At 47.9% G+C, this 288358-nt stretch overlaps 2 protein-coding genes across 2 annotated transcripts; both read right to left on the reverse strand.

The window, feature by feature from the left end:
* Positions 1-4412: 4412 nt before the first annotated feature.
* CPXM2 (carboxypeptidase X, M14 family member 2) lies at positions 4413-125821 on the reverse strand (the record flags this gene model as incomplete). The annotated part of the gene is made up of 14 exons (XM_082674072.1): positions 4413-5752; positions 10583-10682; positions 12801-12940; positions 17859-18156; positions 21176-21355; positions 22367-22563; positions 23782-23905; positions 31373-31461; positions 40543-40693; positions 41677-41761; positions 74485-74624; positions 97764-97873; positions 114248-114346; positions 125521-125821. 14 exons carry the CDS (start codon positions 125819-125821, stop codon positions 5499-5501), a joined length of 2268 nt encoding a protein of 755 aa, XP_082530198.1. The 3' UTR covers positions 4413-5498.
* Positions 125822-209153: 83332 nt separating this feature from the next.
* CHST15 (carbohydrate sulfotransferase 15) lies at positions 209154-240365 on the reverse strand (the record flags this gene model as incomplete). The annotated part of the gene is made up of 7 exons (XM_082673781.1): positions 239447-240365; positions 238401-238740; positions 236354-236500; positions 233044-233200; positions 216995-217151; positions 211036-211183; positions 209154-209344 (listed from the first exon to the last, which is right to left on the reverse strand). Exons 1-7 carry the CDS (start codon positions 239990-239992, stop codon positions 209154-209156), a joined length of 1686 nt encoding a protein of 561 aa, XP_082529907.1. The 5' UTR covers positions 239993-240365.
* Positions 240366-288358: the final 47993 nt, after the last annotated feature.

Genomic DNA, 288358 nt, shown 5'->3' on the forward strand with positions numbered 1-288358 from the left:
CATACGCCAGACACCTGAACTTACGTGACTGGACATGTGAATGCGTGTTCGCATCTTTGGAAGTTCGAAACCTGAAGGTTTGTATGTGGGGGACTTACTTGTATTCCCATTCTACAGATGAGAAGACTGAGTCACAGAGGTTATATAATTTACCCAAGGCTGTGCAGGGACTAAGAGGCAGGGCTGGCACTACAACCCAGATCTCCCGGCTCCAAGGACCAGGCTCCTAAATACTTTGCTCTACAATGAGCCAGAGGTGAGTGAGAGAGGCTTGAAGGGGGCTCCAGAAAGAGGTCCTCCCACGGATGCTGACAAATGGACCAGATGTAGACACAGTCCACTAACGAGGCACTAATGAGCATGAGTGGAGCCATTGTCCCCGTTCCTCCGTCAGGTTTGCTCTTACGGTAGATTAGGTAACAAGAAACCCCAGCGTGATGCTGAACTCAGAAAGCTGACCAGGCTGTGAAGGACACGGAGCTGCACCTGTGATGAGCATCCTTCACTGAAAATCAAAATGGGGCCAGGAGTCAGGGCAGCACCCATCTGTTCAGTCGTCTGAAGTGGACAGAGAACTACGATGGCAAAAAGGCATCCAGAATCAGGCCCAATAGCTTCTTCAGGGCTTTACTGCACATTCCATCAGTTCCTCACTGACAGTTCCCCCAGACAAGCTGATCAAATAAGGGTTACCATCTTTCGTCCTCTGATTTCCCAAATGCACCCCGACTCCCAAGGCTTCCATCACCTTCTTTGCTCCTAAGAAAGTCAGGCCAAGAGGCACAGACCGTAGGGCTGCTCCAGGACCCAATTACAGTGTTTCAGGAGGGCAGTGGCAAGAGCATTGCTCTGAGAGTCCTGCCTCTGCCATGGGCTGAGACACAACTTTGGATACTTTGTGCCTCTCCATAGGCCTTGGTTTTTCCATCTCTAAACTCAGGGGGATTGGGCTAGTTCAAGGGATGGAAACATAAGGAATCACTGCTGTCACCCTCTTCCATACCCATAGCAGACACAGCTAATCAACTGCAGCATTCTTTCCCACTGAGCCAGGACTTTGCCTCAGAATCTTTCTGAACACAGGGCTCCAAGCAACTACTACCGATAAATCAGAATTGGCCTACAAGAGGAAACTTGGTTTCCATCCTTGGACACATTGATCTTGAGGTGCCCTCAGCTCTAAAGACATGTCATTCTCCTCTGTACATACCAGAAGGCACTGGAAGACTCTATCCCATGGGCTCCAGCTCTCTGATTTTATTTTTCTAATTTTTTCTGGACTCCTTATGTCTTGACTGGGAACTTGGAGCTGGGTATGGGGATACCAACATGAAGTGGCATGGGAATTTGAGCTTCTCCAGGCAGGGTGGCGATCGCCAGGGCCAATTCTGAACCAGCAAACCTGTGATACTTTTCCAGTCCAGCCACCCAAATACCAAGTAAATACAACATCTTTTATACTACATCATGATTTAGACATTAACAACACATTGTAATAAAAAGGAACAAAATTGGATCATTTGTAGAGACATGGATGGATCTAGAGACTGTCATACAGAGTGAAGTAAGTCAGAAAGAGAAAAACAAATACCGTACATTAACGCATGTATGTGGAACCTAGAAAAATGGTACAGGTGAACCGGTTTGCAGGGCAGCAATAGAGACACAGATGCAGAGGACAAATGTATGGACACCAAGGGGGGAAAGCCATGGGGGTGTGGGGGGTGTGTGATGAATTGGGAGATTGGGATTGACATGTATACACTGATGTGTATAGAATTGATGACTAATAAGAACCTGCAGTATAAAAAAAATAAAATAAAATTCAAAAAAAAACCACATTGTAGTTTTAAAGTTGTTCTTAATATCTTTGTTACACAAAGTCTGGATAAATCTTGGGGTTTCCTGTTAAAGTCATCAAAACTGAGCTCTGATCCCTGAAGGACCCTGATTTGAGCAGCTCCTTAAATGCCTTTTAACCAAAAACACAGGTGGCATTAAAAAGAGCAATGCTGCAGTGGCCACCTGGGCCCCGAGTGGGAGAATCAGGATAAATAGAGGATTCTCTGCCAGAAGCAGAAGTTTTGTGTTGATTTTACCCTAAAGAAAGACATCCAGATGGAACGCACAACCTTCTATAAAGCTTTCAGACACGCTTCTACGCAGTCAAGTATTAGACTTACTTATAAAAGTGAAGACTCTCGGGCTTCCCTGGTGGCGCAGTGGTTGAGAGTCCGCCTGCCGATGCAGGGGACGCGGGTTCATGCCCCGGTCCGGGAAGATCCCACATGCCGCGGAGCGGCTGGGCCCGTGAGCCATGGCTGCTGAGCCTGCGCGTCCGGAGCCTGTGCTCCGCAACGGGAGAGGCCCGTGTACCGCAAAAAAAAAAGTGAAGACTCTCGAAGAAGTAAAAATACACTAAATAAATCCAAGTTATGGAGTTTTAATTTCTGAAGTCGCATTTTCTTAACTTATAAGGGTCTCTTATAAACATCGCAGCACATACACAAGGCTAGTTCAGTTCCACGTGTATTTACTGAACACCCGCTGGGAGGAAGAAGCCGAGCCAGACTTGTGAGGCAGAGACAGAGGGGGACGACGTTGTTCTTGCCCTTGGGGAGATTCTGGGACAACAGCAGCGGGGAGAACCAGAGGTAAGATGACCCCAGTGGAAAGGGATGGAGAGCGGTGGCCCTGAGAGGCCCCAAGGGCCCTGCGGGTCTGTCCTAATGCATCCATGTTGTGAGACGGAGGAAGGCTTCCCGCAGGAGGTGGCATTTGAGAAAGGCCTTGAGAGGAGCAGGAAGGTCTTCAGCTGTGGGGAGACACAGGAGATGCAGAGGCCCAAGGCCGCCCCTAGGCAAGATCCGGGAGGAGTAATTCTGGCTGAGAAGCAGGGGAGAAGTCCGGTTGCAGAGCAGCCCTTCTTCTTCGGAAAGAAGAAGGTGAAGGAAGACAGCCTGGGCTTGAAGGCCCAGCTGGGAGGAGCCGCTGAATTATTACGGAGCCAACGGGGAGCCCACCGACGGGGCTGCGTAGAGGAGCGGCTCCAACAGAACAGAGCCTTAGGGATCTGGAAGGTCAATTCTCCACCAGAAATCAGGGGACGCCACAGCCAGACAGGCCCCGACAGTCCATCCAGCCCACGGGCTTACTTTGCAGGAGCAGATAAGAGACCAGAGAGGCTGTCTGGCCGAGACCACACGCCAAAGGGTGGTGCCAGGTCTGGAAGCCACAGCTCCATCCTGCAAGCCCGAGACACCTGTCAATGGGCTAAGTCTGAAGACAGGCCTTGCAGAGGACCAAGAACTGCTGAACGCGGCAGATGGCATACTGCAGCCCCAAGGGCTACAAGGGCCACAGCCACATTGCTAGACGGTGGCAATGAGACAATCACCTTGGTACCAAGTGTGGGGACCTGGCCTCCCAGTAGGACCTGGCTGGAACCTGACGATCTACCGTTTGCTGATGCAGTTGGAATGGTTAACCGCTCTGAACTGCAGGGCTGACTGATCATTTCAAGGGCTTTATGGAGAGCTATATGGCGAATAGCTATATGACTACTGAACGTTAAATTTATATTAATTAAAATTATGTAACTAGAAATGCTTTTCCCAAGTTGCATGAGACACATTTCAAGTGGCTCAGTGGCCACTTGTGGCGAGTGGCTACCGTGTTAGACACACAGAATGGAACATCTCCATCACTGCAGAAAGTTCTACTGGGCACTGCTGGTTTATAGCAGGGGTCAGCTAACTATGCCCCAGCCTGGGGCCCAAATCCAGCTGCCATGTGTTTTTGTTTTTGTCTTTGGCCGAGCTGACTGACTTGTGGGATCTTAGTTCCCCAAGCGGGCCCCAGCAGTGAAAGTGCGGAGTCCTAACCACTGGACCACCAGGGGATTCCCTGCCACGTGTTCTAATAAAGTCTTACTGGAACACAGCCATGCCCATTCACTTATGTATGGTGTAGGTCTGCTTTTGTGCTGCAAGAGCAGAGTTGAGTACTGGTGACAGAGTCTTTACTTACGATCTGATCCTTTATACGAAAAGTTTGCTGATCTCTAGTGCAGACTGTCAACAAGTGACATGAGGATCTTTTCTGGAAAGATGCTCACTGGCGGACCCAGGAATTACTAGTGGGACCCAAGTGTCAGGATGACTTCACCCCACCACAGGCCCCCCTGGGGAAGGAGGTAGGGAACACAACGCTGGCAGCATCACTACGGAGCTCGACGGGGGTGCAGGATGCCCCTCCCCAAGCAGGCGCCTTCTCCAGGGTGACTGCCCTTCTCCAGGGTGACTGACCGACCTTCTCTAGGGTGACGCACCGCAGAGACAGGGGGTGGGACGTGGTGTTTGGGCGGCTGCGAGTCTACCCAGGAAAACCACACACGAGAAGGAGCTCACCGTTTGCTTTCTTTATTTTTCTATTCTTCCCAGGTCAGTGAGGCAGCAACATTAATACAAAGTGAGAAGAACTGTTTTCTTGCACGGCAATTCAATAACCCCTCTCACACCGAAGCTCACACACAATTCTAAGAGCTTTTCATCAAACTCGGTCTAATCTGCATGGTCTGGCATCTCACACGCCAAAAATAACTCCCGGAGTGATGGTGGCTGGCTTCGGAGTGCTCGTTTCCGGGAAAGGAGGACTATATTGAACAGAGAGGGCTGCCAGTCAGCCTCCTTCCAGCTCTTTTCAAGTCCTAGCAGGTCAAAGAGGAGAGCCAGGCTAATTGCTCTGGTTCCTTAGGGAGGTGGGCACCTCCTGCTCTCCCCACCCAGGGAGCCCCCAGAGCTACTGCAGCAGCGGGAAGTTTGGGGGGTTCTCTGTGGACCCCACTGCACGCCAGGAGCCCCAAAGCACGTCTGCTGCCCACACTCACTCTTGAATTATTTCAGCCTTTCTCTCCCCTTCTGTGCGTGATCCTTTGTTGAAAGGGAAAACAAACTGATTCAAGAGGCCGACTGATGCTCACTTAGTAATGTCTCTATTGTCAACAGAGTGCAGGGTTTACCTGCAGCAGCGTGGGATGTCCTGGGGCCAGAGAGGGTAGATTCTCTTAGAACGCCCGTGAGCATCTCGAACGGTAACATTTGGGACAGCAGAGCCCTGGGAATGCTGCCATTCTAGCCATGCAAATTGCAAAGGCATGGGGAACTCTTGCTGTCGCGCAAACAAGAAAAGCACCAGATTCCCTTCCTGTACAGCCAGGAGGCCCTCAACAGGCAAGCTCCTCTCTCCCTCTCAGACTCCCAGGATGACTTGCTGAATCCTCCCACCAGCCTTCCTCTGCTGCCCTGCCCAAGTTATTTGGATAAATGGGAACAAAGAAACTATCCTAAGCCTCCCCTCAGGACCAGCCTTGCAACGTACACATACTGCCAGGCCTTCTTGAATTACAGAGAAAACAATGAGGAGTGAGTCCTCTATGGCGCTACAACCAGGGTGGTTTAATTTGCAGGGGTCCAGGACATGACTCAAGAGTTGGGAGGTCACCCGCGCTGTCGTCTTTTCCGCCCCCGCAGCTTCAGCCGCCTGGCTGGCAGGCTGACGGGCTGCTTCCCGAACTTCTCCATGATCTCTCTGATCCTGGCCAGGTTGGTTTTGCTGAGTGTGAAGTCGCACTGTGTGGCCCCCATGTCATAGCCGACTATGCAGTTCTTGGTGGACGAGGTGAAACCTTCTGCCTTGGCCGTGACCATGTACTCTCCGGGGTTCAGAAGGCGCCAGTAATCCCCATCACTGGCTGTGAAAAGAAAGCAGGGGAATTCAGAGCAGCTCTTTTCTAGCAGCGATATCACCAGCTCTGTTATTCCAAGACCAGCCTCCTGGCCAGAGAGAGGCTCACGGGCAAGCAGTGTGGAATTTGAGCCCCAGCAGATGCAAATTCTTGATGCATTTTGGAAGCCAAGATGTTTTCCTTTTTGGAAACCACCTTAATGGTTTTAACAGGAAGGGGACTGGGGTGTAGGCTCCCCGCAGTGTTAATACGCATGAGCAGAGATGGAGAAACAATCGCTAACATTCCTTTCTCTGTGACAATACACACCATTCATTATGAACTTGAATGTCTGAATGGTATGCCCTCTCCACAGAATGCCATCTTGAAAAGCCATCTGTGCGTGGCTTCCTGGCTTCCCTTAGCACGGCTATAAATACAGAATAGTAGTATAGGGGTGGGGCTCTTCACGTCTGAAAAAGAGAAGGAAAGGGCTACAAACGACCTGGGGGGAGGCCCCAAGGTCCACACCTCATTCCATGGTCCTCTATGAAGCAATGGAGCAGGTACACGCGGACGTTGCAGGCAGAGTCCCCTGCCCCTCCCCCTGCCCCGGTTACACCATTGGTCAGGCACCCAACAGGCACCTAACTGGACCCGGGTCCATCCTTAACTCAACGCTAGATCCTTGTTGCATAAAGTGGGGTGCTAGGCCAAGGCCACTCCTCCCCAGGGGGCCTACACCTGCTGAGATCACTTGGACCCCTGCCATTAAAGAGGCTTCGAGACAGAAAAGGAGACATCAACTCCCACGTAGCACATGGAAGGACGACGCAGGCACCAATCCACTGAACCCTCCAAGCCAAGTTCTGATGTAGGTTGTATAATGATCCCCTTTTCTACATGAGTAATTGGATGCCCAGGGAAGTGTCACGTGCTGCACAAGGTCACACAGCTAGTGATTAGCTGGTCTTCCCAGGCCAGGTTTGTTTTCTCTCTTATGATGATCTGTCCTGCCCGGTCTAAAGAGAAAAGGCTGCATTTGGTGAAGTGCTACATAGGCCCGGGAAAGTTTTACTCATGTGAATGAACCCTGATGTCCCCTAAAGAATGGAAGAGAACTCTGTGTGAGAATATTTATCTCCCACATACACGCATATAACGCTCCGAAGCACCATGTTTAAATTCACATCACAATCTTTATGCATCTGAGACGCCCCATGCAACGTGGTGAGCTCACGAGAGCACAAGATGTCATGAAAAATGAAATACGCAGGCAGTGGTTCGCCACACGTTTGCACAGTCTACTACCTGGTAAACAGGCCTCAATGTGAGCGTCCCAGGCACGCAATGCAGGCAGACGGCTCCCTGACTTTCTCAGCACTGCACCCTGTGTCTTCCTGCAGTGAAAATGCAAGGTTCTCAACTGAATAAAATGCCACTCGGTGGCTTTTCAGAAGCCGAGAGGCACGCCCAGCCGTCTTTGTCTTGCTATCAGACGGCCGGAGCCTCCTGGGCAGGCACACGCTGAGACGTCTCTCCGGGCTCCCAGCTCCCAGGCACACCTGCCAGAGCCGCCCCTGCACCCCCCCAGACCTCCCTGTCCCGTCTTGGCCCCGTGTTAACCTGTGGGCTCCGTAAGACCTGTGGCTTATTCTTTGCCACTGAACTGTGTGTTTCAGTCATGTGTCCTTGATGAATGCCAGCTGGATTAAGTGGGATGAAGACAAACAGACATGAATACAAATGTGCTATTAAGGTGAGAAGTTGTACATATTAGCCTCAGCCACTGTAGGTACTTTCTCCCCACCAACACCGGAGTGGATTCGTTAAGGCCAAGAACCGGCCACCCGCCAACTAACTTGATAGAGGCCGCTGGAGGAGAGACCTTTCGGTGGGAGTGCCCACCTCGAGAACACACTGACGTCAGTCTGAAACACCCCCAGGGAAGGGGCAGCCCAGGTTCTCACCAAGGGAGATGTTCAGGAAGCCAGGAGTGAAAGAAATCCATAATTAACACGTGCTTGTCAGCTCTACTGATTCAAATTCATGAGACGGCTTTGTAATTCTTTTTCTCCCCAAAATAGCAGAAGGCTCTCTCCTCATCCTCTCCCCAATCTGCCCACCTTTGCTGTGCTGGCCTCCTTCTTTTCACATCTCGGGGCCCTGTCCGGGGTGTGTTTCGGGGGTGAGTGCTCTGTGGAGCTGCAGGGGGAGGTTGGCACCCAGCTGGCATCGCCCAGCATCGGTGGACGGAAGGAACAACCCAGGCCCTAACGAATGGCCATTCATTAGCAGGTCGGGTTAGCGTTCCCAAACAAAGGTCAGTCACGTGGCATTCTGAGCCAGGTTTCGGGCCAACATATTTACATGCATTTAGAAAGCATCCTTACTAGCTTCTCTCCCTGTGGAATTCCACTTAATATCCCTGTTTATTTTATGCAAAATCCCTCCTGGAATAAAACTTGTCAGATCACATAAGCCTCAGACAGAAATCAAGGCAAATTCAGAGCTTATGTGGAGCAACGAAGGACCCCGAAAGCAACGCAATAAAGAACCATCCGTGACACACGGGATTCCTCTGTGATGCGAACATGCTGGGAGATTATTTTGTGGGGAACGAAGGGAGATGGAGCTGCATTTTCCATTAGCTCATCAAAACTGTCTCCTTGATTACAAGGGCTTTGAAATTCCGAGCCCATTAGGCAAAGCTCTCTCTGCTGGCTTGTGGGCCCCTGGGGACATTTTATCTCCCACTCTGTTTAAAACTCTTATTTTCTCACATTGCCTACAAAAGACTAACAGTCCAAGGAATGTTTCAGGCTCTTTTACAGGCACTCATTAATAATGTTTAAAATGCAAGGCCTACACAGAACCAGATCAAATAGCCCCTTCCATCCACAGTGATCACCTGCACCTTGCAGGTCTGGCCCGTGACAAGCTTACAATCTGCATTTGTTGAATTAATGAATGAATAAGTGAATGAATGAATGAATGGATCAGTGTATGCCTGCCTATGTGGGGCAACTATGTACCGAATGCCATGCTAGCCAGTGTGCAGCCTTGTGGTCAGTGGCTATAAGACCCTGGAGGACAAGTGGACGCTCAGGAAATATGGCTGCATGAAGAAACAGGCAACTACCTTGAAAGAAGGCGATTCAGGGCATCACACCACAGTCTACTGTTTTGTGGCATTTCACCCATTTACAGAATAATTGTCCTTCTCTGCCAGGCACGTGAGCAGGTAGCCTGGTATTGAAGAACACCTGGGCCAGGTGTGACTCTCAGCCCCACCCCCATCCTAATGTCCTAGAGCCTCTGCTTCCTCACAGGTCAAAAGGGATCACTTGGGGGAGGACAGGGTGTCTTCATGCATGTGACCAGCCAGCGGAGAAAGCGGCCCTTCTCTTGTTCAGGGGGAACAGCGTGGGGCAAGGCAAGGGGGACCACGTTGAGAGTCTCAAGCTCTTGCCTCAATCCCAGCTCAGCCTCTCTCTGTGCATCTGGGAAACGCCACATAACATCCAGTGCGGCTGGCCACCCCGGCACAAGGAAGCTCTTAGATCCCCAGGCGCAGGTCAGGCCAAGTTAGTGTCAAGTCTTGTTTCTCCCAGTTCAAGTGTGTCTGCAGGCTGAAGAGATCTCTTTTATGGAAATCACGGTTTCCTTCCTCTTGCTGATGATGACCCTGTTTGCTACACCTGGGCGGGACCTGCCCTGGGTTGAATGATGCCCTGCCCCCCACACTCTCCAGTGGCCCACATCCTACTACCCAGGACCTACGAATTGACCCTATTTGGGAAAAGGGTCTTTGCAGATGTAATTAAGGATCTCAAGACCATCCTGGATTATGTGGATGGGTCCTAAATCCAATGACAAGTGTCCTCATAAGAGACAGAAGAGCAGGCGCCAGGAGGAAACGGAGGCAGAGACTGGAGTGAGGCAGCCGAGGAAGCTCAGGAATGCCTGAAGCCACCAGGAGCCGGAAAAGCCAAGAGGGATCCTCCCAGGGGCTCCAGGGGGAGCACGGCCCTGCTGACACCTTGATTTCAGACTCCCGGCCTCTATAACCGTGAGGGAATAAATTTCTGTTTCTTTAAGCCGCACAGTCTGTGGTCATTTGTCATGGCAACCACTGGAAACCAATGCAGGACCCAGTGCCCTGCTCACCGCAGCTGACAGCAAAGCAGTATCTGATGCAGCGCTCCCCAACGTCGCCCCCACCCCACCATGTAGGAAAACCTCTGCGTGCAGGTTTAAACATGCCTATGGGCACACCATCTCCAACAGAACGCTCGCTGACAATCTGACTTAAGCATCCAACCGATTCTGTTCCACGTGCATCTGTCCCTGCATCGTACTGCAAACATCAGCCATCAGTCAAACTGGCCATTTCTCACTTCCCCCTGGACACGCCAAGTGCCATCCCAGGTGACGAGAGTCCTGGGGCACGAGGGTAAGCCTGGGCTTGTTTTCGTATCATAATCGGCCAAGAATAAGGCAGCCCTTGTGCAGATGCTCGGTGTCTGCGGGCTGCTTCCAGCCAGCGCTGCAGCTCTGGAGCAAGAAGGGAAACAGCACGCAGCTGCTCCAACGCCTGAACCCAAGCCCCACCTGCCTCCTGAACCTTCAGTGGGTCCTTCAACCTCTGAATAAGGGACAGAGAGAAGCCAGAAAGCAGAGGCTGAACACCTTGCTTTCCAGGGGCTCCATGGAAAGTTGGAGAAAAGAGACAATAAGCCAGGTCAGAGGAAGAAGTTTCTGGGCCTCAACTTGTGGTTTTAACTCAAGTAAAACACTTCAAGAAAATGGATATTTCCTCTTGAGAAACAGTTCACACACATTATTTGTAGTTACCTGTTCGGATGTCATGGTTAACGCCCTCTACGGAGATAACAGCATTTGGAATTCCTTTTCCGTGCAAATCCCTCACCAGGCCTTTGATGCCCCGATGAACCTGCTCGACAAACAGGAGAAGCAGATGAGCTCACCGATCAACCGGCACGGCCAAGAGGGCCAGAAACCTAGCCCAGTGCCACCAAGAGCCCCCCACAAAGCTACGTCTGGCTCAAAAGCTCCCCAGCTCGGCATGGATTTGGTGTGTAAATTTCTGTATTCCTTTTGGGTCCGTCTACTGGAAAGTCTTCCACTGGAGTTAAAATATTCCAGAGGTTTAGAAAATATTAGGATCTGAGATGGTTCATAAAAGACACATCCAGTAAAAATGGAATTTAATTTTTATAGGCACATTTATTTTGACTTTCCTGGACTCTACAGACTTAACACATAGACTTTAAGAGTCAAAGAGGGGCTTCCCTGGTGGCGCAGCGGTTGAGAGTCCGCCTGCCGATGCAGGGGACACGGGTTCGTGCCCCGGTCCGGGAAGATCCCACATGCCGCGGAGCGGCTGAGCCCGTGAGCCATGGCCGCTGAACCTGTGTGTCCAGAGCCTGTGCTCTGCAATGGGAGAGGCCACAACAGAGAGAGGCCCGCGTACCGCAAAAAAAAAAAAAAGAGTCAAAGAGGAGAGAAAAGACTCAAAAGCATCCCTGTAAAGTACAGTTCATCCGCAGGGCCCTTCCACTGATGAGCTGTGTCACATGACACACACCAACTCTTGAGCCTCGTGCCTCAGGTTCCCCCATCCGAAGATCCAAGATGACATACCATCATTTCCAGTGACATTCTTTATACATATTGCTATGCCTGGGCATTTTATCCATAGGAGGCTCTTTGGCTAAACTGGGATCATCACGTTAGAATGACTAAGGCCTTTTCTCTCTTTGTTCATATATGAAATGAAAAATGAGCCTTCCCTTACAAAATTCCAGAGTGGGGATGGAGAGTGTGCTCATGGCTTCCCAGGACGGCAGAACAGGTTCACACCCTACTGTGCAAGGAAAGTGGGCTGTGGGCTGTGGGCTGCACTGACCCTCTCAGGATCCTCATGGATCAGACTTGGACGCTAAATCGCAGTGCCAACCTCTGCCACCATGAGGAGGTGCAGGTACCAGGAAGCTGGCAGCCCAAGCCCTTGGCTGAATGCCTCTTCCGACTCACCTATGAGAACCCATGGAAGAAGGGCAACCTCCCAATACAGCCTCAGCATCTTACTTCCTAATGAATGTGAGTCACGGTAGTCATATGAAGTTCCACATTCTTTTTATTTCTCTGGTTCCTGGGAGTCTATTCCTTGTAGGGGCATGGACGTTATTTGGTTAGTTTTAGTACCAAACTAGAGCCGGTTTGCTCAATGCTACAGGACAGGCGTATCCCTGAGAGCAGGAGGAAAAGAAGGCGTGCGAGGGTCCTAGCATACATGGCAGGACTTCCTCACCAGCTACAAGCAGAAGCTCAGCAGGCACTTGTTGGAACTCTTCCCAGGTGACACCCGACACCTGCAGCAGTGACTCCTCAGCCTCCGAGCTGTTATGGGCTGAACTGTGTCCCCCACAAATCCATATGTTGAAGTCCTTACCCCCAGTATCTTAGAATGTGACTGTATTTGGAGATAGCATCTTTAAAGAGCTGATGAAGCCCTAAGAGTGGGCCTTATAATCTGACTGGTGTCCTTGTAAGAAGAGGACATTTGGACACGCAGGGACACCAGGCATGTGTGCACACTGAGTAAAACCATGTGCAGACACAGTGAGGAGGTGGCTGTCTGCAAGCCAAGGAGAGAGGCTGCAGGATGAAACCAACCTGCTGACACTTTAATTTTGCACTTCTAGCCTCGAGAACCATAATTTCTGTTGCTTAAGTTCCCCAGCCTGCATATTTTGTTACGCAGCCCTGGCAGACTAATACAAGGGGCCTGAGTATGCTGGCTGGACAAACACCCCTTCCCCATGGGGCAGCATCCTAGAACCCTGGAAGTAGTCTCACTTACCATGAACCAGTGGGAGCAAATGACATTGACTTAGAGCTCACAGACAACAGTTCCTTCAGACACTGTAGTCGCTAGCCCAGGGTGATGGCCACCGTAGGAAGCGCTAATTTGATCTCAGGCTTTTGGCCATCTCAAGGGCTTCGTTCACTAGCTACACCCCATCACGGCCATGTGCCCACGTCATACCTGCTCCATGAACACGATTAAGGATTCCCGATTATTCTCCCACTCCTCAGGCAGCTCGCTCTCATGCGGGTACTTATCACAGCCCACATAGATGGACAGCTCGAAGCAGTTGGTGTGAAGGTAGCTGAAATCGTTGAGACCTGCCGAGCCAACCAGACAACGTTTTAACTGAACAGTGCTCAAAGTGGCCCTGGGAGACAGCAAGAATGTTCAAGAATGTGATTCAGAGGACTTCATTTGAACAAGGAGGTATCAAGTGTCTACTCTGCACAAAAAATTAATTAGAGCAACTGATGGGGGACAGAATGGGGGGTTGAGATAGAGAGAAGATGCAGCCGGAACAGTCCGTGGGGAAGACAGGCATATGTAGGACATCTTTGACAAAAGGAGGACTGAAATGTTTTTTAGATAAAATTATTTTCATTTTATTAAACTCAGTTTAATAGTATTTTTAGGATAAAGGTATCATTTCTTTTTCCTTTAAAAAAATTTTTTTTTAAAATTAATTAATTTATTTATTGGCGGTGTTGGGTCCTTGTTGCTGTGTGCAGGCTTTCTCTAGTTGCAGCGAGTGGGGGCTATTCTTCGTTGCAGCGCGTAGGCTTCTCATCGCAGTGGCTTCTCTTGTTGCGGAGCACGGGCTCCAGGTGTGAGGGCTTCAGCAGTTGCGGCATGCAGGCTTCAGTAGTTGTGGCTCACGGGCTTAGTTGCTCCGCAGCATGTGGGATCTTCCCGGACCAGGGCTCAAACCCATGTCCCCTGCATTGGCAGGTGGATTCTTAACCACTGTGCCACCAGGGAAGTCCCTCTCTTTTGTTTTCTTTTTGTTTTTTTTTATCTTTTGAAAGGTATCATTAATTAATAGTATGGCTTTTTAGTGTTTAATTAAATTTAGCTCAAGAATCATGCCGCTCTCAGCTACAGCTCTATAACTGTAGAATAAAAACTGCAGTTGTCTATTCTAATTCATACACATAACTATCCATCCCACCATTTACCGAGTGTTTTACATAAGCCAGAAGCCGTCCTTAGCGCTTTGCATCCAAGCTCATTTAGTCTTCATCACAAATCCAGCAGAGACGTAGGTAGCATAGCCCAGTTTTACAAATAAGAGAATTGAGGCAGAGAATGGTTAAGGACTGCATTAAGGAATGTATCCAGAATCGTGTGTCTGGACAGTCAGGGTTTGAACCCAGGTGTGTGTAATGTGTGCCCAGCCCTTGCTTGTCACTGCTGGGGGACTGAAGGGCAAATGTCCTCACCACCCAGCTGGAATGCAGACAGTCTCGTGCATCCTGACATGGCTACAACAGGACTTGGTCCCTGTATTAGTTTCTTAGGGCTGCTGTTACAAAGGACCACCAACTGGGGGGTCTAAAACAACAGAAAATTATCCTCTCATAGTTCTAGAGGCCAGGAGTCCAAAATCAAGGTGTTGGCAAGGCCACACCCCCTCCAAAGGCTCTTCCTTGTTTCTTTCAGTTCCTGGTGGCCCCCGGCATTCCTTGGCTGGTGGCTGCATCACTCCCATCTCTGCCTCTGTCTTTACAGGGCTGTCTCCTCAGTGTGTGTCTTCTCCTCTTCTGTCCTTTTTAAGGACATTTGTCACTGATTTTAGGGCCCATCTGGGTAACTCAAGATGACCTCATCTTGAAACGCTTATCTTAATGACACCTACAAAGACCCGTTTTCCAAATAAGGTCACACTCACAGCTTCCAAAGATTAGGAAGTAGATGTATATCTTGGGGGTCCCAGTCAACCCACGACAGTACCCAAAATGCATAAATGAATGTCAGATGGCATAAAGTCCAGTGGCTCTCTTCCCAACATTTTATTTTTGGAAACCATTTGAAATAGCAAGAACACAGTGCTACTATGTTATGTGTGAGGGCCAAGAGGACTCCCCCGGCAGAAGGCACCACCAACAAGCCCGCCCTGGCTTCTGAGGGTCAAGGCCACAGAGAGAGGAAGTTGGCTGGGCTGGTCTCTCTGTTGACCGGGGACAAAAAGCAGGTCCTCCTGCACGTCAGCCTCGGTACTCACCCGTCCTCTCTTCCCTCCTTCCTCGGAGCGTTCAGTGATACATCCCTCAGTACAAATGTCTGTTTAAAAATCACAGCTTTGGGTGTCAAGATCAATTCTGTATCGATCTGCTGCCTAATCGATAAAGTCACAGACAAAAGGGTACAAAATACACAGCCACTCTCTCTACCAGATTCCAGATTCGAACCATTCACAGGTCACCAGCCATGGGCCTTTGATCGCATCTGTGATCAAATAAGGAGAGTGACAGCAGTGAGATAAAAGGAGTGGGACGGTGTCAAGTTAATGGAAAAACCCCTCACAGGACCTTGTCTGGCTGAAGAAGGTTGGCCAAAAATGCCAGGTCAGGGCTTCCCTGGTGGCGCAGTGGTTGAGAGTCCGCCTGCCGATGCAGGGGATGTGGGTTCGTGCCCCGGTCCGGGAAGATCCCACATGGCGCGGAGCGGCTGGGCCCGTGAGCCATGGCCGCTGAGCCTGTGCATCCGGAGCCTGTACTCCGCAACGGGAGAGGCCACAACAGTGAGAGGCCCGCGTACAGCAAAAAAAATAAAAAAGCCAGGTCAGCTCATTCAGTGGAACCCGAGGCGTGGAACCTCAGGCAGCGCCCACAGATCAGCACGGACAGGCCCTCCCGGGAGGGCCGGACCTCTCCGCACACACACACAATTCTCATTATCCCAACCTCCAGGCCTTGTTAGTACTGAAATAAATAAATGTGATATTTAAAACTCTGGAGCGGGTCTGCCATTTTGCAGTCAGTGCTAGAAGCACTAGAAGAATTGGCAAAATGAGACACCAGGAGAGCGGTGGAAAACTTGCACCAGGCTATCGTTAACGCTGAATTCCAGCCCTTCAGCGAATGTCATGCAGCTGAGAATCCTCCGTAAGAAATGGCTTCAAAAGTGAAACGTGCGGGCAGGAGGTGTGGGGTGATCCAGATAGCTCTTCCCGGCCGAGGCTTCTTCCTTTGGGTTCTCTCTGGGCCTGGAATCCTGCTCTTGTCACGGCTTCAGTGTGGAACACGGGGCCACGCAACCCTGTGGCTCTGTGGGGCCGACGCTGTCACAACATCTGCCTTCCTTGTGCGGGAGAGGATGCCAGACAGCAGCCGACACAAAGAAGGTCTCACATCCCTTTGGAGTTGAAATGCACACACTGCAAACGCTGTGCCTTTTGAGCTAGACTGGACCCTGCTCCCAGCTACCCACTCCCCACTAACTAAGGCCTGTCGGTGCACCGCTAACGAGTGCGCAAGACCCAGACAGAAAGAAGGAGTGGAGGGAAGGAGAGGAGGGAAGGAAATTAGACATCCCATCTCATTAATCTTCAAAGAAATGAATCTGCAGACTTCGTCACACCACCTGCAGGAAGAATGATTAAAAAGGCTTAAGCCACCACATGGCTCTGCCACAGAAGTCCCCGAAACAATGGAAAATACAATGGATAGAAACAAATCAAATGCTGCTGATGTGATTAAGTGGCAGCCGACTTTTCAGAACGTTGCTATTGACCCACCGCTGGCAAATCCCACCGTGTCCGAACCCAATTTAGTCACAGCAGCCATAAAACCTAAACAGATACTTCACATAAAGATTATTGTAGGTTTTTAGGACTAGAATTGAAAAAGCAAGCATGCTTTTGGCTACAGGATGTTTTCTTGATAGGGATTTGCATTTATTTTTTTTTACTTTGAACAGAGCAAAACCCTGGTGGAGAGAAATAAAACACCTCTGCTTGGTGTCTAACTAAGAAAGAAATGGCAAGCTTTCTGCATGTGTTTAAAAATGGCCAAGGGAACATATATGTCTACTCCTTTCTAATTTTTTTTCCCCTGAGTGTCACATACCTCTAAGGTATGTGAAGGCTGAATCTCTAGCAAAGGAAAATAATATTAAAGTTACTTAGTACAGTAAAATAGAGATTAAGGATATGCTCATAAAAGATGTTTCATGGTGACTATGCTACTGGAAGAGGGGGGAGGGTAGGGGGTGGGAACTTACAACTGAGTGTTTCTGACAAGCAAGACACAGAACACAACATCGACCATCTACAACCTCACAACAGCCCTAGAGGGATCATCGTCATCGTCATCATCATCATCATCGTCATCACCATCCTCAAGCCCATTTTACTAATGGAAAATATGGGCGTTCAGAGAGGTAAAGTAACTTGCCCAGAGTCACACAGCATTTAAGTGATGAACTAGAATTTGATCCCAGGTCTATTTGACACGGGATATTTTTCAAATTCATCAGCGGTTTGATCAACCTTCACAAAGTCAAGACAAGAAGCAATGAACGTTATGTTTGGGGTCTTACCATCCCAATGCAGAGGGACCTCAGGGAATGTGGCATCCTCAGCCATCCTCATTCTGGAGCCCTAGGCCAGGAGCAGCCCTGACACAGGAAACAAAGGGCTTATCCTGCAACTTGGACCACGGGGTCATCTGGCTGCTGCAACGGAACTCCTAAAGTCTCTGCTGGAAGCCTCTGTGTCCTAAGGGGATGCTGGGAGCAGTACCTTGTATTCCCCGAATCACAACAACGGGACTTTGGCCAGATGCCCTGATGTGGCTGGAAGACCTCCAGGAAACAGGATATTTGGAAAAAGTCTCGAGCGTGGGATCAATGCCCCGCCTCCTCCAAGGGCCGACAGAACGTTTACCATCTCTGACCCTGTAACAGCCAACTAGCTCAGTGGCTATGAGCAGACCACGGAGTCAAACAGACCCCAGCTCTGCTCCTTGGGAGCTTGGACGGATCCCTCCCCGTCTCCAAGCCCCAGTTATCTCATTTATAAAATAGGGAGTAAGCCACACCCCTTCAAAGACTACTGTGAGCATGAAAGAGGAGTCTACAGAGAGCTCTGGCACCTTATAAATGGTGAACTACAGTAGCTATCACGCTGGTAACAATGATAAAAGAAGGCTGGGCAGGAGATGGTCCTCCCTCCCGGTCCAGCAGCCAGTCCATTGTCATCGGGCCGCATGATGACAGCAGGACCGTCATACTTACTTCCGGCCACAGTGTGCCAGGAAGCCCCATTGACAGTCCCATCCTCTTTCTGGAAGTCTTCCGTGTGGCACACCCTCCTCCTGGCATCCGTCATGAGGCGGTGAGTGGAGGCGTAGGCGTAGGCCAGCCAGCGGAACACGTGGTCGTCGGGTGTGGGGGTGTGCTCCTGCATCTGCCACGTGGACCTCGCCATGTCGTAAGGGTAGGCCACCACCAGCTCCCCACCCTGTAGGTTGCCACCCAGCACGAAGGGGATCTTTTCCATCCAGGCTATGACGGCCCTGGTCTCCACTGCCACCTGTGAACGTTCCAAATTTAAACACATTTGAGAAATAAAATAAGAAGGAAACTGCTTTCTCTCCCTAGCTTTCCAAACAGGGACATAACTGAAAAAGCAATCATTTTATGGAATCACCTGAGCAAAATTTATAGAGTTTCAAAATCTGTCCTGGGAAAACTGGCCACTGTGGAAATCATGGACAAAAAAGAGAGAAACCCAGAGAAGTTTCGTTTCCTAGGAACATTCCAGTTAATGCACAAAGAGGGAATGACAGAATTAGAGTATCAACATTCTGCAACTCCACTGAATTAATGGCTCAGTCAATGGATTAATGCTCACCAATAATTACAAAGAGAGAGAACCAAACGTAACGTGTCTCCTGATGACGGAACACACACCTAGAAAAACCATCCACCCTGTAGGTGACCAAGCCTCTAGTCCGGGGGTCGGCAGACTTTTCTATTAAGGGCCAGATAGGAAATAGTTTAAGCCTTGAGGGCCATGCAGTCCCTGTGGCAACTACTCAACTCTGCCATTGTAGCAGGGCAGCACCACGGACAATACGCGGGTGAATGAACATGGCTGTGTTTCAGTAAAACACCATTTACAAAAACAGGCCTGAGTGGGACATGGCTACTGATGGCTGTAGTGGGAAATCCAAAAAAGAGGGGATGTATGTATATGTATAGCTGATTCACTTTGCTATACGGCAGAAACTAACACGACACTGTATGCTCCAATAAAAATTAATTTTAAAATCTTTTATTTTATAATTAATACCTTTTAAAATCATTTTCCTCACCATGAAAAATCATTGTAAATGACTGTGAAATTTTACCAGATACTTCCTTCTGCAGACAAATTATTTCTTTGGTTTTTTTCTATCATTTCATTGATTTTTGCTCTTTTTAATCACAGTCTTTCTACACTTTGGGGGTTTCTTTTGTTATTCTTTTGCTAGCTTCTTAAGTTAGTTGATGTTCAACTTTTCTTATTTTGGAATATAATCATTCAAAGGTATAAATTCCTGAAAGCACTATTGTTTTTGCTATACTCCACGAATTTTGACATTTAGTATTCTCATTATCTTTGATTTATTTTTTAGTTGCCAGTATGAACTTTTTCTTTGACCCATTACTTATTTTTTTTTTTTAAATTTTCTAAATACATGGTGATGTTTTCATTAACCTTATTACTGTCTGCTAGTTTAATTGCTCAGTGGTGAGAGACTCATGGTCTGCCTGACTCCTATTTTCTGAAATTTGTTGAGATTTCCTTTACAGACAAGAACACCATCAATTGTTGAAAATTCTCCAGGGATTACTCAGAAGAATATGTATTCTCTACTTGTTGGTTGTAGAACTCTTACAGATCCCTATGTCAAGGCTGTTAATTGTTATTCAAATCTCTGTCTTTGCTGATTTCCTATCTATCTAACCTGTCCATAACTGAGAAAGGTATTGGTGATGAGAGGTTTGTGTAATTCTCCCTGTGTTTTTAAAGAACAAGCTCAAAAAACTAAATTCTGGACTTAAAGCAAAGACTGAAATCCAAGGACTTTCTATAATTGTGCTAAAATAATTACTTATCTCTCAGAGACTCAAGTCTAAGAAAGCTGGCAACCATATTCCAATTTTGGTCCAAGCGTTCCCAAATTATAACAGCACTTGAATCCTCAGCCTTGCCAGATGTCACTAGTATGTTAGCTTGGAAAAAAAGCAGGGATTATGTAGGGTGGAATTAGGAAATGTGAGAAAGGATTCAGAAGACCCAGAGGGCCAGAATTCTTTACTTCTCCACCCCCATAAGGCGCCCTTGGGCATCCTAACTAAACGGCATGGTATTGCCACTGTCTGTCTCCATCATGTGACTGGTTGCTTCTTGAGGTCCTGGAGAACACGATCCTGTGCATCACTAAATGAGGCAACCACGCTGGCCCTCCTCCAGTAAGTGGTACCCACATGTGCTGTGAGCTGGAGCTCTCTTTTTTTGATCTTGCAATGTGCTTGCCTAAAATATAGCATTTCCCAGCCTTCCCTTTGGGGGGTGGATGCCGAGTTTTGACTAAACTCTGGCAAGATTTAAACAAAAGTATTATGCAGGAATTCTAGGAATGCCTAGAAAGTGAATTGACTTATCGGAGAGGAAGACTTTTTTTTAACCTTTTCTCTCCTTTTCCTTCAAAGACATGATAGCTGGAGCCCCAGATGGAACTGCCATCTTGAATTATGACCTTGAAAAATCAAAGTCCACATGCTAACATCTGGAGGCAGAAAGATGACTTGTGGGTTCCTGATGCTCATGGGCTTCTATTTGGCTGGCCCTGAACCATCTGCCTCCGGGGTTCTCTTATGTGAAAAAAGAAAAAAAAACCTTTTACCTCGTTAAGCTGCTGTGACTTTGGTTTTTTTCTGTTGGTGTACCCAAACCTAACACTCATATAGTAATCAAGGCAGACCTTTTGAAGGACATATAGGACAAAAGACTAAGGGTAAAGTGCATTTACAGTGGGCAGAAGAGGCAATAAAAGGCATGGGAAATTCGGCGAAAATTATTTCTTCCACGAGATACTTTTTTGCAAAACTAGACCTAAGAAATTTGGGGGAGACATTTCTCATCCAATTGCATTTTTCTTTCCAAAGAAGCACCACATGTAATAAATCCATGGGGACTTGTGAAAATAAAAGTAAGATATCTCAAGTAATCAGTGAGGTCTTAAGGACAAATTTCACTGCAATTTCACTGCACTGCCAAAGATGAGGGTTATAATGACCGTAACAAACACGCACAATTGAGGCAAAGTTTTTTCGGGAAGCACCGCAAAGAAATCTAATTAAATGATTCCTCTTCTAGGAAGAATCTCCTCAAATTTCAATTTAAAAGGTAGTTATTATCTAGCACACTTCCCTACTTTTGGAGAAAACATGAAAGGAAAAAATGATTTTGTCTTGTTCTTAAACGTTATATCCTCTGCAAATACCGGTGGGTTTAACTTTGGCTTCCGCTGCTCTAGAGGTTATGGGGTCTTTTTACTCACCGTGGCATTTTCAGACAGAAACCACTCAGGGATTGCAATATAGTGATTGGGAACTTTCCGTGGGATGTTCTGTCGGTCCTCTGCCCCCCAGAGCAGTGTGTTTAAGTCAGGAAAGTTGTTGTTGATGTCTATTCCGTCATGGGTCCAGCGTCCCAGGGACCAGCCTCCCAGCTCCGAGCCCTGGGAGAAAATTCAGAATATGAGGAACCCACAGGCTTCTGGATCATTCTGTCTCTCACATACATGAGGCACCTCCGTCTCCATCTCCATTTGGGGCCTCTATGCACCCTCTGACCCAAAGATGACATCCAAAGGAGAATATTTGGTTAATAATCTGTTAATATTTGGTGGGTGATGGATAATATAGCCAAGCAACTCCAGAGAGGGAATGCACAGAACCATTCCTGCCATATGGCAGCGCTCAGAAAAGTATGGTCTCCCCTGCCTCCTCTTCCTTCACCTCTTCTACACAGGTTGAATGAAACTCCAAGTAGTAATGAATCTAAGACTGTGTCAGTGCAAAAATCAAACGCCACCATATAAATGCTTTCTCCCTGCAATTCTGGCTCACTATTTCGCACTGCAAATCCCTAACCAACCATTTGCACCAATAAATACAACCAAAACTCTGCACTGTAAAACTTGCATTTGATAGGTACCATTGTTTTAAGTATAGTTTTCCATTTTATTCCCAGATACTGTGAATATAATTATGAATACACAATACAACATTATACTAACTGTAATCTATACATAACTCTCTTTATAACTCTAACCTATATAAATTCTATATCATAATTGGAACATGACATATAAACAATATATCAGAATAATAAAAATAACTGTCCTCAGAGAACTGATGAGAGGATTGTAGGTAATAATCAAGGTCAGAACATGCCTTAAGTGCTCAATCAATGCTAGGTGTTATTATTATTCTATCCTATTGTTCCCACCGTATATATAACAATATTATCATTCATGCTCATTTTCTTCAGTCTGTTAGTGTCTCCCCATAATTCTCAATTACTGCCGTGCATCTTCCATAAGCCTTGCGGGTTTCCTTGTCTCAGCGGAAAGACACTTAAGAAGAAAGCTGGTAACGTGCAGTTCAGATCAATCATGGCTCAGCACATTGTGCGGGGGGGAGAGGGGGGAGAGCTGCTGTGCTGGGCGAGAGGAACGGTCCATTACCCCCTCGTAGGCCTTCTCATAGCCGTCGGGGTTGAGGGAGGGGATGATGTGGATCCTGGTCTCCTCCACCAGGCGGACGATGCGCGAGTTCCGGGCCAAGTACTCCTGGCACAGAAACTGCATCAGCAGAAGCATCAGCTCCCGGCCCAGCACCTCGTTGCCATGGGCCCCCGCGATGTAGTGGAACTCGGGCTCACCTTTACTCAAAGATGGGAAAAAACAGAGGATCATATCGGATGCTCCCAGCAAAACAGTCCTCGTCACATTGTATTAGGAAAGAAATCTCTGAATGATAGAAACTGACAATTTTAGCCCTCTCTGTTCTTTCAAATCAACCACAATTATACCAGTACAATTTTTATTAATTCCCAGATAGTCAGATATATGAGAAAATGAGTAGAAAAGTCTCAAATGATACCAGCCACGGGGTAGGAATGTTTAGCCTTATTTGGCAAGAACAAATACAATAACACAGTGTTTAGAGTTTAAAAGTTACAAATTAGACACAAGCCAGAGCAATTATTTTTCTCTTCGGGGAGGCAATTATTTTTCTTAAAAGAACTTTGTATTCAATTTTATAAAGATACAGAGATGAATAAACGCAAGCAGAAAGTAGTGTCAGGGCAAGTCAGCAGTGACACCGTTTTGTAAAGTGGGCCTGTCTTTGAGCTTGTTCTCTTCAAAGCTCAGCTTTTTCAACGTCGGATTTGTCAGTGCGGGCGCGAGCTGACAGCACTCCTGCCTCTTTTGTTGGCCAAGCTACTGCTTTTGCAGAAATGTGATTTCACCCACAGATAAAGCCCTTACCCTTTGAAAGGCACTCCTGAGAGAAACTCCTGGAATACCGATGAACATTGAAGTCGAGAGAATCAGACAAATCTCTGCATTTAACTTGCAGTGGATTTCTAAAGGGCTCACAATTTTACCAGAAAGAAAAATCTCTGACCCCACTGCCTCTCCTCTGCCCACTGACTTGTAGGAGAACATAGTTTTGGGAGTGATTGAATGAGAAATGGCTGAAAACAGGAAATGCTTGAAAATAGGATGGAAATTTAAAAGAAAATTAAGGGAACCATCTCTAACTAGAGCCCTTAATGACCGGGGAGTCCAGAATTTTCTCCGGGAAAAAAACCCTGTCCTAACCATCTCCAGCTATTTTCCTCTTTGGTTAGCGTGACCGGTCTCAGAGACGGGGAACAGAATTAAATACGGTCCATTTGGAGAAAAGGAGGGTATTTCTTAAGCAATTTGACAGCCCACATCATAAAATGAGGGGTTCACAGAACCAAGATCTGCAGAATCTATGTAAGAGTGAGTGTGTGGGCAGCTCCTGCCCTGTTTCGTGACCATCGCCTCGCTCTTTAAGAAAGCAGCAGACTCGAAGGGCCGGAAGCACTACAGAGGGGCAGCCTCACCGACTTCGTGCTCCCCAGGGTGGTCGGAGATCTCCACGGCGTACAGCTTCAGGCCCTGGTGGCTCTTGCCAATGTTGTAAATCCTGGTGATGTTGGAGCACATTTCGTTCACGACCTTCATCAACTGAGAAACAAGATGGGTTTACGGCCCTACACAAGGATGGCCACGCTGCACGGAGGGCAGACCTCTCTAGAAGACAGCCCTCTCCCACGGCCCCCTGCACACGCCCACCCTCCTGCACACCAGTGCTATCCCCCTGCCTGGAGTGTTCTCCTTGTGGCCCCTCTGCCCGGTCTTCCAGCACCTCGTGCCTGTGTTTCTCACCTCCCTGAGCTGGAGTGTCACCTCCCTGGGTGACGAGGTATTACCTTTTCACCTTGGTTTCCTGTTTTCTTATTGTGCCCTCATTAGACAGACTGAGCCTTTTCTCTCTATACCCTTGCCTAAATAAATATTTATTACTGAACGTCATTTTTCTCTTACACTGTAATGAGCAATCTATGATGTCAGGCTGAAGGAACACACACGGCTTCGCCCTCCTGGAACTCAGTGAGGTAACAGATGGAGTGCCATCGCCACTTCATTGGTGCCAAGTAGGGGGTGCGTGGAGGCCAGGGTGACGGGAGCCGTGCAGTGAAAGCGTGAGGGACGCAGGCTTCTACGAGAAAGTGAAATATATACGGGTGGTTTCCTGAATTTTGCTTGGACAGTCGAGCTTGTCAGACAGCTGCCAAAGGAAGGGAAGAGGGTCTGCTCATCACAGGAGCCCTGGGGCAAAGGACAGAGACACCCCCGCCAGAGGCTGCTGTGCCCCCCATCTCTGAACAGGTACCTGTGAGTGAGCTGGGTAAGTGGCCTTGACTTTCTGGGGGAAACTGTTTAGCCATCCCCAAGTGAAAGAAGCTGTGATGCAAAGGATGTCTCTGCCAGGCAGCAGACTAGCCACGCTTCCCCATGGTAGAGTCAGGTGTGTTCATGAGATAACTTCTGACAGGGTGTTAGAGACCAGGAGGGAAGCTTGCGTGCTGTGGAAGCAGCGAGGGAGGACATCCCAGCCAGGGGTGTGGGCGGGCGCCCACGGAGCCTGCGCGTCCGGAGCCTGTGCTCCACAATGGGGGAGGCCACAGCAGTGAGAGGCCCGCGTACCGCAACAAAACAAAACAAACAAACAAAAAAAAAAACAAAACTATGGAACTGGTAAATCGGTATCGTAGAATTTCTGATGGAGTGGAGTGACATTGCACTTGGTTTGCCTTTTGTAACAGAGTGTTCTGCACTGCTGGGTGGAGGGCGATCCCCGGGCCTCGGTGCGCATCTCTAAAGGAATGGAGCTGTTGCTGCTGGTGCTTTGCTTTTACGACACACCTATGAGGTGTTACAGCCACAGCCCTGCTCAGGCATTCAGGGTCTATTCTCTCACCACTCCTGGGAGGGGGAAACATGCTTTGCTTTATGATAACTCACTTTGTGTTATAATATCTAGGTGAGAGAAAGAGAAAGCTGACTATAAAGGACTCTTGTTCAAAGAGGGAAGAGGCAGAAACCCACCATCACTGGAGAAACCACATGCCAGCAAGGTTAACGTAGCTTCACACCTCTCACCATGAGGGAGACATACCGAGGGGCTGAAGTGGAGGCACACAGGAGTAGGCCAAGTTTTAACAAGAGACACGGTGATAATGTCACTAGCAACGTTCACCATCGCGGTCATAGTAAGTTCTATTTCTCTACTGAATCTCATCGTGAGGACCCCCAGGGAAGTAGATAAGCAAGGAGGCCTGTCCCCATTCTACAGCTATGGAGATGGAGGCGCAGAAGGACATTGAGGGATTTGCCCAGGGTCACCCAGCTGGTACCAGGTGGAGCCGGGGCTTCGGACCCTTGAGTTCTTATCTGTCCATGAAGGTGCAGCAGAGCGATCGAAACAAGCAACGCCACCCCTTTTGTCTGTTGTACATGGGATTGTTCCAGTGGACGGCCACAGCACAAGCACCATCTGATTTGGGCCTCTCATACCAGTCCCTGCTGACCACACACGCTCCACTAGCAGCGTGGCCCTCAGCAAATCCTGATCAGCAGGTGACCCACTGTCCTGCGTTCAGATCAAGGACCAGTTCTGCAGACACAGAGCCACTCGGCTCATCCTGAGCTAGGTGATCAACGCGAGCATTCGGTACAGAGTCCGGCTGCCATTTAACGCCTACCCTCCTTCCCCTTTGGATGAGCTGCCAGAGGAATGTGCCCCCTGTGCTGGGTTGCCATTTAATGCCTACCCTCCTTCCCCTTTTGATGAGCTGCCAGAGGAATGTGCCCCCTGTGCTGGGATCATGACCTTGACGTTGGAAAAGGACAAACAGCATCTTCCCTGGATGCACACTTAGCCAGGGGTACAGCCTCTCAGGATGGGGTGATTCTTAGCCATAACTCATTGGAGTCACCTCTTTATCCTCTACCCACCACGGCAGTATTTTTATACCAGTCACATTTTCCTTCTTGGTGTTGTGGTATCACAAGTATCTTTTCCACACACAGGAACGAGAACACGGGCATTTGAAGACTCCCTTTAGGAAGGTTCTTGACAGTTCCCTCCGCACCGTGGCCCTCTGCAATGCTGGGAAGGATTTCTCCAGGGGCCGTGGGCACCCTCAAAAACCCAGCTGGTGAGCCACCTTGCTTATTCCCAAAAAGAGTCAGAAGATTTTTTGGAGTTTGAGTCTTAATGGTAAACGTTTGAGTCTTGATGTCTAAAGTAAGAGAAAGGGACAGAATTTTCTTCACTGCCTTGCTGAGGAAGCATATTCATCCCCAACAAGGATGACATCACCCAAAGGAGGTGAAAATTGGTTTTCCAGGGGCTCAAAATCTCAAGTATTACATGCATTGTGGCCCTCCAACGTGCAACCCTACCTAACAAAATTTTATTCCTTCGTTTTTAATGTAATGGGTAATTAAGAAAAGTGTCTAGAAAGGGCCAGTAAGGAAACATGGCTGAGAAACACTGCCCTCGAGAGTAGTGGGTTTTGTAAGATTCTCAGCGTCCTGAAGACTCTTGTCTCCTCATCTCGGAGGTGGGAATAAATCACATCCTGGGATCTACTGAATTCCTGGCTCGGTTGCTTCCCTCCTCTCCTGAAGGAGACAGAAGAAAGAGCCCCCTTTCCTAGCAATTCAGTTTCGAGCAATACATCAGCGGATCAGAGCGGTACATCAGAGGAAAATTACGTGCACGATGACACTTGCCGGAGCGGGTTTCATCCTCTCACACAAGTCACTGCAAGTGGGGAGCTATCCAAGGCTCCAGGGCAGAAAGGTAGCTGAGAAAACTGACGCATCCACTCACTGGAACATTCCGCAGCATCCAAGGACAATTATGAAGACGGCAATGAGACATGGCTAATGATCCCATATTAAGTGAGAAAATCTGGGCAAAGTTGTAACCATCCTCTGATCAAAATCGTATGAATTCTGTGAACACAGAAATGCAAACCCTGGATAGAAATGGGGGAAAATGAAAACCACTGATTCTTTAGGGTATTGGGTTCATGGAGGATTAACCTTGAGACTTTTAGTTTGCATTTGATATGGTTACAATACTGTTTATCCAATGAATTAAAATGTTAAAAAAAAAAAAGAAAGAAGGGAGAAGAGAAAAAGTCCTCTTCCATCATCTTTACTCATTTGTCTGAGAAACAGACACTGCATCTGATCAAGTGAAAACGAATTCCAGAGGGAGGGGGAAGGAAGAGAGCCAGGGTAGGAGGCATCCCGTGGTGGGCGGAGCTGGGCTTGTCTGGATCCGCAAGGCTGCTGTCCTGCCCGGGCTTCCTGCCACCATTGTCCACCCCCAAGGTCAGGAGCTCAGCGACCCCACTGCCTGCTGCCCACGACCATCCTCAGCTGCCCGGGAAATCAAAACCGCTAGCCGGCTGCCTTCCAACCCACGTCTCTCCTGGACTCCTTTCTACGCCTCATGCCACACGCTCCTTCTCAGCCAACCAACCAGAATTTCCTGAGCATTGGGCACCTGACAACAGCAGGTCCCCAACCAAAGTCCAATCTCTTTAACCTCTCCCCCAAACCACTTCTTTTTCTCCCGCTGTGGACGGTATCCCAGGCCCTGGGAAGCACACCAGAACCCTATCTCTCTCCAACTTATTGGGGAATCCTAGGACTGGTCAGTCCCTCTCAGAAACCCCTCCCCCCATCCTTCTTCAGACCCGGCAGGTCCCTCTCCTGGGACAGAGCTCACCAGTCTACTGTCCATACAACTGCCGGAAGGATCTCCCCAAACACAGCTCTGCTCCTGGAAAAGACCTCCTGATTCTCAGACTCAAGACTAAGGCGTCTCCTGGCACTGCCAACTGTCCCAGAAAACAGGCCGTCCCCTCCTGCCTCCACAGTCCTGTCCTCCTTGTACTCACTGCTCGGACCACCCTTCCTTCTGTCTCTTCCTGCCACAGGCCCTGGATGACGGCAGACCTCATCTGCAACCCCATCCCTTCCCAACCACCGGCCCTGTCCCCCACATATCTCCCCTGCAACAACCTCAAAAGTACAGTTATCCAGTACACTTTATGGATTTAAGATAAAATGACAGAGTCTCTGCCCTCGCGGTCCCAAATGATGGAGAAAGGTAACGTACATGCAGACACAGAGATGACTGAGCAGTTATGAATGGTGACTCATGCTGGGGAGGCCTTCAGTGCTCAGAACAATTAACTCAATCTGTATCATAATATCAGCATTTGCGCAACGGCCTCCTGCCTCCCCCGCTTGCTTCCCCCATCCCCTTCCCGAGCCCCCGGGGCTCCCCCAGCAGGGAGAACGGCAGCTTATAAATCAGTGCTCCAGAAATAATTCTCACACGCGCTGGTCGCACACATTCTCATGACTTCCCTCCAAGCAACGGCTCTTCTGCTTTCTTTTCCTGCTCCCACGTCTGCTTCTCATTTCTGTGTTGTTTGTAAATGTCTCTCGTAATACTCGATAAACTAACATTTTTTTTTTTTCCCCTGAAGTAGAAAGATTTCTACAGCAATCTAGCTGACTCCATACAGGGAATTGCTAAAAGTGCTGGCTTCTTTCCCATCCCCAGGAGCCAGGAGTCCAAATGGCAAATCACTTCTGGCTTGAACACTCTTCACGATTGATAGATGCTCCCAACCTCCGACAGTTTCCAGTTGAGTGCTGCGGGGTCCTGAGAGATCGGAGTGGGTCCCCCAGCGTCCCCTGCAGGGGCTGCATGGCTTTCTCGGGCTCCTTTTAGCTCTAACGTTTACCAAGTGATGGGGACCAGAGTCCCGCAGGGCAATGAAGCACATCCATTAGCTCTCCTCATATGAGAAGGACCTCCATTCTCCATGCGGGACAACTAGTTAAAGGTACCACACTCTCTGTGCAGTGAGCTCATTTTAAATGCATTTAGATAGATTGCTTTTGACATTAACTGCACCAACTAAGTTGATATTTGCCTAATTTCTGGGCAAAAAGATGTCCCGAGATGCCCACTGAGCAAAGCTGTGTTAAGACACGAGTGCTTCATAAAATGGAACGGTGAGCAGTCGCATACACACCCGGAAGTGGAGAGCAGCAGGGATGACTCACAGACCTCAAGTCCAAACACAGACCACGAGGCAATTTCTTTAGCACATCCCACCTCTAAGTCTGTGCCGACAGGTGCCTGGAAGCAGCTGTGTGTATCTCCAATTAAATGACATGGAGACTAACCGGGTTTGTTGACTCCCTGGGATGAAGCAGAGAGCCCTCGTGGCAAAGCCTCATTGCTCCGACCTCAGGAAAGTCTCCTGCCCTTGTACCGCGTGGCTGGTACCGCCCCCTCAGCACCTATGAGCCCTCGCTTTGAGCCATGTTATTTTGGCCTCTGGTGAAGGCTTGTTCATTAAACATATTTGTGAGTACATTTCTCTGTTCCTTCTCTTCCGACAGATTCTTACATGTCTAAGGGTTTCTCATTTGCCAACACTGGCCCGCGCTTTCTAGCACAAGGCTTGGGGGGAACGCTGCACAGGATTACACAGGCAAAGCACTCAGCACAGGGCTGCTTTTTTAGCCTGTCCTAAAAAACTCTTGGTCCCTTCTCCCTTCTGCACCCACTAGACAGATATTGTCAATAGCTCAGGATTACTTGGTTTCTGTCATTAAATCTGGGGCCAATCTCATCTGGGACGTCTTTTCCTCCTAACAGTCTATAGCACTGAGAGCCATAAGGTATCAACCACCTGTTCTGAAACCTGCCTGTATATTAGAATCACAAGGAGAGCTTTAAATAATTTAGATTCCCCAGTCCCTTTTCCTCAGGATTCTGCTTTAATTGGCCAGAGGCAGTTTCAAGTATAGGTATTTTTCCAAATTTCCCCCAGTGATTCCAATACCGAGAATCAGAGAATCAGAATAACAAGGGGAGTGTTACACAGTCCCTCGTGGCTCAGTTTCGCCATCAGTAAGACAAGGCCAACAACAGTCCTGCGCTCCTAGGGTGGTCAGAGAGACTGACCATGTTAACATAGGCAAATTCCTAATGTAGGGAAATTGATGTAGGTCGTATGTGAGAACTTCCTGCTATTACTATCACCAGTGTTATTCCGGATTCTTTTTCTTCTTCGACTCTGCACACGACTATTGTTCTTAAATCAGTGATACCACGCAAACACACAGCGATGTGTTTTTTTGAATTGAAGGATAGTTGATTTACAATATTGTGTTAGTGTCAGGAGTACAGCAAAGTGATTCAGTTTTATATATAGAGAGAGAACATTATTTTCCATTATAGGCTACTACGAAATATTGACTATAATTCCCTGTGCCATCCAGTAAATCCTTGTTGCTGATCTATTTTACATATAGTAGTTTGTTAATCCCATACTCCTAATTTATCCCTCCCCCTCTCCCTTTCCCCTTTGGTAACCATAAGTTGGTTTTCTATGTCTGTGAGTCTGTTTCCGTTTTGTATATAGATTCATTTGTATTATTTTTTAGATTCCACACGTAAGTGATGTCATATAATATTTGTCTTTCTCTGACTTACTTCAGTAAGTATAATATTCTCTTGATCCACCCATGTGGCTGCAAATGGCAATATTTCATTCTTTTTTATGGCTAATATCCCATTGTATATACATATACCACATCTTCTTAAGCCAATCGTCTGTTGATGGGCACTTAGGTCTTGGCTACGAACATTTGGGTGCATGAATCTTTTCCAACTAGAGTCTTCATTTTTTTCTGGATATATACCCAGGAATGGGATCGCTGGATCATATGGTAGCTCTATTTTTATTTTTTTAAGGAACCTCCATACTGTTTTCTATAGTGGCTGTCACCAATTTACATTTCCACCAACAGCGTAGGTGGAAGAAGTATAGTATTAAATCTGAAAGCTTGGCTTCGAATTCTGCTTCAATCACTTGCTGGCGAGGGAGGTTTCCTCTGGTCACCTGAACCCCAAGGCATTCTCAGCCTCGAAACTACAAGCATTTCCTGTGGCTTCAACAAACCATAAAAGCACAAAAACAAACACCTATGTGCTTCTGGGCACAGGAGAGATTTCTCTTTGACAAACCTGGATCTTACCTGACGCATTTCCTTATAGCTGTGGTGCTTAAAATCCAGGTCATCGGTGGTGGTCATTTCATTCCGTCGGTGATAATAGTTATTTGGATCTAGGGACAGAAATATGGTTTTGAATTCATCCACATTATTCTATTACTTGTGGTGGCTGTGTTAGGTGCCTGATTTGTGTGGGAACACAGCTCAACCTCTAGCTTCTAACTTTCGCACAGAGGTGAGAGAGCCAACTTTCAAGAAGCATCTTAAGAGTCAGAACTACCCAGTGGGGAGAGCATGGGCCTGGAGCCAGAATGCCTGGGTTCCAATCTCTTCTACTTGTGTGCTGTGTGACCTTGGATAAGTCACTGGAGTTTTTCCTTAGTGTCTTCACCCATAAACAGGGGAACACTGGTACCTCCCTCACTGGTTTATTGTTAGTATTTGTGCCTGGCAAACAGTCACACTAAATGAAGGAAGGAATAAGTGAATGAATGAATGAATGAATGAATATCACAATTGCATGGAAATTTTCAGAAGTGCGGTGGACTCTGTCACTTGCTTGCCCAGCATGCAGTCCACTTTCATCCTTCCTAACAGAAGCCCTGTGTTGTTTGGGAATCCCCTCTTCTCCACTTCTAGGAAACTGACCTCATGCCTTAAGCTCCAGGGGTCCTACATGACTGGTCTAAGTCAATCAGAACATAGCACTCCTGGCCACTCTTATTGGTCCAGACTAAAGGGAAGGACTTTAATGGCACAGAGGAGTGAGCGAGAATCTCTCCAGAGTAGAGGACAGAGAGAACCTCTGAGTGAACCAACCCTAGATCCCCATCAACCTCCCTCGGGACTTCCAATCACCTGACATAAAGAATTCCCTGAACTGCTAAGCCAGTGGGAGCTGGGGTTTCTGTTGTTGGGGCCGAAGCACCCTAACAGGCATAGTCAGGACGCATTAGCAGTGGTGACCCCTGAGGACTGGGGAGGAGATGTCTGCTCTTGACTTAATTCTCTTCCAGATAAATGGACTTTTTTCTGTAATTCCTATAAGCCGATGTCGTTTATACAACTACAGAAACAATGAGCACTGAGAAGGAAGGAGGGGCAAGGGAACAGGAAGAGCTGGAAGGGGGATGAGGGGGCAGGGACCGTTCAGTGGGCCCTCTCCTGACCTGACAGAGTCGGAGGCTTCCAGAGCCTCAGCCAGGCTTGCCATCTCCAGCCCCAGCTCCGTGCAGCCAGAAATCCCGGTCCGCGCAGACCCCTCCCCAAGGCAGAGAGCACGTGGTACTTCAGACAAGTTAACCTACTAACTCCGGAACCACGTGAGCAAAGCTGGAACCATAGCAGCTGTCTGATCCAAGTGGCTCAAGGGATAATTCTGGAGGTGATGGCGGTGGCGGGTGATGGGAGGACGAACACCAGCTCCCAGTGGTATTAGGAGCAGAGAGTCCTAACTCGTGCCACCAAGCAAGGCCGCAGACCAGCAACACTGGCTGCTTGTAAGACGCAGCCTACGCCTACTGAATCCGAATCCACATTTTAAAAAATCCACAAGTGTGAGAAGCACCGTGTTAAAGTACTGAGCGCACTGCCAGCAGGGTTGAGGTCCGCGGTGCACATCACACACATCTGCGATCACGCGAGCTGGCTGCCTGTCTGCAATCCACAGCCACCTGGCGTGACTGCCACCTGGAACCTACCTGCCGAGGGCCCCTTAAAGACTGGCTTCACCCTTGAGAACTGCGGCCACATGCGGCACGTTGAAAATCACATATAGACCCACGCACCAAAAACGACTTGGTGTTTAATATTCACAGAAGGTTTTCCAGTAACACTATTAGAAACAAATAAGCACCATTGAAAAAGAAATAATGCAAACTGGCATTCTGTCCCAGAAAGAAAGCAAAAGTAGTTCAGGTTCAGCAAAGGCCCCCAGTTATGTTCCAAGTTCTCTCCTTTGGGGAGTGCAGGCTGACCGTACCCTCCAGCAAGCCTCCTGCCCTTTGATTTCCAAACCTGTATGTTTCAAAGCCAAGGTAAAGCACATTTCACATTACTTTACACTGAATTACTTTACACTGCTGATTCCTTAGAGCTATTCAACACCCCGCCCCCAAGTCCCAGGGGCCTTTCACAAGACTCTGCTTGAAAAGCCCCTTTTGTCTTCAAGCGCAAGTTATGTCTTCAAGGTTCTTAAAAAGGACTGAAGACAAACTCAGAACTCAACGTAGAAAGATCGCCATGTTTGGCAACATCCTTCCTTCCTTGAGACTAATCAATTTGAGGGTATGCATACAAGTTCCAGAACTGACTCAGAACCACAGGTGAACATTTTCACAACCTTCAGTCTTCCACCTTTCGAAGAAATACTTCTAAACTTGTCCACTTATTCTGATTGGATAAAGTTTTATTGAGAACCTATCAGGGCCCCAACACTGTAGGTAAGGAGTGAGAAGCAAGCCCCGCCCCCCCGCCTCCCTGGGGCCCATAGTCTACAAACCCACCCCGTCAGTCAGCCAAACCCACTGTCCCCTTCTCTCTTCTGTGGACAAAAGAATCCCAGTCTCCTGTGGGGAATCTATTCTAGATGCTTCCAATGGAATAGCCTTGCCCAGCACTCACAGGTATGGGCGTGTGATCCAGGTTCAGCCAATGAAAACACACGTCCTCTGGTCACAGCCACTGGCTCAGAGATGGTCCCAGGATCCAAGCTGGGCTGATGAGACGACTCCTCCCAGAGCTCCTCCCCATGAGGGTCTCCTGCTGGCGTCACTCACATGGTGGATGAGTTTGGGGTGTTAGTGGCCAAGCTTCCTGCCTGCACGGTGGTGGGAGAGGAGCCCTGACTGCACAAGAAGGCCCTGAGATTGCAGACCTATTCCTACCTGAAGCCAGAGTCAGATCTACCCCGGGAATTTTCATTCCTGTGAGCGAAAATTTTCCTTCTCCCCCGACCCCTCCCAAGGTAATTTGAGTAGGACTTCCGACATTTGAAACAGAAGTCCGGATTTAGTCTGCAAGGCTTTTATCCTTGCAGATGGAGCTCTGGAGAATCAGTCTCCTGCTTCCTTTCATGTGGCTGGTTTCATATATCAGATGTACTGAAAACCAGCTGATTCCTTCTGGAACACCTTAGTAATGGGAATAGACAAACTGCAGACGGGGCACATGGAGTCTAAAACTGCCCTCCCAACATTACGTCTCTTATTCGGTGACTCAAAGTCCTGTTCCGTCCCAACGGGGCTACTCATTAAGCCTCTTTGGGGTTGAATGATGGCCCCCCTCCAAAAAGATATGTTGCAGTCCTAATCCCCAGGACCTTAGGACGTGACCTTATTTGGAGAGAGGGTTTTTACAGAGCTAATGAAGTGTACATGAGGTCCTTAGGGGGGCCCTATTCCATTATGACTGTGTCTATCCAAAGGGGAAATGTGAACATGGAGAGAAGCACGCAGGGGACACCATGTGACAGTGAAGGCAGAGATGGGGGTGATGCGTCTAACAAGCTGAGGAATGTCAAAAGTTAGACAGCAAACCACCAGCAGCCGGGGGAGGGGCACGGAACAGACTCTCCCTCATGGCGTCAGAAGGAACCAGCGCTGCTACACCTTGATCTCAAACTTCTACCTCTAGGACTGTGAGACGATAACTTTCTGTATCCTAAGCCACCTGGATTTTGGTACTTAGTTACGGCAGCCCTGGAAACGAGTCCACACCTGAACGTTCCCAGCTCCTCACTGATGTGGACACTCGCTATTCTCATCCCAAATCCGGGACCAGCTCACTACACTATGCAGACCAAACCCCATTCCTGGACATCCAAGGGGACACCACCATTCTTGGACCGTTCTGCTAAGCTGTTTGCTGCTCTGGGGGTTGGGACCTTGCTTTGCGGGTGCTCAGCTGGGAGAGGAAAGGCTGTCTTTCCTGGAAAGGGGGCTCACTGCAATCTACAATCGCTAGTCTCATGACACGCTTTATCCATAGAGACATTGCAGATTAGAGGTTACCCCGTGGAGGGGGATCCAGAAGTGATTACTCAGTGGGTCCAGGCTGGTTTTGGGTCCATGACAAAGTTCTGAAACTAGAAAGAGCCAGTGATCATACAACCTTGTGAATATACTATCACTGAACTGTATGCTTTAAAAAAGCTTAATTGTATGTTATGTGAATTTCACCTCATTTAAAAAAAATATTGCTGGCCTCCAAGTGCTCTCTGAGGACTAAGGAGGATACCAGAAACGCAGCCACCACAGATCTTTCTTTCCCTGCCACGAGGCCAGCCCCTCACCCAAGGAAATGCCCATCACTGTGGCCTTGTGACCTCCCGAAGCCCCGACACCCCCAGTACGGAGCCCTGAGCACAGATGACCTGGTACCATATGCAAACAGCACCAAACCCCTTCTGCAAAGAGCTGGCTCCCTAATGAGAAGAAGTCGCACTTGACCAGCACCATCTGACTGTTCTTATGACAAGGTCACTCCAAAAGGGGCAAGGGGGAGACGTGGACCCCCAGGCAGAGCCCATTATGATCTCAGGTCATTACTGTCAGTGCAAGCATCAAACCCACAGCTCCGTGTGGCTCCGAAGAGGGAGCAGCACATCATTCATGCTTATTTCCTTGCCGCCCCGCCTCATATAACCCCACCGCATAGCATCTCCACCACGCTGCTTGCGTGAGTCCAGGAAACGCTCTGATTTCTTGGCCGGCGCACCTTCTCCAGGAAGTCCCAGGGCCAATCTGCAGCCTGACTGACAGGAGAAACTGTCAGGAAAGACAATTTTCAAGAGTGTTGCTGTTTATACAGTTTCCTAAGATAATCAACATCAGGCAGTTGGACAAGAAGAGAAATCACACGTTTATTTAAACTCAGAAGGGCAAGATGCCTTCTGCGACAGGGGGGACAGGCTGCAGCCAGCAAGCCTGGAGCCCCCTGAACTGAGAGGGATTCACTGGGGAAAAGACGCCGCCACGCCTCCCCCACTGGACAGCGAGAGCTCTGGGAGCAGCAATTGTGGCATCTTATCTCAGAATCCTTGGGCCCTGACTCCGAACGGGTGCTCCTGAAGCGTCTGATGATGAATGAATGAGTGAGGAATGAATGGATGGATGGATGGATGGATACTCCAATCAAGTTATGTAGAAAGGGCTAGTTACAAAAAGACAGCACTTTCTAGGGCCCAGGTGACCTCTGAGAAGAGGCCCACTTTATGCCATGATGCTATTACCTTATCACTATGGTGGAACAGAGAATGGAGGGTAGGGTGGAGCGAGTGGTAAATGAAAAGCACATCCTCAGGATTGAGGATAATTATGGAACATTATGCCGTCTTTGGATCTGTTAGTGTACTGGTTTCCTAGGACTGCCATAACAAAGTGTCATAAACTAGGTAGCTTGAAATTTCTCCTCTCACATTTCTGAAGGACAGAAGTCTGAAATGAAGCTGTCAGCAGGGCCGTGCATTTTCAAGGCTCTCAGAGAAGATCCTTCCTTGTATCTTCCCAGTTTCTGGCGGTTGACAGCAATCCTTGGCTTGTGGCCTCATGATTCCAGTCTCTGGCTCAGTCATCACATGCCTTCTCCCTGTGTGGCTCTGTTTTCTCTTCTTAAGGACACCAGTCATTGGATTTAAGGCCCACCCTAACCCAGTATGATGTCATCGTTAACTACTCACATCTGCAAAGTGCCTCTTTCCAAAAAAAGGTTACATTCTGAGGTTCCACGGGGACATGAATTTTGGGGGGAGTGTGGCCTGACTTGGTGAAGAAAAGTGGAAGGTAGTAAAGCAAATAGATTTAAAAGGTCCTTGCGGTTATGCTGATCCAATAGAACCCATCCTTCCCCCAATTTATACAAATTGTTGAGAGGGGGTGGGGCAGGCTGAAACATTATTACAGTTCAGCGAGACTGTAGGTGGTCTTACAATTAAAACATTTTCTCAGTGGCTTATGAATGGAGGGTATGTGTAGTCAGAGAAAGGAGACACAGCATCTCAACGGGTCCTGGCCTGCCCGAAGGGATGATTCAGGGGCGATGCCCTTTAGCAGCCCCTCCATGCTTGAGGGACACAAGCTCCTCTGGGTCAAATTCAAGACCCTGGACCGCTTGGCACTGTGCAGAGAGAGGACAGTTGCTCAGACCTGGTGGCCAGGAAGACGAGGTGGGAGGAGTGAAGACTTGCCCCAAAGAGGTCAGAGTCTCACATTCATAATAGAAGCTGCAGACCGGCACCAGGGGCTCAAGCATTGCCACCGCCTGCCCTGCAGGGTTATTTCCCAGGACCCTGGGCACAGTCCTGTCACCCTGTGGGGAAATCGTGTGCAGAACAATGGAGCTCCTTTTTGAAAGAGACAGAGCACATTGCAGTGTTGTTTGCAACAGCAAAATACCTGAAAACCACCAAGGCTGTGATCTGCAAATCAGCTGGCGTGTGTCTTCACCTGAATTCTTCATTATTAAAAATTTATCTTACGAAGCTCTCCCCAGAGTTTCTGATATGCATAGATCCTTAGTCCAAAATGGACAAGTCCATTCAAATTTGGGGAAGAGGACTTCCTCTCACTTTTTAAAAAAATGAACAACATTTAAAAGATTTGTTTGAATTAAAAAATTTTTTTAAATCATGGTAAAACACACATAACATAAAATTTACCATTTTAACCATTTTCAACAGTACTGTTGAGTAGTGTTACATATATCCACACTGTTGCAGAAACAGATCTCTAAAACATTCTCATCTTACAAAACTGAAATTATAACCATTAAACAACACTCCCCCTTTTCTATTCGAGCTTTAAAAGTCCTATTAATAGACCATGGTATAGTGTAATTCATTTTCTAGTTCAAAAATTTCTGGACACATTATTCATGAAGACTTAAAAAGAATCTTCCCCTTCCTCTGCTCTCACCTGAGAGTCCACAGGAAGACAGGGAAGACAGAACAGAGAAGAAGCAGAAGCAAAGGTAAATGTTTTCATAAACAAGAGTTCCAGGAAGATAGACTCTGGGCGTTTGCATGTAGAGCACAAAGTCACCTTGGGTTTGAGCGGCTGAGTTGCTTGGGTCACCCCTGCCTTTGGCCTCATTAACTTGCATAAAGGAATTGCGTCGACAACAAGGCAACTGAGCAAGGTTCAATTACCCACGTGGACACGGGGCCCCTGTGCCACCCCAGGCCCTCAGATGTGACCACCGCTGGGCGGCATGCACAAAGGCCAGCTCCCCTCTGGGCAGACTGCTAAGTAACTTCTAGAAGAAAAATGGCCCTAAGTATTCAGGGTTGGAAAATAGAACCATTCCAAGTCCATACTTGAAACCCATCCAGATTTCACATGGTAATTCTGTCTTTGTGTTTAAATTGCCCCCAGGACCTATCTTCAAACATACACACACCAAGAATAACTTAACAGGAAAATATTTATTTCATGAGACTCTCACAGGCTGCCCTTTGCCCTTTACCAACAACAGATGAATTCCCGCCCTCAGAGAGAAACCGTGACCCTGCTTTTTAAAGCAAGCAGACCAAGGCTGTGCTGAGTGACCTGGCACGAAGAAGGCCTCACAGACCCCCGCCTACGTCTGTGCCTGCGGATGCAGTGAACTCAGGAACGCCCAGCAGGCCCTGGGCGGCAGCAGGCGACTGTCACCCCAGGCTAAGCCAGCCACAAAAGGAGGCCCGGATCCCAAATCTGGATCGTCCTTGGAAACACATACTTCCTTTCCACCAGCAATCCCAGCCACCGTAACCTAATGTGAGCAATAATCCCATAATTTACACTATAATTTTGGACGCGCACAATGACACAGAAACAAAGATACGCACTGTGGGATTCTGTAGAGAATCAAAACACTGGACACAACTGAACTTCTAACTATAAGAGGCAGTTTGAAAACATGAGATATTGTCCGCAGACTAGAATAAAAGCGTTCACAAGACAGATGGTCTCTAATAGTTTAAATGACATGAAAAAAGTTTGCCGTCTAGTAAGCACAAATATATAACAAAGAATCCGTCTGGTGTGAGGGTAAGTAGGTAGGTAGGTAGACCCATCTTTCTCACCAATACAGAGCGTATGTTCTACAAATTCATACTTGGCAAAGCAAGATCATGGATATTACGGGATTGAGGGAAAAGCAATAAACGACATAAAATATGCTTCGAAAACTCAGTAACTGTAAGTTCACGGTGTGGGGGGTGGGATGGCTACAGAAATAGCGTGACGGATATAGCGGCACCTGAGACATCAGAGCTGGTGGTGCCCTTCCCCTGGCAGGGGGAATCCAGAGGTAGCAAGGCCTGACTCTCACTAGACAAGAAAGCTGAGGCTTTCCTGGGGGAGAAAGTATAGGAGAGAGAACCCGAAGCTGTGCTCCTCGTTCCCTACGGCCTGACTGTGGGTGGACAGGAAAGTGGAAATTCCTAGAGGCCCTAGTGAAGGGCCTTAGGAATGTTCTGGAGGCCAGCTTCCTTCCCTGGAGATGTCTGGACAGGATGAAGGGGCTGCCACATAAGGCTCCGTATGCACACGAACTCATAAGTTCTGAAAGGCCGACAGAGCACCAAAGCCAAACAAGATCGGCCTGTCCAGAGCAGACACCAGCAAGGGTCCACGTGTGAACTCAAGCCCCCATCTTCCTGCCACTCTGCGGTCGCACCCGGATACCACGATGTGAAGACAGGGCAAGGGGAACACAGCCGAAAGGAGCAAGCATTTTCCCAAAGACACAGGCATCCAAGCGAAGTTACTTTTACGGAGAGACTATGGACATGGTCAAGTTTAAAATTAACTCCTACCACCTCCTCTACCCAGTGTAGCAGGAGCAGTCAAGGGCAATTAAACGTGTTACCAAAAACAATGTGATCTAATTTTTTTTTTTTGCCTGCTTCTGAGTAGCAGCTTTGAGTGAATTTTCAACCTTGCAACATATATCATCTTAAAATCCCAGTAGGCAAAACCACAGCTGACGCATTACTTTAATACACCAAATGTTCATGGCGTTTCTGAGTGGGGTTATGGGAGATGTGTGTTTATTGTCTTTTTGTTTACCTATGTTTTCTAAATATTCTGCAACAGATGTGGTATTTTTTTACATGAGAAAAAGACTGTGTGGCTCATTTTTATTCACCTTGCTGGCTAAGCACCTGTGCTCCGTCAGCACTCCTGCCCTGCAGGAAGCACGGGCAGACTCACCTGGCAACGGGCAGCCGAGGATCTCCATCCTCATGCAGATGCTCCCATTATCGAACCAGGACCGTGGGTTTATGCGGATGTAGCGCGCCACCATGGGGACGGGCAGCTCGTTGAGGACAGGAATCTCCTTTTCACTGTTTCCTTCAAATATCTACTTATGCACAAGGGGGAGAAAAGAGAATCTTTTAGAGCTTGATTATCGGGGCATGAAAGAGTCAGTAATTCACTCATTCCACAAGATCTCGAGCAACACCTAACGTGAGCTGGGCATTGAGGGGGAAGGAGAAATGGATCAGGCCTGGACCCTGCCCTCAGGAAGCCCCAGTCTAGTGGGGCGGGCAGGGAGGAGGAGGGGCGTTATATTTAGATGTCATAGGTGAAATCTATTAGTGCCATGGCAAAGAGACATCCACAAAGCTCTGGGATGTCAGAAGAAGGAAAGGACCAGGCAAAGCTTCAGGGATGAGGTGTCATTTGAACTGGCCTTGAAGAAGAAGTCTTTAGATGTGTGGGGATGGGAGGGATTGTAAAGCAAAGGAAGCAATGGCTGGAGAAGCCCAGAGATGGGATTCAGGAGAAGAGCAACCATCTCCCTGTTACTGGAACACAGAGGAGTGTGTGCAGGGTTGGGGGGGTGGGCGGGGCGCGGTAAGTATGATAAAGAAGGTTGAAATGGAGGCTGCAGTCAGATCTTGGAAGGCACTGGATACCATGTTTGGAACTTGCACTTGAGAACCCGAGGAAGAGGGTGATAGGATCGGAACTGGCTAACCCGGAGGGAAGCGTGGAGCTGAAAGACCAGGGTCGTTAAAGAAAGTTCAGGAACTACTATAAATGACTAGCTGTGCAGGTCCCAATATTCCCCATGGGCCGCTGATCTTCCAGGGCTGAGTTGTGACTTGTGGAAGAGACCGAATTCCAGCAGCTCTGCATTGGAGCCCTAAATGTGGGCCACTTGGTTCCGAGCTTCCGGGTACGGAAAGGGGGTCATTATCCATCAGACTGGATGGCTGGTCTGGGTTGACACAGAACCAGGCAACATCCAGGTGCAAACACTGGTCGGGTGTCCACTGCCTCTGCCAGGCCCTGCACAGCCAGACACCAAGGGCGTGGTCGGAGGGAAAAGAGACTCACCATGTCTCCAGATCCATTCTTAACAGTGACCCACGTATGGCTGTCATTGCTCACCATGACCTTATAGGAGGTTACCCAGTCACTCCTAAGAAAAAACAAAACACCATTGGGACTACACACTTCAAAATGTTTCCCTCTTCCACGCAGAGGTGCAGCAATAGAGAAAGCAGGTCCCAGAGGTGGACAGTACTGGGTCACACCCTGGCCCCCACTGCTCACCCTCCTGTGGCCTTGGCCAGGTAACAGACCCATCTAGGCTACAGTTTATTCATCCACGAAGTGGGAATTATAAGAGCACCAAGCTTAAAATATTAATGTAAGCATTAAATGGTTTCATACCCTTTCAACACTTAGGACAATACCTGGCCCCCAGTAAGAACTACATGTTGGTCACGCACATAAACGTACACAAATAACTTACGTATTTGTTTATGCTGAACATTTACGTCACACACAGTAGTAGAGTTCCACGTGGGAAAGAAATCTCAGCAAAAGCGGCAAGTTGGCCTAGAAATTTCATTTGGAAAACTGTTTGGGAACATAACAAACTAGATCCCACCAACCACAGAAACAGCAGCCTGAGTCTCTAAGACACACGAGGTTTCTCCTGGGCTGTCACAGCCGTGCAGACAATTCTCCCACCCCACTCCACAGCCAGCAATAATCCAGTGATATCTGGGCCCCAGGCCAGACCCCTTTCATCACATCCTACTGCACAGAAATTACTGAGGGGAAAAGAGCCAAAAGTTGACTTCCCAGAGTGGAGGTCAATTTGATAAGCAAAAAAAAAAATGACTTTCCTGCGGAAAACACATTTTTCAGCTCTGCCTCAGTTTTCTTTTTTTTTTTTCTTGCGGTACGCGGGCCTCTCACTGCTGTGGCCTCTCCCGTTGCGGAGCACAGGCTCCGGACGCGCAGGCTCAGCGGCCATGGCTCCGCGGCCAACCGCTCCGCGGCATGCGGGATCCTCCCGGACCGGGACACGAACCCACGTCCCCCGCATTGGCAGGCGGACTCTCAACCACTGCGCCACCAGGGAAGCCCCTGTCTCAGTTTTTTATAACATTAATTGTTAAGCAACATAGACAAGTCTTCATGAGCGTCTTCCTTTCAAATTTCTTAAATATTGGAACTAAGCACCAATGTACTAATCTTTTAGAACATTCCACCAGCTGAAGCATTTGGAATCCTTGTTTTCCTACTGTGAAATCTCCTTGGACTCAGGATCCAGACAGATCCCAAGAAGGTTCTCAGTTTCTAGTCCAAATCAATACTGTTTAGTAAAGTTTGTTTAGAAAGAGCTGCTGGCTCTATTCATTCTGAATTGCCTGACTCGTTCAAAAATTATTTTTAGGTGCTTTTATATGTGCTTGGAAGCCAACCCTCTGCTGAACTTTCTCCCTTCTCTCACCTGTCCACCAGCTTTCTGTGACTACCTGCTGGGAGCCAGGATCTATCAAACAACGTGCTCCTCCGCAGGAGGTTACGGACTTGAGCCCACGCCTGCAGATTAAGATGTGCTAAGCACGCCTTTCGAAAGGCCCCTCAGCAACAGCTCAGGCCCTTTGCACCGGAAAATGATCCTCACCCCAAACGGCAAACTGTTTCCAACATTCAAATTATTTCCAAATGACTTGCATCTGCAGTTCCTTTGCCATCTGTTTTTCTGCTGATCACACCCCACAGTGACCCAGCGAGGCAGTCAGCAGAGGTGAGGGGTGGCAGAGGTGAGGGGTGTATCCCTCACCCACGCGTGGGTGGAAGTGATGAATTTAGGAAGCTTCTCAGTCAAAAGAAGCACACAAACAATAAGAGAGGGGTGGAAAGAAAAATTCAAACAAGTCCTCCAAAGAAAAGGGGAGAGAGAAAAAAGGAAATGCAAACCAAGTAATAATTTCTCAAACTTAAAAAAAAGCAAATATGGACAAATCCAACACTTACGTTTGAAGGGTAATTAATGATGTGGCTCAGCCCTCTCTTCTGAACGGCAGACCTACATCACATCCTTCTGCCTAGCTGACCTCTCCACTTACCGTCTCAGCGATGTCTCTAATTGAACCCGCCCAAACCAACTGATTTATTTCGTCCACTCTGTACCTCAACCTGGGACCCCCTGCCTCAGAAAAAGTACTGTCATCTACCCAGGGCAACAAAATCCCAGAGTCCTCCTTGGCCCCCCTTTCCCTCTCTCCCCTACAGTGAAACCATCACCAAGTTCTGTCAATTGTACCTTCCACATCCTTCTAGAATCTCTTCACTCCCTCCATCTTCACTCCCACCACCCAGCCCATTCTCTCTGGCCAGGACTATTGCAGTTGCTTCCCACTGGTCTTCTGAAATGTAAACTGTCCTCCAATCTATCATGCAGTCAGAGGTTTACTTTTCTAATGAAATACTAATATGTCACCTCCTGCTTAAAGTATCAGCTATGTTAGTATTAAGACCAAATTCCTCATCATGTTCTATAAGACCCTTGCTTACCTCCTGTTTTCCATGCTCTTTCTTTCAATTCCTGATACTGATTATACTCTCTCTTGCTTCAGGGCCTTTGCACATACTGTTCCATTTGTCTGGACTCCTCTTCTCCTGTTCTCTGTCTGCCTCTAAACCAGCGGTCCCCAACCTTTTTGGCACCAGGGACTGGTTTCGTGGGAGAGAATTTTTCCACGGACCGGGGAGGGGGATGGTTTTGGGATGATTCAAGCGCATTACATTTATTGTGCACTTTATTTCTATTATTATTACATTGTAATATATAATGAAATAATTATACAACTCACCATAATGCAGAATCAGTGGGAGCCCTGAGCTTGTTTTCACTAGCCACTCACTGATAGGGTTTTGATGTGTCTGCAAGCCATTGATTTGTTATGGTCTCTGTGCGGTCAAACCTCTCAGCTAATGATAATCTGTATTTGCAGCCACTCCCCAGCGCTAGCATCACTGCCTCAGCTCCACCTCAGATCATCAGGCATTAGGTTCTCATAAGGAGCGCGCAACCTAGATCCCTCGCATGCGCAGTTCACAGCAGGGTTCGCGCTCCTATGAGACTCTAACGCCGCCGCTGATCTGACAGGAGGCGGAGCTCAGGCGGTAATGTGAGCGATGGGGAGTGGCTGTAAATACAGATGAAGCTCCGCTTGCTCGCCTGCTGCTCACCTCCTGCTGTGCCGCCCGGTTCCTAACAGGCCACGGACTGGTACCGGTGTGAGGTAAGGGTCAAGATACATTGTTTTCCATATGGGCTTTCAATTGACCCATAACCATTTATATGATTACTTTCCTATTGCACATCAACAGCACCATTGCTGTAAATCACGTGACTGTACATGTGTGGGTATGTTTGGGGATGCTATATTCTGTTCCATTGTTCCTTATCTTATGTTAAACCCACTCTGTCTTGATTTCTGTAGCTTTATAATAGGTCTTTGTATCTGGTAGTGTACATTTTCCCATTTTGTTTTTGCTTTTCACAATTTCCTTGACTGTTCTTGGCCCTTTGCATTCCTATATAAATTTTAGATTCTGCTTGTCAATTTCCAAAACAAAGCCTTTTGGATTTTAATTGAGATGGCATTGAATCTATAGGTCAGTTTTAAAGGAATTAACATTTCCAATATTAAATCTTCCAATCCATAAACATGGTATACCCCTCTATTTATTTAGGTGTTATTGTACTTACCTTTTGTTAGATTTATTCCTAGATAGTTGATGTTGATTATTTTATAAATAATATTTTAAGTTTTATTTTCTCCTTTTTTGTTGCTGGTATGTAGAAATATAAATACTTTTTGTATGTTGACTGTGTATCCAACCACTTTGCTAATTCATTAATAATTCTAAGAGTTTGGGATTCCTTTGGATGTTGTTAAGGACATGATATGTCATCTGAGAACAATGATAGTTCTGTTTATTTCCAATTGTTAGGGCTTTATTTTTTTTTTCTTGCTTTATTTATTATACTGACTAGGATCTCCAGTTCAATGCTGAAAGAAATGCTAATAATAGACATCTTTGTCTCATTCCTGAGATTGAAGGAAAGGTTTAAGTATTTCACCATTGAGTATTTCACTACGTTTCCAGTAGGGGTTTTTTTCCTTTGTTTATGTGTTAGTTTGTTTTTATTGTAACCAAGTATGAGTTCATTCTTTCTCACATAACAAGAGAATCTGGATGTTTGCAGCTGCTAGCACTTATGCAGCTGGTTGACTGTACCAGAATCAACATCAGTAGACATTCATTTTTCATACTCATTGTCTCCAAGGGTTGTAAGATGGGTTGTAAGATGGTTGCTGCATCTCCATATCATGTTATGTTCAGAAAATGCTGAATAGAGTCTTTCAGCTTCTATCAAAATACTTTCTACTGTTATAACAGGAGAATATGTAATTCCTGCTGTTTGGACTATTTCTTTTTTTCACATTATAAAAAACTTCTAGTTCTCAAAATGAGTCAGTACATACAAGCTTTGGAGTCATAGCAGGAGCTCCAAGCAGAGTCTGCAGTGTGAGCCCCAGTGCCCCTCACTGCAAGGAGCTTGGCTATACTCCACCATGGGCTTTTGGTAGATATGTTTCTTCAGATTAAGAAAGTTCCTCTTTATTGCTAGCTTAAAGGGATCTTTTTTCTTTTAAACACAAATGGCTATAGAATTTTCTCAAATGCCTTTTATGCATCTATCAGAGTGATCATATTATTTCTCTCCTTAGTTCTGTTTATGTGGTGAATTATAGCAATTGGTTACAACTGTGGCTAAACCACACTTACATTCCTGGAATAAATCCCACTTGGTGGTGATGGACTGCTGGATCCACATATTGCTGGATTCAATTTGGCAATACGTTGCTTAGGATTTTTTGTATCTATGCTCAAGAAAGAAATTTTTTCATAAATTTGCTTTTTGTAATGTCCTAATCAGATTTTGATATCAAATTTATGTCAAACTCATAGGTGGGAAATGCTTCCCTTTTTCCATTTTCTGGATTTTTTTTAAGTGCTATACCTTTCTCAAATGTTTGGAAGAACTCAAACATTCTGAAATTGGCAGTTTTCTTTGTGGGACAATATTTAATAATGAATTGACATTTTTAGTAGGTATTGGACCACTCTGATATTCTATTTCTTCTTCTGTCAGTTTTAGTAACTTGTGTCTTTTGAAGAATTATTGCGTTTCAGCTATTTTCAATATTATTGGCACAAACACGTTCTTAGTATCATTTTATTGTCTTTTTCGCGTCTGTAAGATTTTTAACAATGCTCCCTTTTCCAATTTTGGCATTGGTAGTTGATTTTTTTCCTCTTTCCCTGGTCTGCCATGAGTTTATTCATTTTATTAATCTTTTCAAAGAATCAACTTTTGGCCTTGTTTACTCTCTCTATTATTTGTTTCCTATTAAGAACCATATGAAACTACTGTTTTTATAGATCAAAATGATTGAATATCAGCAACTTCCTAAGGCTCAAAGTAATATTTTATTAATTTCTACTCTTATCTTCATTATCTTTTTCTCGGTAATTCTTTAGGTCTGATTTGCTGTTCTTTTTGTACAATTTATTGAGATCACTGATATTCAGTCTTTCTGCATTTCTAATATGTGCATTTAAGGTTAGAAAGTCCCTTTCAGCACTGCTTTAGCCACATGCTATAATTTTGATATGTCATACCTTCATTATCACTCAGTTCAAAATATGAATTCCAGTCGTGATTTCTTCTTTGATCATGAACTATTTAGGAGTATAATTTTAAATTTCCAGTTACTAGGGATTTTCCAGTTATCTATTTATTACTGATTTCTACTTTAATTCCATTGTGGACAGAGAACATACTTTAAATCATGTCAATACTTTGGCATTTGTTGAGGTTTCCTTTATGACTCAGCGTATAGTCAACTCTAACGTTCCATGTGCATTTAAACTAATTGCAATTCTGTGATTGTTGTATGCAATGTTCCACACATATAATTTTTTTTTGCGGTACGCGTGCCTCTCACTGTCGTGGCCTCTCCCATTGCGGAGCACAGGCTCTGGACGCACAGCCCCAGCAGCCATGGCTCACGGGCCCAGCCGCTCCGCGGCATGCGGGATCCTCCCGGACCAGGGCTCGAACCCGTGTCCCCTGCATTGGCAGGCAGACTCTCAACCACTGTGCCACAAGGGAAGCCCCACACATATAATTTTGAACAAATGTATCAACTGTGTTGTTCAGATCTTCTGCATCCATAATGATTTTTCATCTGCTTATTCTATCAGTTATAGAAAGATGTAAAAAGAATGCCAATCTGCCTATGAATTTGTCTGTTTCTCCTAGTTCTCGCAATGTTTTCTATATATATTATGAAGCTATGTTGTTGAGTACATACGAATTTGACTGTGATATATTGTTGGTAGACTGACTCTTTTATGATTATGAAATATCCCTTTTTATTTCTATCAATGCCTCTTGCCTTAAAGTCAGTTTTGTCTGATAGTAGGATAGCTAAACTTGCTTTGTTTTGGTTAAGATTTATATGATATATTTCCTCCCATCCTTTTACTTTTAACTTCTGACTGCTTAAATTTAAACTGTGTCTCTTGTAAATAGCATATAGTTCGTTTTTCTGTATTTTTTCTTAGGTGCAGTATGATAATATTATTCTTCTATTGGATAATATAGTTCATTTAAATGTAATGTAATTAGTACTATATTTGGATTTATATTTACCATCTTACTATTTGTTTTCTATTTGACCCACCTATTTCATGTTCCTTTTTTCTACTTTTTGAATTTTTATTTTATGATCAAATATTCTTATTTTCTCTTTATTAACTTACTAGTTATACATTCACACTATTTTTTTCATAATTACCCTAAAGATTACCTATGTACCCTTAAACTACTAGTCTTATTCAAATTTTAATTTCTACCACTTCCATGATAATACTAGAACCGGTACAATAATTTAAGTCCATTTATCCCTCTATCTTTTACATGATTTTTGAATTTATTTTTAATTCTATAAATAAATTTTCTAAGACATTACTACTATTGTTTTGTATGGTTGATAATTATAAACCTACTTATTTAACCTTTCTGATATTTTTCATTTATTTTTGCATTTTCATATTTCCATCTGAGATCATTTTCTTTCTGCTTGAAGAACTCCCTTTGTTATTTCTTTCAAAGCAGATATGTTAGCAATAACTTTTTTCAGTTTTTACTGTCTGAATAGGCTTCATTTCACCTTCATTTTTGAATCATATTTTTTCTGGGAATTCTAGGCTGACAATTATTTTCTTTCAGTACTTTAAAAGTTAGATTTGATTAGCTCCTGAGGCATTGTTTTATTTACACACAGACAGACATTTTGAAACTATTGTTGTGACATTTAGTAAATAAATGTACAATAAGAGTATGAGTAGAGAAATGAGTGCTAACCACTTTAGCTCAAATCCAGCACTGTTATTTACTAACTACATGTACTTGACAAGCTGTGTAACCTTTCTGGAAATAATGATACCTACAAGGAGGTTATATGTTAATTTATAAGTTGAGAGATGTTATAGTATATTGGTTACAACCTCAGGCTTTGAGGTCAAGAAGCCCAAACTAAACTCCTAGTTCTTCCACTTACCAGCATGAGAGTCATGTGACCTCTGGGCTCCTGCTGTAAGACAACTGTAAGGTAACAACTCTATGTCTTTGCACAGTGATTAGGGAGTGAATGAGGTAATGCATGTAGAGTCTGAGCATAGCACCTGGAACATAATAACTGCTCCATAAATCTGAGTTCTTAATAAGAATAATATATCATAATTAATATACTGTCAAATTCTATACCAACATCTAGGATTACCAGTTGAACTATAAACATAATTCTTATGTTCCCTTCAGACACTTCCAGAGAGCGACTGATATTCGGGCTTAACCCTTTGTGCCCCAGTAATAATAAAAATCTGTCACAGCTACAAAGAAATAAAGAATTAATTCCTTTTTATTTAAATTTAAGAAGGTTGGTAATCCAGGGTGATAGAAGAGATATTTGCCAATCAGTAACGCTGGGGTAGGACTGATTGTCTGAAAGTTCTACCTGCATGAAAAAATGAAGGCAACATGGAATGTGTGAAGTCCTGCTCCTAACCCTGCAGCCATTACATTGCAAATACCATGCCAGCCTCTGAGACTACAAAGATAAATTAGACATGATCTATTTACTCAAGATTTTTACAGGTTAATGAGGGAAATGGGGAAGTAAACTAGAAATTTCAAGAGAATATGATTAAGTGCTGTGAAGTTGTGAGAGGGCAGAGAAAGGGTGTGCGGCCAAGGGGAATGAAGGAGGTTGGGGGCAGGTTAATGAATGCAACACACTCCTTATCTAACATAAAAGCTGCATATTTTATTCTTTTGTGACTGACACATCCATTGTTATTAGAGAACCAGCTTCAAAAACTGGATCTATAATGCCCATGCTTCCTGTCTCCTAATCCTTGGAGAAGGCTTGACATTCACAGCCCTTTGTGGCTTGTTTCCAGTTCCCTCAGAGAGATTTTCCACATCACAAAACCACCTTGACATTTAATTCTCTGTGACTGGAGATTTCAACTCAACTGCAATGCAGCCCAAGTAAAGATGTGCTTGTGTCAAAGACTTCCTGACTGCAGAAAGGCCGAGAGGCTCTGCTGACTCTCCCTGGGCTCCAGCCACCTCCCTCACGTAAAACAGAAACAAAAATAAAAAACAATCCCCCTTCCCCCAAAATTCTATCCTGGTATGAGATTACGCTTCCCACCAATCCAGCCTTCCTTCAGATCAGGAAAACAGAGGAGGTGGGCTACAAGGCAAAAAACCGGGACACATTCAGGTATTTTACTACCTAATGTTAATTTGGTTAAAATAAAAACCAAGAATGTCCCCCATCGACGAAATGGTAGACTAAATGCTTACAGAGCCTTCTGCTTCAGTACAACGAGATCCTGGTTACATTAAAACAAATGAATGTTTTAAAACACCAGTGGGCTTGCAAACAAGTAAAGGACATCTCCAAGGAAAAAAAAAAAGATCTGTGAACTGAAAAAAAACATGAAGAGTGAGCAAAGAAAAAGGGCAGAGTCGCCCTAGGGAAAAATGCACATAACAGTGCTGGGATCCAAACACTAAGCCTGGGGACAACAAAAGGTAGGGAAACTGATTCAGGGACTTTTTCTTGGACCCTCAAAGGGGGCTAAAATGACTTCAGAACAGCAGTATCCATCCAGCTCCCAAAAGAAGCACACATGAATCCCCTCTAAAGAAAAGAGCCTTCAATTTAGGTTCTCAGAGGTTTCACTAAGTTCAATCACGTAGGTGCTCACAATTTTTAAAAAATCAGTAAACACACAAGAAAACATTCTCTATGGGAAAGAAGCAGCAGAAACAAAAAGCAACAAATTTAGATCCCGAAGAATTTAACTGACTACAAAGAAAACTGAAAAGAAACTAGAAAAATTATTAGACCTGATAAGAGAGTTCAGCAAGATGACTGGACATAGGCTACTATACAAAAATTAATCACAGTTCTATACATAAGCAGCCAAAAATAAGATACTTAGAAATAAAATGAGCAAAAGATGTGCAGGACGTTTATGGAGAAAACTTTATTGAAAGACATTTCAAAAGATATAAATAAGTGGAGATCTCTATACTATGTTCATAGATAGAAAAATGTCAATTCTCAATAAAAATCCCAATAGCATAGTAAAGAAACTTGACACACTGATACTAAAATTTATAGGGAAGAAAATAGTAAGATACTTTATAAGAAGAAGGAACAGGGGGCAGGGGGGAGTGGCCCTATCAAGATATTAGGACTTATTTATAGCCTCAGTAATGAAGACACTGTGATATTGATGGATGAATAGACAAATTGTAAATGGAACAAAATTGAGAGCCCAGAAACAGACTCATGTACGTATATAAACTTGATAGAGATGTCTTACATATCAATGGGAACTAAATATGCTATTACAATGTATGTCCAAAGGCAACTGGATATTAATATAAAAAGAAGTTGAAATTGGACCCTATATTTCACACCTTTTACAAAAATCATAACCAAATGGATTAACTACTTAAATGTGAGACGTAAAACTTGAAACTTAAAAAAAAATAATGAACATATGGGAGAATTAGTTTGTAACCATGGGGTATGAAAAGATTTTATATATGACACAATCATTCTAATCATAAAAGACAAATAAATTGAACTACACTAAAAATAAAAACTTTTGCTTTTCAAAAGACACCATAAAGAAACCAGTAGGAGAAACCTTAAGCTGAGAGAATATATTCCGAGCACATTTCACTAACAAAAGGATTAATGTTCAGAATATATTTTTTAAATTCTATAAATCAATGAGACAAAGGAGAAAAACACAATATAAACATGGAGAAACATGACAGGTATTTTACAGTAAAGGTAACAAAAATGGCAAGTAAACATGGGAAAGGAAGTTCAACCTTATTAGTGATTAGGGAAATGCAAGTTAGGACTACAGTGAAAGATACTGCTTTACGTTGAAAACACACTCTTTCTATTGAAAATTTAGGAGAATGGCAATACCCAATGTTGGTGAGGATGTGGAGTAACAGGAACTCTAAAGCTACTGGAGGAGAAGCTGCTTGGACAACCACTCTGGAAAATAACTTGTCATTATTCCATTAAACTCAACATTTATGTACCTTCCAACTCAGCCATTCTGCTCCAAGTACATACCACGGAGATCCCCTTGTACATGCGCTCCAAGAGACATATACAAGAATGTTAATAGCAGCATTATTTTTAAAAGTATAATAAAAAAAAAGTATAATAAAATAAAGTAACAAAAAATTGAAAAGGGGTCAATTCAATCTCCATAAGGCATATTCCCAAGGTTAAATGGCAGTACAAATTACTGAACTACGATTACGGGCACACAAACAATCCTTTGAAGTATAATGCTGAGTTGAAAACAAGTTTAAAAAGCGACATAGGGCTTCCCTGGTGGCGCAGTGGTTGAGAGTCCGCCTGCTGATGCAGGGGATGCGGGTTCGTGACCCGGTCCGGGAAGATCCCACGTGCCGCGGAGTGGCTGGGCCCGTGAGCCATGGCCGCTGAGCCTGCGCGTCCGGATCCTGTGCTCCGCAACGGGAGAGGCCACAACAGTGAGAGGCCCGCGTACCGCAAAAAAAAAAAAAAAAAAAGCTACATAAAGTGAAAAATCTTTTTGATAAAGCTCAAAAAGAAAGAAAATTTCTTGCATATGTTATACATACATGATAAGATTGTTTTTAAAAGGCAAGGGAATAATAAACCCCTAATAAGGAGAATGGTTTCACTTTTGGGAGGAAGCAAATAGGTGGGATCAGGAAAGAGCACATAAATAGTTTCAAAAGTATTGGCAACGTTCCAGCTCTTCAGGTATGTGGTGGGTTGCTGAGTGTTGGTTTTATTATAATGCTTAATACCTTAAGTGCATGTTACATCAATGGTTTTGTAACCATCAAACATTACGCAATGAAAAAGATAAAATATTTATTTGAATATTGTGGAATAGCCTTCTGCACAGGAAAATGTCCCAATCATCTCTTGGGACAGGACGTATGTGAAGATGCTACATTCATCCTTAAAGACATATTTTAAGAAAAAAAACATAAAATCTTTGCCCTGGTAACTTCTTATAAATACACGATAATTTTTTCTTTGAAAGAGCAACTATCCTAACATGTCCTAATAATAATTCCTATGGCCTTCAGTTTACGAAATGCTTCCACACACATGGTCTTACTTTATCTCAGACAAACAAGTTAAGTTTCTCATTAAGGACGTGGCTGTGAGCTGGGCTGGCAGGAGGCGAGCTGGGCTGGCAGGAGGAAAGGGTCAGATTGCTTTTCATTCCTGTTTCTCCATCCTGGATGCTCCAGTCTCCCATCCTTTGGTTTTCATCACACTCCTCTTTTCCCTCGGCTCTGGCTGCAGGATTTCAGGATCCCCAGAACAATCACCAACCTTTTTGGGGTATTGAAACAAGTTCTCCGGAGCTGCACATGGGGACTAGTAACTGTTCTCCGTCAAAAAATGCTTACAACTTAAACCTATAATCAGCACTTCTCAATCCCTTGCAAATAATCTCAATTTCTACAAAACACAAACACGAGCTGGTGTGTGGTCACAAAAACAATTTTCAGAACTTAAACAAAATCGAACATTAAAAACATAACCTAAACATGCAAACTAGATCTTAATCAACTTTTCTAATGAGTATTATGTAACAACAGTTGTTTTCAACAAGTAGAGATGAGAATCTCAGCTATTTGAAGGTGTGTGCCAAAAATGGGAATTATATCTGTCTGGACACATTGTTTTGTATGTTCAGCCTAATATTTTCAGGAGTTATCTTTCCATCTGTATCTTTCTACATGATTACCTTTGGAGCAGATATTTTAGGCAGCATGACCCCACACCTTGGCCACGGCTGAATGGCCTAAAGGTGGGCACCAGGCCAATCACAGTACCTTGATGATGTGACCACAGTTGATTTGCCTACACTTGATACTTGACCCAAGATAAGTCAATACATCCTTCCCTGGGATTTTGTATTTGAGACCACGTGACACTCGCAATTGTAAGTTGTAAACCTTGAGTGCTGATGGCAGTCGCATTCCCCATAATGTGGCTGGAGAAGCAGAGGCCAGTCTAGAGGCCAGATGCAGAGCAGAGTGAGCTTGAAGCACAAAGGAGCTCCGAGGGGACCTCAGACGGTCCCGGCAGCGCTACAACCCCAGGTTCCGGCGGAGGAGCCCAGCTCCACCTCCACTCCTGCTCATCGGCTCCCTGACACACCCAGTGTGCCTCAAAGCAGACTTGGGTACTTTCCACCCAAGGGAGTCCTATTCAAAAACTGCTAAGTTTTTGCTAAGTCTGAGCGAGGCAGACAGTACGAGCCTAGGCTGGGAAGTTGGTGACTACTGTTCTTCAGGAACAAACCAGTTAAAGTGTTACCAGCTGTGTGTTTGTGACCCAGTCCACAGGTCCCGTGGAGCTAGGACTACATAGCAAAGATAAGATATTGGAGTGGGTTGGCTACATCTTCCAGCCTCAATAAGGTATTCATTACATTAAGAAGAGACAATGTTCAGTCCAGACTGATTCACTTGGAAACAGGTAAGGAACAGCGAGTCAAGGGCAGGTGTTGTTAGAAAGTCCTACCGGCCCCACCAACCAATCTGAGTCTGCTGAGGGCCAGAAAACCAAGTACCCAGCCAGCCAGCGTGAGCCGAATGTCCCACCGCAGCTTGAGGAGAGCTTGTGGATTAGAAAACAGAGATCACCACCATGACAATGGGGATATTTGAGAAGAGCCAAAAGAATCAGAGAAGCCTGGTCTCCCAAATCCTTCCCGATACCTTCCCTGTGCTCCCAAGCAACACTGAATGCCGTCAGAGGGCAGATCAGCATTGTCAGTATCGTCTGACAACTGCCATTTGTGAAGATTAAATGAGCTAATGTAGATAATATATGCGTCGACTCTGGTACTCAAGAACAGCAGCTGGGCTTCCCTGGTGGCGCAGTGGTTGAGAGTCCGCCTGCCAATGCAGGGGACACGGGTTCGTGCCCCGGTCCGGGAAGATCCCACATGCCGCGGAGCAGCTGGGCCCGTGAGCCATGGCCGCTGAGCCTGCGCGTCCGGAGCCTGTGCTCCGCAACGGGAGAGGCCACAGCAGTGAGAGGCCCGCGTACCGCAAGAAAAAAAAAGAACAGCAGCTGTACTAGAAATATAATACCATCCTCTTTCAAACCTCCTGATAAAAATAGTGGGACCACACAAGGAATATGTAAGCACCAAATTGGAATAGATATGTATGGATGGTGGACTGTGAGTGATAGGATATAAAGCCTTCTAAGTAGTCTGGAATTTTGGTTTCTGCCCAGAGGAGCCCATGTCTCTCCAGCCTGCAAAGCTCTGTATTCTGGCCAGTACAAGCATGCGTACTCACATGCACGCACGCGCACACACACGTCTAGTAGGACCAGGGTTACCATCTGAAACAAGGGATCAGTGCTCACTCTGGAATGTCTGCTCCCAAGCACCCCTGCTTTGGGCTTTACGCTCACCGGACTCCTGTTTCGACCTCTAGACTTTGAGAGCCATATGGGTTTCCTATGGCTGCTGTAAGAAATTCCCACACATTTACTGGCTTAAAAGAACACAAATTTACTACTGTACAGTTCTGTAAAACAGAAGTCTCATTGGTCTAAGGTCAAGGTGTCAGTAGGGCTGGTTCCCTTCTGGAGGCTCTAGGGAAGGATCTGTTTCCTTGCCTGTTTCAGCCTCTAGAGCCTCCTCCATTCCTGGGATGATGGTCCCCTTTCTCCAACGTTGAAGCCAGTGGTGTCGCATCTCTCTACCCAGTCTTCAGTAGTCATGGCTCCTCTGACCACAGCTGGAAAAGGTTCTCCCTTTTCAACCCATATGATTAGATTAGGTCCACCTAAATAGTCCAGAACCCTCTCTCCATTTCAAAGTCCTTGACTTAATCCCATCTGCAAAGTCTCTTTCACCATGTAAGGTAAGAGATTCATGGGTTCTGGGATCAGAATGTGGACATCATGTGCGGGGGACACCTGCCCACCACAAGGACCCCACTCAGACTCTAGTTCCACTCTTAACTCACTCCAGCCCCTTCCTCTCCTTCCCTAGGCTTGTGGGTCCAGACATGTCCTACCACCTCAGTCCCAACAGGATAAAACAATGGTTGGTTAATTCTATTCAATGAATGGGAAGCTTAGGGCTTAGCCAAAAACCACAGCCACAGAAATCTAAGTCACCCTGCCCATCTCAACACACCAGTCTCTCAAAGTGGAACTAGAATCCAAATCGCCACTGAGGAAATTCCTTCCCATCTGACAAATCAATGTTTAACGTTATGGTTCATTTACCATAGGTGAAGTTTCCTGGTGTTTCTCAAAACATTTGGTTCCTTCTACGCGATGTTAGAAGCCATGTGCCAGAAAGAGGCACACTCTGTTTTTTACCCATCATGAGCCCAGCTGGCAAGAACAAGCAGGTCATCATATTGGCCACTGGAGACTTCTAGAAACACTTCCAATTCCAGCCCAAGACCCGATATGCTCTCCTGTGCACTCCATCAACCACGTGGGTAGACTCTCACTGCACTGTGGAACACCGACAGGCCCTGAGCAGTGCTACCAACTGTATTTGACTGGGAAGAGACCCCCAAGTCTGAACATACAGCAACAGTTCTCAACTGGGGGTGATTTTGCCCCCCAGGGACATTTGGCAAGGTCTGAGACATTCCTGATTATTATGACCGGGGGATGGGGGCTAAGTGGGGTGCTACCATGGGGGGCACCTAATGCATAGAGGCCAGGATGCCACTAAGAGCCTAAAATGCACAGGACAACTCCCAGAGCTAAGTTATCCAGCTCAAAATGCCGAAAGTGCAGAGGTTGAGAAACACCAGTCTAAACAGGTCAAAAACAAGACGGTAATTCTCCATGTGATTTGTTCAAACAATTTTGAGATAAATGCTATTGGCAATTTCTCATCAAGGAAACTGAGAAAGGGGGTTTTCAGGGGTTCATGCCATTTTAGATACCGGGCTGGATGCTGGCTAATCCACACTTCCTGAACATTCTCCTGTTTATTCACCTGAATAACAAGAAGGACTCAGAAACAGATACATGACCAGCCAAGCTGGTGGCTGAGTGAGTTCACAGAAGGTGGCTTAGCTGTCTGACGGACACATGCAATAAATAGCTGAACAGTGAACAGAAACTGGTTTTCTCCCTAGTGTTCTGGAAAACCCCTGAATAAGGTTACACTGGGACTTTGCTTATTAAAACTTGTCTTTATAGATGGTGCCAACCTCAGCTCACGCCGTGTTCAGCCTAGCATAGCTGCAACCCGTGTTCACTCGAGCAACACGCACGTGTCAGACCAGGAAGAGGGAGGGTGCCAGGCATTGGGTTGGAGTGAATCTCAAAGTAAACCCGGCCCTGGTCTCAGGGAACTTACAGTCTACTGAGGAAGACAGAAATTGCATAATTAACTGTACAGTTACTTACTAAACTGCAAGTGCGATATCGTTCAGAGGAGAAATACAGAGAGTTTATAAACGGAGGGGGGTGCTGACTTAGTCTAGGGCTGGATGGGGAAAGTGTCCCTGGAGGGTGGCGTCTGAGCTGAAATGTGAGGGATGGAAAGGAAGCAACAGGGTGAAGAGTGGTTTATTGTATTAAAAATGAATACAAGAGATTCCACATGCAAACAATAATAACTTCAAAAAAGTTGGCAGGAGACAATGAAGGGAGAATAAGAATAAGAATGCAAAGAATAAGAATTTCCCAGAACTGAAAAATATGATCCCTTATTTCAAGGTCACATCAAGTACCAGCTACATACAAGGTGCAACATTGGGCAGTTTTTAGCACGAGGGCTATAGACGTAACCCTAAAACTTCATTGAGGTGAAATAATTCATAAGTTTGTAAGTATGAACATACTCAGATCTTTATACTGTAAAAGTGAAGATAAAGAGGCAACGGAAAAATGTTTCCAAATTATAAGGGATAATCATCTGTTTCAGGGATGATGAAATGTTATAAATTGACTGCTGTGATGATACCACAACTCTGTGACTATATTAAACATAATGAATTATACACTTTCAATGAGTGAATTGTAAGTTATGGGAATTATAGCTCAATAAAGCTGTTAAAAATTCTTAGGGAAAATTATTTCCAAACTACCCATCAAGGGTGAGGTCAACAAAAAATGCATTTTCAGGCGTACAAGGAATCCAAAATTCTACCTCCCGAGCTCCATTTCCAGAAGGCATGTACCACGAAAATAAACAGAAAAACAGAGAAACCTGGGATCTAAGAAATACAGAATACAACTCAGGAGAGATAGGAAGAGAATTCCAATAGGCATGACAAGAGCAATGTAATAGGCTTGAAAAACCTACAAATTCAGATGCCAGCAGAGGCCAGATGGCTCCGGGAGGGATCTCTCCAGGAAGAAAATGAAAGAGTGAATTGTTCATATTATGGACACATTCAGAGGAGATTTTCAGGTCTATCAGACAGCTTCGGAATGAATTAGTGAGAAGTACCTTGAAAACCAAGGAGACCATTAAAAAGAAGTGATTATCAGCTCCAGGAAAAGCAAAAAAGTTCCACAGGAAAGGAAAGGTAATTATAGCATACCATGTGACCCAGCTACAAATCATAGCTCAACGATGATCCTGATGCAAAAATTAAACACCGATTTAGCTAAAATTGATAATATAACTCCTTTGGGAGGCTGGGAGGAGACACACACACACACACAGAAAGAGACACAGACAAAGAGAATAAGTGTGTGGTGTGTGTGTGTGTGTGTGTGTGCGTGTGTGTCTTAGAGGTAGGTCAGAAAGAGATTTAAATTCTTCCTTTTTATAGTAGAAAGTCAACAGATAAATAATTTAAAAGAATCAAGAGAGAGTACTAAAGCATTTTGTTCAGAAACACAGGGTTTAAGAAAAATAAAACAGAAGAAACAGCTGAAGGGTTTGCAGTAGTTACCTTGGGACACCAGGAAACAGGACCAAGGGGTATGGGGACACGGGCTACTATTTTTAATTATAAGTAGTGCTATCTGACTTTTTAAACTATACACATGATTTGTTAATTACAAAATAAACTCCCTATTCTCTCTTTCTCCTTCTGCCTCATTCCTCCGGCACTTTCTCAGTTTTTCCACCCAGTTCAGGGTCATTTTCTTCCAACGCATGCAATTCCAACGCATCGAGGTGAACTTACATCTTGGTTCTAAACAGAAAGCAGGATTAAAAAGCAGAGTTTCTTTTTTCTTTTTCTTTTAAGAGTTCGCATTTTACTATGTTACTTTGGAGAGAAAGTCAGTGGAATTTTACGTGAGCGAAATTGGAAAGCATTTTGCTTTTTACTTCCCGTCGCCTGCCTTGTGTTCTAAATGTATTGCCAAGTGACTACTCTGTTGGCCACGCTAATGTTATTTTTCAGGTAGACTTTAAAGAAAACTCGGGGATCAGAAGGTTATGTAAAAAGAAGAAAAATAACAACTGCTTTGAAACTTAGCAAAGATTTTAACTTTAAAAAATGCTTAGAAATACCATGGGTTCAACATTCCCTCAACCTGGATGGGAGCTAGCGAAGAATGAAAAGTCTCCCCCCAAAAAGAGAGGCCTTGGTAGAAAATAGGAAGCACTCCACCAGGCATGAAAGATGGTATCAAGGAAGCAAAACCCACACCAGGAGAGCTCAACGTTCTCAACCTCAGCTGGAGCAGACAATTCCTGGTGTAGGATGGCATCTTGGAAATGCAAGGGAGAACTGGGCTCGAAGACTCACCGGGCCACGTACTAACCGTGCCACCTCTGGCCTTTGCAGTTCTCTGCAAGAGTAAGTGGTTAGATACTAACTGCCAAGATGCTGTAAGGAACGAAGTTAACACGTATGATGCACTTACTACTGAAGCAGCTCAACGCGCAGCAGATATTTTCATCGTGACTGTTTTGGAAGGAAAGGTGACATCTTCCAGCGCATGACATGAGGCAGCAAAGACTCAGGTGGTCAACTGACTGCCATTCGCCTGACCTAGTGGAAGGGGAGGGGCCAATGCAGAAGAACTCGCACCCAGAGGAATCATGTCTTTGCCTGTTTGAAAGCCTACTTTGCTCCCAAATCAAAACTACGAAACACGGTTTGGAAATTTCTGCTGAGATGGTTGGACACCTACCAGCTACCCCAGGAGGACTAGAAGCTTCTGGGTAGAGGATGACGATGGAAAAACTTCAATTTCCGGACCTATGCTGTGCCTTAACCACAAGTGAGAAGGGATTTCATAATGTGGAGAATCCACTGGCTAGACTTCATGGAGGCGTCTCACACCATGTGTTCTACACAGATATTCAATGTGTATAGATACATAAAGGAAAGAATCAATCTGAAAAAAAGAAATTAATGAACTCAAAAACAGAAACATAGCGGAACTAATAAAGAATGCCAAGGAATGCTTGCTCTTTAAAAAAAGAGGGAAAGCAATGATAGACAAACCACTGGGTAACATAATGAAGAGAAAGAGGAAATTCACAAATACTTAAAAATAATAAGGAGAAAATAATCACCAATCAGAAGAAATTAACAGAATCTGTAAGACAATTTTGTTGAATCAAATACAAATATTTTTGAAAACACAAATTTTCTAGGACAATAGAATTTATCAAAACTGATGGAAGAGACAGAAAATCTAAACAGCCTGAGTACCACAGCAGAAAGCAGGCCAGTAATCAAAGAGCTCCCTACCATGTGTTTGTTGGCCATATATACACAACTATATATAAAATAGATAACTAATAAGAACCTACTGTATAGCACAGGGAACTCTACTCAGTGCTCTGTAGTGACCTAAATGGGAAGGAAATCTAAAAAAGAGAGGATGTATGTATACATACAACTGATTCACTTTGCTGTACAGAAGAAACTAACACTACATTGTAAAGCAACTGTACTCCAATAAAAATTAATTTTTAAAAAAAAGAGCTCCCCTGAAACCACATGCCTGTATGTATTCAAAGCATAGAAAATTTTATACCAAAAAGCAACAAAGATTGCTCACAGAAAGGAAACTTTAGCCTAATGTCACATCTGAATATTGCTGCAAAAATCCTAAATAAAATATTAGCGAACAATACCATCCATAATTGCTCAAAAGAGATGAAATTCTTAAGTATAAATCTAACAAAACCTGTATGCTAAAAATTATAAAACACTGATAAAAGAGACTGAAGAAGATCTAACTAAATGGGAAAACGTGTTTGTGGATTGGAAGACTTGACACGGTAAAGTTGTCAATTCTCGCCAAGTTGATACACAGTTTAATACAATTCTTATTAAATCTCAGTAAGACTCTGTCACAGATATAAACAAGGTGATTCTAAAATTAATACAGAAAGGCAAAGGAACTAGAATAGTTAAGACAATTTTGAAAAAGAATAATATGGGAGAAATCCATTTACCCAGTTTCAAAACAGTGTATAGCTATAGTAATCAAGACTGTATGGGATTGGCAGGGGGACAGACACATATATCTGTGGAAGAGAACGGAGAACCCAGAAGTAAATCCATGCAAATCTGATCAACCTGTATTTAGCAAAGGTGCAAAACCAGTTCCATGGTGGAAGGACAGTCTTTTCAACAAATGGTACCAAAACAATTACTATAGATCTATAAGCAGTTATATATCACTAGGTTTACAAGATATATCATTAAACCTCACTAAACCTAACACTTTATATAAAAATTAACTCAAAATGGATCATAGATCTAAAACATAAAACTATAAAACTTTAGAAGTTAATAACGGAGAAAATCTTTGGGATCTAGAGCTTAGTAAAGTGTTCTTAGAAATGACACCAAAAGCACAATCCATGAAGGAAAAAAATCAATAAACTGGACTTGGTTGAAATCACAAACTTCTTCTCTGAGAAGCCAGTGTGAAAGCCAATATTAAGAGGATAACAGATGAGCTATAGACTGGGAGAAAATATTTGCAAACCACGTATCTGACAAAAGGCATATCTAGAACTGATAAAGAACTCTCAACACTCAAAAGTAAAAACACAAACAAGGCAATTAGAACATAGACAAAAGACACAAAGAGACATTTCACTAAAGAAGACATACAGGGGACTTCCCTGGTGGCGCAGGGGTTAAAAATCCGCCTGCCAATGCAGGGACATGGGTTCAAGCCCTGGTCTGGGAAGATCCCACATGCCGCGGAGCAACTAAGCCCGTGCGCCACAACTACTGAGCCTGCGCTCCGGAGCCCCGCGTGCTGCAACTACTGAGCCCGTGTGCCACGACTACTGAAGCCCACGTGCCTAGAGCCCATGCTCCGCAGCAAGAGAAGCCATTGCAGTGAGAAGCCCACGCAGTGCAACGAAGAGTAGCCCCCGCTCACTGCAACTAGAGGAAGCCCGCGTGCAGCAACGAAGACCCAAGGCAGCCATAAATAAATAAATTTATAAAAAATAAAAATAAAAAAAAGAAGACATACAGATGGCAAATAGGTACATGAAAAGATGTTCAGCATCATCAGCTATTAGACAAATACGAATAAAGACCATGATGAGACATCACTACACACCTATTAGAACAGCTAAAATAAAAAATAATGACACGACCAAATACTAGGAAGGATGCAGAGCAACTGGATCACATGCATTGCTTGTGGGAATGTAAGATAACACAGCCACTCTGGAAAATCCTTTCTTACAAAACTAAGCATGCAACTAACACAGAAAATTACTGAGGAAAAAAAAACGCATTGTTTTAAAAACAAAAAACAGTACAAAAAGTTAAAAGGGATAGCTGAACACATGGAAAAGCCAAGCCCACGTTCTTATATAGAGGAAGACACTTTGATCTTAGGGATGCCGGTCCCCCTGCAATTTAACTAAGGCATTCCCCTCTAACATATCACCCGAAATTCTTTTGGGGGCTAATTTGGACTTCTTGAAAAATTCATATGAAAAAAGAATATGGCAAGAATAGCCAGGAATATTCTGAAAAGATTAATAATAAGGAGGAAGAACTAGATCTAAGAAATAGTAAAACAGTACAGTACATGCTGTAATAACTATACAGCAGTTTGGTACTGGCATATAAAGACAGCAGTGAGACGGAATGAAAAGTCCGGAAGTAAACTCCATAGAAGACAGGAATTTAGAGTATCTTGTTACGGGCACTTTAGTTGGTGTCTTAGTCCCTAAATTAGGCTCTGCTGTAACAAAACACCACAAACTAGGTAGTAATAAACAACAGAAATTTATTTCTCACAGTTCTAGAAGCTGGAAGTCCAAGATCAGGGTGCCAGCATGGTCGGATGAGGGCCCTCTTCTGGGTCACAGACTTTTTGTTGTGTCCTCACATGGTGGGAGGGTCTAGGGAGCATTGTGGGGTCTCTCATAAGAGCACTAATCCCAACCATGAGGGTTCCACCCTCATGACCTAGTCATCTCCCAAATGCTCCACCTATAAATACCATCACATCAGGCATTAGAATTTAACATGTAAATTTTGGGAGGACACAAACATTCAGACCACAGCAGTTGGAGATAATATGGAAAATAAATAATGTTGGGACATCCTAATGGCCATTTGAGGGTAAAAAGAGTCTGATCTATTACATATACCCTACATCAAAATACATTCCATATGGTTTAAAATGTCAATGTAAAATTTGAAATCATAAAAATACTAGAAGAAAATATGGGGAAAATGACTTATACCTTCAGAAGGGACAAGGTCTTCTAAGCATGATATAAACCTTAGGAAACTGATTAGGGTAACCATATAAAAATCCAAAATTTTTGTACATCAAAAGGTCCTCTAAGTAAAGTGATAAGAAAGAGAATAATTGGGGAAAGCATGAGTAGCTCAAACCACAGTCAAAGAACTAATTTCGACTGGATGTACGGTAAGATCTGACAGTGCCCATTGGGGGTCTATCACACTGGAGTTTCATGGCAATGAGTCTTGCTAGTCAGATTCTTCTCTCCCTCCACCTCGCAAGAGATAGAATCTCCTCAAATCCTCAAAAACAACCACCATCAGCCTCAGCACATATCATCTGATGCAGCAAACGAGCATTCATCAGCTAAAAGGTCGCTAATAACCACAACCTCTGTTGAATAGCACTGGGTGTCGTCCACTTTCTCATGCAAGTTGGGAAAGCACTATTAAATCCCTTTTCAGTCAGCGAAACAGGAGTCCAACAATCTCTCCTAGTTTTTATGCCAGTTTTCTGTTGGAAGCTGGCAGCTTTTTCTTCCTGTCCCTCACCTCCTTGACAGAGCCCAGCAGCCTCAAATCCTGGCTGTGGCTGAGTGATAACTCTGGGCAAGACCACTACTCCGCAGAGTCTAACTTGTGTGGCTTCTAGAAACATTTTGGGGGAAAAAGGTTTATCTTTGCCCTACAATAAGCATGGCCATGCCTGACACTCAAGAACGTTAAGTGATACTGACTCTGGTTCTCTCCCTCCCTCCCACCTCTGTCTGCCGGAACCACAATCACACGGTTAAATGGTTCTGCCACATTCTCAGTGCAGACAAATCTTAGACACTGAAAAACCAACCCACCAATTTATTGGATTTTTCACTTTGGACTGGTTACCATGGCTATCTGGGAATTCAGACCATAGGAGGGAATGTTATAAACTTAGGAATATTGTCTATTTTCCATTACCTCCAGTACAAATTGTCTACCAGGGAAGGAGGGGGGAAATGCCACTTTGGGGGCCAAGTCCAATAAATCTGGGTGAAGGGGGAGGCAGTTCCTAGTTAAGAAGCCCCACTGCAGAGAACTAAAAGAAAAAAAAAAAAGTATTTAACGTCCTCCAAATCTAAAAGAGACGCTTGAAAGAGCAGGAAGAAAGGAACCAAAGAAATGGCTCACGGGAATCCTAAGGAATGCAGAGGAGAGAACTGGCCCTGCTTCTGTTCAGTTATATTGTGCGTGGAGCATGATGGTCCAAAGCTGGGTGTCTCCACCGGGGGCTTGCACCAGAGAGGGGAGGGGGGCAGCCAAGGCATGTGAGGGCTTTTGTGGGCTGTGGGTACTTTTGCCTCTATTAGCTTTCTGTAGCTGCTGTAAAATTACTGCAAACTGAGTGGTTTAAACAGCACAGATTTATTAGCTTATGATTCTGGAGGTCAGAAGTCCTGAAATCAAGGTGTCAGCAGGGCTGTGTTTCTTCTGGAAACCCTAGGGGAGAATCTGTTTCCCTGCCTTTCCCAGCTTCCGGAGGCGCCCAGATTCCCGGCTCATGGCCCCTTTCTCCATCTTCAAAGCCAGCAACAGCGGGGTTCTTCTCACACTGCCAGCTCTCTGGTTCTCTCTTCTCCTCCCTCCTCCACTTTTAAGGACCCTTGTGAATACATCGGGCCCACTCGGATAATCCAGGGTCATCTTTCTGTTTGAAGATCAGCTCATTAGCAACTTTAATTCCATCTGCAATCTTGAGTCCCCTTTGCTACAAAACCTAACATATTCACGGGTCCTTGGGACTAGGACCTCAACATGGAGGAAGAAAAGGCCCCTTCTTCCATTAAAAAAAAATTGTTTTTAATCATATTTTATGACTGCATTGGTATAAAGATGAATATATTAACGTTATATATTTTCCTCAACCTAAAAGTTCATTTACTTTCTCCAGATTATAAAAGAAGTTCGACACTTTCCTGGGCCCCTAAAGGTTACAAGGCCCCAGGCATCGTGCCTGCTGTGTCTGACAGGTAGGTCAGCCCAGGGGCAGCCATGCAATGTCCCTGAGAAAGTGCTCAGATGAAGTACAAACGAGCCCACTCACGGGGCTTGAGGCCTGGTGAAAGCCGAGAGTGGTAGTGGGAGAACAGGGAGCAGAAAGGACAAGCATTTTCACAAGCTCTCCAAGCCTCAGTTTCCTCATCCACACAATGGGGACAAGAAAGGGACCTTCCAGGCAGAGTCACTGAGACACCCCATGAGGTAACACAGAACCTCAGCAGCTCGAGTCTAGGCGTTTTATTTAAAGGAATTTCCTGCTGACCAAAAGTATCCAACAAAATACAGATGTGTCACAGGAAGATTTGCACAAAATGTCAGGCTCTACTTCGCCGCCGCCATGTGACGGATTCAGTTCTGAAGTCTTTCCTGGTGGGCGACTGGGGACTCTGGAGGTTCAACTCTGGATGGCTGAGGGCTTGGGGGCTCGGAGACGGGAGGGGTGAGGTGAAGCCACTTCGTAAGTAACTGCAGCCACAGTTCATTGAGCATCTTCTGGGTCCAGAAGGTGTCAGCGTTTTCCCTCTGCGTCTCACTGAACGCTCAACACAAGCTCTTCTCCCAAACCAGGAAACCGAGGCTTGGAAGAGTGAGGAGAACACCCGGACCACCCACCTACGCAGACCTCCAGTTAACATCTCTTAACATCTCTAAGACCACGCAGAGGGAGCTAGGGCCGTTGGGGAGAGACCATGGTCTGAGCGCTCCAAGGGCGTTGGCTGGAGAGAGGAGAGAGGGATGGGGGAGAGGGGAGTTAACACGTGAGCAGCGCCCTCCACCGAAGAAGGGAAGGAATCTTAAGAAAACAGCAGGAATGACAGACACTTGCAGGGTACTCACCACGTGCCAAGGACTCTCTTAACTGCCTGATGTGTATTAACTCATTTAATCCCCACAGCAATCCAGGCACTATTATCATCTCCATCTTATAGATGAAGGAACAGAGGCACAGAACAGCTCAGAAACACACCCAAGGCCATGCAACCAGGGAGTCTGGAATCCCAGCCTCACTCTGGAATCTGAACTCTGATCCGCTGGGCTATACCAGGTGAGGACCTGGACATCTGAACAGGAGGGACACCAAAGGAATACGAGAGCTGCGTCCCCATGGGATGTGGCTTCTTTTCTCCCGGTGGTTATGCACTAAAGAGCCCCCTATGGTGGGCAGACACTGGGATGGGGGTGGGGGCCGTGCAGCCTCAGGAGAGGACAGTATCAGGACATGATCTGAGCGGTTCTGAATGATGGAGTAGGGGCTGGGGATGGAAATCATGGTGACCTTCCCTGTGCCGTGCACTGATCTAACACTGAGGATTCAGTGGCAAACCAGAGCCAGGCCCTGTCTGCTCCCTGGGGGTGACACCAGTGCAAGTACAAGCAAATAACCAGGGAATCAAACAGGGCCAGGTGAGGACACAGAGCTACAGAGAGTGGGCTTCAGAAGGCTGGTCAGAGAACGCCTCTGAATGCAGGGAGGGTTGCGCCTTCAGGCGGAGGAAATGGCAGATGCAAAGGCCCTGAGGCAGGAACATGCTTGCTTATCTGCAGAACAAAGAGAAGGCTCCTGGGCTAGGACTGAACGAGCAAAGGGAAGCAGGTCAAACAGGCAGTGGCAGCCAGTCCACACAGGCCCTGTGGGTGCAGGCGTGGGAGCATTACGTGAGCCAAGCTGGAGAGGGAACAGAAGAGAAGAAGGGTGAGTGCACCCAACAACCTTCCGGAGGGTGTCCTGGGGAGTCAGAGCCAGGGGACAAGGACCCTGGAATAAAGCCGGGTGGAAGCTTTATCTCCACGAAGGAGTTCTAGCGTTGCTTCCTTTCCAGAGATTTTACCTTCTGAGAACTTATTCCTTAGTCACTGGCGCCCAAAAAACCAAGTATGAGCCATACTGCCACGAGGGAGAGCTTTATTCAATTTCAAGTAACTATGCCTGCATTGTGGACACATAACACAAAGTGAAGAAATGACTGTGTGCCTGGCCTTCTACTTGAACTTGGAGATATTTTCATTGAAACCCCTCCATTTTAGCCAAACTCAGCAGTTCAAAAACTGACAGTTTTCAAAGAGATCAGAAAGGAGTTTGGAAACTTCTGTCTCCCCCGCCCTCCACAGGTGCCAAACATTTCATTTTGCCAATAACAGGGGGACGCAGCAGGACACGTGCTGAAAACACACGCACACTCTCTCCTGAGAAGATGGGTAGGTGATTCATGAAGCACCAGCAGCCTCCCTTTGAGCCCTGCTCCCAGGGGCTGCCGGCTGTCCTCCACACTCCTGGCCCAGCCCGGCGCCCCTTTCCTCTGTGCCCTGGCACGCTGCTGTGGGGTTGGGGCCCAGACTGCCAAGGATCAGTCTCCAGGGAGTGGAAAACCAGATGGAGTTGACGAGAAAGGGAGGGACCGGGTGGATACTTCTCACTGTGGAAACCAGAGGTCCAGCCACTGGGCGGAGCCCCAGGCCAGGAAGGTATTGGGGAGGTTCCACCTCCATCCCTGTCTCTGGACCAACATCCTCAGCGCTTCTAATTTGCCTCTGCCTCTTCATTTTCCTTCTCACACAGACCCCACCATCTCTTCAGCTGTCTCCTGATCCCCCCTCCTGAGCTAGGGTCCAGCGCGTCTTGGAGGTTCTCCCTACAGGGACAGCACTGAGCAGCGAAGCCTGCAACCCCAAGATGCCAGACACCTGCTCCTGTCCGGCCCTGACATCCAGTCATCACCTGGACGGCCCCCGTGCAGCCCCCAGGTGGCCAGTGTCCTCCCCTTGCAAGTTTCTACCTTTTCTGAAGCTTCCTCTTCCTCAGGGGCTCTGTGAACTTGACCTTAGCTTCTAGGGAATCAGCTCTCTAGCTTTGACTCCTTCTTGACCAGCCCTGGATCTCAACCTCACAACCCTTCACCCTTAACACGCCGCGTCCTACCAGGTCCCGCAATGCCCTTATCCCTGGACCTCCTCCAGCTGCACTGCCACCAACTCTCCACCGCCCCCCACAGGGGAGAAAGTGCCAACGGTGGCAAGTGGGACCATTACGATTTTATTCCATGAGCTCGGGGGCCCAGCCCAGTCCTTTCTACAAAGGGACAGGGAATCTCCCTGGCCTTCTTAAGTTTCCAACCCCTAAACCTGCCTCACCGTCTGCAGAGGACCTGCCTCCTACGCCACCAAGAATAGAAAACCCTCTGGTGTGAAGGCTCTGAATCCATCTCAGCACTTGCGCCCTGACTCTTCTATCTCGGGACCAGGAGACCCTCCTCCTTCCAGGTGAACCCCCGCACCCGAGTCAGCGCCACCCATGCCCCTTAGGGACCTGCCCCATCGGCCACCTGCCCCTCCTGTGAATACAGCTGTCTCCAGGAAACAGAGCAGCACAAAGGCCTTTCCTCGACCTTGTCTTCGTCTGCTTTGGGTACCCCACCTCCTCCTTTGCTTCACCGTCAGAATTCTCAAAGGGGAAGCCCACATGAAGAATCTCGGCTAAGACTTTGCACCGACAAACAGAAGGCAAGCTTCTTCAGGCTGGGACTGTCTTTTCCACCATCTTTGTGTCCTCAGCCATGAGGCTGGCTCACAGCACACGTCATTCATCTTGCTCTAATTAGCCAAACTGCTTCTAAAAACTTCAGCCCGCCAGGCAAACCTTCCCCAGCCCGCACCTTACAAACCCATCAAACTGCTGTTTCTCCCTAAGGACACATGTACAGACTCTCAAGAGAGGATGAGAACTGTCTTGTTTACTAAATAAAGTTTAAAACATTTGGTTATTTTAAATTGCCTGTATTTTGCCCAAGTTATTAGAAGCATCTATCCACTTCAGACAGAATAATTAACTTTTCAATCATCACATTGGTTATAACTGCAACACTCATAGATCTAATATACTTCCTGAAATCAGGAAAACAAAAGATTGGCTTTTACTAGTATATTAACATTTCTCTAAATTGCAATGTAGTGGGGAAGGATTGTTTATATTGGTGAAAAATATAAATTATTCAGTATCATGAAAATAATTATATTTTATTACTTTCAAATAGTATGAATTATTTGAAAATTATTACAATGAGAATCATAAAGTTTTTCATCAACTTGGTTAGGAACTCATCCCGGACCATGGCTAAGCGTTGCGACCTGCCGTATCACCTTTCACAGGTCTGATAACAGACCTCCTACCCCCATCCCACGACGTGTACGGTGCCGATTCTAGCTGACCTGTCAACATACTGGATTCTTCCAGACTGAGAGCTCCCTGCAGGCAGGCCAGTTCTTATACAGAGTGCTCAATAAACAGATGGGAACAAATAAGATGATGGCTGTTCATTTTAAAATACCAACCACAGCAGTTTTATAAATGAAGTATTTTCATAGTGTTCTGAAATATATATTGTAACTCCAAAGTGCTCCTGTCTTCTAACAACCAGATAGATGCTACTTAGAAACAGCAATATCCATTTGGCCAACCCCCAAGAGCCATCCCCCCATTTCCCCTCCATTTCTAAAACATCACCAAACAAAGTGCAGCACTCTGAGATTATGGTATGTCTGCCCATTTAACTAGAAAAAATGAAACTCTAATTCCAACTCTGCCATCGCTTGTCTAAGGTTGAATTCTACATCTGCCTGTTACCCTGCAGGATTCAAGAAGAAGCAATCTGCGCTTGGAGTGCTGGCAGGATTGTAACTTGCAGAGAGGCACCCTCAAGCTGTTTAGTTTGCTTGTTACACAGTGATACTTTCATAATGCATCCTCCAGGGGTGGTCCTGTGAGGGGTCAAGGGGAGGCCAGGCAGGCAATGCTCTCCCCACCACCATATTCACACGAAGCAGCCTCATCTGTCTGTATTTTCTAAATGTTTCCAGGAAAGACTTTATATGAAGGAAGGTCTGTGGCTAAAAATAAAGCTTGAAAACCACTGTTCGCTCTAGGTGCAGAGGGAAGCAAGTCCCATTTATTGAGCTCTTATTACGTGCTGGGTAATTTTAAAACATCGTAACATAATTCCATTTAACTTTCACCACATCTTTATGAGTTAGACAGTAGTTAACCCATTTTACAGAAGAGCATACTGAGGTTCAAAGAGAAATCTCGTAACCAGCAAGAGTCAGCCATGACATTATTCCAAAGCCACATTGTTTTATGTGCCTCCACCTCTAAACATCCTTATCGCTTCTCAGTCTACTCTTTCCACGTCCCCTCCCCTCTCCCCCTTACAGTTTAAGCCTGCTTTCAGTCATTTACACTCACAATTAATTAACTCATTACCATTTGGTGTGAATGACTCTTTGCCAATCTACTTCCGTACAATATTCATTCATTAAAGAATCACTGATTGAGCATCTATTAGATGTCTGGTACTGGGCCAGGTCCCAGAGACACAGACTATCAAGGCATTGCCTCTATCAAGTTCTCACAGACTAGCGGGGAGAAATATGGAAAACAATGAATAGGAATATTAAAAGTGGTACCGTAGATGGCTGTACTGGGAACAGCACGGGGATAGAGGCCCTGGAGAGGGAAAGAAGGACAGCTACTGTCTTCCTTACTATTGATATTTGGTGATTTCTGTGGTTGGCAAGCTTTCTGGTCACAGTACCTCCAGCGCCTCGGGGGCAAGGGGCTCAGACACCAAAATGTACCCGAGACTGTTTCCTCCTCACTCCTTAGTACAGAGTCCGTTTCCAGGAGGTAAGATCAACTGAAACTCATCAGATTTCATTTCATTGTCCCTGACCTGAAATACATTTATACATTAAAAAAACTGACTCTTAAAAGCAATTCTATCCCTTGCCTCCCTCTTAGATGTTCCTGTCCCGGGCTTAGTCAAAGAAAGATATTGTTCTACTGCAATTTCTTATTCACCCCAAACCCTCTTGTGTTTCCAGCTGAAACAGAATGTAAACAGTACTCCTACCCTGCTCTTTCTTTCTAATCCAGTAATAACCCAACTACTGCTTCTCTAATGATACTGAGTAGACAGGTTAATATACAAGCATTAAGGTAAAATCCCTGCTCTCATCCTTACTGATGACCTCAGATCAGTCTTTCTTTCCAAGTTTCTATTCTTCTTGAGCAATTCAACTTTGTTTCTTCTAAAATTCTTGCCTTCCAGAATCTACACAGTGAAAACAATTGTTATGGTAATAAGCCGCTGATTACAGCAAGACACACCACAGAGCAAAAATCAGCTATATGTGAACACACACATAAGTGCTACTGAAAAGTAAAGTGAATAAAATGTGAGTAGCATAAATACATAACCAAATGTTGTCAAAATATACAAATTATCCCCGCTCTGGAAATTTATTTGAAGGAAGTAATTCAAAGGAAGAAAAAAGTATATAAACGCTTTCCTGTAAAGTATGTGATAGCAGAAAATTGAGACGGTGATAGAGGCATGGCTGAGTAAATTACAGGCTATTAAAAATGATCATTATGAACTCTGAGTAACAGCATGAAAATGTTATGGATATGTTTTTAAATTAAAAATAACAATTGCATATGTAATATGATTACAAATCTGTAGAAAAATTATGTTTGCTTAAGGACAGTGGAATCACGGGTAATGTTTTTAAATGTTGTTGGAGGTTACAGTATTGTCTTTACGATAAAAAAAGGTTCAGAGGAAAACATGAGTCGTCAGCCTGACAACTGTCATTCTGTAAGAAAGTCCCCTTTACGGCAACAATGACGGGCAGTTAAACGTGAGCACTGATGCCACGTTCCCTCCTCTTATCCCGGTTTTACTTATTTGTTTGTTATTTTTTTGGGTTTTTTTGCGGTACGCGGGCCTCTCACTGTTGCGGCCTCTCCCGTGGCGGAGCACAGGCTCCGGACGCGCAGGCTCAGCGGCCATGGCTCACGGGCCCAGCCGCTCCGCGGCATGTGGGATCTTCCCGGACCAGGGCACGAACCCGTGTCCCCCGCATCGGCAAGCGGACTCTCAACCACTGCGCCACCAGGGAAGCCCTGGTTTACTTATTAACGTTGATCTTTCCAGGCATTAAAATGAATCTAATCAACACAGACAGACTTTACATGGTTGCCAACTGGTCATCAGTAAAACCTGAAAGGGACCCAGACATGGGATTTGAGTGTGCAGTATAGTCAGGGCAGGGGGAGGGGTGGCAGGACAGGAGGGCTCTTTGCTAACTAGGTCCACAGTCAGTTTCCTAATGTCTAAATATAAGGCATTTGTGCTCTTGGCTTCTCAGTGTAGACAGATGTTAGAGGAATTGAAAATTTCTTGTTTAAATTAAGAAAGCACCCAAGGTCCTGCAGCCCCTCCTAATTCTTGCCTAACGCCCAGTCTCTGCATGTTTGCTGTCTACACAGCTTAAGCCACAGGACAACCCCACAGATATAGTCCTGCCTCTGTCTCCACCACCATCCCTGGGCTGAAGTGGAAAGGTTTTGTTTTGTTTACATATATATTTTTTGTTTATTGTAGTAAAATACACATAACATAAAATTAACCATTTGGAAGTGTGCAATTCTGAGGCATCAAGTACATTCACACTGTTGTATAACCATCGCCACCAGCCATCTCCAGAAATTTTCATCGTCCCCAACTAGACTCCAGGCCCATTAAACAATAACACCCTATCCCCCTCCGCCAGACCCCGGCAGCTACCGTTCATCCTCCCTTCTGTCTCTATGACTTTAACTGTTCTAGGAACCTCATGGAAGTGGAATCATACAGTGTTTGTCCTTTTGTGTGTGGCTTATTGCACTGAGCATATAGTCCTCAAAGTTCATGCATGTCGTAGTGTGTGTCAGAATTTCCTTTCTTTTTAAGGCTGAATAATATTCCGTTGTATACACGTACCATGAGATGAGTTTTAAGGAGCTACAGCCCACCTCTCTTGGGACTACTATTATTACTGACCCAGCCCTGATCCCAAGCTCAATTCTGAACAATGGGCTCTTCCATCTCATTGTCGGGCCCCAGACGGACTCCTCCTTCAATTCTACTCCTCCTCCAGTGGTTCTTTATTTGGGAACCTGCTTAGAGTTCATCTTTCTTCCCAGAATCTGGAAGATTCATCCCTTCTACCCCAGGACAGTGGCTGGAGACCGTTACCTGTCACTCACTGCTTGTGCAGAGTTCCTACATTAGGCTGTGTGCAGCCCACCAGGGCACCAGTAGCTCGCCCCGGATCCAAGACGGCAGCTACCTGCCTACCCTGCCTGAGTTTGACAACACCTCTGTCTCCTCAGCCTAACCCATGGATCCTTCTCTCTGCTCCGGTATCAGGGAAGGTGTTGATCCAACAGATGCACCTTCCCAGCATGTCTACAGCAAGGCCAGTCTCCTGTCCTCAATGCAACTTTCTTCCTTTCTATTGCCTAGCCCCAGATACCTCTCTGCAACTTCCCTGACCCTGTCTAAACTCTAGAACTTTAGACTCAAGGCACAGAGTCTAGGAAGCACGGGTCCAGCCACACTTACAGCCAGAGCGAGTTCCTCCCTTGAGTGATGACACCAGTGAACTTGGTCAGACGTCTGGCATCCACTTCAATCCACTGATGGAGGTCGTTCCTTCCCGCACACCACGCCCCGTCGTAAAAATCATTTTCATTAATACCTGCCTGAAAAGAAAGAGAGGGGTGCTCTTCACTACTACATATAAAATAGATAACTAATAAGTACCTACTGTATAGCACAGGAGACTATGCTCAATATCTTGTAATAATCTACAAGGGAAAAGAATCTGAAGAACAATATACATATATACATGTATACGTGTGTGTGTGTGTGTGTGTGTGTGTGTGTGTGTGTATCTGAATAGCTTTGCTGTACACCTGAAACTAACACAACACTGTAAATCAACTATACGTCAATTAAAAAAGAAAAAAAAAAGAGAGGGGTGTTCTTCAAAAAGACCCAGAATAGAAGAAAATTAAGACAGAATTTTTTATGAGATTTTGAGGAAGGGGGTTGGGAGGAATAGAAGAGAATGAGGAATTGGAAAAAAAAAATAGTCATTGTGCCCTGAACTCCTTATTCTAAATCATAAAAAGGAGTTGCTTATTATTAACAAGCTGGAAATATTTCAATATGATAAGTCCTCCTGTTGCCCAGTGTAAAAGATGAAATTTAATGAGTTCTATTACTCATTCGTCCAACAGACACAGACCGTCTCCTACATACCAGCCTACACATGCCAGGTGCTGGGGGTACAAAGGTGAATCATCCCCTCCTAGAATCTCAGGATCCAGGCAGGAAGAAAGACATGAAAATAGATGAATTAGAACATAATAGGGAATGTGTTATTTCAGGAATAGGAGCAAACTGCTATGGGAACACTCAAGCCTAGCACAGCTAACTTGGTCTGGGGGAGACCACGGACAGGTGGTCTGACTTGCCCCAAGTCAGAGATGATATTTGAACTTGGAGTTGAAGGTTAAGTTTATCTAGTGAAAATTTATTTATTAGCATTTAAGTCATTTGATGTGTCTGAGTGTCAGCTACTACTACTACCAAAGATTCCCTTGATCTGAATTTACAAGGTACGTGACGTTTCTGTTCTGGAATTTTCCCTGTATTATTACCATGTGAAGAGACAATGCCCTGACCTAAAAAAAAAAAAAAAAAAAAGACAAGTGAGCCAGGTGAACCTTTCTAATTTACTAAGATCTTCTCTGCATGAATCCCATTTTCCTATGGTTATTTCACAAGTGCATAATCAGATGAAAAAAAGTCTGAGTGACAGTCAACAGATAAGAATGATAAGCCAGTCTATCTTCCCTACCTCTGAGTACTCTGCAGCTCAAATCCTTACTTGTAATGGCCAACACTGACGGGAAGCTCAGAGCTCAGCTATAGCAGAGGAACAGCTTGGCTAAGGGTCCCATTAGCGGAGCCCATCCATCACTGCACCAGCTAACATAAGCCTTTATCAGGACCAACACCGCACACGCATTCCCAGTCCATTCCTGAAACAATCTTGAAACAGCTTTGAGAGAATGTCAGAATACTAACATATCATGGTCTTCTAAAAGCACTACCATCTCAAATGAAGGTGAATTAAAAAACTGTTAGTCTACATTCTCCAGAGACCCAAGCTCTCAGTGAGCCAGCACCTCCGTGTCTGATGGTACACAGGGTGTCTGCAACAAGGACCTAGAGGTGCTGCAAGGTTCTGCCTTCTAGAGCCATCAAAGAAAAGCTAAATTTTGCAAGTGTGTGTTGATGGTCCCACCTGTGCTTCAGTGCATTTTGTTAAAGTGATGACAACTCTTAAGTATAAGCCCTCATCTCCCAACATTACCAGTCAACGGGGAGATCACCATCCCAGCCTGAAGGCTATAATTACACAATTGCTCCCTTTCTTCATCTAAGGCACTTACCCCCCAGTGGAGGAGACCTGAAACCCATTAACGACCTACAATATCACAATTCATCTTCTTTCAAGAAACCGTAATACACACTCCGTTTTTGTTGTGGTTCCTCTTTTCTCATAAACTGCCCATGAGACGGGTGCTTAGAATAGCTTAATTTATTAAAATTAACCTTCACCTTGTCTTTGCTATATGCCAAGTAGTGGCCCCAGCAACAGAAATACAAAGGTAGATGACACAGGCCGTCCTGCCTTCCTGGAGCTCAGAACAGGCAGGTGGACTGAAGTCCCCTCACGGTGCTTGTGTCCTGGTCTTGGCATCTCAAAATCACCCACTGCACAGTGTGTTGATTAAGAGCTTGTGCTCTGAAGTCCTATCTGGGTGTGAATCCCAGTTCTGCAACTTTCATACTGCATTAATTCAGGCAATTTGCCTAAATGCTCTTCTGTGCCTCAGTTTCCCCATCTGTTCAAGTGACAGGATGCTGCCTGTGCTTTCAACAGGGCCTGGCACTTAGAAGCATGGGCTCAAAAAGAATTGAACACTCAGTAAATGCTAGGTATCAGTACGCCTAAAACAACGAATATTTGGTAAATCATGGAAATATGGGTGTTTTAAGAATGATTTCACACTGTACAAAATTCCAGGGAATTGCAATACTATTCCAGTTCATTGGTGTCACATTTTCTATAACCTCAAATATCCAGAATAGAGTTATAAAATCTGAAAAAAGAGGAGGCCCACCGTCTAAAGTTCTTAACAGGAGTCCATGTCGCCCCCTCCGGCAACATTTGCAGTCATTTTCGGCTGTCACAACTCGGGGAGGTGTGTGCAACTGGCAACTAACAGATGGAAGCCAGGGATGCTCCTAAACATTCTACAATGCACAGGACAGCAACACCTCACCAAGAGCTGCCCGCCCCAAAATGTCAATCACGCAGAGCTTAAGAATGCCAGCTTATGGGCTAAGCAGACAAGAAAGAGCTGCCCCACAGCCCAGGATGTTCATCCCCACAGGACCATGAAAGCTTGGAGCAGCTGTCCTCGTGTCATTCGGCCAAAGTCTACTGACTGGTACCCGACATTCAATTTACAGTTCCCGTTTCTGCCAGTCTGGATACTTTGCTTCTGCTGCCCATCTCAGTTCTTCCTGAGCACCCCAGACAGCCAATTAAACGTAATAAGGTGTCAGGAGATTGAAGAGCCCTTCCTGAAGCTGACTCTTTGGGAAATGACAGCCACCTCTGCAAAATCAATTATACATTTATAAAGCAAGCATCTGGGAGAATTCAATGAAAGAGGAGGTACCAGCCCCAGAGATGTCACCAAATTACACCAGAATGCCAAAAATGATATCAGTAAAATGTCTGCTACTGTAGGATGTGCTCCACAAAAATGAGGCAGAACACCAAAAAGAGGAAGATATCAGATCCAGAAAAAATGGGTTCTGACATAGGAGGGACTTCTCAGAATGATGGTGAAGAAGTCCCGAGATACTAGTGATGTAAAAGACCCAGAAAGCAACCTATTCAGAATACAGCAGGTCAAAGGGCTCCCAAAAGAATGTCTACAGAAACACAAAACAACAAAGGTCAGACTGAACATCATTGAACAGATCTGACCTTATAGAAAGTTATATTGAAGGTATTTTACAGACCCAGACTATTGCAGCGTGTGGGGAGATGTTTTTAAAAACATGAGCAGTTCCAGGAAAACAAAAAGTTGTCAAGAAATTATATAAAAGAAACGATTTCTTGGCTTAAAACTACAATAATTCTTGGCTCGATAGTAAGCAATATTTATAGTCATAACAATGAAAACCTCAAATGTAAATTTATCCAAAATCTGAGATGCGACTTTATTGGAAAGATTAAAGAGGGGTAAAGGAGTGATTTTAAAAATGAGCTGAAATTCTCATCTTCCGTAATAAGAACTCAAAAGATAAAGTCCCAAATTTATATAAACCAATACATATCAATACGTGCATATCATTTAGAAATTAAGATTTAAATGTCCAAAGAAACAATTTAAAAGAGTTGGAAGTAGTTGCCCCATTCACAGCATTCGGGGCAGTCAGGGGGTGGGGTGGAATGTGGAATGCCTCAACAGGAACTACTGTTTTGTTTTTGTTTTTTACAACTTTACTAGGAATAACTGACAGATACAATTGTATACATTTAAAGTGTACAACATGATGATTTGATATGCATATACATTATGGAATGATTACCAAGATCAAGATAATTAATGCAGCCATCACCTCTGGTGTTAACTCACTTTTTTGTCTGTGGGGTGAGAATGCTTAAGATTTAACTCTCAATAACTTTCAATATTATACAATACTGTATTACTAACTATAATCACCACGCTATATGTTAGATCCTTTGAACTTATTTTTCTTATAACTGAAAATTTATACCCTTTAACCTACATCTCCCCATTTCCCCTCCTGCTCAGCCCGTGGCAACCACCATTCTATTGTTTATTTGTTATAATCCTTTAATGTTTTGATTTCTTTAACTACTTGCTCATAAAACTGATTAAAATAAATTTTAATTTTAATGAGGAAAGGAAAGGAGATGCACAGATATAAATAGTAACTGATATACAACCTACTTTTTTTTTTTTTTTTTTTTTTGCAGTACGCGGGCCTCTCACTGCTGTGGCCTCTCCCGTTGTGGAGCACAGGCTCCGGACACGCAGGTTCAGCGGCCATGGCTCACGGGCCCAGCCACTCCGCGTCACGTGGGATCTTCCCAGACCGGGGCACGAACCCGCGTCCCCTGAATCGGCAGGTGGACTCTCAACCACTGCACCACCAGGGAAGCCCTACAACCTACTTTTAAAATTATTCTTGACTAGGCACTCTGATCTGAAGTGCCAATGAAACTAGACGAAGCACAAAGAAAAGAAAAAAAAAAAAGCAAGCTGCAAACCCTCTGAAAAAAGTGCCTCTGCACCTCTAGCTTGTGCGGAGGTTGGTGTCTTCAGTGGAGTCTCCTATTGCAGGGGGACCTTCAAGATGGCGGAGAAGTAAGACGTAGAGATCACCTTCCTCTCTACAAATACATCAAAAATACATCTACATGTGAACAACTCCTACAGAACACCTACTGAACGCTGGCAGAAGGCCTCAGACTTCCCAAAAGGCAAGAAAATCCCCACTTACCTGCTGTGTGGCTGACAGGGTCTTGGTGCTCTCGCCTGGTGTCAAACCTGAGCCTCCGAGGTGGGAGAGCCGAGTTCAGGACATTAAACCACCAGATGCCTCCCGGCCCCACATAATATCAATCGGTGAGAGCTCTCCCAGAGATCTCCATCTCAAAGCTAAGACCCAGCTCTACCCAACGGCCAGCAAGCACCACTGCCAGATGTCCCATGCCAAACAACTAGCAAGACAGGAACACAGCCCCACCCATAAGCAGAGAGGCTGCCTTAAATCATACTAAGTTCACAGACACCCCAAAACACACCGCCGGACACGGCCCTGCCCACCAGAAAGACAAGATCCAGACCCACCCACCAGAACACAGGCACCAGTCCCCTCCAACAGGAAACCTACACAAGCCACTGAACCAACCTCACCCACTGAGGGCAGACACCAAAAACAAAAGGAACTATGAACCGGCAGCCTGCGAAAAGGAGACTCCAAACAAAGAAAGATACACAAAATGAGAAGACAGAGAATTATGCAGCAGGTGAAGGAGCAAGGTAAAAACCCACCAGACCAAACAAATGAAGAGGAAATAGGCAGTCTACCTGAAAAAGAATTCAGAATATTGACAGTAAAGATGATCCAAAATCTTGGAAACAGAATGGAGAAAATACAAGAAACGTTTAACAAGGACTGAGAAGAACTAAAGAGCAAACAAACAATGATGAACAACAAAATAAATGAAATTAAAAATACTCTAGAAGGAATCAATAGCAGAATAACTGAGGCAGAAGAACGGATAAGTGACTTGGAAGATAAAATAGTGGAAATAACTACCACAGAGCAGAAAAAAGAAAAAAGAATGAAAACAATTGAGGACAGTCACAGAGACCTCTGGGACAACATGAAATGCACCATTTCAGGGGTCCCAGAAAAAGGAGAGAAAAAGAAAGGGTCTGAGAAAATATTTGAAGAGATCATAGTTGAACACTTCCCTAACATGGGAAAGTAAATAATCAATCAAGTCGCGCAAGTGCAGACGGTCCCATACAGGATAAATCCAAGGAGAAACACGCCAAGACCACATTAATCAAACTACCAAAAATTAAATACAAAGGAAAAAGATTAAAAGCAGTGAGGGAAAAGCAACAAATAAAATACAAGGGAATCCCCATAAGGTTAACAGCTGATCTTTCAGCAGAAACTCTGCAAGCCAGAAGAGAGTGCCAGGACATATTTAAAGTGATGAAAGGGAAAAACCTATAACCAAGATTACTCTACCCAGCAAGGATCTCATTCAGATTCGACGGAGAAATTAAAACCTTTACAGACAAGCAAAAGTTAAGAAAATTCAGCACCACCAAACCAGCTTTACAACAAAAGCTAAAGGAACTCCCCTAGGCAGGAAATACAAGAGAAGGAAAAGACATACAAAACAAACCCAAAACAATTAAGAAAATGGTCATAGGAACATACATATCGATAATTACCTTAAATGTAAATGGATTAAATGTTCCAACCAAGACACAGACTGGCTGAATGGATACAAAAACAAGACCCATATGTATGCTGTCTACAAGAGACCCACTTCAGACCTAGGGACACATACAGACTGAAAGTGAGGGGATGGAAAAAGATAGTCCATGCAAATGGAAACAAAAAGAAATCTGGAGTAGCAATTGTCATATCAGACAAAACAGACTTTAAAATAAAGGCTATTACAAGAGACAAAGAAGGACACTACATAATGATCAAGGGATCAATCAAAGAAGAAGATATAACAATTGTAAATATTTATGCACCCAACATAGGAGCACCTCAATACATAAGGCAAATGCTAATAGCCATAAAAGGAGAAATCGACAGTAACACAATCATAGTAGGGGACTTTAACACCCCACTGTCACCAATGGACAGATCATCCAAAATGAAAATAAATAAGGAAACACAAGCTTTAAATGACACATTAGACAACATGGACTTAATTGATATTTATAGGACATTCCATCCAAAAACAACAGAATATATTTTCTTCTCAAGTGCTCATGGAAAATTCTCCAGGATAGACCCTATCTTGGGTCACAAATCAAGCCTTCATAAATTTAAGAAAATTGAAATCGTATCAAGTACCTTTTCAATCACAACACTATAAGAGTACATATCAATTACAGGAAAAAAATGTAGAAAATACAAACACATGGAGGCTAAACAATACTCTACTAAATAACCAAGAGATCACTGAAGAAATGAAAGAGGAAATCAAAAAATACCTAAAAACAAATGTCAATGAAAAAGCGACAACCCAAAACCTATGGGATGCAGCAAAAGCAGTTCTAAGAGGGAAGTTTATAGCAATACAATCCTACCTCAAGAAACAAGAAAAATCCCAAATAAACAACCTAACCTTACACCTAAAGCAATTAGAGAAAGAAGAAGAACAACAAAAAAAATCCTCAAAGTTAGCAGAAGGAAGGAAATCATAAATATCAGATCAGAAATAAATGAAAAAGAATTGAAGGAAACAATAGCAAAGATCAATAAAACTAAAAGGTGGTTCTTTGAGAACATAAGCGAAATTGATAAACCATTAGCCAGATTCATCAAGAGAAAAAGGGAGGAGACTCAAATCAACAGAATTAGAAATGAAAAAGGAGAAGTAACAACTGACACTGAAGAAATACACAGGATCATAAGAGATTACTACAAGCAACTATATGCCAATAAAATGGACAACCTGAAAGAAATGGACAAACTATTAAAAAAGCACAACCTTCCAACACTGGACCAGGAAGAAATAGAAAATATAAGCAGACCAATCACAAGCACTGAAACTGAAACTGTGATTAAAAATCTTCCAACAAACAAAAGCCCAGGACCAGATGACTTCACATGCAAACTTTATCAAACATTTAGAGAAGAGCTAACACCTGTTCTTCTCAAACTCTTCCACAATACAGCAGAGGGAGGAACACTCCCAAACTCATCTATGAGGCCACCATCATCCTGATACCAAAACCAGACAAAGATGTCACACACAAAAAGAAAACTACAGGCCAATATCACTGATGAACATAGATGCAAAAATCCTCAACAAAATACTAGCAAACAAAGCACATTAAAAGGATCATACAACATGATCAAGTGGGGTTTATCCCAGGAATGCAAGGATCCTTCAATATAAACAAATCCATCAACGTGATATACTATATTAACAAATTGAACGAGAAAAATCATATGATCATCTCAATAGGTGGAGAAAAAGCTTTAGACAAAATGCAACACCCATTTATGATAAAATCTCTCCAGAAAGCAGGTATAGAGGGAACCTTCCTCAACATAACAAAGGCCATATATGACAAAACCACAGCCAACATCTTTCCCAATGGTGAAAAACTGAAACCATTTCCTCTAAGATCAGGAACAAGACAAGGATATCCACTCTCACCACTATTATTCAACATAGTTTGGGAAGTTTTAGCCACAGCAATAGGAAAAGAAATGGAAATAAAAGGAATCCAAATATGAAAAGAAGTAAAACTGTCACTGTTTGCAGATGACATGATGCTATACATAGAGAATCCTAAAGATGCTACCAGAAAACTACTAGAGCTAATCAATGAATTTGGTAAAGTAGCAGGATACAAAATTAATACACATAAATCTCTTGCATTCTTATACACTAATGATGAAAAATCTGAAAGAGAAATTAAGGAAACACTCCCATTTACCACTGCAACAAAAAGAATAAAATACCTAGGAATAAACCTACCTAAGGAGACAAAAGACCTGTGTGCAGAAAACTATAAGACACTGATGAAAGAAATTAAAGATGATACAAACAGATGGAGAGATATACTATGTTCTTGGATTGGAAGAATCAACACTGTGAAAATGACTATGCTACCCAAAGCAATCTACAGATTCAAACGCAATCCGTATCAAACTACCACTGGCATTTTTCATAGAACTAGAACAAAATATCTTAAAATTTGTATGGAAACACAAAAGACCCCGAATAGTGAAAGCAATCTTGAGAAAGAAAAAATGGAGCTGGAGGAATCAGGCTCTTGGACTTCAGACTATACTACAAAGCTACAGTAATCAAGACAGTGTGGTACTGGCACAAAAACAGAAATATAGATCAATGGAACAAGGTAGAAAGCTCAGAGATAAACCCACTCACATATGGTCACCTTATCTTTGATAAAGGAGGCAAGAATACACAATTGAGAAAAAACAGCCTCTTTAATAAGTGGTGCTGGGAAAACTGGACAGCTACACGTAAAAGAATGAAATTAGAACACTTCCTAACACCACACACAAAAATAAACTCAAAATGGATTAAAGACCTAAACGGTAAGGCCAGACATCATAAAACTCTTAGAGGAAAACATAGGCAGAACACTCTATGACATAAATCACAGCAAGATCCTTTTTGACCCACCTCCTAGAGAAATGGAAATAAAAACAAAAATAAACAAATGGGACCTAATGAAACTTAAAAGCTTTTGCACAGCAAATGAAACCACAAACAAGATGAAAAGACAACCCTCAGAATGGGAGAAAACATTTGCAAGCAAAGCAACTGACAAAGGATTAATCTCCAAAATATACAAGCAGCTCATGCAGCTCAATATCAGAAAAACAAACAACCCAATCCAAAAATGGGCAGAAGACCTAAACAGACATTTCTCCAAAGAAAATATACAGATTACAACAAACACATGAAAGGATGCTCAGCATCACTAATCATTAGAGAAATGCAAATCAAAACTACAATGAGGTATCACCTCACACCAGTCAGAATGGCCATCATCAAAAAATCTACAAACAATAAATGTTGGAGAGGGTGTGGAGAAAAGGGAACCCTCTTGCACTGTGGGTGGGAATGTAAATTGATACAGCCACTATGGAGAACAGGATGGAGGTTCCTTAAAAAACTAAAAATAGAACTGAACTACCATACGACCCAGCAATCCCACTACTGGGCATATACCCTTTGAAAACCATAATTCAAAAAGAGTTATGTATCACAATGTTCATTGCCACTCTATTTACAATAGCCAGGACATGGAAGCAACCTATGTGTCCATCGACAGATGAATGGATAAAGGAGATGTGGCACATATATACAATGTAATATTACTCAGCCATAAAAAGAAACGAAATTGAGTTATTTGTTGTGAGGTTGATGGACCTAGAGTCTGTCATACAGAGTGAAGTAAATCAGAAAGAGAAAAACAAATACCATATGCTAACACATATATATGGAATCTAAAAAAAAAATGGTCCTGATGAACCTAGGGGCAGGACAGGAATAAAGACCGAGAGGTAGAGAATGGACTTGAGGACATGGGGAGGGGGAAGGATAAGCTGGGACAAAGTAATAGAGTAGCATTGACATGTATACACTACCAAATGTAAAATAGATAGCTAGTGGGAAGCAGCCGCATAGCACAGGGAGATCAGCTCGGTGGTTTGTGACCACCTAGAGGGGTGGGATAGGGAGGGTGGGAGGGAGGGAGACGCAAGAGGGAAGAGATATGGGAACATATGTGTATATATAACTGATTCACTTTGTTATAAAGCAGAAACTAACACACTATTGTAAAGCAATTATACTCCAATAAAGATGTTTAAAAATAAATAAATAAAATAAAATTATTCTTTAATTATCCGGGTGTCTACACAGCACCTACTATGTTCCAGGCGTTACGCAAAATGCTTTGCTTTATGGCACATACAGAAGACTGCGAATCTCAAAGTCACTCTGCTGCTGTGAAATCACTGATCTCCGTTGTACATATTGCATGATCATGGGCTGCCTCTATACAGAAACATCTGGAAGCAAATTAAAAAGTTATATCCAAGTGAATGTAACTAGTTAGTGATTCCAGGATAATTAAAACAGCTGCCTGCCACTTTGCAAACATAGCCCAGTGCTATTTGGACAGAAACAGAAAAAAGTAATAGTTATTTTTAAATACTTTTGAGAAAAAAATATTAGAAGCAGAGGCTGAAACGTCATAGTTACCGACGAGTTAGCTCCTTGGGAGGCAGTGGTTACCTAAAAATGTTAGATGTGACATCTGATTATTATAGGTAAGTAACTAATCTCCCATAAAAGGCCATAACGCGGTCTGAATACCTACCTTCAGTAAACCTCTGTGATAAACCCATAAAACTGCCTGGGTGCAAATCAGCTGATCCTTCTGCAAATTAGCAGAGCTCCCTGCTAGTTCAGGCCTTGGTCACCAGTAAAGTTGGTTAAAAAGAAACAATCATTGTTTTGAAGCCATTTTGTAAACCCCAAACCAATTTTAAAAAATTTTCTTGCACTGGCTAAGGAAACCAATAAACATCTAGAGTATGAAATTAAAAACATTTAAAAGTAAAATCTATTAGGGAATTCCCTGGCAGTCCAGTGGTTAGGACCTTGTGCTTTCACTGCTGATGCCCTGGGTTTCCTGGATTGGTTTTCCTGTTTTCTCATTTTATATAAATGAAACTTTATGTAGCTACTCTTTTGTGCCTGGCTTCTTCCACTCAATGTGAAATCTGTGAGATTCATCCATATTATTGCAGGTAACAGTAACTTACTCCTTTTCACTGTTGTATAGTATTCCACTGTGTGCATATACAAATGACTTATCCATTGTAGTGGTGATGGACATGTGGATTATTACCATTTGGGGGTATCATGAATAATAATGCTATGAACCTACCTGTACATGTCATTTGTACACATATGAATGCATTTCTTTCAGGCATAAGAGTGAATTTGTTAGATTAACAGGTATGAGAATGTTGAGCTTCAGCAGATACTACCAAAGAGATTCCCAAAGTGGCTGTGCTATTTCACAATCCCAGCACTGTATAAAAATTTCTATTGCTCCACGTCTTTGCCCACACCTGATATTGTCCTTTTTCTTTTTTTTGAATTTTATTTTATTTTTTTATATAGCAGGTTCTTATTAGTCATCAATTTTATACACATCAGTGTATACATGTCAATCCCAATCACCCAATTCATCACACCACCATCCCTACCCCGCCGCAGCTTTCCCCCCTTGGTGTCCATACGTTTTTTTCTCTACATCTGTGTCTCAACTTCTGCCCTGCAAACCGGTTCACCTGTACCATTTTTCTAGGTTCCACATACATGCGTTAATATATGATATTTGTTTTTCTCCTTCTGACTTACTTCACCCTGTATGACAGTCTCTAGACCCATCCACATCTCAACAAATGACCCAATTTCGTTCCTTTTTATGGCTGAATAATATTCCATTGTATACATGTACCACTTCTTCTTTATCCATTCATCTGTCAATGTGCATTTAGGTTGCTTCCATGACCTGCCTATTGTAAATAGTGCTGCCATGAAAAATGGGGTGCATGCATCTTTTTGAATTATGGTTTTCTCTGGGTATATGCCCAGTAGTGGGATTACTGGATCATATGGTAATTCTATTTTTAGTTTTTTAAGGAACGTCCATACTGTTCTCCATAGTGGCTGTATCAATTTACATTCCCACCAACAGTGCAAGAGGATTCCCTTTTCTCCACACCCTCTCCAGCATTTATTGTTTGTAGATTTTCTGATGATGCTCATTCTAACTGGTGTGAGGTGATACCTCATTGTAGTTTTGATTTGCATTTCTCTAATAATTAGTGATGTTGAGCAGCTTTTCATGTACTTCCTGGCCATCTGTATGTCTTCTTTGGAGAAATGTCTATTTAGGTCTTCTGCCCATTTTTGAATTGGGTTGTTTGTTTCTTTAATATTGAGCTGCATGAGCTGTTTATATATTTTGGAGATTAATCCTTTGTCCGTTGATTTGTTTGCAAATATGTTCTCCCATTCTGAGGGTTGTCTTTTCGTCTTGTTTATGGTTTCCTTTGCCTTGCAAAATCTTTAAAGTTTCATTAGGTCCCATTTGTTTATCTTTGTTATTATTTCCATAACTCTAGGAGGTGGATCAAAAAAGATCTTGCTGTGATTTATGTCAAAGAGTGTTCTTCCTATGTTTTCCTCTGAGAGTTTTATAGTGTCCGGTCTTACATTTAGGTCTCGAATCCATTTTGAGTTTATTTTTGTGTATGGTGTTAGGGAGTGTTCTAATTTTATTCCTTTACATGTAGCTGTCCAGTTTTCCCAGCACCACTTATTGAAGAGACTGTCTTTTCTCCACTGTATATGCTTGCCTCCTTTGTCATAGATTAGTTGACCATAGGTGTGTGGGTTTATCTCTGGGCTTTCTATCTTGTTCCATTGACCTATGTTTCTGTTTTTGTGCCAGTACCATATTGTCTTGATTACTGTAGCTTTGTAGTATAGTCTGAAGTCAGGGAGTCTGATTCCTCCCACTCCGTTTTTTCCCTCAAGAGTGCTTTGGCTATTCGGGGTCTTTTGTGTCTCCATACAAATTTTAAGATATTTTGTTCTAGTTCCATAAAAAGTGCCATTGGTAATTTGATAGGGATTGCATTGAATCTGTAGATTGCTTTGGGTAGTATAGTCATTTTCACAGTATTGATTCTTCCAATCCAAGAACATGGTATATCTCTCCATCTGTTTGTATCATCTTTAATTTCTTTCATCAGTGTCTTATAGTTTTCTGCATACAGGTCTTTTGTCTCCTTAGGTAGGTTTATCCCTAGGTATTTTATTCTTTTTGTTGCAATGGTAAATGGGAATGTTTCCTTAATTTCTCTTTCAGATTTTTCATCATTAGTGTCTAGGAATGCAAGAGATTTCTGTGCATTAATTTTGTATCCTGCAACTTTACCAAATTCATTGATTGGTTCTAGTAGTTTTCTGGTGGCATTTTTAGGATTCCCTATGTATAGTATCATACATATCATATAGTGTCATCTGCAGTGACAGTTTGTCTCTTGTAACATTCTTTATTTTAAAGTCTATTTTAAAGTCTAATTTATCTGAATTAAAGTCTATTTTATCTGGAGTATTGCTACTCCAGCTTTCTTTTGATTTCCATTTGCATGGAATATCTTTTTCCATCCCCTCACTTTCAGTCTGTATGTGTCCCTAGGTCTGAAGTGGGACTCTTGTAGACAGCATATATATGGGTCTTGCTTTTGTATCCATTCAGCAAGCCTGTGTCTTTTGGTTGGAGCATTTAATCCATTCACGTTTAAGGTAATTATCGGTATCTATGTTCCTATGACCATTTTCTTAATTGTTTTGGGTTTGTTTTTGCAGGTCCTTTTCTTCTCTTGTGTTTCCCATTTAGAGAAGTTCCTTTAGCATTTGTTGCAGAGCTGGTTTGGTGGTGCTGAATTCTCTTAGCTTTTGCTTGTCTGTAAAGCTTTTGACTTCTCCATCGAATCTGAATGAGATCCTTGCTGGGTAGAGTAATCTTGGTTGTACATTCTTCCCTTTCACCACTTTAAGTATATCATGCCACTCCCTTCTGGCTTGTAGAGTTTCTGCTGAGAAATCAGCTGTTAACCTTATGGGAGTTCCCTTGTATGTTATTTGTCATTTTTCCCTTGGTGCTTTCAATAATTTTTCTTTGGCTTTAATTTTTGCCAATTTGATTACTATGTGTCTCAGTGTGTTTCTCCTTGGGTTTATCCTGTATGGGACTAGCTGCGCTTCCTGGACTTGGGTGGCTATTTCCTTTCCCATGTTAGGGAAGTTTTCAACTATAATCTCTTCAAATATTTTCTCTGGTCCTTTCTCTCTCTCTTCTTCTGGAACCGCTATAATGCGAATGTTGTTGCGTTTTATGTTGTCCCAGAGGTCCCTTAGGCTGTCTTCATTTCTCTTCATTCTTTTTTCTTTATTCTGTTCCACAGCAGTGAATTCCACCATTCTGTCTTCCAGGTCACTTATCCATTCTTCTGCCTCAGTTATTCTGCTATTGATTCCTTCTAGTGTAGTTTTCATCTCAGTTATTGTATTGTTCATCTCTGTTTGTTCTTTAATTCTTATAGGTCTTTGTTAAACATTTCTTGCATCTTCACGATCTTTGCCTCTATTCTTTCTCTGAGGTCCAGGATCATCTTCACTATCATTATTCTGAATTCTTTTTCTGGAAGGTTGCCTATCTCCACTTCATTTAGTTGTTTTTCTGGGGTTTTATCTTGTTCCTTCATCTGGTACATAGCCCTCTGCCTTTTCACCTTGTCTATCTTTCTGTGAATGTGGTTTTTGTTCCACAGGCTGCAGGATTGTAGTTCTTCTTGCTTCTGCTCTGATATTGTCCTTTTTTAAAAAGCCATCCTAGTGCCTATCACATCTCGTTGTGATTTTAATCTGTATTTACTTGATGACTAATGATAAAGAGCACTTTTTACTATGTTTATTGGCCATGATATTGCTCCACAACCATAGCAGGGCTCCAGCATACTGGCTTTGCTTTAGTTCCTCAAATATATCATATTCTCTCCACCACAGGGCCTTTGCACACAGTGTTCCATTCAACCTGGAATTCTCTCCTATCCCCTCTGCCAACTCTTCATCTGATAAACTCTTAACTTCTAATCCTGCTTCACATCTTGTAGCCCATCCTCAGGAAAGTCTTCCAGATTTCTAGACTGAGGCAGGTTTCTTGGGCATAGCGAGCCATGGTGTTATGGGTTGGATTATGTCCTCCAAAAAGATATGTTCAAGCCCTAATCCCTGGAACCTCAGAATGTGAATTTATTTGGGAATAGGGTTGTTGCAGATGAAATTAGTTAGGCAATGATAAGGGCCCTAAACCCAATGACTGGTGTCCTTATAAGAAGGGGAAATCTGGATACAGAGACAGACATACAGAGAGGAAAGATGATGTAGGAGCACACAGGGAGACCGCCCACGACCACAGAGGCAGAGACTAGAGTGATGCCACTACAAGCCTAGGAACATCCTGGGCCGCATGGGGACCAGAAGCTGGAAGAGGCAAGGAAGGATCCTTTCCTCGCAGCCTCAGAGGGAGCGCAGGCCTACAAGCACTTTGATTTCACACTTCCAGCCTCTGAATTGTGAGAGAATAAATTCCTATTGCTTTAAGCTGCCCAGTTTGTGACACTTTGCTATGGAGGCCCCAGGAAACTAATGCACCTTGTCCTCTCCTTCTGCGTATGCATTACAGGTTGTAATTGGGCATTCACCTGTGAGAATTTTTTTTAAATAATTTCATTTCCCCATTACATTATCCAAGGTCAAAAAAACATCAGAGAAGGCATCCTTGACTCCTCTTTTTCTCACATCCTCTTCCAAACTTCATCCACTTCATCAGAAAAGCCTACTTTCAAAATATCCAACACCCAACCACTTCTCACCACCTCCACACTCCCGTCTTGGCCGGAGACAGCACCACCTCTTGTCCGGGATGCTGAGATCACCCCCTGCCACACCAGCCTTCTGCTGCTCCTTGGTAACTGGTAATGCCTGGCCTGCTGTCGGTGCAGGACACTCAGGCCACTCCCACTGCCCAGATGCTCCTCCCACAGCTACTTGAGCCCCTGCTGATCCTTAAGCACAGATATTACCTCCCAAAAGCCCAGAGCTTGATCACCTTTAACTATAACCTGCCCCTTCCCCACAGCCGGCCCTCTTGACCCCACTGTCGGCTACAGGTTTGTTTTTCTTCTCTCCGTCACACTTATCACCTTCTAACATTCTATAAAAATTTTTATTACTTTTCTTGCTTTCATGTGCCTCCCTCCCTCTCGACCGTAAGCTCTCAGATGGCAAGGATCTCTGTCTGTTTTGGTCACTGAGGCATCCCAAGCATCCAGCACAGGGCCCAGGACACAGGAGGTCCTCCAGAAACATTGGCTAAAAGATCAGGGACTGGTTCTGGTTTTGCTCATCATCGTCTCCCCAGGACTTGTGATTTTTAGTGTCTGCCTAGCACCAATAAGGTCCCCAGGAGGCGGGGTTTTTAACGAAATGAATGAATACAAGAAAGAATCTGTTCTGATCTTTCTTTCCCTCCTCCCTTCCTGTCTTTCATACTCTCTCCACACGAGTCTTCCCTGCTTGTGCAGTGTGTGCTGTGTCCACTGGAGCCCCAGCTCAGAATGACCTGCACCCCTGACTCTTAACTGTACACGTCCAGGAGACGGTCTGGCTGGCCTGCGTGTGGCTGGGCAGACAGCCCAGAGGGCCCATCCCCACGAGGCACCATTTGAGAAGGCACAGTTGGGTTGTGCCAACTGAATGGACATGAGGTCCCATGGGGGTGACTGCTGACACCCATCAGACTTCTCTGGGTCTCGCCAGGATGTGGGCCTGGAAGGTACTAGGTGATGCAGAAGCCAGTGGTCAAGGAGATGAGTCAGAAGGTGGGGTGCTGGGGGAAACCACAAGCTAGTGAACACACTGAACCTTCTCGTGGGCACCTGAGACGCACCAAAAGGAGCACGGAAAACCCTACGGCCGGAAAAGTTCAGTCTGAGCCTCAGCTCTGCACTTACTGGCTGTCGGGTTAGGGCAGGTCAGTCAGCCTCTGACTTCAATTCCTTTTCTCTAACCAGAGTTTCCCTCTGAGTATGCTGAAGATGAAATGAAATATTAACTTAATGAAATTTAGTAAAATAGTAAAGAAAAATCCACACGGCAAGCAGAACGGAGTCCACTCCTGCACCAGGGAGTCGGTGCTTCCAGAATGGCCTGGGATCCAAAGGTCAGGCGTCTCTGTTGCTCGGGGCTCCCCCGTCCTCGTTGCCCTGCTCTGTTCCTAGTTATCACACTCGCGTTTCACGATGCTTCCGAGAATGAGACCAGGACGTCAACCTCATTATGGCAAATTCTCACTTTGAACTTTCCAAAAGTCATGATTTAAAATACTCAGTCCTGCTATTCCCATAAAAATCCTAATACCTCAAATTCCAACATCTTGGCATCCAAACACTGTGTCCCAGACTGTTTCTTGAAGCCAGATGCGGAATGAAATCCCTTTATCGGAAACGAGCACAACATTCCTTGATTTGGAAACTCTCCCCACTGTGATGATTTCTGCCTCTGCAGCGCCCGGCACATAAACAGCCCCCAGTGAGGGCTTGTCGAGTCACAGCAAGGGTTTGTACAGCCAGAAAGAAATGGGAGGCTGACAGGCAGAGAAATGGGATGGTGTGAAGGAACAGACAGGCTTTGGGGTCAGAAGACCTCGGGTGCAGATGATTCCAGCAACAGGCAGGAGCGGGGGAGAGCGGGGTGACGCCTGAGAAAACCATGCTGCCCTGGGTGGTCCCCATACGCTCCCCGCCCAGATAAACGTGGGGCACCAGGTGTCTCAGGGCCAAAGAGGACAAGGGGACAGATGTGTGGGATGTGCCCATGCTCGTGAACTTCGACATCAGGATAAAACTTGGTTCAATGCTCTATAACCGACTCCCTGTGGGTATATCTGAAGCCACGGGCATTGGCCATCTTCATGGCTTACACCTCATGTCAGGTAAAAAGATGATCAGGTCATTGGCAGTGGGTTCTAATATCAGCACCCAGCTGCTCTGTGGAATTTATTGAATGGAATGACTTACAAGAGGAGCTGTGTTTCGTTCCAGTGGTGCTGAGAAATGGTTCAGACAGATGCTATTATAACCACACATTTCCTCGTCAAAGAGGGCTCACACACGTGAGACAGGTCGTGGGCCACAGAGAGTCAAATAATGGTGACCAGGCACTGCAAAGACGTCTGCAGGTGTTAATGCCCCATGTTTCTTCTTGCAACCTCAAAACAACAGCTCTTTCTTTAAAACTCTGATCAGAGGGTTTCCCTGGTGGCGCAGCGGTTGAGAGTCCGCCTGCCGATGCAGGGGACACGGGTTCATGCCCCGGTCCGGGAAGATCCCACATGCCGCAGAGCAGCTGGGCCCGTGAGCCATGGCCGCTGAGCCTGCGCGTCCGGAGCCTGTGCTCCGCAACGGAAGAGGCCACAGCAGTGAGAGACCCGTGTACCGCAAAAAAAAAAAAAAAAAAAATTGTTTTCAGTCAATTTAACGTGTCTCCTTACCAGTAGTGATGTTTTTTGGAATTGATTGTTGTTGTTGTTGTTGTTCTGATTACAGAGCTGCATAGATTTTGAACCTTATTTTTCCTGTGAACTTGGATTTTATAAGTGCAAGATTTTGCAGACGATGAGCATTTACTGAACTGCATTTGCCACGTTATAGCAGAAACACCTGTCTCGGTGTTAGTCCGTTGGGAGATGCTGTAAAGGAATGCCTTAGACTGGGGGGCTTAGGAGCAACACAGATTTATTCCTCACAGTTCTGGTGGCTGGAAAGTCCAAGATCAAGGTGCCAGCCGATTCGGAGTCTGGTGAGGGAGGGCCTGCTTCCTGGTTCATAGACGACTGTCTTCTCCTTTGTCCTCATGTGGTGGAAGGGGTGAGGCGGACTCTCAACCACTGCGCCACCAGGGAAGCCCTGATTTAAAACAATTTTTTAAATACAGCTATGATGATAGAATTTGACCTTAAAAAACCACAGTTAAAGCAGTATGGTGGAAAGGGGTGTAAGGAAGAATGGAAGCTGCTGGGTTGTGAGCAAATGGGCAAAGGACCTGAGTGGTAAGCGTCCTAGGACAGGGCACAGGGCCACCCTAGCCAGAGCACCGCAGAGTGACGAGCACCATGGACAGGACCGAGTTCTTCCGAGGCTTCTGCCCGCAGCTGTGTTGATGGTCCCTGGGGTCAGGGCTGCCGCCTGGTCCCGCAAAACACTGATGTACTGGCAAAAATGGTACATGAACCAACCCTACTTCTGTGCCACAATGACATCATCCCATACTTGCCAATCACACATGAGCAAATTTGCAATAACGAAACACCAAGACGTCCAACCTGCCTGCACCAACCCCATCCACTTCGGGGAGACTTCAAGGCAGCCACGGTGCCCTTCGCACTGCAGCAGCTCCCCAGGAGCACCTATGAGGCACATACATATGTGCAGACACAGTGCTGACAGTGTGGGAATCTCAGAAAAACAAGATTCACACGACCTGGGGAGGGTGACCCATGAGTAAATCAATGTGAGATAAACGTCAGAAAAGAGACTTGCACATGGTTTAATAATCATCCGGAGATGCCTAGAACACTTTAGCTGTTGGTCGCGACAGTTTTATGGCGTCGTTTGGAGCAGCAGCTCCAGGTTTAAAGCAGCTTGGAGTCACATCCTGCCCCTCCTGGGAAATCTCAACAAAGTTACTCTACCGATCCATGCAGCTGTTTTCTATGAGACAGAAGTAATAATAATAATAGTCCTTGTCTCACGCCAAGGAATAAATGAAATAATGCAGGTAAAGCACTCAGCACAGCACCAGTGACTATCAGAGCTGCTTCCAGCTCTCCTTCTGCTGGAGACTGAGGCATCTGGAGGAAAGGGAACAAACAGGAGCTTTTCTTCTTGGCTCTGTAAGGGCCGTACAGTTCCGGTACATAAAGGGCACTTTGCAACGGTCAGGTGAGTGAACAGATTTTAATGGGCGCGAACGTGGCATTTGAGAATTGCTGAGGATGACTCTCCTTCTTCCTCCTTCTGATCCTCACATTCCGAGAAGTGAGCGAAGGTGAGCATCTTGCCTAAAGCCTCTCGGCTCGTCAGCAGGAGGACCAGGGAGCGGCCGAGCCTGAGTTCTGGGTGGATCACAATCACGCCTGCAGAGCCTGACCAGCAAAGGGCTGGACTGACCTCGCTCACATCCTGCACTAAATGCATTTAAATACGGTTTCTAATTCCAATACCTTGCTGTTTCTCACACATAAAATTCCATTAGCTTGACAAGCCTACCAAATACTCAGATGTGAGACAAGATGTAGTTATGTTTAAACTGCATTCAAACTGCATGTGTGGGAAGATGCATTTTGGGGCACCTGTGGCAGTGGAATCACGCTTCACCTGGCACCAGTTCTGGAAAGTGGGACCCACCAAAGGGCGTCTGTCCTTAAAGCTACCGAACACTTTAAGCAGAGGAGTGAGAAATCCCAGTAAATGTGTTAAAATTATAAATCATCTCATTTCACTGCTCAAGGAATCCTGTGACTTGGGACTCCCACGTTTCTGATGAGGAAACTGAGGCTCAGAGATGTGAGATAATTGTTCCAAAAGTCCCCACATCTAGATGTGTCAAGGTCAAGGTCTGAACTCAGCCTGACTGACTGGACTGCGTGCGGCGTGTCCACTCTGCCCATGGGTTTTCCAACTGGAAGCACGTGACCCCCATCCTCTGCCCCCACCCCACATATTTAGGACTAACTGGGCCCCTCCATTTCTGACCGGAAGTGTGGGTAAATGTGAACACCTCCTCCTTCATAAAGGATAACTTCATTTCTAGAGAGAGAATCCAAGGCATCAGATGACAGATCCACTAAGTAATGCAGGAAGCAGGCCTGTAGACATTTGGATGTAGCCCTGCCCAGGTCTGACTTCATTTACTTGGAGGACTGCAGCCCATGACAGATGCTGGAGGCACTCGGATTACTAGCAGGTACTCCTGTCTGCACTTTGAGAGTGCATCCTCTGGTAAAGTGTCCAGCTGTACACATCCAAATGTTTCTTAACAGCTGTTATTAAAAAGGAAGAAGAACAAATATTTTTAAACCAACGTTAGATTTCATGAAAGTTCGTTCTGAAACGTTCTACCTGAATTCTTCTGAACTGAAAAGTGGTTACGGTTGAGTGGTTTGAAAGTCTATTTGATGCGGTGGAGAGGAGGGAAGAGATGCTTGGAGTCGGAGCTCTGCTCAGATGTCCCCCTGCTGAGCCCAGGGGCTCCCTGGGAAGGGGTCTCATCCACTCTCGTCCAGTTCTCAGCACGGCAGCTGCCCGTAGCACGTTTACAGTGACAGCCGGGGGAATGAGTTGTCAGCTCTGCCGCTTAGAAGCTGTGAGCCTTGAGTGCAGCCTTGACGACCCCACATCGTGTGCATGAAAGGACTACCTTCCTCCCCGGAGGCTTGCCAAGACGGCACATGTGCCAAAGGGCTTGGAAACCACACAGTTATGGATCAGGTGGGGAAAGAAACTAAAATATTAGGGAACCACACTCTTGGAGAACCACATAGGATGGCATGGGATCAAACGCCAACCTGAGATGGGGTAGATCAGCTGGAACCAGAGCAGGAGGGAAAAGGCACCCGAGATGCGTTGGCAGAAAAACAACCCCCTCCCCAACAAAGACGTCACGTGCTAATCCTAGAACCCGCGAGCACTCGAAGTTACATGACAAAGGGGAATGAAGGTTGCAGATGCAGTTAAGGTTGCTTAGGATGGGGAGATGGTCCCAGACTATCCAGGTGGGCTCAATGTACTCATAAGAGTCCTTAAAAGCGGAAGAGGGAGGCAGAAGAGAGAACCAGAGAGGTGGCAGCCTGAGAAGGTCTCAACCTGCCACCTCTGGCTTAGAAAAACAAGGAATGTGGGCACCTCTAGAAGCTGGAACAGGGTAAGAAACAATTCTCCCTGAGAACCTCCAGAAAGAACACAGCCCTACCGACACCTCGACTGGAGCCCAACGAGCCGTCTATCCTCCAGAACTGTAAGAGGATGAACCTGTGCTGCATAAGTGGCTACACTTACGACAAGTTGTGAGAGCAGCACAAGGACGCGATGTCACGGCTGAACCAGGGTTTACACTGCTTGGGCAAAGTGGAGGGAGGGGACGTTGCAGGCCGGGGACCTGCTTGGGAAAAGGCCTGCAGCCAGGAAGCGCACGGTGCAAGGAGGGAGCCTGGAGGAGCCCACCTTCCAGGAGCAGGACCTTGACAGCACCGAGGGCCAAGGTTACGGAGGCCTTTGAGCCTCCGGGAGGGAGGCCAGACACGATGAACACCACTAAGGGTTTGACCTGGCGGAACACAACGGAAGGAGCCACAGAACAGCCTGGAAGAAGTAAGTGTGGCAGAGGTGAGAAGCATCAGCAGGGAGGCAAGAGAGGACAAAGGTCACTGCCGGCCCATGGTCGCAGCGGTCCAGCCTTCTCTCCCGCCCTTTTCTCACAGATCAATCACATGGAGGTGACCTGATCTGGGCCCAGGAAGCAGCAGCATCCTTTTTACTAACTAGTCTCTGGAGACACGTATCCTGAGGCTCAGGGCTCATTCTCTAAAATGCGGATTCTGCAGCAAGGCCCTCCGCATCGTGAGAATTAGAGCTAATTCGTGTTAAATGCCAGACACGGAGCCTGCCCCGAGCTCAGTGAACCATCGCTGTGTCTGTGGCCAGAGCAACTAGCCCTGCTGTCAGAATCCTTCCCACGGTGCCGGCGCCTGTACCTGGATGTTGAGTCTCCCCCGATGCGCCCCCAGGCCGTAGCGCTTCGAAGTGGACGCGTGGAGCTGGAAGTCTGTGATTTTTAAGGTTTCCAGACCAAGAGGCGGGCAACCTGGAAAGGACAACGCTTATTAAAAACAAGGACAGATGTTGACAGAAACGAACTTCTGGTTTTCTAAATCTGGCCACGTGCTTCTCCGTCTTTCCCCTGAGCTCCCGCTCAGCGCTGCAGCCCCACTCACTGGTATGCGCAGCGTTTCCGGACCAACGCTGTCGATTCAACTGTTGACATTATGCCAGTTTTCCTTCTTGTCGGCATTTCCTTTCTGGGTGTTTTTGCCCTGATATTCCTTCTGTCTGATGCTGTCCATGCTACTGTCTGAGGCTGTTTCCAATTAAGGATCCTTCCGCAGTGTGACTCAGCCAGGGAGAGTTACTGGTTAGAAATTTCAGAACGATTCCATGGCTGAGCTCTGCAAATTAATCAGAACTTGTTGATTCTGCTTCAGCAACTCTCGCCTTTGTATTGTGAATACTGATGAGCAGAGCAACAGAAAAACACAAACAAACAAACAAACCTATTGTCTTCCATTCCTGGCAAAAGTGGTAATTTTGAGAATGGTTACTCCACGCAGTTTTGTCCAAGCTGCCCCTGGAATAAGATGCTAGCACTTGGGCAGGCCCTTGGCCATCATCCCAATCCAGCCCATCGTCCCTACGGATAAGAGCTTTAACGGCAGCCCTGGGGCCGGATCCCAGGCCTCCTGACTCCTGGGCTGCTATTCTCACCACCCACCCTACCGTGGGGCTGGAAAGCTCCAAGTGATGCTACCTTCTTCAAATCTGGCACTGGAGAAAGAAAACAAACACTCGGGAGGAGAAGTGAACAAAATCTACTTCTGTGAAAAATCCCTAGTGTAACAGAGGTAAATTTTAAAAGCCCTGTGGGTCGCTGCTGAGACGGAAGTGCCCCTGGGGATCCCTGGGGACGTGAGCGTGTCTGTCCAGCCACAACAAACCCCTGCAGGGAAAAAGCCCTTCTGGTCCTGGGAGGCTGCAGGAGGCGGCGGAACAGTGCCCGCAGGGCATGCTCTGCAGGCACCAGGTAGAAAGTCTGTCCAGGTGCTACAGCCAGAAGAATTCAGACCTGCCGGGACCTGAGACGCCATCAAGTCCTCCCCTTGAGTTCTCAGAAGAGGAAACCGAGGCCCCGAGACTCAAGGCGAACCACCCGAGGCGTCCCTGCCAGCAGCAGAGCCACGCCTCAGATCCCTGTCTCCAGACTCTCAGCTCCGGGCTTTCAAACGATGCCACACTCTCCCCTGCCCACATCTGCCGGGAGGCTGCCTGTACTAGCACAGGGAAGCAGAGGTACTGCTGCCCAGCGTGGTAAAGAGCACAAGAGAGGAAGTGACAGTTCCACTGGCACCGGCCTGATGCTGCCCCAGGATTCGGAAGCCTTCAGGTGGCCTCGTGATCATTCTCAAGATTTCTGGCAGGTCTACTCAACGTCCAGAATAAAAGCTGCCTCTCCTCCTTGGACTCACCCGCAATGTAGAACAATACCACGTGGGAAAGAAAATGACACAGGGTGATCACAAAACCTGGCCAGCTCTCGAGACCACCTCTTGGTCCTCGAGGGGACACCTGCAGAACTTCACTCAGCTGCGGCCTGGACTTTGACACAGTGGGGGACGGCTGCTACCAGAGCCCCAAAGGCTGTAAGCCTAACAAAACCCACAGAATGAATCAGCCGTCTCAAGGAAACCTCCGTATCTTCAAAACGGGAACTCCAGAAGGGCAGAGGGGACAGGAAGCAGACGAGCGGCCTCCTCCCAGCCACGATTCCTGCCTTGTCCATGGCTTCCAGGAGACAAGAGACAATCACACTAACACAAGGCTTCTCACTGGCAACTCCTGCATCCAAGGGCTGAGGGGAAGGAATGAGAATCTAGAACCCACGATCTGTCAACAGTCAAAAGGGCATCTTCAGTCAATGCTTAGAAAATCATAACCTCATCACTCCCATCATAACCTCAGATTCTTGCTGAAAATACTGCTGGACTAATGTGCCTGCCAGACACACACACACACACACACACACACACACACACACACACCCCCCACATGGGACATAAGAGCTGAGGGCTCTGTGCAGTGGCTCCCCCCAAAAGAGCCCAGTGCGCTCTACCTGCCAAAGAACTCCAAAAGCAATGCTAAGTGGAAGCAAGAAGCTGGAATTCCTTTGGTCTTACATTCTCAAAGATACATCCGGCCCCTGTCCAGAGAGCAGTCCGTCATGATACCATCTCCCAACAGGCAGGACTTTTCTCCATCTTTAGAAAATATTACTCAGGAAGCCGGGGGTGCTGCCTCGAGGATCAAATAAATGGAGGAGACACAAGTGTTTCAAAGCTTAATTTAAATCTCCACAATCAGAAAGTCAAAAGGCCAGGCAGAGTGATGGCATCATTACTGGAGCGTGATATGTTGGTATTATAATCAAGATTATAATGTCAACTGAGGAGATAATTACTAGGTTGAAAGAGTGCTTGAAGTCAATGGGAAGCTCATTCCCAGCTCTTCACCCCTCCCCTGTGTTCTGAGTCCCCAGCCAGGCTGCACGGAGGTAGTAGCTCTGGCAGTAACTCAGCCAGGACTCAGCTCCTGGGCCAAGCTGTCCCAGCAGCAGCCCCTGAACAGCCCTCGAGGCAGCTCCCTGTTCCTCCTCCAAAAACAAACAAAACCCTTTATCATCAAATCACATTTTTGTTTTTTCTAAGAGGAGAAGACTCTAATCCTGGGAAGCACGTGGGTGAGGAGAACATGAAAAAAAATGTGTGAAAAGAACACTTCAGGAAAATATTAATTAGAGATGGGAGATGTGTCATAATCTGGAGGAAAGAGTGACAGTCGTCACAGATGACTCGACTTTCCTCTTCCAGGCAGCGCGGCTCCTGGGAACACCCTGTGCTGAGCGGGGCACTGCCTCCCAGGCCTGAGCTCTGTTCCCAGGACGTGGGCGAAAAGGGGACCCTCTGCCGCATTCCACACCTCCCCTTCGACAAGTGCACGCAGGCACACACACGTTTAACTAAATCTGTCCCTGGCTAAAATTCTCTGCATTGCAGCCACTTTACAAAATGGACATTAGCACTATGGCAATATATTTATTACTCTCACCACCATCAATTACCATATGCGCATATACCAGCTCTGTAACAAATCAGGGGTGCTCATGGCATTTCATTTTGTGACCTATAAGTTACGGAGCACAGTCAGACTAGAACACCCTCAGTGCCCTAAATCTGTCTGCAGGCGAGGCTGTTATGAGAGTCAAGAGAATCATTTTAAAAGGTTTGGGGAGCAATGAAAGCAACTACCATGAGTCAGAGCCTCTGAAGACACTTTGTCATTTAATCTTCACAAGAACCGTGAGAGATGGGCATTACCATCCCCATTTTACACGTAAACAAGGACTCAAAGAGGCTTACACAGAGTTAAGCAGCTCCGAAGTATCTGAGTTAGAATTTGAAAATCAAGTGTGACATAAAATCCCAGGCACGGTCTTTACGCCACCTCCCTTGGACTGGAAAACTCCACAGTGTGGTACAAATGCAAGTTGCATGGTTGCATTTGGGGTCACAGGGAAGACAGGAAGTGAGGCTGGGACGGGGGTCACCAGTTGGCAGAGGGGAGCTCAGAGTCCAAGGTCTTCTGGCCTGCTGTGAAGTCTGCTGGAAACAGAGCAAAGGATTCTCCATAGACCTCGAGAGCACTGCCAGGAGCAAGCTCACAGCCATGCTGAACTTTTGTTTTCATGGTCGCCTATAAACCAGATAAGTCTTAGAACATTCTTTCCTTCGCCTTTCTGAACTTGACATTCCCTTGGATCAGTGAGAGTGTGAGGGCCCTTCCTGGTGCACCAGAGAGCGTTTGCAGTGGCTCTTTGCCCGTCTCAGAAGTCGCTGGCTTCCCAGAGGGCACGCCTCCCTTGGGGTCTTGCAAAGGAGCTAATCCCAGCCTTATCTAATCACCCCTGGAAAGCTCCTCCCTCACTTCTGGACTCCTTCAGGCAGCAGTTCTCACCCTGACCCAACATCAGAATCTTCTGGAGAGAAAAAAAACAAAAAAGATACCTAGACCCCCTCCCCAGAGACTCTGATCCACGGGACGGCAGAGTGGCCCGGGCCCGAGTCTAAGGCTCCCAAGTGAATCTTCTGAGACCTTGGTTGGCTGGTGTCCCTTACCCGTAACGCTGCACAAACTCGGGATTCTCTTTCCCAGGCCCCAGGGGGTCAAGCAGAGGAAACTCTCAGAGAGCTGGGTATCAGCCCACGCTGGTGGAAGCCACTCATGCCTGGAGCCTGCCAGACCCTCGTATAATCTAGAAGCTCCGACCTCAGATCAGTGGTGGCCTCACATGCAAAGCCTCCAGAGACTTCGTCCCTCAACACCCACCCCTCTCATCCTACCCACCCCAACCTAAGAAAAGTACAGACCACACTGTGAAGGTCCCAGGGCAGCAACCATGAGTTCTCATCATTGAAGTCCCAAAGCCCAAATCGGTGTTTCCCGCGTGAATGAATGAATGAATTTGTAATACAATCCAATATAACTAATAATCACTATGTCTGCATCGTCATGGAAAATTAAGTCTGTTCTTTACATATCGCTTATAAAGCCAAAAAAGGAATAATTGGTTCAAAAGAGCACTTCTCAAACCTCAATCCCTTGCTTATCATCTCCATGAATTTTTCCAGGCACTATTGCTTAATTGATTACTCTTACTTAATTTTTAATTAAGTCAAATAATTTCAATGGAAATATGTTAGTGTCAAAAGAAATCTTATTACTAGAACATAGAAAAATATATTCATGATCTTGGGGTAGGTTAAAAAAAAGTTTAAACGTGAAACAAAAGTACTAAAGGAAAATATTGATGAACGGTCTATATTAAATTTAAGAAGATCTGTTACTCTAGAGACACAAGTGCTAGAATGAAAAGGTAAGCCAGAGCGTGAGAAGGTATTTACTATGCATATTAATAACAAAGGACTCACATCCACAATATTTTTAAGAAAAGCATAAAAAACAAACAAAAACCATCCTATAAATCCATAAGAAGAGCAATGAGCAAAAGAGCTGAAGAGGCATTCACAAAAGAAGATATCTTAATGGTGAGTAAACATTAGTCATTAGCTTTCAGGAAAATGCGAATTAAGACCACAGCGAGATACCAGTCCATACCCATGAATACGAATACAACGAGAAAGACACAATATCAAATGTTGGTGAGGAAGTGAAACAACACTGCTGGCACAAGTGTTAACTGGTACAACCAATTTGGAAAACTCTCTAGGAGTATTTACTACAGATCCTCAGGCCCTAGGACCCAGCAATTCTACTTCTAGGTATACACGCAACAGAAACACCTTCATACATATGCCAAAAGATTCAGGCAAGAATGAGCCTAGCAGAACTATATGTAATAGCCAGAGACTGAAAACAAGTCAAATGTCCACTAATAGGAGAATGAATAAATTGCGGGATAGTCATGCAATAGAAAACTATAAACTAATGAAAATAAGTGAGCCGTAGCTCTACGCAACATGGATGAATCGCACACACATAATATTGAGTGAAAGAAATCAGCCACAAAGAGAGTACGACGTATGATTCCATGAACGTAGGCTCAAAACAGGCAAAAGTCATCTCTGACAGTGGTTGTCTGTGAGCAGGACCTGGAGGAAGACCTCAGAGGTTCTGGTCATGTTCTGTTTCTGATCAAGACGACAGTTATAATGGCGTATTCACACTATATGGGAGTGGTGTAGGTGGCAACCCAATAAGTTATATCCTTATGATTTCTAGACATTTCTGTATGCATGGCACACTTCAATACTAATAATTTTTAACAGGCTTAGCTTTTCCTGACTATTACATCATATTAATACCAGACTAAGTCTGTTTATCCAACTCAGAAAGAGTGAAAGAGAATTATGCTGAGGTAATAAAGCCAATCTCAAAAAAGTGTATACTGTATGATTCCACTTACCTAACATTCTTAAAAAACAAAATTATAGAAACAGGACACAGATGAGCGGTTGCCAGAAGTTAGTGCCTGGGGAAGGGAGGGTGTGGCTATAAAGGGGGAGCACCAGGAAGCCTTATGGTGATGGAACTGTCCTGTATCTGTGGTGTTTATTTCCATGAAGCTACACGTGCATAGGACCACGTACACCCACACATGCCCACACATACGCGCACATGCATAACTGGTGGGGTCCAAACATGCTCTGTGGACTGTACCAATGCCAATGGCCTGATTTTGTTATTGTACCAGTTACCCAAAATGCACTGGAGGAAGCAGGCTGAAGGGAGCACAAGACCCATTTGTTTGCAATTTCCCGTGGGTCTGTAACTACTTCAAAAGAAAAAGCTTTTGGGGCTTCCCTGGTGGCTCAGTGGTTAAGAATTTGCCTGCCAATGCAAGGGACACGGGTTTGAGCCCTGGTCTGGGAAGATCCCACATGCCATGGGGCAACTAAGCCCATGCGCCACGACTACTGAGCCTGCGCTCTAAAGCCCGTGCACCACAACTACTGAGCCTGCACTCTAGAGCCCACAAGCCACAACTACTGAGCCCGTGTGCCACAATTACTGAAGCCTGCGTGCCTAGAGCCTGTGCTCCACAACAAGCGAAGCCACCGCAGTGAGAAGCCCGTGCACCGTAACGAAGAGTAACCCCCGCTCACAACAACTAGAGAAAGCTGGCACACAGCAATGACAACCCAACACAGCCAAAAATAAAAACAAACAAATAAATAAATAAATTTATAAAAAAAGAAAAAGCTTTTTTAAGGGATCTTAAAAGGGACAACCTTCTCATAATGTGTTCAGGGTTATTTACCATAATTCATAAAGTCGCCAGTTGTACGGAGGCATCATAGACTTTGGGGAACTCTAGCTTAAAATTTTGCAGCCTCTCCCAAACTCATCCTAAAAAACTATGAAGAGGCAGATAAGTAAAGACTCCCAGCAGTGCTTTAACCTAATGCCAGAGGTGGAAGAACATTCACCACATGTGAGTCCAATGGGGACAGTTGGGAAAAAAAATGGAGATGACCAGAGGAAGGACAGAAAAACCCTTCACCCCTCTTGCATGCCTCCATTTTGAAACCCAGGGTCTGCAGCAACTAGAAAATTGCACATTTATCTCTAAAGCCCAGATGGGGCTTTCTGAGGTGGCTGGGTGGTCACCTCTCCCCCCAGCCAAGTTTCTACAACTGTTTGGATCAGAAGTTCTTAAAACACAACTGGACAGGAGGTAGGGGGAGGTGTGGCAGTCTGACAGTGTGGGGACAAAAAGAACACTGATAACCGCATATGAAGGTGATTATAGTTCCCCATGAATCCCATCAGATCACAGTGTCTAAGAACCAGCAGTGAGGGAAGGAGTTCGCACCTAAGAGCGATGATGTGTAAAAGATAAAAGGCTGCTAGGAAGTGCAAACTGTACTGGGGGTTTTGCATGCTGAACTGGTCAACATCTGTAGATCTGAGGCAGGGCTTAGACTGTCCCCAGGGGAGAAAATCTGACTCATTCAAAGATGAGTAAAGAACAAAACATTAAAAGAGGTACACCATCCAAAAGACTCCAAAAGAAATAATGTGATTTGATAAAATAACCAGGAAAATGTTGTTCACCCTAAGTATAGTGCAAGAGACATGGCCTCTACTTGCCATGAAAAGGATATGCTGAAAAAAAAAGAAAATATTTAAGATAAGCCAAACATCAAGAAAACTAAAAATCCAAAGACAGAATTAAAACCTACAAGGAAAGATCTATTATTTTTGAACTAAGCTCTTTGCCAATGCAGTAGGGAAAAATAAATAAAAGCCTTGAAATATGGAAAGGAAAAAGAAAACTGTCATTATTTAGTGTACATTGATTCTGTAGCCAAATCCAAGTTAATATATGAATAAATTTATAATTAATAAGAGTTTAGCAAAGTTGCTGGGTATAAAATCAACATTCAAACATCAACTGTACTCCTGTACACTAGCAAAAGAGAATTAGAAAACTGAAATTACAAGCATCACAGGATGTCAATTATCTAAGAATAAATCTATTTAAAAATGTGCAAGGCCCATGTATTGAGATATATTTTGAAAGATGTAAGAAATACGGAGATATACATGTTTGTGGATTAGAAAACTCAATATAAATATGTAAATTCTCCCCTAATTGATGTTACGGAATTAATGTAACTCTAATCAAAATTCCAGGAGAGTTTTTAAAGAACTTGACTACATGGTGTAAATGTGTGTGTGCGCACACACACTTTCAGTGGGTCAATAATAACCAAAACTTTTGAAGAAGAACAAAGTTCTGCTCTATCAGATATCAAGATTTATCATAGAGCTATAATAATTAAGAGAGTGAGATATTTTATGTATGGGTAGAAAAATGAAGTAACGATAAAGAAGAGAACTGGGAGCCTGAAAACAAAGCCAAGCATATATGGACACGACAGCCAACACCTAAGGGCAGCACTGCAAAATAGTGGGGAGACAATTATTATTCCATTTGGGTTCTTACAAGAAAAAAAATTAAACTGAACTTCAATCTCCTATCACAAACAAACAAAATCCTTTCTAATATATAAAAACCTAAATGAGAAAGAGAAAAAAGGAATTAGAAAGTAGTATAAAATGTCTTTATGACTTTTTTTTTTTTTTTCTGTGGTACGCGGGCCTCTCACTGTTGTGGCCTCTCCCGTTGCGGAGCACAGGCTCCGGACGCGCGGGCTCAGCAGCCATGGCTCACGGGCCCAGCCGCTCCGCGGTATGTGGGATCTTCCCGGACCGGGGCACGAACCCGTGTCTCCTGCATCGGCAGGCGGACTCTCAACCACTGCGCCACCAGGGAAGCCCACTATATAGCTTCTTTAATGTCACATAAAATAGATTTTTAAGTCAAAAAGTAGTATTAGTCATAAAGAAAGTCAATACACAGTAGGAAAAAAAAAAAACCCACAATTCTCCAGGAAGATGAAACAATTTTAAACTTGTAGGCATATGCTAAAGGGAACACTTCTTCGCTCCTGGCTTCCATGAGGAGGGATGTTCCTGAGGGGAGTTCCATACCTCTCTCTGCCACCTGACTCACTCTGCCCTTGGGGTAACCTGTCTGACTGGTACACAGGCACCGATAAATGGTGTGTATAGTTCAGCTCTGCCCTCCCCTCCTCCTCTTGGAAGCAGGATGCCCTCTGGGAGCATGGTTCCACTTTTCCGCATGGGCTCTACTCCTCTCGGGGGAGCAATGCCCTGGTCTAGAGCCACACACAGCTGGGAGTGGGGATGCCTGCACCTCTTGGGGTTCATTCGCACCCATCTGGTTCTCATGCCAAGACACATCTTCCAACTCAGCCTCTATCAGAAGAAAGATGGCCAGTGCCCCAGTGAATGACTGATAGGAAGCTCATTCAATGGGACCTAATAAGGTAATAGTAACCCTTATTGAGAATTTACCATGTGTCAGCCACTTGTGCTTCGTTCAAGTAATCTTATTGAATACTTATCCCAATCCTATGGGCATGTCCAAGTATTAGCCCCCTTTTATATTTGAGAAAATTGAGGAAAAAAGAGGTTAAACATCATGCCCAAGGTCATACATCTAGTGAGCCAAGGACTGGGTTTTGATCTCCAATCAGTTTGCTTTCAGAGTTCTTCAATGCACTGTATTGCAATGTATCAATAGAGGGGCCCTGTCCTTCATATATAAAGAGCTCTTATAAATCAATACACACACACACACACACACACAAACTAATAGAAAGTGGGTAAAAGCTGATAAAAGTACAAGTTGGTATAAACTTTTCTGGAAGACAGGGATCACATCTGTGCAGTTCCTCCTCAAGGAAACAAGCCCAAGGAGTAGGTGAGCAAAGCCACGGACACCAGGGTGCACAGCAGAACTGCCCACATCAGGGAAGAACTGGAAACAACGTGAACATTAAAAAACACAGTAACAGTTAGGAAACCATCATAAAATGGAAAATAATGTTATGTAATGTTGTAAAAGAATATTTTATGATGAGAAAGTAACAGCATATTAAATGAGAATAGAAGGTTACAAAATAAGACTAGTTCAATTTTGCAAAAAGCGTGTGTGTGATCTATACACAGACCTGTGATGTTGTTCTTGTACACACACACACGCGCGCGCGCGGAGAGGAAAGATTGGAGAGACACACTCCAAAATGTCGACCATGGTTATAATCTCTGGAAGATAAGACTGTGGATTCCTTTTATTTTCTTCTTTGCGTTTTTCTGTATCTTCCAAATATTCTACAAGGCGCATTCACTATTTTCATAGTTCAGAATGTCTAATAAAGCAGCAAAGAAATCAATTTTAAAACAACTTCCACTTCAAGTGGGTTAAATTTTTTTTTTAAGTTTTAGCATGTGACAAGGTGAATTGGGTTTTCTGCTAAATCCATCCAGAGTCAGCAATGTAGAATAAAGACGGTCTCACACAGAAGGTTTGAGAAGATGGAATGAAGGCTGACAGTGTCACAAGAACAAAACTCCAAGAGCGACAACAGCACGTGTGCTGTGGCCTCGGTCATGAGGCTTCACAGGAGCTTCAGCACTGGAATCCCTCCTCCAATGATGGACTAGTGTGATCTTGGTCACCGAGAACCACAGCTGGGGTCAACTGGGTGATAGAAATGAATGGAACCTTTTAGTGCCACCAAACCAGTGCTACTGACACATCAGAGCTCTGTTCCCTGACCCCTTGTCTGGGAGATATTTCTAGGCCGGCAAGTCCACTGTGGCTCTGGTTTCAGACTGAGGCTCTGAAGCCCATGGCCCTGGGCTGCCCACACGGTGTCAATCAACACACTCAGTGTGCCGTCAACTGCAGACAGCGTGAGCCCAGGGCCCCTGATCTGACCCAGTGAAGACCCTGCCATGGCAAAACCACTGGAGGAAAAAATAAATCTCTCTAAAGTGCAAGAGGCTAGAAAGACCTCAAGGGACACAGGTTTCATTTTAGAGATTGAAGAACTTTTTAGACATGTTTGAGATGGAGCTGAAAGTGGAAGAAGTAGCAAGGATGGAGGAGCCCCGGGTTTTCCAGTGTCCACATCGTTTAGGCTTCCCAACCAAGGTTTGTCCAAGAGGGTGGTGTGATTCTGTCCAACTGCCACCCCTCGCTTCCCCTCTCACTTCCAAAGGAATCCGAAATACAGATGTGATCCTTTATTACAGCATATTCCAGGGTAGCTGAGACCATGTCGGCCCCGTCTCCTCCCAAATCAGGAAACTGGGACTCACTCTACTGCCCTCCACAGCTGTGCCAGACATCTAGGGGACGACCAAGCTGAGCCTCCGAGGGCCATCTGGCCCTGCAACAAGGGGCAAGGCTCACAGCAAGGGCTTGGATGAAAAGCCGAAAGCCAAACTGTAATACAAAGGAAAACCCTCGAGTTTCACACACGCACACACACACACACACACACACACAAGGTAGGTCAATCCCCAAGCACCGTACCTGGTAGAGGCCTCAAATCTCACCCAGCCCAACACGAGGCAGAGTGCTGAGGGCACTCCATTCACCGACACGTACTGCTTTGGGAAACCACCCTATTTCCATGATGGCAGGAAATTAAGCTTCTTTCCTACAGATCAAAGAGCGCTTCCTGTGGAGGCCCAGTTCTGCTGATCTGGGCCATGGAGAATCCACCTCAACACGCATGGAACACCCGATCTCCACCCCAGAACACTAGTGCCGACAGCGCGGGTGCGCGATGAACAGGTTTGTTATTCTGGTCAAGTACCGCTGCTACCTACGCTGGGCATTTCCTGACGTGAATCACACGGGGAGCCTCTGCTCATAAACATACCTAGCCTCCCATGTCAGAAAAGCTGTGCGCAGGAATCACTGGATGTGAGAGAGGAGAGGACCAGGAACGTGAGGAAGAGATACAGGAAAGCAAAGGACAGGTGACCAGGGCAGGCTTCCGAGAGAACCATAAAGTTCTAAGGCAGAAGCCAGCAAGCTACAGCCCAAGTGAGGGCCAAACCCAGCCCACCATCTGTGTCTGTAGGGCCCATGAGATAAAGAACCGTTTTTACATTTTTTAATGGTTATTTAAGTACCAACATAATACGCTCAACTTTGCATGTTGGCCCATAAGGCGTGTAATATTTACGATCTGATCCTTTAAAGCTATCTGCCAACTCCTGTAACTAAGGCATGGAAAGTCCCAAGACAGCAAATAAAAATCACAGCTAATGTTTGCTGACAGCTTACTGTGTACACTCCACTCTGCACACATTATTTCATCTCCAAAAACCCTATAAAAGACATATTATCCCCTCTTTACAGATGAGGAAACTGAGTCACAGAGACAGTAACTTGCCCGGAGCGTCACAGCCAGCGAGGGTAGAGCCTGACCCCAAAGCTACCTCTGCATCACCAACTGAGACGCTTGCCCAGTTCCCTTCGGAGGAAACACGTGAGTGAGCTTTTCGCACAGGGCATGTCTGAGAAACAAGATCCTGTCTGGTTGGAAAAAAAGGGAGGCAGAGGCCAGAGATAAGTCAAATCATGGTGGGCTCTGAATGGCAAGCAGGGAGTTATTCTGCAACCAGTGCATGGTAAGTGACAGGGTATACGCTAAGCTCGCTGCGATACTCTTTACAGCAGCAAAATATTGGAGACAACCTAAACGTCCTTCACTTAAGAGGTTAAATAAATTATAGAACATCCATTTGACAGAACACGATGCAACGTTTTAAAAAATGAGGGTTTTCATCTTCACTGTATTTGTCAGCTATTGCTGTGTAACAAAACACCACAGACTCTCAGTGGCACTTATTCCTTAGTTGTCTACAGATCAGCTGGGCTCAGCTGGTGGCTCCAGGCTGCAGATCGGGCCCATATCTGCTTCACTCATCTCCCAGGCTCCTTGGACCAGTGGCCTAGATGCATGCATTCTTCTCATGGAGATGGCAGGGTGCAAGGAGCAAATGGAAACAAACAAAGTCCCTCAGCACAGAACTGGCACCTTTTCAGTTCACCTTATTCTATTGGCCTCACCTAGGCACATGGACCAGCCCAAAGTCAAGGGGTTTTCACCTTTGTGAAGGCAACTGAGAAGGCATATGGCAAAGGCTGTACATATAGGGAGAGGGGAAGAACTACACCAATAATTCAACCACTGCATATGCTATTACAGAACAATATCCAAGATGTATTTTGGAGACTCGCCACAGCTGACACTGATCCTTAGTCATGGTGACAGCCATGTACATAATCTCTCCCTTAAAGCTAAGATTCTCTCAGGGTGAGTCTGAAACACGAGGGAAGGGGACTGGGCACAACCTTTAAAAGAATGACATCACCGGGGCTTCCCTCGTGGCACAGTGGCTGAGAGTCCACCTGCCGATGCAGGGGACGCGGGTTCATGCCCCAGTCCGGGAAGATCCCACATACCGCGGAGCGGCTGGGCCCGTGAGCCATGGCCACTGAGCCTGCGCGTCCGGAGCCTGTGCTCCGCAACGGGCGAGGCCACAACAGTGAGAGGCCCGCGTACCGCAAAAAAAAAAATAAGAATGACATAACCACTGGGGACACGACAAAAACTAGTTAGAACCAACTAGGTCCAAGATGGCCGAAGATTCGACTTCCAGTGGACCTTGGGCCTCATCATATGCTCACTGTAATATATTAGCTGCTAAATGACACACCCACCGGTGCCATGACAGTTACGAGGCCAACCATAAAAGGCCAAAAAGTGGGCGGTGGCCCAATTCCTGGAAATCCCCACCCCTTCCCCAAAGTTGGAATAATCCTCCCACTCATTGGCCTATGAAATTACCCAGCCCATAAAAACTAACCAGCCCATTATTTTGGGGCATCTCGCCTTCTGAGATGGCCCACACTCTGTCTGTGGAATGTGTTCCTCCCAAAGCCCTTCTCGCCTTTTGAGACAGACCACATTCTGTCTCTGAAATGTGTCTCTCTAAATCCACTTCTTACCTATCACTTTGTCTCTCGCTGAATTCTTCCTGCAACGAGACATCAAGAACCTGGGCTTCATTAAGCCCAGAGACCAGGTCTGTCATCTCAATTAAAAGACAGTGGGTTCAAGTCCCAATCTGGGTTGTGCGGTTTCAAATCCACGTCTAACACGAGCCCTTTGATGCCAGTCACTCCCATAACTCGGTGTGGTTAATATCTGTACTACCCACTGCCCTGAAAATGAAGCAGGTGACATCTGGTCCACCTGTCGCCTTGGACACAGTGTAAGTGACAGCCACCCTCCCCGCCCCTTCACTCTGCCCCATCTCCAGCGAGGCCCCCAGCTCGATCAGAGGAGATGCTGAGAGAATGATGGATGCGGGGTCCTGAGCCCGCCCAGCTGTCCATCCGAGGCCCTGTTCTGCCCAGCGCCACCCGCAGGTGTCTCCTCCTGGTCCAGACCAGTGTTCCTAACTGCTGTGCCGCCTGCCTCCTGCACATGACCTCCCCTCCTCACCATCTCTCTCTCTCCCGTATTTGCATACTAGGGCCCACACAGCTTCTCTTCCCCCGACCCCAGGGTTGCCCTCAGTTCTGTTTTAATAGAAGAGCAATGTGAACAAGGCTCACAGGCCGAAATCACGTCCAGGGCACTCAAAGGATCAGAGCCAGAATGGCTGCCTTGGGGACCAGGGGTCCCAACTGTTCAGACAGGGCTCTGAGGTGAAGGGCGGGGGAACAATCCTGAGCGGGTCAGGGTGGGGAAGGAGAATGTTCGTGTGGCAGATCAGGAGGTAACTGCGGACTTCAGAGCGTACGTGCGTACACACGTGGGTACAGAAATGGGCCTTGATAAACCTCTGTGAAAATGCCTTTCAAAATTGTACCAACTTCCAATTCTGGTAATGGAGAAGTAAGGTAACTCAAACCGGCCCTTGTGCTAAAGCTACTAACAAAACTGGAAAAACTATTTTTAAAATATGTTTGAAAGCATCTAAGAATTAACAAGACAAGAAAGAACTCTCTGGCCCAGATCTGACAGCAGCAGAACCCAGAGAGGTGAGACCAGACTAGAAGCCGCTTTAGCCCTGTGACCTGTGATCCTGAGAAACAGCTGGTGTTTTCTCAGCCTGCTGGGGCAACGGGACAAAGAGTCATGGCCGAGGCCCACTCAAGGTGGGAGTCTTACTACCACCCATTTAGGTGAAACCCCAAAGGCCCACGCTCTCAGGGTGAACCGGCAGGAACACAGCCTTAGCACCCCTTGGGTCCTCCACACACCGTCCTGATATGCTGGGCCCTCCCGGGGGCAATGTGTCCAGTGCACACCTGCCCACTTTACGGTGGAAGAGAATTCTCATTACTAAGTGATTGCAGAAGTTCACTGTTGTGGAACTTCTGTTTCTGTTTTAGGAGGCACCGCTAGTCATATCTATGATTTCTCTGATGGCAAGTTCTTGGTTAGAAACACAGCCCCAGATCATTACACTCTGCCTAAGGGAGCACACAATTCCCTTTGTGACAATCGACTCTGTTACACGGTTTATGGGCTCATGCGGCAACTGAAATCGGATCCTGCCTCAAATTTGTGAACTGCTCTATTTATTTCAAGCAGCTGAGCAGAAACCAGCAAATCCTGGGTTCAAATCCCTGTTTCACAACTTGCAAACTGCATAACGGTAGGCAAATGATCCGTATTACTGAGTCTCATTTTCCTCATCTGTGATGGCGACGATGACAATGATAATATCCACGATACTCAGAGGGACATCAGGAGCCGTGAGGTATGAGGCCCAGTGCTTGGCAATTACTGAGAGCGTAAGTGCATAATACACGTTCACTATTACTAATATCAGCACAAATGTCATCCTAGATACCATACTTTAGAGTAAGAGAGATAACGATAAAGGTAATTGTAATAGTTAGTAATAACAGTTATAGCTCTAGCTAGTGGGCCAGAGTTTGTCCATAAGTCTAGAACTAATGGCTTTGACCATCCTAAGGTAAGTGATTAAAGGACCAATATGTTTACATGATTGTAAAATGCCAGGCCTAGCATTACATGCTTTGGAAGTAGAATCCTCGACCTCTGCCACTGGAGGCCCTGGGTTCGGCTGGGAGATAAGAAATGCACACACAAGGCTGTGGGCAGCTACGAGGCCCCACAAGAAAGGAAATGATGTTGTCTTCGAGGGGGGAGGGGGAAGGGCAGGGAAGGCAAGCGCTCCAGGAAATTCGGAAATGACCTTAGTCAAGCTGATGAGAAAATATGGCTGTGAGTTACTGTGCGAAGCAGAAGAGACAGCCTGTGAATGTTCTCACCCCCATATGGACGGTGCAGAAGGGGCAGCAGACCCCAGGCAGACCCGTGCTCAGGACTCGGCTGCTGCGCCGGGGCCTACGCCCTCCCAGGGCTGGTGATGAAGCAGGGGCCTCACTCACCCTCTCTGACAGTGTCACGGGCCACAGGGACCCTGTGGTCATCACCGGCAGCCTTCTCAGAGCTCTTGGTTTTCATGCTTTTTCTGTTGCTCTTTTTACCTAAAAAGAAAAGAGAGAGAGAGAGAGAGAGATGCCTTTACTGTCACATATGTCAGAATCATCCCAGGCTGGTGAGGACTCAGCCGTCTTCTTCTGCAAAGCAGCTGTCTCTACCCTCTGCCTTCCCGGACCCCAGTGAAGGCACCTTGGACTCTGAGGGGCCGGTGGTTAAAGGAAAGGAAGTGTGTTATTGTGAGCACCCAGGGGAATAACCACTCCTAATAAAAACAATGCACACTTGCAGGTGGTTACTGTTCTGAGACCGCAAAACGTCCTGCAGAGTACCTCTGACCCTCCCTGGGGCCCCAAAAGTGACACCATGTCTAATTGATAAAATGGAGCTGGAACTCCAGACCTCTGACCCCGGGGCAAGATTTCCTACCATGCTGGGCTCCTCCCACCTAACTCTCCAAGGCCCCGGCTGGGTACCTGGAGGTGTGATGATGCTGGAGGGACTCCTTCCTGGAGCCCAGGGAGTCTGCCTGCTCGCACCTCGCTGGCCCGTCCAGCTTCCTCTCACACTGGACTCTCTCTGCGCCACAGACACTGGCTTCCTCTCAGCCTGCAGTTCATATTTCCTGCCCACCAGAACTCGGCATGTGCTGTGCCTCCTCCTGCAACATCCTTCCATTCACTCTCCATCTACTTAACTCCTGTTGCTCTTGCAGATCCAAGCTCAGCCACGCCCTCTTTGAGATGGTTTTCCTGAACTCCCCACCTACATCAATGTCTCCTTGGATGGGCTCTGAGAGCACCTGTCTTTGGTCAAGTTGCCTCTGTGTGGAGCCTGAGGCAGGGGTTTGGTGCAGGTGATGTACTGAGGGAGGGCTCCAAGGAGAAGGGAAGGGAGGAAGCAAGATGAGGCAGAGGAAGGAGCTAAGCTAGGCTGTGTCCCCAGGCAGAGCCTAACTCAGCCTGATCCCATGGGGAGCTCTGGAGCTGGAACTGCACGCAGTGTTGCCCCACCTTGAGATAAGGGGCCACCTTTTCCTATGCTGGTTTGCCTCTGGCTACAGACTGTGGGGGAGGTGTGTGTGTGGGGTGGTGGGAGTTGTCTCCTTCCAAGGATCGTGCTCCAGAGAGGGGAGCAGCTGTGAGCCATCACAGCCAAGCCCCAGCAGCTGTGGGATGGGTGTGCCAGTGGGAAACGAGGACCTGGGTGTGGTGTCAGCAGCCCCCACTATGGCTCTGCACACCCGTCCTGTGTAACATTATCAAACACACGTAAATATGTTGTTCTGTTCACGGGGGCAGGAACTGTGTCTGGTTTTGCTCATTGCTCTCCCTCCAGAGTCTGGTTAAGTCTTTGAGGAACAACTGATCATGAATGACCGTGAGTCAGTGGGTGACCAATGAGACAACAACAGGAGGAAGGGAAGGTCTATGGAGAAAGATACTTAGTTTGGATTTTAAAAAGCAAGTTGAAATACCAAAAACATCTAGTGGATTGTGCCAATTAATGAAATCATTTCAGATAGTTCTAGAGTCACTAAAAAAAAAAAAAAAAAAGATATTTATCAAGAAAACCTTAAATCCTCAAAAAATTCAAGGGTGCACTGGGCCCAGCCACAGGCAATCCCCTCTCTATCATATTCTTGGGTGATACCTCCTGGGCATATCTTTCATTTTTCATGTAAGCTAAAAAAAAAAAAAAAAAAATCACAAAATTAAATGTCCTCCTCGGGTCAAGGAAATCAATAAACCAAAACATTCAGAAAGGCCAGAGGAGGAAGACTGCCAACCTGAGTGCAGCCGATGACATCAGCCTAATGTCACCTCGGCATCTGTCCCGTTTTTGTGGGTAGGAATGCCAGCCCGGCAACCTCCAAAGATGACTTCTTCTGAAAGAGCCTGATCGAGGGTCTGTAAAAATCTTGATTGTTTGGAAAATTGGGTGCCACAACTTTTGAGAATCAAGCGTCTGATTTGGCAGAAAGATAATATGTTAAGGGAAGAAAAAGTTTTACAAAACATGAGAGGAAAAAGCCATCCAACCCCTCCCTGGAAGCCGGCCATTCATTGCAGGCCTTCCCTCTGCCTGGGCAACCTCTACGGGGCCTCCACGGGCAGCATGGGAGACAGAGTCAGAGGACACAGCCCCACGCACACCCTCAGCCTCACTCCCCTGGGCTGGACCCACGCCCCGTACTCAGCTCTGGGAATCCAATAATGGCCCAGATGTGAGGCAGATGTGCTATCACCGCTGAGACCAACATGTGGGGAACAGATTCCCTGCAGGGAGTGGCAAAGGGACCGAGAAAACAGGCAGGGCACCTGCCACCTTCTCTAGGGAAGACGCACTTCCAGGACATGTGCCTACAAATCTGGTTCCAGCCCCAGGCGGCCAGGTTCTGCCACTGCACCGACCATGTGTGGCCTCGGGGGACCCACCTCACCCCTCTATGCTAATTCCCCTCATCAGTGAAATAAGGAGACATGGTACCTGCCTCGGTGGAAGTTACGGAGAGGAAAGAGATGACATACATCAAAGCACTGAGGGCCGTGCCTGACCTGCAGTGACCTCTGAATAAAAGACAGCCTCCACCTTCTCACCCTTCCTGTTAGTCCCAAGTCCCGACCATCACAAAGCACCGTCCCAGGTGCTGGAAGAGTAACAGCCAACACGTGGAGCACAATTTACAAGGCATTTTCACATAGAGTAAAACATTCGATCTTGGCAAATACCCATCGAGGGCAGGAAGCTTGCTACGAACATTATTCTACAGAGGGGGACACGGAGGCCCAGAGGAGAAGAGACCCACCCGAGGTCACTGACAGACAGGAGCAGCAGAGCAGGAGCCTGACGCCAGGCCTAGGCCCTTCCCTGCCCCTTCTTCTCGTACAGCAAGAAAGGCAGCATATGGTCTGTACGGATGACAGAAAGAGTGAAGTGGAAATAATGCACAGAGAAGGAACCAGGACCAAATCAACATCTCCATCTGGGCTGCGTGACAAAACTGAGTTCCTTAAAAGTAGCAAACTGAATTGCCGATGCAGGCCACATATTCTATTCTGGTCCATGGTGATAAATATCACACTCCTTGATTGACAGGAAACTATTTTTTCCCCTCTCTATACTAGGAGCTTACAGTAGCAACCCCAGAATCCGAAAAAATTCTTTGCTGCATATGTGCATTTTCCCAAGAAATTCCAGCCCTATGGTACCTGCGCTCCCTCTTGTGAAGGACGCAGCCCCGCCCTAAGCTCCTTGCCTGGCTCCTGTGAAGGAACCCGCGTGAGGAGGAAGGATGCGAGAAACCAAGCCACTGCAGGTTCTCAGGAGCTCCCCAGAGAGGCAGCCTCGCGGCACCGGGACAGACAATAATTCCGCTTTTCTCAAACACCATGGGACCAAGGAGGACCTTGCAGGCAAACGTGAAAAGCCGAAACAAAAGCAGTTAGAAACCTGTGCTCCCGGGACTTCCCTGGCGGCCCAGTGGTTAAGACTCCAGGTTTCCACTGTAGGTGGCGTGGGTTTGATCCCTGGTCGGGGAACTAAGATCCCGCAGGCTGCGCAGAGCAGCCAAAAAAAAAAAAAAAAAAAAATCAGAAACTCGTGCTCCGTGTGTGTGTTAGCAAGAAAAGGATCATGACACAGGGAGGGGACAGCCTGTGTCCTTATCGAGTTCCCAAATCTGAGACCGTCAAGCTCCTGGCAGAAGGAGGTTTCCCAGGGATCTGGTGCAGCCTGCAAAAAAGGGACTGAGTGGCTGAAGGACGTGCCTGCTTCCGTCAATCAGTGACCTGAATGGTCTGGGCTGGAGATGGGAGCACCAGTGCAGTTTTCTAAGTACTTTTTTAGCAGGGCTGGATCAAAGTCAATCGATCCATCAGCCCGTCCATCAATCAATCAAAAGCCCTCCCCTGCTCCTGCTTGGCTGTGTCTTCCCTGGGAAACTAGCTGATCAGACTGTGTCCTCCTCTGGGCTGCCTCCTGTGCAGAAGGAAGACCTTGGTCTCGTGCAGAAGACTTGGCCTCCACCCGGGTCCCCAGGGCAGAAGGGAGAGCCACGCCCAGCTCTGTGCAGCAGCGGTCACCTTCCTGACCTGCAACCAAGCAGGAAGCCCTGAGCCTTTAAAGAGATACCCCGATAACCACAGCAGGCGGGGTGTGCCAACCCTGCAGGGGGCACTGCTGGGACTTGCTGGTCTCTGTTTGGGTTCTGCCTGGAACCAGCCTGAGACAAGGCCTTGGAGGCTGGAGCGAACGTGAGAGGTGATTTCATGAAGCACAAAGGAAGAAGTGGAGGGAGTGAGACTCAGCGAAGGAAACGCCAATAACCCGGGCTGCACTGCTAAGCGGGACCCATCAGGACTCAACGTAGCTGGGGGACCTGAGGACACTGGGTAGGAGCCAGTGTCTGCTGCCTCTGACCTGTCCCTCGAAAGACTGCGAGGCTGTGCATCGACCTTCTAACTTCACACCACCTTGGGAAGCTTATTCTCATTATTTTTCCCCCGTCACAGTGAGGAATTCGAGGCGTGAAGATGTCATACGTGCCCATGAGTGGCAGAGCCAGACTTTGAATCTCTCTGAATCCTGAAAAAACTATGCCAAACCCTTCCATGTGCCTCTCACGAATCAAGTATTCCATAAAAATCTAGAGTCTTAAATGAACATTTGAAGGTGTCTTGTGTGGCTCTGACCCTCCTACGATACCCAGATCAGTAGTCGATGGGATCCCAGCCAGTTACGAACACTAGCCCTTCCCGTAGCCATCCAAAGCCACCCCAGTTTTATGGGTTTCATGATCCCAGAAAAGCAGTGATGGGGGCAGGGACCTCAGAAGGCCACAGAAGGCAGAGCCATTGCTGGAGGTGCAAAACCTGAGAGCTCAGACTCCCTGGCCACCTCAGACATCCAGCGGAGACCCCCACCCCAAAAATCCAGGTTCCAAGGGACTTCCCTGGCAGTCCAGTGGTTAAGACTCCACGCTTCCACTGCGGGGCGCACGGGGTCAAGAACTAAGATCCCGCATGCCGCGTGGCGTGGCCAGGTTCCAGGGCCCAGGCTGCTGTTGCCACGGGACTGAAGCCACCACCCACCGTGAGGTCTGGCAGCCAGGGATGCCCGGGGCACGCAGGAAACGCGGTGGCTATTTTCAAGAACCACAGCATCCAACCCAGCTTCCCCAAACACGCAAGTGTCTGGCCCTTCATTATCCACGCACAAACCCTGGTTTCTGGAACCACGGGCACAGTCGAGAGGAGATGTGCCAGCGCGAATAGCTGACTTTGGAAAGCGTTTTGGAAACAGAGGTGGTGTCTTAGAAAGCTGCTTGCTGATGTATGTGAGAAGACCTTTTTTATAAAAAGTCCTTTCCCTAGGAATTTTGTAGGGAGTTGGACCAAGCACTTTGGATTTAACTCTTCAAGAGAACATATAATACCATGATATAAAGATTTCTTGTTATTTGTTTAGGCGTGCTGATAGCCTTGTGATTGCTTTTAAAGTATATAGTCAAATATTTACAAACACATTCATCTAATCCTCACACTCCAGCTTTGCCCGGCAGAAGACATTTCCATCTGAAGGCCAAACCTTGCAAGACGCCCTGAAGAGTGTTGCAGCAAAAGCTTAGAAGTGAAGCTCTTTCCAGCAACTAGCTGGCAGCGCTTAACAGAAAGGGCTTTGTTTATAACCAAATATGCTCAAATAACAACTCTTTGATTATCGCCACCCGCCCGCCCCCCCTCCCCCCCAAGCCGGGGCAACACAGTACAAAGTGCAAACTCTCCAGTTCTGGGCACAGACATACGAACAAACATGGATCGCTGCCCACTCTGCGAATTCCACGGACTCAAGACCGTGGACCAAAACCATGGATGCAAGGCAGGCACGCGTGTATTCCAACAGAGGTGCGTGCTCCCAGTCCTTGAAGAAAGCAACAAACAAGCAGGAACCCAGAAGTTAAAGGCTACTTCTAACCCAGTGGAGGGGGGAGAACAAAACATCTTCAAATCACCTATTAAGAGTCTTGTTTATTAACTTGGTTGTTTCTTCCTACCACTTGGGAGGGAAAAGGCAAATCAGTTATATAACTGTGGTTTACTTCTCTGTTCCATTTTTTTCTCTACAAAGGGTATGGCTCCAAACCAAGTCCATCAATTTGGAGATGACATGAGAAGTACACCCCAAATGCACTCCCACACCCAGAATGTGGTCCGTCATCTCACTCTTCACCCTGGGATGATGAAAACTGGGGCCAGGAGACTCACTCTTCGGACCTCAAAGCATTCCAACTGCAGGGATCTAGAAAATATTGAATTTGGCTAGAAACAGCTGAATAAATGGAATTAGAGAGAAGCAGCTTGCCAGGTCCCTGTGAAGAAGAACATGCTAGCAATCAGTACTATTTATCCAATGGATAAGCAACCTCACAAGGTGGTGTGCGCCCGTCAATAGAAACGTGTGAGCCAAGACTGGCGTTGAAGTAAATTTCCAGGGGCTTCCCTGGTGGCGCAGTGGTTGGGAATTCGCCTGCCAATGCAGGCGACACGGATTCGAGCCCTGGTCCGGGAGGGCCGTAGAGCAGCTAAGCCCGTGAGCCACAACTGCTAAGGCTGCGCTCTGGAGCCCGTGCTCCACAGCAGGAGAGGCCACTGCAGTGAGAGGCCCGCACACTGTGGCAAAGAGTGGCCCCCGCTCGCCACAACTAGAGAAAAACCCGGGTGTGGCAACAAAGACCCAACACAGCCAAAAATAAAAGAAATAATTTTTTTAAAAAAGTAAACTTCCAGGCCCAAGATGGAGTTGCTCTTACCCGGGGTGCCGCATCAGGAAACAAAACTTAGATAAGCTTCCTATTCCTAACAACCTTAGTCAGAAATAGTTAGCCAGTTCCCCAACGCCAAGCCAACTCTGGGTCTTCTCACCCCAAACAAAGTGGACTGTGACACCCCAGCCAACCAGATATTTTCTATGTTCTCCTTCCTTGTTCTTTATTCTTTGTCCTATAAAAGCTTCCTGCCTTCCGCCCCATTTTGCCATTCTCCACAAGGAGACTGTCCATTTCATGAAAGTGTTAAAAAAAAGTTTATATCACCTAAATTGTCTTCTTCAATCATTTTTTAACACCGAGCAGCCCACTGTCGGAATCTTGCAATAAACAAGAACTTGCATGCAATGAACACTTAGGTTCCTTGAAGTTCTAAAATTCTGGGAGTTACTGATGTTCACAATGAGGGCCTCAGAAATTTTATGATATTGAGTCCCAGTCCACCACAGAAAAGGATTTCACAGTTCTGTATCCTGATGGTGGTGATGGTTCCATGAATCCATAGATGTGAGACAATGCAGAGAACCACACACACACACACACACACACACCCGAGTGCACGTGAAAACCAGGGAAGGTAACCTAAAAGTTAAAAGTATTGTACCAATGTCAATTTCCTACTTTGACATTGTATATAGCAGTGATTCTCAACCCACTGGTGACAGGTGACAATGTCTAGAGACATTTTTAGTTGTCACAACTTGGGGGAGGGTGCTACCAGCATCTAGTGTGTCAAGGCCAGGGATGCTACTAAACATCCTACAATGCACAAGACAGCCTTCGCCCTGAGACACACACACGCGCACAGACACACACACACACACACACACACACAATTGGCCCCAAAATGTCAATACTGCCAAGGTTAAGAAATCCTGTACTGTAGTTCTAAAAGATGTTATCATTTGGGGAAGCTGGGGAAAGAGTATACAGCAGCGGCCCCCAACCTTTTTGGCATCAGGGACCAGTTTCATGGAAGACAATTCTTCCACAGACGGGGGGTGGGGGGATGGTTTTGGGATGATTCAAGCGCATTACATTTATTGTGCACTTTATTTCTATTATTATTACCTTGTAATATATAATGAAATAATTATACAGCTCACCATAACGCAGAATCAGTGGGAGCCCTGAGCTTGTTTTCACTTGCCACTCACTGATAGGGTTTTGGTATGAGTCTGCAAGCAACTGATTATTATGGTCTCTGTGCAGTCAAACGTCTCTGCTAATGACAATCTGTACCTGCAGCCGCTCCCCTAGCATCACTGCCTCAGCTCCACCTCACATCATCAGGCGTTAGATTCTCATAAGGAGCGCGCAATCTAGATCCCTCGCATGCGCAGTTCACAGCAGGGTTCGCGCTCCTATGAGAATCCAATGCCGACACTGATCTGACAGGAGGTGGAGCTCAGGCGGTAATGTGAGCCATGGGGAGCGGCTGTAAATACAGATGGAGCTTCACTCACTCACCCGCAGCTCACCTCCTGCTAGGCCACCTGGTTCCTAACAGGCCACAGACCAGTACTGGGGACCCCTGGTATACAGGATCTCTCTGCACTATTTCTGCAATTTCCTGTGAGTCTATAATTACTTCCAAATAAAAACTTTAAAAAAAAATTAAGATTTCACTCTATTCAGCACATCAGGGCTCTACTTCTCGGGAATCTGTCAGCCACTCGTGGAAGAATGCAGTGCTCTCAATTAACCAAAGGATTCAGCTGTCCAAGCCACTTCCAGGAGAATGTCAGCCCATGACATCCATTGCACATTTCTGTGGTAGCATGAAAGAACAGTCAAGGGGCAAGTCAAACTCACACCAAGATCAAATCCCCAATGCCCTTGGCTCCTTAAGTATACCTCCCTATGGGATTCAGACAAGACTCCATCCTAGACCCTGACGCACAGAACATCTGCCTTCCATCTTCCCTTGAGCCCAGCCCTTATGCAAGATACCGGCTATCTGGAAAATACTTCATCACCTGCAAAGACAAAGCACATGACAGACTTTTCAATGAGTAGTTACATATGCTTTCACTTTCTTTTTCTTCTCTAAGTCTTACCTCTCACTCCCACCTCAGTGTCTAGACAGTGCCTGGTAGGTAGCAGGCACCATCTACCCAGTCCAGAAGTTCACAGCAAACAGAAACGAATGCTTCTATACATATATCAAGCCACGCCTTAAGGGGGGCAAAATCATCTCCTCTTACTGCAATTTAACTGCACAAACTATCACTGACCCCCCCTAATCAAAGTCAGTCTTAACCAAGCTCCCCCACTTGGGGTCCAGGATAAAGGGTTCCAGTGGTCAAGTGCCAAAAAAGGCAGGATGGGGAGAACAGACTTGAAAGTATTTGACCAAGGTCACACTTTGTTTGTCAGAGTCGGGGAGCTCTGAAAAGCCCCACACAATTTATTAGAAACACACACTCCAGGCAGGAGGCCTGGAGGCAGCTCTCCAGAAGCTGAGTCTCTGGAATTTCCAGGGCCCTGTTTTTATTTTGGGGAATCAGCAATGCAGCCCTCAACACACCTGCAATAACCTTCTCCAAGCCGCCAACTTTGGTGCTTTCCAGGAGGGCGGGGCCGGGGCTGTCTTGCGCTCCCCTCCCCCCAGGACCTCACCCAGCATCTGATGTTGGAAAGGTTCTCCGTAAGGACCTGCGGAATTATGAAGAACTCACAGAAGGGCTAGCACAACCACGAGCTGACACACTGCAAGCTTTTGTTGAAAAGCTCATCAAACAGCTGACAAGTAAGGTAGCAGGCACTAGTCATCTTGGGCAGATAGAGATGCTGAGGTCCGGGAAGCTGAGCGCTGAGCCCCAGACCCGGGCGTTAAGTGCAGTCCTCACACTCTCAGTCTGCGGCTCCTTCCATGCTCCCCTTGCCGTCCCCCCAGTAAATACCAGAACCTAACAAATGTGTCTCCCACCCACCTCTCCCAACCACGCCCAGCGCTGTGCTAACCACGTAGCAGATACTAAAAAAACAAAAACACATGCCAGCTGATTCAAACTACCAAACAAAAAAGGTCTTGAGTTAAAAGCACAGGAGAAGGGCTTTCAAATCTCCCACGCCAGCGAGTGACCCTAAGCAGCTTGCCTACGTGGTCAGAGCCTCAGTTTCCTCATCTGTCAAGTCACAAGAATACCCACCCCTCAGAGTCCCTGAAAGAATGAATGAGACGGCTGCCCGTAAATCTCCTAATAAACTCGCAGCAGATGGTCTACAAATATGAGTGTCTTTTCCCAACTCCTATTCCTGTTACACAACTCACAGAACTGCCTGCAGATGTACAGAGTCGCCCACAGACTGAAATATGGCAGGACTCCCCCTCCAGGTAAGTGCAAAGGAGCTGCTGAGATGGGCCCACACACTCAAGAGTTCTGGGTCGCCATCTCCACTCCTTCCCCACTGCCTCGCTGCTATCTCTTGTGAACAGTTTAACCAAACAAAGGTGATGCCTTTCATGCCAGGAGCTGTGTAATGGTGCCACTGGCATGTATCTCCTTTCAAGGAAGGCCGTTACAAGGCCGGAGAATTTGGCCACAATCCTGCCTCATGCCTCAATCTTTAAATACTAGGACCGCAGCCCTCTGCAATTTCAGCAAAGAACATTTGGGACAATGAAGAGAAAGTCCCCCTTCTCAAGGAGTGTAAGAAACTAAATGGAAGTCATTTCCCCAAGACGGGGCAGGCAGAAAGTGGGGATGCAACTGAGAAGGCTGGGAGAGACGGCCGGCTTCAGGCGCCACTGGGCTTCCCTAACCCCTCCTCCGGCACAGGAGTCCAGCTGCAGCCCAAGGCTCCCCGACAGAGGCTCTGCCATCCTGCCCCTACTGGACAGAGGATTCAAGGGACCCACAGAAAGCAGGAGGGAGGGGGCCGAGAGGGGACCCGGCCTGGGGAAAGGCCCACCGCTGAGCTCTCCCCAGAAGGCCACGGTGCCGAAACAGACCAACTAGTCACATCGCCAAGTAGGAAATTCACTCTCAAGAAAACGCCCTGGGAGAAGACTGAAAAAGTAGGCAGAGTAGGAAAGATCCTTTGCCCAGGAAATTTTGCCCGGCAGAAAGATCCTTTGCCCAGGAAATTTCAAACTTGGGGCATTGGGACCAGCTTCCCAGGCAGCTTCCCAACTGCACAGTCTGTCTCTACCTGACAGGGGACCGCCGGTCAGGTTTAAGTTCCAGGGCGCTCGGAGGGGCCCGCGGGATGCGCAGTGCAGTGCCTAGGAAGGGGGTGGGGGGCAGCGATGGGGAGGTTCACCGGTCTCTCATCCCAGACACACGGACTGCGAAGCCAGCGGTCGCCTCAGACCCGGCGGGCCGCCGCTGGGACAGGCGCACAGCCACGGGCGCCCCCTCGGGCCGCGCAGCGCAGAAAGTTACTTACCTGGTGGAGGCGTCTCCGGAGCCAACTTCTCCCTCTTGGGAGCTTTCTTGGGCTTGGTCGCCTTCTTGGGCGCCCTGGGCTCGGACGCGCGCAGCTTCCGCTCCTCCTCGCCGGGCCCCGCGGGCAGCGGCGGCGAGAAGGGCTCGGGCTCCAGGCGCGCGTAGTAAGGCTCCCGGCTCCAAATCTCTTGCACGTAGTAGTCGGGGTCCTCGACGGCTGCCCCCTGGGCCGCGGCCCCGGCCAGGGCCACCGCCAGCAGCGCGAGAGCCAGCGCCAGCGCGGCTGCCCCCCGGCGGGCCATGCCCGCTCCTCCCCGCGCCCGGGGCAGGGTCACGGTCGCCGGGAGCGCCGGGCGGGCGGCGGGCGCGGACAGCGGCGCAGGGCAGGGGCGCCGGCCTCAACAGCGGGGCGCACGGGACGCGGAGGCGGCCGGCCGGTGGCGCGTGTGACCCGCTCTCCGGGCTGAGCTGGGCTGGGCTGGGTTGGGCTGGGCCGGGCCGGGGCGGGCAGGGGCGCGCCCAGACGCGGGGCGGGCGCAGGGGGGCCGGCCCCGCCCTTCCCTCCTCCCTCCCCTTCCGGCCGACCCCGCGGTGGCGGGCCCTTGGAGCCGGGTGTCGGGAGCCCCCTCCACCCCATCTACTGTCTCCAAACCTCCCCCTTTGCCCGCACTCCCGAAGCCGGCCAGAGCTGGGCGCCTGCTTCCCCAGAGACTCGAAGGAGTTTCCATCTAGAAGGAACCTCGAGCCGTTTTACAGGTTGGGGAACCGTGACCCACGATGAGAAAGGATCGGCCCAAGGTCCTAAAGCAAATTAGAGCCCGAAGCCTAGTCTCCAGCTCTCCTGACCCCTACCCCGTCCCTGGCTCCACAACAGACACGGGTTCCCCACCGGCCAGACAGACCTTTCCTCAACCTGACCACGATCCTATTTCAGGAACTATGAATGAGGAACCCAGGTCCCCAGGGCTCCGAGGAGTAAAGTGTCGGGGAGGAGGGGGGCGGAGCCCTGCTCCTGACTGAGAAGGGACCCTGTTGGGTGAGGAGAGAAGAGGAGTCATCCTCCGGCTGACGTCCTGGCGGTCACAGGGCGCATTTCCTTCATCGGATGAGCAGGTTCCTGTCTTCAGGGCAGGGAGCTCACGCTACCTTTTGAAAAAGTAGCTTATGTTCTTGGAAAACTCTGTGTTCATCTTTCAGGCTGGGATGTTGGGGAAATGGGGCCTGCATTGGTTTTCTACTGCTGCTATAACAGATTACGACAAATGTAGTGGTTTAAAGCAACACATACTTATTATGGTACAGGTCTGCAGGCTAGAGATCTGAGTGGGGGTCACCAGGCTAAAATCCAGGCTTCGATCACCAGGCTGCATTCCCCGGTGGGGCCTCTGGGGAAGAATCTTCCAGGCTCACACAAGTGTTGGCTGAGGTGAGTTCCCGGAGGTGGGAGCCTTGAGGTCCTCTTTACTGGCCGGCCATCAGACTGGCCAGTCTTCACTCCCAGGTGCTGCTGTGTTCCTTCTCTTGCTGGCCATGAGGCGTTGCCGGCAGCCTCTCTCTGGTCCTGTATGTGGCCTCTACATCACAGAGCCAGCACTGGCATGTTGAGTCCCTCCAGTGGCTCCAAATCTCTCCCCTTCTGCCAAATCTTCCCTCTTCCCAGCTGGGGAAAATGCTCTACTCCTGGATCGGATGGACCCACCCAAATAATTCAGGATAATCCCCTTCTCTTAAGGTGGTGACCTCAGTCACATCTGCAAAGGCCATTTTGCCATGTAAGCTCAGGATTCAGGTAGAAATGTCTTTGGGGAGCCTTTCTGCTGAGCCCAGGGACAGACTGACCCTCAACTCGCAGTTGGGCTATCACCTTCCCAGTCCCTGTGGACCCTACCATTCCAGGGTGCCACTGAGTTGGGTCTGGGCACTCAGGCAAGGCCTCCCCATTTCCCTGGAGTCACACTTCTGAGCCCACACACTGAGCAGGCTTGGGCCATCCCCTGCCTCTGGCCTCCCCTATTTGCCATCTGGTTTTCTCTCATTATCCCCACACAGACCGATTAACCAGGCCATCCTTTAGGGCAGGTTTCCTGGGCTCCCAGACCTCAGGCCAAAGCAGAATGGACGGGGTGGGGGGGCAGGCTGAGGCAGGGCCCTGCCCTATCCCCAAGGGCCAGGAGGCCTTGGACTTGGTTGTCAACTTCCCAGGACATTCTGGAACCCAGAGCCGGCAGAGGTCTCCAGAGTGAGAGAAGAGGAAGGCCCCCTTCCCTTCCCTCTACTCTCCAAGTAGGCCTGGGCTGGGCTGGTCCATGACCCCCTCTGGATGCCTTCCCACCCTCTTCCAGGATATATCCCCCGGGGCTCACTCACAGGGGCTCTTTTATCTAAAGCCAGGCACTCCAGACAACAAAGTAAGTGCACACGGGGCTTCAGTGGCCAAAAAGCAGCAAGTGACACACCCAGAAGATCCAGCTGGCTGTGCAAAGCGCAAGCGAGAGGGTCACCTGGAATCCTCCATCCAGGCAGGGTTGCGCCCTGCACTACCTCCACCAGAGACCCCAGAGCTCGCTAAACACGCAGATGTCCAGGACCCACCCCAGACCTACAGGATCTCCTGAGGGGTGGGACTGGGTGCTGGCACGTCTAGAAGCTCCTCACATAATTCTGATACAGTTAAAGTTTGAGACGAACCTTCTCCCTCCCATTTTACGGGGGAGGAGACTGAGGCCCAGACTCACCCAAGGACACAAAGCAAACTAGTGGCAGTCAGACTAAATCCTTCTCTCCTGCCTTTATCCAATCGGTAAAGTCAGGCAGCCTGAGTCTTGTTGGCCCCAAACCCACAAGTTTTGAAAACGTGTTGCTTTCCTGTCACCTCTTAGGTAACTAAAATAACATACACCTCCTCTGCAGCGACTGGTAAACGAACAGAGAATGTCCCACTCAAACGTGATTCTCAGCACATCCCTCGAATCAGGAAATGAATCCCACTAATCACTGTTCTCTGTATTATCACTTGCTTGTTTGTTTTCCGTGGAGAGGCACATAATTAAAGCAAGCAGAACAAACAGAACAAGAATTGGCACTGATGCCAATGTAGCAACGCGCTGCACGGTTCCTGGAGCTGCCTTTGTCTCCCTCTGATTCTCCATCTCTGGGGCTGCTCGCCTGGAAATTTGCAGGGCACAGCCAGAGTTCATGAAGTTTAGGAAGAGGGGTTGGCCAAGCTGACCTCATTCCTTTGTTCACCAAGCCGCATCCTGCTTCTCCACCCCAGCTTATCTGCCAGGGAGGATTCCTTCATTCTTCAGTTTCCCAGATGAAGACTTTGCCCCATTTATGCTTTACCTTCTAAGACTGCTGACACGTCTCTGAATCCTGTTGCTTCTTGTGGCACATCTTCTTTAACTCACCTCTTCCTCCATTCCCACTGGCAGTATCCTGGTCCATTGCTCAGAGCCTCGCGTCAGATTACTGGGACACTTGCTTGGCAGGTCTCTCTGCTTCTGGCCTCTGTGACTTGCTGTCCACCCCACATGGGAAGCTACCAGCTTTCTCCCTGAAGCACCCATGTATAATGTTGCTTGCCTATTGAAAAACCTAAAGTGCTTACGCATCTCACATAAGTCCAACCCCTCTGCATAGGACTCAGGCTCACGCACCCACCCAAACTTAGTTCCCCCAGTGCACCAACCAGCAACAATACTCTTCACTGCCCCTTGCTCAGTGTCTATAAAATCTTTATAAACTGGTAATTATTATAATCTGCTAATTTCACATCCTCCACAGACACAATACAAGAAAGATGGAAAATTCTCAGTAAGTCATTGTCGCATGACTAATCATGAGTAAGGGGCTTTCATGGCAGCAGCAGAGAGTGCTTTTTTCTGAGACCTTTTTGTTCTCAACCTAATAATGTATTTATTTAACTTAAGTCTAGGACGCTAACAAACAGCTGTTTTCATCTCCCAATAGTGTAAGTGGAGCTCAGTAAAGTGCTAACTAATCTTGGATATTTGCCAAGCTATGAAAGCAACCACTCCAACTGGGTGTGGTAGCTGGGGCAAATTTGGAAACCAGAATGGCAGCTCAGAATCCCCTCTGGTTTCTGAGTTCTTCAAATGGTGTTTTGTTTTGTTTTGTTTTTAAGTCAACTCATGGTTTGCTTCAGTTGGGAATCTGTTTATGTGCATTTCTGTTAAGCAAGGTGAGCCAGTGTTCATTCATTCATTCGTTCCTGAGACTCAGGATTCCGCTAAGCCAATTTCCGTTCCCCAACAAATCTGTACTTGTCAAAAAATCCTCAGACACCTCACAGAGCTAATAATTTTTCAAATATTTATGAGCCCCACAGAGAAGATTTATGTTAAGCTGCTTGACAAGGAACAATAGAGTGTACAGGTCCCGGGAACATTCTGTTGAAACAAATGTTGTCAAGACATCAATACTTTTATAGCATTTTTCATAACGAACTTTCACACTTGCTCATTTCCCTAATTATCCCTGAGACGTTTACACTCAGAGAGAATGAAAATGGATTTTTTTTTAAATCGGTAATTTGAAAAATTAGCTGCTATATAAAGAAAACTACACGTTCAGGCACAGTCATTGCTAAAAATATAGTCGCGAGATAGCTGCTCACAAAGAGAGATACTAAGTTGTTATGGCAACGATGATTATAATTACGAAGCTGGAGGGTTTTTCCCGTTCATCACTCTGTTGAGATGTGGTAGTTTAAATGGCAGGGTCCTTTGTAATGTCCTCCGTCTCATTACTACGTAGTCACCCATTTCATATTTAATTTTCAACATGTTTGCCCTCACCCCTAGACTCTATAGATCTGGCATCTTTCGATAAGCTTCATTCTTCGTTCATGGGTCCCGTACCCCTGCAGCTCATTTTCTCTCCTCAGTATTGCCTCTGCTCTGTGATTTCATTTTTAGTTTGACCTGGGGAAACTTGCTTTGGCTTGAGATATTCCATTTGTAAACAATAAGATGCTGTTGTCAAAACTGTTAAGAAATCACACCAACAGACACTTGGGGAGACATTGAACTCAGATTAGTCAGAGGCTGCCCAGTATTCCTGGAGATACAGCATTCCTTGGTCACCTACTATGTACAGGACAATTTGCAGATATGATCACATCTAACCTTTGTGCTGATTCCTCTCCATGTATCCATGCCCATCTCTATCCCCCTCGGTCGTCTGCATCCTAAAAGCTGACCCTTGTGGAATGAACATCCTTGCCCTCTGGTTTCTGATTGGTTATGGTCAATAAGAGGTGTCAGTAGGAGATGGGGGGTGGGGGAGAGAGATCTGGGTACTACTCCTTCCCCCAACCCTTCCATGTCCCTCCCTACTTTGGCCCCAGGGGTCCTACTGGTGGCTGCATCTTTGTGCTGCCCTGAAGCCCCCCCTCCTCAGCTCCTGTTCTGCAGGCCGATGGGCAGTAATGACTTCCTGCAGGTCTAAGCCTGTTCCCACTAGTCTCTGACCCATCACAGGGCCCCAGATGCACTTAGGCACAGGCCCACCCAGTGCTAGTCCTGAGGGGTTCTTGGGGGTGGCTTTAGCTGCCAGCAAATCTCTAGCCCCTTCTTCCAGTGGGATTGCTTAGGATCTAAATTCCTCACAGTGGAAATTCTGGAGCTGTTTCTGGGGTCACTTAATGCATGAAACCTAAAAGAGAAGGAGCGTTCATCTCTGTGGAATCACTGTTTGCATGAAAAGGAACTCAGTGTGAGAAACCAGGACACAAAGTCTAGGAAGGTTCTTTCCTGTCCCCCCAGCCCACCACCAACACATGGGGCTGCCGCACTCTAGCCCAGATCAGAAAAAAAGTTTTCAAAGGTCTGAAGCTCAGGCCTTCCCCTTTCTCTCCCACTGTCAGGGTACAGAGCTCTCTGAAACAGTCCACAAACTCAGGGAGGCCTCGGAAATGGAAAAGACCACCCACTCCTATAGCTTATTCTCATGCAACCAAACCCAAAACCAGGTGTTGTACTGCAGTTTCTGCAGGAGAAATCCCTGATCTGTCCACATCACAGAAGATACTGAGCTTCATAGAATAGAGACCAAAAATATAACAAGAAAGTATTATAAGCGTAATAAATTTGAAAATCTAATAAATTCCTAGGAAAAATATAAAATGCCAAAGTTGACACCACAAGAGAGAACCCAAAGAGACCAACAATAGTAAAGAAATTAAAATGGGAGTCGGCCAGTCTTTGTAAAGAAGTTCCAGTGGTTTTAGAAGTGAATTTACCAAACTTTTTAAAAGGCCAAAATTCCCATCTCATAACAGTTTTATTCTAGGAAACAGAACAAGAGTGAAAGCTGCTTAGATCATTTTATGTGGCTACTGTAATCCTGATTCTAAAACCACAGGATGGAAATATATGAAAATAATATAATGAGCTCATTTTACTATGAAAACAGATGCAAAGAAATCCTGAGTCAAGTGTTAGCTAACTGAACCCAACAGCTTCTTTTTTAATACAGTATAAGAAAGCTAGCCTTGTTTTAGGAATACAAGGTTGGCTCAACAGGAGAAACCCTATCTATGTAGTTCATCACAGCAATGGACCAAAAGACAGAAATTGTCTGATTATCTGAATCAATGAATTGTCTGTGCATTATCTGAATCTGAAAAGCATTTCTTAATATTCAACACCTAATTAGGTAAGAAACTCTTAGCAAACTACAAATAAAAGGGAACTTTCTTATCCTGATAAAGGTTATGTACCAAAAATCTATAACAAACATTATAATTAATAGAATCAAATTTAGGTGCATTCCCTTTAAGACTGGATTCAAGGCCAGGTGTCCACCATCACTGTTATTGTTTCACAGGGTCCTGGAAGTTGTGGCCAATGATATAGGGGAAAAAAGGATAAAAAAGTGTAAATTTAAGAAGGAAAGAGAAAAAATCTTTATTATTAAAGATTAATCATCTGATCATTTATCCAGGAAAGACCAGCAGAATCATCAGGCAAAATAAGACATAGTTTTTGCAAGATAGGTTGATGAGTAAAAACCAGTGATAACGGATCAGACAATATAACACAAGATAAGATAAATTCACAGTAGTAGCTAATTATGGCTGCAACTATCAATACTTCGGAATTTATCTAACCAAGAATACAGAAGACCTGTAAGGAGGCAACTCTGAAATTTTAGTTAAGAACTTAGATGATGTCCCGACCAAATGACAAGATAGAATTCCATGCTCTTTCATGGATAACTTAGTATCATAAAGATTCAATTCTCACCCCTACATATTAATCTATAAATCAATTAACTGTAAATATAAGTAAATTCTATACAATAAAAAATCTAGTTGGATTTTTGAGAAATTCAATACAGTTATTCTAAAATACGTATGGAAAGAAAAAAGTCCTGAAATAGCTAAGATAGCCTTAACTTGTCCAACTAGGTATTAAGACACATCCCAAAGTCACAGTTGAAAAAGGGGGGGAAAAAAGAAATAGAAATCATGGTACTGGCACAAAAACAGACCACAGACAAACATAACAAATGAGAGAGCTTAGATACAGACTTACGTGTAATGGGAACGATACACATGTGAGCATGTTATGAAGCAAGGTAGAATTTTCACTCTGTGGCATTGGGAAATCTGGCTTTCCATATGGGGGAAAGCTAAAACTGGATCCTTACCCAAGACCACTCAAAAAGGTAAACTCCAAATGGATTAAAGAGCTAAATGTGAAAAGCAAAACCATGAAGATAATAGAAGAAAATATAGGAAAATACCTTTGTGACCTAGAGATGGGGAAAACTTCTGGAATAAAACCTCAAAAGTACAAACCATGAGGCAAAATAATTGGCGAAGTTGCTTATATTGAGATAAAGGATTCACATTCCACAAAGGGCACCCTGGACAACATGGACCGATAACATATTGAGAGCCAATACCCGCAATGTTTAAATCTGACAAAAAATCAATACCCATGATATATAAGGAAGAAAAGCCCCAGTAGAAAAATGGGCAAAGGATCTGAACAGGTTACTCACAGAAGAGAAAACTCAAAAGACTAACGATGTATAAAGAGATGCTCAACGTCATTAGCAATCAGAGAACTAGAAATGATGAGGTACCAACTGGCAACTATTAGCTGCACAGAAACGAGAAAGCTGGATAGTGTCAAGGGTCGGTGATGATGTGGGGTTATATGACCTCCCCTCCAGCATTGCTGGTGGGCATGGGGGCAGGTGACCTCCATCTGGAAGGCAGACTCATGTTCCCTGCTGCATTCCTAAAGAACTCATGCCCACCACACCTGTGCTCGTTATTTGTATAAGACAAAACGTTAAAGATTATGAACCCAATGAAAAAGAAAAATGTAGCTGAGAAGCATTTTTTTCCCGCTAAAATGCTTCTGCCAACAGAGAATATTACATGAATGCAGGATCAAATCACAGAAACGATATCTACATCGCCATTTGCTCACAGAAGACTTTGGTCAACCAGCTTAACTTACTCTCTTCTTTTCCACTGAATTGAATAAACCGATCAATTTTGTGGCACTGCCTTCTAGAGTCAACCCAAATTAATGATTTGGTAACGCCAATTAACTTTTATTCTTCCATAACTTTCGGATGACTTTTAGGAAGTAACAGATGTAGGAATAGGTAAGTAAATGCAGTATATTAAAAGCATTTGTAATATGCCCTTTTGCCATTTAGGGACTATATTATATAAATACCCCTGTACCGTAAGAAAAGTAGGTCCCTGTTCTCAAGCTACAATAACCTGATTTAGATCACAACACTAGGCATATATCAAAAGCAGGGCATAGTATTTTTTTAATTCAATTTAATTACATCTACTCTTCGGGGTACAATCAGGAAACAATTTTTTTAAGTCTTGGGTCTTTCCTTCGCACCTGGGTATTACTGATGATTTGCTCCAAGTTGTAATTCACATGCTGAAAGGCAGAGTGCTTTAAAAGGGCTCAGGCATAAAGGATGGGGAGCTCTGGGAGCAGCAAACACTTCCTTTCCCTTCCCCTGAGCACATTTTCTCCTCCACATGGAAAGGAGGGTAAGCCGTCACATCCAGTCATAAAGTCTGTAGCTAAGAATCCATTTCTACTTCTAAGAAGGTTGAGAATCCGATGCTTTGTGTATCCAACCCAAATTGCAACCACTGTAACAACCTGGATAAAATTCTTAAATCATTTTTAAACCCAAACTACCAAACTCCAGTGGATAAAGCAGAAAGCCTGTCTGTTTACTGTTTCCATCCTCCGTCCCAGAGGTAGGAGTGAGGGCTGTTCAATAATTGAAGTGCTTAAATTTCGTATTTTAATGTATAAACAACCTCCAAACAATTACTGATCCAGGAGAGGCCCATCTGAGGACCTGCAGACCGGGGCACAGATAGGTAGCCCATCAGAGTCAGACCAACATGGGCCTGAGGTCCTCCCTCACCCTGACTCTACCCCTCACTAGCTGTCAGCCTGGAGCAGGGGCTGACTGCACCATCCTAGTCTCAGTTATGCATCTGCAAAGGGGGAGAAACCCTCCTGACCTAATAGAGAACTGTGGTGAGACTTTAATAATGAGATGCCTGCAACTGCTTAGCCGAAAGCTTGGCACATAGTAGATGCTCAGTGAAGGTGAGCTGCTGCTCTTGTGATTATCTCGTCCTGGCAGAGCAAGGTGCGTGCTCATCACTGCTTAATGGAGAAAGGAGACCCCACACCATGGCCTTCACTCTTTCCTGGCTCCCCCCGCCAACATCACTACCACCCCCAATTTGCACACACTGTGGCCAGTACCTGGATGCTCTCTGGTCCTTCCTTTCCTGGCAAACTCCCACTTGTACTTCAAGGCGCCCCCCTGGGGAAGCCCTCCCTGACTGCAGGTCTTCTCTCCACCCCCCAGGCTCCCACAGCACCCTGCACATGGCTCCCACGACCCTCAGGGCATTGTGAGTTCCCCACTGCCCAGTGAGCTCCTCCAAGGGAGAGAGCGCAGAAAGCACTTGGCTTCTCTCCCACATGCAGAAGGTGTCCAGTACACGCTAGCTGCATGGCTGCATGAAAAGAACTTAGCAGCATTCAAAGCCTGATTTCTCTCTGGGTCCCCTTCAGCACCTATCCCAATGCCTGGCACACAGTAGGTGCTCAATAAACAGTCATGCATTGAAATTGACTTTCAAAGTCCACATCACCCAGACTGCATTTGCCTCCAAGTGACTAGTCTGGCCTTCCAGCGCAGCCTGGGACCCGGGGTACCTGCCTATCCTTTATCATCACCTGCCACATTTATCATCACCCAGTCCTCAGGTCGTCCCCTGACATGGGTGAAACCCTCCTAGGGATGGGTGCACAGTGTGAGGAGGAAGACCCTGCTACTCCCACAAGAACAGAGACCAGGGTGCCTGCCCCCCACCCCAGGCTGGGGGAGGGGGCTTTGCAACGTGCAGAGCGCGCTCCCCAGCTGCCCCGGCCACTCTACATTTTACAAGGGATCTTGTTCTCAAAAGAGGAAAGGAGGAAAAGCCAGAACCAAGCCAATTAATTTTTTAAACACTCCAGAGATCCAAACTAAACAAGGTTTGCCAGACACGGCTATAGCCTGACAAAGATAGGAGATTTTCAGTCTCTGGCGTGGGTTAGCCTGGCCAGGACCCGTCCTTCTCCTGTCAATTCCCACCCAGTTAGAGGAGATTCCTGAGTTTGCCCCACTTCAGCTAACGCAGTTCTTAGCTCCCTCTTTGGAGAAAAAAATCCATGAGACTTATGAAGTGAAATAAAAATAGCACAACAATTGAAATCAACATACAAGATTTTCTTTTTCAAATGAAACCTTTGCAGTTATAGTTACATAAATGAAATAGCTTTCAGCCTTCAGGTCTCAGTTTAAATGTCACTTGCTCAGAGAGCCTTTTCTGGAAAATTCTATTTCATTCAGGCCTTACCCTGCTCTCCTCATTTCCTGGCTCTGCATCCTTTTTTCCTTCATGGCACCCAGCACACTTTGTCACTCTTTTCTGATTGCTCTGATGCTTGAGTCAGTAAGAGACAGGCTGGTTCAGTGACTGAGAGAGGGGACCCTGGATCAGCTGCTGGAGTTCAGAGTCTGACTCAGTCACTCAGCAGCTGCACCTCGATGTCCTCATCTGCAAAATGGGGGTAACAATGCTCCCTCATACATATACAATGGAATATTACTCAGCCATAAAAAGGAGGAAATAATGCCATTTTCAGCAACATGGACGGACCTAGAGATTATCATACTAACTGAAGTCAGACAGAGAAAGACAAATATCATATGATATCACTTATATGTGGAATCTAAAATATGATACAAATGAACTTATTTACAAAACAGAAACAGACTCACAGGCATAGAAAACAAAATTATGGTTAAAGAGGTAAAAGAGGGGGAGGGATAAACTAGGAGTTTGGGATTAACAGATACAAACTATATATATATATATAAAATACATAAACAACAAGGTCCTACTGTATAGCACAGGAACTATATTCAATATCCTGTAATAAACCAGAATGGAAAAGAATCTGAAAAAGAATGTATATACCTACATATATATATGTATGTATAACTGAATCACTTTCCTGTACACCTGAATCACTGTAAATCAGTTATACGTCAATAAAAAATTATATAAAAAGAAATTTTAAAAATAGTGTCCACCTCACAGACCTGTGGGGAGTAAATGAGTTAATTTGTGTAAAGTGCTTAGAACAGGGCCTTGCCATGGGAAGGGCTAAATTATAACTCCCACTTTTAGCTTCAGTGCTTTTATTCACTAAGATATGACCACACCTAGCACCACTCCTGGCACAGGGCACGTGGTCAGTAAAGCCTGGGTTCTCCTCAACCCCGGCCTCAACCTGTGTATCCACGCTCACCCCCTCCTCTCTTATCCATAAACCCCTTCTCAGGCCAAACTGAGCATCTCCTTCTGCATTCACAGGTCGGGCTCTCCCACCTTCCTCCAGTGCTGTCCCCTCCGCTGCCACCTGTCCAGCCCTTCCTTCTGGTTGTGTCATCCCTCCCCCAGCTCCCTACCCCATGTCTACCCATGTCAGCGCCCAAGCACTGCTTCCTCCGTCCTACTCTTCCCTAGTGAGGAAGTAGCCCTCCTGGCCGTGGGAAGCTGGAGTCCCGGGCAGTGCAGCCAGTGACCACGCTCTGGGCCAGGCAGGTGGCAGCTGTGCCAGGAAGTCACCCCAAGACAAGGACAGAGCAGGGCTTTGCAGCTCCCTTATCAGGTGCTTGCCTTCCCAGTACCCTGAGCTCCCCTCAACCAGGCTGTTTCTAATGGGCGCCTGCAGTGAGGTGGTCCCTTCAACAAAGACGAAGAGGGAATAAGAGAAATAATGAGGAACGCGACACAGCTGGGCCATTAGCAGCCAAGGGTTTCCAGATTTAAGGATGATGTGACCTTGGCGATGAAGCTGTGGTCCCAGAGAGAGCAATACAGAGACAGTCACTTTGGTTCCAGAGATGCGGCGCTTTGTGCCTCAGCCTTTCAGAGCCTCAGTTGCTCCATCTGCAAACTAGGGAGCTGGGCAGGTGACCCTGATGGCTCCTCCTCCTACTTCAGTCCCTGGCCTTCTGGTGCACAGTGACCGAACCACTGAAGCTTTCAGTCCAGGGCACAGCATGCCCATGACCAAGAGATGGCCCACCCAACACATCAAGTTCCAGACTTCCCTGTGGCTCCCAGGGCCCAAGCTGCTTCTCGTCTGCCCCACCCATCACATTCAGCTCCTCCTTTCCACCCAGCCAACCCCTTCCCCGTCCCTGTGAACCCCAGTGTCACCATCACAGCCCCTCCTGCCCAGTGATTTACCTCATTTCACCACCTCCCTGCCTCCCACCCCCAACCTCACCCCACTCCATCCTCCATCCTCCATCCTCCAACCTCCATCCTCCATCCTCCATTTTCCTCCATCTTCCATCTTCCATCATCCATCCTCCATCTTCCTCCATCTTCCATCCTCCATCCTCCATCCTCCATCTTCCTCCATCTTCCTCCATCCTCCATCCGCCATCCTCCATCCTCCATCTTCCTCCATCTTCCATCCTCCATCCTCCATCTTCCTCCATCTTCCATCCTCCATCCTCCATCTTCCTCCATCTTCCATCCTCCATCCTCCATCCTTCATCTTCCTCCATCCTCCATCCTCCATCCTCCATCTTCCTCCATCTTCCATCCTCCATCCTCCATCTTCCTCCATCTTCCATCGTCCATCCTCCATCTTCCTCCATCTTCCATCGTCCATCCTCCATCCTCCTCCATCTTCCATCCTCCATCCTCCATCTTCCTCCATCTTCCATCCTCCATCCTCCATCCTTCATCTTCCTCCATCCTCCATCCTCCATCCTCCATCCTCCATCTTCCTCCATCTTCCATCCTCCATCCTCCATCCTCCATCCTCCATCTTCCATCTTCCATCCTCCATCCTCCATCCTCCTCCATCTTCCATCCTCCATCCTCCATCCTCCATCCTCCATCTTCCATCTTCCATCCTCCATCCTCCATCTTCCATCTTCCTCCAGCCTCCATCCTCCATCCTCCATCTTCCATCCAGCTTTGAGACTTGGGTGCTTCCCTGCCATCTGGAGGATGATGCCCAAACCCCAGGGTCTGCATGAACTGGCCACCTGCCAACACTCTCCCCATGTCTTCACCCCACCAGTGATGCCCAGGTACAGAAATGAGGTCACACCATCTACAACGCTCCCCCACATTCTTGCTCACCCACGTCCACTGCCAGGAATGGCATTGCCAGCTCCAGGCAGCCTCCGCCTGCCAGCTCTTCCACCTGCTGCCACTCCAGCTTCCCACACCTCCATATTTCACTCCAGAAGTCTCCTCGGGAACATGGGAAGACCATGTGCTAACCTCATCACTTAACTTTATCCAGCCTCAGTTTTCTCATCTATAAAATGGGACACTAATGCCTACCTAGCTCAGAAGAGAGCTGGAATAAAGATGCTTCACAAACTGGAAACACCGTATAAATGTCCAGCCGGTGCCATGTCGCACCTCGCTTACCCCTCCTGCCCGCCCACAGTAGCCTCCACACTCCAGTAGATGTAGCACCTCATGTTTCAAACAGCTAAGGATGCTGAGGGGTCTGCCAGATCGCCACTCCCCAACATCCCTGATGTAAATCATGTCAGTCTCCCTCAGCTGCCTCTGAGCCTCTGGGCACGTGTGCAGGATATCAGAATAAAGTTTAAATTAAATCCAGAAGCTGCAGTCCTTCATAAAAATCACACTGCAGATTCCCCACCAGGGATGCCAAACCAAAAAAATAATCATAAATAAATACTACATTTTGCCCCATGGGCACCGGATTTCCCCCAACTTGGCTCCACAAGGCCTGGAGCCCCTCTGAAGATGAGAAATCTATGCAGGAAACCTCTCACGTTTTCTTCAGGATCCAATTCGTTCCCGAGCATTTTCCGGAAGGAGAGAGAGAAGCAGGGTCCCAAGCCACCAGGAGCCAGAATGATGAAAATGACTCCCAAATGGTGCTGGTGGGAGGGAGGGTGTCAGCACTGCTTTCCGCATGGCCACCTCCCCCGCAATAACCAGCCCTTGTTTTCTACTGGTGAAGTTTCCAACTGCCCAGCAGCTGCCTGATGCGCGGCTTCTACCCATCTGGAGCTCACTGGCAGGATTTATGAGTTTCTGGCCCTACGTGTTCAGCACAATGAACTTCGTGCTCAGAGGTACCTGTGAGAAGCCCCAGAGGGGTGTGTGTGTGTGTGTGTGTGTGTGTGTGTCTGTGCTCTAAACAGCTGCATTGGGACTTCTCTGGTGGCGCAGTGGTTAAGAATCCACCTGCCAATGCAGGGGACACGGATTCGAGCCCTGGTCTGGGAAGATCCCACATGCTGCAGAGCAACAAAGCCCACGCGCCACAACTACTGAGCCTGCGCTCTAGAGCCCGCGAGCCACAAATACTGAGCCCTCATGCCACAACTACTGAAGCCCACACGCCTAGAGCCTGTGCTCCGCAACAAGAGAAGCCACCACAATGAGAAGCCCGCGCACCACAATGAAGATTAGCCCCCGCTCGCCACAAATAGAGAAAGCCTGTGCACAGCAACGAAGACCTAAAGCAGCCAAAAAATAATAAATAAATAAACAGCTGCATTTCCAGGGGAGCTCCCCTCTGCGTGGAGTGTTTGCAAGAGGCTGCCTAGGGGTGGTAGGATACCTGTTCCTGGTGCCAAAATGATTTGCTAATGTAATTAACATATGGGCTGAATCTGAAGAAGGCTGTTCCAATCACAGTGACTATTTTTAGAGGTCTCCTAATGGAAAACTCTTTTCCTTTCAAACCACACAGCTTTCTATAATTAGGATAGAGACTATTATTCAAGTCAGATCTTCCCCCCCCCCCTCAAATCTCTGTGCTTTATACGATGTTATCATGAAAATGCATTTAGTTGGGATGGACGACACACAGAGTGAGCCGCCTGGCCGGGGCAGGTGTGATCAGGGTACCCATGGTGTCCTCGCCCACCCCATGCGGCAGAGGCAGGACAGTGTCACCATCACAAGCCCCCTAGCGCCACCCCATGGCCCACCCTGACCCTGCCAGCGATTTCTGGGTGACACGGAACCACCCATCCTTCTGCAGTTTTCTCTTAGGAAGCAGCTGAGGGTCCCTGAGAGCATTGACATATCTAGAGAATGATTTTTTAAATGTTTCTTCCACTGTTCTGGTTATAGCACCATAGATATCCTCCCACAGGTTCATTCACACACTCAGAAATAGTTCGTGAGTGTCTGCTTGGTGCCGAGAGGGCTTGGACCCTGTGAGGGTCTAGGACACACAGATGCGCATGGGAGCCAACCCTGCTGCCTTAGGTAGAGGGGGGAGGGGTTAAGTCAACAAAGCAATGTATCAACAAAAGACAGCTTTGGATAAATACTTAAGTAAGAAAAAGAAGGGAGAGAGGAAATGAGAAATGAAGGTAGGGTGGGGTGAGGAATAACAGAAGGAAAGGGGAGGGGAGGAGAGAGAGAAGATGGGAGGGAGGCCCAGGGTGCTCTGACAGGGACAAGGGGAAGGGGTCCGCTCTGGGGTAATGTTGGGTGTGGAAGCCCTCTCTGAGCAGTCTCGGGACCACCACGTGCGTCTGCCTGAGGTGCCAGGGACACTGCACAGGGACCAGGCAACCAAGTGGAGTCTTCCAGAACAGGTGGCGTCAGGCAAAATCCATCCCACCCAAATTCTGTCTCTATAAATTCAGACTGCAGTCCACACTACGCTTAACTTTTTTTGTAAGCCATCTTTTGCTAAAGTACCGAATCCAGGTTGAATAAAGTAATTCGCTGGTGCCGTGCCAGAAAGCAGCAATGTAATTTCTGTTCTGCGCTGGTGTGCTTGACACATGGAAGCCTGTGTCCCTGCCATTTGCCCCCTTTCCCCAGCTGTTCTCTTGGTTCTCTGTGCCTTGGTCCAGGGCTCCTTGCATCCGATGTGACTTAATTGCTGGGTTATTCTCTTTCCAATATTTCCAGAATATTTCTCTTTCTAATCGCACGTTACTAAATTTCTGTTGACACATCCCCAGATGTAGAGGTTGACGGTCAGTCTCTGATGTCTACAGCAGGACTCGAATGGAAAGCCAGTAAAAGTTCCCTACGTGACAGCTTTCAAGAAGGCATCTGATTTCATTTAGAATAAGCCAAAGCACAAGCGAATGACTATACCATCCTTCTCCCCCTATTGTGCTCTTTGACCATGGAGGGGAGGATGTGGGCCTTTTCCATTGTCCAGGGATCGTACCACCCAGGAGGGCCTTGGGGGGTCATTAGGCAGGACCACCACAGGCCCACTCTGCAGACCAGCCTGGAATGCCTGGATGGGGCTCTGAGAGCCACGTCCCCTGAGCCCAGGTTGGCCAAACCACACAATTGGGCCCCTGCCTCGGGATACCTGTCTGAATTCTTTTATTGTTTCCCTCTGTGCATCCATGGCTTTGGATGTGGGGTCCCTCTTCAGGCAAATGACCAAGATCACGAGTTCTATCCCCAAAGAGCCCTTGGATGTCACATCAGCATTAATCAAGCCTGACACCTCTCCCCACCCCATAGGTTCTGGAGACTGGCCCCCTGGTCCCCCGGCCCCTGCCTCACTTCAGAGCCAGGCCCACAGGTGGGGGCATTCTCCAAGCCCCTAGTTCTGCAGGATCCCAGGATTCTCCACCTCAGCAGGCCTCCCAATAGGGCCCACCAGATACAAGCACCAGTTTGGTTCAGACAAGTCAATTACAAATATCTGTGGAAATGACCTAGGCTGTAACAGACGCAAGACACGGGTATCAACAGCTTCTCATCCAACGACACGCAACTCTCTGACTCACCGTTGACTTTGTATTAGTTTCCTGGGTCTGCTGTAACGAAGTACCACCAACGGGACGGCTTCAGACACATGAATTTATCCTTTCCCAGTTCCAGAGGCCAGGAGTCTGCAATCAACGTGTCCACAGAGCCACGCCCCCTCCAGGGGCTTGCCGGGAGGAGACTTTCTTGCCTTTTCCGGCGTCTGGAGCTCCAGGTGTTCCTCGGCTGTGGCTGCATCCCTCCCACCTGTGCCCCCATCTTCACACACAGTCTTACCTCTGTGTTTTCACATCCCACTCTCCCATGTATCCGTGTTTGTGTCCAAATCTCCCTCCTCTTACAAGGACAGCGTTTGTATTGGGTGGAGGTCCATCCTAACACCGCTCCCCCCTTAACTAGATTAAAGCTGCAGAGACCCTATTTCCAAATAAGATCACATTCCTAGATACCAGGAATGAGGCCTTCAACGTGGCTTTTTTTTTTTATTTTTTGCGGTACGTGGGCCTCTCACCGCTGTGGCCTCTCCCGTTGCGGAGCACAGGCTCCGGACGCGCAGGCTCAGCGGCTATGGCTCACGGGCCCAGCCGCTCCACGGAACGTGGGAACTTCCCGGACCGGGGCACGAACCCGTGTCCCCTGCATCGGCAGGCGGACTCTCAACCACTGCACCACCAGGGAAGCCCTTCAACGTGGCTTTTGAAGGGCCACAGTCTAACCCATAACAGACCTGGCTGATTTTTCCCCTGATGTATATCTAGTTTGGCGGCTCTTTCATTTACTAATTCATTCAACAAGTACTTATTGAGCACCTACTGTGTTCCAGGCATTGGGCTACGTGCCAGGGTCTCCTGGCCTTGGGGCTTCTCGGTCCAGTGGACAAGAGAGAAGGTAACAGTGATGAAGTGTTATTCGGGGATGCTGAGTGGGGTCAGGGCAGCACCTCCTCCAGGCGGAGCTCCTCTCCCAGTCCTAGAGCATCCCGGCTGCTTCGCAGGGAGCAACGATGGATCTGAGAACTGGGGTGGATACCGGCTGTCCAGGCAGAGAGGTCTGGATGGAAGGATTCTCAAGAGCACAGCGGGGAGAGAAGCTTGGGGTCTCTAGGAGACGTGGGGGTCCAGGAAGGCTGAAACAGAGACGTGGGGAGAGGGGAGGCTGCAGAGATGCGAGGGGAGCACTCCAGAAGGTCACGTCAGGCGCTCACGGGTCACCCAGTGCCTCAGATAACAGGGGTCACTGTTGTCCACCCGCTGTGGGCAAGCTCTACGCGTACCACCTCCTGGGACCCCCGTGGCAGCTCTGGAGGGGTTCTCATGGCCACCGCACACGTGAGGAAACAGATTCATCACCCAGGGTCACACGAGGCGTAGCAGAGGCTGGACTCTGGGACTCTGCTCCAAAGCCCGGGTGACAGTCCCGCATCTGCAGACTGGTCCTGCCAAGACATTTCCCAAGGGGCAAAGGAGAGCCAGGGTTCGTTTTTACCTTGACGCTCTCTGGTGCACTCACCTTGGGCCTCCCCCTTTGGGGAGCACTGCCTGCCAGGGCTCAGGAGCCCCGATCCAGTCCAGCCTGCAAGGCAGTTAACTCACTTCATGCTGGGCCCCCATAAACAATCCACTCTTGACACTTTCCCTCCCATGACCTATTAATGCATTCTCTAAAATCATCCTCGGAACAGTGGGCCACCTAGTTACTTGTGTCCCTCTGAAGTCAAAGAACAGGTTCTATGGTTGTTTTGCTGTGATTTCCGCTGCCAGCTGGCTCTACAGGTCACGAAGGAGAGAACTCTTGTCTCTTTATCGCCCTCTGTTGCCGTATCCACAACTCTGACGAGGCCAGTCCACACTGTAAGTTTCTTGGTGGTCCAGAAATGCCCAGTCTGCTGCAAGACCGCTTAGTGACACAGATGGTCCCAGGCTCTTCTCTGGAGAGAGGAAGAACTCTAACTCCACACAGTTCTTATACTTGTCAGCCATTGGGCTCTCTGCCCTGATCTGATTAATGAGTGTAGCGTTTGGCGGAGGCATTCTTGGAAGAATCTGGGTCGGTCATGTATATACATAAAATAAAAGACGTGCTGTGGGTATTTTTAGTTGAACACCGCGGATAGCTATGTTTATGAAGATAGGAGCAATCAAACTCTGGCTGTTTTAAGTTACACACAGATACACCAAGGAAGCGCTGCCTCGTCTAAATGTGGGTCACAGGATAATCTAAATGAAAATCCCTGTGTTCCAAATAGCATTTGGTGAATGACAAGGCTAGAATACATTTCCCCCGCTCTTGATTCTCTTCCTAATGACGGTTTGGGTAGCGCTGGCTTGGAAGAAGACACTGGGATTATTGCGTTGTGAATGTGTTTATGTGTGTAGGTGGGTGTGTGCATACGTCGAAATGAATATAAATATGTGCCACTTTGTTCTCGCAAGAGAAATTGAAGGTGGCTCACAAAGCTACCCGACACAGAAAGGAAAAACAGACAAGGAAATGAGGGCAAGTGAGGTAGAAAGTGGGAAAGAAACATAGAGAGAGGAGGGCTTCCCTGGTGACGCAGTGGTTGAGGGTCTGCCTGCCGATGCAGGGGACGCGGGTTCGTGCCCCGGTCCGGGAAGATCCCACATGCCGCGGAGCGGCTGGGCCCGTGAGCCATGGCCGCTGAGCCTGCGCGTCCGGAGCCTGTGCTCCGCAACGGGAGAGGCCACAACAGTGAGAGGCCCGCGTACCGCAAAAAAAAAAAAAAAAATAGAGAGAAGAGAGGCAGTACGTGTAAGGACAGGAAGGAAAGAAAAATGGGAGGAGGGGGAGGAGAAAAGAGAAGAGGAAGTGGTGAACACAAAGCTTCTGTTTCCATGGTGACCATCAGCTCCAGGTCCACAGAGAGAAAGCTCCGGAAGATGGCATGGACTGTTTAACTGGATGCAGTGGGCATCATTCCAAGTGTCAGTCCAGCCCAGGAGGCAGCATCCTCCTTGCTCTGGAAGCTGCCCTCAGCCCGTGCACTGTGCCACGCGCTGGCCCTTGGCCACACCTGACGGATGTGGCGACCACTGCACATTCTCTCCCTTGGGGGTTTGGAGTTCGGGCAGTCAGTGTTGGCTGGTGGCTGGACCTGTGGATGGAGCATGTAACCGGGGAGGGGCTCTAAGTTGCCCTGTGGGCTGAGAAGCAAGGAAAGTGGTTACGGTCAAATTGAAGGTCGAGGGCTTCCCTGGCGGCGCAGTGGTTAAGAATCCACCTGCCGATGCAGGGAACACGGGTTCGAGCCCTGGTCTGGGAGGATCCCACATGCCGCGGAGCGGCTGGGCGCGTGAGCCACGGTCGCTGAGCCTGCGCGTCTGGAGCCTGTGCTCCGCAACGGGAGAGGCCACAACAGTGAGAGGCCCGCATACTGCAAAAAAAAAAAAAAAAAAAAGAATGAAGTGCGAACTCCTTTCTCAGGCGTTTGCTCTTGGACCCGCTCTGGTCCTGCCCCGCCGCAACAGCTGCTCTGGCCGTTCCCCATCCCTCCCCCGACCAACTTCTTTCATTTTCTCCAATATGCAGAGGGCCTTTGCACACACCATTCCTCTGCCTGAACGCTCTGTGCCCTGCCCTTCATACTCCTGCTGCTTCCTTCTTTCTCTTGCTCTGCGTGTGATCCCCCCAGGGAGACCTCCTCCCACCCCTTTATCCAAAATAAGCCCCACCTACTGCACTCCATCACGGCCACCTGCTTGTTTCCTCCCTGGCACTTAACACAACTGGTAGGTTTTTATCAACTTGTCGCCTTGTATAATGTCAACTTTCCCTGCTGGTCTGTAGCTCCCTGAGGACAGGGACTGTGTCTGATTCACCGTCACTATATCCTCAGAGTCCATCCGTAGTAGACATTCAGTGAGTATGATTTTGAAAGCTAAGCTGAGAGAAGACAACAGGAGATGGAGAAAGTGTTCTCCAGATGTTCGAGCTCTGGTTCTGGTTGCTCCGGAAGGTGGTGTGCAACCCCAGCACTGGAGTTCCACTGAAGACGTCAAGAATCTCCCAGAAAAGCCCCCTCCTGGGTTTGAGCAGGTTTCTGCCCCTGAAACCAGGGTCCTCTCTAGCACCTGGACCAGAGCCTCTATTCGTGCCCTCTGGGAAACCAGCATCAGCTCCAGAAGCTTGCGGATTCCAGGGCACTTGACATAAGGCTTGCTCTGTTCTCAGGCTTGGAGTTTGACGGGACACTTTATGCCTTGGGAGGAAGTTAAATCACTGTGAGAGGAGAGATCATCTCAGCCACCACTCACTTCCAGCCCTGGGAGCATTATGTTGGCCACTGTGGAGCCTGGAATTGCATCCCGGGGGGAAGGGGCAAAGTGGTGTTATTTGTGTGACAGGGGTGGCGGGGTGAAGAGGAGAGGAGAGGAGAAGGAGCCTGTGGTGAGGGCAGGGGTCCTGACGAGCTATGAGCCAGCTAAGACTCTGGGTTCCCCTGGGATCCCATATCCAGGTCTAGGTTGAGACGGCCAAGCCTTCAAGACAGGCAGTTCAATGCATCCCCCTCCCAACACACACACACACACACACACACACGCACGCATGCATACGCACACGTGTGCGCGCGCGCACACACACACACACACACACACACGCCAGCCAGGAGTGACAGGCAGATTCCTGCACTGGAAGGGATGATGTTATAATAGGAACACATACCGAACAATCAATGAACATGACAACTTCATATAGAGATCTGAGCCAGGGAGAGACTAAAACAGGGCCATGTTATCATCCCACAGTCCCACAGGAGTTTCCATGCACTGACTTTGGCCTTTTATCACAAACTGCCTTAAGTTTTCTCTGACTGTTAAACCTTCCGTGTGTGTGTGTGTGTGTGTGTGTGTGTGTGTGTGTGTGTGTGCGCGTGTGTGTGTCTGATCTCATTAACTCAGAAGCTCCTCAAGGAAAGGGACCTTGGGGCTCACTCCTCCCTCAGCTCAGAGCCTGGCATACAGTAGGCATCAAATTAATGTTTGTTGGTTTGATCTGGCTAAGTTATGGCAAGGGTCCCTTCCATAACTCAGATGGAAGGATAGGGGGCAGGAGGGAAGTAAGGAGAGGCGGGGGGAGGAGAGGCTGAGCCTGGCTTTCTTGAAACTGAGTGAGGTTGGGTGGAGGCACAGACATTCAGAAAGAGCTTGAGGCAGAGCTGGAGGGAGTGGGAGGTGGAAATAGATCTACACAATCACCAGATGCCAAAATATTCAGAATGTTCGTGCATCTCCTTGGAACATCTCCCTAGAGAAGCCCGTGGAAAAGATCCTTCGTTCCATTTCTAATTAAGGATCCACTTTGATGTGCTCAGCCACAGAAAGGAAAGTTACAGTGACTAACATTTTTAACGTCATTCAAAATAATTACATTACACAGTCATTTCTTACACCTGGCCTGGACATTTTCCCAACACTTTCCTTCAAAATGAACCATTGCAAAGACATCAGGGAGTTGGAGAGACCACGGACAGAACCTTCATTTTCACTGCCACCCTTGGCAGAGCGCTGTAATGGGCTTCACAATCCCTTTGAAATATTTTTGCTATTGTGTACCCATAGTAACAGACATCATGCCTCCAATCTGAATGGCGCCTTCCTTCCTGACAACTGAACGTGCTCTCACTGATACCCTCTTTTTGTACATTGAAGAGGGACGAAGAATTACTTGCCCCATTTTACAGAAGGAGCAATTTGAAGCAGCCCAGTAAACACTAATATTCACTGAACGCTCACCAGACCCCAGACACTGAGCTTCTCATACGCTGTCATTTACACCCAGCAACCTTTGAGGTCTGAGCCAGGATCCAAACCCAGGCTAAGAACACACATGCTTAAACACGGTGCTATATCATTTGTTCAACAAGTGTTTGTTGAGAGTCTGCTACATGCCAGGTACAATGCTGTGTGCTGGGAATACAGTCGTGAGTGAGAGAGACAGATCCCTGCACTGGAAGGGATGACGTTATAATAGGAACACATACCGAACAATCAACGAACATGACAACTTCATATAGAGATCTGAGCCAGGGAGAGACTAAAACAGGGCCATGTTATCAAGAGTATGTAACGGGGGGGGTGGCAATAAATTATGAATTTGGGATTAACTGATACACACGACTGCATATAAAATAGATAAACAGGGACTTCCCTGGTGGTCCAGTGGGTAAGACTCCGCACTCCCGATATAGGGGGCCCGGGTCTGATCTACGGTTGGGGAACTAGATCCCACGTGCATGCCACAACTAAGAGTCCGCATGCCGCAACTAATATTTTTAAATATTAAAAAAAAATAGGTAAATAACAAGGACCTACTGTATAGCACAGGGAACTATATTCAAAATCTTGTAATAACCTATAATGGAAAAGGATCTGAAAAAGAATATATATATATATAAAACTTAAACACTTTGTTGTACAGCTCAAACACTGTAAATCAACTATACTTCAATTTTAAAAAAGGACAATGAGAAAAGAAAAAGTATGCAGCAAGTGGAGGAGGAATTAGCGGCCTCCCTGAGGAGGTGACATTTAAACTGAGAATTGAATGACAAGTAGAACCCAGTTGCAGGAATATAGGGCAGAGCATTCCAGACAGAAGCAAACACAAGGGTCTAAAGATGTTCCTATTACTTGACTCAGTAATTCCATCTTAAACATCTATTGTAAGACAATAATTCTTTTTCCCCCACTTCTTTAAACTTTATTTTTGCATGTAGTAGATTTTTCAGAACACGTATATACCTTTAATTTATTGGGCAATAATCTCCTAATAAGTAAAATGTATCTTGCGGGCTGAAAAATCTGGACTCTGTAGGGCAGGCCTGCAGGCTGAAAACTCTTGGGCAGGAGCTGACGCTTCAAGGACAGTAATTCTTAATACAGAAAAAGATATTCATGGCAGCTTATTTATAATCACGAAAACAAATAGAAATGACCTAAAATCCAATAGGAGAAAATATCAAGGAACCATGACATATGCGCTTGATGAGATATGATGCAGTCATGAAAAATAACTTTACAGGCTTCAATTCTGGAGGGGAGTTACACCCAGTCTATCTTTCCCACTGATTATAACTAAAAACTCCAATAGGATAGATGAAATAGCTATCAGAACACTCTAAAAATAAACAATAATAAACAGAGTGGAGAGAGAAATCAAAATTTGAAGAAATGCAGACATGGTAGTGAATGTTCTGGGGTCCCCCCTGCCCCTGTATTTTCTGGCTTAGACACTAAGGCAGCCAAATCTTGGAACCGTGCAACAGATGTGAACAGAATAAGTTCCAAGAGAAATCCTCTCTTTCTGGGCAGAGAATCAGCAAGGCGGGCCCTGCAGTACAGATTGTGGGGGGGAAATCCCCATTTTGTTCTATTTTTTTTCTCCTTTTCCTCTTCCAGCCCTGCCCTGAACAAGCCCCAGTTGTGAAGCTATAATCTTTTAGCATCAGTGGGCATGGCAGTCATTCGAGCGCTTAAAATTCTGAGGAAAGTATTTCCTCTCACTAGTGGAACTTGGAAAGGGGGCCCTGTGGTCCAAAGCGTGAGGGGGAAGGATGCCTGTTATTTTGTCTTTTTTTTCCTAGCTGCTTTGCCCTCACGGTGGACCCAGTCCTGGGGAGTGGGTGAGAACACAAGGAAGTTAAAAACCCCAGCTTTCCATCCAGAGCACCAGGAGAGGGACCCTGGGAGCTGGAACATATGGAGAACGCTGGAGAAAGAGATCCCGGAGTTCACTCTGTGTATGAATCCCAGGCTCACCTCTGAGCTGTATGTGTGCAAACTGACACAAAGCAGTGGAGACAGGCTTTGAGAACGTAACCAGAAGATGACCACTATCCAGGTCCCAGACCGGACCCTGTGTGGTGCATATGCAGAATACATCTGAACAGGACTGCAGAGGCTTTGAAAACTAAACTGCATTGAACCTGCAGCCCACAGAAGATGGGTGGAGACTTGTGGTCTAACCTTAACCAGGTTGGTTGCCTGCTGAAACGGAAAAAAATCAACATTTACCAGAGGCTTTTAACAGCACCCAGAGTCTCATGACATAGTATTCAAAATCCTCAGGATACAATCCAAAATTATTCAACATACAAAGAGTCAGACAAGCTCTAACAACTCTCGAGGGAAATGACAAGCAACACGTACCAACAACAAGATGACCCAGATGTTGGAAGTATTAGACAAAGACTTTAAAGCATGTATGACAACCATACTCCATGAAGGAAGGATGAACACTCTTGAAACAAACAGAAAGTTTAAGTTCTCAGCAAAGAAATAGAACCAATAAAACAGAACCGAGTGAAAGACGAAGTACTAGAACCAAATTTTTTTAATCAGTGGAGGGCGCAATAACAGAATGGAGATGACAAAGAGTCAGTTAATTTGAAGATAGATCAATAGAAATGATCCCGTGATAGAAAAAAGATTGGAAAAAAAATAAATCTTGGAGTCCTTTAGGACAACATCAAAAGGTCCAGTATTCATGTCATTGGAGACCCAGAAAGATGTAAAAAAAAATTTTTAATAAATAATGTTTTTTAATTCCCAAATTTGGTTAAAAAACCATAAATTTACAGATTCAAGAAACTTAGCAAAACTCAGGCAAAATAAACTCAAAGGAAATCATGCCAAAATACATCATAGTCAAACTGCTGAAAACCAAAGATAAAGAAAAAAACCTTGAAAGCAACTAGAGAAAAATGACATGTTACCAATAAGGGAACAACAATCTGAATGAGTGCAGATTTCTCATCAGAAACCATGGAGACCAGAATACAGTCGACAAATTTTTAAAGTTCTCAAAGGCAAAAATGGCCAAGCCAGCATCCTATATGTAGCAAAAATATTTATCAGAAATGAGAATGAAGGACTTCCCTGGTGGTGCAGTGGTTAAGAATCCTCCTGCCAACGCAGGGGACACGGGTTCAGGCCCTGGTCCGGAAAGATCCCACATGCCACAGAGAAACTAAGCCCGTGTACCACAACTACTGAACCCCTCGCGCCTAGAGTCCATGCTTCACAACTAGGGAAGCCACTGCAGTGAGAAGCGCGCGCACCGCAACAAAGAGTAGCCCCCGCCCACCGCAACTAGAGAAAAGCACACGTGCAGCAGTGAAGACCCAATGCAGCCAAAAATAAATAAATAATAAAAATTTATTTTAAAAAAGAGAAAAAGAAATGAAAGTGAAATAAAGATCTAAAACCAATATAATGTATCATTAGTAGTCTATAAATTAAAAAGTAAATTTAAACAGAACAACACAAAATTATTTCACAAAGGGACTGTAGTAACTGAAATTTTTCTATGACATAATGTTTTTTTGTTCGCTTGTTTGTGCTACTTAAAGTTTATTTTTCCAGTAAAACCCTCAAGACTGCCTAGTATTCTGATGAGTCTAGGCTGTGTTTTTGGTCCCCACCAAAAGACCTGTTGTCCAGTGCATTCTGACCCTGCAAAATCCTCAATTCTTTTTTTTAAATTCATTTTTTCTTGAAGTATAGTTGGATTACAATGTTGTGTTAATTACTGCTGTACAGTAAAGTGACTCAGTTATACATATATATACACTCTTTTTCACATTCTTTTCCATTATGGTTTATCACAGGATACTAAATATTGTTCCCTGTACTATACAGTAAGACCTTGTTGTTTATCCATTCTATATAAACCAGTTTGCATCTGCTAATCCCAAACTCCCAATCCAACCCTCTCCCACCCTCCTCCCCATTGGAAACCACCAATTTATTCTCTATGTCTCTGATTCTGTTTCTGTTTCATAGATAGGTTCATTTGTGTCATATTTTAGATTCCACATATAAGTGATATGGTATGGTATTTGTCCTTCTCCTTCTAACTTACTTCACTTAGTATGATAATCTCTAGTTGCATCCATGTTGCTGCAAATGGTATTATTTCCGTGTTTTTATGGCTGAGTAGTATTCCATATATGTACACATATATGTACACATATGTACACATATATGTACCACAGCTTCTTTATCCATTCATCTGTTGATGTACATTTAGGTTGTTTCCATGTCTCGGCTATTTTAAATAGTGCCACTATGAACATAGGGGTGCATGTATCTTTTTGAATTATTGTTTTGTCTGGATATATGCCCAGGAGTGGGATTGCTGGATCACATGGTAATTCTATTTTTAGTTTTCTGAGGAACCTCCATACTGTTTTCCACAATGGCTGTACAATTTATATACATTCCCACCAACAGTGTAGCAGGGTTCCCTTTTCTCCACACTCTCTCTAGCATTTGTCATTTGTAGGTTTTTTAATGATGGACATTCTGACCAGCGTGAGGTGGTACCTCATTGCAGTTTTGATTTGTATTTTTCTAATAATTAGCGATGTTGAGCACATTTTCATGTGCTTATTGGTCATCTATATTTCTTCTTTGGAGAAATGTCTCTTTAAGTCTTCTGCCCAATTTTTGTTTGTTTGTTTGTTTGTTGTCGAGTTGTATGAGCTGTCTGTATATTTTGAAACTTAAGCCCTTGTCCATTGCATCATTTGCAAATATTTTCTCCCACTCTGTAGGTTGGCTTTTCGTTTTTTTTTTTTTTTTTTTTTTTTTTTTTATGCTTCCCTTTGCTGTGCAAAAGCTTGTAAATTTGATTAGGTCCCATTTGTTTATTTTCATTTTTATTTCTATTGCCTTGGGAGACTGACCTAAGAAAGCATTGGTATGATTTATGTATGACCTAATGTTTTAAAAAATTATGATGCAGAATTACATAAACCGTATGATTCCAATTACATTCAAAAATAATATTTCTAGAGAAAAGGTTAGGTGAAAGTAAAATAAAGTATTTTAGTGCCTTCTTTTGGTAAAAGAACTATTGATAATTTTCCACTTCATTTTATCTTTCTATATTTTCCAAACTTTCGGTGGATAATCAACTATTTTTACAATGTTAAAAAATTACCTCTAAAAGCTACCTCTGGTTAGTTTGGACAAGGATAAAGTAGATGTTTCCATTTTAGTACAAGAAAAATAACAAGTCTAGAAAAAAGACGTAAGACAGAGTGCCTACCAGTTGAACAATACAGCAAACTCTTCCAGGTTTCAGCCATTTTCATGAGGCTCCAATTTCCCAAGATAACTGGACAAAATAAATCACCTAAAGTTCAAAGTCATTACACATTATAGGTTTGGCCTGCCTGATAGTTCTTAATTCTGTTTATATGGGGAAAAAATGTCTTTACAGAGAAGAATCTCCAAGACGCTAATGGTAACCACTGCTCCACAGTTGATAATGTCATCAACTGATAGGAAAACAAACAAACAAAAAACCACAAAAATCAGCTAGGCTCAACAGCCAAAGCAAATTTATAAGCTTAAGGGATGCTCAGTGCAGGAGACAGACGACTGGCAGCCCACCCATCCCACGAGACAACTGTGTAAAGGCAACTGACAAAGGAGGATGAGTTCAGGCTCCAGAGAGGCTGGGTTGCCAACATCCCGTGGGCTGAATAATTCAGGGGCCCTACGGGATGGTGATGGAGACAGCCATGTGTGCCATTGTCGGCCTGAGTGAGGAAGGGAGAGACAGATACTTAGGGAGGTAAGAAGAACCCCAGGAGGCATGGCAGTTCAGAGCCAAGGGTTACAATTCGTGGCAGCTTCCAGCTCTGGGGAGGAAAGCAAATTCCTGGCTTCTGCCTCTTCCAGCAGCTGAAAGGGAAGAAATGAGGTCTGAAAACTGTGATCGCTGACAGAAGCCTTCCCCCTTCACTCAGCTCTTTTCCACCAAGAAAAGCAATGTCTCCCCCTGTCCCCATCTTGTTCCATTCCAGGATTTCTCAGCCTGCACACTCTTGACACTTGGGGGCACATATTTCTTTATTGTGGACCTGTCCTGTGCACTGTAGGATGTTTAGCAGCGCCCCTGGCCTCTAACCAGCAGGTGACAGTAGCACCTACACCCCCGCACACATTCGTGACAACCAAAAATGTGTCCAGGCTTTGCCAAACGTCTCCCGGGGGGCAAAGTTGACCCTGATTGAGAACCAGTGTTTTACCCATTTTGAAAACTCCATGGACAGTGATTTCTGAAGAGCAAGAGGTGGGTCCAGTTGTCTTAATCATAGGTATAGTTGCTGAGATCAGAAGAGCCCAGGGAATAAGGTCAAAAAAATGTAAGATTCAAGATTTTTTAAAATTTAAAGTGGGTAAAATTTTGTGGGGCTACAATGCAGTTTTCCCCATGTTAATTTGTTGCTGTTCCCCTGGAACCCCTGTGTTTTGGGTACTCTTTCATTCATTCAAACAATACTCATTACGTGATGAGTTTCCAACGCTCCTCACTCAGCAGCAGGCAGCCTGACCCGCTTGAATCTGTAACGACCTCCCCAGTTGTTCTGCATAAACAAACACAGAACTTTACGGTTTATAACCTGCTTTGCCTTACCGAGTCTCACAACGTTTCTGAGAGCTGAGATTAATCTCCCCAGAGAAAAGGTGGCTCAGAGAGGGGAGAGAACTTTCTCAAGTGGGTGGGATTGGGGGCGGGGAAGCTCTTCCCTATGGGATATTCTCAGCTCTAGAATGCAATAGGAACAGAAGGGCTCCCTTTCAAAACGCCAGTGCAGCCATGGATTCAGGCCAGAATCATTGGTGAGAAGTTGCTGGAAACAAGACATTCACACGATACCAATGTACCACCCCGTGGATGACTAATCACTAAGGAAGAAGTGGTCTTAACATGGAGCCGTCTCCCTGTTGCCACCTTATCCAAGTGATCAGATCACCACCAGTGGCACAGTCTGATGCCGTGGGCTTCCTGATGCCTACAAAATTCTCTGATGCCTACCAGTACATCTACCAAGCAGCACTTCACCAAAGAAATAGAACAAAACCTCTAGACTAACTCCCAGTGCAGAGGAAATACAGAGGCTAGAAGAACATATCAAGGCCACAGGGACAGAATCAGACGAATCCAGGACGTGGGGCATCCTACAAGACAACTAGCCTGCACGCTTCAAAAGTGAATGACTTGGAAAAGAAAAACCAAGTGGAGAGACCATTCTAGATTTAGAAGAATTAGAGGCAAAACAACCGAAGGCAATGTGTGTGTCTGAACTAGATTCTGGTTTAAAAAAAAAAAGCTGTGAAACATATTCTTAGAAGAGCTGAGAAAACATGAGCATAGACTGGATATTATACAGTTAAGATCATTGTTATTTTAACTGTGTAATATTATTATACAGTTAACATCATTATTATAATATTGTTATTTAACTGTAATAAAAGTATTGTGATATAAGAAAGCATCTGTTCTCAGGAGATTTGCAGTGAAGTGTTAGGATTTAGGTGTGAACTGTCATAATAGTCAGAATTTATTTCCACATGATACATGTGTGTGTATTGTGTATACAGTACATATATATGTGCAGTAGGTAGAGATATCAATACAGATACAGTCTTATAGAAAGAAAGAAATCAAAGGTGGCAAAATGTTCAGTTGAATCTAGGCGAAGGGTACAAGTTTGAAACTTTGCTGTAGGCTTGACAAATTTTATTAAAGTTTAGAGGTTTCAGTTCCCATAGTAATTCACTAATATATATCCATTCAACTAATGACAATGGGTACCTGCTGTACACGGCCCAGCAATGTACTTGAGCCAGTAACCTCAAGCCCAGCTGGCAGGGTCACTGACCTGAGGAAGCCCACCGCCCACAGAAGGGTGGGAGGAAGATTTTAGCCCCAAATCTGGCACTTTTTCTATCACTTCATGTACAAAGTTTTAGCAGGGAGAGATTTGGGGTACTATCCACTGGCTAGTTTTCTCAATTCAGCGTTAATTTCTAACACATAAAAACATCATCTACTTTTGAAAAGCTGAGAGAAAACAGGCTTGAATGCCCGGCTAGATCTTCGGCAAGTTTCCAGAACTCATTAAGCAGAGATTATTAGAAAGAATCTCACACACTGATTAATTCTGTTTTCCAGTAAATCAAACATCATCTTTGCCAGCCTTTGCTAAATCTGCAAAACTTGTCAGCATTTTGATTGCTAATTAGTGTACAGAGACAGAGCGTCTTCAAAAATTATTTCACAGAACAGAGTGAATTTAACTGAAATGCATAAATCCAAAAAACACTCTAATTTGTAAACATCCTCTTGGAAATCTTCTGCCTGTGCCAACATATTTGTACACTGCACACAGCTCACGAAATTCGCATCTCCCAAGTCTCTCTTACGTGTGTTTCCAGGGGGCTCCTCCAACTCCGTACTTCCTCACCCACCATGCTTAAGACGCCTCGTTTCCATCTCTCACTTTCCTGTCTCGCTCCTCCTCTAGACTGTAAGAGTTGCTCATTCATCACTCATTCATCAAATATTTACTGACAACCTGCTAAGTGTCCAGGATCTGGAAACTAGAGATACAGTGGTGAATAAAACTTGTGGAATTTAGAGATAGAACCACAACAAATTGCAATAACTTAACATAGTCGAAATTAGTCTCCAAGATCTGTATATTAGAACAAAATGCTCTATTTTCACTGATTCCCAGTGAAATTCCAGAAACATACGTCTGCATAATGCTTTAAATGTACAGCAGGATTTCAGGGTTAAAAGGGCTGCAGAGATCATATATCCCCAGCTCACCACCCACCTCTTTTGAGAAGCTACCCTGGACATGTCCTTCTCATGGCAGATCCCAAGAGGGCCAGAGGGCAAGGCCAGCAGTGCCTGTGCCATGTGCTTAATGGTCCAATCGCCAAATCAAGTCACCAGCCAATCCCAAACCCAGGGGCAGTGAAGAGCTGGGAACGTGAACCCGAGCTTCCCATGACCAGCCTTGCAGTGGAGTTCCCTTCCCCCTGTCTTCCACTCTGCTTCTCTGCTCACTCCTACTGTCCCTAAGTTTTAACCAGACACCACCTTCTCTGAGGAGCCCTCCCTGGGTCATGCCCCTTGCTGGGCTCCCCAGCGCCCTCGGCTTACCTCTTCCATAGCAATTATTGGAATCGTTTGTTCACATCTGTCTCTCTCCCTCAAACCGAACTCCCATGGCAGACACTGCTGGTTGCCTCCCAGACAGCCATTCTCCCCTTCTTTGGACCTTAGGGACATGAATTTTGTCCAGGGCAGTGGACAAAATGGCAGTGGGTCCTGATTAAAGTATTCTCCTTCCTGTACTCTTTTGCAATTAGACTGGCCCACAACATAGTCTGGCTTTCTGCAAAGCTTTCTTGAAGAGGATAGATGCAGCTAGCCTGGCCTCTCTTCTGTTTTTGTCCTTAACTCTTCTCCCACTCTTTATGCCTAGAATATGAATGTGACGTCTGGAGGTGCAGCAGCCATTTTGCAACCATGAGGATGAAAGCCACAAATTAAGGCTGGTGTAGCAGAAAGATGGAAGAGGATAGAGTACCCAGTGGCTTCTGAGCTGCTGCATCAGCCCTGTACTGTTTGGCTCCAGATTTATTGTTATGTGAGGAAAATCCTTCTACTTCCTTGAGTTATTTGCTGTTCAGGTTTCCTGAGTCCCAGCCGAATGCACCCTAACTGATCGAGCCTCTCAGAAAAGAGACGGATTTACTGATTGGTATATTCTTAGACCAAGTACAAGGCCTAGCACGTACTGTGAACCCAGTAAACACTCATCTGTGGATAAGCACATGGGCCTCACCAAGCCCTGCCGACCTTTTTCCCTCATTCCCACCACTACTCCTTCTTGATGTCCAGGCTCCAGCCACACTCCACGGGCAGCTCCATACATACCCCATGCTCCATCTCAGCTTTGGGCTCAATATTGCCCCCCTTATAGAAACAACGGTCTCTCTTCTCCTCATCTCCCTTCAGGTCTCCTTGAGGCTTCTTCTCTGGAAGCTTCCTGTGTCCCACCCTCCAATGATACTAGGCCAGCAAAATGGCCCCGTGCCTCAGTTTCTTCATCCATAAAATTGGCATCATAAGGTACCTGCCCCAAAGGATTGCTGTGAGAATTGAGTGAGATCAGTCTAACAGACCATCAGAAGAGCATAATTGCTTACTGCTTGCCAGGCACAATTATAAACTCCTTACACACCACTGATTCATTTACACACCACTGATTCATTTACTCTTTTTCATGATCCTATCAGTACTAGCGTCATCCTCACCACATAGATGAGGAAATTGAGGCACAGAGGGTAACGCACCTTGCCCGAGGTAACACAGCCTTTGAGTCTTCTCAGCCAGAAGATAGAGAAGAGCCATCCATCCCTACAGGCTTCTTTCCAGATTCCTGGCCCACAGAATCTACAAGCATAAAAAAGGCGTTGTTTTATGTCACTAAGTGTGGGGTGGTTTGTTACATAAGAGCAGTCACTGGGACACGGGGCTGCCCCATCGGGTGCCCGGGAAGCCACCTGCGACCCTGAGTGGAGCAGGGGGCACTCCTGCAGGCAGCCGGCACTGGTCCCTCTGCCAAATGGGAGACTGAGCCAGGGAATCCTCGAGAAGCCTGCAGGCCTGACGACAGAAGACTCCTGAGGTCCTTTCAGGAGATCTGAGAAGGGGAGCTGCCATCGGAGATGGGGTGGGGCAGGCAGTGCCAGGCCAGGTGACGGCCAAGAATGCCAGCAGGACTGGCTTCGGGCTGGCCACAGCAAGGGGTCTGAGAACCAATGGGCTGGGGCCCTGGCTAATCATCCCCCAGACTGAATGGGGCTGACTCGGCCTCTGGAAACTGGGGGCTTCCAGGTTGACCCCATGGGTGGCATTATGAGTCAGAGTCCCTGGGGCTGCTGCCCAAAGGGAAACTGCAGAACAGCAACTGCATCTGAGACCAGGTTAACTGAGGACCTGGCAGACAACATGCATCGGAGGAGGCAAGCTGGGAGGCCATCCCAGAGGAGGCCGTGTTTGCCCCTGGACCAGCTGCTTCACACCGCTTGGGGTCCTGTTTTGAAGGGAGCGCTCTGGCCAAAGTTCCGGTCACTGTTCCTGCCGTCCCACCTCGGCCCCTGCCGGAAGTGTTCCTCTGCCTCTCACAAGCCGCCTCTGCGAACGGCTACCTCCTAGTAACCTGCTGCCTAGGAGTTCCCGACTGCATGACAGTCCAGAGAGAGAAGCAGCCCTTCCTGGGGCAGGTGTGCACCACACACATGCACAGCCCACCCCCTGCCAGCTCTCACTCCCAGCCAAATACCTGTCTATAAACACCAGGAAGGGGCAAGACCTCGGGGACACACAGCCCCAAACGCTGGTCCTGCGCCCCCGTGACCAGGGCCTCGGTGCTTTGCCTGGAGACCCTGCTGAAGCAGACTTGACAAATACCGCCCCTCCCCCCTCCCCCCTCCACCTGCGTGACCTAACCCGGAGGCAGCCGCCTTCCCCGGGAAGCCCAGCTCGGCCCCGCTCAGCCTCTCTCTCCAGCACAGCTATACCCTGCCCCCTTCTCACCCCGGATAAATAAAGGGTGGCTTCACACCTAAACACCCTGATGACTTTACTTTCTTGGGAGAACCCACGCCCACGTGCACACAGGGGGCCTATAACGCAACCCCCAGCTCTTCCCATGAGCCTTTGGTGTGTCTCCCAGACCTGCTTTCAAGTTGCTGATGTGAGGTCATGGGCCGGCTTCCCAATGCACCATCTGACCTCGAGGCAGAGGTGCCGTCAGCGGAATGAAAACACACTGGGGCGCACTCTGCCAGCAGCCCCGTGGCTCCAGCTCGGTTTATCTTGGGCCTGAAACATTCCAGAGGAACGCAGTCCTCCCTCTGCCAGGGACGGGCCTGGAGGAGTGGCCAGCGGGAGAGCACTTCCTGCCAGTCCCCTCGCTCGCTTAGGCAGGCAGCCGCGTCTTCAGAGCAGCCTGGCCTTCCAGGGCCGTCCAACCTCTAAGTGCACATGACCCAGAGATGACAAGCACTCAGACCTCCAGCTGTGGAGTTGGGATCTCAAAATTCAAAACATGCCTGACAGCTGCCATGTGCTTTTAATTTCCCTGTTCCTGTAAAAGCCAGGCTGGGAAAAAGACATCCAAAGTGTGGATCCAACAAGTCACTAAAAGAATGCTCCCAAAACAATTCACAATGGCATTTCCTGACATTAATGTTAATTGCATAGTTTAATGTTCAATTATCACCATCCTCTCACAGTTGTGGAAAATAAGTGGCCCAGGAAGTTGCCGGAGCTTGGTAACGCACTAATAAATCTTCCGTCTCCACAACAGCGGATCTGAGTGCAGGTAGGGCACTTAGCCACACTGGATTTGCAGTCATGTCCAGGTTTATGGCCCGGGCTTCTGAGTACCCAGTCCTATCCGTGGGGACAACTTGACCACAGCTGACCTCAACGTTGAGTACAGACCAGTGAGGTTCCCAGTTATGGGCTGAATGCTTGTGCCCCTCAAAATTCATATATTGAAATCCTACACCCCAATGTGGTGCTATTGAGAGATGAGGCCTTGGAAGGCAACTGGGGTTAGATGATGTCATGAGGGTGGAGCCCCCTGAAGGGGATTAGTGCCCTGATAAGGGCCGCAGGAGAGCTTGACTGCCTCCCCTGCTCTCCTCCACGTGAGGATGCAATGAGTCTGAAACCTAGAAGAGGGCTCCCACTGGTACCGGACCATGCTGACACCCTGATCTCAGACACCCAGCCTCCAGCTCTGGGAGAAATAAATTCCTGTTGCTTAGAAGCTGCCCAGTCTGTGGCGCTTTGTTACAGCAGCTCAAGCAGACTAAGACGTCAGTCAAGGAGGATCCTGAAAGCTTGGGGGGAGGGACAGACCACCACCACTGACTGGCCAAGAGACCGGCAGTGGGAGGGGGCGAGGGTGGGAGAGAGCCCCAGGTGTCTGTCTGTTACTTAACAAAAGAGAAAGGGAGGTGAGGGGGACCTTTTGGGAAACAACTCCCTGGACAGCCGAGAACTTATGGAACTTCCATTCCCAGATGTCTGCGTGTAGATCTGCATGGCTGTGGACATGTCTGTACTCAGGTACTTAGTCGTAAGAAATTATCATCACCCAAAGAGAGGTGTGGCCTTGCCCTCGGCTCCTGGGAGGTGATCTCTAAAGCCTTGGGACGTCCTGCCTAGAAAGTGACTTGGTTTACCTGGGGGTCCTGAGCCACAGCGGAGAGTCTAGCACTGTGATTTATGGTGGGCTTTCTCTTTGGGCCATGCTTTGTCCGCTCAACCACCAGAGAGGCTACAGACTGAGGTCAGCCATGGGCAATCAACCAGGTCTACGTGACCCAGACCCCAAAAAACTCTGGACCCCAAGGCTCAGGTGAGCTTCCGTTTTATGTGTGTAATTTTATGTGTGTAATCCACATCACAGCCAGGAAAAGCCCGTGATTCCACCGGGGGAGATCATCTGGGAGCTTCACGCCTGGAACTCTCCTGCGCTCTGCCCTGTACACCTCCTCCCACGGCTGATTTTAATGCTTCCTTCCCCTGTAATAAACTATGACCCTGAGTAGAACAGCTTTCAGCCTGTTCCGGGGTCCTTCTCGGGAGCTGTCAAGCCTGAGTGAGGGTGTAGCCGATGGGTCTTCAGTATTGTGAGAGGTTTCTGGCTTCTTTTCCACCCCTGCACCTGGGGAAGAGCAGCCCCAAACCCGTGAAGAAGTGGCATTTGCAAAAACTGATAAATTGGACTTCATCCAAAAGGGACGATGCTGGGCTTCCCTGGTGGCGCAGTGGTTGAGAGTCCGCCTGCCGATGCAGGGGACACAGTTTCGTGCCCCGGTCCGGGAAGATCCCACATGCCACGGAGCGGCTGGGCCCGTGAGCCATGGCCGCTGAGCCTGCGCATCCGGAGCCTGTGCCCCGCAACCGGAGAGGCCACAACAGTGAGAGGCCCGCGTACCGCAAAAAAAAAAAAAAAAAAAAAAAGGACGATGCTTGTCATCTCCTCTCACTGCACTCATTTGAAACAAACAGAAGCATGATAAACATACCAGAGTCACAGTCCACCAGCTGAATGAAGAGTAAGACACTTTCTGCGAAATGTTGTCACCAGAGTATCACTGAGAGGAACACCGCCTTCCCCAGACCAGGTGCCACGCCAGGAACGTCAGACAGCCACCGAGGATGAAATTCACAAGAGTCTGACATAACATGAGAAACACTTAGGCTGTCGTATTAAGAAAAAAGAAAATCGGGACTTAGGATCATATACAGAGCATAAGTTTGCACGTGTTTTATTAAACAGGGTGATAGGCGTTGATGAAGTTAGAGATGGTGTGAGTGTCACGGCAGCCACCTTGAAGTATTTTTCTTTGTCCAGTGCTTTGTCCAGAATTGGTCCTTGGTTATATAAGTCCAGGGTCAGGAGGCGCCCTTGCCAGGCACCCTGGTGTTTGTGTTGCAGGGGGTGGAGGGCAGTACTGAACTGCTCTTGGGCACCTTTCCAGAGGCCTCTCAGCCCACTGCTCTCTTCACCTCCGCAGCAACCAGCTCTGGGCGGGCTTTGCACTACCGGAGAGCTCTCACCCGCAGCTTGCAAGTGAACACCCCAAGGGACACCCTTGACCAATGGGGTCACGAGCTTCCCACTTTGTTTGTTGGGTGGACAGTTCTAAGACACATTCCACAGTTTTCTCAGAAAGTCTGCAGGATCAGGCAGTCAGCTGCCTCTTGCACCCTCCTACTCAAGAATGCATCTTTGTGGGCTTCCCTGGTGGCGCAGTGGCTAAGAATCCGCCTGCCAATGCAGGGGACATGGGTTCGAGCCCTGGTCCGGGAAGATCCCACATGACACGGAGCAACTAAGCCCGTGCACCACAACTACTGAGCCTGCACCCTAGAGCCAATGAGCCACAACTACTGAGCCCGCGCACCTAGAGCCTGTGCTCCGCAACAAGAGAAGCCAGCTCAGTGAGAAGCCCGCGCGCCGCAACGAGGAGTAGCCCCCACTCACCGGAACTAGAGAAAGCCCGCGTGCAGTGCAGCCAATAATTAATTAATTAATTATTTATTTAAAGAAAAGAATTCATCTTTGTGTTGGCTCTGCATCCCTCTGTGCTTCCCCTGGCCACACTCTGCTCCCTGTGGCCTCATCCCCAATGACACTAAGACAGTGTTTGCTGAGAGTTGCCCCTCCCCGGGAGCACAGGGCTCTGGGTACAAGATGGACCAACTTGCACAAGGAACACAAGAGCCTCTAGGGAAAGAGGGTCTAGAACTCCAATGCCTGTACTCTAAGCTCCAAGTGTGGAAGTGTGGGTGATACCTAAGAGATGTTTTCCTAGTATGGAAGGTAGCAAAATATACCAAGCGTTCCCACTGGGAATACACAGGAGAGGGGGGACGCATAGCTGGTGGCCCAGACTCTACACAAGGATGCAGGGCTCACACGGGGAGGACTGGCTCTGTAAAGCAGCGTGAGCTATAACAACAGGACCCTAGAGCACAACTCCAAAAGATAATGTGCCTGGTGTCTGCTGGAGTTGAGACCAGTGGCAGAGACGGGAAGATCACAGGATCCCACCACCCTGGCGCAGTGCTTGTGCATTAGGGATAGTAACTGACCCAGGAGGTGTAAATCAAAGGTCCCCTTAGATGTGACCTTGGAACCAAGCATTGTGTCCTGGGCAGGGAATGGAGTGTGAAGACATCACAAGGATGGAGAAGTAGGACCATCCAGTCTCCATCAGCGACACCACATGGCAGCAGGAGGCAAACCAGTCCTCCGCTGACCACCCAACGTCCAGGCCCCCTGGTCTAGTGTTGACCCAGGACTGGTTGCCTTTGGATTAAGCAAGTCCCAAGTGTTCTGATCCTGTGAGGGGAGGGGGATGTCTCGAGATGGGTGAGCTATCAGAGGGACCAAGAAGAAAACCAAAAACTGATGTCCCCATATTTGTACTTCAACATCTGGGCAGCAGCTCTTTTGGGGAATGGCCTACCAGAGCCTTATGCTCTCCTACTCGGCCATGGCATCTGTTCTGACCTGCCTTCCTCTGCACCTAGGCCTGCGGTGTCTGTAAGGATGGCTTGGGTTGCAAAAAAACAAAGAAACTCCCAACTCAAACTGGCTTAAAATAATGATGATTCATTATCTCACAATATCAGAAGCTCAATTCCTCCCACGTTGGCCCCTCCCTTCCACACTCCCAGGTAGGTTGCAGGGGGCCAATGCAGCCTTAACGAGGTGCCAAGTCCGCAGGAAGAAAGGGCATCTTCTCTCCCAAGCCTCCTTCTTGAGAGAGAGGAAACCTTTCTTCCCAGAAGCCTCCCCTCCAAACTCCCTCACCCCTTGTTGGCCAGACTGGGTCATGCCTGCTCTAGAACCAAAATGACCCCACTGTCCCCACCCCTGCAGCTGGATGGAGAGAAGGCTTGCGGGGAGGAATTTTGCCTTACTTTTAAATAGAGCTAAGATTTCATTGTTCCTAGCTCAGAGAGACATAAACACAAAAATACCAAGAAAAATCTCCAGAAAAAGCCAGTTCTTAAGAGGTTTCCCCACCCCGCTCCCTCTCCTCTCTCTCCCTAGGGTTTCTCACACTTTTATTACTTGGAGATCTGTTTTCAATGTATCCTCTGGCTCAGCAGGTCTGGGGCTGGGCCTGCGTTTCTAACAAGCTCCCAAGTGATGCTGGAGCTGCTGACCTGGGATCACACTTCGAGCAACAAAGACTCAGACCATAAAAGGTATTTCACAGTGTCACGGAGCAAGTGGTTTTCAGCTCAACCATGTCCACATGCTTGGTCAGTGCCTGTGATTCTCCTGGTCTCGAGATGGCTGCAATCCTCCAAGAGTGACCCCCAACAGGAGGCAGAAAGGGGCTCTTTCCTCATGTCTGTTCCTTTTACGAGGAAGGGAACAATTTCCCCAGAAGCCTCCAGAAGATGTCCCCTGATATCTCATTGGCAACCGCTCTTGCCTCATGGCCACCTGGGCTATAGGGAGCCTGGGGGAGTGAGCACCTGGTGAAAGGGGGGTTACCATGGCAGTGGTAACCAAGCGGAAAAGGGGAATGGCTGCTCGTGACCAGCCAGCAATGTCCACCACAGCTGTCTTTCAAATGCTCCAGGCCACCCCTATATGCTCTGTCTACCAGGGGTCAGTGGAAAGGGAGAGGGGTCATGCCAGGTTTCAACATGAGACAGGTAGTGGCAGCGACATGCAGGTGGGACACAGCACGGGTGCCCCACAGCCCAGACGGAACCCCAGCCCTCCCAGCCCGTCTCACCAGACAGCCTGGAGCCAGTGTGAACAACACACCCGGACTCCCCAGCTCCCTCTTCTCTGGGAGCAAACACATCATGTTTCCTGGTAACCTGGATACCGCATCAGGGATGTAAAGTCGAGAAGCGTATCCGCTGAGCCAGCTGCGAGCGACGGTGCCCATTAAACTTGTCCCGCAGAACCACGGGACGCTAAGTGTTGGGAACCGAGATATCATTTTTTCCCAGAAGTCATATGCTGTCCCTTGGAAACAAGGGTTACCATGGTGATGTTTTCTACCTGGGCCTGCCTCGGGTGAGGTTGGAAATAAGACCCAGGTGTTGAAGCCAAACCAGTAAAGAGGCACAGAGCAGGGCCCCGTGGGCGGAGGGCTGGCGGGTTCCACAAGTCTCTCCTCTTGGTGTCCTGGTGGGTTTGGACCTTCTGGCTCACGTGGCGGTTCTTGGTGACACAAGAGGAGCCCAGCTTTGGAGTCAGGCAGACCTGGATTTAATCCTGCCTCGGCCACTGACCTGTGTGTGGCCTTGGGCGAGTTATTAAACTGTCCTGGCCTCAATTTCTTTGTCTTTATAATGGGGGAGGGCAGGGAATAGACCCCGATTTGCAGGATTGTTGGCATGTAAACGAGACTGTGTATTAGCAGCGCGGAGCCCGGCGCCTGGAGCGGAAGATGGCAGAGGACCAGCGTCTGGGCGCGCAGAGGCCACGGGCGCGGAGGGGGCGGTCTGATGTGACTCCCCTCCCGCCCAGGCAGGCAGGCAGACTCATGCCAACTGGCACGAGAATGAGATGAAGGTAAACGTGGAAGACGTTCTCAGTCTGCCGTGAGAATTCCTGTCCTGGCGACTAGAAATGTTCTAAGTGTGAGTGATCCGCGCTGCCGGGGAAGCCGGGCTCAGGACCAGCAGCCACGTGACCGGCTCTCCGTGAGAAACGCTGTGAGACACCCCGGGAGCCGACGGATCAGCCGGCACCCCTTCCCGTCCACAGGCAGGGCTGGCTGGGCATGTCCACGGGGCGTGGTGGTCGTGGAATCAGAAGGAGAGCCTTAGAACAGATGCTAAACGGCCCCACTTCACCATCGAGGTGCCTCATCCCTAGAACCAGGATCCTCCCAGAGTCCCGACCGCAAAGCCCCTGCACCTCCACCATCGGGATCCCACCCTCCCAGGCTCCCTGTACCCAACTCATGTTGGAAGCCACAGTCCCAGCCAGAGGGCAGGGAGGACTGAAAGTCTGCAGCCTGGTCCTGGCCCTGGGAGGGTCCGCCCACATTTGCCCCAAGGCCTCCTCTTACACCCATCCCGTGACTGAGAAACCCTCATCCTGAGGTATTCAGACATTCCCAGGAACTCAACCTGGTGAAGGAGTTTCCAAGCCTGGGAATCACTTTCCAGCAAGTCTGCACATCTCTGATCTAAACACTCTTTATGTTGGTTTTAATAACAGCACCCAATGAACAGGCTTACTTCCCTCTTCTCCAAGTTCTCGGGAGATACCTCAAGGTCCATCTAATAAACATTTGTATATGTCAGTAGTTTCTCTCTTTCAGCTTCCAGCATTTAAAGCCAACACTGAATGTTTGGAGTGGGGACAGGGGAGCAGCAGTTCATGCTGCTCCGGAGCCGTGGATTAGACCGAGATTCCGACACTGGTGAGTCCAACACGGTGGGTAGGGCCTTCAGAACCACTGGATGAGCCGGGTCCTTCTTCCTGGAGCATCTGTTGTCTCCACAGTGAGTATCTCTATTTCTTAGGGCTGCCATAACAAAGTACCACAAACTGGGCATCTTAAACACAGACGTATATTTTCTCACAGCTCTGGAGGATGGAAGTTCAAAATCGAGGTGTTGGCAGGGCCATGCTCCCTCTGCAGGGTCGAGGGGAGGACCCTCCCCTGCCTCTCCCAGCGTCTGCTAGTTGTTGGCCTTCCTTGGCTTCCGTGGCTTGTAGATGCCTCACTCCAGTCTGCCTCCTTCATCACATGGCATTCTGCCCTCATGTGTCTATGTTTCTGTGTCTCTGCTCCTCTTATAAGAACACCAGTCATGTTGGATTCAGGGTCCACCCTACTCCAGTATGATCTCATGGAAATCTAATTACATCTGCAACAATCCCATGTCAAATAATATCACCTTCTCAGGGACTGGGGGTCAGGACCTCAACATATCTTTCTGGATGACACAATTGAACAGTAACAGTGAGTAACTGAAAAACACTGTTTTTATGGTTAACCCAAGATGGATAAATGAGGGAATAAAATGTAAAATTTGCATGAGCTAAAATGAAGACCCTCATGCCTGCTGTAGGCTGGACCCCAGACATCCTTCGCCTTCCTCTGCTTTGGGGTGCGCTTAGGGAAAGAGCCCAAAAGCCGGAGTCTGGGGCCATAAGACCTCGTTTTGTCACTTACCTTGGGCAGAAAACAACCAAAATACGTAAACTGGCAGTCAGCATGTGTGATGTGCTCACAAGCACGCGTGTGGGATGATTTGAGGGCAGACAAGCTTGCGGGTGTCCTTTCTGGGTTATTTGATTCCTAGGGGCCTGCACTTCTCATTTTCTTTGAGCTAGGTGACAGCTCTGTAAGTCGTAGAAAACTTAGAGAATGCAAATGATTTGTCTATGCGTGTGCTGATGAATTTTGTCCAGAGGAATGGCACTGACTATGGCCCTGTGAATATCTACCAGTTTTGCATCAATTTCTATATTTGTTCCAGCATCCCCAACTGCCCCTTCATGCATGCTCTTTGAATCTTCCTTTGAACTGGTTATAACATACTATTGGTTTCCTCATTAAATGGTGAGTTAAAGAAACTTAACCTATCCATTTCTTATTTTCTGAGATTCATGACCTTCACAAAATGATCTTTCTACAGGGGCAACAAGGTAAAGCATTTGAACGGACAAGCTCCCGGCAAGTTGAGAAATGTATGGTCACAGATGACGGCAGCCACGACCATAATGATCCTATCAAGATGTGATACCTCCAGGGAACTCTGTCGTATCCGGCATCATCTCAGAAGGATCTGCCAGCCGCTCAGGCTGAGTGATCAGCAAGGGACAAATCTTCAGGTGGCCGGCAGGCTGCGGGGAGGCCAGACGCCGCCTCGGGCCTCACAGACAGCTGGATTTCAGCTCCACGAAGTGCAGAGAGGTGAGGTTAGGTCTGAAAAATAAACAGGATCATAAAAACCTCCCCACTGGCAGTGTGGTCGGGCCCCGTGCGTGCCAACAGGCTGGAGCCAGGTTGCCGAGACATTGCTGACAGCCCTGGTGGGAGGAAGTCCAGGCCGAGGCCTTGGAGAGGTTGTCCAGCACCACGAATCCACCTGCCCATAAAAACACAGCCCGCCTTGGGCCTCCAGGGCTTCACTTTCCTGCTTGTCTTCCCAGATAGAGGAGTCAGAGCCCCTGCTGCCCCGCAGAGCAGAGGAGTCTGTGCAGCTGATTACCTGAGAAGGCATTTCTGTCTCAGGACTGAAGCGAGGGCAGGTCCTTTGGGGCATTCTAACTAAAGACACCCAGGGCCTTGGTCACCTGCGGCTACTCCCACCTGAGGCCATCCTGCAAGGCTCCACATCTCAGGAGAGGATGTGTCAGGCCTGAAAGGTGAAAACATCAAGAACTCTTCATCCATGACGTTGCACAAGGAGCCTAAGCTTGAGTGTGAGGCTGACCTGGGTTCGAATCCCAACTCTCTCCCTTGCCCGCTGTGCGACTTCAAGGGAGATACTTGACTTAACTTCCTCAGCTTATAATGGAGAATAACAATCGTGGGCACCTGGTGGGTTGTGGGATTACCTGAGAACATAGGAGACACGCCTGGTTCAGAGCAGACTCTACCTAAATATTGGTTCCCTGGCGGTTCCCTCCTGTAGGGTGGAAACAGAAGGTCCGACGTAGGCTCTCAAAGCACTAGATTTTGCCACGTTATACTTCTGGCTCTGACACAAACTTACTCATGTCTGCTCTCTGGGTCTTTAAAATAAGGGGACCTGAACAAGGTATGGAATTCCAGCATTCCACCTTGCCATTTTTCAGGACATGGGAAAACTGAGTTGTTTTCTAAGGAATGACTGCAAAATTTCAACAAAAGCGTCCCGACTCTTTTCCTCTTGACCCTCCCCAGAGAGACAGGAATGTCTGGGAGGGGCAGAGAAAGTCTAAGGAAGGCCCCTCAGAGTCATCTGCAGAATTTTCTAAATCCTCCACACCACTGCCCTCCAGAAAGCAGACAGAGTCTCGACTGCATTTCCAACATTCTGCCTCCACAGGAAAGAAGCTGCAGCACTGCTTTCCCTCATTAAGATGCTCGGCCATTGTCAGACATCCCAGGCCAGAGAGTGGGCTCCGCAGAGCAGGTATGGGGATTCAGCTGCCCCGGAGAAGCCAGCTAGCCGCAGGTCAGTGTGGGCAGCTGGGCTTCTTATTCAAGGTGATGTAATTCGCTGGCCTGGAAAGTTCACTGCCTCCGTGAAGGAATCAGCCTCCCCGTTTCTGCCAGGGGATTAAAATATTCGGTGAAAAACATTGCTGAGAATCAAAGGGAACCAGTGCAAAACGTGTCCTGAAATAACTCCTGGGCTGCCCCTCTGACAACTCTTCACCCCGAGCTTCTGGTAGCAACATCAAGTTCAGGAAAGACCCAGGAGTGCAATTTCTTTCCCTCTCCTACAAAGACCATGCTTTTTCCGGAAGACATTTTCCCCTTTGACAACTATTCTAAGAATGCAAGGAGAGTCCTTCTTTTCTTCTAAAAATCATGCCTCCAGACTGGGAGCTGTGCTAACACGCCTGCACCAACAGCTGAGCCGAGTCGACAAGACGCCGCTGATGTGAAGATCTGAGAGCACAGAAGGGATGGATTTGGAACTGCAACCCCACCCCAAGGTCCCTCTCACGAGCTATTTCAAGTGCATTTGAAGTGATTCTGTTCATTGGAATCCATGCATCTCCCTGTCTCTGAGAAACTGGATAAATTCTGCACTGACCCTTGTTCCGAGGTCTGTAGACGTCCACGCGTCTGGTGGGGGGCCAGGAAGATGTTATGTTAATGTCCTCAAGGTCACCTCTGGCCCTCAAGTTATGGTCTGTGCCCCCTCCCATCTCCTCCCAAGCACACCCTCTGTTGCTCGGACCTGGACTCTGCAGTTTCTACACACACACACACACACACACACACACACACATACGGCATGGTACCACTCATGCACGGCATTTGTGTGTTTCAAAATTTTTATGGGGCAATTGGAGTCAGGGAAGGAGCGCCTGGGCAGAGATTACTACCTGTTCACCACAATAGGCTCCCTTCCTCTGGGCACATAGACTACATATCCCACCTGCCCTTGCAGTGTAATTTGATCATGTGACCTGAGTTCTAGCCAATGGAAGGAGAGCAGAAGTGAACACGTCTCAGTCTAGGCATACAATAGAATATTTTCTGGCATTAAAAAGAAACGAAGTACTGACCCAAGCTGAACCTCAAAAACATTATGTCAGGATGAACCTCAAAAACATACTCAGTGAAAGACATAAGAGACCACATGGTTTTATGGTTTTACATACATGAAATGTTCAGAATAGGCAAATCTATAGAGATGAAAAGTAGATTATTGATTACCTACTGGGTAGGAACAGTAAATGGTTACAAGGGATCTTATGTGGGGTTAATGTGGAGGGGATAGTAAAAATGTTCTAAAGTTACTAAAAAATTACTGAATGATACATTCAATGAAATGGGCAAATTTTATGATATACAAAATATACCTCAATGAAGTTGTTAAAAAATAAATAGAAGAAGTGAGCATGCCATTTCCAGGACTGGTCTGTAAAAACGTCCCACATGTTTTGCTCCAGGCCCTTTCCCTTCACCCTGGCTGATTCAGACTGTAGTGGAGAAGAGACCGAGGAGCCTGGGTCCCTGAGTGACTCCGTGGAGTACAGCCACACCCACCATGCTCATCTGTGAGCAGGAAGTGAACTGCTCTATGTTGAACCACTACTTGTTTGAATTTTGTTGTTACAGTAATTCCCTTGCATGAATTTGTACAAACAGTTCCAGGGCAACCACCGCATTTCCATCTGAATGGCATTCTGGTTCTTTGGTAACTACCCCCACTGGAGCTGTGTTTCTTCCAGAAGCCCTTCATTTTCCTCACATCTCACTGGGTCCTCTCTTCCACTTCACCCCTTCCCCAGTACCTCTTGAATTGCCTTCAGGAACTCCAGGTCCTTCTCTCTCAGTCATGTAGAGCATCCAAGTCAGTAGATGACCAAGCATGGCAGGTTGTTTCCAGGGCAACCAAGGGAGAGAAAAAGGAGGTGAGGAAATTATCCCTGTGAGTGCTGGGGGGTGGGGGCTGAGCCCTTTGTGGGGTGCGGGAAGGCGGGAAACTTATGGCGTCAGATTCTACCAAACTCTGCTGCCTTTTTCCCATCTCAAGCATCCAAGTGTTCCTGCATCTCCAGAACTGAGATGGCAAGAGGTTGATAGGAATCAAAAACATTCTTTGAGTTGTAAAAGAGAAAAGATATTGAATGTTAGCATGGAAGAGATATCGAAACAAAGAGATACCTCCAAGCTACAAGGATCTGTGTACAACATGTGGAATATAGCCAATATTTTATAATAATATAAATGGAATAGAACCTTTAAAAATTGTGACTCACTATCCTGTACGCCTGTAATTTATATAATGTACATCAACTATACATCAACCAAAAAACATTTAAAAAAATGTCTCCAAGTGTGCATTTTATCTGCAATAAGCAAAACGATTTTTTCAAGCACCATTGAAACTGAAGGAGACAAATCCTGGAAAGTTTCTGGGGCAAAAGCAGTGACAAATGGGAGCTAATTTTACAGGCCTGTTGTTCACTGAAGGGATGGGTATTTTCTTTATTCGGCGTGCTGACGCTGTCGGGCTCTGACGCTGCGGAATCCACGCCCACGTACAACACGCCTTCCTCTCCTTTCTGCCCGCACTGCCTCAGAGCGCGCCTCACCTAGATTACCGAGCCCTCTCTCTGCTGCTCCAGCCTCCTCGCTTGTCGCCTGCAGCCCACTCTCCACAGCCAGACTCACAGCCAGGCTGCTGTCCTCCTTACAGCCCTTTGGGCACTCCTGCAGTGGTGCAGTGCACAGCCCGCCCGTCTGTACCCTGTGGTCCTGGGTGTAACACAGAGAGACTTTCAAGCTCTTTGGGCCCCCAAATCTCTGTGACCTTACCTGTCACCGTGTGTGACAGGAACCTTCTATCTAACCACTTAGAATCCCCGACGGTGCAATGGTGTGCCTCTAGATCTTTCCGTACCCTGTTCCTTCTGCCTGGAGCTCCTCCCACCTCCCTTCCTCGCCCAGGTATTTTTCATTCACCCTTCAAAGCTCAAATCAGCAACCCGTCCTCCACAAGGGTGCCTCTGTCCCCCTCGCTCAGTCCTCTGTGCTCCTCGGGGCACGCTGGGGACTGTCCTGTGTGCTCCCTGAGGACAGCCATCGTGTTGGGAGGTGTGAGGTGAGGTCGGGGCCAACCCTGGAGGAGCCAGAAGAGGAGTCACAGATGGTTCCGCCTCAGTCAGGAGGAGGGCCAAGATGGAAATGCTGAGGGAAACTGAGGCCAGGACGAGGGCCCTGGGGCAGGCAGACTGAAAGGCAGTTCAGCACTGGGAAACCGGAATAAAGGTGACAGCTTATCGCCGAAAATGCTCCCTGTCCCCTCCCCGCCACCACCACACCTCTCGTCTCCGCCCACACCTTTCCTGGACAACGCCCACCGAGCCCTGCTCACCCCAGGGCCTGCAGGTCACCTGGTAGAAGTGCCCTGGCAGGGGTCGGGGGTGGCAAGTGTTAATATGGGCAGGTCAATGCCGGCCTCTCTGTTGGCCAGTGGGAGACGGTGCAGGCCTAGGAGCTGACCCAGCGAGGTTGGTGTAATACAAAGCAACAAGAACAGGGCCGAAAGAACCAAGGTTAAGCGTACAGCTTAATCCCTTTGAAGTGAGATGCGGAACCCATCTCAGCTGGAGCCACAATATCCTCTCCTAGGACCCAGGGCGCTTGGCTCCCAGGCACTGGCAATGAACATCTCAGAGAGAGCATCCCTGTTTACCTACGAGAGATAATAAGACCGCATAATCACGGAGATTCAAACACAGTCACAGAGATCACCCAAGGGCAATTCGGCTGGAACGATTACAGTTCTCCAGATGGGTCTTTGATACAAAAGGTAAGATCATTGGATTCTCTCTGAAGGGAGAGCTTGTTTCTTCTGTACCCACAGAGCAAATACCCACTTGAGAGGTCAGGACAGGAAGGCTCTGCAGGACAAGTAATAAAAACCCAGGGGATGTGGGAAGGGCTGCACAGAGAGAGCTGGCCAAGACAGTCGTGATAGCCCTTCCTTAGGGAGCCAGGCGCCTTGTTTTATTATTTTATTTTATTTTTTAATGGAATGGCTGAGTTAAAAGCTTTTGGTTCTATACTGGGTTTCTAAGTTGGGCTTGTTTTTTTTCTTTAAATGAGAAACAGATTACAATGAAGGCATTTTGTTATGTATATTAAATGCAGACACATCCAGAGAAAACAAATGAAAAGGCAGACATAACACAAGCTTGTGCATCAGTGATCCCATGCATATGCATTAGCTCATGGTCCCTTAAAATAAGCCAGTTTCTCCAGCCTTTCATTATGCAGAGAGGGGAGTATTTTCCAAACACTCTCACAATTAAGGGGAAATGGCCCTGGCAGAGCTCTCCCCTGACACAGCCCTTCATTACGTGCTCCTTTCCTCCCTGCCCACTCTCCTGTCTGTGTGAATTGACTAGTTCTACCCCTTTGGTATCTTGTTCCTCACCAGCTAGAAGGAAAAAATACTTATTATTTAAACAGGTCACAAATAAGCAGACGAATATACTGACTAAATGCAAGGGATGTGGAGTTAGAAAGCCCAGGTACAAATGTCTCTGCCACTTACTACTGGGCAAGTGACTTCACTTCTCTAGCCTCAGTTTTCTCATCTATAAAATGGGGATACGAATACGAGGGTTAAATAGAATGATGCCTGAGCAGGGGTGCCTAAGTAAGCATATAATATATAATTATATTTTATAAATCGTGCACACTGAGTGTATCACTTACCCCAGAGAACTCAGTGTCTTGGGCTGAAAAGTGTTCTTAGAGATCACCTCTCCTTACAGGAGAGACTGATCTGGGGGGCAGGGGACTCACTAGGGCAGTTGGAAGCCAATTCTTATTGAGCACCTACTATGTGCCTAGCCCTACACTCAGCATCTAGTCCTGGTGATTCTCCTCTTTCCAGCACGCTGTGCTCCAGGTAAAAGGCATGAGCCCAGACTTGCTCAGCTCTGCTCCTGCCCATCAAGCCCTAGAAGGCATCCTGCAGCCACTACCCCTGCACATCCCCATCCCCCCATCTGGGACACCCTGGCAAGTGACAGAACCCCACCATTATCATCACCAAAAAAAGGAATTTATCATAAAAATACAGGTTGGATTATGAACTCCAAGAACTAGAGAAAAGTCGGGCTTCTGGAAGAAACAAAACTAGGACTGGTGTGCCCTCGGGAACCCAGGACACCTCCAATTCCCTGGGTGCGTCTGTGCCATTATCTACAAAGCACCAAGAATGGTACCAAATGCTTTACGTGTATTATCTTACCTGATCCTCCCACAACCCAGTGTTCACACTGGGAAACTGAGGCACAGAGCAGGTACTGGCTTGCCCAATCTCTCCAACCCATCCATCAGGGAGCTGGATTCTGAACCACAGCCTGGCACCGTTTCACTCTGACTGGGCCAAGTTGGTCAGGTGCTCCCAGCACCGGACCTGTCAGCATGGCCTGGAGGCGGGGAGACACAAACAGCTGGAAGTGGCCCTAAGGACAGAGGGTACTTCTGTGAGGGAAGAGCCAGGAAGAGACACAACGTGACCCACTCCACTGTCACCCTCTGGTCATCCACTGAGACCCAGCAGAGAAAGCTGTCCTCCAGGGAAGCAGCCCTCTTCCCAGCCTGGAGCCACCGTCGTGCCCACTTTTAGGACAGTGCCTGGCACACGGCCACCCCCACGACTCCCATGGGGCCCTGAGTCCTATGTGAGGGTTCCCCTGGTGGTCTCACACCCGGCAGAGATGCCAAGAGGCCTGAGAGTGTCGGGTCGGACCCATCTCTGTCCCCAGAGACTGCACAAGCCTGTGCACAAGGGCTGCTCGGCACAGGAATGAATGAATGAATGAATGAATGAATGGTTCCCCCTCCATGTCTCCCTTCCCTCCACACATATCCCCAGTTTCTCTCTGTTCAAGCCCCAGTTTGACAGGGGCACAGCCAAAATTGGAGAAAGGGGGGCCAGCAGGCAGCATGGCTGCTCTGGGTAAGTCTGAGGCCCAAGCCGTACACCTGGCCCAGATATGAAGAGGGCGCCCTGATGAAGAAATCGGGGAGGGGCAGAAGGAGGGGCCGCAGCAATCTCCTTCCAGGAGGCCTTCAGATGCTCCTCTCCTTGTCTACCTCCCAGGGTTCTGCCCTACAAAGCAAGCCAGGGCCAAGCTCAGGGCCCCCCACTGGCCATCGACTCTTTCTCCAAGGACCAGGTGTTCACAGAGCCTTCCAGCCTGGCCTAGACCCCTGATCTCCAGCCAGCAGGAAGCAAGGCGACCCCCACCCACCCTTCACAGCGTCTGATCTGCAGCCCTCACCTCCTTCCTTGCCCTGGGTATGTTGAGTTAAGACAGGCACCTCCCAAAGGCATGGAAATTCTTTCTTCTTCTTTTTTCTTTAATGAAGCAAACCAGATGGAAAAGAGAAAACTTGAAGTGTTTTAAGAATAAAAACTTTATTGTTGTTGCTGTTAAAAGAAAACATGCTCATTAAAAAAAAAAAAAATTCAAGCAATATAAAATGGACCAAAAGATCTCTTCAAAGTTAAGGGAGGAAAGGAGTATAAAAATTATAAGAACTCGAGGTTATTATATTTTGATATGATAGTATGTTTCATGTTTGACTTCCTGCTATGAAAGGTGAGGGAAATTCCACCTTCCTCTCCCCTCCCCTTCAAATTCAGTTACTGGCATCACTGTTTACACGGGCCTCATCCAGGGTAGAATGCTCACCACCAATCCTTTTAGGATGGTGTCTTGTTTCTGAGATCTGGAGTTTGATTCCTCAGCTTCTGTCAAAAAAGGCTTTCAGGAGCCGTGTGCTCATGCTTAATGATGTCTGTTGTCTTTATATCCCAGGGAGCGCTGGGTCACATTTCCTTACCCTTCCAACTCTGCAGATCCTGGACGCCATCCTCAGGCACTGGACGCTGTGGGGGAATTTTTGTCTTGTTTCGTTTGGCTTTGTTGTTTATAGGATTCTGCCTTTGTGTTCAGTAGCTAAACAGGGTTATGATTCAGAATTGATCACTCTGTGCATTTTTTGTCTGGGATACAAGGACTTTGTTGAATAGAAGATTTGAGTCCTTCTTCTGGTGAGTTTACATCTCATATTTCCTTTCATTCTGTTCTCTTCTCTAGAAGCACCACCATCCTTCTCCTTCCATATAAATCATCTCCACAATACTTTTGGCATCTTTGTGCAGGCTTGTTTTGCGTGGTTTTGTCAAACTTGTGTTTTCAGGTTTTTGTTGCTTTGAATGAGGTTTCCATCTCTGCAATGTTTTATTTTTCTTTCCCACTTGTTTCCTAAGCTCCGTCCGTCAACTTGCCTTTCATCTCTTTCTGTCGTTACAGAATCTCTTCCTTAAAACGTACACAGATGTCAGTGGAGCTCAGGTTTCCAGCCCTTTTTGCCTGCAGTTTCTTTGGATTGTGGAGGATTCATTTGATCTTTCCCCGTCCTTCCTTGAGCAACCCCTCTTTGGAAACATGTTATTCATCTGACTTTTTTTACATCCCTTTCCTCCTTGTTTGCTTTCTTGCTGTATCTGTGCATAGGTTTTATGTGGACTCCTTTCTGTTTGTCACTGAGTTTAATGGGCTCAGCTCTGTTCTGAAAAAATGGATGTGGGTAGGAAAAAATGGCATGAAAGCATCTAATCAAGTCCAGCCTTTTCCTGGGGCCGTGACTCTGCCCATGACTCATGCCCAAGAAGCAGTGTGGCTCTCCACGCTGCCCCACCTGCAGCATTGCCCTGAGTTAGGAAGATGGTCACAGACAAAACAGTGGCCAGAAGGTGTGGCCGCCTCCTCCCGCTTCACCCCCTGGGCCCTTGACCATGCTGTTCACTGAGGCAGGACACCAGAGGATGCGTGCATTGGAATGGAGGGCATTACAAAGCGGGGTGGGGTGGGAAGAGTCAGAGCTCTGTTTTGGCCACTGTCTGGACACACTCTCCACCCAGATGGAGACATCACGTCAACAGTTGAATTTAAGAATTATTTCTTTGATCTTTTTCTTCTCTCCACTTTCTTTGCTATTCTCTTTCTGGTTTTCTTCTGCAGATACTAGACTTTCTAACTTGATCTGCTAATTTTCTTATCTTCTCTCATCTATTTCTCCTTTTTCCTTTTTCCTTTTTTCGGATTTCTTCTGATTCTTCTATGGATTGGGTACATTTATTTCTAACATATTTTTAATCCCGAGAGTTCTCCTTGGGGTTCTGCACTGTGATGTGCAGTGTGGCCACAGCTGTCCCCAGCCTCTCCTCCCTCTCTCCCTTCCCATACGTGGCTTACCCTGGACCACCTCTCATGCACACGTGATCACCCCCAAGCTCTTCATAGTCTATGGAATTCCCCCCATCATGCAAATAGCCTCCCTTGGCCGTGCCGTGGGCCTAGAGGTGCTCATCCAACCAAGTGGCCCACTTGGGGGAAATGGACTCAGGAAGGAGACCAGCGCAGGCTCTGGAAGTGCTTTGGGGCAATTAGGACAGGCACTTCCAGGATTCTGAGAACTGGAGCCTCACCCAGAACGAAGGGGACACAGGCTCCTGATGGGCATGTCAACTTGGTTTTCGGACTCTTTGACCCTCTGCGAATGGACATGGCCAAAGGAAGGCCAGGGAGGGGTAACACAGAAGATTCAGAGCAGGCCAGCTCTAGGCATCTTAGGACATTTTCTGACCTCACTTGTGTCTGGGACAAAGGAGAGAAAACTTTTCTCCATCCCAAGCTCAAAGAAACAAACTTCCACAGAGATTTTGGTGGTCCCAATCTTATAGCATCATCTAAACCCTCCCAATTAGTCCCCACCTGCCATCACTGTGATAATGCGCATCTTCCAGGGGACAGAACTGAGGAGACAAGAGGGAAGCTGTGGGGTTCGCCTTTTAGGGGCCCCACCTTCTACGCAGACGTGCCATGCTCTCCAGCACAACCACTTAAGTCCTGATCTCCCATAGCCCAGAATCTCCTGTCTTCTTGATGCCTAAAGCCCATATGTCAAAATTCCAAGTTATATCAACATATATTCTAGCCAGGGAGACAGTCAGCCATCTAATTAGTTGTTCTCAGCCTTTAGGATTGCTGGAACCAGTGCTTTTAATTTTTTTTTTTAACATCTTTATTGGAGTATAATTGCTTTACAATGGTGTGTTAGTTTCTGCTTTATAACAAAGTGAATCAGTTATACATATACATATGTCCCCATATCTCTTCCCTCTTGCATCTCCCTCCCTCCCACCCTCCCTATCCCACCCCTCTAGGTGGTCACAAAGCACCGAGCTGATCTCCCTGTGCTATGCGGCTGCTTCCCACTAGCTATCTATTTTACATTTGGTAGTGTATATATATCCACGCCACTCTCTCACTTTGTCACAGCTTACCCTTCCCCCTCCCCATATCCTCAAGTCCGTTCTCCAGTAGGTCTGCATCTTTATTCCCATCTTGCCCCTAGTTTCTTCATGACCATTTTTTTTTTTAGATTCCATATCTATGTGTTAGCGTACAGTATTTGTTTTTCTCTTTCTGACTTACTTCACTCTGTATGACAGTCTCTAGGTCCATACACCTCACTACAAATAACTCAGCTTTGTTCCTTTTTATGGCTGAGTAATATTCCATTGTATATATGTGCCACATCTTCTTTATCCATTCATCTGTTGATGGACACTTTAGTTGCTTGCATGTCCTGGCTATTGTAAATAGAGCTGCAATGAACATTGTGGTACATGACTCTTTTTGAATTATGGTTTTCTCAGGGTACATGCCCAGTAGTGGGATTGCTGGGTTGTATGGTAGTTCTATTTTTAGTTATTTAAGGACCCTCCATACTGTTCTCCATAGTGGCTGTATCAATTTACTTTCCCATCAACAGTGCAAGAGGGTTCCCTTTTCTCCACACCCTCTCCAGCATTTGTTGTTTGTAGATTTTTTGATGATGGCCATTCTGACCAGTGTGAGATAATATCTCATTGTAGTTTTGATTTGCATTTCTCTAATGATGTTGAGCTTTCCTTCATGTGTCTGTTGGCAAGCTGTATATCTTCTTTAGAGAAATGTCTATTTAGGCCTTCCGTCCATTTTTGGATTGGGTTGTTTGTTTTTTTTAATGTTGAGCTGCATGAGCTGCTTGTAAATTTTGGAGATTAATCCTTTGTCAGTTGCTTCATTTGCAAATATTTTCTCCCATTCTGAGGGTTGTCTTTTCATCTTGTTTATGGTTTCGTTTGCTGTGCAAAAGCTTTTAAGTTTCAATAGATCCCATGTGTTTATTTTTGGTTTTATTTCCATTTCTCTAGGAGGTGGGTCAAAAAGGATCTTGCTATGATTTCTGTCATAGAGTGTTCTGCCTATGTTTTCCTCTAAGAGTTTGATGGTGTCTGTCCTTACATTTAGGTCTTTAATCCATTTGGAGTTTAATTTTTGTGTATGGTGTTAGGGAGTGTTCTAATTTCATTCTTTTACATGTAGCTGTCCAGTTTTCCCAGAACCACTTATTGAAGAGGCTGTCTTTTCTCCACTGTATATTCTTGCCTCCTTTATCAAAGATAAGGTGACCATATGTGCATGGGTTTATCTCTGGGCTTTCTATCCTTTTCCATTGGTCTATATTTCTGTTTCTGTGTCAGTACCATACTGTCTTGATTACTGTAGCTTTGTAGTATAGTCTGAAGTCCGGGAGCCTGATTCCTCCAGCTCTGTTTTTCTTTCTCAAGATTGCTTTGGCTATTCGAGGTCTTTTGTGTTTCCATACAAATTGTGAAATTTTTTGTTCTAGTTCTGTGAAAACTAGAACAGTGGTAGTTTGATAGGGATTGCACTGAATCTGTAGATTGCCTTGGGTAATATAGTCATTTTCACAATGTTGATTCTTCCAATCCAAGAATGGTATATCCCTCCATCTATTTGTATCATCTTTAATTTCTTTCATCAGTGTCTTATAGTTTTCTGCATATAGGTCTTTTGTCTCCTTAGGTAGGTTTATTCCTAGATATTTTATTCTCTTTGTTGCAATGGTAAATGGGAGTGTTTTCTTAATTTCACTTTCAGATATTTCATCATTAGTGTACAGGCATGCAAGAGATTTCTGTGCATTAATTTTGTATCCTGCTATTTTACCAAATTCATTGATTAGCTCTAGTAGTTTTCTGGTGGCATCTTTAGGATTCTCTATGTATGGTATCATGTCATCTGCAGACAGTGACAGCTTTACTTCTTCTTTTCCGATTTGGATTCCTTTTATTTCTTTTTCTTCTCTGATTGCTGTTGCTAAAACTTCCCAAACTATGTTGAATAATAGTGGTGAGAGTGGACAACCTTGTCTTCTTCCTGATCTTAGAGGAAATGGTTTCAGTTTTTCACCATTGAGGACAATGTTGGCTGTGGGTTTGTCATATATGGCCTTTATTGTGTTGAGGAAAGTTCCCTCTATGCCTACTTTCTGGAGGGTTTTTATCATTAATGGGTGTTGAATTTTGTCGAAAGCTTTCTCTGCATCTATTGAGATGATCATATGGTTTTTCTCCTTCAATGTGTTAATATGGTTTATCACGTTGATTTATTTGCGTATATTGAAGAATCCTTGCATTCCTGGGATAAACCCCACTTGATCATAGTGTATGATCCTTTTAATGTGCTGTTGGATTCTGTTTACTAGTATTTTGTTGACGATTTTTGCATCTATGTTCATCAGTGACATTGGTCTGTAGTTTTCTGTCTTTGTGACATCTTTGTCTGGTTTTGGTATCAGAGTGATGGTGGCCTCACAGAATGAGTTTGGGAGTGTTCCTCGCTCTGCTATATTTTGGAAGAGTTTGAGAAAGATAGGTTTAGCTCTTCTCTAAATATTTGATAGAATTCACCTGTGAAGCCATCCAGTGCTTTTAATTTTAAGTTAAATCAGGGACTGAGATTGGGTTGAAAGCTTAAAACAAAAACCTAAATAAAACAGAGCAAGAACAATTACCAAACTTCCCTCCACCCAACACCACAGTCCCATTAAAGAACGCAAGTCAAAACACAGCAAGAGAGGAACCGCATACTCTCAGTGTGGAGGGTATTACTTTAAGCTGAATCAACTTAGCTTTGTGAAAAACTCATTATATTTTCTTTATTTTTTACATTTTGCCTTAGACCAGGGAACACTTGCTTCTTTCTTCATTTTTTCCACATAGTCCGATGTTTGGAAATCAATTTTTTAAAGCATGTAATGGGAAAAAAAAATTAAAAAGCCATTATGTTAAGAGAGTCATGCCAATGCCCAGATTCCTAAGGCAGCGGTGGGAGCACATAGAAAGAATGGAGAAGGACTAGATTTGAAAGCTCTGCTCTTGGACTTGGCTTGTTTCAATTCTGTTTGAATATTCAGCCTCTGTGGGCTCAAAACAACCCCTGATACAGGCAGGTACCTCTCTTGCACCTTCTTTAAATCCAAGCTCATCTCTCCCAGGTAGAGACTAGACAGAAAGCTCTTCTTGTCCTCTGCCTGCAATGTCCTCCCTTCGCACCTTCCCAAAGGTGCTTTGGAGTCCAGCCCGGGTCCTCTCCCCAGGGAGCCCTGGGACCTCCCTCTCCACTTAGCCAGCCCCTCTTCCTTCTCAACTACCTCCATCCCGTCTCACATCCCTCACAAGGGTGTCCACTGGTCGAGAGCTAGTGACGACGTCACTCACCTTCCTCTAGGAGAAGGAGGGGAGGGGCGTACTCAGGCTTAGGCTGCCTTCTCCTCCCCAGGTGGACATGGGCAGGGCTTAGACTGGGGACCAGACTGAGATGCCCTGGCTGTCCCGCCTACCCTACTTGGAGGTGGTTCTCTCACTTTAATCCACATTCCTCTCTGGTGTGTTTCTGCAAAGTCTCTGGTCACACTCCAGCACTGCCATTACTGCTGATGCCATGTCTATAAACATGATGGTCCTGGGGCTATATTAAGATTTTATGAGTCTCTTTGTAAAAACAGAGTAAGAGATTCAGTGTGAAATTCTTCTCCTTTTTAAAGTTTCCCCTTCCCCTCAGCTCCCATCAGGCACACCAACCCTGGCCCCAGTTGGCTTCTGCTCTGTGATTTGCAAATTAAAGTAAATGCTGCTTTTTCTGGAAAGAGATGGGGTGGGCTTCCCTCCCTTCTCATCCAGTGTTACTACAAGATTGGGTTCCCGGTCCCATTTTTCTTGGCACACAGGCATCAGAGAGGCTTTCTAAATGGTGTGCTTTTCCCTCCCCAAAGCAAGCACGGCTCAACAGCCAAGCTGCACTGTGAGAATGTGCTAGGATGGCCAGCTGGCCTTGCTTGCCTGCGACACCCCAGGTTTCAGCACTGAAAGTCTCGTCCGGTAAACTCTGGGTCCCAGGGAAACCTGGGAAGCTTTGTTGTCCTAGAATAAAGGCTTGTTGCTGAATCATCAAATGTTAGAGCCTCTGAGCTCCAAGGATTTCCAAATGTTAGAGAGCTACAGAATCCTTCTTCCAAATGAAAACTTACAGGAAGAACACTAAGCAAACAGGCTGGAGCGCCTCCAGTGGACAGAGGGCAGGAGCCTGCAGACCATCTCACCTCCACTCTGTGGTCCTGGAAGAATAAGGCGTCAGCTGGGACACTAGGACTCCTCTGACATCATCCAACCCCTACCGGGCCCCCAAGAAGCCCAGCGGCCCCAACTCACCCCAAACTGGATGAGAAACCGCAGCCCCCAGAGGGAAACGCTTCCCCGTGGTTGGAGACCGTGGGGCTCAGACGAAGGACTCCTCTTCCTTAAAAAGAGGCACCGAGATGCACCAGCCCACACCCTTTGCCAATGCCCTCTCCGACCTCCCACGCATCTGCTTTCTAAATTTGGAACAATCCATGTGCTCCAAACCCAGTCTCTGAGACACCACCACCTAAAACCCTCACACATACATACCCCCGGGGCCGTGGCTACTTAAGGGAGGCCGGCCACCCCGCTACTCAGGGACTCTGACCGGCCATGGCTTGGTTTGAACAGATGGAAGAACAGGCGGTGCAGGGGGTGTGGTCTGCGTGTCTACGCTGGGCTGTCCGCACTCTGCGTCTCCAAGGTTAACATCCACCTTCTTCCAAAGGCCGTGGGTATTTACAAGCTTCTGCTCCCACCTGATACCCAAATCTTCATGTTCTCCCCACACGAAGCCTCAGCACGGTGCTGGGTCTGTTCTCTCTGCACTTCAGAAGCGGCTCCTAGCTTTACTCTGAACCTGGAAACCTCCACCCTCAGTCCACTCCCTGGCCAGCCCTGCAGAGCCTCTATAACAAAACATTGCCTGATTCTCGGATTTCGGGAGGACTAGCCAGCCTGCCCATCTCCCAGCCTTCACTGTGCTGGCACTCAGCCACAGACCCTCCTGCCCTGGAGGGGCCCTGGGCCGGGGAGCACCCCTCGGGCTGAACCTGCAGCTACTTCAGGGCAAGAGCAGGCTTTCTTGGAAACATGCATCCAGGGTTGACAACCTCCTCAAGGGCTCTGAGCAGGGGCGCCCCCTCTCCATCTCCCCTGGGAGTCCTGCTGTCCCCACAGGGCTGGCCGAGGCTGCTGTCTCCCTGAGAAAGGTGCTTAGTGGTAAAAGATAAACGAAGCACATTAGAATTTTCAAGAGTTTATCTGAGCATACATTGATTAAAATCAAAGGGGGTTAGGAGCGCTCCACGGACAGGAGCAAGGGAGGTTTTCATAGAGAAGATGTGGAAACAAAGCAAGGAAGTAATGAGACTGGCTACAGCCTGCCTCACTGGCGAAAAGCTAGTCGGCTGTTTGGGGTCGGTTGTTCTACGTCTCATCTTCTCCTATTCGAGTGCACTGTCCCCGGCTTAGGTTTCGGCCAGCTTACCTGGGCTACCGGTCTAACGGCCTCCTTGTTTAATTACTTTTACATCAGTGACATGAACCTTTAATTCCTCACGCTAACCCTCAAATGGTCAGGACCTGTGAGTGGATGTCATGATAAAAGAACTGTGAAGAAATCTCAGAGATTTCTTTTTATCATGACAACACCGTGAAACAAGTTGCAGTATGAGCCCCTCTTCCGTTTGTAGGTGGAGAAACGGGGTTCCTGATCTGCCCGAGCACCCCGCCCCGCCCACCTCCCCGCGCATGCGTGAGTGCCACGTGCCTGACCTGCGCTCACGGGCACCGGCCACCAGCGCCGGTTCCACTTTGTAGTTTGAGGTGAGCCTCTGCGACCGGCAGAGCCCTCGCGTCACCCCTCCCCCAGCCCATGTCACCCATGACCCCAGGGTGTCCCTACGATGAATGACTCAAGCAGGGAAGGTAGGAATCTGTTTCTCCCCCCTTGTCCCACAGCCACTCCAAACAGTGGCTTCTCTCCACCCCAGGCTTCCTTTTCAAGAGGGACGGAGCTCCTGCCGCGGCTCCCGGATTAACCAGAGGCTTCCTGCGGGCCTGCGTCCGTCTGGTGCTTTGCCACTTGCACGGAAATCGGTACCAGAGACGGGGGCCGAGTCAGCAACGGAATCGAAGAAAGCCCCTGGGACCGCAGATGGGTCTCTGGAGGCCCCGGTGAAGCCCCCACAAGGGGCTGGGAATCCGGCCAAGTGCCTCCCCCCACCCCAGGCCTGTTTCCTCCCTGTTAGGTGGAAAGCCAGACCAAACCACGTCCACCTCTCTGCGTCTAGCCTTCTCGTTGTAATTAATATTTCCGCTGATCACATGAGGCAGAGGAACCTGAACAGAATGAAGATGATGAAGCCAGAAAGGTTTGGTATTGGGGCTCACCCAGTGCGCACACCATGGGCTCACTCCCCCATGAACAGCCGATCGAGACGTGGTCCGACTCAGCAGAGGCCAGCCCGCATTGTTGAAGCAGAGAGGGAACGGGAGCTGCTTCCAGTGAACTTTGTTGGAAAGAATGGCCTGCCCAGGATGGGGTGGGGTGGGTCGGGTCTCAGGGGTAAACACCGGCTGGGGGACTAAAGGGGCCTCGTGCAGGGTCCAGTTTGGGTCCATTGACCCAAACGGAGGACGCTGCTGCCCGGGCATCATGGCATCCTCTGCCTCCTCCAGGCCCCGCCCACCTCTGGACACGGCTGAGCCCCGGAGGAGCAGCCCCTGCCAGTGCCCAGGCCGTCAGGGCGGGCAGTGGGGAGGCTTCCCGTCTCCCGGTAGCTCTCAGTAGCTTTGCATATCTCTGGGGACTTCTGGAAAGATCCAGACCTATATACAATTTCAGGGTCTCCTTACTTTGCCAGCATCTGAGACTGAAATTCAACCTCTAAGCATTTAAAAGAAACAAGAGGAAAACTCAATCCCCTTTCCTTCCACAGCACGCTGGGACAGAGCTTTGCGGTTTCAAATCTCCTCAAAGAAAATACAGCAACTGCGGTGGATGGAGAAGCCCAGAGAGCCAGGAGGGGGGCAAGTGTTGCCGCCTCTGCCTGCGGGCTGGCAAAGCCCAGGCACAAGCGGGTTTCTGGTTGTGGAGTGGGTCAACCCTGGCTCAAAGTGTCAAGTGGAAAAACAGAACGTTCCACAGTTTGAGAAGACTTTGTATCTATTGTGAATGAAAAATGTCGCCTGCAATATCAGTAAACAAGGGCTGTTGCAGCCATGAAGCCACTGCCGCTGCCCCCAGCGGTGAGCCCTCAGGGGACTCAGGATGGGAAGGAACAGAATACTGGCCCTAGACAGCTAAGGTGCGCATCAAGGAAATGATTTCAGTGAGCCCAGACGCTTGCATCTTCCCATACACAGAAAAGTGTTAGATTCATTAACTTGAGTTATCTGGTTTTCTTTTAATTAACAATAATCTTTTGGTGTTTCGACTACCCGGTATTTGTTGCAAAATCCCCTATATATCCTGGCTCTTCCCTTACCTCTTGGGAGCAGTCGCTCTGAGCGGTGTAAGAGGCTGCGTCCTGGGCTTAAGTCCTCAGTTTGGGCTGCCAAATAAAACATAGTTCTCAACTTTTAGGTTGTGCTTTTTTTTTCGGTCGACACTATCCATCCATCTCTCACAGATTACATAACAGGTACTCTTCTAAGCATTTCTCAAATGTTAACTGATTTAGTTCCATTTTACAGATGAGAAAATCAAGGTGTGGGGAGCTGAGGTCCCTTTGCCACTGGTGGAGCCAGGAGTTGAGCCCAGGCAGGTCTAGAGTGAGGGCTCTGCCCTCTGTGCCAGGCTGTCTAGGCAGCTGGGGCCTGGAGCCGAGGTGGGCAGGGCTGGCTCAGGGCTGCCACGTGGGCTCAGCGCCTGGAGCTGGCTAAGAGACACAGACACAGCGGCGACCAAGTGATTTGGCCTAGAAGGACAGCAGGAGGGAGGGAAGGAGGGAACAAGCCCTCTCACAAGACTCCAGTCCAGTACCCCAGGCCCCAAGAGCCAGGCCAGCCAGGACCAGGTGGTGGTATTGGACAGGCACTGTAGGAAGGGAGGGGGACCTGGCTGAGAACTGCCAGAGAAGATTTTCTCTTTGACGGGGAGCAAGTCTTTGGAGAGAGATTCCAGCATCCTTGGACTCTGCCTGGGAAGCAGCTGCCTCTCATTCCCAGCAACTCCAGCACATTCCCAGGTTCAGCCTGCCCTCTGCTGGGCCTGTTGGGGGACGAGAAGACAGAGCATCCTCGGGTGGCTTCTCAGAGGCCCATGCTCCTAAACTGAGTGATAATTCAGAGAACTGCAGTACAGTACTGCTTACACATTTATCACCATTCTAACTACTTATTTGGACTGAGAACTTTTAGTTTATTCCGCTTGTCAGTGAAACCGTTGCTTGAATTGTATAAAATGTGTGAGTGGCACATTTCTGTCACAGCTGGGGTCAGGGAGGGGAGTGTTGAGGGGCAGGGGTTAGAGCATTGGGCTCCAGGTCACCTCCCCACCCCCAGCATGTCAGGGCCATTCAGATTTACATGGAAACAAGGGTATTGCTCTGCTTTCAAAGTTAGAGCCACTTGACCCCCTGCTGGCAGGTCCTTAATAAGGGACCTTGTGATGGAAGACGTGGTCCAGGATCCAGGGCCATTGACAACCAAGACCTAAGAGCCCAAAACACTTGACTTGGGGCTTAGCTGAACCCTGGGGAGTTAGGAACAAGGGTGACAGTGTGTTAAGGCAACAGCATGTTGCTAGTTGTGGGAGATTTTCCGCCCTGGTCATGTCACTGTTTAAGTCTGGCTCCATCTTTTCCAAGCTCTATAAACCCACTCTGATCCCACAGGATGGTTACAGAGGATCAGAAGTCCAGCTGACTTGCCTCTTTTCATGCCCCAAACTTAATCACCAATGAAATCTCAGCTTCCAGACAGACTGGCTTCCAATCAGCTGCTAATATTTGAGTAACTGTGGAAGAAAGTCTAACTTGGCATTCCCTCAGCCAGGACCCTGGGTATTCGTTTTCTAAACCTAGACTTAATTTGACAGTCAAGTCCCTGTTTACCTAAAAGCAGCGAACAGAATCCCATCACCTCCAGGAGGGACCCTGTGTCTCAGCTCTAGAGATGCTTTCTCTTTCCATGGTCCCTGTCTCCTCCTGGCTCACGTCACACCTTTGCTTAAACTCACCCATCATCTATTCCAGTGACCAGAAAAAAAATTCCAGTTCCTTTTGTGACCAACCAGGCCTCATGTTTATCCAACGTTCAGCAATATCTTCTGAGCCCCAGCCATGCGCCGGGTGCTGGCCTGGGAGCTTGCAATAGGAAATGTCAGGGAGCGACAGTCCAAACTCCCCCCTCCGTGGAGCTATTTAGTGGGAGATGGGAAAACAGTAAGCCAACTTCATGAGTAAATGATGAGCATAGAGAAGACGAGAAGTGCTGGGACATAAAGAAGCAGAGGGAAGCAGCACTATTTACAATAGCCAGGACATGGAAGCAACCTAAATGTCCATCAACAGGTGAATGGATAAAGAAGATGTGGCACATATATACAATGGAATACTACTCAGCCATAAAAGGGATGAAATTGTGCCATTTGCAGAGAAGTGGCTGGACCTAGAGACTGTCATACATAGTAAAGTAAGTCAGAAAGAGAAAAACAAATATTGTATAACATCGCTCATGTGTGGAATCTAGAAAAATGGTACAGGTGAACTTATTCGCAAAGCAGAAATAGAGACACAGATGTAGAGAACAAACTTATGGATACCAAGGGGGGAAGGGGGGATGGGATGAACTGGGAGATTGGGATTGACATATATACACTACTATATATAAAATAGATAACTAATGAGAACCTACTGTATAGTACAGGGAACTCTGCTCTGTGGTGACCTAAATGGGAAGGAAATCCAAAAAAGAGGGGATATATGTATACGTATAGCTGATTCACTTTGCTGTACAGCAGAAACCAACACAATATTGTAAAGCAACTATACTCCAATAAAAAGTATAAAAAATTAAAAATTCAAAAAAAATTTTAAATAATACAATTTAAAAATTCAAAAAAAAAAAAAAAAAAGCAGAGGGAGAGGGATCCAGAATGCCAGGGGATGGCCATCAGGTGGCCTTGCTGCCAGGTGACGGGGCACATTAGCAGTGCAGAGACCCCGAGATGTGGACAGCCCTTGGGACTGAGGACCAGCCAGAGGGCCCGGGGGCCTGGGTGAGGGCGTGAGGGGACATGGCAGGAGCCAAGGTCGCAGAGGATGACAGCAGGCCACGCAGGGCCCCGGGGACCACAGGAAGGACTCAGCAATCATCCAGGCGAGGGGGTGTCTCGTCAGGGTCCCAGCAAAGTGACAGCCCCCAGCTCACCTCTGCCAGGCTCCCTCTGGCTGCTGGTTGTAAAGGCACAGGGGTGGGTGCTGAGGGCAGGGAGACCACTGCCCAGCTACTGGGGAGCAGTGTGGACGTGATGAGAGGGGGTCAGAGTCTGGGCTTAGTTGAGGGATGTGCCCACGGGATCCCCGGCCAGAGGGGTGTGGCATGGGAGAGAGCCGAGGACGGTTCCCTGCTGGGGGCCTGGGCCACGGGAAGGACAGAGGGGCTGGCCCCTGAGGCAGGGAAGGTGGTAGGCTGGCAGGTTTTCAGAGCGGGTGATGGGGAAGGTCAGGAGGCTGAGGTGCCCACTGGACCCCTGCGGAGGAGGCGGCCGCTCTGGAGAGAAGTCCGCGCCCCACCCGACACGTGGCCTGAAGGTTAAGTGTCAGCCCAGGCGGCGTCCACTCCTCTCCCTCCCCTCACCCTGAGCCTGGCCACTCACATGTCCTTTATCCCTGCAAACGTCCAAGCTCACTTCCCGCCCTGGCCTCCCGTCCAGGCAGCCCCCCATCCACCCGTGCTCTCCCGAGGCGCCCCGTCTCCCAGCTGCCGTAGCACCCGGTAGCCCTTGACGTGACCTTGAATGCTTACACGGTGGTGCCCAGCACCCACCCCCAGGACAGCATCGGCTCCCAGAAGACAGACACTGGTCTTGCTACGTTCCCGCCCCCCGTGGACACTCAGTGGCTGAACACGGCCCACCGCCCCCCCCAGGCCTCTCTTTGCCCTCTTCCCCTGCAGCCACCTGCTGCTCGTCTGCCAGAGCATCCGGAGGTGACCTGGGCTCCCACGGTGAGGCCCAGGGACCCAGGTGGTCACCGCTGCTTTGGGGGATCCTAATGAAAAGGGGCCTCCTTCCCGCACCCTGCAGGACCCTGCCCGGGGGCCTTGGGGTAGAAGACCTCGCCATACACACTCACACGCACATTCACACTCACACACACACACACTCACAGGATTTAACTCTTTTTTTCCTCCTCCCCCTCCCTTTCTCAGCCCTGGCCCGAGCGTTTGCTGGGGGGAAGGGACTGGAGAGGCCTAAAAACCCAGCTCTACCCGTGTGCGTTTTTTAAATGTAATGCTGTATGTTAAGTATCAATTATGAACTTGATGTGTGATGGGGAGTGACGCTGACACTACTTTAAACAGTGGAACCACTGAACAGGGACACAGCAGAGGATATAAGCTTGGCCTTTGGGAAGTGTGTCCTGTCCAGATCCCCGAGCCAATCCCACAAATCTCTCAAATTGTCAGGATGACACTGAAAATGATGACAAACACAATAGGAACAGTGCAAACGTATATATATATATTTGGGGAGTGAGGGGTGGTAAGGATGTTCTGAATTTCAGCATCCCATTGTCACTGCAAACCCCTGACGAGGGAATACCACAGTGCTCAGGGCTCCGGGCTCAGGGCAGGAAGCTTGGCCGCCAGCTCGCTCCTCGCAGACCGCTTCCCAGGCCCCTGAGGTCTGTTCTCTGCAGAGAGGGGGCCAGCTCGGCGCACGGGGTGCTGCTTCATCTTTTCTCCTGGCAAGGACGGTCAAACCGTTTGGGTGCTATTTTTAAATATTTAAATAAATGTCCTCTAATTCCCAGCCTAGGAAGCAGGCTCGGGGCAGAAGGGGAGGGGGTCTTCTGTGCCACCGTCCCCCCAGGCCTCCCCGCCTTGCCTCACACTGGAGACACAGTGGTGAGGACAGGGGCCTGAAGATGCTGGGCACCGAGGGATGTGCATGTACCACCATCAGCTGCAACCAGGGAGGTGCCTGCCTTGTCTGAGAACCCCGCCCTTTGCCCTGCTGGTCTGTGTTTATGGAAAGCTTTCCATCAAGTCCTTGTCCCTCCGCATACACTCAGGCCACACAGACTTCCTTCCAGGTGTCGGACGGGAAGTGGCAGCAATGAGAAGAGGGACTCTCTCCCCGTGCTCTTCAGGGACCAGGCTTGTCCCCCAAACGCTGCAGGTGCCCCCAGCCATGGGGGCTGCTGGGAGGCCTTGCCCCTCGAGTCCCAGCCCACAGCCAGCCAGGTGAGCAGGACCCAGCAGAGGGACAGAACAGGAGTCCATGGCTCTCCACTGTCCTGCAATTCCAGCCACCAGGCCAACCGGGTGACCGGACCAAGGGGGTTTCCAGAATGCAGGACTTTCAGTGCTGAATTCAAGAAAGTCCTGGGAAACCGGGACACGTAGGTCACCCTAGGGCCGACCTAGCCTCCAGCCACCCCAAATGTAACTCTCCAGAGATTTTGTTTCTCTTGGTCTCTCTTTGTGTGACTCTTTCTGGATCCCGGCGAACTCTACTGGGGCAAGAATATGCTTTTGATGCTTATAAGCCCAGAGCCGCTTATAAATTCCTAATTTGGGGCCAGCGGTTGCTCCAATTTAGCTCCTGGCACCAGGCCCGTTCAGCTCCTTGAAGTTCAAGGTTACTGCAGACAGAAGGACGAAGGAGGCCCTGTGCCTTCTGCCTGGGTTTTTGGCAAGCTCTCAGCGCTTCTCCTGAGTGCACCAGGCCTGGTCATCTTCCACGAGGACGGTCGCTGCCTTTGTTTCCAGCCCCTTGCCTGATGCTCTCGGTGAAGTTGACATGCTCGGTTCAGGAGCACACATTCCCCATTCAAGTTCAAGTTCAAGTTCAGCTGTTGAACATCCCTCTCTCTGCTCCTCCTAGGAGGTCTGGAAGGGAAGTTCCTGTTGATGAAAGAACATGTTGTTGCGTAAATTTCTGAATTTTTTGTTTATTCCCAGCCAAAGGCTCTTGAAGTTAAAAGCCAGGATTTTGCCACCTGCACACTTTCCTTTGTGACCTGCCCCCGGGGCAATGTGGGCCTCCTGACCAGCAGCCCAGTTCAAGGGTTTGGGGGTTAGAAGGAGCCCATCTGTTCATGTATCACAGGTCATCCTGCTGGCATGACACAGGAGGGCTCTGATCTATCTGCCCCCCTGGCTAACTGAATGATTTCTGTGTCTTCTCCTCCCTGAAACAGATGAAATGCAGTGATGTACCCATTCCTCACCTTTCCTGTACCTGACCCTTTGCCATGACACTTTCAAGGCCCCCCACTGTGGGCCTGGCATCCTGCCCCAGAGATTTCAGTCTCTGCCCCGTGACTTGCTTTTACCAATGGGATTTTAGCAAACATGACAAAAGCAGAAGCTTGAAGAAACACTTGCATCTCTCCCTCACCCCCTTTTGCTTCTCAGCCTTTTCCACAAGAACATGCCCAGGACAGCCTGCCGGAGGGTGGGCCATGTGGGGTAAAGCCAAGGTCACCAGTTGTCCCAGCTGTGTCCACCCTGGGTCTACCAATCTGCAGCCAACTGGCAGACATGTGGGTGAGCCCAGCCACAACCAGAAGAACCGTCTGGCAGAGCCCAGCCTAAGTCACTGACCCCCAGACTCATAACCTGTTAAATCAATGCGAACAGTGTGACACTGAGGTTTGGTAAGGTTTTTGTTATGCAGCATCATCGTGGCAAGTGATGACAGATTCACTCCAACTCCAGCTGGCAGAGGAAGCTTTCAGTTTCTCTGAAGTCTCAGGACCCAGCATGGTGCCGGGTATGGTTTGAGGCTGAAGGTGGAGATGGAAAGAGCCTGGGGTCGGGCAGACCAGAGTGTGGACCTCAGGTATGACTGTAGCAAGTTAGTTAACCCCTCTCTAGACTGGGGGCACTACTGATACTACTGATCCTAAAATTCTAATAGCTACAATGTATTGTGCAGTTATGCCTCTGGAATAACGGTAAGAGCTTTACCGTTGGATTTTCACCACAACCCTGTCACCATATGTCTGTTTTTCAGAGGAAGAAACTGGGGCTCTATGTGGTGAATTGGTTGGGCCAGGGGCACACAGCACATGCTATACTAAGTTTTGTTTTATGTGTGTTTTGCTTTGAGCAGCATATAGAATTGTCTATATAATATGACTCAACTAATCAAAAGTGTAGAAAAATAAGATTGGAAAAAAATATGATGATAGCAGTTGCCACAGAGTGCAAGGGCTTTTTAAAAAAATTTAATTTACTCATTCATTTATTAAACAAATGTGTTTTTTTATTTTTTTTAATTAATTAATTTATTTATGGCTGTGTTGCGTCTTTGTTTCTGTGCGAGGGCTTTCTCTAGTTGTGGCAAGTGGGGTCCACTCTTCATCGCCATGCGCGGGCCTCTCACTATCGCTGCCTCTCTTGTTCTCTGTGGAGCACAGGCTCCAGACGCGCAGGCTCAGTAATTGTGGCTCACGGGCCCAGTTGCTCCGCGGCATGCGGGATCTTCCCAGACCAGGGCTCGAACCCGTGTCCCCTGCATTCGCAGGCAGATTCTCAACCACTGCGCCACCAGGGAAGCCCAAACAAATGTTTTTTTAAACACCTGTTTCTTCTAGGCATTCTTTCAGGCATTGGGTATGTGGCAATGAACAAATATATATATATGTGTGTGTGTATGCATACATGTGTTTATAATATATGTATAGTGTTATATGTATAGTGCTGGGTGTAAATGCCCTCTAGAAACTCCCATGGGCCAATACTTAAAGTGCTTTGTTGGATAAATGGCATAACTCCCTGACTCGATGAATGCAAAACGCTGAGCTTTGTGTTCTACGCCAGGGTCCAGAGTCTCCAACATGAGCAAGCTTCATTGGCTTAGTACAAGGTCTTGACATATTTTTCTTCATTTTTGTAGTAACTTACAATGTTTAATAAATGTGTATTATCTTTTTAATAAGACATATCATTTTTAAACATTTCTCTTCACACGTACTTAACTGTGTATTCGATACCACGTGACCAATGACAGTACGTCCTTCATATTTTCTAATTGTAATCAGTATAAGGTCCTTTGGCTCAACCAACTGGAAGACTAGTTATTATGGATGACTTCCTCCTAAAAATATATAGAAATGCTGGTAAAATATGTATCAGTTAGGATAGGAAAGGTTGGAGTAACATATAGACCCCAAAATATAAAATGGTTGAAACATAATACAAAGGGACTCCTGTTTCTTGGAGATCTTGCAGAGGACCAATACTGAGGACAACAAGAAGGCTGATGGCACACCAAGAAACATTTGTTTGAAGGCATTGGAGAAGCAATCAAGCCTAAAAGGCCAAGGTCCTGCACTGGCACCTTGAACAAGCTTCATTTGCTGAGTATTAGGTCTTGACATTTTTTTCTTTATTTTTGTATTAAACTTAAAATTTTTAATAAATGTGTACTTTTCTACTCAGGGCACTTGGGAATCCTGGACAGAGCAAGAGGCAAGGGGTCCAGGTTAGAGCTACCAGGGGAATCAAGGAAACTAACAAAGACGCTGGTAGGCTTATGGACCTGGAAAGACAAAAATGAGATTCTTGGGGGTGGCAGTGGGGCAAAGAACTAAGCCCAGCTCTCAGTCAATTTCCCCCTCAAAATATCTGAAGATTTCTGAAGCTGAACAAGATGAAAACTAGAAAGGTAAACACAGAGCCTGAAAAGTAAGTGAAGTTTTTTAATTTTCTCACTGTGCTGAGGACACAAGGACTAGAGTTCAGGACCTATCATGGGGCAAGAGCCCTGATGAACACACCTTAAAACCATGCTGTAGGAGCAGACATGAGCAGAGGTGTTCCAATTCTGCCACCCAGCCCTGAGTAGCAGTACTTGAATAGCATCCACTCAGTTCCTGATTGGATTAAGATGACTAAGCCCCACCCCTACACACACAGTTTATCCACCCATCAGAGAAAAGGATGAATGATGCCCAGAATTCAATGAAAAATTACTAGGCATGCCAAGGAACAGGACCAAATGGCCAAATACCAGGGGGAAAGGGAAGAGGAGCAGACAACATAAAACAGGTACAACAAATAGAAAGCAAATAGTAAAAGTGTAGCTATAAATCCAAATATATTAATCGTTACATTAAATGTAAATGGACTAAATACTCCAAATAAGACTAAAACTTCACATCAGATTTTTAAAACTTGTTTATATTTTGGTTACAAGAGATCTACCTCAAAAACAAGCCAAAAATGGTGAAAGCAAAGGTTGGGGAAAAAAACTATGCCAGATAAGCACTAAACCAAAAGGAGAAAGAGACAAATCTATAATAATGTTAGAAGACATTAGCACATGCCTCTCAATAAAAATAGGAAAGCAATAAGGATATAAGTGTGAACAGCACAATTAGCTTGAACTATATTACATCCAACAATGACAGAATACGCACTCTTTAAATGCACAAATATTTAAGAAAATGAACCATATGCTGGGTCACAAAGCCAACCTCACAAATTTTAAAGGATTTACATCATTCAGAGATGTCTTCTGACCACTGCAAAATTAATCTAGGAATTAATAACAAAAGTTGACTAGAAAATTCCCATCTCTGCCCTGCTAGCCATCTCTGCACCCCCAAAACATGTCAATTTCTTTCTAATTCATAGGCAAGTTTGAAAGAAGGAAAGAGGGCACTTCCTGAGCCAGAAATAAAGTAGGAACCACAAGCCAGAAGGATCATTCATGAGCCAGCACCACAGAAGCCCAGGGAGGGGTCAAATATAAATATGTGTCCTAAGGGCTAGGGGCTGGGTTTTAACACTCAGGGAAGAGAGGAAATACATCCCTGACATAGAAGAGGCAGAGGTGAACTGGGTACTCTGAATAAAGTCAGGTCCCTGGAAGACTCGCCCTTCCTTATAAGAAAGACTCAGAAAATACAAGCGCAATCTCAGGAGCAAAGCTTGACTCTGCTCAGAAAAGATGAGGGTGCATAAAAGTTCCCATTAAAATTGGAAGCTCCAAAATATTGGCTCTCAACTGAAAGTAGATATGAGGACCAATGCTATTTTAGTTAATTAAATGTTAGACCACCACACTGTAGGAAACAAATAAGTATCAGATAATAACCATACTCTCACTGGGCTTTTCAGTGACTTTACACATTATGGACAAATGGAAAATGGGATAAATTGTGCCAGATTTTTTCCAGAATAAAACATTTTTTGGAGAATAAAACAAACAAAATGGAAGCTCCAAACCCACCCCACCCAACCAGATGGACAGTTTTAATTTATACTTCCCATAAAGCAAGGACATCCCAAACCAAAAAGTTATTGCAAAATTTGTTTTTAGAGAAATGATCCCTTGGATCCAGACCAAAGCAAAGATAAAATCCTTTCCTGGAAATACCTCCCATCCCAGGGCATGTGGGCCTCCCCTAGAAAACAAATGGTAATACACCCCAAGAAAAACTCAAAATAATTTTTTAAAATCACAAAATACACAAGGAAACAATTCACAAGGGAAAGTCAGCAGATTATAAAATAAACAGAATGATTAATCCCCCAAGCACTTATAATAACAGTTCAAATGAAATAATAAATCATGTTTAAAATGTTTAAAATGATTAAAGACATAAAGAAGGAATTAAAAACCATATTTAAGGGACTTCCCTGGTGGTCTAGTGGTTAAGACTTTGCCTTCCAATGCAGGGGGTGCGGGCTCAATCCCTGATCAGGGAGCTAAGATTCCACATGCCTCATGGCCAAAAAACCAAAAAAGCATAAAACAGAAGCAATATTGTAACAAATTCAATAAAGACTTTAAAAATGGTCCACATCAAAAAAAATCTTTAAAAAAAATCTAAAAAACAAGGTTCTATGAAAAAATAACAGATGGACTTGAAAATGAACCAAATTGACATTCTACAATTGAAAATCACCCCCCAAAAAAGTCACTTAAAAACTAAAAAATTAATAGTTTAGAGAGCAGAATTGGTGACGTAGAGAAATAGAAAGATTTGGTGAACTGAGACGTAACTGGAAGGAAATTTCACAGAATGCAGTGCGGGTATAGAGGTTAAACATCCGAAAGAGACTGACAGGTGGGAGAATGAGTGAGAAGGGCCAGGGTAGAATCCAGTGGGGGCTCTGAGGGAGCTGGGGGACACGGAACATGCCCCGCCCGACATCGATTCTCCATCCAGCTCATAGCAGCCTGCCCATCCCGTGGCTGGAGGCGGGCACGTGACAAGTCCTGGCCACTGAAACATGAGCAGCCTAGACAGAGTCACCTCACAGCTGAGGCAGGGGCTGAGAAAGTCACATGTTCCAGAATGGGCAGCCCCCAGCTGGGGAGGAAGAAGCCCCCCCTGGAGCTTCTGGGATGGAGGAGCCCGAGGAAGAGAGCTGTGAAGAAGCAGAGTGAGGGCTACAACTGCGGCAGGTGCTAATAAAGTGGGCTGGTTCTCTTTGCTTGTTACCCAGTCCTGAACATCCTGGCCCAGCGAGCACAGCGATGTATCCGGGTTACGCTAAGCATGGCTTGTCATCGAGACCCTGGACCTTCCCAGAGCTGCACCGTGGCAGCAGCTCCAGACCTGCCTGTTGGAACCACAGCCCCAGCCCAGCACAGCCTCACCCCGTCCGGCACGCACCTCACTGCTGGAGGAAGAGCAAGCCGGGAGGAAGGAGGAGAAGGGACGGAGAGAGGAGAGAGCAGAAACAGCTGGAAGGCAAATGGGACAGGGGAGAGGTCAGGTCTGCCTGGTAGATTAGGTCAAGAAGAGGAGGACCGGGCTTCCCTGGTGGTACAGTGGTTGAGAGTCCGCCTGCCAATGCAGGGGACACGGGTTCGAGCCCTGGTCTGGGAGGATCCCACACGCCGCGGAGCAACTGGGCCCGTGAGCCACAACTACTGAGCCTGCGCGTCCGGAGCCTGTGCTCTGCAACAAGAGAGGCCGCGATAGTGAGAGGCCCGCGCACCGCAATGAAGAATGGCCCCTGCTCGCCGCAACTAGAGAAAGCTCCCGCACAGAAACGAAGACCCGACACAGCCAAAAATAAATAAATTTAATTAATTAAAAAAAAATAAAAAAGAAGAGGAGGAGCCACTGCCACGTGGAGGTCCCAGACCTCAGCTCGTCTACACTAAGGTAGGACGGGGGTCAGCACAGGACACCCCGGGAGAGGGGGTCCCCTAGGACCCCTGAGCTCCTCCCCCACATCTGGGAAGGACAAGGGTAACAGAGGAGCCTGCCTGCGTAGGGCTGAGAGGCCACAGAGCACTGCTTATGGAGGTGGGGCCTGGAGCCGGGAGCCAGGAGGGCCATCTTGCAGGCAGGAGAGAGGAGAGCCCAGGAAGGAGGTGATGCTGGGAGGAGTGGAGAAGGCAGAACAGGGACAGGTGAGGGTGGAGCTCTGCAGGTCTGCAGGCAGAAGCTTCAAGCCCAGCCCCTTCCCGTCACCAATACTCCCGCGTCTGAGGTCCCCCTGGGGCGGGTGAGGGCTCCCCCAGGGCCCTCTTGAGCCATGCACAGTCCTAGGAGGGTGCCCGAGACCCAGGTTCAGGTCAGCTCAGGACAGGGTATTAGGAAGGGTGGCATAGAGGACGAGGGTTGAGAAGGGGATGCCTACGCGTGGGAAGGATCGAAATGGGGAGAGGCTGGGGAGGTGCCTGACCACTACCAGTCCTAAAGGGGCAGAAGGGTCCCAGCTTAGCCCACTAGGAGCTGTGCTCTGGCCGCGCCAGACAGAGCGGCGGGAGCACCTGACGGAGAGCCAGGCTGGCCCTCCCCCAGCCGTCCTTTCCCTGCCGGCGCTGTGGGTGTGATCCTACACGGCCTGCAGGCCACTCGGCGGAGGTCGGGGCGGGGGGAGAGCCTGGAGACCAAGAAGCACATGTGAACATCTCTGGGGGCTCCTACGACCATCCTTCTCGCCACATAATGGCACCTCCAGAACAAGGCTCCTGGTTGGCTGATCTGAGACCACAGTCCTTCCACCCTTGGACGCCCTCTTATTAGGGTTACTGCTAGTCCCCAGGAGCTCCCTGGCCCAGGTAAGCGTTGAGCAAGAAGACAGCGCAGGGTCAAGCGGGCCATCCAGATTGGTGATGTACATCTGCCAGGGTAGCCCTTGGAAAGGCTGGCTGAGACAGGCCCCCTGGGTGCAGTGCCTAGAGAGGACACACGGGGGCAGCACAGGGCTGTGTTTCGGTGCCTTCTGCTCCCAGGGCAGCCATCCTGGAATCCCAGAAGAGTGCGGGGGGCGGGGGGGGGGGGGGGGGGGGGGGTGCTTGCCACTCGCGGCCCAACCCCTTCTCCAGACACTTCCTCTGCAAAACACCTTGGGCTCGTAAGCAGCTTTGGGAAAGTGTCAAGTCTTCAAAAGGCGACAAAGAGAAGGGCAGATCTGAAAGGGCCCCTTGAAATCCTCCAGGCCCCCACCCTGCTCAGTAGCTGGGGAAACAGGCTCAGAGAAGTTAAGTCACTGGCTCAGTGTCATCCAGATCCCTAGCTCCCAGGTCAGTTCTCTCTCTAGGCACTCACTGCCTCCCTCTTGGGGACATCACTCCACGGCTGGGGTATCTGAGGGTGGGGGAAGGAACAGCCTGTGTGCCCCCAGGATTTGCTGTCTGGGTGCGAGATGAAAACACACAAACGACTGCAGAGTCACGTAGAAAGCAATCAACACCACACAAGATGGGAAAGAGACTAAGAAGGGGAAGAGGCCTCAAGCAGGTCAGGAGGTGGGAGGCAGGAGGCAAGGTGGAATCCAGGAGGCCAGCATGGAGGAGGAGGTAACACTTGCCCTTGGCCCTGGGGTGGGATAAGAAGCTGGCTCAGTTGAACAGTGGGGAGGGTGGGCCCTCCTGGTGGTGCATTGGCTTGAGCAAAGGCACGGAGGCAGAAAACGTGGAGCAGAGGAGAAGCATGTGCTCTCTTAGGGGAAGAAGGAGATTAGAGGCCAGAGAAGTTCGCCTGCATCCTGAGGTCTTGTGCAGGCTGCCTGGGTTGCTGCCTTTAGAACTGGAGGCTGGCCTGGCCGTGGAATTTTCCTGAATTCCACTATGTTGAAAGTGTAGAAAACGGCAGTTCTGCAGATTATCTCACGTGGAGGCGGGAGTAAACAAAAGATCTCCATGGTGACCGTGGTCCCTCATTTGGGATGTCCAGCTGCCCCTCGGAGATGTGGAGGGCAGCTGCCACTTCCCATTCCTCAACCACGGCTCCAACCCACAGCAGCAGCAGCAGCAGCTGGCCACGGGGGGCCACAGGGGGCCCCTGAACAACCTCAGAACTGGCAGGATGGGACCAGCCCAGGATTCCCGGGCTCTGAGAAAGCCTCAGACGGTGAGACGGAAGGGCCCCTGGAGCAGCTGGTCCCACCTGTTCAACCTCCCAAAAAGTCAGGGGCTCCTCCTGAGGGTCAGCACACATGCAGCTCAGCTTCCTCCCATCCAGGTGGACACAGGACACAGAAGGGATGCAGTAAGAGGGCGGCAGAGGCCAGGATCGAGTCCCTGCCCAAGGGCCCCTGCAAGGCTGGGCACCGACGGGGTGCCGGGAGGTGGGGTGGGGTGCTGTCTGGGTCAGTTCTGCTGCTTCCACAAGAAAATGACCTTGAAGAGGCCACCTGGCCCTGACCTCGTCCCCAGTGCGTGTGTTGGCCTCCCAGCCCAGACTGTCCCCAAGGTACCAGCAGCCCCCTGATTTCACCTGAGGCTCTGCCTCCTTAGAAACTCAGAGACTTCAGGGACTCAGAGGTGAGACGTGCAGGTGAAGACGCGGGCCCTGGAGATCAATAGCCCTGAGATCAAGGACTAACTCTGCTCCTTAGGGGCTGGGCCCTGGGGCTCGTTGTTTGGCCCCTCTGAGCCTCAGTTCCCCCACCTGTGCAATGACAGAACCAGAAGAAAGATAGGACCTCTCTCCTAGGGTGGTGGTGAGGATCTAAGGCAACACGTGGAGCTGCACTGAGGCCGGGGCCTGGCGCTCAGCCTGTGCTCAGTAAACAGCTGGCACCCGTGTCACTGCTGTCACCACTTACACCGTAGATACCTCTTATCCGGCCTCCCCGCTGACAGATGCCTGCCTCCTCGCCCCCTAGGCACCCTTGCTGATGTTCAGGGCATGCTCAGTGCTCTCGGCCATTCTGCAAAATGCCCTCCAGTCAATTCTGAGTTTATTACAAGTCAGTTATGTTTGTTCCCAAGTCTTTCTTATGCCAGTTGTGCTTGATATCAGAAATATGTGATTTAATAAATATAGAAACCAGCAGTTCTCAAACTGTTAAGAATGAAGACTCCTTTACACTCTCAAAAATTACTGAAGATTCCCAAAGAGCTTTTGTTTAGGTGGTTCACATCTATCAGTATTTACTACATTAGAAATTAAAGCTGAAAGAATTTCAAAGCCCAAGCACGGTCCACCAGGCATCAGAGTGGGCCTCAGCCGCTGGAAATGATCACTTGTACATCATGAGGAAATGAGGGGATAAAGGGCGAATGACGTCTTGGTATGGGCATGCAGAGTCTTAGTTTTGACTGGTGGATCTCCCCAAAGGGCCTCGAGGGTCACCCTCATCCTTGGACCACACTTTGAGAACCACTGATGGAAACAAATGAAATACAGGTTCAAAACATGAGCCAATCTCTAGCAACCAGGTCAGAAGCTTCGGAAAGTCCCAGCACACGAGGGGAATAACCACACATACGACGCAAGACTGTTTTCAGAGGCTTCGCAAGGGCCTTCCTGTTCTCAGCCCCCTTTAGAGAACCGAAACCGGAAACCAGCGCCGATGCATCGTGATGCAGTTTCAGCCATAAAGACGACCCCAAACTCCAATCTGCAGACTTATGTTTGGGCAAAAGGCTTTGGCCCTTTTATCAAAAGACAGACAAATTAGTGTACTTTAAATATTTTAAGTAAAAATAAAAGGTTTAAGAAATGTATGCGTGGTTAAGTAGGATTTACAGATGCTCTGAGAAGTCTGACCCAACCCAGCCCGTCCTCCCCAGCGTGGACACCAGCTGCACGCCTCAGCCTGGCCTCTGACCATGTGGCCTTTGGCCTTCCTGCCTCCCGCTTCACGCAGACTGGGCTCCACGGATACGTGGTGAAAGAACCAGTGAAAGGATCACTGAATGAGCAGATGACCAGCCCCCACCCACCCTAATGCCTGGCCCAGCGCCTTGTGCAAAGGAGACGTTCAGAAAACCCTGCTAAAAAAAATTAAATTTTGACTCTTTGCAGACTTTCTAGCTGAGTGTGTTCCCGGGTGCCTCTGAGGCCCACAGGAGGGGCTGAGCCCAGGGTCAGACCATCCACTTCTGATGTGACTCTGAAGCCCCCGCTACAGCCAGCCCGAGGTCCTGTGAGGTCAGCCTGGTCCTGTGAGTGGAAGGCTTAGCCGGCCAGGGCAGGGAGGACGCCTCTGGCAGCAGGACTCTCAGCTGCGAGACCTTTTCAGCAAAACAAAGTCATGTTTATTTCCCTTTGTTTTCCCTAGAAGCCCCAGTCACCACCTAGACCCCTGGATGGGCAGGTCTGCAGAAACCTCTGCCCCAGAAGACCCAGGAACTGCTGCCCCATCCTTAAGGGCATCTGAGATGAGAGCTGACAGGTGAAATGCAGACAGGCTGCTGGGGGTGGGAGCCTGATGGGGGAGTGGGGGGGATGTACGCTGTAGCACCATGGTAAAATCATTGACTATGAAGTTAAAAAGTGAAAAATCTGAGCTGACATTCTGCTCTTTCTGGAGATCGGAGCTGTGTGACCTCAGGCAGGTGTGTAGCCTCTCTGATCGTCACTTCATACTTTCATGTACCATTGCCTCGTTAACTCCCAACACCCACTCATGAGGCCCATAGACCTGCAGATGTGGAAGGGACCCGCCGTGTCCCCAAGGTTATGGGGCGGACACAACCCAGGCCTTGAACCCAGCTCATCTGGCTCAAGGCCCAAGGCTCACCCCTTCCCCACACTGTCCTGGGGGAGCCGAGTTTGATGGGTGGAAGTCAGACTGTCCCTTTTAGGAGAAGACTGGTGAAGAAAGATGGCTCATGACTCCAGGAGAAGATGCTGGAAGCCTCCCCATCTCGATTCCCTAGACCCAGCCTTTCTCTGCTCTGTGAGAAGGGACTTGTTCAGGGAGCTGAAGTGCTGGGTCCCCACTACCACCTCAACGTGAGGCCTTGGGAAAGTCGTGAGACTCAGAGAGGCCCAGGCTGCAGACTCACCTACTTCGAGATCTGACCGGGGCCTGATCTCAGAGGGGCTGCTCAGAGCACACAGAGCCGGGGGTGCCCCAGAAAGCCCCAGGAGCCCCAGCGGCCTCCGTGCTCCCTGTGCCACTGTACCCACGGGGTCCTCCACCGTGGGAAGGGAAGACCCCTTCCTACTCTCCTCTGTGCCCCAGACTCGGAGCTGGGCACCCACAGAGCAGGGCGGTCACACGGGATGGACCACCCTACTCCTTGCTTCGCCCCAAGTGTGCGGGTAATGAGCACAGGTGCAGTTTGGGCGGGTCCTGGGCCCCCGGCAGGAAGACTCGGACACTCCCAGGTGGCGGCCGAGGAGAAACTGTTCTTCCTCGGGGGCCTGCTGCAGTCACTGAGATGCCACCACTTCCGCCTCTGTGGCGTCCTCGTCACCTGCAGGCTTTCAGGACAGCAACCTGCAGGCCTAAGACACCCAGGACTGCCCAGCCTCCGCCCTGCCACTCGGAACCTGAGCAGGGGCAGTTCTGCAAAGGATGGGAACCCCGAGGGGGAGGGACGGGAGGGCTAGGGACAAGGGCCAGGCTGACGGCACGGGGCTTCGGGAGCAGGGACAGGGTCGAGGTCGCGGAGTCAAGGCCAGCTCGGGGGCCATCAGGCACGAGCACTGAAAGTGAGGTTGGAGGTTGCCTTCCAAAGGCATCCCTGGAGCAGGGGGCCACGAGGCCACTGGCCCCCGAGACTCTCTCAGGGGCCCGCAAACATTCTAACCATATTTGTCGTTTTCACAAGCTGCTCCCTTGGGAGCATAACTCACTCAGAAACAGCTGAACTGGAGAAACTCGAAACTGCCCATGTGGCTTCTGTGGGTCTCCTGAGGGAGAAAGAACCCTATCCGGGCCTGGGGCCACCACTTGGCTCACTCGGGAGAAGCATACAAAACGACAACTTGCCATTCACCCCGTCCCCCTCACTCCAGTCACAGGGTCCTGCCTGGACAGGAAGATTCGCCATCTCAGAACAGACGTGTCGGGAAGCTCAGCCCTCTGCTAGGCACTCAGACCTGCGTGGGCCCCTCAGGGCACAGCCGAAAGGGACAGACCAGTGGGCACCCACTCCATCCTCTGACTGCCGACCAGCCTACTGGACCCACCCCCCTATTGCTGGCTGAATAACGGCTCCCAAAGGTGTCTGCGTTCTAATTACTGGAACCTATAAATGTTACGTTATCTGGCAAAAGGGGCTTTGCAGATGTGACCTTGATGACCCTGCGTTAGCATCCTGTGGACCCAGAGTCATGGCAAGGGTCCTTGCAAGAGGCCAGAGGGGGAGAAGCAGAGAAGGTGACAAGACGAGGGAAACAGTGTCAGAGAGAGTCTCAAGGTGGAGGAAGGGGCCACATGCCAAGGAATGCAGGTGGCCTCTAGCAGCTGGAAAAGGTAAGGAAACGGATTCTCCCCAGAGCCTCCAGGAAGTGCCAGTCCTGCCCACCGACATCTTGACTTGAGCCCCGTGAGACTGAGCTTGGATCTCTGAGCCCCAGACCTGTGAGGTAATGGCCTTGTGGTGTTCGGTTCAAGCCACGCGGTCTGGGGTAACCTGCTGCCGCTAACATAGCTCTGCAGGCAGCCCTGCCAGGAGCAGCTCTGGGAAAGTGAGGTGTTTAGCCTAGAGTCTCAGCAGGATCTGCCCACAAGGAGAGGATTCTGAAGCAACAGAAAAATACCCGCCCACACGCAAGGCCTCTCATGGCTGGACGAGGCCCAGCTTCCTCCAGCAGCGCGTGGCCTTTGCTTCAATTCCCAAACGGAGTCATCTGGGGAGAGGTCATTCCGAGGGGAGGTTTACACGAAGACGGAGGTTATCCTCGTCAGGATGTTCCCTGAGAGCTGGTTCCCGAGTCAGGGCGGGAGGTGGTCCCACAGCAGAGAGGGTTTTGGACAGGCCCCAGGGGAGGGAGTCGTGCCATCAGCCCTCCACCCACCCGTCTGTCCCGACCCCTGTCTCCCACCGGCCGCTTCTCCTCCCAGGCACAGCATCTTCCCTGCTGAGTGAAGCCGTCCCTGGTTTTGCCATCAGAGCTGGGGTCCTCCTCATTTCCAGGCCTGGACTCGCCAGCCCCTCTTCCCCCAGCACACAACCATGGGGGGCAGTGCTGGGGAGACACTCGCCCAGGGTGAGTCTTCCCAGAATTCGGGGACCAACCCAGGCTCCCCGCTGCCCCCAGGATGGCCCCGGCTTCCAGAGCCCCGAACTTGAGAGGACCTCATCTCTCAGGCTTGCCCTGGCTGCACTGGGGGCCTTGAGCGTCCAGTGACAGTGCCGTGCACCCAGTGACACCAGGGGTCTCAAACTTGCAGCCCCCAGGGGCCAGGCGGGCCCCGGGAATGAGGGCAGCAGCCTGCTGGGAGCAGCAGGTCCTGCGGTCACCCAACCATCAAATCTAAATGTCTGAGGATGTCGTTAGGCTCGTCTGTGGGTAGGGCTGGACGTCGCCGCCCTGACTCCCGCCCCTGGCTGGCCTCACCAGGGCGTCCGTGGTAACGTCTGATCTCTCCCGCCTGCTCTACTCTCTCGCACCGTCACCACATGCGGCGGGTCCCCTGCGTACCGGGTGCACATCACACGCAGGTGAGACACAGAACTGCTCCCGTGGTTCATTCACGCACAGTGGACGCGGCGGAAAACCTCCCACAAGTGCTCTGACGGCTCATGAGGAAGGGCATGCACCCCGGGTCCCAGTCACAGGGGCCCACATTTAATTATGTTCAATATTAATAAACGTACAGCACAACAGTGGTTCATTAACATACCTTACGCGACTAAGGGAGTACAATTTGATACAACCCGATGCACAGCTTTGGGGACACAAAGGAACTTCCAGACCGGGTCGTGAGAAATCCTCCATTTCACTTTCGTTCGGGATGACAGGCTCGAAGACCACGGCTCGAAAGGGCAGCTGTGCTGTCACCAAGAGTGGGGCCTCGAGTGAGAGAGAACAGAGGAAAGCAAAGGAACAGACAGACAGCCCTTTGGAGAAAGGCCCCTGGAGACACCGGGTCTGCACGGCACTGATCGGCACCAAGGGATCGTCTATAAAAAGATTTGTATAGTAAACCAAATAATATTGGAAATAAGACTTTCAGTAGTACTTCTGTAAGAAGCAGAATTACGTTACATGTTGTTCACATGCACAGGGGTGCATAAGAAAAGTCCTTGTAATTACAGTCGGGGCCGAAGAGCAAAAATCTGGGCTGAAAGTGACAAGCGAACTGCAAGAGAAATCAATCCATGAAGGGGTGTGTCCAGAGCGGAGAAAGCTGACCAGCAACAGAACTGAAGGGAGCCCACTCAGAAACGCACACACACACCCACGCACACCGCACCTGCACTGCAATAAATACACACGCACATGCAAGTGACGTCCCCTACGGCACCTTGTGCTCAGGCCAGGTTTGCCTGCTGGCTGCTGCTCCGAGGGCCACCGGGAGAGAAATGGGGGCCTGTCCCTGAAAGCGGGTGTTCAGGCCCATGGCTCCTTCACAGCAGAAACAGCCCGGCCGTGCCATTCAGAGCCCTCCACACGCCTTCAAGTGGGCTGAGCATCCCATCTCCAACGGCACTAGGGCTGGACAGCTCAGCAAATCCTCACTCCCACGACTGGCGGCTGCGAGTGCGCGCATTTGCATTCTCTGACTAGTGTGCATCCGGGACCTCGACTTGGGGAGCTCTGATTCGCAGAAGCTTCCCTTGACGACCACGTGCAAGGCTTGGTTGGGGTCCCGCCTGGGGCTGTGCGCAAGGACTGTGTTCAATCTTTCCCATCACCTCCAAGTAACAGCAAGACCTTCAGCCCATCCAACAGTAAACCAGGATGCCAAGTGGCCCAGGAAGTTCTGTCAAGGACACAGCTCCCGGCATTCTGGTTCCAAATCCCAGCACAGCATGCCTGGCCCAGGCATAGCTCACGTGCTGTGCTTCCGAATCAGAAAAAAGCATCCTGCCGTTCGTTGAGTGAGGAAGGACCTCTGTCCACACACGGCGGAGAATGTGCTAACAAGTTCACTTGGGAGGAAAGGCAGAGCAGCGGAGCCTGTCGCACCTGCAACTAAAACCTCAAACGGCTGCGGTTCTCTGAGGACCTCAGATGCACGGCGACGGCCAAGATGCCCAGATTTTCCATCAGTTCCTTCGAGGTGCTCAGTCTGGCATTAACAGCAAAACTTTCCCTTCCGATTTTAAACTGAAGTTATATTCCAATTAGAAACTGAAAAAAACCTTGAGAAAACATCTAAAGGGCCAGAAAAGAAAACTCCAGCCAGTGAAACGTAGAAAGTGGTTTGTTTTAAATGCGTTCGTTTTCTGTTAAACGTAAGTGAAGTCCACAAGGCCAGAGGGGAGGAGGTCCCAGACACGAATGTCCTCCAAAAATCGACTTTGTCTTTTTTCTCGTCAACAGTGAAGTTAACAGGGTTGAAATCTGAAGAGACGGAAGGGCTGACGTTGGGGTAAAAGGGAAAAAAAAATGAGAGCCGCCATTCTCCGCCAAAATGAGGTTAGTGATCCAGACAGAGGGTTTCGAAGCTGAATGTATAGTGTACGTCTGGCCAGCCCCGGGGCGGGACCTCCACCCAGAACTGTCAAAGCCCAGACTCCACGCTTCCCTCCCGGCACCCAGCCCAGCGTGCGCCGGCCTCATCCCGGACCCCAGCCACTCTCAGAGCAGAAGGGGACCCTTTCCCAAGTGGAATTTCCAACAGCCTCCATCCGAGGCTCGGTGAAGGGTCCATCGCCGGGCTGTTTAACATCACAAAGGAAATTCTGAACTGGTTTCCATAAACGTGGGCCGGGGAAGGGTTTTCTCCAGGCTCTGAGCGAAAGGGTTCCCCACCAAGAGAGATTTTCAAAGCATGGAAATCATGGTGGCAGCGGGAACCCGGCGTCACGTCTTCTTCCACAGGAAGGCCTCGTCGGCGAGGACCTGCGCCAGCCGGGCGTTAAAAGGCCCGTAGAAGTCCCGCAGGAGCCTCTGTGTGACCGGCCACATGGGCCCCAGGTTCCGGTCCTCGGGACGCCGCGCGTTGGATGCGGGGCTCTTGGTCATCAAGGCCTCTTGTTTCTCACTTAAGGGCCCTGGAACACAAAGGAAAGAGCCTATGAGGCAGGAGGCAAAAGAAACTTTGAGAAAATCCCAGCCGTGCTTCCTGTTGAGACAGGAGTTTCCCGTAAGAATGTGTTTGGAGATTCAAATTCTTTGGCTGGATCCATTTCTGAGTGGCTGAGGGTGGAAGGTGGAAATTCCAGTGTGAAAGAGCAGAGATTCTGTGGTCCGGTGTGTTACCCCACCCTTGAAGCAAGGCTGGGGCTCTGGGGCGCAGTTTCATTTCCAACTGCCCGTCAACGGGACCCAGCCTGTCCTTGGGTAACTGGGCGACCTGCCACACACAGTCCCTGCACGCAGCCTCTCCTGCTCACCAGCCACTGGAAGTCTGCCCCCACTGCTTCTACTTCAGGCCGATGCAAAGGGCCTCCTGATGGGGCCATATTTCAGCCTGTGTGTCGTGCTGTGAAGTGGCCATGGGGGAAGGGGAGAGGCCACCTGTGCCCAGAGACCCCCCACTGGCTAAACCTCCACCTGCAGCAGGCATATCCATGGGGAGAGGCCGGGAACCAGCCAGCTCGTGCTGCCCCCTGAGGCTGCCACTTCCACCCTCAGCCCTCGGGACCGCAAGCCTCTCACTGGCTTAACCCCCGGGACCACTGCTCAGGCCTCTGTGCCCCGGGCCCTCGCGATCAGTCTGAAGTCCTGAGCCCGTGCACAGAAAAACTACATCCCAGTGTCCTCGGGCTACGTGACAGGGAAGGAACAGAACTGGCCTTACTGTCCATCTTAGGGATTAAAGACAAGCTCATGAATGTGACAGAGTCTACAGGTGGCCAAATCAAAGAAAAATGGTTCTAGGCCTTACAAGGAAAAAGTAACCACACTCCATCACGTTACAAGCTCTCCAAGAAAAGGAAAAAGAAAATCAAATGACAAAGGGGTCCCGAGTCCCAGTGGTGGGCAAACAGATTTCAGGAAAAGTTCAATTAACAAAATTCCCAGGCAAGCTCATGAGACAGGGCCGCAGGGGCTTCTGGGGAGGAATGTGCAGGGTGCTCCAGCCTCTCCAGCGGTCCTGGGTGCCGCCTACGGGGGAGCACCCTGCACCCATGTACACTCCTCTACCAGCCGTCACCGTGGCCAGCGACTTGGCCTGCTGCCACAAAGTGCCCCTTGGGACTCTGGCTGGGGGCAGGCTCCCCTCCCTAGAGGCCCAGGAGCCCAAACCCAGCCACATGGCTGTGCCTCCAGGGGTTCCCAGCAAAGCTGAGACAAGCATGGACCTGCCCATCCCCCCCCGACCCCCAGGCCCTGAGGCCTCTGCGAGACGGTCCCAGGAGCCCAGACACCCTGTCCATCCTTAAGGCGCAGCTCACACCCTCCCTTCCAGGATCGCTTCAGCGGCTGGGCCCCCAAGTCACGTGTACGGACCCACCGTGAGATCGCTAACCTCCCCCACGTCACTCTACCAGTTACTCGGTTATTCGAGCCTCGGCTTCCTCCTCTCCCTCCAGTGAGGGAGCTCCCAGACGAGAGGCCACCTCTTCCTCCCCAGAGACGGCTCCCCACACCACGCGCCAAACAGGCACTAACTGGCCTCCCGGCTCAGCCCCGCCCTGCTCGGCTCAGGGGTCTGCGTGGGACGCGGGGAGCGCCTCACAGAGCCGGTGTCCTCGGAGCTCGCGCCCTGCTCCGTGGGCCTCCAGTGCGACATTCATACCGAGGCTGAGAAACCGGAAGACCCTGTGCATGGTGTGCTTGACGTTAGAGGCGTGGTCTTCCAGGCGGAGAATGAGGAACTGTTCTTTATTAAAGACCGTGAGCCAGTCCAGAAGGTACACGGCGTACAGCCCGACCTGCAGCCTCACCTAGGACCGAAGAAGGCAGGCGTTAGTTCAGGGGTAATTCCTCCGACACCGAAGGCGCTTTTCCAAACGTATTACACACGTCATTATAAACCAACAGTGAAGCGTTGTCCCAGCGAACAACTGCCTTCAGAAGTTGGATTTTTTTTTTTTTTTTTGCGGTATGCGGGCCTCTCACTGCTGTGGCCTCTCCCGTTGCGGAGCACAGGCTCCAGACGCGCAGGCTCAGCGGCCACGGCTCACGGGCCCAGCCGCTCCACGGCATGCGGGATCTTCCCGGACCGGGGCACGAACCCGCGTCCCCCGCATCGGCAGGCGGACTCTCAACCACTGCGCCACCAGGGAAGCCCCAGAGGTTGGATTTTAAACGCCACGTGTTCTTGCTTCTCCATGCTGGGTTTGGTGTCCCCCGCACAAAGGATTCCCACCTTCAGGGTCCCATGCCATCCTCAGGTCAACCCTGCAGGTAGCTCCACACCACTTCATAGTGAGGAGTGGGGAGAATGGAGAGGCCAAGGTCACACCCACCGATGGCGCGAACGTTCTTTGCACATATCCCGGCTGCCTCAGCTCCTATGCCCAGCGCAGCACCGCCGTGAGAAACAGCGGCAAATGCTCCAGCAGCAAGCCCCGAGAGGGAACAGCCAGACGCCTGGCGCCACACGGACGTCCCTGACCTTGAGTGTGTGAGCATACCCCAATATAAGCAGAGCTGTACGAAGCCATCCCTTTCTGCCTACGCGTCGGGGTCCGTCCTCCTCCTGTGCCTCGTCTCGTGCCAAGCTGCAAGCATGCGTGGTGAAGCACGAACCTGACCACAGAGAGGTCTGGCCCTTGTCCTCGGCTCCTGGAAGATGATCTCTAGGCCACCTGGAATGTCCTGCCTGGTAAGGGTATCTTGCTTGCCTCGGGGGGTCTGGCCACTGGACAGTCTAACAGTGTGAGTTATGATGCGGGCTCTGGGCCACGCAGTACCGGCCTGACCTCCAGGAGGGGCTGGACAGTAAAGGTCGGTCAGGCAGGTACTGCGTGAGGGAGCCTCAAGAAGTGCTTGGGACGCCAGAGGCTTGGGTGGGCTTCCCTGGACGGCAACACGCTGCGTGTATCATCGCATGCTTACGAGGCTGAGTTCAGTCTGCGACCCTTCCCTGCTGTAAAGCGCAACCTCGAGTGTGACAGCCATCAGCGTGTCTTGTGATTCCTTCTAGTGAATTACTGAACCCGACAGTGGTTTGGGGGACTGCACCCAGCTTGCACATGGTGTCAGAAGGAAGAGCGTCTTGGGGACTGCCCCCTCTAACGTCAAAGTGGGCTCTAAACTCTTGGCAAGCTCCAAAAAGGAACAGGCCCCTCCCTTTCTGCTCTGAGGCCCCCCTTCTCCGGCACTCCCACCCCTGCCCCTACCCACCACGTCCTCTGGGACCTGGCTCCGTGTCCTGCCTCTGGCTCTGCCTCGCTGTGGTCTTCCCAATTGCTTCTCATTTGCCCCCGTCTCGTCTCTGTTCAGGCCGCATCAGCACCTGTCTGGCACTGTCACAGCCCGCTGACTGGCGCTCCCACCTCTAGTCTCTGAGCGTGAGCTTCCCACGCCAATGCCTGGCCTCGCCTGGCTCTCCACGTGGGGCAAGTCCCTGGTCTGACTGGACTCCTGGCCCACCCCCTCCCAGCGCCCAGTCTCAGTTCCTGCAGCCGACGCTTTCACATCCTACTTCCTCTCCTTCCCAGCTCGACCTTGAGCTCCTCCAGGGCGGGGACCAGGCTCTTCCATCATCCCAGCCGCAAGTGGCCTGCGCCCAGCCACTCACACTGAACGCGGTGGCAACAATAAGACGGTGAAAAATAGGTACAGACGCTAGTTTCATCTCTCCTAGTGTCACTCCATTTCATTGTTTTTCTAATTGTGTGGGAGGTGGTGGAGGAAGAAAAACAATTAGAGGGGAGAAGCTGTCTCCAAAATCCATCAGCTGCCTACAGCCCTCAGGTTGTCACTACCCTGGACACCAGCTCAGGAAAAGACATCAAGCTGGGCCAGAGCTAAAGAGAAAGTGAGCACGTGCCAGCCTCGGAAATAAATACCCGCGTCGCCTCCAACACAGACAGACGGCTGCGAGGACACCTCCTTGTTAAGCCCTCGAGAGCTTTTCGGCTCTTCGTCAGCCTCCCAGGCCGGCCCCTCCCAGGGAGGACCAGCCCGATGAGCTTTATATCTTCCAGGGAACCCGCCTTTGCTGCTCAGAACCTTCTAGAAGGAAAGGAGCTGGGAGTTTGCGGCAGGATGAGGGTGTTTTAAAGTAGCTGCCGAGGTCCCTGCACCTGTCGACAGGTGACAGTATTTCCCTGAAAGCGTGTCTGTGTCTTCGTGGGGAGAGCCCCCTCCACTGGCCCAGGCCTCCAGTAGCTGAGTCTTCTCTGCCAGGAGGGCTGGTCCGGCAGCGGAGGGGCCATTGGGGGCAGGCAGGGAACAAACCTGGGGGCTCTTCAGGGGAAGAGAGGTGGGGCCCCCTGGCCCCCTGAACACTCCATCCTCTGGCTCACTCCGACCCCCAGCCCCCTTACCAGTTAAGGGAAGCGCCGCTCACCTCGAGTGACAGTGTCAGCGTGCGCAGCATAACTACTAACAAACCTAGGACAGGCCCACTCAACACTTTTTCCGCACCCTTCCCCAGTATCGGCCAGAGAATCAAAATGGAATGAACATAAAAAGGTTATTTAGGGGAAGTGCCCGATACATTTAAACTTTTAAAACACCAGAGCGGAGAGAAGCCTTTGAGGTTACCTGCTTCAGCCGCCTCTTGATGGAAAAAACAACCAAGGCCTAGGGAGTGCGGGGTCCTGCCTGCCCAGGGTCAGCGGAGAAGACCCTCCAGAGCCTAGTCCTGAAGCCAGGTACTTGCGCTCGGGGCCTGTCCCCCCCCGTGCTGGGAAACAGCTGAGGAGCCAGTGCAGGGTCTCCCCTGACAGGCACATGCCAAACCTCTCTGGTCCCCATTAGGGATCTGGTTGGAACTCTCTACTCAGCCTCTCCACTAGTTTCACAAACTCCCCATTCATTCATTCTGCAAATAATCTAGCGCATCCTGCACGCCAGGTACCCTGCTAAGCAATGGAGAGACGTTGCTATGTAACAGATGTGGCCCCTGGCCACGTGGCGCTTGTAATCTAGTGGAGACAGAGCTAAAATGGTGAAGAAACAATTATCTATAATCGCCAGTTGTGACACATGCTGTGGGGAAATGAATAGTGTGGAGAGAGAGAGAACAGGTCAGATTGAAGCCAGACCTGAAAGGTGAGGAGTCCTGCAAAAACCAGGAGAAGCACGTGCTGGGGAGGGGAGTGTGGAAGGCTCTGGAACCAGGCTTCTCCAGGCCAAGCACAAAACACACCCAACTGGAGGGCTGTTCAACAGACTGGACTGATGGGCCCACCCCCAAAGTTCCTGATTCTGGGGTCTGAGGCTCAACCTGAGAGTTTGCATTTCTGGCAAGTTCCCGGGGGGACTGATTTTCTTGGTCCAGGGAGCACACCTTGCAAAGCCCTGCTCTGAGGCACGAGGACCTAGCAGGAGAGAGCGTGGCTGGAGAGCAGCAGTGGACAGGGAGGCAGGGGAGGTGGCCTGGAGGAGGTGGACAGGTGGGCGGGGCGGGCTCGTGCGCTCAGGGGCCACAGGAAGGCAGGGAAGGTCTTAAGCGGGGTAGCGCCCCGCTCCACGTACGTATGAAAAAGATGGGCCTCCCCGCACTGTGGTTGAGCTGGGATTCACAGCTGAAGGGAAATTCGCTTCTCTCATCCCAGAAATGAAGATTCACCCCGAAGAGGAGGGTTTCCAACCGCTCTTGCCTTCCTGGCTCTTCCCACTATGCAGGAGCTCTCCAGGGACCGAAGGGTCACGGCGATCCGCATGACCTCACGGCCCCGCCATCCTGTCACTGATCCTGCCCTGGGGTCTCATTCTGACCAGAGATGCCTCGTCATCCTCAGCAATTCATGGAATTGAATTAAAAAGTACGTGCCTCCCGCCGGTTCAAACCCTCCTTTTTAGGAGCCAGCTAGGGAAGGTGGAAATGCCGTGAGCCTCATCAAAGGCCATGGGACCTGGGATTAAACCCTGAGCCTGCCCATCACAAGCTACGTGACTCTGGGTGGGAGAGTTAACCTCTGTGAGCCTCTGTGTCCTCATCTGTAAAATGGGCTTGGATTTCAGGGAAACGGAGAGGACTGAACAAGATGATGCCCTGCAAGGTGCCCCTCATCCTCTCTCTAGCAGGAAGGACAGAAGTTAATCACTGGGGACAACTCTAGACCCTGCTCAGCCTGGAGACAGCACCAAAGGAGTCCACATGACAGACCTTGCTAAAACTAGCCCTTATTGACCACTGGCTCCCACATACATCTGCCTTCCCACAATTTGCCACCCTAGGAAGTCGAGTCCTTTTCCTTTGTCTTGTCACTTCTCTACATATTTATGGTTCTCTTGTTAAGACGCTATATAAGCCCGAGTTCTAACCACCCGCCCGAGTTCTAACCACCCATCCGAGTTACTCATCACCGGGGCTCCCGTGGATATGTGCACGTGTGCATACGCATGTGTTAATAAACTTCTGTTTGCTTTTCTCTTGTTTATCTTCCGTCAGTCTAATTTACAGGGCCCCGGTCAACGAACCTGAGATGGGTAGAGGAAAAGGATTATCTTCTCGCCCCCTACACGCGAATGAACTACCGCTCTCTAACCCTTACCACAGCCTAGTAAAGCAGTGCTATTACCCCATCTTATGATGAAGCAACTGAGTCTCAGAGAAGCTAAGACAACTGCCCAGAGTCAGCTGCCCGAGTGGGAACTGAACCCACACCACTCTGGCTCCAAAGGCCACTCCTTCTACCCCACACCCCCAGCCAGATTCTGTGTCGATCCTCTGTGCATCCTCCCTGCCAAACTATAAATTCCAGCGGGACAGCCTGGAATCCTACCTACGGCCTCTGTGCACCCTGCCAGATAAGACGGCCTAGATAATGAGGAAGAGGGGGTGAACCCTCTTGACTTTGAACCCCACCGCACCTGGGGCTTCCCAAGCCTCCACCTCAAGCAGATCTCACCACATGGCACGCTCAGCAGAGCAAGGCTGTGGACCACGCTCCAGGTCAGGTGACATATTAGCTTCGCTGAAGAAGGCTTACCCACTGCGGCAAACCTGCTGAAAAGGCACTTGGGACAACCCCGGGTGCTGTGCAGCAGAACACCATCCCTTAGCTAAACCGTGCTGAATTCACCACTAACAGCTTCTTGTGCTTAAAAAAAAAAAAAAAAAAAAGAACGGGCAAGAAACGTACAGCTATATTCCTGAAGGCAAACAAGAACAAAGAAAAAAGGGATCAATGGAAAATATGTTTCCATTAAGACCCTGTCGGAGACACTGAAAGTCACTGGTGGGTAATTTTTTAAACCAACAAAACAATCCAGCATTGGAGAGAACGCTCTTAAGACAATCAGAGAGTCGGTCTGCCAATCCTAATTGCAGGGTGTGCTCTCGGAGCCTCACTAAATAGTAATCTTCCTAAATGCGCCCTCATTCTTTCGCAGAGGGAGGAGAGAGCATTGTAACTGGGAGATCGGCGTGGGAGAAAGCAGGGAGCCAGCTGAAAGGGTCCATCAGCTTTTTACAGTTTTTACAGCCATGAATATTTGTTTTGCATTAGCCACCGCTCAAAGGCACAGGGAGAGGCATTTGCACATTAAAATGCTTCTCTGTTTATCTGCTAAAATCCCGACGCACAATGCCCTCGCATGATAACCGCCGAGCAGCCCCTCCGCGTACGCACAGGCATGGCGTTGTTAAGAGTGTTGTTGTAGACACAGGCGCGCAGTGAATAACCCAGCACGCAAGTTTCAAACAGCTGCAGCGCTTCTGTCACTTTCTCATGGAAGTCATCTGCAGATTTATTCGAACTTGCAAAGTAGAGATAGTCTGAGTACAACCTGTGAATAAAACAGATGGGTATCTTTTACCACCGGGAATGTGAAATCTCGACATCTGAGTGACAATGGAAATCTACAAGCAATTATATGACCTCATTTGGTTCATTAAAACACAACCATTCCTCTCACCACACCCCCCACCCACCCCCCACCCCCCCGCCCCACCGCCCCGGCAGAGAGCCACTTCCTACCACCCTGGACACCCTCACCCTTCCCAGGGCCACCCGCTTTCCTGGCCCCAGACAAGCCACCCGTAGTCTCTGTGGTTTCTTTTTTTTTTTTGGTTCTTTCTAGGCGCCTCAGGCCGTGACTGTTTTCACAGTAACAGTGAACTTCGAAACACCAGATTACAAAGACCGTACAACAGCAGAGAGAGGCCGTGAAAATTTTATGTCCCCTCCGGTTCCTCTCTCCTCTGCCGGCGGCAGTAATAACGGAACAGCTGTCGCTCTCCCCATATTACAATTCCGCGTGAAATTCCCAGCCCTTACCACAGACTCTGAACGTTAAAACAAAAATTATGAAACGTATCTTTCTAGGTTGATAGGGACCTATTTTTTAACACAGTGTAAAAATACCCCCATGTACGCATGCAGAGGCCTGTAGGCCTACATGTGTGTCCACACACATGGATCTGTTCACACAAACCCCACCGCACGTATGTAACAGTGTTTTCACACAGGAGCAGACAGCGTCTCTCTTTGACCAAACTGTTCTCAGGTTCCTCTGAACCTTCTTCCCAACATGGCCTTGAGTTTTAGACTTCCTTGTGGGTCTCTGTATTGCCAAATTTCAACAAGAATCCTGCTAGGTCCGTTTAGCCAACCCCGCCCCCCTTACCAATGCTGTTTCTTCTTAGTAACTTCCCATCCACCAACCCACATCCTCCTTGGCTATAATTTCCCACTCTTCCTTGTATTTGGCGTTGGCCACAATCTCGTTCCCCTACTGCAAGACCCGACCACAGTGGTCACTACACCTATTGCTACAGCCCTGAATAAACTCTGCCTTTTACCATTCTTTAACACAAGTTAGAATAATTTTCTTTCTTTCTTTCTTTTCCGCAAATCTTCTGAAAATATACTTTACTGGACTTTCAACATTACAGACAGATACTTTCTGTTACCATGGGATAATTCTTTTCTTATATCAAATAAACAATAAGTAAAACAAAACAAGTTACAGCACTGTAATGAGCACAGCTTTGTTTTAACGTTTTTGGCCCCAGTTTCCCCTGTGGTCTAACTTCTGACGCCCAGGCCCGCTCTCTCTCCCGTACTCTAAGTCATAGCGGGGAGGCGGTGTCTAGCATTAAATTCGTCTGTAAAACAGGAGGACTAATTGTGCTTTCCTCGTGGCGTATAAACAAGATAATCCATAGATTATCAGCTTCTCGTTATCAGCTTCTTATATATCCTTCCAGAAGTTTTCCGTGCACAACATATATCTGCATATTTTGTATTTTTTTAAAACATAGATGTATCAGGTCATATTGGATGGGATCAGTTAATGTATCTATTATTACGGCACTCCCCTATTTACTTAATTTGGGGGAATTTTGAACATCCGTAAAAGTAGATAAGATAGTACATACACAGCAGCCCAATGTAAACCTTACTCCATTGTCACCCAGTAATTTTTTCTTTCTTTTTTTTCGGAAGGGGGGCCACGCCACGTGGACTGCGGGATGTCAGTTCCCTGACCAGAGATTGAACCCGGGCCACAGCAGTGAAAGCACCGAATCCTAACCACTAGACCACCAGGGAACTCCCCAGTCTTTTTTTTGCGGTACGCGGGCCTCTCACTGTTGTGGCCTCTCCCGTTGCGGAGCACAGGCTCCAGACGCGCAGGCTCAGCGGCCATGGCTCACGGGCCCAGCCACTCCGCGGCATGTGGGATCTTCCCGGATCGGGGCACGAACCCGTGTCCCCTGCATCGGCAGGCGGACTCTCAACCACTGCGCCACCAGGGAAGCCCCCCACCCAGTCATTTTTTACATTAACAGAACTTCTGAGTTCTGTTGTGAGTTTCCTATGCCTTTTTCTCCTCTGTTTCTGCAGGCAGAGAGGGTAAGTCTTTATCTTTTTTTGCTTTTCAAAAGTCACCCCTTTGTTTCTGTCTTATGCCTTTTTCAATGCACACCCTCTAGGGCCCCCCACTGCTCTGCCCGACACCCTGTACTCACACTCAACCCCAGCTGCCCAGAAACCAGGCTGATTCAGACTGGCTCCCTGCTCTGTGGTGTCACGTTTCTCTCTTTCTCAGCTCCATACTTTCTATTCTGCCAACTTCTCCAACCTATAGCTTCCCTCTTTCCAGGGAAGGAAATTCAGCAAATCGTATTAGGTACCCACAGGTCTGGGGATTATAGATGTGCACCGCTGACTGCACCCAGGGCTTCCGTCGTGGCACTCAGCCAACCTCACCCCTGCAGAGACGTCAGTGCCTTTGGTGCACGGGGCAGCTGCAAACACTCCTTCTCCAGCACCCCTCACCTCTCGCTACAGCTGTAGGCGTTTCCAAAGATTTCCTAAAAAGAGCAGAGCTTCTCAGGGACCAGACTGTCTTCCCCTCTGGCGTTTGGCACGGTGCCTTCTACACGGCCCTTTAGAAATCATCCGCTGCCAGTGTCCACAGAGGACACCTCTGAGAAGTCTTGAGATGTTTGGGATCTGCTCACAGATTGCCTAGAATCCGAACACACACTGGAAAGTGTTCGTACATCTCAGCCTGGTCAGCCAAACCTCCAAAATGACTTGCTTCAAGACGAGTCGTTAGAGATGCTCAGGTGAGTAGATCCTCCCCCAGATCCATGTTCACCCAAATACAGGACCCAGATGACACTACATTTGTCCCCCCATTACAAGTGTCCCCCCACATTGGCCGTGCTCTTTTCCCCCTTCAAAAACAGGACCTCCATCAAGACAAACATGGCACCTGTCACTGCAGGGTCGGTCGTAGTATAATCTAAAAGCTGATGGATAAACGCCAAAACCAGATTTGCACGGACCTCAAAGTGCAGCTGAGCTGTACGCAACTGGGCACCTTGTGGCAATGGGTCTGAGGGAGGTCCCTTCTGGCTCACACATTTCCTAGGAGTGCCGTCGATACTACGACTTTGCCCAAGAAAGACGTCTCTGAAACTGTCATCAAAATCTGTGCCTGATTGGAAGTCCAAGTCCAGAGTTCTTACCAAGGACTCCCACACAGCTATCCAAATTCGCTGGCAGAACTGGAATTCTATCACGTAAACTGCCACTTAAAAACCCACCCCTCGGCTCAAGCTTTCCGTGCTGAGTTTATTTTGTGGTAATAACATTTCTTGTAGGCGTGTGGCTCATAAATAAAACAAGAGCCTCTCAACCTGGCTGACTTTTAAACACACAGTAACTTCATGAAGAATATTAACTTCATGAAGAATCCTTCCATACAATTCTTTAGAGATCAAGAAGTAGTTCTAGGGGACAAACTGGGACGCGTTCAATGGTCCAACCAGGCCAGCCCAGGCCCACCAGGGTAAGAATACTGATCGTCGTCTGTTTGGGGTACAGTGAAATGAACTCAGGACCCCACCTTCTGTGAATCAGGTTCATGGCCAGGCCCACCTCCTCGGGAGGGTGAGGGGAGATTTCTCCTGCCCCTCAGTCCCCCAGGGACCCTGGATCTGCCCACAGGGTGGGTGGGGGGCTCCCCAGAGCCCACACACATGCTGGGACACATGTCTGTAACGAGTCCTTCGTGCCCTGTCTGAGCAGGGCCCTCTCCCCTCCCCCTCCCACTTGGAGTCTACAGATTCCCCAAAAGATAGGCCCAAGTCCTAACCTCCAGCACCTGCAAATGGGATCCTATTTGGAAATAGGGTCTCTGCACACCTAACTATGTTGAAGACCTCCAGATGAGATCATCCTGGATTTACGGTGGGCCCTAAATCCAAGCACTGGTGTCCCTATAAGAAGAGGCTTGGACAGGGACACATGGGGCGAAGGCATGTGAAGACGGAGGCAGAGACTAAAGTGTTATCTACAAGCCAAGGGATGCCAGGATTGCAGAAGCCACAGGAAGCTGGGGACCCATGGAATGGATTCTCCCTCAGAGCTTCCAGGAGGGACTAACCTTGCCAGTACCTTGATTTTGACCTGTGCCCTCCAGAACCATGAGACAATGAGTTTCTGTTGTTTTAAGCCACTACATTTGTGATAATTTGTTACAAGAGCCCCTAAGAAACTGGTCCAGATTCTCAACCCAGATTCCCGAGGAGTCATTTTTGCCAGCCCTCTCTCCCACCCTGAGACCCTAGAAGAGTGACCTGTGTGTACAGGAGGACGATGGCCATGTGGCCAGCTCTTCCGCAGAGAAATATGAAGGAGGAAAAGCAAAACAGGACCCTTGCTTTCCCGGAGGGCACTACTGGGTCCCCCCGAAGAATCAGGCTGGTGCTTCAAAGGAATGTCTTCAGTGAACAATACTATGATTTCCCCACAACTACTCTCGAGAGAAGAAGAGTCAGATAATGACCTTGGATTAGTGCAAGCCACTTGGATGGGCTAAAACCATTCAGAAAACGTTGAGAAGGACAGCAAATATATCATGAATAAGTATCCAAACGGACCTCGAAACGCTAGAGTAGGCATGAAACGGAGGAGCACCCTAGGGTCCTCGCCCCCCGTGTCCTCCGCCTGCCCTTTGTCTGTGGAAAAACTGTAGCCGAAGAATAAGTTTAATCAGAGAAGTGAGAAAATGCAGAAACAGAGGAAAACAGTCCAACAGACTAAGTAATACCAGTTTAGTCATAAAGCAAAGCCAAGGACCTTTAGTTCCTCCTCAAGGGCTACAGATCATATTCTGAGCCACATCCTGCGAGCTGTCTAATAGATACTGAAACCCCCGCCAGGTGGAGGAATGATGAGCAGACTGTAGCCACGACGTAAGCTGCCACAATTCCGAGACCTGGCCTCAGGAAAATGGGAACAAACTGACCCTAGAACTGAAGATTAATTGTACTTAAAACAATCGAGATGATGCTGGTCAGACGACCGATGACCAATTTCAAGATGACTGTCAGAGGTGGCTGTGCTGTTTCTGCACGCAGCCCCCTCCCTCTGCATATACAAGCTCTTGCCCCCTGATTGTTGGGGGAGGGGGAGTCGGCCTTTGGACAGGCGTCTGCCCTCCCTCACCCCGCTGGTTGCTGGCATCCAAAGTAAAGCAAACTTTCCCTTCCACCAACCTGGCCTCTTCATTGGCCTGCGAGCAGCGAGCAGCCAGACCCCCACTTTCGGTTACAGGCGCACTCATGTAACGAGTGGAAACGTAAAGAAATCAGCCTAAGTGTCCACATTTGAGTCTTTAGAACCAACGGTACGATGATGCAGTAGGGGAAAGGCCAAGCTGGAAAATGCACAAGGGGTTTAGCTGACATAAGTATATAACGAATCCTCACAGAACTGCAGGGACACTGACGCGACTCCGGATGCATTAATAAAGGTACGGCCTTGAGAATGTGGGAGGGTGTTGCTTCCTCCACCCTGGCAGGTCCCAGCCCCAAAGGACGCTTGCCTTCAGTGCTGGCTGACAGACAGTAAGGGGGAAGGGGCCGTTCCATCTGGAGAAGCAGGACTCAGCAAGAGGGATGCCAGCTTCAACAGCTAAAAGGGTATCCGGAGCTGGGAGAAGACATGTCCCAGACTCCTGAAGGACTGACCCTAGGTAGAAGGGTCAGGAAGAAAGGCTGGTTTGATCCCGTCCAGCATGGCGGGAGCGGCCCCAGCGGCAAAGGTCAAGGCTGGAGGGGCTGAGAGCTCCCTGGCTGGGTGAGGGCCAGCTGACCCGATCCCCGCCCCCCGCCCTGAGTTTTGGTGCTGCCAACCCCCCTCCTGCGGGACCACCTCATCTTCTGACTCTCAAACCCTCCCAAACAGATGGGTGTTATATGTGGCCAGAACTGTTTCCAACAGCAATTCCAAATATAAGTCCAAAGACATTCCAGGCCTCTGTGCTGCGGTTATTTTGAAGGCCACTGGGGCGGCCCTGGGACGGCAGGCCTGCTCACGGGGGTGAGGTGCCTCTTCTGTGCGGGGCAGAGGTCCCAGGACCCCAGCACTGCTGGGAAGGGGAGTGGATGTGGCAGGGGCTCCCTCCACCTGGTGCCTCTGGAAGGGATCGCGTCTCTTCCCAAGGGAACAGAGGAGTGGCCATCAGTGAGCTTGCAGGTCTCAACATGTAAAATCTTGGTGGTTACCCAAGGTCACAGCTGAATGCACCCAACAGTGACAGGGCACTGCTCTGAGCCCAGGTGAGCAGAGATGGGTGTATTGATCATCCGGAAAACAGGGGCAACCACTACTCCGTGGGCCCCCCCTCCAGCCAGGCTCACTCGAGTGCTGTACAGGTTCAGCTCCCAGAATCCTCTTGGTGTCCACCCGCCGCGTGCCTGCTCGTGGCTACTGAGGGCTGCCCTCCCCCGGCCCTGTGCTCGGCACTGCACGTGTATCCTCCTTCCCTGTTCATAACCAGCCTTTGAGATGTGCACAGTCGTTACCAGTCTTACAGAGCTTCCTAAGGTCATGGGGCCCAGGAAGCCTCAGGGCTGGCCCCAAACCCACCCAGGCCTGCCTGACCCCAAAGTCCACTGACCCAGCAGGACCTGGCCCAGCCTCACAGTCTAGGGATGTAGCCAAGTCAGCAGCAGACTTGAGTGGGGCACTAGCCAGCTGATGCTCTGGGGGTTTTGTTTGTTCTTAAGATTTTATTGTTTTAGGTGCAGAGTGATTTGGAAGCAAGAGTCAGTTCTGTTACAGAACTACTCAGTAAGTTACAGGAGACTGAAGAGCAGTCGCACGTGTAATAGAGCAGCAAACATTCAGGACGAACAGGAGTGGCGCTGGCGTGACCAGGAAAAGCAGATGCGTTTACGGAGCACCGCACGGGCATCTAGAAATCACAGCAACAACAAACAGAGGTTCAGGTACCTGTCACAGTTTCCGTCCTCACTTCCTGACCTTTCATCACTTGGATAAGCTACCATTCATTGGTCACTGCAAATAGCTCATTCGATTTTACCCGTCTGGCTCTGAGAGGACAAGGTACACGTTGATCGGCCTTCCCTCAAGGCGGGGCCCCTGCAGGTTCCGGCTCGTGCGTTACTTGTTCAGTGAGACCACCCCCTGCGGTGGGTTTCTCCTCCTTTTGTGATATTTTTGTTCATACCATGTTTAAATTGAGAGGTAATCCACACACTGTAAAATTCACCCTTTTAAAGTGAACGATGTAGTCGTTTTCAGTAAATGCACAAACTTGTGCAAACACCAGCATCATCTAATTCCAGAACATTTTCATCACCCCAAAGGGACTGATGGCTTTCACCTGTCAGTCCCCAGAGGGCCTGGGTCAGAAGTCGCTCGGATCCCCCAGCCCAAGAGGCCCCCAGAAGCTCGAGCCTCAGGGTCAGGTCTGCCCAGCCAAGTGCAGGCTGTCAGAGGCCTGGAGCTTCGCCATCTCTCCTGGCTTCCGCTCACCCCTCGGCCGTCTCAGGGAGCCGTGCTTGGAGGAAAGACCCGGGGCAGATGCTGAAGCTGTGGTCGGCTGGGGGCGGCCACGGCTGCTGGATGGGCTCACCCCAGGCCGTGCTCGCCCCGGCCTCCCTGTGCTCCCGGAGCACCTGCCGGCCAGCCACATACGTGTGAAAGGTCACATTTCATCACCAGCAGCCCCGCAGCGTGGGCTCACTCACATCTTCTAATCCACCCCCTCCCCCGTGAGAGCACAGTGTTCCGCGGCTGTGGAGGGTCACATACACGTGGTTAGCAAAGTGACAGCCAGAGCAGCCCGACATTACTCTCCATTTGCTGGCGTCCATATCCAAATCACTGATTGATCACTTCCCGACCTCTGATACGGTGTCATCAATAATGATTATATTTATTTTTCCTACAGGAAAAAGTACCCTTTAATGTAGCTGGGAAGGAGGCCCTTTCGTCCACTGAATCACACACTGTGAACATCTCATCACGAGGAACACTGAAGCAGGACTGGCCAGAGCAGCTTATTTGGAGGAAATGTCTCGAGTCACCCAGGCTGTGCCTCCGGGTGACACTGATGCAGTTCATTTTCTGCCAGAGAAGAACATACAGGCTTGAGCCTAAAAAGGTCCAAAGGGATGCAAAGCTTCTGGTTCATGGGGGCTGCCTGGGCCAGGTCTTCTGCTCCCCTTGAGCACGAGAGGGGTTCTGGGTCACCCCCCCACCACCACCGTTTCTCCCTGAGCATCCAATCACGGGGCCTTGGTGAACATCCACAGAGGGAGGCAATGCCAACATCCTCTCTACCTACGAGCCCGGTATGTCTCACAGAGCACTTTCACTTGATGCGCCCGTGATCCCGACACCAGGTGTCTCTACAGGTGAGGAAAGGCAGGCGCACAGAGGATGGGTGGGGTACCCCTGGGTAAGGCAGCAGCGAAGCCAGACCTAGATCCCCAGGTGGCGGACCTCATTGCAGAGCGATGGCCACCACTCCCCAGGCTGGCCGGGCTGTGACACGGGCCGCGCTCACTCATCAGCCCCGCACTCTGGGTAGCAGACGTCCCTGAACTCCACCTGGCGGCCCAGAGTCAGCGCTCCGTGCCCGCATCACCTTCCAATCTCTGCAGACCGAGGACAGCGCTCGTCGGCACACAGAGCCTCCCTCTGCAGACCAGCCATGTGGGAACACTCAGGTCTGCCAATGACTTCGTAAACTTCCCCCAAAATAAACAGCATTCCACACACAGGAATTTTCAGCACGATGGTTCTTCTCCCACCAACAACAAGATGCGGTCCCTCCCCAGGCGTTCACTCCTGAACGGCTTTCAGAGAACAGGGCGCGTGGCCCCAGCCCGGAGCCGGCCAGCTGCCCCTCCCTGCCCTGGGCAGCTCACAGCGCAGCTCTATCAAAGTGACCTCACACCACTTCTAGGGCCCATACAAAGGTGTGTCAGTGACACCCAGACAGGCAGCTTCTGAGAAGCAAAATGCCTGAATTCACCAGGAAATTAACAAGCAGCTTAGGACGCCCCCCAACAGTCTTCCTCAAGACCGCTGCCTTAGGATTCCTAACCCTCCAAGGTCTTAAAGCGGGAAGAGAGAAGGGAGCAGGACCTGGGGGGGCGGGGGAGTGGAAATTGATCTGTGGCTGTCGTCACGGCCTTTATACTCCAGCGCCCCTACACCCCGCAACTGCATCTCTTGCCCACAGGGGAGCTCTCCTCATCTCCCTTTGAGAGAGTTTACATTAAAAATCAATCTGTCGGTGCTTTTTAATCCTCGTGCAAATCTGTTATAGAGAAAACATCTCACGGCCTTGGAGCGCCAGAGCTCCTCTTCTGCCTGAGAACATGTCTCTGGCACTAAATCGGTGCTTCCAGAGACCTGGAGAAGTTGGGCCGTTTGGAGAAGGTTTTCGGCACCTGTTGAGTCACAAGAGAGATTCTCGTCCGGAGTCAGAGGCCCACAGCACTTCCGAAGCTTCAATCCGGCTCAGCTCCCTCCTGCGAGACCTGGTTACCGCGCTGGGTCAGCATCCTGATGCCGCTGATATGGAGGTACGTGAATGAGCAGAGTCCAGGCTTAGGTACCTACACAGACTGGCATCCTTACTGCTCACAGAACTGTGCAGAAGAGGGGGGCCATCCTATGGCTGCAGTTCAGTCCCTTCACTGAAAAGCCCTGCCCCGCCCGAGGTTCAACCTCCCCAGGTCAGACACAGCCAACGGCTGGTGGGTGGGAGATGCCTCGCGCAAGGGCCATCTCAGCGGCGCAGCTCCCCGTGGGGCTGGCTGAGACCTCTGTTGTGACCCCTCCCTCTGTCAGTCCTGCCCTGTCGCCCCTCACAGGGGTTGTCCCGAAAGCACTCATAAACCTCCTGCACACAAAGTGCTGTCTCAGAGTCTGCGCCCCACTAACTGACCTACGACAGAGGTGGAAAGCTTGGATCCTCGGTCAGACTGACATGGGATTGAATCCCAGTCTGGCCACTTATTAACCAGGTGACGGTGGATAGGTGACTTAACCCCACTGAGCCCACACACCTCACCTGTGACGCATCATGACAGCCCTCTCACCTGCTTGCAAAGTTCAAAGGAGGCGATGCCTGAAAAGGGCTTAGCACAGAGCCAGGGTGGAGTAAGTGCTCAGTTACTGCTAGGTTCCCACCCCTCCACTGGATGAAGACTCCAGGAGGGCAGACAGGAAGGACTTTGCTCTCCAATCCATGCAGTGCATCCAGCACGTCAAGGTGCTCAATAAACGTCTCATGAGTACATGAGTGCTTAGTTTGGTTATTGTCATTATTTGCCACTAATGTGGCCTAACAATAATAGCTAATAATTATATAATATTTACCATCTGCCCAGCACTGTTTAAACATGCTACAAGCATTAAGTCATTTAATTCTCACAACTCTAGAGGTAGGACTATTTTCCCCCATTTCACTGATGAGGACATGAGGCACAGAGAGGTTGAGTAACTTGTCCAAGGTCACACAGCCAGTGAGTGGCAGAGCTGGGGTTCAAATACAGACCATCTGGTCCCTGAGGCTGTCTCTCTACCACAATGATCCTGGGTCCTTGTTCACCACCCACACATGCCACCAGCCACTCTGGAGATGGAGTGAAATTCATGAAAGGTTCAAGGTTCTAGTCCAAAGGTTCATCCCCACTCATTACTCTCTGTTTGAATGAACAACGGTACATAAATGGATGCATTTCATTTAGAGCTTCATTCCTTCCATTCCTAGTTTACCACCATAAGTAGAATAATTATTTAACCAGCCCAGTGAGTTGTTAAAAGAAATCAGTTTATAAAAGCACAGGAAGAAGAAAACTCCTTAGGTTCCAAGGTTCAAAACATTTGGGTCAAAATCAAGTTCTACTCTTAATGGAGCTGTGCTCTCTTCCCTTCTGACTTACCTTCATTAACCGTGAAAACCAAAGGCTCCTGAGGTGGTCATTTCCATGCACTGTGGTAAGACTACACCCAGAATTAAGACCAAGACCCAGAGACGGTAAAGTCCGTGACCGATGGCGCAGGACCACTCTCCGAACGCCTTCTGAATGAACTACATTGGAGACAACCACCTCTGTGTTAAGAGTCAGCCTCTATCAACCGTCTCACAAATGAAGAGACAGGAGGCCAGTGTGAGCACTGTTGAAAAGAAGTCTTTTCCACTTGAGCACTGAACTAAATGAAGGAAAATCCTGCTTGTAATTGGTGGCTTCTTTTTAATTAACTGGGCCGATTTAGCCTAGTTAATTCAAATTAATTAACTTGAATTTTAAAGTATCATTATCTCTAACATAGAGAAACTTGCAACAGGAATTCCTGGCTGGCCCTTTTGGCCCTTAAGAAACATCCCATCTGCTTTCCACTATTCTCTCTTCCCCTCCAGAAAAATAAATGGACTTGCTGTTTACAACCTCCTCTGGAAACTTTAGAGTGATTGATTTGATTTTGCTTACAATTCCAACATTTTCAAACCCTCTGCCTTTGATCAGTTATAGAAATAAAGGCTAAATGTCAATCTAAAACTAGAAATAAAGGTTTCTCCCCACTCCTCTCCGAGCCTACCTGTAGAAAGAAAGAACAATTTGGTCCAATCCCACTGGCAGCAAGCAACTCAGGGAATCTCGCACTTGCAGAAGTGCAAGGTCACGGAATGGCTGAAGTGGCTAACGGCACAGGACCCAGTTAGACTAATAGAAACCTGGGTCCCAAGTGTTTGTTTCTTCAAGAGTGACCTAACCACCCAGAATTTATCATCCTTTCTGGTTGGGATGGGAAATAAGCCAGTCATTTCAGGCCATGAGTCACGGAGTTCAAAAAAGAAGAAATTCCTATTGTTACATACTCTTATAAATGTTTAAAAAGCAATAGAACAGCTGCTACTGTCGGTAACCCACACAGAAAATACACACATGCACACACACTCCCCAACGCATGTGCGGGCCCTGCCACGACACATGGTGCTACACTGGTACTTGCTCTTCTTCCGGCTCTAAGGGTGTGCTTTCCTGGAGGAACAGAGAGCAGCACGGGCAAAGGAGGTGTGCAAGGTAACTTCCTTTTTTAAAAAAAAATATTTATTTACTTATTTATTTATTTGGCTGCGCCAGGTCTCAGTTGCGGCACGCGGGATCTTTTAGTTGCGGCATGCGGGATCTTTTAGTTGCAGCACGTGGCATCTAGTTCCCTGACCAGGGATCGAACCCAGGCCCCCTGCATTGGGATCGTGCAGTCTTAGCCACTGGACCGCCAGGGAAGTCCCGGGAGGCAACTTCTAAGATGGTCCCCAAGAGCCTCACTTCTTGGTATTCACTCCCTGTAATCTCCTCCCCTTGACTATGGCCTGGACTTCGTGACTTGCTTCTCATCAAGAGAACGTGGCAAGGGTGATGGGCTGTCACTCTGGTGCTCAGATTACCAAAGATGAAGGCTTCCAACTTGGTAGCAGCTCTCTCCTTTGCTGGCTCTGATGGAGCAAGCAACCTCTGATGTTGTTGAGGCCCAGTGGCAAGGTACTGAGGGAAGCCTCTAGCCGACGGCCAGTAAAGAACGGTGGCCCTCCTTCCAACAGCTCTTGAGGAACTGAATTCTGCTAACAACCACACAAGCTTGAAAGCAGATCCTTACCCAGTCAAGCCTTCGGATGAGGCCCTGCCCTGGTGACACACTGACTGCAACCTTGGGAGAGACCCTGAAGTAGAGGACCCAGGAAAGCTGTGTCAGGTGCCGACGCACAGAAGATAGTGTGAGATAGTAAGTGTGTTGTTTTAAGCAGCCAAGTTTCTGGGTGATTTGTTACGCAGCAGTAGATGACAAATACAGTAGGCAACCCCACGACTGGGTCAGCTTCCTGATGAGGCTGTCACCATGGCAACCTGCCCTTCTCCTTGGTACCATCACATGCATCATGAGAGTCAATGTCTCGCTTTCCTGACAAAGTACAGCTCCTGGAGGACAGGCACCTACACATGTCTGCTCGGCACCAAACATGGTGCCCAGCATGTGACTGGGAATCGGAACATTTTAACTGATGATCTCTTTCTGTTAAGTGAGCACCAGGAAGTTAAGAACCTTCAGTTTCTGGTATAAATAGAGTATCTGTTCCTCAAAAAAAAAAAAAGGAAACAAGAGGACACCATCTTGGGCCCAAGAGCCTTCTAAAAGGGGGATTTTGGGCTGGAGTCTGAGAGGAGAGTCAGGCAGGTCCAGCTCCCCACTCAGTGCCTGAACCCAGGCAGCATGACGACCCTACCTATTAAAGGCTCGCCTTTATGGTGCGTGTGTCCTCAGAGGTGGACTCAGGACTGTGGAGAGAAAGGGACACACTCAGGGAAGCTGGCCCCGCTCTCCAAGAGAACACGCGGTCCTTCCCTTCGTGCTCTCCATTCTCCCTACTCAGAACCCTCCTTCCCCTTGACCACCTTGCTACTCTGTTCACTTGGCAAACTCTTACTCAGCCCTCAAAACCCCGCCTGGCCTCAGCTCCTCCAGAATGGCCTTTCTGGACCCCCGACTAGGAGCTCCTTCCCTCTTTGGTGCCACACTTCGCCCTCCCTCCCCACCCAGGCTGAACCGCAGACGGTAACGACCATGGCCACGCCTGTGAGCACCCCATCCCCAAGGCTCCCACCTCTGTGCCCAGGGAGTGACAGAGGCTGAAGTTTCACCCTCTTGGCCCTCTGGAGTCAAGGCAGTGTGACCTCCCACAGAAGGAGGAACAGGGAGATGTGACAGGAAGACACTGGACGAGCAGCGAGCACCCCCGAGAGAGAATGTTCCGGCCTCGTGAACTGCAGCAGGGGCGGCCCGGGGGCGGGGGGCGGGGGCATGGCAGAGCAGCTGTGAAAACACCTCAGTGGGCAGCGTGGGGGTCACTTAATCACCAGGCCTTTCAAGGCTGACGGTTACGTAATCTTGTCCACACAAGAATATGGCTGGTTTGTGTCAAGTGTTCTCAAGCCGTGGGGGACCAGCCCACGCTCTGAGCAGAAGGGTCAGATTCCTGCCTCCCGAGGTATGGGAACTAGCAGGCAGGACGTGGCAAGCTGCTCCGAGGTCAGGGCTGCCTCCTTAGCAGAGCGGACGGATTCCCGAGGCTGAAGGAGGTGCAGCATCGAGACAGGCCCCATGGTGCGACACAGGAGGGCTGCAGGGGTGGAGACGGAGCAAGGGCCATCCAGCTCTCTGACCAGATGACTGTGGTGCCCGGGGGCCATTCGGAGACGCCACGATGGGGACAAGGAGGTAAATCAACAATTCGAAATGAAAGAAGCAAGATGTAAGACTGCATATTCACACAGCTGCACACCACACGCGCGCACACACACACACACACACACTACACTTATCTACAAAGATACGTACTTTGGAAGAAACTAAGCAAAATAAAAATAATGACTATCTGGGTGGGAGATTATAGGTGTTTTTAAAATTGTCATCATCGGCAAGGCTACGGGGCCAGGAATGTATGCCATCCAAGGAAGGAACTGGGGGGTGTTAGTGTCCTAGGGCTGCTGTAACACTACCACAAACTTGTGGCTTATTACAGCAGGCATTTATTCTCTCACAGTTCTGAAAGCCGGAAGTCTGAAATCCAGGTGTCAGCAGGGCCGGTTCGCTCTGGGGCTTCTGAGGAGAATCTGTTCTGGGCCTGTGTCCCACTGCTGGGGCTGCCGGCCTCCCCGGGCGGGCTCGGCTTCTGGCAGAATCACTCCAACCTCTGCCTGCAGCCTCACATGTGTCCTCCCTGTGTCTGCAGGTCTCGGTGTCCAAATGTTCTCTTCTCATAAGGACACCAGCTCTTGGATTAGGGCCCACCCTCGTCCAGTGTGACCTCATCTTAACCTGAGTCCGTCAGCAAAGACCCTATTTCCAAACAAGGTCACATTCACATACATCTTTGTGGGCAAGGGTGTCATTAATTAATGAAACCCATAACAAAAGGCATTTAGCTCAAAGGAAAATAAGACACAGGGCTGTGGCCGCCGTCTTCAATATCCGGCAGGCTCTTCCGTTTAGGATTAGACGTGGCCTGCGTAGGGAAGAAATGGGTCCGAAGTGTCGATGCTCCCAAAAGACAGACTTGGGCTCAAAACAGGAAGGATGCTCTCTCAGAGCTGTCTGAGCAGGACTGGCCATTCTGGGTGGGGAACTCCTGGACCATACTGGAGCCTCTTATCTCTGGTGTAGGGGTACTGGCCAGGGCGGGGGCGGGGGGCAGGGGTGGACTAAATGATTTTAAAGTCCTGGCAGCCCTAAGACTCTGCCATCCGCACAGGCGTCGTCAGTGACCTCAGCATCACCCAGTGCCAGCCTGGCCACCCTTAGACAACCCTCGGTTCAATACCGTGCTAGCCTGGCCTCATCTGCACCGGGCACCTCCTGCCCTCTGCAACAAAGCAGCTCTGTCTGTCGTTTTCTGCCTTTTGGTGTCTCAAGGAAAGGTGGAGCTTGCACGTTCAGAGCCAACAGGATAAAGGCATCAATCAAGTCGGGAGACAAGGAATTCTAGGAGTTAAACCCTGCGGAGAGCTTCGATATCCCCAATTCTAAGGGCATTTTTCATGGCCGGACATCACCCAAGGGGCATGTCCCGAGGTCAGACCGGCCGAGGCCGCAGGCCCACAGACCAGGGTCAAAATGGCTAAGGAAAAAATCCTCGGTTTATTTAGATGCAGTGAAGATTGCCCCAAGAATAATGTTTACATAAGCAACAGCAGTAACATTGCAAGTTAAGCTTGTTTATTTAAAAAAAAAAAAAAAAGAAGCAGCAGCAAAATCTTGTTTCTGATGAGAAAGAAGACTGTTCTTCAGAACTGCCTTTTCTTTTCCCAGAACGAAAAATCTACACTGCTCACCTCTCCACAGGGTCCCTCAGCATGACGATCAGTTTCGCGTCTGGCTGAAAGGCGTGGATGAAGTCCTGGGTCAGAAAGGGGGGCTCGCCATCCGTGCTGTTGTCATAGAAGAACGCCCAGGCGTTGTTATCCCACATGGTGGAGGCGCTGGCCTCCCCTGGAAACGGAAAACGAGTGAGCAGTGCTGAGTTACGGGCTCCCACAGAGCGGCCTGAATTACGGGCCAAACCTGGCTGTGATACCTTCTTGAATAGGTGTTAGCGGGTGAGCTGGTCTGCCACGCTGGCAGACGGGACTCCGGGAAAAGGAGGCTGATGACCACCCTCTGCTGCCGTGTCACCCCCTCCCCTCTGTGACCTCCATCTGGAGATCGAGGTGATCCACGCAACACTGAGCACCCCTCTTCCTCCCAGCTCCTCTCTCCAGGATGTGCCAAAAAACCTCTACTAGCATCTGGCCTCCCAATTTCACGATGTTTAACTTGCTAACGGTGCATAGCCCTGTGGCATTTTAAGGGCCCGCTGAGACTGTACTAGATGGTTCCCTTCAGAAAGTATCAGGGATGAAGGAGAAGTTCGGGGATCCGAACTTCTGGGTTAATCATTTTGCTCCTTGAAATTGCTGTGGCGGCCTTTTTCACTGATCATTTACTTTTCTCCCTCTCAATGACAGTTATTGCTTCCGGCATTGTTTTTATCCTCATTTCTCATTAGGAAACTGCACGCAATCTGCATCAATCTTCCCTTGAAATCACAAGGGTCGGTCCCAGTGCACATTCTAAGACCAAACGAGAGGAAGGCTTTGCGGGAAGGCTCATGCGACCTCGGTCCTGCGTGCCCATCCACCCCGTCACCCTGCACACAGGTGGCATTCACTCAGTGCTGACTGCGTGAGCAGGAAGCTGGTTCTAGCCCCTGTTTGATCACAGTCTGTGTGAATGAAGCATGATAACGTTAAACACACATTCTAGGACTGGGGAAAGGACAAGACACAGCCATTTCAACATTTCTATCTCGGATAACTGAATCAATTCCCTGACTTTTTTTTTTTCAGGACCATCTTCAGAGACTTAGAAAGAAAAACAAATCAATCAATTAATTATACACTTGATTTCCCAACACTTTACATGGGATTATACGATACATCTCCAAGTCACTTATTCAGTGAAAATCTGAGCCAAAAGACTAAGTCTCTTTGATCAGTGATGAGCACATCCCAGTCATGCAGAGTGTTAGCAGGGCCCGATTTATTCTGTTGGATGTGCCATCATGTCCAGGTGAGCATTACTATTCTGATCTTTATTTCTATTTTTTTTAAGAGATAATACCATAGAATACAGAAAAAACAAGTCAATCAGAAGTCCTTTGAAAATTCTACTCACAATGAATAAGGGAATATTAGGACAAGGGAAGTATCTAAAACTTAGTTGGCACAAATTCTGTCAGTCCCATAAATGAACTGGTTCTATGCTTGTCCATCCACCCATCCATCTATCCATCCTTCCTTCATTCATCCTTCATCCATCCAGGCAGAAAGCTCTGATTTGGTGTCTAATATGTGCCCGGCACTATGCCTGGCACTGGGGATAGATGCAGGAAACAAGACAGACCCTTCCCTCTCAAACCTCGTAATCTAGGGGAAGATCAATAATTCAATAAACAATCAGAGCCCCACGTGAGCACCTTGACAGGGCAGAGCCGGGTGGCCATGAGAGCAGAGGCAGGGGCCTTTCTCTGCACTGCGGAAAGGTTCTCTGGCCTATCCCCAGCCCAAAGAACCCAGTCACTTGAGTCCTTCATGACTCCAGCCATTAGCCCAGACCACTGAGAAAAGGCCCTCTCTGACCCATCAGCCAAGATGAAAAAAGACCAGTATGCTTCTACCAAGGATCTAACGAAAGAACTGAAGCAGAGTTCAATCACATTTCAGGGCTGGGAAGAGCCCAGAACTGATCTGGCCCAACAAGCCCATTTTACAGATGAGCAGACTGAGTTCACGAACACAAAGACCGACGTGTCACATGGCACAGAGCGGGCTGGTGGCACGATCAGAGCTGGATGCCGGCTTTCCATCTACCGTAAAATTCAATAAACTCTGCTTCAAGTGAACATCAGAGCTGTAGATATATTCCTTAGTTTTCATTTCTAAATCCAGAAGTAAATAAAATTAGGAAACCAAACTAAAGCCTTCCTTTTTCATTCATTATCTTAGGCTCTATTTCTGGACCCTAGGATGCATATTTTTAGCTCTTTCCTAAGAACATGAGATTTTCCCAGAGGCATATGGTATGGGAGTCACAGTCAAATATTAATTAAGATTTGTAATTTGAGGTGTTAGAACTCTAGGCTGCAAGAAAATAGCTAGTAGCCAGTTCACACTGGGTGAGAGGGTGTGATCTCAACTGGCTCCTAGGACCCGATTTCTTTGAGTTAAAAATAAATAAATAAATTGGGGCTTAGGCGTGTAAGCCTGTCCCCCTGGATATGGGAGTCAAGTAAACATCCATCTTTCAAATGGTTGATTCCAATTCCTTTTAGTCACTAATAGAGTCACCGAATTTAGAGAATCAAAACATAACAGATTTAGGAGAATAAAAAAATAGATCACTGCCTCAGGTAATCAATTTAAGCAAAATATGTGATTCAATTTCTCCCTTTCAGAGGTGTAAGTGGATAAATGTCTTCTCCTAAGCTGAATCCAATAGAGAGAGTGAATAGATATGTTTTTTATAAAACACTCTTGTGAATTTTTTTTTAATGACTCTTAATCAAACCACCTCATTTTGAATGTCTAAAGGCATCAGCTTGACAAGGCCTAAGCTTTTTCAACAGCAATTAGTCACCCACGATGCAATAGGGCGGCGTCTGTTTCAGGAGAGGCCACCTCCGTCTTTGCAGGGTCCCAGCGGCCAGGGAGTACAAAAGCCCCAAGAATTAAACTGATGACTAACTGGTTCATTTTACGTTCATGATCCCCCAACCAAACTTACTCAGGTGGGTGTATCATGAAAAGAAATCAAGCATGCAAGCTTAATTCAAGTAAACGCAAAGAAATGGCAACTTTTCCAAAAAACCAGTTCCGGTGTGCTTGAGTCTCCACGGAACTAGAGTCTACTAAACATTTCTGCTTTATTGAAGTTGCACGAGCACTATGAACCTTTTACACGGGGGTGAGAGTGATGGCTAGCGGGGAAGTGCATGCACGGCAGCTGCCAGCAGCCAGCATGCAAATGCTCGCAGGTGCAGTGAAGCCCGGCCTGGCCCGGGGCAGAAGCAGGGGGGCCCTCGCGGGAGTTACACGGACGCCATACCGATAATGATTCTATTCATCTTGCTCTGTTCCTTTGCAGAGCTGGCCTGCAGTCCTTGATGAATCTGGTGTGCAGCCAGGTCAAAGAGGTCCAGATAATCTTCCACGGGATAGCGGTCCCGCAGACCATCTCTCAGGCGGACGATTCCTACAAGAACCAGGAAGCAGGAGTTAGGACAAAGCTGCCACGGCTGGGCTGATGGCTTCTGGGGAGTGACCACAGGGGATGGAAAGGTCCAAGGGCCCAGCTGCAGCAGCCAAGGCTCAGCCCGAGGAGCTGCAAGAGAGGGAGGGGCGTCTGTGAATGGGCCATGATCCTTTAACTCACGTGCACTTCGAGGGGTGGAATGCACCACCATTAAGCTGCACGGTAGCCGCTGAAAGGCTGGCATGCCTGTTCAAGAACTAGAATCGAGTCTACTCGGAGGGACAGAGAGTTTGGGGCCAGTTAACATGTGCACCAGGTGCGGCCCCCCAGGGGCGGGGCAGCAGTGGTGTCAGGATACACACACTGAATCAAAAGAAAAGGCAGCACATCGGAGGGGCGGCATCCTCTGAAGCTCAGATGAGTCTTCTACGCCAGGGCCGACCAGCATCTTCCTGAGGTTCTATTCCATCAAGCAGTCTGTCCATCTGTCCAAACAATAAGGGGAATCGATGGTCCCCGGACAGACACCTGGGTTATTCTGGCATCAGCCACATGCAGCCTAAATTCTGCCCTTGCCTCTGAAGTGGGTACATTTCACTTGAAAATGTACTGACAACACACTGCCCTAAACCACAGCCACCAAGGTTAATGGAAAGTGGAGAGAGAGCATCTAGGGGCAAAACAGCAAGAGGTTCAAGGTGACACTGGAGCCCAGACTCCAGAGGCCCACATGCCCCTGTGCCTCTCTCTCCTCTGCCAGTGGGAACCTGGTTTGCACGGGGGAAAATGGTGAGCTGCGTAGGGGAGGCCGCTCTTCAGACGAGTAGAGAAACCCTGGCTCCCACAGCTGCCGCCGCCAAGCACAAAAGACACATGTACGCTTCTGTTCACTCCAGGAGGAACAGCAAAGGGATTCAGTCAAACGTTTGTCGGGAAACACATTAAGAGTTGGTCTCAACTTAGGCTGTACTACGGAAAACGTTCAAAATTCCCTTCCAAGCAACCTAGGTCCTTTGCACGGAAACCACCCTCGACGGCTTCCCGAACTTTGGCGTTTGTCATCCCTTACCTCCAGTGACCAAACATCTCCTGGCATAAGGGAAAAGGTTAAGGAGAGGAAACAGTGACCCAAGGGCGGATGGGTGGCTCGAGCAGAAGGCAGCCTGCATGCCAACCCCGCGGGAAAGGGCTGGGGTGCTGTGAGCAGGGTCTCCCAGAATTATCTCCCTGGGGCTTTCATTCTGACCCTGCGAAGCCGAAGGGTCAGGTCAGAGAAAAGAAGCCCGAAGCAGCTTAATGACAGGCTCAGGGCCCTGGGATGAACCGGCAGGAAGCGGAAGCCCTGCTCATGCAGCCGTCTTTCTCTCTCCTGCCACCTCCGGGGGTGGGCATGTGGGTGCCGGGCTCCAGCAGGAACAGCACGGAGCTGGGAGCTGGATGCACAGCCCCCGACAGACGTCCACCCGGCCAGCACTCACCACTCCCGGGTGCTGCGTGTGCCCTTCCGAACAAGAAGAGCTGCTGATCCTGACCCCTCGCCCTCGCCCTCCCCACCGCCGGGGCTGCATACATGCTCACCGGGTGGTCGGGAGCTGGGTGCTCGGTCCTGCTGGATGTCTGCCTGGGGATCCCTAAACCAGAGAATTGTCAGATCTCTGCATCTTGGCATGTTTTCTCATCTCCCCGCCCTGCATCCCTCCTGGGGCCTCGCACAGCCCTGCTCGGGTCAGTCTCAGGGCTCCCACGCCAACCCTGACCATGACCCCGAACCTGACGGTGACCCCTGATCCCGCCCCCGACGTGCGTGTAAAGAGCGACTGGATGAAGGAGGCACCGGGCTCGGTGAGAGACCCCCACGTGCACCGTCACCACGGGGACCGGGGACCGCGCTGGCACGCACCGAAGCGCTTCCGGGTCCACCAGTGCGGCTCCTTGATGGCGGAGAACTTCACTTCCGGGTGCAGCCGCAGGCGGTCGTAGAGGTCGGTGGTGCCGCACTTGGGCTGCCCGATGATGTAGAAGTGCGGCAGGCAGCGGAGGCGGAAGTGCTTGCCGTGCGCGTGGGACAGGTGGCCCCAGAAGGCCTTGCGCAGGGCGTCGAAGGTGGAGCGGAAGCGCTTGGAGTAGAGCACGTAGGAGTTGGTCAGATAGGGGTCGGTGGTGTTCCTCCCCGTGAACTCCTCGTACCAACAGGGGCTCTTACTGTTGGGGAGGAATTTGTGCGGGATGACTGAAAACATCTGCGGTCAAAAAGACAAAAAGGGGGAGAGACGCACCGAGGGGAAAACATTAGCACAAGCACATTCTGTCCACAGTATGATCCTGTCCTGAGACTTATTCCAGCGTTCACATTGGAACTATTATTGGATGACGACTAAATACTAAAACAAAGCAAAACTTGGTAAACAGCCAATGACCATGCATTTCCTTAACCCCAAATAAAAATAAAATTTGGAGAGAATGAAAATAAAAGTTCAATCAAACTCCATTCTACCATGATTTACCTTGCACACACACACACGCACACACACACACACAGCAATCTAACTAAATTAAAGAGTTGGAACTTTTGACTATGTAGCTGGATATTTAAATGGCCGTTAGAGGCAAACACTGTGATTAGGACAGACTAGAAACAAGATGACGGTAATCTACAAAAGCAACTTTAACTGCCAGGGCCACATTTCAAGCAAAAAGTCCCGGGAAGGAATTATTAGGAGGGGCGTCCTTCAACATTGCTTGCTGCGCCATTCAGTACAGAATTCCCTTCTCTGGGCTAACTGCGTGGACACGGACCTCCCAGTGAGCTCTCATCCATAAGGCTGTCAAATTACCATTGCTACACTTGAGAAATTTTTGGTCATTTTCGTCCCAAAGGTGGTGACAGGAAAGGAAGCAGCAATTTTTTAAAAATCAGTCCACAGAAATGAGCACCAGGCTACTCACGTGCAATTCCTGCTTCTTGAGATCTTCCACGTCTGGGAGCTGTCTGGTTGTGAACTCAATCCTGGCTGTGATGCTGCTGATAATTAATTTAATGCTTGGATCGTCCTTCACGTACGAAATATTATTTACAGAGGGTTGGTGATGATGCTCTTTTGTGTCACTCAGATTTTCACCATCCATCAAGCTGGGATTGCTGGGGAGGGCTCCGTAATGGAAAGGTGATGAGATCAGAAGCTCTTGGTGGACCCCAGAAAGGATGTAAGAAGCCATCACCAACGTCATTATTATCAATCCAAAAACGAGGCTGCATCGCTTCCCCTTCTTGAAGCGCAGAAACCCACTCCAGCTCTCATTCCCTTCAGCCCTCACTTCGAGAACGGCAAGCAAGTTCATCTGCTTACCGTCCACTCGAAACACAATTTTGTTTTCTCCTTTGCACATGGGGCACTCCTGGCGACTGTGATGGGGGCCTCCTCGGCAGCTGACCTGCTGTGTATGTGCTTCGTCGGGCAACAGCTGGATGCAGCAATTAATGCAGTGCCTCATCGTAATGCCTTTGGGCTGCTGGCCCGCCGAGCCATGGGCGAGTCCCCAGGGAGTCCGGATGCCTGCAAGTCGTGCTGGAAAACTTCAAGGACGTCTCGTGATCACATACAATGGTTGAAAGGCACAAGCAACAGAAACAAATATAAAAATGATCAGGCGCTAAAACACCAGAGAATGAGGATGCGTGTTCTTTGGTTCGACTCCGAAAGACAACACGAATGATCTCCAATTGTCATGGTCTGTAAGAGCCACTGCAATCCTGGAAAAAGCCACAAGGTCGGGAGCAATTCTTCCTGTCCTTCAGGTTTTTCCCATGGCACCAAATGAAGTGGAGGAGTTCTCACTGGAGAACATGGGAACACCCAAGGGATTAGAAGATCTCATGGCCTCAATGAAGGATGGACTGGCGCACCACCCACACAGAGTCCATGAAGATTTCTTCTTTTACAGCCTGTGTTCCTTTGAAATGTTTCCTCTTCAAAATCTTTAAGATGTCAGATTGCCTAAACAACAGAGAAAAGAGGTCGTATTACATTATGTGATGATAGCAATAACCCTGGGACCATCTTCCAAGGAGAGACGTTCACGCTTCTTTTCCACTTCTCAATTTTGGCCAAGCTGACTGGGTCACAAGCAAGTTAATCATATAGGATATATGAAAATCATATAGGATAAAGGGAGAGGTTTCGGGTCTTTGGTGCTTGGCTTTGGAGTTCAGTCTCTGCCTCCAAATGTGGCCCCAACACCAGCGCCACCAGCACCATATTAAACACCTCCTACTTTACACAACCCACATATTCTGTTATGCCTTTGCCTTGACACATCTAAGTGACTGGATCCCCCTGTCCCAGGACTTGCAGTCATTTCAGATTCATGCACAGTCAGACTATGAATTTGAGGGATGAATTGAAATATCAGTGCTGTTAAGTCAACAAAAAATCCAAGAAGGAGGATGTTTAGGGTGGGAGCAGGCAGAGAAAATGGTTTTTACTCTCCCAGTAGCACCAATAGTCTCTTAACCTAGAGCTAACATTTATTACTAGCTTAGGACACAAAAGTTAATGAAAATTTAGAAACACTGAAATGATTTTCTCCTTCAGTAGAATGTATCATATTAAAAAATTTTTTTGACTTTAAGTAATTAAGCAATTAAATCCAACGTGCAGTATTCCCCTGAGCAACAGAACACTTTAGACCCTAAAACAATTTTTCACTTTCATCATCCTGGGGAAAACATGACTCTTCAAAATCCATTAACAGAATCCTGCGGTTATAAAATGTATTGTTGCCCAAATGACACCTCTTTGTGGATGTTGTAAAAAGAGCAAAGAAGGAGACCTACTTAGTTTGCAGCAGTGGTATAACAATGCTAACCAGCTAGCTATGTGACCTTGAGCCAGCCATATAACCTCTCTGAGCTCTGGTTTCCTCACCAGTCAAATTAGGATAAAAAGTACCTCCCTTTCAAGTGTGTAACAAGTAGTATATCAGCTAATGCATGTGAAGACTTTGCATAATGCCTACACATATTGAGCATCCCATAAAAGGTAGATAATAATAGCATCATCAATGACTATTACTCTTATTTTTTAATTGTCAATGAATGCCAAGAACATCTGAAGTGAATCAAGGATGGGTAATCCCATCCCGTTATTTTTCCTTAGCACCTCAGAATCACCCAGAGGTGGCAGACTCACCTCCAATTCTGCATACACACACCCCTCCAACAATCCTAGAGAAGGTGATATTAACTAACCCTGCGTTAAGCCCCCTCTCCCGTTGGCTGAAAGGCTGAACAATCAGAACTCACCAGCAGAAATATTCCCTCCCCTTGGACCAAAAGGCCCATGTTTTGTCAAAACACAATGACCAAGAAATAGCCAAGCAGTTTCCTAAAACATCTTCCACAAAATGTCCTGCGTGTTGTCCACAGGTCAGTGCTTAAATTACCTGGAGAAAAGGTGAGATGGACCAAACTACACAGACTTCTTTAGAGTAGGATTTTTCACAGGAGAAGAATATAATACACAACGTTTCCAAAACATAATTGGCCAAAGAACTCTCACTACTGTCTCAAGGAAGCAGTTTGAGGAATGCTAGCGAGCAAAGGCTGAGATACGGGTCAGAGCAGTTCTGAGAAGTGCAGAGGAGCAGGGGCTGTGGGAGGGTTCGGCTGGAACCAGGCCAGTGCCTCGGGCCGCCACCCACTCATCCGAGAGAGCAGTGGGAGGACGTGCCGGGAACCTCAAGGCTCAAACCTCTGCCCCCAACTTGTTCAACCACCCCTGACCCATCACTGGGTACAAACAATTCTCCCCAACAGGAGAAACAACAGGGCAAGCTCCCCTACTTGGAAACCCACTCACTAGGCCAAGAAAACATTTTTCACACGCCAAAAACAAGGCCACGTGGGGTTAAAATAAGGCTCCAACCAGCATCGCAGCGGGGAGCCGGTCGCACCCTTCTGTCTCTCTGGCTACAGGAGGCCTAATTCAATTTTTTTCCAAACATGGTCTTTGAAGCTCCAAGACAAGAATGTACAAAATCTGGACCCAACAGGATGGGCAAAACATTCCTCAACAAGAACAAAGGTTTCCTTTGACAAGCAAAATAAACAAATAGACCTGAGTAGGCAGAGACGCGGACAGTCTCAACCGAGAGGCCTGGGACGTGGTGAGCCAGAGGATTTGTCCCCTGGGCAGGCTGCACCCTCCAGCCAGACCTCCCACTCCACGTCTCACTTTTTTTTTTTTTAACATCTTTATTGGAGTATAATTGCTTTACAATGGTGTGTTTCTGCTTTATAACAAAGTGAATCAGTTATACATATACATATGTTCCCATATCTCTTGCCTCTTGCGTCTCCCTCCCTCTCACCCTCCCTATCCCACCCCTCCAGGCGGTCACAAAGCACTGAACTGATCTCCCTGTGCTATGCGGCTGCTTCCCACTAGCTATCTATTTTACGTTTGGTAGTGTATACATGTCCATGCCTCTCTCCCGCTTTGTCACAGCTTACCCTTCTCCCTCCCCATATCCTCAAGTCCATTCTCTAGTAGGTCTGTGTCTTTATTCCTTTCTTACCCCTAGGTTCTTCATGCCACGTCTCACTTTTTAAATGTAAAACGGGGAGCAGAGAACTGGGGAGACAATTCCAGATGCCTTAAGGGCTTCAAAGAAACACTCTCCTCTAATTCATTCATTCCTCCCTTCTGTGATTCACCAGATCCCTTCTGAAGGTAGATTGTGCACTGGGCACTGCCCGAGATGCAAGTCCAGGTGTGGAGGCCTGAAACCAGCATGCGATGGGGGCTGTGATGTCATAAAAAATACGTATTCGGTCTTTGTCCCCTGTTCCTGGCGCAGAGCTTCTAAAACGCTTGGAACTTCCTGAGTGATAGGGGTGACAGGGACAACACCTTTTGTTATTCATAACAAGCCCCTTTCAACCACACCTCAGTTTATGCTTGTGAGGTGACTATTGCTGGGGCCCCCAGAGAGCTTCAGGATGGGGCTGGTAGCCAGAAAGACCAAACCTTGATTAGAAGCTTGGAACTTTCAGCCCTGCCTCTCCAGCCTCCAGGAAAGGGAGAAGGGCTGGAGATTGAGTTAATCACCAATGGCCAAAGATTTAATCACTCGTGTCTACACAATGGAACCTCCATAAAACCCCCTAAACGACAGGATTCCGAGAGCTTGCTAGTTGGTGAGCTCATGGCAGTGCTGGGCGGGTGGTGCAGCCAGAGGGGGCGTGGAAGGTCCAAGACCCTCCCCGCAGACTGCCCCGTGCGTCTCCTCCATCTGGCTGTTCTTGTATTATCTCCTTTGTAATAGTCAGTAAGGCACTCTCCTGAGTTCTGTGCATCATTTTGGCAAATTATGGAACCTGAGGAGGGGGCTGTGGGAACCTCTGAATTTGCAGCCAATTAGGACAGAAGTGTAGGTAGCCTGGGGACCCAAGACTTGTGACTGTGGCCTGAAGTGGGGGCAGTCTCAGAGGACTGAGCCCTTGACCCGTGAAGTCTGTGCTAATTCCAGGGAGTTACTGTAAGAATTCAACTGAATTGTAGGACACGCAGCTGGTGTCTTAAGAGTTGGAGATTTTGCTGGTGTGGGAAAAAAACCCGGGGTTTTTCCTCTCTTGGAGGAAAAAACTGTAAACCTATCTTACACTTACAAATTCCATCAAAACATATGGCCAGCGTATAGTATGTCAAATACTTGACTGAAAACAACAGCCAAGGCTTCCCCGGTGGCGCTGTGGTTGAGAATCCGTCTGGCAATGCAGGAGATGCGGGTTCGAGCTCTGGTCTGGGAAGATCCCACATGCCGCAGAGCAACTAAGCCCGTGCACCACAACTACTGAGCCTGTGCTCTTAGAGCCCGTGAGCCACAACTACTGAAGCCCGCACGCCTAGAGACCGTGCTCCGCAACAAGAGAAGCCACTGCAATGAGAAGCCCGCGCTCCGCAGCAAGGACCCGACACAGCCAAGAATAAAAAATAAATAAATAAATTTATTAAATAAATAAGTAAATATAAAAACAACAGCCCATATAACCAGGTGAATACATTGCTGTGAGCCTTTGTAAGTGCAGGACCTGGAGCTTGGAGGCTTCCAGGCCACCCTTGTCAGCCTCGACAGCAATGGTGCCGGAGTGACCATGACAGGGAGGGCTTTTCTCCACCAGGAGTTAGGGGCTGCAGGGCAACAGACAATAAAAAGTCACAAATGAATAACACCATCTCAGATGCTAATAAAGGGTAGGAAGAAAATATAAAGGGAGAAAACAAGGAAACCCTTGAACAGGAGCTCTCAATGCCGCACCAGGGCCGGATAATTCTTTGTTGTCAGGGGCTGTTCTGTACACTGTAGGATGTGTAGCGGCATCCCTGGCCTCCATCCCCTGGGAGAGCTGATGCCTTAGAGGAAGGGGAGGTAGAGTAGAGAGGATGGCCAGGGAAGACCTAACTCAGGAGGGGACCTCTGAATGATGAGAAGGAAGCCAGCTACGTGGAGATCAGGGAAGTAAAGACCGCATGAAGAAGAGAAGCTGGAGATCAAAGCCCATGGGGACCACCAGGAGAGCAGACCGCTGGGCTATGCGGCAGGTGCGGGCGGGGGAAACGGATGGGAGAAAAGGCAGGGGCAAGACTCTGGAAGGCTGGGTCAGGGCTAGGATTTGTCCAAACACAAAGCGTATTTGTATTTGCCCAAATACATAGATGCACACTATGTATGGTTTCAAAAAGATCTTTAAAATAAATATAACTATGAACTAACGTAACTCGGTGAAGAAAAATCAGATTCATGTGACTGGACTGAAAGGAAAATGGATTGCTGCTTTCTTCCTGGATTGGCCTTTTCCATATGCCACCAATTATCCCAAGAACAGTCATTCCGAAACCTAACACCCAGGTTATTCTTTCTTAAGAAATAAGCAATGGATATCACTGCACTTCACCTGTCTGGAATGTCCACGTTTTGGTGCCAGTGGACTCAGAAGAGAGGGGACCCTTGGTGCTCCCATTCAGGTATTAAACCAGAGTTCTCAGGTATACATTTCAGTGAGATTGCTCCCCAGCCTGGGCTCAGCACTGTGCCCTGTGCATGCAGGCTGTAATTGTGGGAACCTAGTACCACCGTAAGAGATCACATAACTGGTCCCAAAATAGAAAGCGTTCAATTACCCAGCCCTGGCTAGGATGGCCCCTATTAACCTAGGCACCCCGAGCATCATTAGCAAGCCGTTTATAACAAAGCTGTAATCGAGAGACCCAGATATACCACTTCAGATTAAGTAATTGAATGCCCCCTCAGTGTAAGATCGATAAAGGGCATCCAATTTCACCCTAGGAAAAACTTATTAAATTATTGTAGCTCGAAGCTGATATGGCAGAAGAAAGATGTACAAAACTTCCAAAGAAATCTGGATGAATTTAAATAAATAGCTTCATTTAGGTGGAACATTTACATCTGCCCTCTGGGAGTAGAGAGGAAAAAAATAGCTAATTACATTATTTTAATGTTTTAAAGGAAAAAAATTGATGGGTCTTAATTAACCTTTACTAAAACACAAAGCCTTTTTCTCATCAGTATGTCTAAGTGCTGACACTTCTCTTTGGGCTATGCATATGGAAATAAGTTTTTTTCAAGGAATATTAATCAACAAGTGACAAAAGGAACATCTTTCACATTTAGAGTTTGTCACTGGGACTGAGACGAAAGCTAACAAGACTGGAGGGTTCTGGACAAACAACAGATGATCAGCTTCAATCTCATACCTGGATTTTATGCCTTTGACCACATCACAGTCAGTGAACAGAATAAGGCTACGTTCCTCAATTAACACTCATTGGCCGACAGCACAGTGGGAAGAATACAGCCAGCAGTCACGTGGGCCAGGATGCTAAAGTTGTGTCCACCTAGTGACTGCAGACAAGTCCCTTAAGTGATCTGGGCCTCTGTACTCTCAAAAGTCCTTGATGATAGTAATAGATCACATACAGCGCTGGAGCCTGGGTGCTCACGCAGGGTTACCCGGCTTTGACCTTGAGCAAGTCTACTAAACCTCTCTCCTCCCGTTTCCTTGGATGGAAACTGGGAATAACCTTAGGGTCTATATCATAGCACTGCTGTGAGCATTACATGAAACAATTCACGTCAAGTGCATAGAAGTGTCTGGCTCACAGTGCTAAATAAATGTTAGTTATTATCATATATACGTAGTCCTGGCCCACAATAAATATTGGATAAGTAGCAGTTTATTACTATTCACAGAAGATTGCATTTTGGTTCCAGTTTCTTATCTCTCCCTATATTTACCACCTTCACCACATAAATGACATTGCAGCTCCTCCGATCAAAGGAGTGGAATACACTTCTCCAGCCTTTGGCTTGGGTTTGGAAACTGCTTTGGCCAACAGAATGAGGCAGCAGTGATAGCCGGCCAGTCCCAAGCCCAGCCCTTAAGAGGGGTCGAGTGTGTCCGCCTACCCTCTGCACCTTTACCCTCGCTGTGGGAAGAACGCGGCAGCTTGGCCAGGAGGATGAGACACATGGACCAGAGCCGCCTGGCTGAGCCCAACCTGGAACAGCCAATACCCTACTGACTCCCAGCCAATCTCTACAGACATATGAGAAATAATAAACGGTTTCTGTTTTAAGTCACCGAGTCTTGTTTTGTTATGTGAGAAATGTTAACCGAAGTAAGATCCCAGGAAGAGGGCTGGGGTTGGCGGTGTGAACACAGCCTGAAGGGGGCTAGTGCACCACGGCTGGCCGGGAGGGAGTCCAGGGAAAAGTCTGGACCTGCCTAAGAGGCAAGAGACCATTGTTTCGGGGTCGTGAGGAGAGGGGATTCAGAGCACCGCCTAAACGAGCTCCAGAGACGGGCACGAGCCGCGGCTATCAGCGTGGACCCCAGAGACGGGCAGGAGACGCTAAGGCTGCTGCTGCCGCCACCAAGAAGCCTGTGTGCGAGCACAGGTCACTCTCCACACCCCCCTTCCGGGGAGCTTGTGCAGCCGGCCACTGCCAGGGTCCCGGGACCCAGGGACAACTTCCCCGGGAGAACTCACAGCGCGCCTCAGGCTGGTGCAGGCCCTCCCCGCACTCCGTACCCCTCCCTCCCCCTGGCCTGAGTGAGCCAGAGCCCCCTAATCAGCTGCTCCTTTAACCCTGTCTGGTCTGGGCGGGGAACAGACGCCCTCAGGCGACCTCCACGAAGAGGCGAAGTCAAATCCAAAGCTGAACCCCAGGAGCTGTGTGAACAAAGAAGAGAAAGGGAAATCTCTCCCAGCAGCCTCAGGAGCAGCGATTAAATCTCCACAATCAACTTGATGCACCTGCATCTGTGGAATACCTGAAGCGACAACGAATCATCCCAAACTTGAGGCGGTGGACTTTGGGAGCAACTGTAGACTTGGGGTTTACTTTCTGCACCTAATTTGTTTCTGGTTTTATGTCTATCTTAGTTTAGTATTTAGAGTTTATTATTATTGGTAGATTCGTTTATTGATTTGGTTGCTCTCTTCCTATATCTATATATAGATATAGATTTTTTCTTCCTTTTCTCTTTTTGTGAGTGTGTATGTGTTTGCTTCTTTGTGTGATTTTGTCTGTATAGCTTTGCTATAACCATTTGTCCGAGGGTTCTGTCTGTCCTTTTTTTTGTTTTTTTGTTTTGAATATAGTTTTTAGCACTTGTTATCATTGGTGGATTTGTTTTTTGGTTTGGTTGCTGTCTTCTTTCTTTCTTTTTCTATTTCTTTTCAATTTTTTAATAATTTTTTAAATTTTTAATTTTAATAACTTTATTTTCTCTTCCTTCCTTCCCTTCTTTCTTTTTTTTCTCCCTTTTCTTCTGAGCCATGTGGCTGACAGGGTCTTGGTGCCCCAGCCAGGTGTCAGGCCTCTGCCTCTGACGTGGGAGAGCCGAGTTCAGGATATTGGTCGACCAGAGACCTCCCGGCTCCACATAATATCAAACGGCGAGACCTCTCCCAGAGATCTACATCTCAACACTAAGACCCAGCTCCACTCAATGACCAGCAAGCTACAGTGCCGGACACCCCATGTCAAATAACTAGCAAGACAGGAACACAACCCCACCCATTAGCAGAGAGGCTGTCTAAATTCATAATGAGGTCACAGACACCCCAAAACACACCACCGAATGCGGTCCTGCCCACCAAAAAGACAAGATACAGCCTCATCCACCAGAACACAGGCACCAGTCCCCTCCACCAGGAAGCCTACATAACCTACTGAACCAACCTTACTCACTGGGGGCAGACACCGAACACAATGGGAACTACGAACCTGCAGCCTGCAAAAAGGAGACTCCAAACTTAGTAAGTTAAGCAAAATGAGAAGACAGAGAAACACACAGCAGATGAAGGAGCAAGGTAAAAACCCACCAGACCTAACAAATGAAGAGGAAATAGGCAGTCTACCTGAAAAAGAATTCAGAGTAATGATAGTAAAGATGATCCAAAATCTTGGAAATAGAATAGAGAAAATACAAGAAACGTTTAACAAGGACCTAGAAGAACTAAAGAGCAAACGAACAATGATGAACAACACAATAAATGAAATTAAAAATCCTCTAGGAGGAATCAATAGCAGAATAACTGAGGCAGAAGAACAGATAAGTGACCTGGAAGATAAAATAATGGAAATAACTACCACAGAGCAGAAGAGAGAAAAAAGAATGAAAAGAATTGAGGACAGTCTCAGAGACCTCTGGGACAACGTTAAACACACCAACATTAGAATTATACGGGTCCCAGAAGAAGAAGGGGGGAAAAAAGGGACTGAGAAAATATTTGAAGAGCTGATAGTTGAAAACTTCCCTAATCCCTAATATGGGAAAGGAAATAGTCAATAAAGTCCAGGAAGTGCAGAGTCCCATACAGGATAAATCCAAGGAGAAACATGCCAAGACACATATTAATCAAACTATCAAAAATTAAATACAAAGAAAAAATATTAAAAGCAGCAAGGGAACAACAACAAATAACATACAAGGGAATCCCCATAAGGTTAACAGCTGATCTTTCAACAGAAACTCTGCAAGCCAGAAGGGAGTGTCAGGACACATTTAAAGTGATGAAAGGGAAAAACCTATAACCAAGATTACTCTACCCAGCAAGGATCTCATGCAGATTCAATGGAGAAATTAAAACCTTTACAGACAAGCAAAAGCTAAGAGAATTCAGCACCACCAAACCAGGTTTACAACAAATGCTAAAGGAACTTCTCTAGGCAGGAAACACAAAAGAAGGAAAAGACCTACAATAACAAACACAAAACAATTCATAAAATGGTAATAGGAAATACATATCGATAACTACCTTAAATGTAAATGGATCAAATGCTCCAACAAAAAGATATACACTGGCTGAATGGATACAAAAATAAGACCCATATATATGCTGTCTACAAGAGACCCACTTCAGACCTAGGGACACATACAGACTGAAAGCAAGAGGATGGAAAAAGATATTCCATGCAAATGGAAATCAAAAGAAAGCTGGAGTAGCAATTCTCATATCAGACAAAATAGACTTTAAAATAAAGACTATTACAAGAGACAAAAGAAGGACACTACACAATGATCAAGGGATCAATCCAAGAAGAAGATATAACAATTGTAAATATTTATGCACCCAACACAGGAGCACCTCAATACATAAGGCAAATGCTAACAACCATAAAAGGGAAATCGACAGTAACATAATCATAGTAGGGGACTTTAACACTCCACTTTCACCAATGCACAGATCATCCAAAATGAAAATAAATAAGGAAACACAAGCTTTAAATGATATATTAAACAAGATGGACTTAATTGATATTTATAGGACATTCCATCCAAAAAAAACAGAATATACTTTCTTCTCAACTGCTCATGCAACATTCTCCAGGATAGACCTTGGATAGATAGATAGATCTTGGGTCACAAATCAAGCCTTGGTAAATTTAAGAAAATTGAAATCATATCAAGTATCTTTTCCAACCACAACGCTATGAGACTACATATCAATTACAGGAAAAATGTAGAAAATACAAACACATGGAGGCCAAACAATATGCTACTAAATAACTGAGAGACCACTGAAGAAATCAAAGAGGAAATCAAAAAATACCTAAAAACAAATGACAATGAAAACGTGACAACCCAAAACCTATGGGATGCAGCAAAAGAAGTTCTAAGAGGGAAGTTTATAGCAATACAATCCTACCTCAAGAAACAAGAAAGATCACAAATAAACAACCTAAACTTACACCTAAAGCAATTAGAGAAAGAAGAACAAAAAAACCCAAAGTTAGCAGAAGGAAGAAATCATAAAGATCAGATCAGAAATAAATGAAAAAGAAATGAAGGAAACAATAGCAATGATCAATAAAACTAAAAGCTGGTTCTTTGAGAACATAAACAAAATTGATAAACCATTAGCCAGACTCATCAAGAAAAAAAGGGAGAAGACTCAAATCAACAGAACTAGAAAGGAAACAGGAGAAGTAACAGCTGACACTGAAGAAATACAAAGGATCATGAGAGATTACTACAAGCAACTCTATGCCAATAAAATGGACAACCTGGAAGAAATGGACACATTCTTAGAAAAGCACAACCTTTCAAGACTGGACCAGGAAGAAATAGAAAATATAAGCAGACCAATCACAAGCACTGAAACTGAAACTGTGATTAAAAATCTTCCAAGAAACAAAAGCCCAGGACCAGATGGCTTCACAGGTGAATTCTATCAAACATTTAGAGAAGAGCTAAACCTATCCTTCTCAAACTCTTCCAAAATATGGCAGAGGGAAGAATACTCCCAAACTCATTCTATGAGGCCACCATCACCCTGATACCAAAATCAGACAAAGATGTCACAAAGAAAGAAAACTATAGGCCAAGATCACTGATGAACATAGATGCAAAAATCCTCAACAAAATACTAGTAAACAGAATCCAACAGCACATTAAAAGGATCATACACCATGATCAAGTGGGGTTTATCCCAGGAATGCAAGGATTCTTCAATATATGCAAATCAATCAATGTGATACACCATATTAACACACTGAAGGAGAAAAACCATATAATCATCTCAATAGATGCAGAGAAAGCTTTCGACAAAATTCAACACCCATTTATGATTAAAAAAAAAACTCTCCAGAAAGTAGACAGAGAGGGAACTTACCTCAACATAATAAAGGCCATATATGACAAACACACAGCCAACATCGTTCTCAATGGTGAAAAACTGAAACCATTTCCTCTAAGGTCAGGAATAAGACAAGGTTGTCCACTCTCACCACTATTATTCAACATAGTTTGGGAAGTTTTAGCAACAGCAATCAGAGAAGAAAAAGAAATAAAAGGAATCCAAATCAGAAAAGAAGAAGTAAAGCTGTCACTGTCTGCAGATGACATGATACCATACATAGAGAATCCTAAAGATGCTACCAGAAAACTACTAGAGCTAATCAATGAATTTGGTAAAGTAGCAGGATACAAAATTAATGCACAGAAATCTCTTGCATTCCTATACACAACAACAAAAAATCTGAAAGAGAAATTAAGGAAACACTCTCATTTACCACTGCAACAAAAAGAATAAAATACCTAGGAATAAACCTACCTAAGGAGACAAAAGACCTATATGCAGAAAACTATAAGACACTGATGAAAGAAATTAAAGTTGATACAAATAGATGGAGAAATATACCATGTTCCTGGATTTGAAGAATCAATATTGTGAAAATGACTATACTACCCAAAGCAATCTACAGATTCAGTGCAATCCCTATCAAACTACCAATGGCATTTTTCACAGAACTAGAACAAAAAATTTCACAGTTTGTATGGAAACACAAAAGACCTCGAATAGCCAAAGCAATCTTGAGAAAGAAAAATGGAGCCAGAGGAATCAGGCTCCTGGACTTCAGACTATACTACAAAGCTACAGTAATCAAGACAGTATGGTACTGGGACAAAAACAGAAATATAGATCAATGGAACAGGATAGAAAGCCCAGAGGTAAGCCCACACACGTATGGTCACCTCATCTTTGATAAAGGAGGCGAGAATATACAATGGAGAAAAGACAGCCTCTTCAATAAGTTGTGCTGGGAAAACCAGACAGTTACATGTAAAAGAATGAAATTAGAACACTCCCTAGCACGATACACAAAAATGAACTCAAACTGGATTAAAGACCTAAATGTAAGGCCAGACACTATAAAACTCTTAGAGGAGAACATAGGCAGAACACTCTATGACATAAATCACAGCAAGATCCTTTTTGACCCTCCTCCTAGAGAAATGGAAATAAAAATGAAAATAAACAAATGGGACCTAATGAAACTTAAAAGCTTTTGCAAAGCAAAGGAAAACATAAACAAGACAAAAAGACAACCCTCAGAATCGGAGAAAATATTTGCAAATGAAGCAACTGACAAAGGTTAATCTCTAAAATATATAAGCAGCTCATGCAGCTCAATATCAAAAAAACAAACAACCCAATCCAAAAAGGGGCAGAAGACCTAAATAGACATTTCTCCAAAGAAGATATGCAGATGGCCAACAAACACATAAAAGGATGCTCAACATCACTAATTATTAGAGAAATGCAAATCAAACTACAATGAGGTATCACCTCACACCGGTCAGAATGGCCATCGTCAAAAAATCTACGAACAACAAATGCTGGAGAGGGTGTGGAGAAAAGGGAACCCTCTTGCACTGTTGGTGGGAATGTAAATTGATACAGCCACTATGGAGAACAGCATGGAGGTTCCTTAAAAAACTAAAAATAGAACTGAACTACCATACGACCCAGCAATCCCACTGCTGGGTATATACCCTGAGAAAACCATAATTCAAAAAGAGTCATGTACCACAACGTTCATTGCAGCTCTATTTACGATAGCCAGGACATGGAAGCAACCTAAGTGTCCATCGACAGATGAATGGGTAAAGAAGATGTGGCACGTATATACAATGGGATATTACTCAGCCATAAAAAGAAATGAAATTGAGTTATTTGTAGTGAGGTGGATGGACCTAGAGTCTGTCATACAGAGTGAAGTAAATCAGAAAGAGAAAAACAAATACCATATGCTAACACATATATATGGAATCTAAAAAAAAAAAAAAAAAAAAATGGTCCTGATGAACCTAGGGGCAGGACAGGAATAAAGACCGAGAGGTAGAGAATGGACTTGAGGACATGGGGAGGGGGAGGGTAAGCTGGGAGACAAAGTGAGAGAGTGGCATGGACATATATACACTACCAAATGTAAAATAGATAGCTAGTAGGAAGCAGCCACATAGCACAGGGAGATCAGCTCTGTGCTTTTTGACCACCTAGAGGGGAGGGAGGGAGACGCAAGAGGGAGGGGCTATGGGAATATATGCATATGTATAGCTGATTCACTTTGTTACACAGCAGAAACTAACACACCATTGTAAAGCAATTATACTCTAATTAAGATGTTAAAAAAACCTTATTTAAAAAAAAGAAAAGAAAAAAATGTAGGGAGATTTGGTTAACCTTTAAGATGTTACTGGTTAATATAGGACTCATAGTGGGTGGTTATTTTCTGTTCCTATTAAGGGAAGAACAAGTGTAAATAAGCTTTATTATCAACCAAAATGATTAAATTTAAAAGAATCGCTTAACTCAAAAAAAAAAAAAGTTAACTGATACACTCTTCTACAGGTTACAAACAATAGATGTTACTAAATTAAGCTGGTATAATTATACATTTAAGAGTTCCAAAAAGTGTCCTTATCTGAGTAAAGTGAGCAATTCAGGTCAAAGCAATTCATCCAAAGACCCAGTGAATCAACTGAACCAATGCTGTGGCCTTGAAGGATGCTTTGGCTAACACCAGAAGCAGATATGCCAAAATAAAGCTGGAAACCCAGATGGCAGCTGTTCCCAAATCAAGACAAAACTACCCAAATGTCACACATCAGGTTATTTTCTGGCAAAATGTGTATTTACAAGAACCACAGCTGTTATGTTTTAGTTATCAGATGACTGACCACATTTTCCCCAGTCCCCGATGAAGAACCTTCCTCCCTGCCTATTTTTAGAGTCACTATAATTTCCTCCTTGCTCCTCTCCTTGAGCAAGCCCTTCCTGCATCCTGTGCTCATGGTTTCCTTGCCAGATTTCGTCTTTCCTGATAACTAAGACACCTTCTGCCTGCTTTGTCTAAAACAGGGATTCTCAAACTGTGACCTGCAGGATCTTCCTGGCTCCCTCAAAATGTGTGTCATACAAAACACAGGCAGTTTTTTAAAGTTCTTTTAAAAACATACTTGACATTAAGTTCATCATCAACATTTTATTTGTGAGTCATGACCACTTCACATGTTTTACAGTCTAGAAGACACATTCTAAACTATTATTTCATTACATAAAATATACCTTTAAGAAACAGGCATTTTCTCTGAGACCAATTCTCCACAAATCCGCAGCCAGCTCCTCCTCTGCATCTGGCCTAGGAAACCAAATGATTTGCAACTCGGTAGAAAGTTGGGATGTAGCAAAAACGTCCTCTGGGCAGTCATAACAAAGCCTTACAGGAGTCAGACTGCCCAAGGTCTCAGGCAGACTTGCATTTCAATCCGACTCAAGTCTGTGTTACCTGATCTCAGGTAACTAACTTCACCATTCCGTGACTTTACTTCCTCATCTGTAAAATGGGAATAAAACCGTCTCCTCCCAGCAGGGATGTGAAGAGGAAATGAGATAATATACAGAAAAATGCTCAACCCGGCACCTAGCACACACCAAGCCACAATAAATGATGTGTATTCTTTGTATTATTACAGGAGAGGCCCTCAGACCTTCACTCCAGGCTACCTGCTTTCAGTGTATATATAGTTCTAGCATAGATGTCTCATTTTCCTGTCTGCAACTAATCTGAAGTAATGAGTGAAAAGAGGCAGGTGGCAGCTACAGGCAGGCACACAGATGCAGGAATAACAGCGAAGTTTTATAGTAGAAACAAGATGTTCAAAAGCAGAGCTGACTGGGATCATTCAGGTGCCTCAATAACCAGGGTGGGGAGCCCTGGAGAGCCTGGGACAGCTGTGGGTGTACCCCGGGAAAAGCTTACCCCCCTCTCAGTAATCAGCTGTCTCCAACAAGGCAGCGCGCCACGGGGTGGGGCCCCTGAACTGAGATTCCCAAGCGTGGTCCCCATCCGACCTGACATTCACCTGGCTGGCAACCCTGGACAAGTCACTGCATCTCTGAACCTGTACCTTGTACGTAAAATATGGAGTCGGGACTACCTCTTTCAGCCCTAACACTCCTGAGTGGATGATTTGCAATTAACCACTCCCTAATAAAAACCCAGTATCATCATCTATGATGTCTTCCGGCTGCTAAGAAGCCAACAATTTTGCAGCCAGCACTGAAAAGCGGGTGCAGTACTTGCCTTACGCTAGGCAAAAAAGCTGGACAATTAACCCCAAACACACAGTGCACTCTCCTTATTAGTAGCCCACACCGGTGAGCACACGTTTATCAAGCACCCACGGTGTGCCGGGCACTGTGTTTGTTGAAGCTACAAATATGAAAAATGCACAACCCAGGTCCTCTGTTAACATCCCATCTAACTCCAGAACAAAGGCTCCAGAAGAAAGCCCACACTCAGAATCATAGATCCCTTTCAAGGGCAGCCCCAAAGCCCACCAGCCCCTGAGCATCTGCAGAGCTGGGAAACCAGCGCTGGTTCAAAACGTACCCTAACAATGGAGCTGCCTCATTGACCCACGGGATATCCGACAGCTGAAGGCGGGAGGGCAAATGGGATCCTTTTAATATCCCCTGGGATGGCTCACTCTCCCATAGGGTAACCTGCTCCAGCACCCTTGTGCAACCACCGGATGTATGGATGACACCCAGACAGTGCCCCAGTCTCTCTAAAATGCACAGAACGGCAGGGTGAACAAGAGGCTGCCACTATGTTCACTTTGCACGGTCACCCAGCAATCTCAATGGGCACGAGATTCTAAAGGTCTTTGTGACACAACCGACAACTTCCTTTTTCTGAAAGCAAACGGGAGGAGAAACTATTTCTAACCACTCATTTTATTATTTCCAGTAGTAACTGTAATGTACATTGGTGCTGGATTTAGGTACTTGATTTTCCACTCAAGCCTGTACACCTACGGCGGTGGTTTTCCATTAGAGTAGAACCTGCTTGAGACAAGCTTACCAGGTTGCTGTGAAACCCACCCACCTACATGGCTCTCGGCAAGAAAGCAAGGACAGTCCTATAACGTAAAGCACGTCAAGGAAGGAATGTGCAGTCTGTTTGAAGACATTTGAAATTACAAATGAAATATCTCTCTCTGTGCAGACGAGGATGTATACGTCGAAACACGGGCCCAGTTTAGGGTTTTAAGTGACTCCAGGGACGGTGAAAAGAGAAGGTGACAAATGTTGATCCAGCCCCTGCCACGCACTGAAGCACCACGCAAGGTCCTTTCTTGATGGCAACCCTCTGAGGTCAGCACTGCGACCCCCAAGTTAAATGCAGGAAACTGAGGCACCACAGGGTTAAAAACGTCCCCGGAACCCCATGGCCAGCCAGTGGCAGAACCAAACTCCAACCACAGGTCTGTTTGGCTGCAAAGCCTACGATCCTTCCCCATACCACACCATTATGTAAGATGGCAGCTCCGGGGGAAACCTGCTCAGAACTGGAGGCTCAAAGAGCAGCAAGGTCAGCTTTCACCCCGCCCACCGGCCACCCTGTCTCCCAGGCAAGGAGGTGTGGCTGGAGCTGGGGACTGTCCGATTGGACTGTCAGCTCTACAAGGACAGGGTCAGTGATGCTCAGCCTGAAATCAAATCAGTGTAGGTACTAGATTTCCTTGTACATCAACCATGCCTGGCACGGGGGCGGGTGCTCCCTGAATAGTTCTTAAATTAATGAGCGAAGGAGCAAACTCTTGGCAGAAATCCAGGACAGGGCTCTTGCCACTTAGTGACAACAATAAAAGTGACATGAGCTACATTTATTGAAGGCCTTCTGGTGTCCAGACACCAGGCTGGGATTTATATGCAGAATCCTGTCTATACTTCATGATAATCTAAAGGAAAGCCCAATTAGTACTCCCATTTTACGGATGAATTTAATTCTATACACCTCCTCCCCGCCGCCCCCATGACTCAGAGTATAGGACAGAGAGCGGGCCTGGGGATCAAAAGGCCTGGGTGGACCACCTGCCACACCTACTAACCAGCCATGTGACCATAAGCAAACCCCAGCACCGCTTAGACCCTCATCCTCGTTTTCTCAAAGTACGACAGAGTCCAGTGATCTCAGGAACACAGGTATCTGATAAATTCTCTTATTATTCTTTTTGCACACTTTCAAGGATTCAAACATCTGCAACAAAAAACCTTAACTACTGCGGGGGGGGGGGGGGAAGTCACACATTTTCAGACTAGTGTGTCCTTTTGGCTCTTGTGTAACTAGACCACAAAGATGAGGGGTAGATTCTAGCTGCCTTCCAACAATTCTTCCTTAACAAACAGGAAAATGAATGAAAAGGAGAAGTGGTTCTAAGTATAATGCAGAGACTAAGTATTAGGGCCAAAAGGAGCAAGGGGCTCTGCCCCCCCTCACTTGGGTGCCCAGAACCCTCTCACCTGCTTTGATGTGACGTCAGGAAGAGTGAGGAGGCTGCCAAACATCGGAAGATGACCAATCCAAATGTCCTTCAGGACAGGCGGAGGAGACAGGTCTTGCCCAGACACGGAGCTCACTGTTCAAAACCAACTGCGAATAATGATTTCGCAGCTGTACAAGGGACCTACAATGAATACATTAGAGGCGGCACAATGAATGGGGAGCAGCTGCACACTCCCCACCAGATGGCCTTGCTGATCTGAATAGTTTTAAACATTGTTTTATTTCCAAAGATAAGCAAAATAAGAATCTGGTTAACCCTTGAACAAGAAGAACCGCCTGAAAACACTTCTTTGGAATTTATGTCTTTTGGATGGAAAAAGTGAGCCATCTGACTGAACTGCAGTGTCCCCTGGAGGGTTTTAGAACAAGGTGAGGGTAACATGGGATTTCTCCAGGACATCCACTGTCTACCCACAGACAGGTCTAGCTCTCACGAGGTGTGGCAAGAGGCAAGGACAGCAACTCCAGCACCGACACCAGCTTGGGTGTGTAGACCCCAGGGCTGTGGGGAGGTGTGTGCCAGCCCCCCAGGGCTGTGCAGAGGTACTCCAGGAAGCTACAAGACAGTTTGAAGCTTCCACCTTTAAAATATTTAAGCATTTGAAACATTGTTTTTAAATTGTTATGCTCAGATACAGAACTAAGATACAGAACTAAGTGACACAAAATCTACAATGTTGCAGCTTACTTAGGTGTATGCAAGCTGCTTGCCGGCAGCCTAGGGCACTCCAGTGAGAATTCATTATCTTCTGCCTTCAGGGTCTCCTGGAGGTGAGTTTGAGAAGCACTGATACAGGGCCGGGGCGGGGAGAACTAACAAGAACTGAACACTTGTTCCACGGCAGGCACTATGCTGCCTCTCATCTACCCCGACTTTGAGGCGATGCTAAAAGTAGATGCAATTGCTCCATTTTGCAGGTAAGAAAACTGAGGCTCTGGGCAGCAAAGTGGCTTGTCCTAAATCACACAGCAAGTTAAGTGGCAGATCTGGATTCAAACACAAGCTGAGGGACTTCCCTGGTGGCACAGTGGTTAAGAATCCGCCAGCCAATGCAGGGGACATGGGTTCGAGCCCTGGTCCAGGAAGATGCCACATGCCGTGGAGCAACTAAGCCTGTGCGCCACAACTACTGAGCCTGCGCGCCTAGAGCCCGTGCTCTGCAACGAGAAGCTACCACAATGAGAAGCCCGTGCACTGCAAGAGTAGCCACCCTTGCCACAACTAGAGAAAGCCCACGCGCAGCAACAAAGATCCAACACAACCAAAAATAAATAAATAAATAAATAAATTTAGAAAAATAACACAAGCTGAAGCCCAAACTGCCCCTCCCCGCAGGGAGGGTGGGACCCACATGCACATTACAGTTTCCAATCACTCTGCTTCCAACTTTACTTACATAGTGTATTACTTTTATAACCACGAAGATGAGAAAGATGAAACAATGATAATAAATACTGACAAACAGGAATGGCAAATAGAAAACGGGCTGGTCAGTGCTTTGTGACCACCTAGAGGGGTGGGATAGGGACGGTGGGAGGGAGACGCAAGAGGAAGGGGATATGGGGATATATGTATATGCATAGCTGATTCAGTTTGTTATATAGCAGAAACTAACACAACAATGCAAAGCAATTATAGTCCAATAAAGATGTTAAAAAAAAAAGAAAGCTAAAGAAAAGAAAATGGGCTGGGCCAAGCTCCCCAGGACACGAGTTCCCATCTCTGAACCTCAGTTTCCTCATCTGTTGAAAATGGGTGCACTCTTGCCTCTCTCTGCAGATCAGGTGGCACAAGGGGTGACAATGAGGCTGCAGGGCTATACGAGGCAAGGCGTCATGGCACGGAAGGGGTCTATGCAAACTGCCAAATGGGAAGTTACATCCAAGCCCCACTTTATCCCCTCACTTCTCAAGTTATCTCTGCATTAATATCCCCCCCACCGGATATACTATAATGCTTGACTGTTGTAAAAATAAATCCAGTTCCCATTGAACTAAGAATGACATGCCTGGGAGTGAGTCCAGGAGGGACATCTCCCTTGCCCTCTCTGCCACAGCCATGGAAATCCTGGAGCCGACCACAGAATTCCCCAGAGTGGGCATCCATGTCTATAAACATGCACATTCCAAAAGAGTACCAAGGGACAACACGCAAAAAGGACAGTGGGACCCTAGACGACAATTTCTCATGACTGTTTGCTAAGGCCAAACGAGCCTCTAAATCTTTTGACACAGGATCCTGCTTCACACGGCCACACAGGGTGGGAATGGGCACGTTGCCCCCATGGAAAGAGAAACGTGGTGGTAGGGACCAAAGATGAAAGTCCATACCCCAGAAGTATGTGAACACACACACACACACACACACACACACACCCCTGCCCATCTGGTTGCTGTGTGCCCTTGTGCAGACCACATTACACTTCTGTGCCTCAGTTTGCTCATCTGTCTAATGGAGACAATGTGGTGCTACCCACCGCCAGGGAGCTGTGCGGATCAAACGGGATGGCCCGTGCAAAATGCCTCTACAGTGCTGCCAACACCAACCCCCAACTCTAAACTCCATAAACAGCAACCAACCACCACCACCTCCCCCATTTCTCTTCCTTCTGTCCCTCCCATCTCTGCAGACAGGATCTCAGCCCCGCAGTACGGACTCTCACCCGGGGTACAAAGACCCAGCCAAGGCTGGATGCAAAATAGGAAGAAGGAAAGTTGCAAAGGCTGTGTGTCAGCAACGTCTGATCGAGACTGACTGAAATAGGCCCTGTTCTGCAGTGACACGGCGACAAACACGCTGGTCCCACCAGGACACCCAGAGCCAAGAACTAGATTTGGGATGCAAGGAAAGACCCAGAGAAAAAAATAATTTAAAAAATGGTTGCTTTAGCCAATATTTTATAACTATAAATGGAACATAACCTTTTAAAAAAAGTAAATGGCAACCAAAATATATGCAGTCGTACCAGTTAAAATAATTTCAAAATAAAACTCCTTAGTATTCAATAAATAAATCATTTAAAATGGTAGTTTCAAACTCTCCTTCTAATATCTTCCTTGACACTTAGAAAAGAGACCCAGTTTCTGATAACCCCACTCAAATCTGAAATCCAGATTCCCAACCTCTGTAAAATAAATAGATCAAGTAAGTATTTATTTACAGACATATCACCCAAGACGCTAAACACAGATCAGTCTGTCGAAAAGGAGTTCTTTTCTCTTCTCCATTAAGTAGAGGCGTTCAAAGTGTTTGGTGGGGTATGATTTCTTTCAAAAAACATCTCTCCAAGTTTTGATACTTGAAGCTGGAGAGGTGGACATTCAATAAACATTATAACAAAGGCATGCTCTCCAAGAATAACCATGTTTCCCTGGAGTCCGCTAAGATGCTGCTTCAACAGAGCCCTCCACAGCTGCCCTGCTGATGGAGAGGACTAGCCTCCTTCTGCAACGAGGTAAAGCAGAGTGGGGACAGGAGAGCAAGCAATACTCGGTGTAAAAGCAGACAGCTGGGCTGCACGAGCTGCCCTGCGAACTCAGTGCTACGTAAACAAGTAACCTCTTGGAATTAACCCCGGAAGAGCGGAATCTTTTCCAGAAAGATCTGGAAAGCGTTCAGGCCTCATTCCAAAGGTTGGGACTTGTTTGCAGAGAGCAGACTTCTTCCTGGGCTAAAAAAGTCTCAAATTTTTAAAAACGGCCAAAAAAAAATCCCCATAGCTGATTTTCTGTCAAGAACTGCTCTGGTTGGTTCAGATAAATATTTGGCCAAAGCACATAGATGTTCAGACCTAGAGTCAGCTCAGAGTCGATAAGAACTTCTCCCGACACAATCCGAGTGCCCACGTGACGACATGCCCATCCTTCCCGGGCCCAGCAGAGGCCATGGAGCCGCCAAACGAGCACTGGACATGGTGTCCACGGGGACAGATGGCGAGCAGAGCAGAAACACGCCTGACTCGATGGCTCTTACACCACAAGGTCCTGAAACAGCTGCCCGACTAGGTGACCTTGGGCCGGCTGCCTCACCTGCAGGCCACCTAAACTCCGAGCCCCAGTCAGCTGCCTCGCTGTGAATGGGGACATTCACCACCCAAGGAAAGAAGTGGGACTGGGCCCCGCACGGGTGCTCCCTCTGCTCCTCCGGCTATTGTTATCCCACCGCCTCTGTTTCTGTCTGTCTCCATCTGCATCCCCCAGCCTCCCTGGATGGCCACCATCACCACCAACACTGGTCTGCTTGACCTATGAACTCCCGCTCCCCGTTCCGATGTCAGTCAAGCTCCCCCCTCCCCAGCCCCCAGACCAAGTCAGCCCCTGCCCTCAACCGCCAAACCCCTTCTACTTCTCATCTTCTTGTGTGCTTACTGGGCTGATATCTGCCTTGACCACAGGGCTATAAGCTCCATGAAGGCAAGAGTGTCTCTTCTGTTGACTTTAATAAATATTTCCTAAAAAAGGAAATTAGAAAGGCAGGCAGGAAACAGGTAACACTTACACAAATATAGCACAGTCATAAACAGAGAATTCCCAATGATGGGAAGGGGGGGGCGGTCATGTTCAAAATAGGACTTTAAATTCTGCAGGTTTTTGAAGTCTGCCTCTCTAGAATTAGTCCCTATGGCACTGAAAACTCATTTCCTGGTATCTCTCGAGCCTGCAGCTGGCACTGGTTTCCATGGTGGGACTGTCTGGTGGGCTGGCCCCGGGCTCTGACACCCACAGAGCTGCCTCCACCCGCCCCCGGTTCTGCTAGAGCAGAATCAAGGGCCTCCAAGGGCCCGGGACTGGATCTCACTCCCCCAAACCACAAGTGTACCTCCCTGCCTTTCTAAATTAGCTTTCATCCACAAGAAAACATCAAAATGCTATGTCTTAGCAAATTACATGATTCTTATCTGTGGCAGGATGTTTTGTGTTTTTTCCTTTTTTTTTTTTTTCCACTTTGTTTTGTTTTTACTCATTTTCAGTTCTTACAACCCCTTCGGGCAAATTTCTGAACCCGCTCAGTCTACCCAGCTTCTCAGCACATGCCACAAAACCCCAGGACTGAGCTCAGAACAAAAGGAAAAAAAAAAAAAAAATTCCCTCCTCCTTTTGGATCATTTTCATTCCTTTCCTGTAAAGGAAATCTGGAAATGTTTCAAAAACATCAAGTACTCAGAATCGACTAAAAATCCAAATTACCTTTCTCCCTTCTTTTTTCCTTCTCTTTTTCTTTTTTTTTTTGTCTCCTCAGGTACTTTCCCCCATCTATATTTAAAAGAGATAAAAATACCAATTACTATGTAATTAAATGAGTTCTTCATTAACTTGAAGGATTTGCTGGTTTTTATGGGTGGGAGAAACCAGATTTTTAGGTTAAAATAATTATTCATGCCATTACAGAGTTCCAGGGCTGGAAAAGTTTAAGTGTCAACCAGTTCTGTTCCAGCAGGTTAGGACGGATGCTTCCGGAGCCTCTTTAGTGAACCCTCAATAGGTCTGTCACTGCTTCTGCCTCTGTTTCCAGCCCTCACCCACTCTTCCTCCTATGAAATTGGCTGCAAGAAACAAGTTTACGTTCTCACAAAGCAATCTGGGCTGACTTTTTTTTTCTGAATATTCTTACCCTGGGATTATTTTCACTTTCTGATGACAAAACAGTTTATAACATTGCTGGACCGTCTTTGGTTAACTCAGTCCTTCTGAGGTTTTCACACCCTTTTTTGCAGTTGTAAAACCTTGAGCAGAAATGAATGATTATGAACAGACTCCAAAGATGCTTTTCCCTATGCATGGCCAGTAGCATTCACTTTACAATGGAAAGGAGATGGAGGCATTTCAACTTGAGGAGGAGGGGGCACCCCTACCTGGACTGCCAATCACCTCCCTCCCAGAGGGGTGGGTCGACACAGTGGCAGCCCCTTCTCAGGGCTGCCGCTCCCGGGTTCCCTTCTGGTCCCCTCACAGCTTTCTGGGACCAGGCAGGGCCTTTTGGTGACAGCAGGATTGTGTGAGCACGTACCAGGGGTTCAACCTCCTCTTGCCCCATTCATCCCCACTCTCACTCAGATCTGACCCAAAAGGTGGCTTGTAGCCAGAGCAGAGGAGCTGTCTGCACATCCCAGAGTAACTGGCTGGGCTTCTCAAAGCATCAGTGGGTATGCAGACCCCACTCCCTAGTGATGTGACAACAGCACCCCACACGTCACGTTCTGCACTTATTCCGGGGATACAATCATGTGTCAGGACTCTTGCAAGCAGCATTCTTGAAGTCTCTTTAAAATTCTCTTTGGGGATCTCAAAGAAGAAATTAGGGAAAAAATGTCAAAGGTAGCGTGAAGCTCTTAGATATTTATCTTCTTTGGATATTTCTGGCCGGTAATTTACATTCACATCATTCAGTGAAACCACTGGCACCTTCAGACTTGTCCTGACCCATCTGTTCAGTCATCAGTGCTGGGCCTTGAGGAGGGATGAAAGAAAGGGCAGAGTTCCCTCCTGCCCTCTTAAGACCTGCAATCCAGTTAGGCATAGAAGCCACCAGAACAGAACCTCAGAACCAAAGCCAGGCCCCTGAGAGATCATCTTTTTAAAAGTCTTCATTTCCCAGGTAAGGAAAGGTCAGGGAACCTGCCCCAAATCAAGCTGACTTTTAACAAACAGGGCATTTGCAGGAGATTATATGTTGGGCAATTAAACTTATAACTGGAAGCCTAATTCATCAACTACTTTGGGCAAACAAAGCTAGAAATATAAGGTAATATCGTTTCCCCAAGTAGAGCTGGGTTTTCAAATTTCATAAAAGGTTGTGTCCAAACATGTAAAATGAAAATGACGTATGGAGGCAATTATCCAGTTACTTAACATCAAAACTCCCAGAACCTTTGCCTCAATTAGTGAAATAACTGAGGCCAAAAAATGAGCATATGGCTAATTCCAGGAATAGCTGCCTCCAGACCTCACCTTCCCTGGGGGTCAGAGGCAGAGCCCAGGCGGTGGTGGAGGCTAGTTGCCACTCGTGAGCAGTTCCTGGGGAGCAGGCTGGTGGCTACGAGCACGGGGGGCATCCAGGTGGCCAGGGTCCTCATCCCGGCTCCACGGCCTGACCCCAAGCACACTCCAGTTCCCCATCTGATAAAACAGGATGATGATGATAATGTCTAGCTTAACAGAACTGTGGGAAGGGCTGCGATGATGCATGGAAAGCGCTGAGCAGGAAGCCTGGTACCCCGTAGGTGCTCACTATTATTCCTATTACCACCTGCTTTGAGGGTCTGTGTTTAGTGAACATGTCGGTATGTCTTTGGTCTGGTCTGTGTCACACAGTTGCATGTTTCATGCTGGCCTCTTCTAGAATGCCAGCTCGCTGAAAGGTATCAGAAACGAGTTACTTTGTTGTCTGTTGCAACAACTGATCCTTCATATTCTAATCTAGAAGAAGAAGATCAAAGCACATACATTTTAATGTCTGCTAAGCCCGTTGAAAAAGAATTGCTTCGCTTTTACTAAAAATTCTGCTTTCATATCACCTGCCTTGATAGCCTTACTCTTAAATACAAAAAAAAAAAAAATCAGAAAGAGAAAACAGTTATTCTTTTAAAAAGACCTTATCTTGTGAATAACTGCAAAGCATTCGCAAGAAACATAAATTCCATTTAATAAGAAACATAAATTCAATTCCATTCTAATAAGAAACATAAATTCAAACAATAAAAACAGGATGGTTTTTATTTTAAATGTTAGGTCTGATGGTATTTGGGGCCCCAAGCCCACAAGGATGGCAGAGCAAGGAGATAAGGCAAGCTAGGAAGAAAGTGTCTGAGCGGGTCTGAGCGCGTCCCTCTCTGGGCTGAGCCGCGGGCAGATGTGAGTAGACACGACCAGTCAGGGTGGGGACTCTGCCTCTCAGTGGTGAGAAGATGTCCCTTGTCCCTGCATCCAGCTCAGCATCGTGCCCCACAGGCCCCTCCCATGGAGGCAGTGAGTTTGAAATTCGGGCTCCCCGGGGCGAAGGTGCAAACTCCCCAAACCAACACTTCACTTGCTTCCCCACATCCCATGGTACTCCTACATACATGGAGAACTGGGTTCAACCGAATCCTGCAAGTTCAGCTCTAGCACAAATCAAGGCCACACAAACCATAAATACAGCCAAGAAATGCAACAGTCTTGTGAAGTTCAAGTTCATCCCTGCAGTCTTCAGACACCATCTGTGGTGCAGAGGGTGTGACCTTGCAGGAGTCACGAGGGCTGGTCCTCGGGAGTTGGGCGGGGGAGTCTCTGGCAAGCTGAAGGGTGCCCCACCTCACACTGTGATGGAAGGAGAAACGCAAACAAGCAGGGTGCAGGACCTGCGGCGGGGGGGGGGGGGGGGGGGGGGGCGGGGCTGAGAGGGCAGGGGAGCCGGGTATTTCCCCAGAGACCAACAGGACCGCACGACTCATGAGTTTACGGCTTCAGGTTGTAGAAATTTGAGTCACTGCCTTTGAACACGTGAGGCAGAGCAGAGGACCAATACACCAAGACCAGCGTCCTGGCACGAGCTCCCACCAAGGGACACCTGAGCACAGAGGCCAGCCTGAGGCCCTCCCCAGCCCACCAGCTCATCCCTGCCTAACCAGACCCCATCCTCCCCGCTGAGGGGCACAGATTTTCTCTCTCCCGGTCTTGACTTTGACATTTCCTGTTTCCCTAGGGTCTGATCAACCAGGATTTATGCATGAGGTCGCATTAAGTGTGGGCTATAACAATTATGAAGAAGTCACCCCAAGATGGGCGTTCCCCGCATCTAAGCTCCAGCTGTACCCCCGTCAGCCGTTGGACTCTGGCCACGTGGCCCCACCTGTTTCCGGGGACCACATGAAAATACCGGTGTCACCCAGGGTGCTGTCAGAGCAAATGGCAGACCACGGTGGAGGGAGGGCTTGCTAGAAAGGAGAGGTCTGTACAGACAGGGAGAGTTCTCTTTTCTCTGCATAAAAGTTATGGTGTCAACCAATAAACAGTTTTTAAAAGAGAAGACGCTGCACTTGGAGTTTTAGACTAAACACAAGGTAGATTCAAAGTTCCTAACACATCCCGCGCCCATCCACTGAGGTACACTCCAACCCCCTGACCCCTAAAGACCGTATTTTTTTTCTTTTTTTGTTGCGGTGCGCGGGCCTCTCACTGCTGTAGGCTCTCCTGTTGCGGAGCACAGGCTCCGGACGCGCAGGCCCAGCGGCCGTGGCTCATGGGCCCAGCCGCTCTGCGGCATGTGGGATATTCCCGGACCGGGGCACGAACCCGTGTCCCCTGCACCAGCAGGCGGACTCTCAACCACTGAGCCACCAGGGAAGCCCCCCCTAAAGACCATATTTGACCCTCAGATGAAGACAGTACGGTCCAAGTTAACCCAGTCAACAAAGTTCATTCAACCCCTACTATGTGCCGGGCCCCAGTGCAGAGCCAGGGACACGGCAGTGAACTGAACAAGGCCATGCCCAGCGGAGCCTGCAGGCCAGTGGTAGAAGCATCTGGAATCCCACAAAGAAGACAAATGTCAGATGGGCTGAGTGCCAGGGGTGAATACGAGCTGCTGACAGAATAATGTGCTCATCTCCGCATCACCACCCGCCACACTTCCACGGGACTCCCTCCGGGAACTCCCACTGTCCCCCAGAAATGGGGGTGGGGCGAGGAGGGAGGCAGAAATGAAATCGGATTCACTTTTTGGACCACATTTCTGTAGCTTAGAGTTTGGAGGGGCTCTCCATCCCGCTGGAGTAGAGATTTAGGTTAAATTTAATTTAAAAGTCAAGGCAAACTTCTCAGCTTGGCTGGTGGCTGGTCGTGGCCCATCCAGCGTGACGGCATTGCAGGTGGGCTCATTCGTGCGCTAAGACTTTCTTCCTAGTCAGAAGCATCAGAGCAGATGCTCACTTCTAAAGGCACCACCAGAGAGAAGTGGCAGGAAGGACAGAGCCCCCGGACAGCTCCCCCTCTTGCTGGACAAGGCACCCTTGAGGCCAGGGGTGTAATCAACCCGAAACCCCACACCCAGATGAGCGAAACAGTGGGGGGACAGGAGGGGCGTCGCTCATCTTCCCCTGTTCCCTGGCCCTCTGGCTCGAATCCCAGGAGGGAAGGGGAGAATGCCCAGAGCAGCGGTGCCCAAGAAAGAGAACATGAGCCTCACACCCAAGTGTAAAGGTTCCATATGAAGTTCATTTCCATATACTTTATTCAACCCAATATATCCAAAATATTATCATTTCAACGTGTATACAGTATAACAGTTATTAATGATGTAGTTTACATTATTTTTTAACATCTTTATTGGAGTATAATTGCTTTACGATGGTGTGTTAGTTTCTGCTGTGTAACAAAGTGAATCAGCTATACATATACCTATATCCCCGTATCTCCTCCCTCTTGCGTCTCCCTCCCACCCTCCCTATCCCACCTCTCTAGGTGGACACAAAGCACCGAGCTGATCTCCCTGTGCTATGCAGCTTACATTATTTTTTTTCATGCTAAGTCTTCAAAATGCAGTGTGTACTTTCTTTTTTTATTTATCTATCTGTTTATTTATTTATTTATTTTTGGCTGTGTTGGGTCTTCGTTGCTGCACACGGGCTTTCTCTAGTTGCAGCGAGCGAGGGTTACTCTTTGTCGCGGTGTGCAGGCTTCTCATTGTGGTGGCTTCAGTAGTTGTGGCATGCCGGCTCAGTAGTTGGGGCTTGTGGGCTCTAGAGCACAGGCTCGGTAGTTGTGGCGCACGGGCTTAGTTGCTCCGCGGCATGTGGGAACTTCCCGGACCAGGGCTTGAACCTGTGTCCCCTGCATTGACAGGTGGATTCTTAACCACTGTGCCACCAGGGAAGTCCTGTACTTTCTCCTTATAGCACATCTCAACTTGGATGCTAAATTTTCATTGGAAATACTTGATCTGTATACAGATTTTATAAAATTTACAGTTGAAAATGGAGAGGTACATGCCCAAGATGCTCCAAACATTCTTAAAAGTCTTCCAATAACTGAACTGCGTATATGTTTTTAAATTTAAATTAACTAAAAGTAAATGCAATTCAAAATTTCGGTTCCTCGGTGGAATCGAAACTAGTCACATTTCAAGTGCCCACTGGCCACATGTGGCTCATGTTACCAGCCCAGGCAGCATGGATACGGAGTATCTCCACTGTCCCAGAAATTTCTACTGCTCAGGACAGGGAGCTTCTTGAGGGTGAGGTCTGTTTCTTACTTCCTTCATTCCTCTCCTTACCTGGCCTCCCAACAAAAGGCACTGGGAAATCGCTATTTCCCAAAATTGATGTAAGACTCCTAGGGTACTAGATAAAACACAGCTTCTGCAAGAGGGAGGAGACATGGGGATAAATGTATATGTACAGCTGGTTCACTTTGTTATAAAGCAGAAACTAACACACCATTGTAAAGCAATTATACTCCAATAAAGATGTTTAAAAAAAAACCCAAAACAACACAGCTTCTACCCCTGCCCCAGATCTTCAGAATCTACTGCAGGCAGGGGGAGGTAGATGGGCAATCACCCCAGGTGACTTTTAAGCCTCAAGCCAATGGCCACAGATTTTCCTTCTTTCCAATACTCCCTTATCCAGCCACGGCCACTGTGTGAGTCGGGAATCTGATGGAGCCAGGGCAGCCCATACACCTTGGAACTCAGCCAGGGCTGGCCCTGCACTCAGGGACAGAGTCTTTTCTCCTTGAGTTTCCTGTGCGTATCAGGGACACCAACATGCCTGTGCCCATAGCTCTTGTCCACACACAGGGACGCTCAGGAAATGTCAGCTGCCTCTTCTCACTGCTCTGGAGCCCCAGTCAGCCTGAACATCAGCCTTGGGGGAAGGAAAAGCTCTTTCCCCACCTTGAACGTGGGGTGGGAAAATCTGGCCGGTCAGGCTACACGAAAGGAGGGAGTGTGCAGAACCAGTTGGTTCTGGGACTGGATTGATTTGCAAATAAAATCTTTCTGAGTGCTGGTAGCCCCTTTCCCCTTCCCCTGCTCCAGGAGGGAGGAACCCCAGGCCAGCCACTTTCATCTCAAAGATCAGCCTGGAGGCTCCACTTCAATGCAAGCAGACACCCCAAAGGGCAGTGACTAAATGCTGGATTCTGGGCTCTTCCCAGACACCAACAAATCCCCATTCCCACGTTCAGGCACAAAGACTGGCTCCAAGTGAAACAGGACCATGGGGTGCAGAACCCCAGGAGGGACGGACATCTCTCTGGGGCATTGTAGGGATTCTCTACCCAGTTCCCAGTTTATCCATTCAATGCAAACCTGAGGAATAATCAGCAGTTATCCCCCGGGGTTTTTCGGAGCGGGGAGCAGGGGGTAAACGGGAGTCAGTCTCACGGCATGTTTTTTCCAGGCTCTTACTTCATCTTTCAGAAGACTCACATACTGCTGGTGGGAATCGTATCTGATACAACAGCTTGGAAAACTAGCCACATCTACTGACGCCGAGCACACTGATTCCCAAAGACCAGCAATTCTGCTCCTAGGTATGTGCCCAACAGAAACGATCCCAACGCTGATCAAAGGCAGGTACTAGAGTTAGGGTGCTCAGAGCCCCCGCTGTAAGGCCACACTAAAGCCACACGCAATACCAGGAAAGAATCTCACAAACGTAGTACTGAGTGCAAGAAACTGGACACAAAAGAGAACATTCCACATTGTTCGGTTTATATAAAGTACAAAGAACAGGCGAAACCAGCAGAGGCCGTGGGGATCAGGAAGGTGATCTACCCCGACTGGGGGCTTCTGGGGTGCTGTTGACACACTTGACCAAGGTGCCGGTTGCACAGGTGGGTTCTGTTTATGCAAATGCACCGAGCTGTAAGCATTTGGTAGGTGCTCTCTAATTAGGTCTGTTACACACCATGGGGGGAAAACGTTCATAAAGAAAAGAGAGTTAGAATGGGCGGTGGTAGGTTTCTGCCCCAATAAGAAGCCAAGAAAGAAGCAAAGGGCACGCAGGCAAGTTGACACGGGCGTGAAGGCGCCCACATGCGTGCAATCCAGCTCTCTGGCCTTGCAAAGGGCAACGTCCTCCCATCAGATTGACCCCCTTCTCCTTTCAGAGGCACCAAACCAAAGTCACCTCCGCTCATAGCCACTCAGGGCTGATTTTATGACCCAGCTCACAGTCCAGAGGATAATGACCTCCAGTTCCCAGGTTCGAAGGGTTTCCAGGGTCTTAAAGGGCTCCATCCAGGGTGGACTTGGCAAGGAGGCCGACAAACCCCGGTCCTTCCGGGCCACGTCACGTGGCCAGCTCAGCTGGGCAGCCACCTGCAGGCCGGGCACACCCCGGCAGGCGTGAGGTCTAAAGTGCGGGCTTAAAAGGGCAGTCTCTCATGTATTCTTTTTGCCACTTTCCATAGAGGACTTTCTGGGGCAGAAGCTGCTAGATCAACAGCAAACCCAAGCTTTCCTGCTGGGCCCCCAGGGAAGGGAACTCGCTCTTTGAGCCTGGGGAGGGTTGGAATCAATCTAGTGCCCAGGAACCAGAAGCCCACCACATTCTCAACTTTTTTTTTTTTTAGCTGCACTGCGCGGCTGTGGGATCTTAGTTCCCTGACCAGGGATCAAACCCATGCCCCGTGCAGTGGAAGCATGGAGCCCTAACACTGGACAGCCAGGGAAGTCCCCACATTCTGAACCTTGAAGAGGAAGAATCCCAGGTCCTGGCACCTCCCTGGGATGCATGTGCCTCGAGCTCACCACGACCACCCCTGTCACTCACCCAACATCACAGACTCTGCCCCTCCAGGAGGCCTTCTAGAACCTTCCCTCCCTCCCCTCTGGGCTCGGCGCTTCCTTGGTGCCCCACTCTCCTCCAAGTTTCCTCCATCATTCTCTGGAACTCTCTGACACCTCCCTGGTCACGCTGGCTCAATGCACCAACAGGCACGCTCACATATCACCCCTGCCCCCCCTCGTCTCCCCCTGGCACCCATCACAGTTGAAATTAAATAATCATTTGACTCAGTTTTTGTACCTCGTCCACCCAATAGAACCCAAGCTCCATGAGGGCAGGGACCGGGCATGTCTTAGCCACCACCGGCTCCCAGCAGCCGATGTTTATTTCCTTGTCTGTGTCCATCTGTGGGTTAAGGCTCAGAGTGGGGACACCAAGGCATTCCCAACACTTGGCTGTCCATCCCTCTTATTTCTCCCTCTCCTTGACATCTCCTGTAGAAAGAGTGGTGTGCAGCCGTGGGGCAAGCCCTAGAATCAAATCTCAGCCCAGCCACTGCCAGCTGGTTGACCCTGGGCAAGTTACCAAACCTCTCTGAGCTCTATCTACCCCTCAGGGCTGGAGGGGAGACTGACTTGGGTTAATCACTGACCACAGTGTCTCAAACATGATAGTACTATTTTCTTGTATCTTTACAGTTTCCTTCCATTTGAGGACATTGTCCAAGAAGGCCAACTCGCAGGCCAGAACAGGGATCCAGCACCTGATTCATTCATTCATTAACAGGTTCCACTCAGTGCAGCTGGCCTAGGCACGGGACACAGTGGGTGGACACCGCAGACAAGATCCCAGCCGCTTCGGTGTTTGTGAGGTTTTGCAGAGGGGAGAGGTTGTTCGCACATTCATCTTTTCATGTTTCTCTCTCTCTCTCTCTCTTTTGGTTTATGCAACAAGATTTTTTCCCCAATAGCTTAATTTAAACCCAACATATTATTTAAGTTATCTAAGACTCCCGCACCAGGTAATAAAAATATTATAGGTTTTTTTCCTATTATTTTTCTTTTCAAAATAAAAACAATGATTTCAGATGTCTTCACAGGGAAAATGAATAAAACCAGCTTTCGTCTGCACACCAAGGTACTATAACTTGTCATTTCCTGAGTAAGTTAAGTGCTGGCTGAGTGTAGCCTTGAAAGGGAGGACCTGATTCCGGACACCCAGGTACCACAGACAGTCTTGGGCTCAGCAAGGGCAGCTGTGGCCTCCAGAACCACTGGATTCCTGACCAGCAGTCTCTCCCCAGCCAGGAGATGTATAAAAGACGGTTTCTTTCTTTCTTCAAGCATCACAGCCCCATTCAGACCCATCAGCTTGAGACAATGAAAGGAGAGCACAGCATTCCGGCTCCCTTTGATCTCACACCCCCGGAGACCTCTGTACAAACTGAGAACAAAAGGCGGGGAATCCAGTGGCAGTCCCCAGTAACTCCGCCCCCCCCCCAGACGTGCCTCTGAAGAGCTTTCCTTAGGAATTCTGAGCAGAGCAACCCCCAAGCTCCTCCCCCAATAAAAAATAACTTTAATCCTCATTCAAGATCACCGGTTCCAATTTAAAACCTGCAAGTCCCGGCTCTCCTCTGCTGGAACCTCCCGTCTCTTTGGCAGGCAGCCCTGGATGCCACTTTCCGCTTCTCCATCGGCTTCTAAGTGGAAAGAGGCACCCGCTGAGCCTGTGCAAGTCCCAGCTCCACACGCGGGAGAGAACAAAGACTTAACACAAAGAAGAACTGGGCCTTCCAAGCCCTGCAGCCACTTGCTCCAGAGGAGGGATGCTTCAGGCGCTGGAGTCTGCTTCCTCGCCAAGATGCGCTGTCCGCCCCCTCCCACCCCCGACTTTGCACACTGGCTCTCTCTCCAGGGTTGGGAAAGGTCGAGGGTGACCTACAGTGGTCCTGAGATCCTGGACCTCTCCAGAGGCCTTCCACTCAGCTGGGAGGGCAGAGCCCAAGCAGTGGACACCAGAGATGAAAGCCAAGATGGGATGGAGCTGGTCCTCTAGGGACCGAGGCACAGGGTTACAGAGACACACGTTAACCATTGCGAGGTACTGGATTTTGTCAGCCTTTAATATTCTGCAGTGAAAAATCACTGGCTTTATACACACACACACACACACACGCACACACACAAAATCTAGAAGGGTTTTGTACTCTTCTCCAAGCTGAGCTGTCAGACAGTAGGAATTTTGGTCCTTGTACCTGTCCATGCTGAAGAGTCCAAAGGTGGATTTTTCCAGATTCCTGATGCATGGAACCTGAGAAAGCCACATAAAATCCCACCAGCAGACCAGGACAACCCCTCCATGAACCGATTCAGCTCAGCAAGTCTCTCCTAAGCACGTACAGGGGTCAAGAACCCTGCCAGAGCCCACAGAGCACACCTAGGTGACATGGCCACAGCCCTGTCCTCCTGATGCTTACAATCTACTGTTCACACAAGTTGCTACAGGTCAAGGTGGTCTAGGATGAGCATGATACAAGATGCCCAGGGACAGCTCCAAGGGCTGCAACCCATGCAGTAACACAGGGCCAGGTGCCCACAAGGGCCCCACACTTTGTTTAATGCTCTACTGTCCCCATTTTGAAGTTCTTAATAATTTTTTCATAAGGGGCTTACATTTTCATGTTGTACTAAGGCCTGAAAATTATAGAGCCAGTTCTGGAGATACCGAAAGAGTAATACAGTCAGGATTAAACGGAGAGAGAAATCACATCCAGAGAGCTTCTCTTATTCCTGGTACATGTAACAGCTAAAGTACAAATGAATACTTGGAAATGGCATTACACCCTCGGTTTACGCCCATCATTGGTTTAAGTAGAGACCTTTCCAGGGTCACTGCAGAATCAGAATCTTCCATACTATACCAAGAGGAAAGTTAGCAAAATCAGTTTCCATGAGCCTGTTTATCATAACTCTGGTCTATAACAGCATCTTTTCTAATGCAGCTCGGCCTGACGATTTTAAAACTATGGGGACCTTTAATTTATCAAGCTAATGTGATTACAAAGCCATCCCAGAGTCTAGCCATCTCAGAGGCACTCAAGTGGAGGCCCCGCCTGTGAAATTTATGACCTGAAGCTTACGCTCTTCCAGTCCCTTTAAATGGGAAAATCTTTAACTTAGTTGAGGGATGAACTCATTCCACAATCTGAAAAAAAAAAAAAATTAAGCCCTTCTACAAGTGCTCTGCTCTGTTAGTTTTTACAACTCGTCCGCAGACAACGAGGTTTAAATACCATTTACCAACATTTTAACCTTCCTTTGCGGAGGATGCAAAATCAATTATGTATCTGCTGATAACGTCCTCGCATCACGTTCTGGTGGCATCTCACGATTAATGCAGTCCATGAGGCTGGCCGTAAGCAGCTTCACACAACACCTTCTGGTTATTACAAGCATCACTCTGACCCAGAGCTGAATGTAGGGGGTTCAGACACAGCATAATGCATGGGGATTTTGCATCTTTAAGAAATCAGTTTGTAGATGGTTTAATTAAAATACACCAGAGCATAATTCAATTGGAATTGAGGTTCCCATCAAACCAAATTAGGCAGCAGAAATCTTTCCAACCTTAAAAGTCCCTACAAGGGACAGGGTAGAAATTTCACTCAGCTATTTGGAGTGTTTCTTCCTCTACTGATATAACTGTTTTCACCAGTAAAACCAACTGCACTCAAAGACAGAAGGGACATGACATCTTCTCAGCCAAGCCCCTCGTGTTGCAGGTGAGAAAAGAGGCTCAGAGAAGTCAAGTAAGCAGCCCCAGGACACAGAGCAGTCAGTGAGAACTGGGACCAGAGATGCAGTGGCCTGAAAAAATGAGGGCAGGGCTTCCCTGGTGGCGCAGTGGTTGAGAGTCCGCCTGCCGATGCAGGGGACGCGGGTTCGTGCCCCGGTCCGGGAAGATCCCACGTACCACGGAGCGGCTGGGCCCATGAGCCATGGCCGCTGAGCCTGCGCGTCCGCAGCCTGTGCTCCGCAACGGGAGAGGCCGCAACAGTGAGAGGCCCGCGTACCGCAAAAAAAAAAAAAAAAGAAAGAAAGAAATAAAATAACTTCTGCTCTCAAACCCTAAGTGACATGACAAGGAGGATGGCGGTTTTCTTTGCTTCTCACCAGCCCTGCTTTTTGAAACTGCAGCAGCCGTGGGCCAGCCGGCAGGGAACAAGGGTTCTTCACCCAGAGATGAGACAGTGAGAAAGCGAAGCTGTAAAGGAAAATTCGGGGGATGCAGAACAGAAAACAACGGGCATCAACCCAAGGGTGCTATGAACCAAGTCCTCTGACCAGCTCTCCCAAGCCCACCTGATCCCATCCCACCAACTGATCCCCTCCTCGGAACTTGGCATTGGCTGTTCCCTCTGCCTGGGATGCGCTTCCCGAGCTGCAGACGGTGGTGCCTTCTCGTCATTCAAGAATCAGCTTAGATGTCACCTTTTCGGAAAGGCCTTCTCCGATCACCCAGACAGTCACTTCCCATCCCATAGCACTTATTATTGCCTGTTCTCTGATATTCGTGAACTCATCCGTGAGAATATACACTCTGTGAGTGCAGGGACCCTGTCCGTCTAATTACTGCTGGATTCCCAGCTCCTAGGACAGCATTGGGCACACGGTAGGTCCTCAAATCACTGGAGGGTGGCTCTTAAAGGGGGTGCAGGGCTTCCCTCGTGGCGCAGTGGTTGGGAGTGCACCTGCCGATGCAGGGGACGTGGGTTCGTGTCCCGGTCCGGGAAGATCCCACGTGCCGCGGAGCAGCTGGGTCCGTGAGCCATGGCAGCTGGGCCTGCGCATCCGGAGCCTGTGCTCTGCAATGGGAGAGGCCACAACAGAGGCCCGCATACCGCAAAAAAAAAAAGGGGGGGCTGCAGAGCCTGAGTCAGAAGAGTTGAAGATGAAGGGTCAGGCTCTCAAATGGTCTTCGTTAACGAAGTTGAAGGATCAGGGGCAAGTCATTTCACCCCCCAGGTCTCGGTTTCTCCAGCTGTAAAAGGGGGGTAAGCAGGACAGGAAAACAACCCAGACGACCGGTAAGACCCTTGTCGTTTCCGCACTGTGGGTCGAGGTCTTCAATCAATCAATGTATTCTTGCCTTTCCTCCTTTCATCCATTTGTCCATCCATCCAATCATTCTTTCCCATGGGCTGGGTCCTGGGGATATAACCTTGAGTGAGACACACCTCCTATCCTAAAGGGACAAATACCTTCTAGTGGCAGAGAGGGAAAGGAGGTAATTCCTGCACTGACCAGCTAAGGGCCAAGGAGACTCCTGGGTCTCTGGCTGGGCCATTCATGCAGAGAAGGAAACCAGAGCTAAAATCCCACAGATGCTGCAGTGATGGAACATGTATATTAGTTACATCCAGGGAATCTGATCAAGGAACCCAAAGAGAGTCACAGTTGAGGACAGATTGAGGACAGAAGAGGATCACTCCTGAGATTTCTGCAGATTACCTGTCCCCCATCTTTGCCATGGAAGGACTGGAAATCCTCCTCAGGGGAACAATTACAATCACTGCTACATTCCATCTTATTAACTAAAGAGCTTAACACACGCACCCACGTACGAACATGAGCACATGTGAGCACACGTGAGCACACACGCACACAGAGATGCCCTGGGCCAACCCCTGAAGAACTCATGGAGGACTGGAGTATATGCATATTTCTTTCAAAACGCCCCACAGGAGTTCTGATGTGGCACCTGGATTTAGAGTCAACGAGCCTCCTGCAAAGTTTCCTTCTGATCACAGTTGTAGAGGTCAATGATAACAGTGTGAAATGTATCCAGGAGGATCTTAGCAGGTGAACTTTCCTAAGCATCGAGAACATTGCAGTCACAAAACAAAAGCTAGGCGCTTCCCTGGTGGCGCAGTGGTTGAGAATCTGCCTGCTAATGCAGGGGACACGGGTTCGAGCCCTGGTCTGGGAAGATCCCACATGCCGCGGAGCAACTGGGCCCGTGAGCCACAAGTACTGAGCCTGCGCGTCTGGAGCCTGTGCTCCCCAACAAGAGAGGCCGCGATAGTGAGAGGCCCGCGCACGGCGATGAAGAGTGGCCCCCGCTTGCCACAACTAGAGATAGCCCTTGCACAGAAACGAAGACCCAACACAGCAAAAATAAAATAAATAAATAATAAACTCCTACCCCCAACAGCTTCTTTAGGAAAAAAAAAAGCTAGTCTGGGTGGGGCGGGGTGTGATGAACTGGGCAATTGGGATTGACATGTATACACTGATGTGTATAAAACTGATGACTAATAAGGACCTGCCATAACAAAAAATAAATAATATAAAATTCCAAAAAAAAAAAGAGACAACCAAAAGCTAGAGCTAGCTGAATGATAAGGTTCAGACAACAGACTGTTGATTGTTGGGGGGTAGGGAAGGCTGAGGGGAGGGGAAATGAGTGAAGGTGGTCAAAAGGTACAAACTTCCAGTTATAAGATAAATAAGTTCTGGGGAATCTAATTTACAGCATGGTGACTATAGTTAACAATACTGTATTGTTTGTTTTGTTTGTTTGTTTTTTTGCGGTATGCGGGCCTCTCACTGTTGTGGCCTCTCTCATCATGGAGCACAGGCTCCGGACGCGCAGGCTCAGCGGCCATGGCTCAGGGGCCCAGCCGCTCCGCGGCATGTGGGATCTTCCCGGACCGGGGCACGAACCCACGTCCCCTGCATCGTCAGGCAGACTCTCAACCACTGCGCCACCAGGGAAGCCCTGTATTGTGTTTTTGAAAGTTGCTGAGAGTAAATCTTAAAAGTTCTCATCACAAGAAAAAAAATTGCAACTACGTGAGGTGATGGATGTCAGCTAAACCTATTGTGGTGATCATTTTGCAATATAAACATGTATCAAATCATTATGTTGTACACTTTAATACAATGTTATATGTCAATTATATCTCAATAAAACTAGGAAAAAACAAAAAAACTAAAGCTAGTCTGGGGATTCAGCTCAACACCCCGGGACGCACCCCCAGCCCTTGCGACACACCCACCCGGGAAAGCTGCCTGCAGGTCCCGCACATTTCCTTCCTTGCTGTGGCCCAGCCTAACTCTTTCAAAAACAGCTTCATAATGTACCCTGGAGTCACAACCACAGCCCCTTGTTTATGGGCTTGGCCAGATCAGATAAAATTTCATTCTCTGAATTGGTTCCTAATTTAATTACTCTCCGGATAAGCGCTGGCCTCCCGTAGCTGCAGGGGAGGGACTCAGAAGGCACTGGCGCCAGGAGCCACGACCTGCAGTTCTCGTTTGGCAGCTGGTGGAGGATGAGTTGTTCTGGGGCCTTTGCAGATCAAAGGGGATTAGAATAGTGGGCTTGGGCCAGGCGGTCACCGTCTGTCCACCCAACCAGCCTGTGTTTATTGTCCCCAGCCAATCAAGAGGGTGACCTGCGGTTTTACTAAGTGCTCAGGGAAAACGTTCAGGGTAACTGGACTGACTCTGAAAACCCAGATTCAGCCCTGACTCTGTGTGGCCTCTCTGGGCTTCGGTTTCCCCATCTACAAAATGGGGCTGGACTATGTTTCCCTGAAGCCCTTTCCAAGCTCTAAAATCCAGACAATTCAGGTGGGGATCAGTACCTCATCTGAGAATCAAGCCTTCTCTAGGGCCAGGGAAAAAGCATATAAAAAAGTAAATGAGGGCTTCCCTGGTGGTGCAGTGGTTGGGAGTCCACCTGCCGATGCAGGGGGACACGGGTTCGTGCCCCGGTCTGGGAGGATCCCGCATGCCGCAGAGCGGCTGGGCCCGTGAGCCATGGCCACTGAGCCTGTGTGTCCGGAGCCTGTGCTCTGCAACGGGAGAGGCCACAGCAGTGAGAGGCCCGTGTACCACAAAAAAAAAAAAAAAAAAAAAGTAAATGAATCTTATTATTAAAAGCAAGTAAAAATACCTCATAAATTTTAATTCTAGAAATGGAAACATGTCCACACAAAAACTCATAAATGAATGTTTATAGCAGCACTATTCATAAGGGCCAACAGGTGGAGAACACCCAAATGTCTATCAACAGATGAATGGATAAATAAAATGTGGTCTATTCATACAATGGAATATTATTTGGCCATAAAAAGGAATGAAGTACTGATATAAGCTACCATATGGATGAACCATAAAACATTATGTTAAGCGAAAGAAACGAGACCCACACAAAAAACATATTATATGATTTCATTCACCTGAAGTCCAGAATAGAGAAATCAATAGAGATAGAAAATAGATTCCTGGTTGCTTAAGGCTGGAGGGTGGGGGGTGAATGGAGAGAGAGAGGGCTGATAGCTAATAGGTACATGGTTTCTTTTTGATACAATGAAGTGTTCTAAAATTACATGTGGTTCTGGTTGCACATGTCTGTGAACATACTAAAAACTACAGAATTGTATACTTTAAATGGGTGAATTTTATGTTATGTGAACTACACCTCGTTAAAGCTGTTTTATAAAAAGGACAGGTTGAATGGGCAAAAAAGTCTGTTGCATGATTTGGGAGATTGGGATTGACATATATACACTAATATGTATAAAATAGATAACTAATAAGAATCTGCTGTATAAAAAAATAAAAATAAAATTCACATTAAAAATACCAGATGAGAACTTCGTAAAATAAATATATATACACACAAATACATGCACGCGCGCACACACACACACACACGTCTCCCTAAACAATCCTGTACCTTCATAACTGATCCAAAGGTACATAAACCCACACACACACAGAAAAAAAGAAACTGCTGACTTAAATGTGGGCAGACCTGCATTTTCCTATTGATTTGTTTCAGTTTTAACAGCCAAAAGCAAATTTATTTTCTACCATCTAAATGGCAACTGAGGTTTCATCTACTTTCCAATACATCACTTTTATTCTCTGAGCCAGATTGTGAATGCAAAAGGTCCATGGATTCTCAGCTGTCGACCCACAGGCAAAAGATTTTTTTTTTTTCCTGGAAACTATTTCCAATAAAGAGGCCACATTTGTTAAGCTCACTTTTCCCTTTTGTACATCTTTCCATATCTAATTTCTCACAGAAACTGCTACAGAGCAGGTATGAACAGCTTTTCAAAGCTAGGGCAGCACAGATATCAGGCTGATCCCACTTGCATTAATCGGAGCCTTCTTTCATCCTCTCGTTTACTGCCGCTGATAACTTTCTTAGCCAAGTTCAATATGTCCTAAAAGCAGCTGTTTCCTCTGACTTTCAAAACAGTGCGCTTGGATTATTGGCCTGAAGTGGGGTTGGATGGGGCCTTCCTGGAACTATTATCTTTATAGAGAATTGTGACAGAATAAGGGACGGTCCCATCAGTGAAGGTCAGGCTACAGATGACCAAAGAGTAGGCAATCGTGAGCTTCCCACGGTTCAAGAACACCCAGCTACACAGGAAGATGGTCCTCCCGAAGGACTCACCATTTCTAAGCCCAGATGGTGTTTCTTTCAGACAAGAAATACTGATGGGTCAAAGTAAGAGACAAAGAGGGGAAGTTTAGTGCTTAATGCTGGATGGTACACAGGCAGCGTGGGCCTACAACTCAGCTCTCCACACCCCTCCCCTCAGACCACCACCCTGCTTTACTTCCTCCCCTGGGTGGGGTTCAGCATCCTGGGACCCCAAGCAGAAAGATGCTTGAAACTCCTATAGCCAGGACACCATCCCCTTTGCAAGACAGAGAAGGAGTCCTGCTACCTCAAAACTGAGTCCCAGTCCTAAGGCAACAGTGTCCAGTGGGAGAGGAGGTGTTGGTCCCACCAGAGAGAAGGGCCCTGGGCTGGCTGGGATGCCAGACAAAGGAGGTCCTGGTAGCAGCCAAACAGAGGCCAGAGTTGGGGTTCCCGGCCCTGCCAAGACCCCCCCTGGGTCCCCACTCATTTGTCCTTCACCCTGTGATGATAGGGAGGATTCCAGGCAGGGGATGAGCCTGGATTCAGGGCTGGCTTATGGACTAGGTTGGCCCTCTCCAACAGACCAGACATCCCCCCACTCTGTATTTGTTGAGACTCTGGAGAGAGGCTTTCCATCGAGGGCTGCCAACAGAGAGTTTGGAGAATAAACCCACCCCCCCCACACACACACACACTCTCTCTCTCTCTCTCTCTCTCTCTCTCTCTCTCTCTGCCAGGAGCAGAGGCCCTGTCCCAGCCCGACTGCAGCCCCCAATCTCTCATTCCAAAGAAGAGGGCGGAGACCAAATAAGCGGTGATATCCTGCCTCCAGCAAATGTCTGACAAATCTGCACTTTTCTTCATGGAAAATTAAAAAGCTAAACTGCCCCAAGAATCTGATGGAGGATGACAGCCTCCAGGGGCCCTCAGAGTTCATCCTTGAACGAGAAACGAGATGGCGGAAAGAACACCAATCCCCGCATTCTTCTCACATCTTCCTACGGCAACAGCAATTCTGAAATCAGGCGTCTGGTTACATGACCCAGAGATGAGCCAGCTGCGGCCAACTCCCACCTGGATGTCTAGGAGACTGAGGACGGAGAAGCCGGCCGGTCCCACGGGACCTGGGCCAAAACTTCGCCCTGCCCTGGGGTGGTTGCAACTTAACAGCGTGATCATAAGTGTCTGTCGGGAAACCCAACTACTTGGCCCAATTCCCTGGGGCAACTCCGCTTTCTTGTAATCCTGGAGATCCCTTCTGTGCACAAAGCAAATACGGTTCTGTGTGTACACGTGGAAGACTTTACATAAACAGGTTCTTGAATCAGAGGCAGTAACCCTCTGTAGACCAACAGTCTGATTTTTGGTTTGGAAATTATGGTCCCTATAAATACATGCCGGGACATACTTTATATTTTTAATGCAAATATTTACATTCCAAACAAAGCAGCATGGAACTTAAAGACAAGCTATTTATACTGGCCATAAGAAACACTAACGGCCTCAACATTTCTTTCCTGAGTAAATGGCTCCTGACTTCTATTCCTGAAATACCAACCAAAATTCCATAACGTTTATCCCCAAGACTCTCAAGACACAAAAAACTGGGCTCACTACCTTTTAATAGCCCAAAACTCTAGTGTCAGGAAATCCAAGGTTACTACATTAGGCTCTTGACTCCTGCAGAAATTTAGCGACAAGCATTAACTCTCCTGCACCATATGCTGCCGAATTGGGGATACTTTTCTGTCTTCTGGATGCACACCCAGAGGCCCACGTGAAATCCATCACAGCCCTTCCTCCAGGACTAGCTGGCTTTTGAGCATTCATTCAACTCTCGCGACTGAGTGGGCCCCCAGACAGCCTCATCACCCTTGAGAGGTTTGCTGGGCATGGGTGAGTGGACCACACACCCAGGAAAACTAGAAAGAACGTGGTATAAAGTAGGTTGAGTTCAATAGCGTATTATTGCAGACGCTCAGAGGACGGTAACACCTGGATGGGAGGATATGGAGAGATGGTAAGAATTACTGGCAAAGCTTCCCGAAGGTGGTGATGGGAGGGGGGGCTGGGGGCTGATGAAGATTCAGGCCATGCAAAGAGGAGGCTGGATCCACAGTTCCCCCCTGGGATGAACCGGGAGGGAGAACCAAGAGGAGGCAGAAAAGGCTCTCCCACTCAGGCTACCAGGCTGTCAGCCAGCCAGTGGCTCCGGGGGCACCCCCGCCCCTTGTAAATTACATGTGTGTCACAAAGGCTAATCATTATCTCAATCTGGCTAATCACTGCCATGCTATACAGATAACAAGGCCTGGTTAACAGGCTCACTTCCTAATCTCAGTGTCCCCCTCAATATCCTTATCAACTGCATATCTAATGCTGCCCTTATCAATTTATGCCTAATAGGTACCACGTGCCAGCCCCAAACCCCTGCCCCCTGCCCCCGTGGGTCAGGCCCGGGGCTAAGTACTTATTATTTGCTGTGTGTGGAGGTGGGGTGGGGGATGGGGGGGTATCGTCTTGCCCACTCCTGATGTTTCTTCCTCGTGGAGACAGCGCCACCTGTGTACCACCACCTGTGTCTACACCTGGTGGTGTCCATCCACCCTTATCCCAGGAGTGTGCAAGGAGGACCTAGACACAGGTAGCCTGGCCTTGCCTCTTCCCACACAGAGTAGGCACTGCCCCCTGCTGGCTACCCTGTGGAGGAAGGGGGCCGGCCCAGGGAGAGGCTGCCGCTTTCCCACTGGACCTGTGACTCAGGGGAGGTCAGCCGGCCTAACTGCCCACTTCTCACTTGAGGATTGCGATGCCCACGTGCCCACCGGTTCAATCACATTCTACTATGTCTACTTCAGCCGGGAACAAACATTGCATTTTTACCTCCACCTATCTTTCTCCTCCCCTCTCTCTCTGTAAGTTCAGAACTTGGCCAGGAAAGAGGGGCTCAGTTTGGGGAGCTCCCTTGAACCCTAACTTGTACTACTGGTACTCAAACTACACTACAAGGACAAGGAAGAGATTATTAACCCCACTTTACAGGTGAGGAAACCGAGGCACAAGGAGATTAAACCACTTGCCCAGGGTCATGATCAAACGCAGGTCAACGGGGTGCCCAGGCTCACCCCACCACCTCCAAGGGCCTATACAGGATTCAACACCCAGGCTAAAAGAACATCTCCATGATGGGCACCAAACATTTGGTTGATTGGAAAATGAAGGTGCTGGCCGAGCTTACTTCATCCAGCCCGAGTCAGTTAACGTGTGTCACGAAGGGCAGACAGAGCTGCCCAGACCCCTTTCAACAAGGGGTGAGAAAATAACACACCTTCACAGACCTCTCAGACTCTGAAATGCACCTTCTAACATCACAGCAAATGTGCCACGGGCCCCGGCCCTGGGGGCAGCTCCCTACAAGGGCACAGCAGAGCGGGACAGAACTTCCCCCCAAGATCCAGGGCTGCCCCGAGAGGGACAGAATTGCCAACTCTCATGTCCTTTCCCCCTCAGAGGCCACTCCACTATGTTTTTGACCACAGGGAGCAAAAAGGGCCAGCAAACACATACTCCATTTCAAGAGAAGACGTGAAACCACCAGGTTCCCGCATATCACTAGAAAAAACAATTGCGCCTGCCTTGTAATCTAATTATTTGCCCATGCTGGGGTATTTTCCAGGCACCTGGGTAACTAGGCTTCCTGTTTCAATATTTTTATCACAAACACGATTCTGGAAAGTGTCCAGGTTTCCATTATAATGATACTCTCTGCTTTTGAGGATCCACCAGCCTCACTTTCTTCAGAGACCTGAAAGGCCTGGACCAGGACAAACTCTAGAAATGTAGCATAGGTGTCAGGGAGAGCCTGCCCCGGCAAAAAGGCCCCCCCCCCCACACCTACTCAGGACTCTCTGACGCTTACAGTGGTGCTCAAGATGTAACATTCAAAAGCCAGCCCCCCCAGCACATTTCCTGGTCTGCCCTGGGCTTAAGCGCATCTCATGGGAGCACAGCCAAACTGACCTACAGCCTGTCCACAGCGTTCCGCTGGAAGCATCCCAGAGGGCAACTGTGGATCCAGGCCCCTCTTTGCACAGATGAAGAAATAGCCCAGAGAGGTGAAGCAACCAGCCTGACTAGAATCCAATGTGTCCTGGGGCTCCCGGCCTTACGGGGTGTAAGAGAAGTCCTCTGAGGTAGAATATGCCAGAATTCCACCCCCAACACACACCAAGAAATATACACATCTACATAAAAGACTGTACGTGCAATTTCAGAGGGATCAGAGACGTCCCCCGTCCCTGGTTATGAGCTCTAGAGCTAAAGAATACCACAAAAGCCGATGTTTCTTAAGCACTTACTGTATGCCAGGCACCGCTCCAAGTGCCCGGCAGGTATTGTCATGTAGAGGACCCCAGCTCTCAGGCCAGGGGTGAAGTCGCCCCAGACCACTCCAATGTCAGAGTCGCTAATACAGACTCCTGCCGCACTCTGGGCAGCACTGTGGAACTCCGACTTGCAAGTTCTGCCTCGCCTACTGCTCTGAGCGCTGCCTCTCAGCTCCCACGCACCTGGCCCTGGGCCTGCACCTGGAAGAAGGCATCAATGCTGCATGTAGCTGCTGCTGATGAAAGAGGCTGCTCGCGTTTCCTGTACATCCTTTTCGAAATCAGCAGAAACTGAGAAGCTGCTTTCTCCTGCCACCTCCCCGCCCCTTACCACTTGCTGATTCACGCCCGCCTTCCCCTTTTAGAGCCAGGATTGTTTTTCTCCCCCTCCAGCCCCATTTCCCTCCTTCCTCCACTGCCATTCCGTGCTCCTAGCTCCTGCACATCCGGATGACTGAAAGCTTCTTCCCTGTGATTTCCAAGAGCCTCCCTGCCCTCTGATTGAGACACAGGGGGACACCTGTCTGACCTGGCTGGCACAGGGCCAGCTGGGAACCAGTAGGGGCCCAGCAAATGACAGCTGTTATGACCAAATGTCTTCCTCCCCAACCCCCGTACGTAAAAATATATATATATTCTGTATTGGCCCAAATCCACAAAAAACCTTTACTTTTCTTCCTAGATATGGAGACTGGATACTCAGTAGACAACTCCCACCTCTATGCTTCATTTCATGCTGTGAAGACACGGGTCTACACATAAATCATCTCGTCCCAGTGCTTCCTTTTAAAGGATGAGCGTCTCAGGAAGGAAATCAGACCCCAGCACTTGAGAACAATAACGAAAGACCCTGTGCAAGTCCAAACAGTCTCCCAGGACGTCGTTAGCTAAGTGAGAAGACGGGCTCTGGATTCACAGCAAAGCAACACAGTTCCGGCGGAACTCAGTCGACATCACCTGAGCATCCTGACTTTCAGGTGGATGTACCGTTTTCACCAGTGGCTGCAAGTGTCGCTTCTAAATCACGTGCTGCTAAAGAGATGCCCAGTGACAGAGTGCTCACACGGTGACACTGCCAGGCCAGCTACGTTTCAAACTAGTTTCTGTTTTTAGAATTTAAGGAAACTCCTCTCTCATACAAATGCATCCCAAATGACACCTGGCAATCCAGGGCCTGCTGAGACCTGGGGACCAGGACAGGGTCTGGATACAGGGCCAGGAAGCAAGAGCTCCCCACCAGAGCGAAGGTCCATTCATCTAGGAGTTTCCAAGAGGCTCCAGTCCAGCAGGGTGGGATGACAGAGCCAGCCCAGGAGCTGGAGAATCAGAGACCTGGTTTGACTTTCCACTTCTGGGCTGTGTGACCTCAGACCCACTACTCTGAGCCTCAATTTCCACATCAGTAAAAGGAGACTCTCCTCCTATACAACCCACCTCTCACTTTCCTTGCCTTACTGTCCTGCCCACCTTTGAACGCAGCTCGCTGTTCATTTGTCCATCAGGTACAGGCATTTTTGCCTGCTCCCTTCCTCCGAGGGCTGGGTCTCTATCTTATCATGGTGTACTATTTGATAATGAAATTATATAAAAAGTTTTAGGCAGGGTGTCTCTTTCCACATGACAAGAATTCAGCGCTTTGCAAGGCAGAAATAGAGACACAGATGTAGAGAACAAATGTATGCACACCAAGGGGGGAAGCGGGGTGGTGGTGGGATGAACTGGGAGATTGCAATTGACGTATATACACTAATATGTATAAAATAGGTAACTAATAAGAACCTGCTGTATAAGTAAATAAATAAATGAAATTAAAAACAAAAGAATTCATCAAATAGCTATTGAATGGATGCATGACACACGGCACATGAAGCAGCCGGGCACATGGCCACAGGCACATCGGGCTCCCGTCAATTCTCAATCCCTCGGCCTCGGGGAGATGCGATCCCCATGCCCCGTCAGGTGTCACAGGTCTCTGACAGTGGGATGCCCTCCCCAGTACACAGACACAGGGCCAGACGTCAAGCTTCAGACCTCCTGGCAGAGTACTCACCCCACCCCCTACTTGTAGCACTGGAGCCCACACTTAAATGTCCAGGCTCAAGAATTCTCTTGAGAAGTAACAAGACCTGTCAAGTCCATTTTTTCCCCCCAACTGGCTGGAGCTGAGCCAAAGCTGCCCTCCTTAGGTAGGGCATGTGCTCACCTGCCCAGGGCAGCCCCAGAGCGTCTCCCCTCTCCCCATCCCCCAGAGCTCGCCTGGACGCGGATGCTATCCATGCCATCGGCAGATGCCAGGCGGATGCTAGCCGGGCCACCTCCAGCCAGGCCCTAGGTGGCCTTGGACAACCACAGTCTAATCACAACCCAGCCCTAACCTAAAGCTTCTGCTAGGGCAGGTTCCAAGAGCCTGGGGCTCCCATGGCCCAGCTGGTTGACTTGGAGTTTCTTTTCTGCTCTTTCTCCAGACACCAAGTAAGCAGAGTCCACTTCCCAGCCTCTCCCAAACTTTCCTATAAACATAGCTTCTTCCAGATGCAGGGATTAATCTTCTCTCCTTCAGGCCAGCAGAAAATCAA

This window comes from Grampus griseus, assembly GCF_964374135.1.
Source record: "Grampus griseus genome assembly, chromosome: 16".
NCBI classification, from domain to species: Eukaryota; Metazoa; Chordata; class Mammalia; order Artiodactyla; family Delphinidae; genus Grampus; species Grampus griseus.